This window comes from Kogia breviceps, chromosome 5 (assembly GCF_026419965.1).
Source record: "Kogia breviceps isolate mKogBre1 chromosome 5, mKogBre1 haplotype 1, whole genome shotgun sequence".
Taxonomy (NCBI): domain Eukaryota; kingdom Metazoa; phylum Chordata; class Mammalia; order Artiodactyla; family Physeteridae; genus Kogia; species Kogia breviceps.
In genome coordinates, this window is record NC_081314.1 from 15,817,119 (window position 1) to 16,091,994 (window position 274,876).

At 44.8% G+C, this 274,876-nt stretch overlaps 4 protein-coding genes, 2 non-coding genes and 2 pseudogenes across 26 annotated transcripts; 3 read left to right on the forward strand and 5 right to left on the reverse strand.

Moving 5' to 3' along the window:
* Nucleotides 1–610: 610 nt before the first annotated feature.
* Nucleotides 611–17,304, reverse strand: FAIM (Fas apoptotic inhibitory molecule). 8 transcript variants are annotated; one of them, XM_067033698.1, is made up of 7 exons: nt 16,839–17,285; nt 16,063–16,139; nt 12,316–12,374; nt 10,816–10,948; nt 10,298–10,526; nt 4,425–4,474; nt 611–1,045 (listed from the first exon to the last, which is right to left on the reverse strand). In XM_067033698.1, the coding sequence occupies exons 3-7, from the start codon at nt 12,357–12,359 to the stop codon at nt 896–898; spliced, it is 606 nt and encodes a 201-aa protein (XP_066889799.1). In that variant the 5' UTR covers nt 12,360–12,374; nt 16,063–16,139; nt 16,839–17,285; the 3' UTR covers nt 611–895. The 8 variants fall into 8 exon arrangements, with proteins under 8 accessions (XP_066889799.1, XP_066889797.1, XP_066889796.1 ...); XM_067033696.1 differs by lacking the exon at nt 16,063–16,139 and having other exon boundaries at nt 16,839–17,304; XM_067033695.1 differs by lacking the exons at nt 16,063–16,139; nt 16,839–17,285 and adding an exon at nt 16,488–16,688.
* A 2,447-nt stretch (nt 17,305–19,751) lies between these two features.
* LOC131757897 (U6 spliceosomal RNA) lies at nt 19,752–19,858 on the forward strand. Its single transcript, XR_009336045.1, has one exon. It is a non-coding gene; the product is annotated as a U6 spliceosomal RNA (small nuclear RNA).
* Nucleotides 19,859–27,373: 7,515 nt separating this feature from the next.
* Nucleotides 27,374–142,001, forward strand: CEP70 (centrosomal protein 70). 7 transcript variants are annotated; one of them, XM_067033704.1, is made up of 21 exons: nt 27,435–27,593; nt 29,499–29,607; nt 45,788–45,913; nt 48,932–49,022; nt 49,144–49,267; nt 49,559–49,739; nt 56,179–56,348; nt 61,651–61,707; nt 77,952–78,033; nt 78,138–78,226; nt 79,901–79,975; nt 88,244–88,349; nt 100,749–100,919; nt 102,504–102,650; nt 103,144–103,312; nt 103,477–103,591; nt 104,588–104,667; nt 107,060–107,091; nt 115,260–115,387; nt 124,952–125,028; nt 140,577–142,001. In XM_067033704.1, the coding sequence occupies exons 2-19, from the start codon at nt 29,599–29,601 to the stop codon at nt 115,263–115,265; spliced, it is 1,830 nt and encodes a 609-aa protein (XP_066889805.1). In that variant the 5' UTR covers nt 27,435–27,593; nt 29,499–29,598; the 3' UTR covers nt 115,266–115,387; nt 124,952–125,028; nt 140,577–142,001. The 7 variants fall into 7 exon arrangements, with proteins under 7 accessions (XP_058921167.2, XP_066889805.1, XP_066889806.1 ...); XM_059065184.2 differs by lacking the exons at nt 115,260–115,387; nt 124,952–125,028; nt 140,577–142,001 and having other exon boundaries at nt 27,374–27,593; nt 29,505–29,607; nt 107,060–107,128; XM_067033705.1 differs by lacking the exons at nt 107,060–107,091; nt 124,952–125,028; nt 140,577–142,001 and having other exon boundaries at nt 115,260–115,364.
* Nucleotides 83,305–83,846, forward strand: LOC131757560 (TM2 domain-containing protein 1 pseudogene; annotated as a pseudogene).
* LOC131757918 (U6 spliceosomal RNA) lies at nt 95,490–95,596 on the reverse strand. Its single transcript, XR_009336065.1, has one exon. It is a non-coding gene; the product is annotated as a U6 spliceosomal RNA (small nuclear RNA).
* Nucleotides 114,148–175,838, reverse strand: ESYT3 (extended synaptotagmin 3). Of its 4 annotated transcripts, XM_059065165.2 has the most exons (23): nt 175,136–175,838; nt 153,142–153,183; nt 151,177–151,311; nt 139,938–140,014; nt 138,278–138,344; nt 137,561–137,650; nt 137,011–137,066; nt 135,456–135,576; nt 133,377–133,547; nt 132,617–132,699; nt 130,751–130,799; nt 130,428–130,517; nt 129,929–129,991; nt 129,765–129,827; nt 129,254–129,322; nt 128,619–128,705; nt 127,761–127,910; nt 125,474–125,970; nt 124,692–124,790; nt 124,035–124,166; nt 117,623–117,728; nt 117,218–117,267; nt 114,148–116,877 (listed from the first exon to the last, which is right to left on the reverse strand). In XM_059065165.2, the coding sequence occupies exons 1-23, from the start codon at nt 175,460–175,462 to the stop codon at nt 116,841–116,843; spliced, it is 2,661 nt and encodes an 886-aa protein (XP_058921148.1). In that variant the 5' UTR covers nt 175,463–175,838; the 3' UTR covers nt 114,148–116,840. The 4 variants fall into 4 exon arrangements, with proteins under 4 accessions (XP_058921148.1, XP_066889801.1, XP_066889803.1 ...); XM_067033700.1 differs by lacking the exon at nt 128,619–128,705 and having other exon boundaries at nt 116,775–116,877; XM_067033702.1 differs by lacking the exons at nt 127,761–127,910; nt 128,619–128,705 and having other exon boundaries at nt 116,775–116,877.
* LOC131757550 (elongation factor 1-alpha 1-like) lies at nt 159,864–161,497 on the reverse strand (annotated as a pseudogene).
* Nucleotides 175,839–200,092: 24,254 nt separating the features above from the next.
* MRAS (muscle RAS oncogene homolog) lies at nt 200,093–264,980 on the reverse strand. 5 transcript variants are annotated; one of them, XM_059065204.2, is made up of 7 exons: nt 264,337–264,372; nt 263,641–263,731; nt 239,589–239,799; nt 211,255–211,408; nt 209,766–209,865; nt 205,073–205,152; nt 200,093–203,381 (listed from the first exon to the last, which is right to left on the reverse strand). In XM_059065204.2, the coding sequence occupies exons 3-7, from the start codon at nt 239,779–239,781 to the stop codon at nt 203,282–203,284; spliced, it is 627 nt and encodes a 208-aa protein (XP_058921187.1). In that variant the 5' UTR covers nt 239,782–239,799; nt 263,641–263,731; nt 264,337–264,372; the 3' UTR covers nt 200,093–203,281. The 5 variants fall into 5 exon arrangements, with proteins under 5 accessions (XP_058921187.1, XP_066889811.1, XP_058921186.1 ...); XM_067033710.1 differs by lacking the exon at nt 264,337–264,372 and adding an exon at nt 264,273–264,334; XM_059065203.2 differs by lacking the exon at nt 264,337–264,372 and adding an exon at nt 263,883–264,011.
* Between the last annotated feature and the right edge of the window lie 9,896 nt (nt 264,981–274,876).

Here is a 274,876-nt window from a genome sequence, read left to right on the forward strand (position 1 = left end):
CTACCGTAGTGGACAAAGCAAGTCTAGAAAATGGAGAATTCTCCCTCTTATGGAGGATCCCCATGTGATAATGGACATGAAATACCCTGATAAAAGGCTCTACTATTAAACCATGTCCTGCCCTGAAAGACCTTCAGAAACGAGTACTGACACAATCTGGACCACTTTCCGTACTGAGGCGGCATCTCTGTGAATCTGCCTGGGTGGGTCTGCTTCAGTCACAAAGCGCTAACACTGGTGCTAGCTACCTCCACACAGGTGTGCAACTCTGACTTTCTAAACACTGCCTGACGATGCAACTGATGCTGTCTGGCGTAAAGAAGTTTGCTTCTTCCTTTTTTTTTTTTGTCCTGATCATGCTGATTAAACAAATGGATTTTCAGAAAACTTTTTTTTTTTCAGAAACCTATTTTTAATTAAATTCTTACCTGACACTCTTTGACATCTCCTTAACATTGTTTCCAGATAGAAAATGTTTCTCATTTCAGTTAAACTAATAATATCATTGTATACCAACTGCTTTAAACTAGACAATCTATCTGCACAGGTTAAAAATATACAAAGACATCCATTTTAAGAAACATAAATCAAGCAGCACCGATTTTATTTTATAGCATTTATTATAGTAAAAGTTGCTCTTGTAAAACACTAGTGATTTTTGGTCCGTATCTTATTTCCCATTTGACGTTAAAATATTTTACATTATTACCAAATAAATTGCAATATTTATGATACATAATTTTTTTTCTGACCTTTGGAACATTACAGTTTCAAGTAACTAAAAAATAAAAACATGGCGACAAAATGTACTGAAAAGTACATACTGAACATATTTAATCACCACAGTAAGTTAAAAGTCCTGATCTTCTTAAGATTAAAATTCATTATCATGAAGTCATTCAGGAATCTCTGGGATTTCTCTATTATCCACAATGAGAGTATGAATAATCCCTTCTTTCCGCTTCCCACTACTGACAGCCTTTATGTAACAGTCATGGTTCCCAATACTGAAGTGAGTTTCAGTCCCGTCATCTACAAACTCACCCTGGGCAAACAAAAGAAGGAGGAATTAGTGTTCCAGAAACATTTATCTTTGTCTAGAGCATTAACATCACCTAAAAAGGGAGGTACAATGAAGTACATATTAGTTCAATGTTAAACTTTGCAAGATTAAAGTTAGAAGCTTGTATTTAGATGCTTTTACGTCTCTGTTATGAAGGTTTCTTATTTGTACCCCCTACAATCTTTAAGAATCTTAAGTTTCAGAGAAAAAAAAAAAAAGTACCTAATGGCTATGTGTCTATAACATATACTATGTAGACAATGTAGACTATTTTCAAAAGTAAAAATAATAAACCTGATAGCAAACATTTATTAGTGATTTATTCTATACAAAGAATGGTTTACATGCATTATTTTATTGCATCCTCACAATAACCTGATTGGAGTACGATTACTATCCACATTTGATATGTGAGGAAACTGAGGCACAGAGTGGTTAAACTACTTGCTGAAGGCCCCAGTCAGTAAAGGATGGAGTGTTCTTAACCATATTCTGAAAATGTGATTCCCCAGTGTATAAGGTGGCTTACAATAAATACATAACATAAAAAATAACATAAACCCAAACACTACTGAGTCTAGCCTTGCTCTGTCCAGTACAGTAGCCACAGGCCACATGTGGCAACTGAGCATGTAATGAGGTGGGTCTAAAATGAGATACTCTATTAAGGGTAAAATATACACTGGATTTGGAAGACTTAGTATGAAACAAAGAATGTAAGATAACTCAGTAGAAACTTTTTATATTTATTACATGTTAAATGATAATATTTTTGATATACTGATTTAAATCAAATTTTTATTAAGATGAACTTCACTGTAAAACTTTTGAAATCTGGCTACTAGAAAAGTTATATATGAAGCTCATATCTGTGGCTTATATTTCTATTGAACAGCACTGATCTAGAGTAAAAAGATAGGGGCCAAGTAGTACAGAGAAGGAAGAACAGGAAGCTTAGAGGATAAAAGTGAATTATGCAAGGAAGCACCATCAGACTCACAACTTGGCTATGAGCTTCCTGGCAGCCAAAGCAGACAGAGCAAGGCCCCGTAGCTAACATTACCTAACCAAAGAAAGCACAGGAGGCACCAGAGAGGGAAGCTTTTTCTTAGCTCTGGGAAGAGTCTGGCCAACACGGAGGTGTGCTGACCACAAAGACTGGGGGTGCTGGTCCTGGAGTCTAGTGTATTCTTTTTACCCCTTTTCACATTGAGCTTTGAAAAAATCCTTCAGGTCATACTTCTGTAAAAATCAATTTAGAGGGCAGAGGAAGGGCTGTATAATACAATCCTTGTAAGTAGCTTCTTGGTAATTTGACAGATACATAGTCTTGGTCACGATGCTTTGAGATGAAAAGGAAATGGAGAAAATAAGAGCAGGTGTGTATAGTGCTGGGGAAGACTGCCCGGATATGGAACTGCCAAAACTGCCCGGCAAACTAGGTTGTAGTCACAATGAGGAGGCAACTGGGTGAGACAGAGCTATTGTCCAAACACTTGTGGTTTCTTGTCAATTACTGAGGAACAAAGACATTGTGGATGGACATTATTTTCAAATTCCAACTTATTTACAATCACATTCTTAAATCTCTCTTTACATTTGCACTGGAGCATTCCTGGAGGGTGGAAGGAATGTGATCCCAAACTGCAGACTCTCCACCTAGAGAATTCCAGGGTAGGAAAGAGAGGAGAGAACAGGAAGGACTAGCAGATGTGGCATCCGGGCACACAGTAGGCATGGAAACTTAAGCTGGTCCAAAAGAAGACGTAAAATACTGAAGAGCTCTCTAAGCCTCTCTGCATGAAAGTCTCGATGGGTAGGTTTAACCCAGAGGGTGGATCAAACTCTGGAGGATCAATTTTGAGTGAGCCCTGGTTACATTTCCCTTCAAGAATTAAAACTAGGATTAATAAAGAGAAAAGCATTAATCTTTGTAACTTTTGATTTCTGGCTTGGGCACTTCCTTAGAAGCAGATTGGCTATGAGACCCAGCTAGTCTGCTGAATAAATTCATCCCAGACCTTCCCTCCAAGCACATCTCCTCACCTTCCCAGACCTACAATAGAGAAGGGAGATAACAGCAGCAACCACAACTTGCAACTTGCTAAACTGTGCCAGGGGAAAAGAGCTTCTCATGATCTCTAGCCCTGGTGTTCATGTCTGAAGCCATGAAAGGGGACACCAGGGCTGGTATACCACCTGCTTGCCAGCTGACCCCAGAACGCATGGGAATTTCCACCCAACGATTTCAGCTCCTGCTCCCACGCTCCCAGCTGTCCAGGACCGCCTCCCCTGCTTCACTTCCTCCCCTGCTGTACATACCACTATTATTTCCTTCCCATTTGCGATACACTCCTACATTCACCTCACCACAGCCCTAACAGTGCAGGCAGCAAAAGCCCAACACCCTGGGGTTTGGATGGGGATTTCATTGTGCTCGGCTTCAATGGGTGGGGTAGTAGCCTCTTAGCACTGCTACTCTACAAATTCCACTTGTCTTCTGGGGTTCGTGACAGTGCCCTTTCCTACCTGCCTTTGTGTCACCTGACACTGTGTGCATCATTTCTTTTTCACAACCTTTGCTTTTAGAAAAGTACTATCTGCTTTGAGTGTATGGTGTAAAGCCTTCCTATTCAGAGTGTGACCTGTGGACCAGCAGCTCTGGCAACACCTGAGGACACGTTAGAATATGCATTTTAACAAGATCCCAACTGATTCTATGCATGCAAGTTTGAGAAGCAGTGGTATAAAGCACCCCTTTAACCTGGATAAACACAGGAGGACTCAACCTTTGGGGAGGACTTTTTTTTTTTTTTTTTTTTTTTTAACAAACCCTTGTGCCGAGCACTAACTTTCAATAAGTTTGCAGCAAGGGAGCTGCTCTGCTAGGTACGAAACCCGGACCTAGAAGCAGATCGTCTAGGAATGGTTTAGCACCAGGGTCCCCACGAAACGGGCGTGACGGGCGAGGGGGCGGCCACCTTTCCAGCCGCGCCCATGTCCCAGGACGAAGGACTCCGCACCGGACCCCGGTGCCGACGGCGCGGCAGGTTGCGCCGCGCTGCACCGCTCCGGGGAGGATTTTGTAAATGTGGGAACTCTTTTCAGGGTAGAGGCTGGTCCAGGAGAGGAAAGGTAGAGTGTGAGCTTGGTGCCAGACATAAGTTGTTACCAAACTCTCACTGCCCCAGGCACTGGCCAGGAAAGGTCTTCAGATTTTGGAGTCAGGATTACTTCATCTCTTTTTTGTTTTTAACCAGGAGGACCTTCGTTACTTATAAAATCTCCATAGTTAGGAAACACAGCAACGTTTCAACGGTCACTCATGCACATGGTGAGAGTAATCAAAAGGTCAACTTACTGCTGTCTCCATTTTTTTACCATTGCACCATACATCCATAGTGTCTTTTTCTGTAAAAGTAACAGATGAAAAAAAAAATTATAATCTGTGATTTAAAGTTAACACTTTATTATTTTTATTTTTTATTTTTTTCCGGTACACGGGCCTCTCACTGTTGTGGCCTCTCCCGTTGCGGAGCACAGGCTCCGGACGCGCAGGCTCAGCGGCCACGGCTCACGGGCCCAGCCGCTCTGCGGCATGTGGGATCCTCCCGGAACGGGGCACGAACCCGTGTCCCCTGCATCGGCAGGCGGATCCTCAACCACTGCGCCACCAGGGAAGACCAACACTTTATTTTAAGAAGAGTTTGTTACACTGGAGTTTGAAAACTCCATTAATTCCATTCATGGCTTTGAAATTCTTCCAAATTTGAAGAAACTTTATCTTTTGTTCGCAGACGAAATAAAAATGAAAGCAATCTTTTAAGAGAAAATCATGATCCCAGTACAAATTAATGAAGACTTGTTAAAGAAACTCTTTAAAGGAGGATGCAGACAAATGAATGCGAAGAGGGACCTTTCCACACAGAATGTCTTTTTTCATATCATCTGAGATGTTTTAATAAAATTTTAAGGTCTGGTTGTGAATCAAAGAAGGGTTTATACACTCCCAGGATTACAATGTGTTTCCATGTAGGATACCAATATATTTCAGCAAATTAAAGAGTGCTTTTGGCTTTTTAAAAACCTACGTACTTCAAGTAATGTAATATTTGACCTTACCCCTTTATTTTTATTTTTTGGATTATAGCAAGTATTGCTTTTCTTTCTTTTTTTTTATTGGAGTATAGTTGATTTACAATGTTGTGTTAGTTTCAGGTGTACAGCAGTGATTCAGTTACACACACACACACACACACACACACATACTCTTTTTCAGATTCTTTTCCCTTATAGGTTATTACAGAATATCAAGTAGAGTTCCTTGTGCTATGAAGTAGGACCTCGTCATTTATCTATTTCATATATAGTAGTGTGTATTTGCTAATCCCAGACTCCTAATTTATCCCTCCCAGAACGTCCTTTAACATCAGTGACTAGATGATTCCTCCTGCCTCTCACTAACCCCACTGGATGATGGCACAAAGAGACCACCAAAAACGGCTACCTTGCTGTTCGTACAGGACAGATAGCAATTTAGCCTTAAAGTTCATACTGGATAGCACAATAATCTCTATTCATTTTGTTATGGTTTCACTTTTGGGAAAATTACTGGATCATAAGAAAAAATATATAGGTATAGTACTTGATGGACTGTTCAGAGTACAGTGCTGACACAATAGAGCAAAATGCTGCCACGATACACTTGGGTATTAGCTAAGTGGCCACAGCTCACTCCACGGAGGTGTGTACATGTGTGCGTGTGTCACAGACGCATGTGAATTTTGGGGGAGGATCCCTAGAGCCACTTGTGAATGTCAGTGTCCCAGGGAGTGGCAGGTGGGAGGACTGCACTCATTAAGCAGCCAGAAGACGAGCTTTGGGTGTTATAATGAAGACTAGAGAGAAGCAGGACCTGTGTGTGCACATGGAGCCCAGGGGTCAAAACCTGACTGGGCCCCAATGTTCACTGCAGCACTATTTACAATAGCCAGGTCATGGAAGCAACCTAAATGCCCATCAACAGATGAATGGATAAAGAAGATCTGGTACATATATACAATGGAATATTACTCAGCCATAAAAAGGAATGAAATTGGGTCATTGGTAGTGACGTGGATGAAATTAGAGACTGTCATACAGAGTGAAGTAAGTCAGAAAGAGAAAAACAAGTATCGTATATTAACGCATATATGTGGAATCTAGAAAAATGGTACAGGTGAACTGGTTTACAAGGCAGAAATAGAGACACAGATGTAGAGAACAAACGTATGGACACCAAGGGGAGAAAGGAGGGGTGGTGGCGGGATGAATTGGGAGATTGGGATTGATATATATACACTAATTTGTACAAAATAGACAATGAATAAGAACCTGATGTACAAAAAATAAATAAAATTAAATTTAAAAATTCAATTCAAGGGGCTTCCCTGGTGGCGCAGTGGTTGAGAGTCCGCCTGCCGATGCAGGGGCCGCGGGTTTGTGCCCCAGTCAGGGAAGATCCCACATGCCGCGGAGCGGCTGGGCCCGTGAGCCATGGCCGCTGAGCCTGTGCTCCGCAACGGGAGAGGCCACAACAGTGAGAGGCCCGCGTACCGCAAAAAAAAAAAAAAAAAAAAAAAAGAATGAGAAGATTTCGAAGCAATAGATAATACAAGTAAAAAATGCAAACAGACATTTGGAACATGGGCAAAGAAGATATACTTCCATTTTCAACAAGAAAAGAGAAGAGCCACCAGAAGAGCCCAAATGACTTAAAAAAAAAAATCAAGGTCCAATTGTGAAGAAAACAAAAAATGAGGTATAATTTTGAGAAACTGGTAGATTATAGAACAGAAAAACCACTTGACCTTGACACTAAAAACAACTTCCTTTGAGTGGCACAGTGGGTGTGACAATAATACAGAGAAAGAATGTAACCACGGCCCACTCCAAAGATATTTACAAAAATCACAATAATATAAATGTTATTTATTGGTTTTTAATTTTAGAATCAACCTATAGAAAAAACACAGGAGAACACAGTTATGGCTACAGAACAGAATACAAATATTAACTTCTCTGATGATGTCAAAGAAGAGGTAGAGAAGACAGAAGTTGAAGGTGGTAAAGGTGGGAGAGGAGCGGCGGGGGAACCATATAGTTCACAGCCCCATCTTACTCAACAGGGGATGAAGTAAATTTGAAAGCTGCTGATGAAGATGGTGGTAGCGGCAGGAGAGGCATGAGTTTTTTACTGTCTCCAAATTGCCCCTGCTAAAACAGACAGGGCAACAGAACGGAACCAAAGACCCCATGGACAGTATCTACACCACAAACTCTACAATACCAATAGGTGGGGGAACCACGGCAACTACAAGACCGTAGCTGTAGTATCGGCAACCATGCAGAAGGAAGCAGAGGGAAGCAGCAGAGCCCCTGGTGTAAGAATCCTCAGATGGCAGTCCCAGTTCTAACTGGAGCGTTCGGAGGGGGGATGTGTGAAGAGCAGCTGAACTAGAAGGGGTTTTACATCCTGACTGTGGCTGGGGTGTGGGAGCGGCGGGAGGGGTCTGAAAGGGCTACAGCAGTCTGGGCCCCAGGAACCCTCAAACCAACCCGCCGAAGCTCCCTTCCAGTACAAACCCCACACTGAGAAGAAACTTGTGGGAAGACGATCCAAACTGAGCACCCAGGGAAACGAGAGTAAAAGAAAGAGAAAACCTAGAAAGAACGGGGTAAGGAAACAGCAGCCATCTCAGAAAGTGTGCCCCAGTGATTTTTAACATCATCCAAAAACGACAGAAAAGGGAACTCAAGAACCTGAAGTTTAAAAAGCTACACAAACCCACACTCCCTTCTATAAATTCAGAAAAACTAAGATCATATAAGAATTATCAAAGAAAGGTATTGAGCTCTAGATCCATACAAAATTGTAAGAAAAAAAGAACAGACTACCATCATTATAGACAATAGAAGCATCAGAAAGACATGCTTACATGAAAGGTAAGGCTGTAAAATACTATTTCAAAATGAGCTGAAAGAAATTAAGAAAATCATACAAGACATGAAAGAATGACTAAACAATGGTTAGAAAAACTCTGAGAAATGAAGTATAGAACACAGTAAAAATTAGAAATAAAAATAATTCCAGAAATGAGGACTAAACTAAAAGGAACACAAAACAAACATAATAAATAATTCCTTAATAGAAACAGAAAATGAAGAGGGGGAAAATTTTTTAAGTCAAAGAGAAATAAAGATGACAGTACAAGTCACAGGCTGGAAGAAAATAACTGCAAAACGTATCTGATAAAGAACGTGTATCTAAATATCTTTGTTACATTTTTAGAATTATTGATTGACAGGAAGTATTTAAATGGCAACCTAGACATAGTCTTTTAAATATACCTGAAGCCGAAATGGTTGAAAAAATTAATCTGCTTTTTTCTCATGATACATAAAACAAATCTCATAATGCACTAAAGATTATGGTTCCAATTTTTTTTAACTTAGTATATTTTAAAAATATACTAAGAACTCTTAAAATTCAACAGTAAGAAAGAAAACAAACCACCCAATTGAAAAATGGGCAAAAGCTCTATAGAAACAGCTCACCAAAGAAGATACACAGATGGCAAATAAGCATATGAAAAGATGCTCAACACCACATATTATTAGGGACTTGCAAATTAACAGTGAGATATCATTACACACTTATTAGAATGACCAAAATCCAAAACACTGGCAACACTGCTGGCAAAGATGTGTTGTAACAGGAACTCTCACTCATTGCTGGGAGGAACACAAAATGGTACAGCCACTTGGGAAGACAATTTGGTGGTTTCCTATCCTCTTCAAGAAAAATTGACCCAATTTCTTTAATAAGTAAACCATACAGGAGTTTTTTGGTTTCCTTTTTTTCCAACTATGTGCATTTATTACCTGATAAACATTTTTCATTCTTAAAAAAATTTTTTAAGGTATTTTCTAGCATTCAGCTAGACTATATACTCTTTTTTTAAAAATAAATTTATTTTTGGCTGTGTTGGGTCTTCATTGCTGCATGTGGGCTCTCTCTAGCTGCAGCGAGCAGGGGCTACTCTTTGTTGCGGTGAGCAGGCTTCTCATTGCGGTGGCTTCTTTTGTTGAGGAGCATGGGCTCTAGGCGCAATGGCTTCAGTAGTTGTGGCACGTGGGCTCAGTAGTTGTGGCTCACGGGCTCTAGAGCACAGGCTCAGTAGTTGTGGCGCACGGGCTTAGTTGCTCTGTGGCATGTGGGATCTTCCCAGACCAGGGCTGGAACCCGTGTCCCCTGCCTTGGCAGGCGGATTCTTAACCACTGCGCCACCAGGGAAGCGCTAGACTATATACTCTTAAAAGACACAGACAAAGTCTCTTCATTTATGTATCCTCAAGGCCTGGTACACAAACTGCCATTTAAGAGGTTCTCAATATTACCTAAATAAATGAATCAAGGAATTAATGAGATGATCTACATAGTCTTAACTTAGTGATATGAGAAGCAGGAAATACTAAGAGTAACCAGAAGAGTGAAAAGGTAGTAAATATTTGTCTTGCAAGTTTTGTAGGCCCAATAGAAACTGAGAACACAGATGGCAATCTGTAATAGCACAACTTAGCTTAAAGAGCAATGGCTTACTTTTTATTTTTTTTAAATTTTTTTTTGTGGTATGCGGGCCTCTCACTGTTGTGGCCTCTCCCTTTGCAGAGCACAGGCTCCAGACGCACAGGCTCAGCCGGACCGGGGCACGAACCCGTGTCCCCTTCATCGGCAGGCAGACTCTCAACCACTGCGCCAACAGGGAAGCCCTCTTTTTATTTTTTAATCTACTTTATCTGGACTGATGATTTTGATCTGCTGCAGTCCTAAACCTATTGCTACCTAGAGAAAAATTCCCTTTTTTACTGATGAATCTTTAATTTCCAACTGCCTTTAGACATGCTTTTAAAGAGAAATATCAAATAATAACAAATGTCTACATCAATATTTCTCTTTTTAAACCCAAGTTTATAATCCTCGAATTCATCACTATAAAATCTGGCTCTCTTATTTTTCATATAAATCAGTCGATACAATGAACACTTCATTTCCACAGGACACATGAGAAATACAACTGCACTGAACATTCTCTCCTATTCAAAGCTCCCATAAACGGTCTGGACAATTAGAGGAACTAATTAAATGGCCACCATAAAAAGCCAATAAATTCTGCAGAAACGGCACTCACTTACCCAACACAACTCTAAAGTCCTCACCATCCAAATGTAATACCCAAGTATTGGTGGTTTTTGATCTGTTCTCCATATACTTCTTGAGACTTTTCCCATTAATTTCCAGAGTATATTCATAAGCAAAACCACTGACAGCATCTATATTTATGGTTGCTTTCATCTTTGCAGCTCCAACACAGAAGGTTTCTTTGCCCACTAATTTGAACATCCATTCTTTTCTTATCTCTTCCTAAGTAATAAAATATAAAAGTTGAAAACACATAAATGGAAGAAAATTTAATATTTTCATGATACAAAGGTTTTAGAAAATAAAGTCATTTTAAGTTTAAATATTAGATGTTATAGTCTATGAATTGCACAACTATTATTAGTTTGCTTTGTATGGCAAAATGATACAGGCCAATATATAAAGATAACCACTGTAAGAGAAAAGCCTTGCATTCACATATGAAGAATCTACATTAGCAAAATCAAGCTTCCCTGTACACCATATTTTATGAAGTAACATTTTTTCCTACCTTCCCATCTACATATACCACTCGTTTGCCTGATGTGGTCCCATGTTCGAATTCAATCTTATGGACTCCATCACTTAAAGCAACATCCCAAACAGCTACGAGATCTGTCATTTTTTCCAGGCTGTAAGGAGGGCTAAGGGAGTAAAATTAAGCAATTACAATAGGCCAAAACAGTAACAGAATAACCAATTAATCCTTCCAAGGTGAAAATATCAGATTTTAAAAAGCCCTGAAATTATAAAATATTAAAGTGATATTAACTAAGAAAGCCTACTTACAGTACATGTAACTATCTTCTCCCTCTTATGCATTCTTCTTTTAAGATGAAATTACTATATATGGGTATATGGTCAGATAATTCCAAAGTCACCTTAATATAATAGGATTAAGAATCAGTAGTTTATCCACGACAGTATTCTAAGCTAGGCCACAGAATAATGCTTGGAAAGGTCAGTAAAAAGTTTCTACTTCTCCCTCCCATCACTTAAAAAGCACAGTATTTAATTTTGGTTTTACTTTTTCAGATCCAATCACTCTAAAGCAAGAATTCTCAAAACATTTTATACTTAAACCAATAACTAGGGATTAATTTTTTTAAAAAGGTTCTAATTTATAATACTAAGACTGAGGAAAAAAGAAGTCAGGAAGAAATGTTCTATAATAGATATAAAAATGTTATGCAAGATAGTAATCTTGTCATTATTACAGGAAATCTTATTAAAAATATAAAGGATTCTGTTTTGTCAAGTTTCTGGCACAATTTAAACACACAGTTTATATTAATATTTTAATATAAAATATATATTATATGTGTGTTCTATGTGAATAACCTGTTATGTATAATGCATATGTAACATGTAAGTTCTATTTTGATACTGATATAGATCTTTAGCTTTGAGAGAAGTAACATTACAGCAATAATGATCATAGCTAACAGTTATTTAGTACTTACTGTGTGTCAATCACTGTGCTAAGAGCTTTATATATATTAACTCAAAGAATCCTCACCATGAGGTGGGTACTATCATTATCTCTATTTATAGATGAGGAAACTGAGGCTCAGAGAGGCTAAGGGCTTGTTTAAGGTCACAATGACAGTAAGTGGCATATGGGATGTAAGCTTAGGACTCTGGCTTCAGAGTCTGTTCTCTTAACTACATCCTACTCTTCATTCACTCTACTCTCCTTTGTAGGCTCTAAATCAGAGACGGTAAATGGATTTGATATCATTTTGAAGTGACTGCCAAGAATTTTGTGCTGAGACAGATTTGGAGACCTTACATCCAGGTCCTATGGGAAAGGATGCCAGATTAGTGCTGGCCACCTCCATGCCAGGTGTTTACCTTCCTTGCTCGAAATCACAGAAAAGCAAAACTATGTGTTCTGCCATATTACAAAGTGTGTCCTTTAACAAGTAGCCTGGATAAATAACTCTCCTGAATGATGAAAACCATCTTGAAAGTTTCATAAGCTAGTTTTGTTGCAATGCAAGACATTTACCTTTCGTCATCTTCAAAGATAGGACTGTCATCTCCAGATGCCATGGTTGGCAAAACAGTCTTTAATCCAATTAGCAGCCAGGAAAGAGAAAAGGAGAATTGCAGCAAAGAAAGACTGAGAGCAACAAAGATGACATCTGCAAAGCGTTTCTAACTCTGCAATCCATTTCTTAAATTGCATGCAGTTTCTGATGAAACAGCGTTTACATACAATAGAATTGCAATATCTAATTTTCAGGGAAAGAAGTTAAATCATGCAAATTAGCCAATCATATTTTTACCTGTTATGGATTTATAATTTCCTAAAACCAGAGAATAAACTCTAGTTTATGCCACTGAACTAGGGAAGCCAGGGAAGCCCCCTGAACTGTACATTTTAAAACGGCAAACTTTATGTCATATATATTTTATCACAACTTAAAAAATTAATACTGTAATATACAAGAAACCCATTGAATTATACCCTTTAAATGGGTGAAATGTTTGGTATATGTGTTAAGCTTGCAAGAAGCATCCAGGGATATGCCAGTTTGCTTTCTGAGAGCAAACTTAATTTGTTCACTTAACTCAAGCCCACTTAATTTACTAGTGCCAATAATGAATCCATAAAAGTTACGTAGTTTGCTCAGGTCACTACAAGAGCCCAAGCCAAAACTAAAGTCCAGAACTCCTGTGTAATTAACTAAACAGTATCTGGGCTGTAATGCTAAAATCAGAAGCACACATAATACTCACATGCATAGGAAACCCCCTACATTTGAAGATTTGGGATTAACAGTTGTACCCCTGCCAAACCTACTGAAAAATAATTTCAACTATTTTTTTGCTCCCAAGATCTACTCTAGTCTAGTCTTTTCTGTACAGATGTCCAAGGGTACTCACTCCTTGTAAAAAACGGGAGATTGACAATCTTTTTGGTCTGAAAACAGCCAGACGCCACAAATTGTTTTTAAAAAGATATTAAGGGGGCTTCCCTGGTGGCGCAGTGGTTGAGAATCCGCCTGCCGATGCAGGGGACATGGGTTCGTGCCCCGGTCCGGGAAGATCCCACATGCCGCGGAGCGGCTGGGCCCGTGAGCCATGGCTGCTGAGCCTGTGCGTCCGGAGCCTGTGCTCCGCAACGGGAGAGGCCACAACAGTGAGAGGCCCGTGTACCACCAAAAAAAAAAAAAAAAAAAATTAAGGGCTTCCCTGGTGGCGCAGTGGTTAAGAATCTGCCTGCCAACGCAGGGGACACGGGTTTCAGTCCTGGTCTGGGAAGATCCCACATGCCGCGGAGCAACTAAGCCCGTGCGCCACAACTACTGAGCCTGCGCTCTAGAGCCGGTGAGCCACAACTACTGAGCCCAAGGGCTGCAACTACTGAAGCCCGTGCGCCTAGAGCCCGTGCTCCGCAACAAGAGAAGCCACCGCAATGAGAAGCCTGCGCACCGTAACGAAGAGTAGCCCCCGCTCCCCGCAACTAGAGAAGGCCCGCGCGCAGCAACGAAGACCCAACACAGCCAAAAATAAATAAATAAATAAATAAATAAAAACATTTTAAAGATATTAAAGAAGATCTTAGCACCCATAAAAGCGATCCAACAGGCAAAGAAAAGCTAAGCATTTTGGAATGAAAGCTAAAGATTCAAAACACATTGTACCTAAAATAAATCCCTCTTTTTTTAAAAACACCTTATATATTTGTGGATTTTTCTAGTCTTAAAAATATTTCTTACGGGGACTTCCCTGGTGGTTCAGTGGTTAAGGCTTTGCCTTCCAATGCAGAGGGTGCGGGATCCATCCTCGGTCGGGGAGCTTAGATCCCGCATGCCTCATGGCCGAAAAAACAAAACATGAAACAGAAGCAATACTGTAACAAATTCAATAAAGACTTCAAAAATGGTCCACATCAAAAAAAATCTTTAAAAAAATTTCTTAGGATATCTCCTATGAAAGTGGAGGGTATCCTGCAACTATCAAAGCAAAGAGAATACATAGCAATAGAGCAAGCCAACAGCATAATATAAACTTAAATAAGCATCCTTTGAAAATCAGAGTAGACTTCGGGATCATTCAAAATTTGCTCTACAAATTTTAGAGACTCTAGAAAGTTCAGTAATTCAGCAAACTTGAAAGAACTGCGCAATTTTCCATTATAAGGAACTTCAAATATTATCACACTAAGATAAGGCATGGTACCATATTAATTATAATTATATTTCATATAAAGTATAAAAGACAACACAGCAAATCAGAAAGGTTAGAAATCAAGATCACAGAAAAAAAATTTTCCCTCAACTATCAATATTCATGTATACATTCAACATTTATTTACAGAAGTATCAGTTTAAGGTGTTGAAGAAGTTTTGGAAATAGTGGTGATGGTTGCTCAACATCACGAATGTACTTTATGCCACTGAACTGTACATTTTAAAACGGCAAATTTTATGTCATATATATTTTATCACAACTTAAAAAATTAATACTGTAATATACAAAAAAACCCGTTGAATTACACCCTTTAAATGGGTGAACTGTATGCTATATGAATTATATCTCAACAAAACGGTTTAAAAAAAAAAAACCCAGGTGCCCTGCCAGGAGTGTTTCTTGGAATATGATTATACCTATAACCAAGAGATGATCACAGCTGTCCATGTCCCCGATTTCTACCTTACTTATATGAATAATGAGAAATATCTGTCTCACACAGATCTCTAAGCTACAAATTGGACTTAATAAACACATGTCATATTCTAAATTCATCCACCATACATACATTTAATTATCACGACCATGTGACCAAACTGGAAAATGATCATTACAAAGAAAAATCCCCTGTATTTCAGCACAACGTTTTAAGAATGTAAATAAAAAGGATGGAAAAACAAATTCCATTTATTTTCACTGATAAGGACAATGTCACTCACTCACTTGAAACTTTACATGTCTTCAAAGGAAGCAGTTTCTGAGTATCTGGTGACATACCCATCAGCATAATCCTTTAAAATCCCTTCCCTAGCAACCCAGCATGACTTAAATATAAAACAGTTTCCACTGTTCATCTAACCCCTGGTGGAATTTTGCTTTAACTTAGGTTTAGTCGTATTGGAGACTGTAATGGTTTATCCAAGCTAAACCTAAGTCAGTTTTAAAAATTACTAAGGTACTCACAGTTCCTTTTCAGCAAAGCTCTAGGTAAGACCAGCTACAAGGCAGGTCAGACTTAAAGAGGTGCTGACACCACACCGTCCGCCCGATCCCTTGTGAAGCACTGGGATCTCCAACAAAGTCTGTCAGAAACCTCCCTAAGCCAGGTGTTCCCAAATGCGAGGCACAAAAACGGAAATAACTTTTCCGAGGTGCATTTTTGCAACGTATACCACAAGCCTTACGAGGGATTCTCTCTAAACAAATAATCGTGCTCAAAAAACCAGACGGAACAGTGCTCAACGAACTGCTTTTTGTAATAGCTAAGAACCGAAAACCACCTGTATGTTCACCATCAGAGAGATAATCCATTAAGTAAATCACAGTCCTGTCACTCAGCGAGCGTCAAGCCCCGGCCAGGCGCGGTCAACCTGGCCCCAACACAGCTTAGCGCGGCCAATGAAAAGGATGGTGAAAAACATAGAAAGCCGTGCGCAGACGCGTGGGATGTATTAGTAAGACAAAGAAGCCGAGCTGCGGCACTTTATGATCCAGGTTCTGCAAAAATACAGCCCGCTCATGCTTGCAGGGAAAAGGGGACTGGAAGGAAATACACCTTAATGTTAACCCGAGTGTCTCCCGGGAGCAGGGGCTTCGGCTCCTGCGCTTCCTTGCTTGTGTTTTTCTGCTCCACTTTTCCGACGGCGACAAGTATGAATTTATACTCGGGGAGAGGCCGGAGCCGCGGGTCGCTGGGCCTGGCCGGGTAGGGGAGCCCCGCCGCCCGCCCCGGTACCTGCCCCGCCCGCGGCCCGGCCACCGGGAGACACCAGGAGCCTCCTCCCCGCCCCCCCGTGCGGGCTGGTGCCTCACCGCAGGGTCGCCAGGCCGCGGAGACACCGCCCACCGCTCGGCGCGCCCGTCACCGTCTCCGCCGCCGCCCGGAGATGGCGGCCGCCAGCGCCGCGGCGGGGTCGCCTGGGGCTGCGGGCAGGGGCTTCCGGGGCGGCCGAGCCGCCCCACCTGGAGCGCGGGGCTCACCTGGGCGCTGTGGGCTGTGGCGGGGCTCTGGGCCCAGCGACCGGTAGGTTCCTCCGACTCGGCCACTTAGGCCGCGTGGTCTCGTCCCGTCGCCGAGAACAAGACGCAGCCTCCGCGGAAGCGAGAGCTCGGCAGGCGTGAGTCCCGAGCGCGCCGACTCTCTGTCGCGCTTCAGGTCCCCGGGGGTGCCCCGCGCAGGCCGCCGTCCGCCTCCCCGCGCGGCGACCCAACCCCGCCCGCTGCTCCCGCCGCCGGCTTTGCGTTCTCACCCCCTCCCTAGACGCCTCGGTAAGAACCAGCGGATAGCCGGCGCTGGTCGGACGCTGGGGAGAACCAGGTGGGCAACCCTACCTGCTCTGTAGCCGCGGGGCAGGTAAATCCAATCGTGGCATTCGCTCCTTGAAACCCTGTAAGGCTGCTGGCTATTTCTTTAAAGATCAAAACTCCTTAGGGTTGGCGCGAGGCCCTGTGTTTGATGTTGCGCCTGCCTCCTCTGACTTCATTTAGATCCTCAAATGTTGCAAGGTCCTTCTCACCCAGGGCCTCTGGAGGTGCTCTTCCCTCTGGACGCTCCTCCCTGCCTCTTCCCTTAGTTAACCTCCATTTTGCTGTTGAGATTGTTCTTCAAATATCATTTCTTAAGGAAAACTACGCTGGCCCCTAAGGCTTGCAACACCTGGAATTCTCCTTCTCAGCTCCATTCAGGGTGTGCAAGTATTCTTTGTAATCTTTGCTGAATGTGCAGTGTAATTGTACACCGAGGTCCGAGAAGGCGGGGACGGTGGCTGCTTGGTTCTCACTCTAGCATCTCCCACGTCTGCACAGCGCAGGCTTGTATTAGGCTCTGATAAATGTTTGTTAAATGAATGAATGAAGAGCAGGCCTGAGTAACGTTTTAGGTGGCCTCGATTTTTTTCACTTTAAGGAAGAGACAGTATCACTGCAGGGAGGGAGGACGGTGGGTGAGTGGACCATCTGAGAAGAGCAGTGAGTGGTCCCTGTGGAGAGTGGGCCCCAGCAACAAAATAGAGACATGTTGAAGGGATTCTTCGGGGATCCTGGGGCTCTGAAGATTTGGAGGTACAGGGACATCTAGGCCCCATTGTGTAATTTCTTCCTGCAGCTTGATATTAACGTTAAAAAGGATTGTTTCACCTCTGGGATTGGTAGTGAGGATGCTGAGCAAGTATGTGAGAGAAGGGGACTTGAGAAACAATCAAGAACAATCTATTGATTAGGTCAACCTGTCTGCAAAGTAGTAGACTGAATCCCAGAGAGCACTGATTTCTTGTTTGCCACCCTGTATTGAAAGCTCCCTGACGACAAAGACTTTTCATATTTGTATTTTTTTCTGCACTAGTGTCCTGAAAAGAGAGTTTTCAATAAATGATTGTTAAAAGAATGAATTAGGGGGCAAAGGTAAAAGGTCTCAGAGTGGTGATTTCCAGAGATGAGACAAGGCTAGCTGAAGATACCTCCCTAATTCCTTTCTCCCAATCCTTAGTTCTTCTGAGAAACAGCTGTGAGTTGTTGGGCTAGGACCAGGAAACCCTGGTTGGGCAGCAGCTCAAAAATATTGTTTAATGAAGAGTCATATTTTCTTGTAAAACTTTGGGAATCAGAATATCTTTTACAAGACCAATGATGTGTAATTTATCGAATGCTTGCTTTGTGCCTTGTATATCATTGCCTGTAGTTCTCACAACAGTCCAGTGATTATACTTACACCCGTTTTGCAGAGAGACCCAAAGCCCTTCAGAAGTTGTGGAGCCAGGCCTGTGGGATTTGAAAAGTTCATATTAACAAGGCCTGTTATTAGAAAAGTATTAATTGTGCATGAACAGAAATATAGGTCCTGTCTTAGAGGCCTGGGGAGCCCCTCTGCCCAGGGGCCCCAGAATGTAGTGGAGGTCAGCCCACTCGTGAAGTGTACCCAAGTCTGTCCCCAGAATAGGTGAGGCAGTCTGATTTCTCCGCTGGCTTCTCCTGTGCCACTGTTTACTCCTTGGGTATAGGTTCTGGGATACCTGGAATTAAGGAACATACCAGTTTGGGCTGTATTTCCTACCTACTCATTCTCTGGGTCCAGGACACTGGAGATAGGAATAGTCGCTTGTTATCAAACAGGATTGTCATGGAAAAAAATAAAGTCTGAACAAAATACTGTGAAAGATATTGAACTGAGTGTGAAACATGCTCATCTGGCTGATCCTGCTTTTGACTTTATTTCCACTCTCAGAGTGTCTTCTTGTTTCCCAAGAAGTACCTAAATGTTGCTCTAACCTCTTAAGCTGCCTCTCACCAACCTGCCCATGGACGTCAGTGATTTATCTTAAGAGAGCTGCTAAAACTGCTTTCATTCACAATAGTCCATGTTTTTGTCAGGCCTCCTTTGGAAAAGGAAATTGTTAATGGATTGACTGATTTTCTGAACTTACTACTTAAACAGCATGAATGGACATCAAAATAAAAGGGAAAAGTTGCATAATCTGATACCTACAGGTTTAAAACTTTCCATGTGCCCTCCAGTGTTGGTCCAGCGTGACTGTTGTCTGTGTGTTAAGGGAAGAGGCACAAGTGCTTTTCAAATGAACCCAGGGTCCAGGACTCTGGCCTCAGAGGATTGTATGTCAGCACCAGTGCCAGTAACCACAGCCTCCTGTTGCCAGCAAGGCTGCTGCTGCTGCTGCTTGGGTCTCTCTCCTTCAGCCCATGGAGGCTCTGGCTCTGTCTACACAAAACACAGAAAGTGGAGAAGCAGCGAACCACGGTGATTTTGTAGAACTTCAAACCAGAAAAGTTTGACAATTTCAGGAGAAAATAGGTTTTGGTCTGAGTCATCTGGAGAGTGGGGTTTGTAGATACACCCTTAATTAGAGCAAAGAGCCAAAGGAAGGCACTTTTTAAGTGCCTAAGGAGCATTCCAAGGCACATGTTCCAATTGGTTAAGACTAAAAATCTATATCTAGTTTATTCTGAGAAATTTTAAAAATATGGAAAAGTACAGAGAAAAATACCCATATTCCCACCACCCAGAAATGACCATCATTAAATATTGGCTCAATTAAAAAATCCCAGTAGAAGATAAAGCTGTATCTGACTTTCACCCACAGCACCATTACTTTCTTCTCCTCCCCAAAAGCCAACGTTCTCATGGATTTGGTGTGTTTGCTTCCAAGTCAACCTTCTATAGTTATATAGAAATTATATACATGAGTACATGTTTTAGGGCATGATATAGTTCTGCTTTAAAAAATTATTTACGTGCTCGCTTCGGCAGCACATATACTAAAATTGGAACGATACAGAGAAGATTAGCATGGCCCCTGCGCAAGGATGACACGCAAATTCGTGAAGCATTCCATATTTTTAGCTACCTGTAGAAGTATGAAATTAGAACACTCCCTAACACCATACACAAAAATAAACTCAAAATGGGTTAAAGACCTAAATGTAAGGCCAGACACTATCAAACTCTTAGAGGAAAACATAGGCAGAACACTCTATGACATAAATCACAGCAAGATCCTTTTTGACCCATCTCCTAGAGAAATGGAAATAAAAACAAACATAAACAAATGAGATCTAATGAAACTTAAAAGCTTTTGCACAGCAAAGGATACCATAAACAAGACCAAAAGACAACCCTCAGAATGGGAGAAAATATTTGCAAATGAAGCAACTGACAAAGGATTAATATCCAAAATTTATAATCAACTCAGGCAGCTCAATATCAAAAAAACAAACAACCCAATCCAAAAATGGGCAGAAGAACTAAATAGACATTTCTCCAAAGAAGATATACAGATTGCCAACAAACACATGAAAGAATGCTCAACATCATTACTCATTAGAGAAATGCAAATCAAAACTACAATGAGATATCTCACACCAGTCAGATTGGCCATCGTCCAAAACTCTAGAAACAATAAATGCTGGAGATGGTGTGGAGAAAAGGGAACACTCTTGCACTGTTGGTGGGAATGTAAAATGATACAGCCACTATGGAGAACAGTATGGAGGTTCCTTAAAAAACTAAAAATAGAACTACCATATGACCCAGCAATCCCACTACTGGGCATATACCCTGAGAAAACCATAATTCAAAAAGAGTCATGTACCAAAATGTTTATTGCAGCTCTATTTACAGTAGCCAGGACATGGAAGCAACCTAAGTGTCCATCAACAGATGAATGGATAAGGAAGATGTGGCACATATATACAATGGAATATTACTCAGCCATTAAAAGAAATGAAACTGAATTATTTGTAATGAGGTGGATAGACCTGGAGTCTGTCATACAGAGTGAAGTAAGTCAGAAGGATAAAAACAAATACCGTATGCTAACACAAATATATGGAATCTAAAAAAAAAAAAATGTCATGAAGAGATTAGTGGTAGGACGGGAATAAAACACAGACCTACTAGAGCATGGACTTGAGGATATGGGGAGGGGGAAGGGTAAGCTGTGACGATGTGAGAGAGTGGCAGGGACACATACACACTACCAAATGTAAATTAGATAGCTAGTGGGAAGCTGCAGCATAGCACAGGGAGTTCACCTCTGTGCTTTGTGACCACCTAGAGGGGTGGGATAGGGAGGGTGGGAGGGAGGGTGACACAAGAGGGAAGAGTTATGGGAACATATGTATATGTATAACTGATTCACTTTGTTGTAAAGGAGAAACTAACACATTATTGTAAAACAGTTATACTCCAATAAAGAGGTTAAAAATATATATATATTATTTACATGGTACCATGCATGGCAACTGGGAATTTGTGTGAGAGCAGGACGGGATTATAGGAAGCCACCCTTTGGAATTCCTGTTGTTGCCAGAGCTGATCCTGGTCTCTGCTCACAACCCTTCATCCCCCCACCTTTAGCATGAGTTCACCTAAATCTTTAAATTAAAGGGTGCAGAGATAAGAAAGGAATCTATAAACAAAAAAAAACAGATGGAACCAGCTGGGACCAAGATGGTGATGAATCTGACCTACAACCGACCCTGAGTCTCATTATACGTTGATTTAACTACCTTAGCATATTAAATGACACACCCTGCCAGCCACCCTGACTGGACATAATAGAACAAAAAGGATAAAATCGGGTGGCACGGGCTTCCCTGGTGGCGCAGTGGTTGAGAGTCTGCCTGCCGATGCAGGGGACATGGGTTCGTGCCCCGGTCCGGGAAGTATATCCCATATGCCGCGGAGCGGCTGGGCCCGTGAGCCATGGCCGCTGAGCCTGCGCGTCCGGAGCCTGTGCTCCGCAACGGGGGAGGCCGCAGCAGTGAGAGGCCCGCGTACCGCAAAAAACAAACAAAAAAACAACGGGTGGCAACGCAACTCCCTTGGAAAAAGCCCTACCCCTTCCCTGGATAGACTAATGCATATGCCTCCCTATCATTAGCCCACTCCTCCTCCCTTTGTCCTTACAGTACTCTTTAACATTAAATCCCTCTTGCCAGGTGGGTGAGAAGATCTGTGAACTTAGTTCCCCCGCTTCTCTGTTCTTTGGCCACTGGATAAAGCCTGTGCTGTGTTCATCTCAGCTTCAGTTTCATTATTCACTCGAACCCAAACGGAAAAAGAACCCTCCCCTGACAAGGCAGAGAGCCTTGGCCAGGCTATGGCCTGAGTAGGGTCCATACAACTTAATTCAGTAACAGTATCACCATCATCGTTACATTTATTCACTGACTGTTATATGGCAGGCAGCGTGTGAGGGGATATGACAACGAGAAGCACTGATGGCTTTTCTCCATTCATGAAGTTTACATTCTAGTGGAGAAGACAGTCACAAAAATTAGCATACGGAGGCAACGAGGTAGGTTGCCTCCACGATGGCTCCCAGAGCTCCCTACTTCCTAGTATTCACATCCTTGTATAGCCCTTGTCCAAGTGTTAGCAAGGTTGTTCTGTGCGATCAGTAGCATACAGCAGAAGTGATGCTATATCACACCCAAGATCAGGTTATAAAAAAGACTTCAGCTTCTGTCTTAGGTGCTCACACATTCTCTTCCTCACTTCCTCTGTGGGAAGCTGCTATGTATGTGGACATGCAGGCAGCCTGTGGAGAGGTCCACTTGACAAGGAATGAACTGAGGCCAGCCAGCAACCACATGAGTGAACTTGGAAATGGATCCTTCAGTACACTTGAACCTTGAGATGACTGTAGCCCTGGGCAACCCGTTGGGTGCACCATCACGAAAGAGTCTGTCCAGACCATGCGGTTCGCCTACTCCTGTATTCCTGACGCACAGAAACTTCCAGATAATACGTGTTTGGCTTAAGCTGCTATGAGTAGGGGTAATTTGTTATGCATCGATAGATAACTAATACAGAGACAGATGAAATAATTGCAAGTTGGAATAAGTGCCTACACCAATCCTACGGTAGAGCAGATGCCCATTGGGAGAAGTGGTTCATGGAGCCTGAATGCTGGTTTCAGATCCTGGATCCTGGCCCAGCCACATACTAGCAGTGTGACCTTAGCAAGTCATTTCTCTAAACTTCTATTTTCTAATTTGATCATTTGTAAAACAGAGATAATAACGGTACTTTCATTAAAGTTGTGAAGCATCAACACGTTAGAAAATGAAAGCGCTTAGCCCAGAGCCTGATACATTTTAAGGACTCAATTCATTTAACTATTGTTATGCTGTATGGATTCTTAAGCATTTGTTATTAATATATTTGCCTGAGCTGTTTGCTTATTGTCTTTCATACTGGAAAATGGCTAATGAAGGTGAATGGCGCTGTATAAATCTGACTCAGATTTAACAATATAATTCAACACTGTATTGAGCACCTCCTGTGTGCCAGGGACTAAGCTAGGTGCTGGAAAAAGATTAGTGAGGTATGATCCATGTCCCCATGGATCATACCTCCCCAGGGGAGGCAGAGCAAATGTATTATTGTAATAAAGGATTCTAAGTCTAAAAGACTTGAGTGGAAGAATCTGCAAGAATTCCTCACCAAATGCCATTCATATTTGGTATACTTCTTACTGTGGGGAGACACCTGATAGTTCTATACTCTGGAGAAAATTTGAGAATCCGTTTAGAAATTTAGAAAATAGATCTGTTTTAATTGCTAATGTAGGCTATAAATTACACTGCGGGGGACTTCCCTGATGGTCCAGTGGCTGAGACTCTGCGCTCCCAATCAGGGAGCCCGGGTTTGATGCCTGGTCAGGGAACTAGATCCCACATGCCGCAACTAAGAGTTCGCAAGCTGCAACTAAAATATCCCACATGCTGCAACAAAGATCATGCACACGGCAACAAAGATCCCACGTGTTGCAACTAAGACCCGATGCAGCCATATTAAATACATACATACATACATACATAAAACCTAAAAAATTTATACTGGGAAGTCAAAGCACAGAGGAAAGCAGTATGACGAAATGAAGACAGGCTTTGGATCTCAGCTTAAATGTCACTTCCTCAGGGAGGTCTCCTGTATGTAACCCTATTCTCTTCCTTCATAGCAATTATTATAATTATATGCTTATTTGTATTTGTTCCATATTTCTCTTCCCAACTATACTGTAAGCTCCATGAGGGCAGGAACCACATCTGGTTTACTCACCACCGTAGAAAGTATCTAGTTCAATCCGTGGTACATAACAGGTGCTTAATAAGTTTTTGTAAATGAACGAATGTTAAATGAATGTTAGAACCATTAGAATCCTGGTGGGTAGATGAGGTCCATAGAAAACTCTTGAGACCAATGCAGCAGGATGCTGACCTAAAGACTGAACTTGTGCGCAGGGCCCTTTCCTTTTCTGGCAGAGAGGTGCTAGAAAAGCCTTAGGGGTTCAGAAGAAGGAATTCCTTTGGAGGACAGTGCTCTAGAGCTTCCTCCCCTCCACTTGCTACATACAAAATCCAGGAGTGATGGGAGAGAGGTTCTATTGTTAGGAATTAGAGAATAAACAGCCTTTTTTGCTTTGAAGATTGTGAAGGATACTGGTGATCATCCATCTAGTGTCCATTTTCCTCTTGATCCTTACAGAACTCCAATTTTACCCAAGTAGCCATGCTTCCTTCTTGTAATCCATGTGACTCAAGGAGTACCCACCCCAGAGGGTAAAGTTTTCCTTGGTAACTTGATAAACTTGATATCCTGTACATTCCAATAACTTATCCTTGGTAACTTGTTGAACCACTGCATCAAACAAGTCCAAAGTCTATCTTGCCCCTGGACTTCCTGTTATGTGAGATAATCAATTTCCTTATTGCTTAAGAAGACAGTTTGAATCAGATTTTCTATTCTATTTGCAGGCCAAATAATCCTAATTGACCAATGATGTTTGGCCTCCTAGCTGTAATTAGGGCAGCTACACTCAGAAAAGTGGGTAAGTCACCCTATTACCCTGGAAAAGTCAAGCAGTGAGACTCTTTGTGTTCCAAGTGTTGAAACTGAAAATCTGCCAACCAGGCTAGTGTGAATAGCTAAGTATGGAAAGGGCAGGGGGTGGCGGTGGGGTGAGGACATGTTTGCATGGGGCAGACATACACAGTGATCAAACTCACAGTGGCTCCAGCTGCCTGGAAGAAGGCTGACTATGGGCCTGAAAGTTGAACCCTAAAAGCTGTGACCCTGAGACCTCCTTGTGAGACACATCATGCCCTCCGTGGGTGATCCCTGTTGGCCATTGTGGGACCTGCTGTGCTACAGACTTGCATCCTTTGACCAATTGGAAAGTACAGGTTGTCAACAGTGACATCGTGTGGCTATAAGATGCAATGACAAAGGCCACCAGGCCTTCCCTTCAGGTGTTTCACAGCTGGATTTTCCTTTGGGAATTTTTGGATCGCTTAACCTGCTATGAGTTTTTGAAAAAGGTGGGCAGGGGCCCTATTTGTAGATTCTGAATTTATTAAAGTGATACAGAGAGGATTGAGATGATTTCCTTTTGTGGAGAAAAAGAACACTGATCATATTTGTACACTGTGGAGCCCTCCCCCCCCTTTTTTTGTTTTTACAGTTTTTACTTATATATCAGGATGCAAAAAAGTTAGGCTAGAAAAGACCTAGACAAAAGCCTTTCCATTTTATACTCCTTTTGAAAACTCATCTATCGTTCCCCATCACCTCCAGGACAAAGTCCCAGCTCCTTAGCACACCAGCTAAAGGCCTTCCTCCTCTGATTCTCCAAAGATGCAACATACTTCTCAGCTTCCTCAGGAAGCCCATTATATTGGCCAATGCTTTGGGAGTTAGGTTTTTGGGGAGGGCAGATATGAGCTGTACCAAAGGAGTCCAGGTTTAATTACAGAAAATTAAAAAAGTAAGGTTTACTGAGCACTTGTGAACTAGGCATTATAATAGTGTGCTTTGGTGTTATTATCTTAATTTGCACATGAAGTTTTCTCTAAATACTGATAGGGACAGAGTAAACGGCCAAAGTAGGTGATTAAATAGTTAATTCCACTAGGGGATTGTAAGGAAAAAGTATGGGAGACCCCTGTAAGTTAACGATCACTCAAGAAAGCAGGCTTGCTTAGCAACAAAACCATGCAACAGAAGCATGACTTGCCCCCAGACAAAACAGTGGTGGCATGAGACACACATCCTGCCCAGTGAGGTCAGTAAATTAATGATTCCTAGGACATGCTTCTCTGTGCACACCAAAAACAAAAATATAAGGAAAAGTTGACATTATACTGAAAGCCGAGATGATTTATCATATTTTAGTATATGTTACTGCCTTTTTGCTCATTTACATTGCGCCATGACAGTCTCAGTTCGACCATGTGAGGACAAGAAAACTCCTCCGCCTGATGTGGAGGTGGAACTGATGATGGAAGCTTGATATCTACTCAAGAATGAGGAAGAAGGTGGTCTTCTTTTCCTTTGATTATAAAACTGTAGCCCACTAAGTTCTCGGAGCGGCATTCCCTTGCCCACCGGCTTGTAAGCTTCACAAGCGTCCTACTCTAATAAAACACTTCTGATCTATCACTTTGCCTCTCAATGAATTCTTTCTGTGCTGAGACATAAAGAACAGGAGGTCCTTGAACCCCCTCTCCTTCCACGCATTTCTGCGGTTTCAATACCTTTCCTATCTGTATTGCTGGGGAACTCTTCACCATTCATAATCATTCTTATGCATCTCCCTAGGTTTGTAGTTCTCTATTTTGACTGCACATTGGAATCACCTGGGGAGCTTTACAAACTACCAATGCCTGGGTCCTACCTAGCAGATTCTGATATACTTAACTTGGGGTCTGAACATTGTTTTCAAAGCTCCCCAGGTGATTCTAATGTGCAGCCAGGGTTGAGACCCACTGGTCGAGGAAGACTTCAGGGACCGAGGTAAATCCTCCTTTTCTTTACCTTCTGTGCCCTAGACATCTTTCTCTGATCATGCCTATCACACTGCACCTTAATTTCAGGGTGTATACCTATCTCCTTAACTAGATTTTGACCATCTCCAGCCAGACACTTTTGCATTTTTGGAGCTCGATGTATGGCCTGACACTTCGTGGAGATTTGGAAAATGTTTAATGGGAGGGTAAAACGTCATCAACAAACACTTATTTGCGTCCTCCAAATGCCAGACGCTGCACTGCTCAGCCAGGTCTGGAACATAGAGAACACGCTGACGTGACGACGACGTGTGTGTGTGTGTGTGTGTGTGTGTGTGTATGGAGGGCAGTCTGCAGCGGCCACGTGGCCCGCACCTCACTTTCACCGACAGCCTTAAACGTAAACTTCTTAAGTCTTCCTGGCAGATGAGGATCCAGGTAAGTGAGAGAGGCAACTTGAGCCAGAGCCTATTTTCAGCTGCAATGGAAGTGCGCAGGCGCAGAAGACAAAGCCAGCCCCGCACACACAGGTCTAAGTCAAAGGTAGGCCCCGCCCCCAGAAGCGGAGCCAACCAGAGGGCGCGGGGCAGGCCCAGCCTCCCCGGGCGGTCTGATAAAATCGCTCCGGCGTTTAAGCCAGAGTAGAGGTAGGCCCCTCGACGCGCTCGGGCTCGATTGGCCGGCCTCCCACGGCGTGGTAACGGTCGCAGAGGCGGGGCCGGAGGCCGCTGAGCCGGCGGGGCTGGACGCGCTGCTGGAGGGCGGCGGAGGCTGAGTAAGGTGAGCGGCTTTCGGGGTTCACAGAAGCGGCGGCTGGAGCCCCTACCTGAGGAACCCCGGGAACTGACTACACCTGCGCCCTGCGAGTGGTCAGACTGACCTTTGCTGGGGTTCCCAGAGAGGAGCAATGCAAATCCCAGTGTAAAGGCCGGGGGGAGCGGGGTGACCTGAGAAACCTGGTTCAAGTCTGGCTTCCCGCCCTTTGTGATCTTTGGCTTCCCATGTAATGTCTCAGCGCCTCAGTTTCTTCATTTGTAGGATACATCTGGTAACATCTTGCTTTACATGGTGGTTGAGAAGGTTAAATGAGGCAGTGAGCGTGAAGCGTGGAATGATTGCCGGCGCAGCCTGGATTCTGGGTAGGTTGTAGTTACTCCGTTTCCAAGCGTCCACTAGGGCCGACCCGCTCCACTTGGCAGTTGTCGAGGTGTCTGAGAAGGTCGGTTGGCTAGTGAAGGCTCGTAGCAAAAGGTGGCGGCCCCGCGAACGGGTAGAGTAGGTATCTCCTCCGGTTTATTAGGCCCATTTCAGAATCGGAGGGGCCTCTATGCGGTGCCTAATTTGATTTTATTAAGAAAATGAGGTGAAAATCTTGCAAGGCTAAGAGACCCGTAACACGCAGACCAAACAGGTTTTTGTACCACTTTATTTTCTAACCGTAATAATGTTAAACACTGGGCACGCATTACCTTTATTGGTTTCAATCTTCTGTATGAGGTTTTGTTTTATTGTGTTGTTTTACTTTTGGTATTGCCAAGTAGACCCGGGCCTTCCCCGCCCCATTTTGGGGAAGAGGTGGCTGACTAGGGTTTTGCCCGCAGCTTCTGCTTGGAGGCGTGTTCTGACCCTTTATGTAACCTCTCGCGGGGCAGAATGATTTGGTTGAGATGAGATCCAGTGCTAATTTCGTTTCCTTATTTGCGGTAGATTCAGTTCTTTTTGGGAACGTTAAACAGCATGTTGGCATATTTTTGGAATAGAGCTTTTGCATTTAATAGACAAGAGAGACTTTGAAAGCATTGGATGTTCCATTTATTGCAGTAAAGTGAAATACGTACTTTTGAGAAAGCTAATTGCACATTTTGATGTGACTCACTTGAGAAAGAACAGCTACTGGCCATGCTTTATTTCCAGTTTTTCCCCCCAAAAGTAGTGAAAAATAATTACATTTTAATTTATGGTGCATGTTACCGGGGCTTCAGACCTATAAAGGACAAATTACCAAAGGACTCTTGGGATACCTCAGTGCAAGGAGATAGAAATGTGTTTTGCTTCTCTGCACTTGGCTTTCTATGCCATGTACAAATGAACTCCAACCCTGCAACTCCTATTCTCACAGTCTTACTTTAGGTGTGTTCTGACACTGATTAAAGCAAGCTGCACCTTCTGCTTTGGGAAACATTGGGTCTCTTCTGACTCAGAGTTCCAGACCTATGTCCTGTTACAGCTTTTAGTGGGGTAAAGGCAGCTGCAAACTATTGGCACATTAATTTCACAGTATGGACTTCTGAAAAGGAGGGCTTGGTCACAGGTGAAATCGTGAAAGTTGTTCTCCCTGCCTTTGCTTTTTGTGTTCAGTGGTATTGTCTGTCTGAGAGTACCCCTGCCAATGAGAATTTTTCTACTTTTGAAGCCAGAATCAGAATTGATGCTAGATGATGATAGAATTGGACTCCCAGCTAAATGTTTTAACAGAATGGGGCGGGGACAGGAAAGATAAGGGGAAAGAAGACAAGGGTGAAGGCACGTGGTGGTGAGCGTCGGAGTCCATTAGCTGATTCAGTTGTTCCAGCTTCTGTTTAGTGGTTACCACCAATACGAGGGATGCCTGTTCTGGGAATAACACATGACCATTCTTACTAGGAGATGAACTTTTTAAGATTTGGGTCTCTTTATCTTTTTGAGACTTAGATGAAGATCCAGTTTCAGATGTGAGAGTCACTGAGTGATCATTTCATTGAGATCAACTTGAATGACCAGGTGAAAAGTGCAAGAGGAATGTGCTATGACTGAGGTATGTCTAATGTGACAGATAACTCTCTAGATGTTGAGAGACTGTGGAAGGGGTCTATTGATTATGGAATACTATATGTATATTTTCTTTTGACCTCCTCGTAATCCTGTCAGATACTTTAATTTTTTTTTTTTTGGCCACATCCCACCACAGCATGTGGGAATCTTAGTTCCCCAACCAGGGATCAAACCCATGCCCCTGCACTGGAAGTTCAGAGTCTTAACCACTGCACTGCCAGGGAAGTCCCTCCTATCAGATTTTTAAAACTCAATTAAGGAAACTGAAGCCCAGAATGGTTAAATAACTTTTTAAGATAACACAGATAGCTGGTCACGAACTCTGATCACCACTTCTGTCCTGTGTGCCAGGCACTGTTCTATTTGTCCTTTCTATATTAGCTTTCCTAATCTTCACAAGAACCTATGAGCTAAGTACTTTTATTATCTTCATTTTATGATAAAGAAATTGAGGCACAGATTAGTACTTTCTTGGTTGCGTGGCAGAATCCAGAATCCTAGGCATTCTGGCTATACCAGCCTTCTTTTAGTTAGTATTTCCTTTCCTTTTGCTTTTATTGTTATTTAACAAAATCTTTTTATTAAAAAATGAATTTTTATTATGAAGTCAAACAGAAAAGAACATACATAAAAATGTGTAGCTTAGGGCTTCCCTGGTGGCGCAGTGGTTGAGAATCCGCCTGCCGATGCAGGGGTCACGGGTTCGTGCCCCGGTCCGGGAAGATCCCACGTGCCGCGGAGCGGCTGGGCCCGTGAGCCATGGCCGCTGAGCCTGCATGTCCGGAGCCCTCCGCAACGGGAGAGGCCACAACAGTGAGAGGCCCGCGTACCACAGGAAAAAAAAAAAAAATGTGTAGCTTAATGAATTATTAAAAGATGATACCAGCTAGGTCAGGGTGAAGAGCCATGCTAGCTGTGTTAAGACTTTGCTCCATCCCAGTTACAACTACTTGCATACTCCCATTAGTAGCCATTCTTCTGATTTTTATAGTAATTGCTTCCTTGTGTTAAAAAAAAAAGTTTTTTCATAAATCTGTATTCTTCGGTGCTATAATGTAGTCTTGTCATTAAATTTTTTAAAAATCTCTTTTAATCTGTAGGTTTTCTCCCTATTCCTTTCTTTTCTTACAATTTATCTGATGAAGAACTTGGGTCATTTGACCTGTATATCCTACAGTCTGGATTTTGCAGATTGCACACTCATGTGCAGTTAATCATGTTCCTCTGCCCCGGGTAATTCCCGTATATTGGTAGCTGGATCCAAGACTGGATCAGACTCAGATTCAATCCCTTTGGTAATTCTCTAGGTGGTGTTTGCCAAGACCATAGGAGATGTGGAATGTCTCATTGTTTTTCTTTGTGTTTTCAGCACCTGTTGACACTTGATGCTTATATCTGTTCATTGAAGGTTGCAAAATAGTGGTATTCTAATTCTATGATGGTTTTTTACTTATTAGTTGGAATATTAGTCCTTTATCTATCATTTGAATATGCAGCAGTATAATTCCTTTAGGAAAGGCAGCATAAATGTTTGATTATTTCCATTTATTTACCAATTTTTGAGAAAGTGAATCGGTTTTTTATCTTCTGAAGACAATTCTTTTAAAAAATCTAATATCAGTATGAGGTCATGAATTTAAACATTTTATGTGTTTCAGTTCATTGCAATTATCATTATTATCAAAGCTCATGTGGTCTCATCTTTGGCTGGGGGGAGCCTATTCAAGCCTATCCTTTTGATACGACCCTACTAGTCTTTAATAGCTTCCTTGTTGTCTGATATCTTAAATCAATTCTGTCCCAAATCTGAAATCATCATTTCTTCAAGAAACTCTTTTTTTAAAGAAGGAAATGGCATTTCAAGATCATAATCTGTATTCTCGGGATACTGAGTCAGTCACTGTTTGAGGCCTTTCAGTAAACAGGTAGATATAAGTATCCTAGCTCTATCTATAGACGCGTACAGAACTCTTTTCATCTTGTAAAGCTGAAACGTTATACCCATTAAACAATAACTCACCATCCCCCCAAGACCCTGGCAACCACCATTCTACTTTCTGTATAAGTGGAATCATACAGCATTTGTTTTTTTGTGATTAGCTAATGTCCTTAAAGTTCATCCTTGTTGTAGTGTATGTAAACATTTCCTTCCTGTTTAAGGCTGAATAATATTCCATTGTATGGATATACCATATATTGCTTATCCATTCATCTCTTTTTTTTTGTTGTTGCAAATATCAGTATTTCCTGGTTCTGGCCAGATTCTTTTTTTTTTTTTTTTTTTTTAACGTCTTTATTTGAGTATAACTGTTTTACAATAGTGTGTTAGTTTCTCCTTTACAACAAAGTGAATCAGTTATACATATACATATGTTCCCATAACTCTTCCCTCTTGTGTCACCCTCCCTCCCACCCTCCCTATCCCACCCCTCTAGGTGGTCACACAGCACAGAGGTGAACTCCCTGTGCTATGCTGCAGCTTCCCACTAGCTATCTAATTTACATTTGGTAGTGTGTATATGTCCCTGCCACTCTCTCACATCGTCACAGCTTACCCTTCCCCCTCCCCATATCCTCAAGTCCATGCTCTAGTAGGTCTGTGTTTTATTCCCATCCTACCACTAATCTCTTGATGACATTTTTTTTTTTGATTCCATATATATGTGTTAGCATACGGTATTTGTTTTTATCCTTCTGACTTACTTCACTCTGTATGACAGACTCCAGGTCTATCCACCTCATTACAAATAACTCAGTTTCATATCTTTTTATGGCTGAGTAATATTCCATTGTATATATGTGCCACATCTTCCTTATCCATTCATCTGTTGATGGACACTTAGGTTGCTTCCATGTCCTGGCTATCGTAAATAGAGCTGCAATGAACATTTTGGTACATGACTCTTTTTGAATTATGGTTTTCTCAGGGTATATGCCCAGTAGTGGGATTGCTGGGTCATATGGTAGTTCTATTTGTAGTTTTTTAAGGAACCTCCATACTGTTCTCCATAGTGGCTGTATCATTTTACATTCCCACCAACAGTGCAAGAGTGTTCCCTTTTCTCCACACCCTCTCCAGCATTTATTGTTTCTAGAGTTTTTGATGATGGCCAATCTGATGGGTGTGAGATGATATCTCATTGTAGTTTTGATTTGCATTTCTCTAATGAGTAATGATGTTGAGCATTCTTTCATGTGTTTGTTGGCAATCTGTATATCTTCTTTGGAGAAATGTCTATTTAGTTCTTCTGCCCATTTTTGGATTGGGTTGTTTGTTTTTTTGATATTGAGCTGCCTGAGTTGCTTATAAATTTTGGATATTAATCCTTTGTCAGTTGCTTCATTTGCAAATATTTTCTCCCATTCTGAGGGTTGTCTTTTGGTCTTGTTTATGTTATTCTTTGCTGTGCAAAAGCTTTTAAGTTTCATTAGATCCCATTTGTTTATTTTTGTTTTTATTTCCATTTCTCTAGGAGATGGGTCAAAAAGGATCTTGCTGTGATTTATGTCATAGAGTGTTCTGCCTATGTTTTCCTCTAAGAGTTTGATAGTGTCTGGCCTTACATTTAGGTCTTTAACCCATTTTGAGTTTAATTTTGTGTATGGTGTTAGGGAGTGTTCTAATTTCATACTTCTACAGGTAGCTGTCCAGTTTTCCCAGCACCACTTATTGAAGAGGCTGTCTTTTCTCCACTGTGTTTCCTTCCCTCCTTTATCAAAGATAAGGTGACCATATGTTTGGGGGTTTATCTCTGGACTTTCTATCTTGTTCCATTGATCTATATTTCTGTTTTTGTGCCAGTACCATACTGTCTTGATTACTGTGGCCTTGTAGTAGAGTCTGAAGTCAGGGAGCCTGATTCCTCCAGCTCCATTTTTCGTTCTCAAGATTGCTTTGGCTATTCGAGGTCTTTTGTGTTTCCATACAAATTGTGAAAGTCTTTGTTCTAGTTCTGTAAAAACTGCCAGTGGTAATTTGATAGGGATTGCATTGAATCTGTAGATTGCTTTGGGTAATAGAGTCATTTTCACTATGTTGATTCTTCCAATCCAAGAACATGGTATATTTCTCCACCTATTTGTATCATCTTTAATTTCTTTCATCAGTGTCTTATAGTTTTCTGCATACAAGTCTTTTGTCTCCTTAGGTAGGTTTATTCCTAGATATTTTATTCTTTTTGTTGCAATGGCAAATGGGAGTGTTTTCTTAATTTCATTCTCAGATTTTTCATCATTAGTGTATAAGAATGCCAGAGATTTCTGTGCATTAATTTTGTATCTTGCTACTTTACCAAATTCATTGATTAGCTCTAGTAGTTTTCTGGTAGCATCCTTAGGATTCTCTATGTGTAGTATCATGTCATCTGCAAACAGTGACAGCTTTACTTCTTCTTTTCCTATTTGGATTCCTTTTATTTCTTTATTTTCTCTAATTGCTGTGGCTAGAACTTCCAAAACTAGGTTGAATAAGAGTGGTGAGAGTGGGCAACCTTGTCTTGTTCCTGATCTTCGTGGAAATGGTTTCAGTTTTTCACCATTGAGAATGATGCTGGCTGTGGGTTTGTCATATATTACCTTTATTATATTGAGGAATGTTCCCTCTATGCCTACTTTCTGCAGGGTTTTTATCATAAATGGGTGTTGAATTTTGTCAAAAGCTTTCTCTGCATCTATTGAGATGATCATATGGTTTTTCTCCTTCAGTTTGTTGATATGGTGTATCACGTTGATTGATTTGCGTATATTGAAGAATCCTTGCATTCCTGGAATAAACCCCACTTGATCATGATGTATGATCCTTTTAATGTGCTATTGGATTCTGTTTGCTAGTATTTTGTTGAGGATTTTTGCATCTATGTTCATCAGTGATATTGGCCTATAGTTTTCTTTGTTTGTGACATCTTTGTCTGGTTTTGGTATCAGGGTGATGGTGGCCTCATAGAATGAGTTTGGGAGTGTTCCTCCCTCTGCTTCTTTTGGAAGAGTTTGAGAAGGATAGGTGTTAGCTCTTCTCTAAATGTTTGATAGAATTTGCCTGTGAAGCCATCTGGTCCTGGGCTTTTTTTTGTTGGAAGATTTTAAATCACAGTTTCAATTTTAGTGCTTGTGATTGGTCTGTTCATATTTTCTATTTCTTCCTGGTTCAGTCTCGGCAGGTTGTGCATTTCTAAGAATTTGTCCATTTCTTCCAGGTTGTCCATTTTATTGGCATAGAGTTGCTTGTAGTAATCTCTAATAATCTTTTGTATTTCTGCAGAGTCAGTTGTTACATCTCCTTTTTCATTTCTAATTCTATTGATTTGAGTCTTCTCCCTTTTTTTCTTGATGAGTCTGGCTAATGGTTTATCAATTTTATTTATCTTCTCAAAGAACCAGCTTTTAGTTTTATTGATCTTTGCTATTGTTTCCTTCACTTCTTTTTCATTTATTTCTGATCTGATCTTTATGATTTCTTTCCTTCTGCTAGATTTGGGGTTTTTTTGTTCTTCCTTCTCTAATTGCTTTAGGTGCAAAGTTAAGTTGTTTATTCGAGATGTTTCCTGTTTCTTAAGGTATGATTGTATTGCTATAAACTTCCCTCTTAGAACTGCTTTTGCTGCATCCCATAGGTTTTGGGTCGTCGTGTCTCCATTGTCATTTGTTTCTAAGTACTTTTTGATTTCCTCTTTGATTTCTTCAGTGATCACTTCGTTATTAAGTAGTGTATTGTTTAGCCTCCATGTGTTTGTATTTTTTACAGATCTTTTCCTGTAATTGATATCTAGTCTCATAGTGTTGTGGTCAGAAAAGATACTTGATACGATTTCAATTTTCTTAAATTTACCAAGGCTAGATTTGTGACCCAAGATATGATCTATCCTGGAGAATGTTCCATGGGCACTTGAGAAAAATGTGTATTCTGTTGTTTTTGGATGGAATGTCCTATAAATATCAAGTAAATCCATCTTGTATAATGTATCATTTAAAGCTTGTGTTTCCTTATTTATTTTCATTTTGGATGATCTGTCCATTGGTGACAGTGGGGTGTTGAAGTCCCCTACTATGATTGTGTTACTGTCGATTTCCCCTTTTATGACTGTTAGTATTTGCCTTATGTATTGAGGTGCTCCTATGTTGGGTGCATAAATATTTACAATTGTTATATCTTCTTCATGGATCTATCCCTTGATCATTATGTAGTGTCCTTCTTTGTCTCTTGTAATAGTTTTTATTTTAAAGTCTATTTTGTCTGATATGAGAATTGCTACTCCAGCTTTCTTCTGATTTCCATTTGCATGGAATATCTTTTTCCATCCCCTCACTTTCAGCCTGTAAGTGTCCCTAGGTCTGAAGTGGGTCTCTTGTAGACAGCATATATATGGCTCCTGTTTTTGTATCCATTCAGCCAGTTTGTGTCTTTTGGTGGGAGCATTTAATCCATTTACATTTAAGGTAATTATTGATATGTGCGTTCCTATTACCATTTAATTAATTGTTTCGGGTTGTTCTTGTAGGTCTTTTCCTTCTCTTATGTTTCTTGCTTAGAGAAGTTCCTTTAGCATTTGCTGTAAAGCTGGTTTGGTGGTGCTGTACTCTCTCAGCTTTTGCTTGTCTGTAAAGGTTTTAATTTCTCCATCAAATCTGAATGAGATCCTTGCTGGGTAGAGTAATCTTGGTTGTAGGTTTTTTTCCTTCATCACTTTAAATATGTCCTGCCACTTCCTTCTGGCTTGTAGAGTTTCTGCTGAAAGATCAGATGTTAGCCTTATGGGGATTCCCTTGTGTGTTATTTGTCGTTTTTCCCTTGCTGCTTTTAATATGTTTTCTTTGTATTTAATTTTTGACAGTTTGATTATTATGTGTCTCGGCGTGTTTATCCTTGGGTTTATCCTGTATGGGACTCTCTGTGCTTCCTGGACTTGGTTGACTATTTCCTTTCCTATATTAGGGAAGTTTTCAACTATAATCCCTTCAAATATTTTCTCAGTCCCTTTCTTTTTCTCTTCTTCTTCTGGGACCCCTATGATTCGAATGTTGGTGCATTTAATGTTGTCCCAGAGATCTCTGAGACTGTCCTCAGTTCTTTTCATTCTTTTTTCTTTCTTCTGCTCTGCAGTAGTTATTTCCACTATTTTATCTTCCAGGTCACTTATCTGTCCTTCTGCCTCAGTTATTCTGCTACTGATCCCGTCTAGAGTATTTTTCATTTCATTTATTGTGTTGCTCATCGTTACTTGCTTCCTCTTTATTTCTTCTAGGTCCTTGTTAACTGATTCTTGCAATTTGTCTATTCAATTTCCAAGATTTTGCATCATCTTCACCATCATTATTCTAAATTCTCTTTCAGGTAGACTGGCTATTACCTCTTCATTTGTTAGGTCTGGTGTGTTTTTATCTTGTTCCTTCATCTGCTGTGTGTTTTTCTGTCTTCTCATTTTGCTTATCTTACTGTGTTTGGGGTCTCCCTTTTGCAGGCTGCAGGTTCGTATTTCTATCTATTTTTGGTGGCTGTCCCCAGTGGCTGAGGTTGGTTCAGTGGGTTGAGCAGGTTTCCTGGTTGGGGGGACCAGTTCCCCTGTTCTGGTGGATGAGGCTGGATCCCGTCTCCCTGGTGGGCAGGTCCACGTCTGGTGGCGTGTATGGGGATGTCGGTAGCCTGTGATTCTAGGCAGCCTCTCTGCTAATGGATGGGGCTGTAGACCTGTCTCGTTCTTTGTTGGGTATAGGGTGTCCAGCACTGTTCGTTGCTGGTCCTTGAGTGAAGCTGGATCTTGGTGTTGAGATGGAGATCTCTGGGAGATTTTCGCCGTTTGATATTACGTGGAGCTGAGAGATCTCTTGTGGACCAGTGTCCTGAGGTTAGTTCTCCCACCTCAGAGACACAGCCTTGACACCTGGCTGGAGTGCCAAGAGCCTTTAATCCACACGGCCCTTCAGGCTGTTTTCACTCTGCCAACTCCAGACCTTTCCCTGGGATCCGCCCGAGGCTCAGTTCCCAGCCCCGCCCGCCGCGGCGGGTGAGTGGACAAGCCTCTCGGGCTGGTGAGTGCTGATCGGTACCGATCCTCTGCGGAATCTCTCCGCTTTGCCCTCCGCACCCTGTTGCTGCGCTCTCCTCCGCGGCTCTGAAGCTTCCCCCTCCGCCTCCCGCAGTCTCCGCCTGCTAAGGGGCTTCTAGTGTGTGGGAACCTTTCCTCCTTCACAGCTCCCTCCCACTGGTGCAGGTCCCGTCCCTATTCTTTTGTCTCTGTTTATTCTTTTTTCTTTTGCCCTACCCAGGTACGTGGGGAGTTTCTTGCCTTTTGGAGGGTCTGAGGTCTTCTGCCAGCGTTCGGTGGGTGTTCTATAGGAGAAGTGCCACGTGTAGATGTATTTCTGATGTCTCTGTGAGGAGGAAGGTGATCCCCGCGTCTTACTCTTCCGCCATCTTCTCGCTCCCCCCTATCCATTCATCTCTTGATGGAACTTGGGTTGCTTCCACATTTTAGCTATTGTGAATAGTGCTGCTATGAACGTGGATGTACAAATATCTCTTCAAGACCCTGCTTTCAATTCTTTTGAATATACCCAGAAGTAGAATTGCTGGATCATAAGGGCAATTCTACATTTAGTTTTATGAAGAGCCACCATGCTATTTTTCACAGCAGCTGTACCATTTGACATTCCTACCAACAGTGCACAGGGTTTCAATTTCTCCACATACTCACCAACATCCTCACTATCTGTTTTTTTGATAGTAGCCATCCTAATGGGTATTAGGTAGTATCTCATTGTAGTTTTGATTTGCATTAACCTAATGGGTAGTGATATTGAAATCTTTTCATGTGTTTATGGGCATTTTTATATATTCTTTAGATAAGTGCAAGTTCCTTGCCCATTTTTTAATCAGAATTTTTGTTGTTGCGTTTCAAGAATTCTCTATATATTCTGAATATTAATTCCTTATCACAAATGATTTGCAAATATTTTCTCCCATTCCATGGATTGCCTGTTTACTCTGTTGACAATATGTTTTGATGCACAAAAGTTTTAAATTTTTGTGAAGTCTAATTTGTCTATTTTTACTTTTGTTGCCTGTGCCTTTGGTGTCATATCCACGAAATCATTGCCAACTCCAGGATTGTGAAGGTTTTACCCTATGTTTTCTTCTAAGAGCTTTATAGTTTTGGCTCTTACATTTAGATCTTTGATCCTTTTTTTTTTTGCGTTATGCGGGCCTCTCACTGCCACGGCCTCCCCCGTTGCGGAGCACAGGCTCCCGACGCGCAGGCTCAGCGGCCATGGTTCACGGGCCTAGCCTCTCTGCGGCACTTGAGATCATCCCGGACTGGGGCACGAACCCGCGTCCCCTTCATCGGCAGGCAGACTCCCAACCACTGCACCACCAGGGAAGCCTTGTTCACTTTTATTCAGTCTTTTTTTTTCTGTTCCTTAGACTTGATAATTTCTATTGTCTTATTGTCACATTTAGTGATTCTTTCTTTTGCCTGTTCAAATTGCCTTTGAATGCCTCTAGTGAATTTTTCATTTCAGTTATTGTACTTTTCAACTCCAGAATTTTTTTGATTTCTTTTTAGGTTTCCCATCTCTTTTTTGATATTTCTGTTTTGTTCATATATTTTCTCTTAATTTTTCTCATCTTCCTTTAGTTCTTTGAATATTTTTAAGATGGTTGTTTTAAAATCTTTGTGTAGTAGTTCTGCCATCAGGTCTTTTTTTTCAGGGACAGTTTCTGTAGATTTGTTTTTTTCCTTTGAATGGGCCATACTTTCCCAATTCTTTGTATCCCTTATTTTTTGTTGAAAACTGAACATTTCAATCTAATAATTTGGTATGTCTGGAAATAAGATTCTCTTCCTTTACCAAGGTTTTCTGGGTTTTGTTTTTGTTTGTTTGTTTTAAATTGTCATGGCTGTCTCTGTGCTGAGGATCAGCCTGACGTATAAACTTAAGGTCTTTTTTTTAGCCTACACCTTTCTTGGGCATGTGCAGTGACTTTCTAATTTCCCATATATGCATTTACTTTTATTTTTTTTAATTATTATTTTAAAAATTTTGTCTGCATTGGGTCTTCATTGCTACATGTGTGGTTTCTGTAGTTGCGGTGAGTGGGGCCTACTCTTCATTGTGGTGTGCGGGCTTCTCATTTATGGTGGCTTCTGTTGTGGAGCACAGGCTCTAGGCGCATAGGTTTCAGTATTTGTAGCATGTGGGCTTAGTAGTTGTGGCATGTGGGCTCTAGGGCATGCTGGCTTCAGTAGTTGTGGTGCGTGGGCTCAGTAGTTGTGGTGCATGGGCTTAGTTGCTCCACGGCATGTGGGATATCCCCAGGCCAGGGATCAAACCCATGTCCCCTGCATTGGCAGACGGATTCTCAACCACTGTGCCACAAGGGAAGCCAGCAGGCGGATTCTTAACCACTGTGCCACCAGGGAAGTCCCTGCATTTGCTTTTAAATGTCCTAGTTTTTAAATGTATGGTTTCCAAAAGGGGAAAAGAGAAGAAAAGGAAAATGGTCCTTTAAATCCCCTGTAAGTCACTTTAACCAGCATGAGAGGAGTTTATAACAATGGGAGGAAGTACAATAAGACCCCTGCCTCTTTTTCTGCTCCTCTGGGATCAGAAGCAGCAATCAGTCAGATCACAGAACCCCAGAATTTGGAGGACAAGGTCCTTTTTGCCCACCCTGACTCACACAAACTGAGTATAACCTGCTCCTGGTACATTGTACACAGCTGCCTGCCTTAAAGCTGAGGGTGGGGAATAGGTAAATTTTACTCTGCTGAGAGGTGAAATAGGCTGAAATTAACCACAAATCATCATTTAATCCTTCAGTGGAATTTGCAAGCCTCAGTAGACTCAGAGTTGCAAAATAGTTAACATGAGACAGATTCTGCCAGTGAAGTTTTTTTTCTAGTTGGGGAGACTCATTCCTGATGCTTCCTACTCTGCCATCTTCCCAGAATCATCTCTTCCTGATCTTGAAGAAATGAATGATTTCAGATTTGGAGCAGAACTGGTTCAAGATATCAGACAAGGAAGCTACTAGTGGAGTCATATCAAAAGGATAGGCTTGAATAGCCTTCCCGCAGCCAAAGATGATACCACATAGCTTCAATAATAGTAATATAATAATAATAGTGAACTGAAATCCATAAAATTAATTAAATTCATGACCTCATACTGATATTAGATTAAAAAATTTTTTTACAGTAGGTCCTTGTTGGTTATCTATTTTAAATATAGTCGTGTGTTTATGTCAGTCCCCAACTCTCAATCTATCCCTGCCCCCGCAACCATAAGTTCATTCTTTAAGTCCGTGAGTCTCTTTCTGTTTTTCAAGTAAGTTCATTTGTATCATTTTTTTTTTTAGATTCCACATATAAGTGGTATCATGATATTTGTCTTTCTCTGTTGGACTTAACTTCATTTAGTATGATAATCGCCAGGTACATCCATGTTGCTGCAAGTGGCATTATTTCATTCTTTTTAATGGCTGAGTAATATTCCATTTTATATATACCACATCATCTTTATCGATGGACATTTAGATTTTCTTCCATGCCTTGGCTATTGTAAACAGTGCTGCAATGAACATTGGGGTGTATGTATCTTTTCGAACTGTGTTTTTCTGCAGATATGTGCCCAGGAGTGGGAATGCTGGATCATATGATAGCTCTATATTTTATTTTTTTAAGAAACCTCCATACTGTTCTTCACAGTGGCTATATCAATTTACATTCCCACCAACAGTGTACGAGGGTTCCTTTTTCTCCACTCCCTCTCTAGCATTTATTGTTTGTAGATTTTTTGATGAGGCTATTCTGACTGGTGTGAGGTGATATCTAGTAGTTTTGATTTGCATTTCTCTAATAGTTAGCAATGGTGGACCTCTTTTCAGGTACCTCTTGCCCATCTGTATGCCTTCTTTTTGTAAAAAAAAAATTTTTTTTTAAATTTATTATCTATCTTTGGCTTCGTTGGGTCTTCGTTGCTGCTGGCTTTCTCTAGTTGCAGCAAGCTGAGGCTAGTCTTCGTTGCTGTGTGTGGACTTCTCGTTGCAGTGGCCTCTCTTGTTGCCGAGCACGGGCTCCAGGTACGCAGGCTTCTGTAGCTGTGGCACGTGGGCTCAGCAGTTGTGACACGCAGGCTCAGTAGTGGTGGCACATGGGCTTAGTTGCTCTGCGGCATGTGGGATCTTCCCAGACCGGGGCTTGAACCCGTGTCCCCTGCATTGGCAGGCGGACTCTCAACCACTACGTCACTAGGGAAGTCCCTGTATGTCTTCTTTGGAGAAATGTCTGTTTAGGTCTTCTGCCTATTTTTTGACTGGGTTGTTTGTTTTTTGGATGTTGAGAGGCATGAGCTGTTTGTAAATTTTTGAGACTAATTCCTTGTCAGTTGCATTGTATGTGAATATTTTCTCCCATTCTGTGGGTTGTCTTTTCATTTTGTTTGTGGCTTCCTTTGCTGTGCAAAAGGTTTTGAGTTTAATTAGGTCCCATTTGTTTATTTTTATTTCCATTACTCTAGGAGATGGATCGAAAAAGATATCGCTGTAATTTATGTCAGAATCTTATGCCTATGTTTTCCTCTAAGAGTTTTATGGTATCTGGTGTTACATTTAGGTCTATAGTCCATTTTAATATTATTAATAATAATTGCAGTGAACTGAAATGTATAAAATATATTTAAATTCACAACCTCATACTAACATTAGATTTTTAAAGCAGGATTATCTTCAGAAGATAAGGAACCAATTCATTTTCTTGAAAATTGGTAAATCAATGGGAGCACTATTAATGTGGGACCTTCTTGACATATAAGAATGACCCAGGGGCTTCCCTGGTGGTGCAGTGGTTGAGAGTCCGCCTGCCGATGCAGGGGACATGGGTTCGTGCCCCGGTCCGGGAAGATCCCACGTGCCACGGAGCGGCTAGGCCCGTGAGCTGTGGCCGCTGAGCCTGCGCGTCCAGAGCCTGTGCTCCGCAACGGGAGAGGCCACAGCAGTGAGAGGCCCTCGTACCGCAAAAAAAAAAAAAAATGACCCAGAGGAGAGGAAACTAGGTTTCAGAGGTGGTTTACATCTGGTTCACCCTTATTCTGAGAGTTATAGCCCATCTAGGTAACAATTTTAAATGGGGGAGTGACTTTGATTTTAGTGTTCATTTTCACAAATTTTTCTTTGGATTTGGCAAATGCCTTCAGGGAAAAAGTGAGTTTTCATCTTCTTGATTTTTTCCCCTTGACAATTCGGCATTATGTTACTAGTTCTTTAATGCTTTTAAGAAGAAGACATGTCTTTAACGTAGTTTACTCAGCTTTTTTCATTGTCTTTGGAGGCAGAGTTGCCCACTCTACTATTACCAAAAAGTAAGCTACTCACCTCATGGAATTTAGTCTTATCTAGACATATTCATATAAAACAAATTACACAGATAAGCTGTGTAATTTGTAGAAAAAGTCTAAGATAATATACAGTGGTATGATTAGGTAAGATCTATTTCATTCAGCATACTAATATATGGCAATGACACCAATTATCTATAAGTTTCTATGTTTCAGGTTCTACATACTTTTATATGTTGTCTGATTTAATTCAACCTATGAGATATAGGTATTACTATGTTTTCTCTTTTACAGATGAAGAAATCAAGGCTCAAAGATGTTGAGTTTGTCCATGTCACAGTTTAATAAATGGTTAAGCTGCTAGTCACTCAGGCCACCTGACTCTGAACTCTAAACCTTTATACTTTACTCTTTGTAGTGCTAGAAGAGCATATAAAAAGAGGACCTGATCTAGTCATGGGATCAGGGGAGATTTCCCTGAAGAAGGAAATATGAGTTGAGAGCTGAAGGTCAAGTATGAGTAACTAAGTGAAGAGGATAAGAGTGCCTAGGCCTAGAACCTGGAGGGAGATGACACTTTGAAGATTTGAAAGAAGTCTGGTGTGGCTTTTAGGGAGATTGTCAGAATATGTGGCTCCACACTCTTGGGGGATTCTCTTACCTTGATATTTACTCCCCTTATGTCTGCTACAGATGTATTCTTCCCACTTTAAAACTGGCTGACTCCTGATGGTGATGCAGTAGGAAGAACACAGCATCACCTCTGAAATATTCTTGCCAAAAAATACTGAACCTGAATTTAGTAAAGCCTTTAGATGTAACTAGTTTACAAGAAATATAGGGGATGAAGAAATATGTTAAATGATAAGAATACAATAAGCCAAATCCATAATGTGAGTAATTCTTTAAGACAAATGGCCTATTTCTTCAACAAATAAATGTCAGGTTAAAAAAAAAAGAGGGTGGGGGAGACGAGTGAGATTGTTACAGATTAAAAGAAATTTAGGAATGTTATGTGCATTCCTTGAATAAAAACCCCAAAAGACATTTTTTTTTTTTTTTTTTTTGCGGTACGCGGGCCTCTCACTGCTGTGCCCTCTCCGGTTGCGGAGCACAGGCTCCGGACGCGCAGGCTCAGCGGCCATGGCTCACGGGCCCAGCCGCTCCGCGGCACGTGGGATCTTCCCGGACAGGGGCATGAACCCGCGTCCCCTGCATTGGCAGGCGGACTCCCAACCACTGCGCCACCAGGGAAGCCCCCAAAAGACATTTTTAAGATATTTGGGGGAGAATTGAACATGGACTAGATATTAAGTGATAGTAAGGAATTATTACTATAATTGGGTGTGACAGTGGTATTGAAGTTATGTTTAAAAAGGGTCTGTATTTATTAGAGATGAATACTGAAATATATAAGTGGGTCAGGAAGAAATGAAACAAGTATGGAAGAACGTTGGTTATCATTGAACCTGGATTAATGAATACTTGGGTTCATTGTACTCTTTCTTTACTTTTTTTTTTCTTTCTCTACTTTTATGTATTTTTGAAAATTTCTCTAATGAAAAGTTTAAAAACAAGCTGAAAGGTGATAGCTATTGAAGTTGGCTGATATTTTTGAGAAGTATCTTTATTTAAAATAAAGGTGAGGGGGTGAACATAGTGGGTAACTTAGTTGTTGGAGACCAGAATTTAAAGCAGAGAGAGTACTCTGATGTCAAGCAGCAAAAATGGCAGAATTTGAGAATTTGTAACATGTTACTAGGTTTAGCTGAAAATGAATTTTTGGTGGCTAGTAAATTGTTTAGTTGGATTTCACTACCTGAAGCAGATATAGAAGGACAGAATGGTGCTTTGCAAGAAATACTGAACTAGCAGTGGGGAGAGCTACTTCTAAGGAATCCTGGGAAGATCATTTTACTTCTCTGGGTCTCAGATGGTTTTAGCATCTGATATATTGGTACGATTCTCCCAACACTCTCTCTTGCCAGCTCTGGGCAGCTATAGATTTTGGATTAAACAATTTCCGAGGTTCTCTCAAGCTATGAGATTCCATGATGCTAATGAATGTGTGTGTGTGATTGTGCCTCTGCAAAGGAGCAGTTAGATACCAAAAAATCCAAGGAGGTTTTCCCTGGTGGCGCAGTGGTTGAGAGTCCACCTGCCGATGCAGGGGACACAGGTTCGTGCCCTGGTCCGGGAATATCCCACATGCCGTGGAGCGGCTGGGCCCGTGAGCCATGGCCAGTGAGCCTGCGTGTCTGGGGCCTGTGCTCTGCAACTGGAGAGGCCACAGCAGTGACAGGCCCGCGTACCGCAAAAAAAAAAAAAAAAAATCCAAGGAAATATTTTCGTACAGAGTGGCACAGTCTTAGACAACAAGAGCAAGTGATGGAAGGGTAAACTTAATATAAACCTTTGTGTGTACCATACAGAATCCTTTGTTGCTAGCTTCTTAGCTACTTAATAAAGACCACCTAAGAATGTGGCACATCATTTACCCTTCGAATTAGTCCAGTGAATTGTTAGACTGGCCTGTAACTTTGGGTCAGACACAGTTCTTTTAGTTTTTTGGGGAAGCAGCTTCCAGAAAACATCAATTTATTTATTAGCATCACTTGCTTTTCATATTATCTAGTTAAAACAAATAGTTTTCTTTGTGTGTATGTATGTAAAACCCCATAATGCTTTATTTCTGGAGGAGAACATTATAAAATTCTTAAAATCAGTTTTCTTAGAAGTCATAAAAGTTTTGACACAGGAATACTTAAATTGAGTAGTAGGTTCTTTTAGATGTAATTTCCGTTAACACCTGTTGCACTTTTTTCTTAATTTAGGCAACTCACAATTTTTTATTGCCAACCTCTACTTCCTTTGACTCTACAAAGAAAATTGTATCTACAGCAGCCCCTAAAGCCCGGGAGTCCAGCAAATCATCAGACAGACTCATGACTGAAAAACAGGTAAACCTAAAATATTTGAAGCCAGTGTTTGTCAAAGTATATGTCAAAGAATACCACATCTACAAATGTGAAAAATCTTCCTTTCAAAGGCTGCTTTAGTAAAATCATTTTGGGAAATGATGGGTTAAAGACTATTAAGTGATACCATTATTCTAAGACTTCAGAATACAGTAAGTCCCCTACATATGAACCTTCAAGTTGCAAACTTTCAAAGATGCGAACGTGCATCTGGTGCCAGCAAGGAACCAGAACCTATGCCATCAACATTGGGTGTGAGTGAAATTGCAGCTTGCCCTCTGTCTCCTGCTGCTGACGATCGTTCAGCTCTACCATCTGCCACCTCCTCTCCCTCCTCCAGTCAGTAACTCTTCCTGCTCGTTCACTTGATAACAGCCCCTGTATGCCAGCTGTTGTACTACTGTACTTTTCAAGGTAGTGTACTGTAAGATTAAAAATGTTTATTTTTTGTGTTTTTTTTAATGTATTTGTGTGAAAAGTATTAGAAACTTATTACAGTACAGTGCTGTATAGCCGATTGTGTTAGTTGGGTACCTAGGCTAACTTTGTTGGACTTAAGAACAAATTGAACTTACGAACACGCTCTCAGAACAGAACTTGTTTGTATGTAGGGGACTTACTGTACTATCAGTCTCCAAAAAGAGGCTTTAGTGTACAGTATTTCCTACTTATTTAACACTAATCTGATGAATATTTCATTAGACTGGTGTTCTGCAGCACATACTTTAGAAAATACCATTCTCAACTATTTTCGGAATTTGCAAACAGTTATGTTTTTCTTTCTCTTAAAAGAGCTATCAAGGAACAATATATGTAATTGGGTCATTCAAAATGTGTGACATTGTTATTTATAGAGCATTTTGTTTTTATGAGTCATAGTAGGCATTCCACTTATATACCCACACAGAGCTTTTGGCTCCTAAAACAGATATCAGCAATACTTTTAGTTCTGTGTCATTCATCTTTGTGACCAGAAGACATAAATAAGGGAAAAGGTTGTGGGAGGGAGGAGAGTTATAGAAAGGATAAAGAAAGGGAAGAAAGTCAGCAGTTAAAAGGAAAGATTTGTTTGGCACTGTGAGCCATAGTGCTATCAGAGAGTCATCATCATAATTTGTTTTTTGTCTTGATAGATTTTTTAAAAATTGAAGTATAGTTGATTTACAGTACTATATTAGTGTCATGTGTATAACATAGTGAATCAGTATTTTTACAGATTTTACTCCATTAAAAAATATTATAAGATAATGGTTATAATTCTCTAGCTATATGGTATATCCTTGTTGCTTATTTGTCTTGGTAGATTTTTTAATGTCTGAGGGGCATTTGGATGTGGAGAATACTTTTAAAAATTGTCTAGGAGGGTGGGAGGGGAAAAGTTGTCTAAATTATTAATCTTAAAGTTATGATATTTACATACTCTACACTAATGAAAATGTATAAAATATATTTTTAAGCATTTAAATAGATTGAAAATTCACTCAAATTATATTTTCACAAATAAATAAGATACTTAAGATATTTTTAAAAAGAGCACAAAGTACCTCACACAGTGATTTCAAAATTGATCATTTTACTTAAATTAAGAGCCTGTTATAAAACTGTTAATATCATGGATTTAAATGTGTCATTTAAAAAAATCTCCGGGGCTTCCCTGGTGGCACAGTGGTTGAAAGTCCATCTGCTGATTCAGGGGACGCGTGTTCGTGCCCCGATCCGGGAGGATCCCACATGCCGCGGAGCGGCTGGGCCCGTGAGCCCTGGCCGCTGAGCCTGTGAATCCGGAGCCTGTGCTCCGCAACGGGAGAGGCCACAACAGTGAGAGGCCCGCGTACCACAAAAAAAAAAAAAAAAAAAAAAAATCTCCATTTCTGTTCTTATCTGTATTTTATGTTCTTATTTTTCTTCCCATTGTTAGGTTTTTATTTACTTTAGTTTTTATTCTTTCTTAATCTAGAGAGTGAGAGTTACCCTCTCAGGTTTATGGTGTAAATACATATTTAGAATCAGCAGTACAAAACTTGAGTGTCTTTCAGAATGATTCTACTAGAATCAGTTACCTGGATGGGCAGACTCCTTTTCATAGTTCCTTGTATATTGGACAAGTTCTATCTAAATTACTGGCTCTCTGGGGCTTCCCTGGTGGCGCAGTGGTTGAGAGTCCGCCTGCCGATGCAGGGGACACGGGTTCGTGCCGCGGTCCGGGAAGATCCCACATGCCGCGGAGCAGCTGGGCCCGTGAGCCATGCCGCTGAGCCTGCGCGTCCGGAGCCTGTGCTCCGCAACTGGAGAGGCCACAACAGTGAGAGGCCCGCGTACCACAAAAAAAAAAAAAAAAAAAAAATTACTGGCTCTGTCAAGTCAGATATGTTTTGATTTTGTTGTGACCCTAGTCAGTATTAAAGTGACACTTGTTTCTTAGTGACTCAACCTTTCTTTACTCTTCAATTAATATAACCTAATAATTTGCACCTTTTTATTTTGATTGGGGCCTGGTCTGGTTCAGTTAAATAAAAAACCTAAGGGCGGGACTTCCCTGGGGGTCCAGTGGTTAAGACTTGGCCTTCCAATGCAGGGGATGTGGGTTCGATCCCTGGTTGGGGAGCTAAGAACCCACATGCCTCGCGGCCAAAAGACCAAAACATAAAACAGAAACAATATTGTAACAAATTCAATAAAGACTTTAAAAAAACAAAAAACCTAAGTTCTGTTTGTTTCACTGAAATTACAAGGTTTTAAATTTTTATTTAATTTATCCATTAAGGCCTATATATGAGTATTCTGGGATTATGTAATTACTATGCTTATTTGCATCCTTTTTAGTCTCTTAATTTTGTTAGAAACAAATTTGTTTTAATTTTAATCATTATTGTGTATAAAAATCCCTATTAAAGCTTTTGGAGAAAATGTCTGTTATTCTGGAAACAAGGGAAATTATATACAAGGGTATTTCTTCACCTTATGTCTTAAAGTTGATCCTTTTCTCCCTCATAATTGTAGCGGGAAGAAGCAGAATGGGAAAGCGTAAACGTGCTGTTGCTGATGCATGGCTTAAAACCTTTATCTCTAGTCAGAAGAACAGATACGAAAGGTAATCAGGTCCTATTGTTCTTAAGATAAAAATGTTCTTTTTCTGTTAAAAAAATTTTTGATGTTAAATTTTTTTCCTTATCTTTATTTTTACTATGTGTATTATATTTCAAAAAATGTAGATCTCATCATTTTTGACAAACAGTCATCACAAAGGATGAGGGAGAATTTAAAAACTTTGATGGAAGAAACATCACGTCAACAGAACATGATCCGGGAGCTCATAGAAACTAATAAGCAGCTTAAGTAAGAAAATGAAAAAAAAAAAAAAAACTCCCTTGAAAAAACTCTTGAAATTTAATTTTCCACTTTGATTAAATATTAAATTAAAAATGTTTTTAGTAGGTAAATCTTTTGGTAATAGCTTAGCTTAGATATGTAAAGGTATCCTATATTTCTTCAGTTGGTTTTTGTTATAGGATAGAAATGTTAAGAATGCAAAGAAATTTTAGAAACTCATTGTGTTGTTAGATGGATATGTTTGTTGATATGTTTTATTTTTATTACTAAGGGAAGGAATTGTGTGTCTGTTATTAGAAATGAACTTCAGCTACAACACAGCCGAGCCGCAGATCAGGAACAACGAGCTAATGACTTGGAACAAATTATGGAGAGTGTGAAATCCAAAATTGGTGAAATGGAGGATGAATCCCTAAATAGGGTTTGCCAGCAACAGAATAAAATGAAAGAACTTCAAAAGGAGCATAAAGCTTTACAGGTACTGAGCTAAACATTTTCTTACATGATAGTATTAAGACAGCTTGTCAGGGTTGCAGGTGGCTTCCTTGTTGCTTAATTCAGTGGTCCTTAACTTACTTGACCTATCATTGTTGTTGCCTTGAAATACTTCATTTGCTTTGTTTCCAGAACATCCTCTCTTCTGGTTTTCCTCAACCCCACTGGTTATTTTTCAGCTCCTTTGCTGATTCTTCTCATCTTCCTAACCTCTTAGTGTTGGATTCCCCAAGACCTTTCTCTTTCCTGTAAATTCTAACTCCCTTGGTGATGCTCAGTCTAATTCACAGCACTTTAAAATCCATAGTGCACACCTCTTCCCTTAATTTCAGACTCACATCCTGCACCCTACTTGGTATCTCTACTGGATGTCTAATAGACATCTAGAACTTTTTTACATGTCTAAAACTGAGTTCCTGAATTTCCTCCCCAAACTTTCTTCTTTTAGTCTCCATTCTGGTCCAAGTCACCTTCATTTCTTTCCTGCTTCTCTCTTGGTTTCCCTACTCCCACCTTCGCCTTTTTCAATGTGCTCTCAACATGGTAGTTCAAAACACTTTAATGACTTTCCTTTTTTTTTTTTTAAGAGGAAAATCCAAAACTCTTACCATGGCCTTACATGATGTGGCCCCATGTTACCTTCTGACTTCATCTACTATACCTTTTGCATATTCTGCTCCAGCCACAATGATATTCTTGCTTTTCTTTGAAATTTTCCTTGACCATTTTCACCTCAGGGATTTTGTACATTTTGTTCTTCCTTTTCCCTCTGCCATGCATGCTTTTTTAAAGATAGCTGCATGGTTTGTTTTCTGTCTCCTTACTCAAGTGTCACATCACAATCTCTCAGGGATTCCTTTATTGACTACTTTGCTTACAGTTGGCAGTCCTGTCCCCCACATATCATATTGCCTTCCGTGCTTTGTTTTATCCATAGTTCTTAGCACCATCTAACATGCTAATATACTATATACACTTTGTTTTGTTTATATATCTCTCTGTGTTAGAATGTAGGCTCCATGAGGGCAAATATTTTTGTCTGTTTTGTTTAGGGCTAAGAAAGTGTCTGCTTTATTATTAGTTGTAGATGCTCAATAAATACTTGAATTATTGAGTTAAATTTACATAACATTTATATGGAATATACTTTGTGATTTTAAGTTGTTTTATTACTTTTAATTGAAATAACAATGTTATAACATTGAATACTTTATTTCTTAATTTAAAAAACCTCTTATTTCAAACCTCTGGTGTTTATTATGATTAAACGAAATAAATCTTTTGTAAGTGATAACCAGTATTTAGTTTTATGAGACATTACAGATACTTAGAAACATTATATCATTATAAATGTGTTTTGTTTTTGGTTTTTGTGGTACGCGGGCCTCTCACTGTTGTGGCCTCTCCCGTTGCGGAGCACAGGCTCCGGAAGTGCAGGCTCAGCAACCATGGCTCACGGGCCCAGCCGCTCCACGGCATGTGGGATATTCCCGGACCGGGGCATGAACCTGCATCCCCTGCATCTGCAGGCAGATTCTCAACCACTGCACCACCAGGGAAGCCCTATAAATGCTTTTTGCCAGCACAACACTATATGTACCTCTTGTACACAGGGAGTTCAGGCTGCTTAAAAGGGACCACTACTCCTCAGGCAGGAGGGTCTGGATGTCCCCTCAGTTTATACTGGCAGCATTGGAAGGATCTGATGAGTTAATATAAATTTCAGGAGCCAGAGAGAATCAGCCAGATATACTAAGAAGTTCTGGTATGAGGCCACAGGCAGTTGGTGTTCCGCCCTCATTTAGGCTGCCAGCTTGGGGTGGGCAGTGCTCTACCTGCTGGTGTTGATCATCGTTCTGGAGAAGACACTGTCATTCTTTGATGACCAAGTCTGTTTCTGTTAGTCATCAGTCAACAAAATCTTTTACTGTTAGAACTTTACATTTTTAAGTTTGCTTTGTTAGGTTGCTTTCCTCATCAACGGTACATTCTAAACTCTCTCTACAGGGAGGGGGATTTTGGAAATATTTCTGTATGCATTTGATTTTGACCTTGCTCTCAGATATAGGACATGAGGAAACCTGAAGCTCTTTAACTTATCAACTTACTGATGTGATAAAGCAGCCATCAGGTGGTGCTGACAGAGGGAGATGAGGGCAGGGGAGAGCGGTGTGGTTTATTTATTTATTTATTTAAGGACGATGCCTATTTTTTTTCAGAGAGGTTGATCTATAAAAAATCACAAAGTCAAATTATTAAAATATAAGACTTATGAGTGTACCAGGGTTTTAGGCAGTTGAAAGAATAGATGCTTGAGGATTCATTGGTAAGAAGTGACTTGGAGTGGCATGTATTTTCTGTCAAGTAGTTCATCTGTTTTAAATGAATTATGGGCCATTAACTTTTTGTTTCAGGTCCCAGAGATTTGTTATGTAGCTTATAAATTGGTACAGAGGAGGTCTCATGTTCCAGTCTGCTGTGGGGGACAGACAGAATTAGGATTGGGGTGTGAAAACCTGGTGTTGGGATAGGGTGTCTATGCTAATTTGATCAACTGAAATTAGTTGCTTGCTTGTTTGTTTTTTAAGTGCCTAAAGGGTACTTTTTATAGACTGTAACAGAAATTGGCAAACCCAAGGAACTGCTGCCCCTCAGTGTTGCCTGATTGTCCAATTCTATTACAGACTAGTCATATATTCTGTACTGTAATCTATGTACTGTAATCTGTTCATCTGTGCTTTCTTGGGGAAGATGGAAGTGCTCCTGGAGAACAATTATTTCACAGTTTGAGGCACATTTTTCTTTTTTTGGCATATGCTTGTTTCCAATTTTAGAATGGTTTAGTGCTGCATATTTTGCAGTTGAGAGAAAGGAAACATTGATTTTGTGTGTATGTGGCAAAGAGATCTAGGAAACATTAACAGATGTTTGACAATAATATTTTGAGAGATTGCTGTTGAGAAATTGCTGGGGAAATGTAGAAACTAAAAGACAACATGGTATTTGCAGTTTCTTTGTTCTTCAGTACAGTTTCCCTTTTTCTGTACTTAACTTCTGTGGATAAAGTTTGATAAACTTTTGGGTCCTCTAAAGATCTAAGCAGATAATTTCAGTTTTAAATTAACGTGAACAGTATCAGGTAGTTCTCCCTCTTCTTTCTTCATAGAGAGTATATGGATCAGGAAACTGATTTTTAGTATTTTAGTGGTTATCTCAAAGATGAAAAAATATGCACTCATGACTTCTCAAAATGTAATTTTACTTTGTATTTTTTACCTTATTCCATGACATTATAACAATCATAAAACAATTTTTAATATTCTTCAACTTATATTATTGTATATTTCTTTTTTTAAACATCTTTATTGGAGTATAATTGCTTTACAATGGTGTGTTAGTTTCTGCTTTACAACAAAGTGAATCAGTTATACATATACATATGTTCCCATATATCTTCCCTTATTGTTGTATGTTTCAATTCCATATTTATTTTTATTTTCTCTCCATACATTTATTTACTGCTGATAGTTGAAATAGCACAAAATACTTCCTTCCTGTTATTATTTAAACTTTTAAAAAGCAGGAAAAAAATTTAGCTCTATACTCTGTGCCCTAATTATTATGTATTATGCAAGCCATCTGGTGTAAAGCCACCAAGCTCTTTTTTATACTTCTGCACAAGTTCTTTAGCTTCCTTTTTTTTTTTTTTTTTTTAACTTTGTGTTGGATTCCTCTATTGACTTTAGCTTTCTAAAATACACAGGGAGGGCTTCCCTGGTGGCGCAGTGGTTGAGAATCCGCCTGCTGATGCAGGGGACACGGGTTTGTGCCCCGGTCTGGGAAGATCCCACATGCCGCGGAGCGGCTGGGCCCGTGAGCCATGGCCGCTGAGCCTGCGCGTCCGGAGCCTGTGCTCCGCAATGGGAGAGGCCACAACAGTGAGAGGCCCGCGTATCACAAAAAAAAATAAAATAAAAAAATAAATAAAAAAAATAAAATAAAATACACAGGGAGCCATGAAATTGAGTGTTTTTTAGGGGCAAATGAAAAAATAGATCTAATGTATATTAAAGTCAGCAAGATATTCCTAATAACATGACTGCCTTATAAGTAACTGATATCTAGGTAGGGAGGAAAAAGATATAGGAAGGATGGCCTGGGCTGTTAAAATTGTTACTGCAGCCTCTCCAGATTCTTGGACAGCAATACCGTAGAACTGAATATCGCTCCCTCAAGATTCTTAGGCAAGCAAAGCTTTTTATTGAAAGGATAGCTTGAGCACAAGGGAGAAGGTGGAAAAGAGTGCCAACTCCTTGAGGACTTTCAGGGAACGGGTTTTAAAGGCCGGGTGAGGGAGGGGGCCGCAGAGTGCCTGATCAGCTTGCGCTCATTTCTTGCACTGGTTGGCATCAAGGTGAAGTTTCAAGTATCATCAACCTTCTAGTTTCAACCAGTCTGGTGTCTACATGCTTGCAGTTGGCAGTTTTCCTCTGGCGGGGGTGTGCTTCCTGCAAAAATAACTTAGGAATGTGTGTCAGGCCAGTGACTCTGCTGTGTGGCAGATTTATAGTCCCATTTTTGTCTTTTGGAAACTATGTACATAACATCAGTGGAACAGAGATAATCTTTTATTCCTGTGGGTCTTTGGGTATTATCTCAGAGGCCCAAGCCTTTAGGCAATTTGGTTTTTTTGTTTTGCTTTGTGTTTTTGTCGTTTTGTTATTTATTTCTTTATTAGCTGCGTTGGGTCTTTGTGGCTGTGCCTGGGCTTTCTCTAGTTGTGGCGAGCGGGGGCTACTCTTCATTGTGGTGCACGACTTCTCATTGCGGTGGCTTCTCTTGTGGAGCACGGCCTCTAGGCACGCGGGCTTCAGTTTTTGCAGCACACAGGCTCAGTAGTTGCAGCACACAGACCCCATCAATTGAGATGATCATGTTTTTTTTTCCTTTTATTCTGTTAATGTAGTCTATTACATTGGTTCAATATATGAAGAACCCTTTCTTGCATTCCAGGAATAAATCCCATTTGGTCATGGTGTATCATCCTTTTAATATGCTGCTGAGTTTGGTTTGCTAGTATTTTGTTGAGTTTTTGCATCATTGTTTAAGGGATACTGGTTTGTGGTTCTCTTTTTTTTGTTGTTGTCTGGTTTTGGTATTAGGGTAACACTAACCTCATAGAATGTCTTAGGAGAGATATAGTTGATTCTTGTATCTTGCATTTACACCCTGCAACCTTGAAAAATTCAATCATTCTAGTTTCATGGCTAATTTATAGAGGTGGAATTGGGACCCAAGTCACTTGGCTGTAGAGCTCCTGCCTGGCTTGCAGAATGGGGCTGAGGCAGAGGATATGTTCTGGGTATAGCTGGCGGTTACTGATAGATGGTATGGTACCAGAAGCTGAGTCTCCATTTTCCCCTGAGGGTCTCTTAAGTCTGTGCAAACTTGACCCTATGGACAGGTGAACATGTGCTTAGATATGGCATTGTCTTCTGAAAGTGGTGTGTCTTAGTATTGTGCAGGCCAAATGGGGATAGGGCTTCTCACTGAGCTTTATAAAAAGTGTATTAATAATAACAGTGATGGTACTGTTGATTATGAGCTTTCTAAGGACACTGAGGGATGGAAACTATCGAATAAAGGAAAACCAGGCCGGTGATATTTCACTGAAGGCAAGAGAGTATTCAAGATGTACATATATCAAGATTGTATAAATCTTGGGGTACATATTATTTCTGAACAAATTCCTGGTTTCTCTGAGTTTGCAGTCTACCGCATTACATGAATGCCTAAGTTGATTAAACCATCTGAAATCCTGAATTATCGTTGATCACTTAAGAATATTAATTTTAATTCTTGGTTCTTTTTGACATCCTTAATATGGGTCTCTCTGATTATTATTTTCATCTAAACATATATATATAAAATTATATCAGTTTTATGGAGATTGAGTTCTTTTATTTATTATGAAACCTTGAATGCATGCAATTATAAGCTATATTTTCCCCATTTTACACTGATTTTACTTGTTATAGTTTTTCGTTCTTTTTTTTTTTTTTTTTTTTGCGGTACGCGGGCCTCTCACTACTGCGGCCTCTCCCGTTGTGGAGCACAGGCTCCGGACGCGCAGGCTCCGCGGCATGTGGCATCTTCCTGAACCGGGGCACAAACCCGTGTCCCCTGCATCGGCAGGCGGACTCTAAACCACTGCGCCACCAGCGAAGCCCTACTTGTTATAGTTTTTGCATTTCTGACATATCAGTGCTCCTGGAGCTTGCACCCATTTAAAAACAGGCTCAGTACTGAAGTTTTTGAATGAAGCAGCCTGATAGAAATTGTGAGTATAGCTTTGTGTAAAATATTGTTAGGACAGCATGTCCTAGATGTATATATCATATCTTTTGAAAAATTTCTTACAGGCAAAATGTGAGCATTATAAGAAAAAACGAATGGAGCAACAAGAGACTATTGCTTCTTTGCAGAAGGATATCTCTAGATTAACAAAGGAGGACGAAGAGCGCATCACCACTCAAAACAGAGTGTTCTCCTATCTCTGCAAGAGAGTTCCTCATACCATCTTGGATAGACAGTAATGTTTGCTACGTAAATTGATATGTAGCTAGAGTCATCATTTTTTTAAAAACAGATTTCACCTTGGGTGTGGTTATATCTCTTTTAAACTGGTGAAGTATTCTTCTCCCTCTTCTCTGCTGTTTGTTTTAAATGTCATTAACTTTTTGAAGAAAATGGTCAGTTGTCCTGGAGAAGTACATGCTAGATTTGTCTGTTTGCTTCCTTATTATGTCATTTAATTTATTCTTCTATCTCCTATATTCCCTCTAAACTGGAAGTTAGAGCTAAATTCAGATGCAAGTATTTTTGGCAAAATACTTCATAGGTGGTAATTTATGCTTCTAATTATAACATATCAGGAGGCACATAATGTCTAGTTGACTTACCCTCAGGGATGATAAGATTGTTTAGGGGTTTAAATAATAAAAATCTGATCCTTCCACTATAAAATTTCTCATCATCCTTTCATCTAATGGTTTCCCCCATTGATGATCTTATTTTCAATTCTGCTATCCCTTTTTTTTCTTTTTCTTTTTTTCCCGGAAGTCTTCCATTAAAAAAAAGAACCTTTCCTTTTGAATAGGCGCTATTTGGTTGCCCTATACGGTTTGTTACAGGGAAGCACAATGCTCAGTTCTTTCATTTTCATTCTAATTTTTTAGAGTAAGCAGTTGTTGCCCTAATGATCTCCAATGATAAGCAATAAGATTTTTTGTTTGTGCCTATCTCTCTTTTTTCAAAGGTTGTTATTAACTCGTGGGGTTTTTTTTTTTTTTTTTTTTTTTGCGGTATGCGGGCCTCTCACTGTTGTGGCCTCTCCCGTTGCGGAGCACAGGCTCCGGACGCACAGGCTCAGCGGCCATGGCTCACGGGCTTAGTTGCTCCGCGGCATGTGGGATCTTCCCGGACCAGGGCACGAACCCGTGTCTCCTGCATCGGCAGGCGGATTCTCAACCACTGCGCCACCAGGGAAGCCCAACTCGTGGGGTTTTAATGATCAAATTATCTTGTCTTTGGCTGGTGGGATCTTTTTCATATTGGTATTATATCCCTTAGACCCAACTCCGTTAATCTTTGTTAGATTTCTTACTTTTAGGCAGAAGATACATCCTGTACATGTTTTTGCCCTAGGAGCTCTTTTGAGGAATGGAGTTAGGTATTTGTTAAAACTAACACTAAACATTTAAAATTAACTCATTTAAAATGAATTAATTAGACATTTCTCAAAAGAACTCTGGTTCCTTTTAGTCAGGAATGGTTTTTTAGAGACCACAGTTTGAGTGTTTAGGTTGCTTATCTTATGTTGTCATTGATTTTAGGGCTTTTTAGTGGCAAGTACCAGGAACTGTATATATTTCTGAGAAAAATTTCTAACTGAAGTTAACACTACTGGGTTTTAATTTAAACTCTGACTTTACATTTGTAACGGTTTTCTTTTACACTGAAAATCCTTATTCCTAAGAATAATATCATAATTATTTATTTGCTTTGTCCTATAATATAGAAAAATAGTTTCAAAATAATAATACCAGTATTGCTACTAACAATAAGCCAACTGAATGAAATTTAAATTTCTTTGCAATTATCTTCGACATTCATAATATATTCCACTATGGGTACAGTCAAAATATAGTGTTCTAAAATATCTTGAAATATTTCTTTTCTTTGTGCTTGTGGTACCAGATTAATATACAGTTATGTTTACTTGTTTCAGTTTGTTTTCAGTTTTTAGGGCTGGCTTTTAAAATTTATTTACTTTTGAATATGTAAGACGTTTATACAATTATAAAGTCAAAACTGTAATTATTTATATTTGGATTGGTTTTGTTTTCATTCCCGTACCCTTACCCTATTCCTTACTTCACCCTGTAGATAATTTTTTTAGTGTTATTTTTAGCAAATACAAACAGTAGGGATATTATATTTCTTTGTATAAAAGACAGCACCTTGTTCTTTTCACTTAATAGTATAAACTAGTTACATTTTAACTAGTCTTATATGTTTACATAGTAGGATTGGAGATTTTTACTAATTAGGTATGTCTGTTCTATACTATAAAAATAAATGGAGTCACATATAAGTTAAAAACAAGTTGAAACTATAGATTGTTTCAATAATTATTTGAGAGATAATGCACACATATACATGTACACATATATATATATATATATATATATATACAATTTTTATCCTTTTGAAGGACGAACTGGGATAAAAATATAAATAATAAATAACTTAAATAACAAAATGTTGTTGGAGGTAGGTGTGAATAAATAGAAAAGCAAAGAAAGGAAAATAGGAGTAAGGAAGAACAAAAAGGAGAGAGATAATTACAGTGGGAGAATAAGGTAAGAAGAGAGATGGAGGAAGAGGAATGAAAACAGATACAAAATAACAGGCAATTTGAGTGAGTGAGAGGGCAAGAAAAAGGGAGAGAAGCATTGAGAAAACTTACCAAGTACCAGATGAAGTCAAGCTAATTCAGGTGTGAATTTGTCTGATGGCCTAGAGATTCTCCACTTTATTTGGTTTTTAATAAAACAAATTCTCAGTTTGAGCACAGAACTTAAAAATTGTGAATTAACCCTTATATTAAAAATGCATCAGTTGTAGCCACTACAGCTATTGTCAAAAGTTACAAAGGCATTGGACAAAACATAGGACATACACAGATGAGTAAAGCCATGTTTGCTGCATTTATGGACCTGATAGCTTGTTGGGTAGATAGACACATACTCAGGTAAGTAAAATAAAAGGCACATGGGTATGTGCTGTAATGGTAAGGCAAACAGGATGCTAACTGGGCGTGGCATAAGGAGAGCTTAATTTCCACTAAGAAATGTGGGGATGACCAGAAAGACTTCATGAAGGAGGTAACTTGTAAACTAGATTATTAAGAACTGTAGAATTTTTTTTAACACAATAAAAGAGTTTAATAAGGTGTCCAGTTTACAAAATAAATCTATAAAAATCAATAGCTTTTGTTTTACACCAGTAATAACCTGGCAGAAAAATGTAGTGGGAGGAAAATTCCATACACAGTCATAACAGTAAATATGAAATACCCAGGAACAATTCTTCTGAGGTGTGTTGAAGTCCTAGACGAACGCTTTAAAATTGTTTTGCAGACGGGAAGACATATCATGTTCCTTAAAGGGAGCAGTTGATGGTAGTTTGAATTTTGTGTGTTGTAATTCTCATTACACTTGTATTAATTTGTTCTGGCATCTGTATTCCCCATGATGCTGTAAACTCAATGATGCCAAAGACCCCGTGTCATTCCCTTCTGTGTTCTAGTGCATGTCCAAGAGGAATTGTAGAATTTTAATAGGCGTTAATGAGGAAAAGGGTATTCTAGTTAGAGAAATATGGTGGCTGGGAAACAAAATGTATCTGGGAGTGGCAAGTAGTCCAGGTAGTCCAAGAGGTATGGAGCGTAGGGTGCACAAGGTGATGGTATCTTAGGAGACAGTATGGAAGGAAAGGTGTGCTGAAACTTTGAGGGGCTTCAACTCCAGGCTGAAGAGTTTAGGTTCTACTTTCTGTGTAGCAGGATTAAAAAACCTCAGGATTTATGAGCAAAGAAATTAAACCCAGAGACAGACAAATTAATGATCAGTTTTAATAGTCTAGTTGGGAGATAACAGAGCTCTATAAAGAAAAAAGAAAGGAGAGAGGTACTGCAGAGATGGACTGGAATTTTCTAGACTGACTGACTGTAGATGTTGAAAGAAGGAGAGCAGTCAAAGATAGCCAGATTTCAAGCTAGGTTTGGGGAATGGGGAAGGAGGATAATGGGTTCATTTACGAACATTAGGCACTTTACATCAGCCACAGAGAGATATCAGGCCTACAGTTAGAAAGGCTGAACTCCAGAGAACTTTAAAATTTAGAGAGAGAAAGAAGAGAGAGAAGAGGAGTTACACTTGGGTGTCAGGCTAACCAAGGAACAAGAGTGTTTGAAGAAGGAGAGGGTGGTAAGAAGTGTTACGTGCCACCTCATTGGTTTGTGTTTGCCTTGCTCGGAATTACTGGTTTGACACATAATAAGTCCTCTTTCAAAGTTTATTGAAGGTAGAGGTAACAGTCATTCAGGATGAATGAAGTTTGCCGTGCAGGAAAAAGATAGAAATGGAATGGTAGCATGGGGGAAGGAAGAGGTGAGAGGGCTTGTGAAGTATATAAAGGAAATTAAAGCATATTTGCAGGATAATGTGAAAGCTGGTATGTGTTGGGATGGGGAAAGTTGAAGAGAAAGAATCTGGAAAGTTATGATATTAAAAGCACAGTTGGTTGAATTAGCTCTGAAAAAAAGGAGATGGGTAAGTTTCCCAAGATAGAAGTGAAATACTTTACATTCTTGCTTTAAAAAGAATAATATGTGAAAGTATAGTGTTATTTTATTTTTCTTTGAGGATTTTTTGAATTACAAAAGCAATATGTGCTTTTAGAGATTCAAACAATATAAAAATATGTAAAGTAAAATGTTATAGACCTGCTTACCCCTCCTAATTTCCACAGATATGTCTGGTATCCCAGAGATACCACTTTTTACAGTTTAGTTTTTGTCCTTCCTAGTGTTTCACAGCAATAGTGCTGTTGGCTTTTGGGTGGGACCATTCTTCATTGTGTAGGGCATGATGAGCATTCATCATGTTCATTGATGAACTTTTAAGCATCGTTGCCCCCTCCCCAACTATACAGTGTGACAACCAACACTGTCCCCTAGTTGTGGTATTATCCCTCCGTTAAGAACCCATAGAGTTCATTTTCAGTACATATACAGATTCATTTATTACTATCTTCTTAAAAAAATAGAGTAATGTTATACATTTGGCTATGCAACATTTTTTCCCTTATCCATTCTCATTAGGATGTACAAATTTGCATTGTCTCTTCTCATGCCTCATCATTTTCTATAATATGGATGTGCCATTTAACTTTTCCCTTGTTGATGAATATTTAGATGGTATCTGAGTTTTCACTCATAAATAATGGTGCATCGAGCAACTTTGTTCATCTTGAGTTACAGCCTTAGGCACATATTTCTGTGGGAGTGATTGCTAGAGGTAGAGCTTTTTGGACAATATGCATTTAATATGTTGAGATTTAATGTCTGTGGTTATTTAAAAATATATACATTAAAATTAAAATATATGGCATAGTGTGATACTTGCTTCTGGCAAAAATCACTTAAATTGTTTATAAATTTGCAGATAAACCTGTATGTTTATCACTGTAATTTGAAATTGTATAGAGAGAATAGTAAATGTTCCAATACCACATTTTGAAAGTAATTCAACTTATCTGTTTTCTAGGTTGCTTTGCCTGATTGATTACTATGAATCTAAAATTAGAAAATTTCGTAAACAAAGGTACGACTAGTCCTGTATTACAATTTTTAAAGTTATTATCTAGTCATGAATTACAACAAAAGTTTCTATGGGCTTTTGAAACAAATATGTTTTGGAAATCTACATGATATATGTATAATTTACCTAATATGTTTAACTACAAATTTCTTTTTTTTATAAAGATCTTCAAGACTGTACTTTACCACTTATGTTAAAATACATTGTTGCATTTATATTAAAATATGTATATTTAATAATCACCAAAGTATCGGTCACAGAATAGTATTCTTCTTTTGTTGAAGTATTATAATTCGTTCTACTGATGTCATCTAACTACTAGATAGTTACTGAGTATATCCACAAAGTGTGTAGGGTTGGATTAGATGCCTGCCAAAGTACAGCCTAATTCATATACAGATTTATATGAGATAAAGATAAAATGTCAGTGAAAAATCAAGTATATAGAGTAAAACGCAGTTGTCACCTCTGATTAAAGAAATAAGGGTACAGTTTAAAAATAATGGTCTTTGACTAACTAAAAATAGCTGAAAGACATCTAAGGCCAAATAATCTAAAGTGCTTTAATATAGTCATTAAAACAGTGGCTATTCTGTTTCATTGTTTATAAATGGAACAGTTCTTCTAACAAATATTTGAGCACCTACTTTCTGCCAGGTTCTGTTTTTGTTACTGAACAGATAAAATAGATAAACTAGAATAAAGCAGATAAGTTCTCTGCTTTCATTAAGCATACATTGTCTAGTATTCTTGCCCCAGGAGTACTGACTCCAGAAACTCAGTAGGACTGATGGCAGAGCTATGCTGGTTGCTGATTCCATCTAGCACCTTGGGACTCTTAAAAAATAGCGAGATGGAGGGAAGAAGGGAAGAAAGAAGTGAAAAAGGAAGGAAGGGAAGATGAGAAAAGAACAACTAATGATAGAGCAACTCCTTGCTTTGTTCTATTCAGAAAGTAGTATTATACCAATTAACTTCAGGGACCTTCTGATTTTCAAAACTGTGTCTTTTAGATGGTAGGCATGGTGTTAGATAGATTCTAGAGATAGGACAAAGTTTTGTTTGTTTGTTTATCTTGGCTGCATCAGCTCTTGCTTGCAGCATGCAGGATCTTTTTATTTTTTTTTGCAACACACAGGCTCTTCGTTGAGGCGCGTGGGCTTCTCTCTAGTTGTGGCGTGCTGGGTTTTTTTCCTCTCTTTAGTTGTATCGCGTGGGCTCCAGAGTATGGGGGCTCTCTAGTTGAGGCATGCAGACTTAGCTGCCCCACGGCATGTGGGATCTTAGTTCCCCCACCAGGGATCGAACCTGCGTCCCCTACATTGGAAGGCGGATTAGTTTCTTTACCACTGGACCACCAGGGAAGTCCCTAGGACAACGTTTTGAACACTGTTCTTACCTTCTAGGAGTTTGCAATCTAGTAAGGGAGATTAAATGTAAACACATTAATAGTTAAAAATAATATGAGACTTAAAAGACACTAAGGCATAATGTCACAATAGAGTAATTACTAAAAACTGTACAGACAGTAAGTAATACAGGAGTCGATAACAGGAACAAATTTGTTTTAGATGGAGTAACCAGGGAAGCCATTACAAAGCAGATGGGGGTTGTGCTTGAGGTTGAAGAATAAGTAAAATTTGGGAAAGCGGAAAGGCAAAAAACCACTGCTTGTATGCTTTGAGCAAAAGTTGATAGATGTAAGAGAGTAGACTTTTTTATGGTACTATAAGCCAGTTTGGCTGGACTTCATACAGGACCAAGAGTGAGCTATAAATGAACAAAAAGACATCATTTGCCTTGGAGAGAAGGAAGGTGCTTTTTGCTTTGATACAGAAAAGCTGGTGATGAGGTTGTAGGTATGTGTATTAGGTGGGGTTCTAGAGAGAAACAGAACCAATAGAATGTACATTTATATGCAGAGAGAGATTTATTTTAAAGGAGTTGGTTCATGAGATTGTGAAGCTTGCAAGTCTGAAATCTGTGAGGCCGGCATGCAGGCCGGAGACCCAGGGAAGAGTTGATGTTGCAGTGTTGAGGCTGAAGGCAACCTGAAGGCAGAATACCTCCCTTCTTGAAGATTTCAGTCTTTGCTCTTAAGATCTTTAACTAATTGCACAAGACCCACCCACGTTATGAAGGGTAATCTGCTTTATTCAAAGTCTATTGATTTAAATATCACATCTAAAGAATACCTTATGGCCATATCTAAACTGGTGTTTGACCAAGTAGCAGGGCACCGTAGCCTAGCCTAAAATGAACAATCATAGTATGAAGAGTAAAGAGAAGGCAAATGAATAATTTCATTTGAGAGGTTGTAAACTGTTAAGCTCACAGAATCAGGAAAATAATGAAAATGAATAAAGCAGGTTAGGTGGGAACTGTGGCACATTGGAGAGCGGTGTACCATCTGTCTTAAGGGGCAGTTAAACTGTACACTCTGCGAGGAATGTGAGCCCACTGTAGCTAAATCTGCTTTTTTGAGAAGTTACAATGTTAGGTTTATAAATGGAATCAGATTTTTTAATGTTTGCAACTAAAACTCAGTGTTCTACAGCATATTATACGGTCCAGACTGAATATTATTTGAAACCTGTGCTCTATATCTTAAATAAATTGTAATCTGGATTCAGGAGTTGGTTGACTTCTTTTCTGTAAAGGGCCAGATTGTACGTATTTAGGCATTTTAGTCTATATAGTCTCTCACAACTGGTCAGCTCTGCTGTTGTAGCATGAAATGAGCCATAGACAGTAAGTAAATGAATTGGCATGGCTGTGTTCCATAAAACATTAACTTAAGAAAGCCTGCTAGATGCAGCCCGCAGGCAACAGTTTGCTGACCACTGATCTAGATGATGAAGAGAGAACATTTGGGATTTGTAGTAAGAGTGGAGAAGATTTAGTATAGCCATCATTGAAATGTCTTGTGTAGAATGTGGTGTGAGAGGTTGCCTCTGAAGTTGTGCAAACTGGCATTCTCTGACTAAAAATAATAAAAGGATTGAGGCCATTGGGGGTGGTGGTGTTGAATCTGGTTTTCATGAACTTGTAGTGAAAATCTGGGATTGAGGAATGAGGACCTTGGAGGAAAGGAATTACTTTTTTGCTTAGCAATCCTATCATCACTGGTCTAGCTGAAGTGAAATATAATACTTTGGGCAGTGCAAACTACGCTCAGGTCAGATACTTGGATTGAATGTCTCATTAAGGGAGAAGGATACAGGAAGAAAATAGGGGCTGCATTATACATAATGTTCTCACAGATGGAAAATTAGAAGTCATTTATACTTTGCAGTGATGAAGAGTCTGCCCTGAGGAGAGTTTTTCATAGTTCATTGACTGAACAAAGTTTATCAGTCTCTTTTCTAAGAGTAAATACTAACTTGATAGATTGTAGCAACTTCAAGGTGGATTTTGAGATCTACAAATAGGATAATAGTATCACCTGAAGAAGCAGGAGTACTCTAAAAGGAGGGTGTAAGAATTAACTGACAAGTTTTATATTACTAAAAAAAAGAAGGTGAAAGAGAAGGGAAAATGAAGGAAGATGGGCTATGATTTGGAGGCCTAAGTGGGATAAACTGGAAGAACAGGAGGAGGACGTATGCACCTGTAGAGCTAGGGGAGCAAGACCAAAGGAAGAAGACAGATGGGACATGGGCCTCTTGCAGAGGTAGAAGCCCTCTGTTTAACACCCACTTTTTAAGGGTAGCGTTGTCCAAAATTTTTCTCCTCATGACACAGAAAGTGATGTTTGTGTACCACACTGGGGTCTGGCCACTTGTCCTGAGGACTGAGAGAGATGAATATCTTGGCACATTTGTAATCCCTTTGCACAGTGCACCTATGGCACACCATCTGGACCCTCATTTTAGGGCACAGGCTTGAGAAGGCCTCCAGAGAGCTCGTGAAAGACAGTTTCTGAATACTATGGACTGGTATTCCTTTCTGCCTCCATACATGAGAAAACTCAGGGAAAGCAAAGAAAGCTGCAATCAAGGCAGCAGATATTTGAATACAAGTGTTAAACAGTTGGAAATCTTAGAAAACTGCAAACATGGTATAACCTCTGAAACAGGAAAAGTAAATTTTAAAATGATAGGCTCTCAGCTATGAAACTTTACCTACTTTTAAAAAAAATTTTATTTATTTTTGGCTGCATTGGGTCTTCATTGCTGCGCGTGGTCTTTCTCTAGTTGTGGCGAGCAGGGGCTACTCTTCATTGTGGTGTGCGGACTTCTCATTGCGGTGGCTTCTCTTATTGTGGAGCACAGGCTCTAGGCGTGCGGGCTTCAGTAGTTGTGGCACGTGGGCTCAGTAGTTGTGGGTTGCGGACTCTAGAGCGCAGGCTCAATAGTTGAGGCTCACGGGCTTAGTTGCTCCGCAGCATGTGTGATCTTCCCGGACCAGGGCTCGAATCCGTGTCCCCTGCATTGGCAGGTGGATTCTTTTTTTTTTTTCTTTTTTTTTTTTAACATCTTTATTGGAGTATAATTGTTTTACAATAGTGTGTTAGTTTTTCCTTTACAACAAAGTGAATCAGTTATACATATACATATGTTCCCATATCTCTTCCCTCTTGCATCACCCTCTCTCCCACCCTCCCTATCCCACCCCTCTAGGTGGTCACAAAGCACAGAGGTGATCTCCCTGTGCTATGTAGCAGCTTCCCACTAGCTATCTAATTTACATTTGATAGTGTATATATGTCCCTGCCACTCTCTCACTTCGTCACAGCCCACCCTTCCCCCTCCCCATATCCTCAAGTCCATGCTCGAGTAAGTCTGTGTTTTATTCCCGTCCTACCACTAATCTCTTCATGACATTTTTTTCCCTTAGAGTCCATATATATGTGTTAGCATACGGTATTTGTTTTTCTCCTTCTGACTTACTTCACTCTGTATGACAGACTCCAGTCCATCCACCTCATTATAAATAACTCAGTTTCATTTCTTTTTATGGCTGAGTAATATTCCATTGTATATATGTGCCACATCTTCTTTATCCATTCATCTGTTGATGGACACTTAGGTTGCTTCCATCTCCTGGCTATTGTAAATAGAGCTGCTATGAACATTTTGGTACATGACTCTTTCTGAATTATGGTTTTCTCAGGGTATATGCCCAGTAGTGGGATTGCTGGGTCGTATGGTAGTTCTATTTGTAATTTTTTAAGGAACCTCCATACTGTTCTCCATAGCGGCTGTATCAATTTACATTCCCACCAGCAGTGCAAGAGGGTTCCCTTTTCTCCACACCCTCTCCAGCATTTATTGTTTCTAGAGTTTTTGATGATGGCCAATCTGACCGGTGTGAGATGATATCTCATTGTAGTTTTGATTTGCATTTCTCTAATGATTAATGAGGTTGAGCATTCTTTTATGTGTTTGTTAGCAATCTGTATATCTTCTTTGGAGAAATGTCTATTTAGTTCTTCTGCCCATTTTTGGATTGGGTTGTTTGTTTTTTTGTTATTGAGCTGCATGAGTTGCTTATAAATTTTGGAAATTAATCCTTTGTCAGTTGCTTCATTTGCAAATATTTTCTCCCATTCTGAGGGTTGTCTTTTGGTCTTGTTTATGGTATCCTTTGCTGTGCAAAAGCTTTTAAGTTTCATTAGGTCCCATTTGTTTATTTGTGTTTTTATTTCCATTTCTCTAGGAGATGGGTCAAAAAGGATCTTGCTGTGATTTATGTCGTAGAGTGTTCTGCCTATGTTTTCCTCTAAGAGTTTGATAGTGTCTGGCCTTACATTTAGGTCTTTAACCCATTTTGAGTTTATTTTTGTGTGTGGTGTTAGGGATTGTTCTAATTTCATACTTTTACATGTAGCTGTCCAGTTTTCCCAGCACCACTTATTGAAGAGGCTGTCTTTTCTCCACTGTATATCCTTCCCTCCTTTATCAAAGATAAGGTGACCATATGTGTGTGGGTTTATCTCTGGGCTCTCTATCCTGTTCCATTGATCTATATTTCTGTTTTTGTGCCAGTACCATATTGTCTTGATTACTGTAGCCTTGTAGTAGAGTCTGAAGTCAGGGAGCCTAATTCCTCCAGCTCCATTTCTCGTTCTCAAGGTTGCTTTGGCTATTCGGGGTCTTTTGTGTTTCCATACAAATTGTGAAATTTTTTGTTCTAGTTCTGTAAAAAATGCCAGTGGTAATTTGATAGGGATTGCATTGAATCTGTAGATTGCTTTGGGTAGTATAGTCATTTTCACAATGTTGATTCTTCCAATCCAAGAACATGGTATATTTCTCCACCTATTTGTATCATCTTTAATTTCTTTCATCAGTGTCTTATAGTTTTCTGCATACAAGTCTTTTGTCTCCTTAGGTAGGTTTATTCCTAGATATTTTATTCTTTTTGTTGCAATGGTAAATGGGAGTGTTTTCTTAATTTCACTCTCAGATTTTTCATCATTAGTGTATAAGAATGCCAGAGATTTCTGCGCATTAATTTTGTATCCTGCAACTTTACCAAATTCATTGATTAGCTCTAGTAGTTTTCTGGTAGCATCCTTAGGATTCTCTATGTATAGTATCATGTCATCTGCAAACAGTGACAGCTTTACTTCTTCTTTTCCTATTTGGATTCCCTTTATTTCTTTTTATTCTCTGATTGCTGTGGCTAGAACTTCGAAAACTATGTTGAATAAGAGTGGTGAGAGTGGGCAACCTTGTCTTGTTCCTGATCTTCGTGGAAATGGTTTCAGTTTTTCACCATTGAGAACGATGCTAGCTGTGGGTTTGTCATATATGGCCTTTATTATGTTGAGGAAAGTTCCCTGTATGCCTACTTTCTGCAAGGTTTTTATCATAAATGAGTGTTGAATTTTGTCAAAAGCTTTCTCTGCATCTATTGAGATGATCATATGGTTTTTCTCCTTCAGTTTGTTGATATGGTGTATCACGTTGATTGATTTGCGTATATTGAAAAATCCTTGCATTCCTGGGATAAACCCCACTTGATCATGGTGTATGATCCTTTTAATGTGCTGTTGGATTCTGTTTGCTAATATTTTGTTGAGGATTTTTGCATCTATGTTCATCAGTGATATTGGCCTGTAGTTTTCTTTCTTTGTGACGTCTTTGTCTGGTTTTGGTATCAGGGTGATGTTGGCCTCATAGAATGAGTTTGGGAGTGTTCCTCCCTCTGCTATCTGTTGGAAGAGTTTGAGAAGGATAGGTGTTAGCTCTTCTCTAAATGTTTGATAGAATTCGCCTGTGAAGCCATCTGGTCCTGGGCTTTTGTTTGCTGGAAGATTTTTAATCACAGTTTCAATTTCAGTGCTTGTGATTGGTCTGTTCAAATTTTCTATTTCTTCCTGGTTCAGTCTCGGCAGGTTGTGCATTTCTAAGAATTTGTCCATTTCTTCCAGGTTGTCCATTTTATTGGCATACAGTTGCTTGTAGTAATCTCTAATAATCTTTTGTATTTCGGCAGTGTCAGTTGTTACATCTCCTTTTTCATTTCTAATTCTATTGATTTGAGTCTTCTCCCTTTTTTTCTTGATGAGTCTGGCTAATGGTTTATCAATTTTATTTATCTTCTCAAAGAACCAGCTTTTAGTTTTATTGATCTTTGCTATTGTTTCCTTCACTTCTTTTTCATTTATTTCTGATCTGATCTTTATGATTTCTTTCCTTCTGCTAAATTTGGGGTTTTTTTGTTCTTCTTTCTCTAATTGCTTTAAGTGCAAAGTTAGGTTGTTTATTCAAGATGTTTCCTGTTTCTTAAGGTATGATTGTATTGCTATAAACTTGCCTCTTAGAACTGCTTTTGCTGTATCCCATAGGTTTTGGGTCGTTGTGTCTCCATTGTCATTTGTTTCTAAGTATTTTTTGATTTCCTCTTTGATTTCTTCAGTGATCACTTCGTTATTAAGTAGTGTATTGTTTAGCCTCCATGTGTTTGTATTTCTTACAGATCTTTTCCTGTAATTGATATCTAGTCTCATAGCGTTGTGGTCAGAAAAGATACTTGATACGATTTCAATTTTCTTAAATTTGCCAAGGCTAGATTTGTGACCCAATATATGATCAATCCTGGAGAATGTTCCATGAGCACTTGAGAAAAATGTGTATTCTGTTGTTTTTGGATGGAATGTCCTATAAATATCAATTAAGTCCATCTTGTGTAATGTATCATTTAAAGCTTGTGTTTCCTTATTTATTTTCATTTTGGATGATCTGTCCATTGGTGAAAGTGGGGTGTTAAAGTCCCCCATTATAATTGTGTTACTGTCGATTTCCCCTTTTAAGGCTGTTAGTATTTGCCTTATGTATTGAGGTGCTCCTATGTTGGGTGCATAAGTATTTACAATTGATATATCTTCTTCATGGATCGATCCCTTGATCATTATGTAGTGTCCTTCTTTGTCTCTTGTAATAGTCTTTATTTTAAAGTCTATTTTGTCTGATATGAGAATTGCTACTCCAGCTTTCTTCTGATTTCCATTTGCATGGAATATCTTTTTCCATCCCCTTACTTTCAGTCTGTATGTGTCCCTAGGTCTGAAGTGGGTCTCTTGTAGACAGCATATATATGGCTCCTGTTTTTGTATCCATTCAGCCAGTTTGTGTCTTTTGGTGGGAGCATTTAATCCATTTACATTTAAGGTAGTTATTGATATGTATGTTCCTATTACCATTTACTTAATTGTTTCGGGTTGTTCTTGTAGGTCTTTTCCTTCTCTTGTGTTTCTTGCCTAGAGAAGTTCCTTTAGGATTTGTTGTAGAGCTGGTTTGGTGGTGCTGAACTCTTTCAGCTTTTGCTTGTCTGTAAAGGTTTTAATTTCTCCATCAAATCTGAATGAGATCCTTGCTGGGTAGAGTAATCTTGGTTGTAGGTTTTTTTCCTTCATCACTTTAAATATGTCCTGCCACTCCCTTCTGGCTTGTAGAGTTTCTGCTGAAAGATCAGATGTTAATCTTATGGGGATTCCCTTGTGTGTTATTTGTTGTTTTTCCCTTGCTGCTTTTAATATGTTTTCTTTGTATTTAATTTTTGACAGTTTGATTATTATGTGTCTTGGCGTGTTTCTCTTTGGGTTTATCCTGTATGGAACTCTCTGTGCTTCCTGGACTTGATTGATTATTTCCTTTCCTATATTAGGGAAGTTTTCAACTATAATCTCTTCAAATATTTTCTCAGTCCCTTTCTTTTTCTCTTCTTCTGGGACCCCTATAATTCGAATGTTGGTGCGTTTAATGTTGTCCCAGAGGTCTCTGAGACTGTCCTCAGTTCTTTTCATTCTTTTTTCTTTCTTCTGCTCTGCAGTAGTTATTTCCACTATTTTATCTTCCAGGTCACTTATCCGTCCTTCTGCCTCAGTTATTCTGCTACTGATCCCGTCTAGAGTATTTTTCATTTCATTTATTGTGTTGCTCATCGTTTCTTGCTTCCTCTTTATTTCTTCTAGGTCCCTGTTAACTGTTTCTTGCAAATTGTCTATTCTATTTCCAAGATTTTGCATCATCTTCACCATCATTATTCTAAATTCTCTTTCAGGTAGATTGGCTATTACCTCTTCATCTGTTAGGTCTGGTGTGTTTTTATCTTGCTCCTTCATCTGTTGTGTGTTTTTCTGTCTTCTCATTTCGCTTATCTTACTGTGTTTGGGGTCTCCTTTTTGCACGCTGCAGGTTCGTAGTTCCTGTTGTTTTTGGTGGCTGTCTCCAGTGGCTAAGGTTGGTTCAGTGGGTTGAGTAGATTCCCTGGTTGGGGGGACTAGTGCCTCTGTTCTGGTGGATGAGGCTGGATCTTGTCTTTCTGGTGGGCAGGTCCTCGTCTGGTGGTGTGTTTGGGGATGTTGGTAACCTTATTATGACTTTAGGCAGCCTCTCTGCTAATGGATGGGGCTGTAGACCTGTCTTGCTCTCTGTTGGGGATAGGGTGTCCAGCACTGTTCTTTGCTGGTCCTTGATTGAAGCTGGGTCTTGGTGTTGAGATGGAGATCTCTGGGAGATTTTCGCCGTCTGATATTACGTGGAGCTGGGAGATCTCTTGTGGACTAGTGTCTTGAGGTTGGTTCTCCCACCTCAGGGACACTGCCCTGGTGCCTGGCTGGGGCACCAAGAACCTTTAATCCACACGGCTCAAAATAAAAGGTAGAATAAATAGAAAGGAAAGAAAAGGAAGGAAGGAGGGAGGGAGGGAGGGAAGGAGGGAAGAAAGGAAGGAAGGAATGAAGGAAGGAAGGAAGGAAGGAAGGTGCAGAGGAAGAAAGGGAGGAAGGAAGAGAGGAAGGGAGGAAAGAAGGGGGGAAGGAAGGAAGAAAGGAGGGAAGGAGGGAAGAAAGGAAGGAAGAAAGGAAGAAAGAAAGGGAGAAGACAGAGTAGTATAAAGTATAGTTATTACAATAAAAAATAATTATTAAGAAGAAAAATTTCCTTTAAAAAAAAGAAACAAAAAAAAAAAAAACAGAAAAATGGGTCGGTCTAACCCTAGGACAAATGGTGAAAGCAAAGCTATACAGACAAAATCTCACACAGCAGCACTCACATACACACTCACAAAAAGAAAAAAAAGGGGAAAATAATAGTATATCTTGCTCCCAAAGTCCACCTCCTCAACTTGGGATGATTCGTTGTCTATTCAGGTTTTCAACAGATGCAGGGCACTTCAAGTTGATTGTGGAGCTTTAATCCGCCGCTTCTGAGGCTGCTGGGAGAGACCTGCCCCTCTCCTCTCTGTTCGCACAGCTCCTGGGGTTCAGCTTTGGACTTGGTCCCGCCTCTGCGTGTAGGTTGTCCGAGGGCGACTGCCCTTCGCTCAGACAGAACGATGTTAAAGGAGCAGTTGATTCGGGGGCTCCAGCTCACTCAGGCTGGGGGGAGGGAGTGGCACGGGGGCGGGGTGAGTCCGCGGCGGCAGAGGCCGACGTGACGCTGCACAGGCCCAAGGCGCGCCGTGCGTTCTCCCGGGGAAGCTGTCCCTGGATCCCGGGACCCCGGCAGTGGCGGACTGAACGGACTCCCGGGAGGGCCGGTGTGGAGAGTGACCTGTGCTCACACACAGGCCTCTTGGTGGTGGCAGCAGCAACCTTAGCGTCCGACACCCGTCTCTACTGTCCGTGCCGACAGCCGCGGCTCACGCCCGTTTCTGGCAGGTGGATTCTTAACTACTGCGCCACCAGGGAAGCCCCTACCTACTTTTCTTTACCCAGAAATATATATCACTGTAGATTACTATATCACTATATGGTAATATAGATTAATCTATCACTATAGATTACATGGAATATATTGCTGGCTTTTTCTATTAGTATTTCCCTGGCTTGGTAGATAGATTAAAGAGCCAAGGAAAGTAACGTAGGAATAAAACCTACAGGCCTCAGATTGAATTTCTTCTGAGATGTCAGAGACATTTGGAAAGTTACCCCAAGGAAAATAGTTCTATAATGAATTAGTAAAGTGAAGTCCCCTTGTCTAATTCCATCCTTCTTTTTAGATAGAAAGTTTTTAAGTGGTCTTGGGAAATGGAGGCAGGTGGCTTTGAGGTTAACCTCTGACTGAACATGATTTGGATTAGGGAAGAAAATAAAACGCAGGATTTCTCTAGTTTTGCTCTTTCTCTCCACCCCTAAGGAGCATGGTCTTCAACACTGGGTCTCTCCTGAGGCTTCTGGAGGCCATTGGAGAAAGGGTGGGAGGAATTCGGCTGTGGGGATCCCATGTCCAAATGAGAGTTTGTGGATGCTTAGAATTATGTTTTTACTTCAAGAAAACCACAAAACCTGTCAATGCTAAATAAAGAACTACAGGAAAAGAAAGTGAGGATTCTTTACTGAAACTCATTTCCCTTTAGGTCTGCATACATTTAAAATTGGTCTCCTCTACTATATTCATATATTAGGTTTCTTTTGAGAACAAGTATAGCCATAGTAGCAGGTATTTTAGAGTATATATAGGGAATGAAGTGAGTGCATAGACATTGGAGCCAGAGAGATTTCAATTTGAATCTCACTACTACTACTAACTATTTGAGTGACTTTGAGCAAGTTAAATAACTACTCAAACTCCTCACCTGTTAAATGTGAAATAGTTTGTATAAAACATCTATCTTAGTACTTGTTATATAGAGGCTACTCAGTCATCCTTATTTTAGTCATCTTTCCTAAAATGGTCATTTGTTCAAGGCTAGCATGTCTTTTAGAAGAAGGTCTGAGGGGGGATATATTAGTACAGCTGTCTCGAATAGGAACGTAATGCAAGCCACATAAATAATTTCGCATTTTCATGTAACCAAGTTAAAAAGTAAAAAGAAACCAATGGAATACATTTTAATATATTTTATTTAATATCCAAAATATTATCATTTCAACATGTAATCAATAACATTATTAGGTATTTCACACTGTTTTTCATTGTAAGTCATTGAAATATGGTATATATTTAATTTACAGCACACCTCAATTCAGATACTAAATTTTCATCAGAAGTATTTGATCTGTATTTAGATTTCACGAAGCCTAGTTCAAAAATAGACTTATATACTCAAATTGTTCTATACATACCTAAAAGTTTTCTAGCACCTGAATCAAGTACAGAAAACTTCTTTCCTTTAATATTTACATCCACATTTACAAAACTGGCTCATCTTTTTTAGAATAATTGGTTTGACTGAAGTAAAGGTATATCTGCTTGAAAACTATACCCAACTTAAATTCACTAACTCTTCTATTTAATTCAGAAGGGTACTGCAAAACTGAAAAGCAGCTCTAAATCAGTCAGTAGCAACAAAAAGTTCCTCAAAGTTTTCTTGTAGTTTTTACAGCCAATTGATATGCACTGTGGATTAAAACTAAAATCTTCTACCATAATATTAGAAAATGTGTGTAAAGTCAATGTTGATTTGTGTTATGAAAAGTTTTTATTTCACTGTAAATTTTCATAACCTATTAGCTTGTCATAGATATGCTTTTCCTTTCTTTGGAGCTTCAAATGTATTTTAATTTAATTTAATTTTAAAATATTTATTTATTTATTTATTTTTGGCCGCATTGGGTCTTAGTTGCAGCACGTGGGGTCTTTCCTTGTGGTGCATGGGCTCCAGAGTGCTTGAGCCCTGTAGTTGTGGAGCTTCAAATTTAGCTTATTCATATGTAGAGTGATATTGGTGAGAAAACATAAACCACACTACCATTTTTGTGTTCGGTTATTGAGCATTTGGCAAACATTTTGTTTGTTTATTTCAAGAAAATATTGAATTCAGGTTAACAGTACAGTTAGTCTTTGTAACTCTTCCATGGCTCAACCAATAAGCATTGGCAAAAAACACAAGATTGTTAAAGTCATTTTGTTTCAGTGGTTCTGCAAACTGGTATAGCATTTACACAGGTGCTGTATGATTTTAGCAACTATGTTCATGACACTGTCATAGTCTGCTTCAGAAAACTGAGCACATTTCTAATATGTATTATACAGTATAACAAAGCAATGAGAAACATCAGTCTTTTGAACATTCCAGTGACTCTGGATTTTTGATGTTACAAAGCTAGAGCACCTTCCATTGTGGAAAAAAATGGTTTTTTCATATCTAGCTGAAATTCTTCTTTGATAGATATATAAAATTGAAAGACACACCATAAGTGTGATATTTTTATTTTAAGACCTCAAATTGTCAACATTTCTTGGTAAATCTGGAAGTCCTCTGAGACAGAACATTCCCAAAGTGTTAACTGAGATACGATTCATCTAAAGATAAAGAAATGTATTTGCAATTTTTAAAATTAAATCAATTCATCTTTGATGTTATAAGAAAGGTCTGGTATTCTCCAGGCAGTTGTTCGTGGGCTTAATTGAAGATCTTTCACTTTTTTATAAAAATAACTTTTGTTTTCTCATAATTTTCCAATAAAATTTCCACAACAAATAATTTATTTCATGTAAGGACAGTTTCTGTTTTAGTGCAACATTTCAAAATGTTTTATAGGTGGCCAAATTATAAGCTCAGATTTTGCTAAAAAACTATTTTAGAAGTTTTTGTTGTATGGTTAATTTTGATTTCGGTGACTTTCATTCTTTTTTGACTGTTGAGAGGAAACGTCTTAATATGTTCATTATGTATTTGCTGAAAATGCATCCTATCGTTATCTACTTTATTATCCTAAAAGATTTTTTATATAACAACTTTTTAAAATAACGGCTTTATTGAGATATAATTTACATGCCATAAAATTCACCATTTTAAAGCCTACAATTCAGTGATTTTAGGATATTCACAAAGTGTGTCATCATCTCCACAGTCAATTTTAGAACATGTTCATCACCCCATTGAGAAACCCTGTTGGCAATCACTCCCCGCCCTGAGCCCTTACTCTACTGCAGCACAACATCACAAAATATACAATTCCATTTACATGAAATGTCCAGAATATGCAAGTCCATAAAGACAGAAAGTAGATGAGTGGTTGCCTAGGAATTGGATTGTAGTGGAGTAGGGACTCAGGGCAGAGAGGAGATGGGGAGTGATTGATAATGGGTATGGTATTTCTCAGTGGGGTGATGAACATGTTCTAAAATTGATTGTGGAGATGGTGACACAACTTTGTGAATATCCTAAAGGGATATCTCATTGTGGTTTTGATTTGTGTTTCCCTAAGGACTAATGATGAGTGTCTTTTTATATGCTTATTGTCCATTTGCATATCTGCTTTGGAGAAATGCCTACTCACATCCTTTGCCCATTTTTAAATTGACTTTTTTGTCTTATTGTTGAATTGTAAGAGTTCTTTATTAATTCTGGATATAAGTTGCAAATATTTTATCCCATTCTGTGGGTTTTCTTTTTTCTCTTGATGGTGTCCTTTGACGCTCAAGAATGTTTTAATTTTAATGAAGTCCAGTTTATCTTTTCTTTTCTTTTCTTTTTTTTTTTTTTTTTTTTTTTTTTTTTTTTTTGCAGTATGCGGGCCTCTCACTGTTGTGGCCTCTCCCGTTGTGGAGCACAGCTCCGGACGTGCAGGCTCAGCGGCCATGGCTTATGGGCCCAGCCGCTCTGCGGCATGTGGGATCTTCCCAGACCGGGGCACGAACCCGTGTCCCCTGCATCGGCAGGTGGACTCTCAACCACTGTGCCACCAGGGAAGCCCTGCTTCAGTTTTTAAATTTTAATTAAAATGAAATAGAATTAAAAGTCTAGTTCTTCAGTTGCATTAGCTATATTTCAAGTGCTCGTTGCCCGTGTGTACCTAGTGTTTACCGTATCAGACAGCCCTGTGTTAGTGTATCAGGATTTTTAAAAACATTAATACTGATTTTCTAGTACTTTATAGCTCACAGAATGCTTTGATAACTTTTTTATTTTTAACACCAATTCTGTGAGGTGGATGTGACAGAAATTATCTGTTTTATAGATAAGAAAACAAATTTTGAGAGACTGACCTACCCCAATAACACAACTGGTTAATGGTGATGTTAAGACTTGAATCAGGGCCACTAAGTCTGTGGCCTTGTGCACTTATACTCTGCATTTAAAAAAAAATAAATTTATTTATTTATTTTTGGCTGCATTGAGTCTTCGTTGCTGGGTCTTAGTTGTTGCGCGCGGGCTTTCTCTAGTTGCGGCAAGCAGGGGCTACTCTTCATTGTGGTGTGTGGTTTTCTCATTGCAGTGGCTTCTCTTGTTGTAGAGCTTGGGCTCTAGGCACACAGGTTTCAGTAGTTGTGGCTCGCGGGCTCAGTAGTTGTGGCTTTCGGGCTGTAGAGCGCAGGCTCAATAGTTGTGGCACACAGGCTTAGTTGCTCTGCAGCATGTGGGATCTTCCCAGGCCAGAGCTCAAACCCATGTCCCCTGCATTGGCAGGCAGATTCTCAACCACTGCACCACCAGGGAAGTCCCTGCATTTTTTGATACAGATTTTTTGGTGACCTAAAAGTACTAGAAGGAAAAAAACAATATGCATTGTTTGTTTATTCATTCAAGAAGTGTTTTTTCACCACCTCTTATGCCCCATATTCTTCTGGGCAGTGAGATACAATGGTGAACAAGACAAAGTTCTGGTCTTCATGTATGTTACCTTCCAATTAAGGCATTAGTGAACAAATATATACTATAGTACTAGGTATTAAGTAGTATGTTCTAATACCATTTTCTGTGAGAATAAGTAGGAAATTTGGCTTAAATTTTAGTTCATGTTTAGGTTATCAAAGTCTTATTATATTGATTTAATTTTTGTTAGCTAGATTCTTTTTCTTTGAAGATAAATTTTTCATAAATACCCTGCATGTATCTTTTCATAGGCAATGTAAAGAAGATGAAAGTCAGTCAGAAGAAGACTACAGAAGTCTGAGTGCTTCACCCCCTTATAAAGGCCTTCTAATGGTATGGGGACTATATGACTGATAAATACTTTTTTAATAAAGCAAAATGATAATCTAAATAATCTCCCAGGAAAGTTAACTATATTTTTATGAAATGTATTGCAGTCATTACAGAATCAACTCAAGGAATCGACATCTAAGATAGATGCACTTTTAAGTGAAAAGCTGAATCTCCAAAAAGATTTGGAAACCAGGTGAGAGAAACTTGTCATTTTTATTTAACTTCCATTTAAGCATAAACTGGAATTTTGAATATTAAATAAATCATTCTGTCCCCTTTACTCTAAAACTAATGTTGGGGGGCTTCCCTGGAGGCGCAGGGGTTGAGAATCCGCCTGCCGATGCAGGAGACACGGGTTCGTGCCCTGGTCTGGGAAGATCCCACATGCCGCGGAGCGGCTGGGCCCGTGAGCCATGGCCGCTGAGCCTGCGCGTCCGGAGCCTGTGCTCCGCAACGGGAGAGGCCACAACAGTGAGAGTCCCGCATACCGCAAAAAAATAAAAATAAAAAAATAAATAAAACTAATGTTGGGGACCTCATACTCATACTTATTTTAGTCATTTGTCTCATATCATGGAAAGAGCAGAAATACATACATAGGCAAGGGAAGTAAGAAAATAGGAAGAAGATAAAACTGGGTAGGAACTCAGAATAGATTCAGTCTTATGTCAGCAGGTTTCCCTTTCCCAAATAACTTTATTTTTTATTTTAACGTTTTTTTTCAAATTACTTTAGAATGTCTTATTACTTCATCATATGCCTGTGTTGTGGGAAGGGGGGGAATTAAAAACTTTAAATGGCATACAACAGAAAGGTTTATTTAGGTACAGCATAATACCACAAAAGGATGGCACTCTACCTGTTAACAGAGAGTAATAAGGAATGCACACTGCTGAGACTTTTTTATTCAACAAATATTTGTTGAATACCTATTGTAAGTTAGACATGGTCTTAAGTTCTGGGACAGTATATGATAAGCAAAACAAATACCTTGTTCTTGTAAATCTTATACTTTAATGGAGAGGAGACTGATACCTACAGTAAAAACCATTTCTATAAAGTTTAAAAGCCTGCCACATAATAATGTGTAAATTAATGGTTATATAAATATGAGGTAAAAATTTATAAAACATTCATGGGAAGAAGAGTGAATTTCAGATAGTGGTTACCTGTGGTATGGGAAGGAGAGCAATGACAGTAATCAGGGTCACACATGAAGTTTTAAGTATATGTATAATGTTTTAGTTAAAATATTTGAAACAAATTACTATTCAACTTTGGTAAAGCTTGAGGGGTGGACACAGCACTATTTGTCTTACTATTCTCTATTCTTGTCTGTACATTTGAGATAATTCACTATAAAAACAAGTAATAGATTAATAACAATAAAAATGGGTAGAAAGTTTTGAACAAGGAATACACAGAAGAAGAAACCCAATAGCCAATAAATACCTCATTAGCAGTCATGAAATATTTTTTTAAATTAACTAATTAATTTATTTATTTTGGTTCTGTTGGGTCTTAGCTGCTGCATGTGGACTTAAGTAGTTGTGGCACATGAGCTCAGTAGTTGTGGCTTGCAGGCTCTAGAGCACAGACTCAGTAGTTGTGGCACACGGGCTTAGTTGCTCCACGGCATGTGGGATCTTCCCGGACCAGGACTGGAACCCGTGTCCCCTTCAGTGGCAGGCGAATTCTTAACCACTGTGCCACCAGGGAAGCCCAGCAATCATGAAATATTTTAAGAATTTTTAAGCATATTTGTGACAAGTAACAGGGTATACACTATTGTTTATTATTAAATATCTTTATGATATAGTTTTATTAAATAAAAATAAGTGCATTCAACATGATTTATCTTCTGCAGGCCCACACAGCATGAATTAAGACTTTATAAACAACAGGTGAAGAAGCTGGAGAAAGCCCTTAAGAAAAGCATCAAGTAATTATATTTTACCAAAGTTAAAAATTAAGATTTTGTATCTTATTATTTATTTTTATTACCTGTCAGCTTACCTCATAGTGACCGTGGCTCAAAATTACCAGGCTGATGGGGGGACATGACATTAAAAAGGGATATTTCTGGTTCCACAGTTTTAAAGGTTTCTACTGTATTGGATTTGGCTGTATATGCATCTTAAACAAGAACAAGGAAAAGGTAATTGTCTGATATAATAAAAGGCAAAGATTTTAATTAGAAAGTTGTCTTTGGAAGTCCTGGAGGAATTGCAAGAGAATCATTGAAATTAGAGGTAACAAGCCCCAAATTTTTGTTGGTGGTAGTTATGACATGAATAATATATAGCCTCATCGTATTTTAAAACTAAAGGTACCAGAATGAATGCAGTGTGCCATTCATATCCACTACCTCTCTTTTATGACTTTGAAAAGCATGTACTCAGAGGAGTTTCAAAAAGTTGGTAATAGTGTTAGTATTGTCTGAAGATTAGCTATGTGTACTCTTTGATTCAAGGGAATGGGACTTGAAGTAGTGCAGTGAGCATTGAGACGAAATATTTTTTAAATGACATGAGTTAAAATATGCATTCGATGTATTAAATCAGTTGTATTCGAGTATGTTGATTCAATTTTCAGTGACAGCTGTTTCCTCCTTATGGCAGCACATGCCACAGTGAAAGGGAAGTATTCTGGCCATCCAGGAATTACATATTGAGTTAAATTAAGGAAGGAAAACTAAAAAAGAAAAGAGAAGTGGAAGGTTTGGAAAGGTTGCATTCATTCATTCAATTAATATTTTTTCCCTTCCTACTATTGCTTGATATTTTAGGTACCTGTAGTACCTCTTCCTATCTGCTTGGCATTCTGCATACTGAAATTACAGTGGTAAATCAAATAGAAAAGGTTCTTGCTCTCATGAAGGTTATGTGAAGGGGGAAGGTCAATGAAAAAAATAAGACAATTTTGATATAGTATAAGTACTAAAGGTAAAATAGTTTGAGAGTTACTATTGTATGAGTTTGGACAAGAAGTGGTAGTGACATGGTCAAAGGTGGCAGTAGTGGAGATAGAACTGATAGGACTTGGTGATGGATTGGGGATATAGGCAGCTGAGGGGGGGAGAAAAATCAAGAGTCAACTTAAAAAATCAACTAATCAAGACTAAGTTTTAGTCCTGAATAACTAGGTAGTTGTTGGGGCATTAACTGAGATAGGAAAATTGGTCAAGGAGCAGCTGGGAAAAGGAGGATGTAAGGGACATAAAAAGTCAGAGAAGGTGTAGGGGAGGAAAACTCCACAGCCTTCTTAGGGTCTCTGGCTGGGCCTGAAAATTAAACTGACAAAGACAGATTAACATGAGAAAAGTATGTAAATTTATTTAATGTAACTTTTACTGACCTGAGAAGAAATGAAGACTTGAAGAAACTGTTAAGCCTGAGCATTTTACTACTAGGTTTGATGAAGAGTGGAAAGTTGTGGGAAAATGTGATAGTACAAAACGTTATGAGCTAAGGGTAATAAACTGGGGGAAATCCAGATTCCTCGTCTTCAGAGATAAAGATGCTCCTTTCCTCTGGGTACAGGGAGGGCACCTGTCACATGAGGGTCTTATGGTCTGCTTCAGGGGAGAAGGGGGAGGTCAGAGAGTCCTTCCTGCCATTTCTCAAATTCCTTCAGCTTAAAACATTTCTTATGTCAAAGTGGCATATTTTGGGTTTTTTGTTTGTTTTTGTTTTTGGCCACACCATGCGGATTGTGGAATTCAAAGGAATCTTAGGACTTCAGTGTAAATGTATCGGTGAAGATACACACACATATAAAGGCATGCACATATATTCATAGAGATATCTAGTCATTTCCTCATTATTCACAGATTGCATATTTATGAATTTGCCTATCTGCTGAAATTTGTTTTTAATCCCCAGATCAGTAGTGGTGGCACTTTCACAATCATTCATGGATGTGCCCACTATACACAATTTCAGCTGTTGAGGGTGATGCTCTGCCCTTTTGTTTTAGCTTTCATAATGTAAAGTCATTCTTTTTGCTGTCATATGCCACTTTTACTTTTTCATTTTTTGCTTTTTGTTGGTGATTTCTCCAAGATGGTCCCAAGCATGGTATTGAAGTGCTATATAGTGTTCTACACACAAGAAGTCTGTGATGTACCTTGCAGAGAATATACATGTGCTAGAGAAACTTCATTTAGGCATGAGTTATAGTGCTGTTAGCCATGAGTCCGATGTTAATGAAACAACAGTATTTAAAAAGATGTCTTTATAAACATTAACACACATAAAACAAGGTTATATATATTGATCAGTTGAAGAAAATGTGATCAGAGGCATGCAGGAACCTGATCCTGTATTTCCCCTAGCAGCAGTGGTTCAGTCTTCACTAATTCAGTGTACATGGTGACTTTATAGAGTATAACTACCATGAATAATGAGATTTGATTGTGTATATGTTTTTTGTTATTCATTTGGGAACTGGGTTTTAGAGTGACTTCACTATTAGACTTTAAAATTGTGATTCAGAACCAATCCCTGCTATATATTTCTGTTGAATTTTGAAGAAATGATTTGCATTTTGAATAAAGGATTTCTGTTTTTAGAAATTTACATTTGGAATTTTAAAAAAACTATCATTAATTTGTTTTTAAGTTTGGAACTTTTGTAGTATCTAGATGTGAAACAGAGAATTAGGAATGTTAGATAACTTGCCCATATAGCACAGGTGGTACGTGGAAGAACTTGGAAAGAAATCAGATCCAAACCCAAGTATTTGGACTCTTAAGCTTACACTCTTTTTTTTTTTTTTTTTCCTGGCTGCGTTGGGTCTTCCTTGCTGTACACAGGCTTTCTCTAGTTGCGGTGAGCGGGGGGCTACTCTTCATTGCGGTGCGCGGGCTTCTCATTGCGGTGGCTTCTCTTGTTGCGGAGCATGGGCTCTAGGCACATGGGCTTCAGTAATTGTGGCTCGCAGGCTCTAGAGCGCAGGCTCAGTAGTTGTGGCCCACGGGCTTAGTTGCTCCGCGGCATGTGGGATCTTCCCAGACCAGGGCTCGAACCTGTGTCCCCTGCATTGGCAGGCGGATTCTTAACCACTGCGCCACCAGGGAAGCCCTCAAGCTCACACTCTTAACCACCACACTGATAATTAAAACCAAACAGAACACCCAATGAAAACAACTTTTTCAACGTAAAAAATTTTCAAATTTTTATTTTCTGCCGGGGCAGAGGTAGAATATTTTTTTCAAAGAACTACTGTGATGTTAGGGAAATAATCAAAAGTAAAAATCTCCAGGGAGATGCACCGGTCCCCAGCATGGCGGCTGCTTGGCCCTCCGGGCCGGTTGCTTCCAAGACTGCCGCTGCTCGGCTCCTGGCTGTCCTGTGGGCTGTGTCAGTAACCACAGGACCTTGGGGAGCTGCCGCCGGCGGCAGTGAGGAGTCACTTAAGTGCGAGGACCTCAAAGTGGTACAATATATTTTGTAAAGATCCAAAAATAAATGATGCTACACAAGGACAAGTTAACTGTACAAACTACACAGCTCATGTTCCATGTTTTCCAGCACCTAACATACCTTGTAAGGATTTTGGTGGCAATGAAACACATTTTACTGGAAATGAAATTGGTTTTCTCAAGCCCATATCTTGCCAAAATGTGTTTGTTAAAGTTTTACACTGTAGGATTTTGTGGAATTAGGAGCCTAATCGATTTCATTCTTATTTCAATGCAGATTGTTGGACCTTCAAATGGAAGTAGTTACATTATAGATTATTATGTAACCAGCTTTACGAGACTGAGTATTACCAATGAGACATTTAGAAAAATGCAGTTATATCCATGAATATTGTTTAAAAGAAACAGATTTGGGCCTCGTTGATTTTAATAGAGAACTCTCAGTGTGTAGATTTCCAGATTTTCCTTTTTCCATCTTCACATACCACATTATGGATTCTGTTTAATTTTTTGTTGTTGCTGATGTTTTTCTTTTGTTGTGTCAGTTAAAAACATATTATTCTGAGATTTATTTAATAGAACTTTGAGATTTATATGATAATACAGTTTTTCTTAGGCTACTGACTCTATGAGATAGATAGCTTATTACTCTGATGTTAATATATTTTTCAAAGGCAAGTTGCCACTTGTCCTTTTCCCTTCTGAAAAATAAAAGTATGACTTATTCAAAAAATAATTTAAAAAAATCTGTCAACCCAGTGAATCCTCTCCACACATGTAGGAAAAAAAAAAAAAAAGAAACAGTTTTATATAACATTTTGGAATAAATATCCAGCCAGACTGCAGTGTGCATTAGAGGCAGTCTGCTAAAGAGATTTCAAAGACTGAAAGAAATCTTACCCTTTAATATATCCAGGCAGATATGCAGTCCGTTACATACGTGGAATTGTCTTTAGCCAAAGGAAAAATGAAACGTATTGTATCTTCATGACAAGGAGGAAGTTACAATTTAGAGCCAGGAGCATAGGCTAAGCTCCAACAGGGAAAAGGAGACAAGGCACCCTCTTCCCTGATGTCCACCTTCAAAGAGATGGTTCTAGGGTTCCCAAGAAAGACACTGCTAGGATATAAAATTGGCAGGAGGCTTATGTAAATTTTAACAAGATCTACATACTTCTTAGGATTTATAGCTACAGGTTTTCCAAAGGAAATGCTACAAGAAAAGGAGGGGAAAGTCTCCCCCCACCTTCTTTTTAGAAATTTATTTATTTATTTATGGCTGCATTGGGTCTTCGTTGCTCTGCACAGGCTTTTTCTAGTTGGGGTGAGCGGGGGCTGCTCTTCGTTGCGGTGCACGGGCTTCTCATTGCACTGGCTTCTCTTGTTGCGGAGCATAGGCTCTAGGCTAGGCGTGTGGGCTTCAGGAGTTGTGGCACGCGGGCTCTAGAGCACAGGCTCAGTAGTTGTTGCGTACAGGCTTAGTTGCTCTGTAGCATGTGGGATCTTTCTGGACCAGGGCTTGAATCTGTGTCCCCTGTATTGGCGGGCAGATTCTTAACCATGGCGCCACCAGGGAAGTCCTTCTTTCCCTTTTATAACTAGAGAAAATTAATTTTTTTTCTTTAGTCTGTAGTTACCTTTCAACTAACCAATCTTCAATATCAAATTAATTTAACATGGGAAAGCTTCTTGTTTGAGTTAATATTACAAACAAGTTGGTTATAAAATTCTGTTGCTGGGAAGTGATCACATAGGTCTGCCAGTGCAAGACAACCAAAGGTACTATACTAATTCCATTTAATTTTTCAGTGGTATTTATATTTTGCTAAAAGAAAATAAAATCAGAATTTCATCACCCTAGTGTTGAGCTGACAGGAGTTGAGGTGGTCAGTTAGGACAATGAGCCAAACTGAAATTAACAATCAAGGCTTTATTGACTTACTGCAGTAATATAAGAAAGAGGGCAAAAAAGGACTGGCTCCTCGGTGTTCCGTTTTTCCCCATAGAATGGCACCAGGTAAGGGTCAGTCAGTGACATGCTGCATAGATGACTCCTGTTGTTTCATGGGCCTAGGGGAAGGGCAGGAAGTGGAAAAATACTGAGTCAGAGTGGAAAAGGTGTTTTAGTTAAGGCTCCCCCATCCATCCCCCAAAGAGAACTCCAGAACAGGAGTCACTATGAGATTACGGAAAGGCTTCAACAGACACAGTTAAAAGCTATAAAGTGTCTGCACACAGAAACTTATCAACACAGTGTTTTAAGTTGGGAGTACAGTTTTCTGGATTTCCCAGACTCCACAAAGAAACAGCTGTTGCTGCTAGCTACGTGGAATGGGTGTCTGCTAAGTATGTAAAGAATTCCTTAACCATTTTAGGGGATTTTTATGGCCTTCAGGCTCTGCTCACTACTCTGGAGACTATAAAACGACCCTGGAATATTTCTGAGTACAGCATATTCTGTTCAAACACAGGTTTCTAAAACACCAATTAAGTCATATGCAATTGGAAAATAAGGGTATGATTAATAGTATAACATAGAAGTTGCATTGTTTACATGCACTTTTTTCCTAGGTACAAGGAGTTAGAATAGCAGTATAGTATAGACTTCAGGAAGGGGTAAGCTTTGCTAGTACATAGGCACCTGCCCTTTCAGATCTATCTTAAGAAAATTTAAAATGACAAACTGCACCCAGGGCTCCCTCCCTAACCCTCAGCATTAGATAGACTATAGGCTGGAGGCAGGTTGCACTTCTTTCCTCACCTGTTTTAACCTCGGCTTCTTTGGCCAGGAGCTCCACTTCCATCTTCATAGTTTTGGCATCCTCAAGCCAACATTTCTGCTCTGTTGGTTATGCATTTGTAATATCGCCTGAGGCAACCTCCAGACATACTTGAGCTGTCTAACTTATCTCCTGAGCCACCAATTATTGTTTTTGTTAGTTGTCTAGTTATAAAGCTGCAACAGTTTTAAATAGTCTGGTTGCTAACAATTTTCTCCTGAACCCTGTTATTTTCACATGTGTGGTTTTGCAAAATACAAAAGTTTTCAGGAGTATTATGCTGTGGCAGATATTTACTGTGAGACTATGTGAGCCAAAGGTCAATTCCCCATGAATCCCTAGCTTTTACTAATCCTTACCTTCTGTAAATTTAGAAAAACACTGGGATTAAATAAATTAATACATGTGAGTGCTTAGAAGAGTTCCTGCGTAGAGAAGTTTCTCAATAATGGATTCTCAAATACTAAATATCATCATCACCAGGCTCCCAATATGTTAAGTTATTATCGTTATTACATTGAGGGTATCTCTTTATTCACCTAATTAATTGAATCACATTTCATTTCTCAGAGTGACTGTAAGCTAGTACATGCAATTCAGGTTACTATACTGGCATTTAAAATACTGTATATCCATAGTATAATATTTATTAATCATACTTGCAAACAGTTCATTGATAAATTAAACTTTTCCACCCGAATGAAAGGTTAACTAACATTTAAAATCAGATATATCAGTTTACTCATAGTCCCACTATAGAGCTGTTGGCTTTTCTGTGTTACTTTTGTATTCTAGACAGTATGCTCCTGGCACTGCCTTTAGGCAAAACTGTTAAATATGTGAATATGGTAAATAGATGGGAAGTCAAGTGGAAAATAGATTGTGAGCTCTCTGTGTCTCTTAGAGGAAGGAGGTTGACTTTTTATCTAGAGCTAATTCTGTTTATTTTGTTTCTGGCATATGCTCATCAGAGAGCAGAGAAAAGCAATTGAGTAAAGATCAAGGGGAATACATGTGAGTGAAGGAGATAATTGTAAGGTGGTGATAAGAGATGAGGTAAGAAAGGAGTCCGGAGGAATATTGGGTTAGGACTACCGGCATGGAGAAGTTCAAAGCTAACCCAAGGAGACTGGATTTAGTTCTGAAAGTAGTGGGAAGCCACTGTTTTTTAGTAGGCAAATGACACGATAGAATGTCGCTATTCTATTTTACAAACAGCAAGTCAAGCTTATTAACGAGTCATGGAATCAGTTTAATGGGTCAGGGTTCCACAGGAAACTGATAGCCGTACTGGTTAATTTGAAGTGGGTTTAATAAGAGACTTTTTTTTTAAGGCATGGTGGATGGGGGAGAAATGTTTACTACAGCCTTGACTTCAGAGATATTTGGAGAAGGGCTACTAGGTGGATACACTCATGTTTTTAGGTTTCTGGACAAAGAGACTTTCCCCCAGAGTTCTGGTAGCCACCTGGGACAATGGTCTCTTGGGTTTTCATGCCCTCTTGACTGGCAGGTATCACTGTTGTCTTCTCTTTGGCACAAGAGGAGTATGAAGAAGGAAGGACCAAACTGCCTAGCTCTTGCTGCTTCAGTGCCCAAACTGTTTTCCCTACTCATTGTTAGTTGATTTCCTTACCTACGGCATCAAGCTTGGAGTACCTTGGAAGTTGCTTTCATCTTTTAATGTAGTTCTTTCGTATTCTATTTTTTTTTATAAGTGCTGGGGAATGGTTGGAACTTTCTTCATCAGTCTGATCCCTTTAGTTTTCAGGGATTCCTTCTATATTGTGTCTGTTAAGAGGGTCTTCTTGTTTGCCAGTGGCAACATGTCTTAAAATTTTAAAAAAAGTTTATGTATGCATGTATGTGCATGCACATAAACACGCATATATATGGAAAATGACAAAGCTTTTGGGAGGGTAGCTGGATCATTGGCTTATTTTGTCATCTTAATCCAGTGTCTAGTAAAGCATTTTGTATTATCTTGGGTTTTTTTCCCCTTTAGATTACAGGATCTTATCAGTCAAAAAAAGGCTGAAGACAAAGAGGGAAAAGATGAGCCCAGCAAAGATAACCAGCAGCAGACCCTAATTGACCAGAGATACTTTCAGGTATTGAGTTGACAGAAAGACTGGTGTTTACGGTGAACCTTGGTTACAATCACACTATAACAAATTATCAATTGGTAAGGAATACTTGTACCCTTTATTTGTGTTGCTTAGCCTGTCTTGTATTGCCATGACATGCTGTTTGGCTAAAAGTTGGTAACTGGATTGAGAATTTGTCTTACCCTTGAAAAGAGACTTTGGCCTAGTTCAAAGTAGGGTAGTAAAAAGCTGATAAGATTTTAACAGATTTTATAATCCTTTTCTCTACCTGCTTAAGCCAATTCCCTTTTTATTGTTTTTGTTTTTGCTGTTGATATTATATAAGTAAATCTATTTCTTAAGGTCCTTGTATACTTTTTAAAAATTTAGATATTTAGTCCATCTGAAATTTAATTTTCTATGTGGTGTGATGTAAAGATCTAACTTTACTTGATTTATAGACCATTTATTATTGAATAAATGAGCAATTAAGCCTGGTAGTTTACTGAGTGAACTGGGCCTGCACTCATATTTTATTGGGCCCATACAGGTTTTTTTTAAACTTTGAATTAATTACTAATTTTTTTTTAATTAAGGGATTTTTATTTAAGTCCTATTTCTAGTTTCTCTTAAAAAGCCAAAGAATCTGGCAGCAAATTCTTGCATAGTCGTTATCAGCACAGAATCAGGCCTTTCCCCTGTCACATATGGGCATGTGCTCTTCAGTTAGCCACAGTCCCACCCCATCCTTGCTTCACTCATTTATGCTCTTACCTGGGTTCTATAGGCATTTGAGTTTGCAGCTTCTAGTTGACCATTCTTTCTCTGCTTTATTGAATTGAAACGTATATCATATACCATATGCCCTTAGATGCATAGGTTGTTTCTAGACTCTCTAGTCTCTTCCATTTCTATACTAATTTCTGTAGCTTTATAGTAGGTTTTGATACCTTTTAAGGTAAGTGTCTTGTTCTTTAAAATTTTTTCCTTGGATATATTTTTAGCACATTTATTTTCCTGCATGAATAGTCAAATGCAAAAATAGATCCCATTGAGATGAGCTGAAATTGAGTTAATATTTTAGATTACTATTTGGAAATATAACACATGTACAGTTTTTAAAAAATTATTTATTTATTTGGCGGCACCAGGTCTTAGTTGCGGCATGTGGGATCTTAAGTTGCAGCATGTGGGATCTTTATTGTGGCATGAGAACTCTTAGTTGTGGCATGTGAGATCTAGTTCCCTGAACAGGGATCGAACCTGGGCCCCCTGCATTGGGAGCGTGGAGTCTTAGCCACTGGACCACCAGGGAAGTCACCACATTTACAGTTTTGAATCATCTCACTCAGAAATATGTCTCTAATTTTCTTTGGGTCTTCCTTTCTAGCTTTCAATAAAGTTTTATATATTTTTAAATTTAGCTTTTGCATATTTTTGTTCTGTTTATTTCTAGGTTATCTAGTTATAACTTTTATTGCTATTATGAATAGGATCCTTTTTCCATTACATTTTCTAATTGTTGCTGGTTCTTCGTACATCTCTGTGTTGACTTTATGTTCAGGCACCTTTGTGAAAACTGTTTTAGATAACTCTCTTGTATCCGCTATGTAACTAAATTTCATTTTGTTTCTTAGATTTACTTTTAGAGGCTTTGTTCTTTTAACAGGGGAATTAAACCATTCATGAACACTGAGACCAACTTACATATCTGCTTTTTTTCCTGATATCTTACTTTCTGTTTTCTATTTACATGGTTTCTTGTTCCATTCTTTTCTTTCCTGACATTTGCTAGGTGGAGATTCCTTTGCTCTTTTTTTCTCTTCAAGTAGTTAGGACAATCATCATCTTAATTCTTTTCTATTCTTTTAGTGATTACCCTTAAAAACATTTTTTTTAACCCGTACCAAGAGTTTGTCAGTACCTGCAAACTCTTTCTGAATAAAATGAGACCTGTATTGTGACTTTTCTTTCATAAATTCTAGTCTCTCTGGAAATTTATTTTGCCAATTTATTCACTGTTAATACATCTTTTGCTGCCAATCATCAGAGTGTGGCTAAATTATAAAGAAGAATATATACCTCTAGGAAATCTTGGGGCTTTGCTCTATCGAAAGTGCTCATCTGGGTGATTTTTGGGCACCACCATCCAGAAGTGCTGGCGTCCAGATGCATTTTCCTTTGCAATGAAGAGTCATGCACTTCAAAACCCTCTGAGGTGGATTATTAATCCTGCTTTGCAGGAAAGGAAGACCCTCCATTCTCGGCCACTGGCCACCCCTCTCTGGAGGCCCTGCTATCGACCAGGTGCTTCAAGCCGGAAGGGCACTTTTTGGGAATGACCATGCTCTGTGGAGGAACAGAGCCGGCCCCCAGCTTCTCTACACAGAGTCCCCTTCACTAAAGCTCCAGAAATCAAATACTGTAATTGCCAGAAGAATCATTAAAAAAAAAAGTCCAGCCACTAACCTCACATGCAAATGGAATAATCACTCTGGATTCCTCATTGTGAGCTGTTCTCCATACCCTGAATTACCTATGAATTCCATCTTTTTTTTCCTTTGAATTTGCATCTCTTCAAGACACAAGATTAAAACAAAATTCACACTAAATTGGATTTGAAATGATCTTCCTTTTATTTATCCTTTGTCTTTCTTATGTGGATATGCAAGTGAGAAGACTGAGACTGGATATTCCCAACATGCTCTCACCCTTAATCTGTCCGTCTAGAGGTTTGGCTTCTACAAACCAAGGCAAGACTCCAGCATCCATGACCTTCCCTGAATCCAAAGGGCAGATTGGAACAGTTGCTAATCAGGGGAGGAGTAACCAACAAACCGCCTGAGGCAGGATTGAAGGGGCCAGAGAAGATCATCAAGATTAGGAGACCTGAGATGAGATTAAAGGAGTGAAGGCCCGACTCACACCCTAATCTTGTCAGAGACCCCACCTTTGAACCACTGTTATAAAACCCCTGATCAAATCCTCCCAGATCAATTGCAGTGTGGAGCGTAGTGCTGCAGTAGGTGGCCTGCCAAGCTGAGGTGATGGGCGCAGCCATTTCACACTACGAACTCTCGTCTGAAGAGCAGGGTGCACTTCAAGTGAAACTAGACAAGCACAAAGGAAAAGAAAAAAAGATACACAGGTGTTCCACCAGATGTGGCTGTGCCCACCAGAAGGACAAGATCCAGCCCCACCCACCAGAGCACAGGCACCAGTCCCCTCCACCAGGAAGCCTACACAAGCGACTGAACCAACCTTACCTACTGGGGGCAGACACCAAAAATAATGGGAACTATGAACCTGCAGCCTGCGAAAAGGAGACCCCAAACACAAGTTAAAATGAGAAGACAGAGAAATACGCAGCAGATGAAGGAGCAAGGTAAAAACCCACCTGACCAAACAAATGAGGAGGAAACAGGCAGTCTACCTGAAAAAGAATTCAGAGTAATGATAGTAAAGATGGTCCAAAATCTCGGAAATAGAATGGAGAAAATACAAGAAACGTTTTACAAGGACCTAGAAGAACTAAAGAGCAAATGAACAATGATGAACAACACAATAAATGAAATTAAGAATTCTCTAGAAGGAATCAATAGCAGAATAACTGAGGCAGAAAAACGGATAAGTGACCTGGAAGATAAAATAGTGGAAATAACTGCTGCAGAGCAGGATAAAGAAAAAAGAATGAAAAGAATTGAAGACAGTCTCAGAGACCTCTGGGACAACATTAAACGCACCAACATTTGAATTATAGAGGCCCTAGAAGAAGAAGAGAAAAAGAAAGGGTCTGAGAAAATATTTGAAGAATGTAAAATAGATAGATAGTTGAAAGCAGCTGCATAGCATGGGGAGATCAGCTCAGTGCTTTGTGACCACCTAGATAGGGAGGATTCCAGGGAGATGCAAGATGGAGGGATATGGGGATATATGTATACATATAGCTGATTCACTTTGTTATACAGCAGAAACTAACACAACATTGTAAAGCAATTATACTCCAATAAAGATATTTTAAAAACAAAAAAGAAAAGAAAATATTTGAAGAGATTATAGTTGAAAACTTCCCTAACGTGGGAAAGGAAATAGTCAATCAAGTACAGGAAGGGCAGAGAGTTCCATACAGGATAAATCCAAGGAGCAACACACCAAGACACATATTAATCAAACTATCAAAAATTAAATACAAAGAAAAAATATTAAAAGCAGCAAGGGAAAAACAACAAATAACATACAAGGGAATCCCCATAAGGTTAACAGCTGACCTTTCAGCAGGAACTCTGCAAGCCAGAAGGGAGTGGCAGGACATATTTAAAGTGATGAAAGGGAAAAACCTACAACCAAGATTACTCTACCCAGCAAGGATCTCATTCAGATTCAGAGGAGAATACCAAATGTACAATATACAATACCAAATGTAAAATACATAGCTAGTGGGAAGCAGCTGCATAGCACAGGGAGATCAGCTTGGTGCTTTGTGACCACCTAGAGGGGTGGGATAGGGAGGGTGGGAGGGAGATGCAAGAGGGAGGAGATAATGGGGATATATTTATATGTACAGCTGATTCACTTTGTTATACAGCAGAAACTAACACAACATTGTAAAGCAATTATGTTAAAAAAAAAAAACGATTAAAAAAAAATCCTCCTGGATTAGGACACATAGGTTTTCGAGGCAGAATTCCAGTATGTCCCCCTTTGCCTGGCAAAGTAATAAAGCTATCCTTTAATACTTCACCCCCCCCTAAAAAAAAAAAAGAAGAAGAAGAATGTACTCTGTTGTCAATAATAATTCTTTGGAGGGGAATTAACAAATTTTTCCATTAAAGGGATGTGTTTAGGGTCTTTTTTTTGGCTGTGTTGGGTCTTTGTTGCTGTGCGCAGGCTTTCTCTAGTTGTGGCGAGCGGGGGCTACTCTTCATTGCAGTGCACGGGCCTCTCATTGTGGTGGCTTCTCTTGTTGCAGAGCATGAGCTCTAGGCACAACAGCTTCAGTAAATGTGGAGCGCAGGCTCAGTAGTTGTGACACACGGGCTTAGTTGCTCTGCGGCACGTGGAGCACGTGCTCTGCAGCACCAGGGCTTGAACCTGTGTCCCCTGCATTGGCAGGCGGCTTCTTAACCACTGTGCCACCAGGGAAGCCCTGGAATGTGTTGAAATAGAAGTGAAATGTTGAATACACTCTGTTGAACTAAAAAAAAATAAAAATAAAAAAAAAAAAGCAATAAAAAAGCTCCAAAATAAACATCCCAAGTCATATTACCAGGAGAGCTGTGAGTTGTAGCTTGAAGTATGAGTAGGGACAAAAATTCAGTATGAAAATGGTATGTTGTCTTTATACTTTATAATTCCCTGATATTAGGGAATTATTGGTTTTTTATTTATTTTTATTATTTTTATTTATCAAATAGCCTGGGCTTGATGGTGGAAACAAAGGAAATGACTTTACTCGTCTCTCTTTTTCTTTTTTAGAAGTTTTTTTAAAATTTATTAATTTATTTTTGGCTGTGTTGGGTCTTTGTTGTTACACGCGGGCTTTCTCTAGTTGTGGCAAGTGGGGGCTACTCTTCATTGTGGTGTGCAGGCTTCTCATTGTGGTGCCTTCTCTTTGTTGCAGAGCACAGGCTCTAGGCACGCGGGCTTCAGTAGTTGTGACATGCGGGCTCAGTAGTTGTGGGTCATGGGCTCTAGGGCGCTGGCTCAGTAGTTGTGGCGTATGGGCTTAGTTGCTCCGCGGCATGTGGGATCTTCCTGGACCAGGGATCGAACCCTGTGTCCCCTGCATCGGCAGGCAGATTCTCATCCACTGTGCCACCAGGTAAGCCCCAACTCTTCTGTCTTTAAAGTGGTTGTTTTGAGTCTCCCTTTCCCGTCCTTGAATAATATATAAAGTAGAACTCATGGCTTTTGGCATGGGGGTTATAGTCACATATTACACATATCAGTATATTTAAACTTCAGTCCAAGCATTGATGATGTTAGGGAATTATTGGTTTTTTATTTTATTTTTATTATTTATTTCTTGAAGTATAGTTGATTATAATGTGTTGTTTCTGGTGTACCACAGTTATTCGGTTATGTATATATCCACATATATTCTTTTTCATTATAGGTTATTACAAGATACTGAATATAGTACCGTACCCTGTACTATATGGTACAGCCTTGTTGTTTATCTATTTTATATGTAGTAGTTTGTATCTGCTAATCTGAAACTCTTTGTTTATCCCTCCCCCAACTTTCCCCTTTGATATCCATAACTTTGTTTTGTATGTTTGTGAGTTTGTTTCTGTTTTGTAAACACATTTATTTATATCATATTTTAGCTTCCACATATAAGTGATATCATGTGATATTTATCTTTTCTGTCTGACTTACTTCACTTAGTATGATAATCTCTAGGTTCATCCATGTTGCTGCAAATGGCAATATTTCATTCTTTTTTATGGCTGAGTAGTATTCCATTGTGTGTGTGTGTGTGTGTGTGTGTGTGTGTGTGTGTGTGTGTGTGTGTGTATACACACCATGTCTTCTTTATCCATTCACCTGTCGATGGACATTTAGGTTGTTTCCATGTCTTGGCTGTTGTAAATAGTGCTGCTGTGAACATTGGGGTGCATGTGTCTTTTTGAATTATAGTTTTCTCTGGATATATGCCCAAGAGTGGGATTGCTGGATCATATGGTAACTCTATTTTTAGTTTTCTGTGGAACCTCCATACTGTTTTCCACAGTGGCTGCACCACCTTACATTCCCACCAACAGTGTAGGAAGGTTCCCTTTCCAACATACCCTCTCCAACATTTATTTGTAGATTTTAATGATGGCCATTCTGACTGGCATGAGGTGGTACCTCGTTGTAGTTTTTTTTTTTTAACATCTTTATTGGAGTATAATTGCTTTACAGTGGTGAGTTAGTTTCTGCTTTTTTTTTTTTTTTTTTTTTTTTTTTCGGTACGCGGGCCTCTCACTGTTGTGGCCTCTCCCATTGCGGAGCACAGGCTCCGGACGCATAGGCTCAGCAGCCATGGCTCATGGGCCCAGCCGCTCCGCGACATGTGGGATCTTCCCGGACCGGGGCACGAACCCGTGTCCCCTGCATCAGCAAGCAGACTCTCAACCACTGCGCCACCAGGGAAGCCCAGTTTCTGCTTTATAACAAAAAAATATGGAACTCTTCACGAATTTGCTTGTCATCCTTGCACAGGGTCCATGCTAACCTTCTCTGTGCCGTTCCAGTTTTAGTATATGTGCTGCCGAAGCGAGCACTCATTGTAGTTTTGATTTGTATTTCTCTAACAATTAGCAGTATTGAGCATCTTTTCATGTGCCTATTGGCCATCTGTATGTCTTCTTTGGAGAAATGTCTATTTAGGTCTCTGCCCACTTTTTTGATTGGGTTGTTTTCTTCTTGTTATTCAGTTGTATGAGCTGTTTGTATATTTTGGAAATTAAGCCCTTGTCGGTCACATCATTTGCAAATATTTTCCCTCAGTACATAGGTTGTCTGTTCATTTTGTTTATGGTTTCTTTTGCTGTGCAGAATCTTATAAGTTGATTAGGTCCCATTTGTTTATTTTTGCTTTTATTTTTATTGCCTTGGGAGACTGACCTAAGAAAACATTGCTACAATTTATGTCAGAGAATGTTTTGCCTATGTTCCCTTCTAGGAGTCTTATGGTGTCCTGTCTTATATTTAAGTCTTTAAGCCACTTTGAGTTTATTTTTTGCTTCTGATGTGATGGAGTGTTCTAACTTCATTGATTTACATGCAGCTGTCCAGCTTTCCCAGCACCACTTGCTGAAGAGACTTCTTTTCCTCCATTGTATATTTTGCCTTCTTTGTCAAATACTGACTGTAGGTGTGTGTGTGTGTGAAATTATTGTTAATTTTCTTATTTATAATAATGGCATTATGACTTTGTAGAAGAATATGCCTACTTTTAAGAGATGCATACTTAAGTATGTATGAGAGTGAAGTGTTATCATGTCTGCAGTTTCTTCACATGGTTCAGCTCAAAATATAGACTGAGCAAATCTGGCAAAATGTTAACAATTATTGAATCTAGGTAGTGATTATATGGGTGTTTGTGATGGTTCATTTTATGTATCAACTTGACTGGGCCACAGGGTGCCCAGATATTTGGTCAAACATTATTCTGGGTTTTTCTGAAAATGTTTCTGAATGAGATGAGAAAATCTTTTTTCTCCATACCTGTCAATAAGGACCACCACTAGTGGTTTGCTTAAACTGGCAAAGCTAATAATATAACTTCACTGTCATGCTTTAGGGGTATATCAGCTCTCCAGCCCTATATCAAAATTTAGTTGACAAGGATCTTGATCACCTTTCCCTTCTATAAGATATCACACTGGCCAATTACGTTGATGACATTATGCTGATTGGACCTACTGAGCAAGAAGTAGCAACTTATTGGTAAGACATTTGCATGTTAAAGGATGGGAAATAAATCTAACAAAAATTCAGAGGCCTTCTACTTCAGTGAAACTTCTAGGGCTCAAGTGGTGTGGGCATGTCAAGATCTCCCTTTAAGGTAAAGGATAAGTTATTGCTCTGGCACCTCTTACAACCAAAAACCTGGCACAACACCTAGTAGGCCTCTTTGGATTTTGGAGGTAACATATTCCTCATGTGATGTGTTACTCCAGCCCATTTACTGAGTGTTCTGAAAAGGCACTAGTTTTGAGTGGGGCCCAGAGCAAGAGAAGGCTCTGCATCGGTCCAGGCTGCCGTGCAAGCTGCTCTGCCATTCGGGCCACAGGATCCAGCAGATCCGATGGGGCTTAGACTGTCATGGCAGGTAGGGATGCTGCTTGGAGCCTTTGGTGGCCCCTGTAGGTGAGTCATAAGTCAGGCCCTTAGGATTTTGGAGAAAAATCCTGTCATCCTCTGCAAATAACTACTTTGCTTTTAAGTAATAGCTCTTGGCCTGCTACGGGGCCTGAGTTAAAGGCTTAACAGTGGGCCCCAAAGTTACAATGAGACCTGAATTACCCGTCACGAGCTGGGTGTCATCTGACCCACCGAGCCATAAAATTGGGTGAGCACAGCAGCACTCTGTCATCAAATGAAGGTGGTACATATGAAATTGGGCCTGAGCAGGCCCTGAAGGCACAACAAATTACATGAAGCAGTGGCCAAATGCCTGTGGTTTCCCACTCTTGCTGCACTACCTTCTCTCCCCCAGCCTGCTCCTGTGGCCTCATGGGGAGTTCCCTGTGATCAATTGACACAAGAAGGGGAGACTTAGGCCTGATTTACAGGTGGCTCTGCATAATCTGTAGGGACCACATTAAAGTGGACAACTGCAGCACTACAGCTTCTGTCTGGGACATCCCTGAAGGAAAGAAGTGAAGGGAAATCCTCCCACTGGGCAGAACGTTGAGCAGTGTACGACCACTCCACAAGGAAGGAAAGGAAGAGAATGTCTTGAATACAGGCCATCCCTTAGGGCATCTCTCAGTATTGCCATGCCTTGTGATCAAGGTCAATGGAAAACTCCAACAACCTGGTCTAGGCAGAACTACTTCAGGAATGAAGATTAGGATTACCCCAGCAAGTAAGAACCAGGACCAGCTGAGGTGCTTGCTGAAGGCAAACATAATAATAAAAAAAAAAGGTAATGGAAGAAAGTAGTGATAAATACCAGCTGTGACCATATGATGACTTATAGAAATGATTATAATTGTCATGTGTATTTCCTCCTTATCTGGTTATGAATATGTTCACATGGTTGTATGTGTGTATGTATATATTTGTGAATACATACATATATATATATGGCAGATATCTTTGTTCTTTTCCTGCTCTTATTCTCTTATCATATAATGACTTTATGTCATCATATTTGAGTATTATTTTTATATCATAGTTTTTAAGTTACAGGGTATCAAGGAGAAGAGTAATCCTCACTAGGACTTTACCTCCTCTTCTGGCAAAGGGGTTAGTACATTTTTGGTTGTACACAGCACAGTTGTATCATGTTAGGTGATCCATGTTCTTGTTATTGTCTTTATTTGGAGATTAAGTATGGTTTAAGGCAAAGTGTATGGGTGCCAAGTTGACAAGGGGTGGACTTGTGATGGTTAATTTTATGTGTCAGCTTGACTAGGCCACAGGGTGCCCAGATAATTTGGTCAAGCCTTGTTCTGGGTGTGTCTGTTGAGGGTGTTTCTGGAGGAGAATAATATTTGAAATGGTAGACTGGGTAAAGCAGAGTGCCCTCCTCGTGGTGGCTGGGTCTCATCAAGTCACTTGAAGGCTTGAGTAGACCAAAAAGGCTGAGGAAGAAGGAACTTTCTGCCTGCCTGACTGCCTTTGAGCTGGGACATCATTTTTTTTCCTGCTTTCAAATGTCGAACTGAAACATTGGCTCTTCCTTGGTCTCAAGCTTGTGGGAATTCAGGCTAGAACTATGCCATTGGCTCTTCTGGGTGTCCAGCATTGCTGACTGCAGATCTCAGGACTTGTCAACCCCTATAATTGTGTGAGCCAATTCCTTATAATAAATAAATAGACATTTGCACACACACATACACATCCTGTTGGTTCTGTTTCTGGTGAACACCGACTATATAATATAGTATTTATTGTTTATATTTTTATTTTCTGTATGTTTCAAAATTTCCTTATTGTAAAATTGGGAGAAAAAGTCATTCAAATCTCAGTCAAAACTTCAATCTCTCATCCAGTTCAAGGCTTCTACCTTATGCTTACTTTATCTCATGTCTGACCTATACTTCTCCAAATAAGCAGTGTGGCAAGGGGGTGTGATCTGTTTCTCTATTCTCATTGCTCCCCTTCGCTCCTAGTCCTCTTCTGTATCTAGCTTCTTCCAGGTTGTCAGTGAGGGTGAATGTTGAGTGAGAACACAAAGCAAAAGGGTAGAATCTTTCTCTACTGGTGCTGGTATAATCTAGCACTGGTGCCCTTTGTGTGGCTAATGACCAAATACTGCCTGTTTTTCTCTATCACGGAATGTGTGTGTGTGTGTGTGTGTGTGTGTGTGAGTGTGTGTGTGTGTGTGTGTGTGTATGTGTATGTGTATGTGCAGTTATTTCCTCCCTACCAACTACGGACCTTGGCAATGTACCATTCATTCTGTGGGCAATGCATTTTCCAGCTGATCTCTTATGAATCCCTCTCCTCCTCTTGTTCAAGTGACACTCCCTTAGGGTCCTCCAACTATAGCTAGTTTTTTTTTTTTTTTTTTCCATGAAAGCAAAGCTTGACTGTCTTCCAAAGCGTCCACTTGGTCACAGGGTATATTCTTACCCTACCACCATGTAAAAGGGCAGGCTTCTCTTGTTGCTGCCTCCACTCCTTGCTCTATTCTATCTTTGTCTTTATATACGTATCAGTTTATTTTTGCTGTTTAAGAAACCTTTCTAAAACTTAGTGACTTAAAATAACACCCCTTTAATATTATGGTGCTTGGACAGCTGAGCAGTTCTGTTGATTGCAGCTGGGCTCCCTCGTGCATCTGCAATCTGGTACAAGTCAGCTAAGTGGCTCTGGAGTTGTATTAGTGATTGGGTTGACTGGGTTATGTGTCTTTCATCATTCACCATCTAGCCTGGACTGGTCCACGTGGCAGCAGAGCTCAACGGGAGAGAGCAGAAATAATCAAGGCCCCTTGAGTCTTGGGCTTCAAGCTGGCACACCATAACTTCCTTTTCTGTATGCCAAAGCAAGGCCCAAGATTACCCCAGATTCAAGGAGTAGAAAATACTCTACCTCTTGATGGGAGAACCTGCAGTGTCATACTGCCAAGGGGAGAGGATGTAAGGAAGAGTAATATTGCAGTAATTTTTGCTAACAATCTACTACAAGGTATGGATACATACTGCTAGACATGTATGTAATCCCCCTTGGTTCACTACCACCCTCATGGAAGGGAATTGTGCTATGACCTTCTGGCACTCAGCTAATATCAGCTCCCTGATTTCTTTTAGGAGTTCTGCTGCCCTCTTTAATCTTTGGTGTGACGCAGAGGGAGAAGAAAGACTATGTTCCTGTGCTCATTAATAATTTAATGAAGGGGAATTAATTATTTTTTTCCATTAAAATGGAATTCAAAGTAGAGTTTAAATATAATAGAAGCAAAACATTGAAATGCATGTTCTAAACCAAACAACAGCAGCAACAAAACTGCTTGTTAATAAGCATCAGAAATCAAATTCTCAGGAGCTTTCTATGGGAAGAAAAGAAAAATAACAGCATTTTTCACTCACTTGTTCTGTACAGTCCTTTGAAAGACACTTGTTTTGGTGAATCCTGTCCAATGAATCTCTAACTCAGTAATGATGTTACATTGATATGTAAAGCACTTCTTTAACATATATCACTTTGATAGGACTGTGATAAACATTTCAACTAAAAACACTGTCTTTTTTAAAGGTATTAAGGAGCATCAATTCAATTATTCACAATCCAAGAGCTCCAGTAATAATTTATAAACAGAGCAAAGGAGGAGCCCAACATTTTAATAAAGATCTTGTTCAAGATTGTGGATTTGAGCATCTTGTTCCTATAATAGAAATGTGGGCAGATCAACTGGCTTCCTTAAAGGTAAGGGGTTGAATATTCTTTACAGGCTTTGAAAATCTGTAGGAGTCCATGGGCTTTATATACTTTTATTCTCAAGCAGAGTTTTATATTTGGTGTGCTTTTACCATAGACTTTTTCTATATAATTGCACCTTACTGATGAAAAGTGTTGGTTAATGAAAGTATCGTTATGCTCTGACTTCCTGACTTTTTTTCAAATTCTGGTGGCACTTACTGTTTAATACATTTATTTGGCACTGAATGTGTTGCCTTGAATTGCTAAAATAGATAACGGCCTTCTTACCAAATGAAAGATTAAAGATATTAATATGTGAGGTCTGGGTATTAATTGGAGAGTGTTAAATAAGTAGAGGACTAAAATAAGTTGAGAAAAGTAAGAATTTCCTGTATTTCTTTCTGTATTCTAGAGTTTGACTGTCTAATACAATAACCACTAAGCCACATGTAGCTTTTGATCACTTGAAATGTGACTAGTCCCAACTGAGATGTGCTGCATGTATAAAAATACACACCAGATTTAGAAGACTTATTATGGAGAAAAATAATTAAAATAATTAAAATATTGATTATCTGTTAAATGATAATATTTTGGATGTATTGGGTTATATATTATTAAAATTGTCACCTATTTTTTACTTTTTAAAATGTGGATACTAGACAGTATTACTGTGACACACATTACATTCCTTCTGATGGCATTGTTCTAAAGGGCCAAGCACTGTGCCATGCACATAGTAGATGCTCAGTAAATATTTGTTTATTGACTGACCAGTCTTAGACTTCTAAACTTTCAGGAGCCTGGCCTCTTGCGCACAGTTTTAAATAGATTAGGACAACATATCTAGGTCAGGAAAACTAAGTAGGCTGTCATGAAAATCAAGTCGAATTACTTTAGGCTTCCTTTCGAATTAAAAACTTTCCTGGAGATACATACTATAACATGGATGAATCTTGAAAATATCCTAAGTGAAAGAAGCCTGTCACAAAAGGCCGCTTATTGTATGATTCCATTTTTTTTAATGAAATGCTCAGAATAGGCAAATCCATAGAAACAGAAAGTAGATTAGTAATTACCCAAGGGCTGGGAGCAGGAGAGAATGGGGAATGACTGTCAGTGGATACAGGGTTTCTTTTTGGAGTGCTGAAAATGTTCTAGAGTTGGATAACAGTGATGATTGCACATCTCTGTAAATAAGTCAAAACTACTGAATTGCATATTTAAAGAGGATGAATTTTATGGCATGTGAATTACATCTCAGTAAATCTGTTATTTAAAAAATCAAGGGCAAAATATTAAGGACAAGCTTATTTTTTATTCATCAATAATTCAAAATAATTACTTAAATAACATATGCTACTAATAAATAACATATAATTACTTTAAACATCCAGATTCCAGATAATAAATTATATATAGGTAAGACCTGGAGAAAACTAATTTAACAGACTTTTTCTAAACTGAAAATGGTATTAAAAAATGATGATGGTTAATATATATATTAAACCTGCTTGGATAATTATATTTTATTAGCATTATTATGAAAACTTTAAAAATCAGTAATAGCATATTGTTTCTTTCGTAAAGGATTTGTATAAGTCCTTGAAAATACTATCTGCAGAACTGGTGCCTTGGCATAATTTAAAGAAGCAGGATGAAAATGAAGGTGTCAAAGTTGAAGATTTGTTGTTTATAGTAGATACCATGTTAGAAGAAGTGGAAAATAAGGAAAAGGTAATACTACCTAATACTTACATAAATGTTCACATTTTAATGTACTCTTTATCTTAGAAACTAATAATGATATGGATATAGATACTCTACTAGAACTCTATTTCTCTTTTTTTTAAAAAAATAATTTATTTAATTAATTTATTTGGCTGCATTGGGTCTTCGTTTCTGCACGAGGGCTTTCTCTAGTTGCGGTGAGTGGGGGCCACTCTTCATCGCGGTGCGCGGGCCTCTCACTATCGCGGCCTCTCTCGTTGCGGAGCACAGGCTCCAGACGCGCAGGCTCAGCAGCTGTGGCTCACGGGCCCAGTTGCTCCGTGGCATGTGGGTTCTTCCCAGACCAGGACTCGAACCCGTGTCCCCTGCACTGGCAGGCAGATTCTCAACTACTGCGCCACCAGGGAAGCCCTCTATTTCTCTTTTTAAAGTTTTTATTAAAGATTTGGAATAATTTTAAGATGTTAAACTCTCTTTCTTTTTCTTCTCTTTTGGGCAGGACAGCAATATGCCAGACTTTCAAATGTTGCAAGCTATTGTTTCTCACTTCCAAAAATTATTTGATGTGCCTTCTTTAACTGGAGTCTATCCCCGAATGAATGAAGTTTATACTAGGCTTGGAGAAGTGAACAATGCTGTGAGAAACCTCCAGGAACTCTTAGAACTAGGTGATGACCCTTTGTGATTTTTGGCCCCCCATTTAAGAATTATTATTAATAAATCAACAAAAAGTAGTTAAAAAATCAGGGCTAACTGAAGCATAAAGTGTTTGATTTAATGATTTTGAAAATTCTCTTTTAAAATATCCTATCCTTTTATTTCTCTTTTGCAGATAGTTCATCCTCATTGTGTGTGCTGGTGAGCACAGTTGGAAAATTGTGTAGGCTGGTTAATGAACACGTGAATGAACAGGTTATGCAGGTATTGGGACCTGAAGACCTCCAAAGGTATTTATTTTGCAAAGGTTGCAAAGTACCATCCAGAATGTTTGGAGTGGTAAAATTAAAGACTTCCAAAACTTCATAAGTTATTTACCTTTCCTGTTTGGAATAGCATTTTTTAAAATAACTTGACAATCTAAAATAATCTCACACCTTAGGGATGGAGAGAATGTCAAGTGTTTTCAAGATAAAAGTAGACTCTAGGGCCTATAGGTTTACATAGGGTGGGTCAGGACTCCAGCATTGTTGCTATAAGCTTGTTCCCAAATTATTTATGGAGAAATTAAAACTTTATTAGCAACTTCATGTGAATTCAGAATATATAAGTAAGTCCAATTTTTAGTACATTACCATCAATCACTGATCACTAAATAATCACTAAGAGTATGTGTATTATTTGATAAGAAGATGTTAAGGATTTTTTTAAAAAGCTAGACATCTCTGACATAAAACCTAATTTTAAAAAAAATATCAGAATGTTATAGCTATACTCTTCCTCCTCCTTCCCCAGATTTTATACTGCAACATATGTTCTGCAAGTTTTCCAAGAAGAACCCTTACCAGACACTTGAGTTTTCTGATACTTGATGCTTTTAAAAAGAATGTATGTCTCACTATTGGTCTTTTTCTCCTTCCCACAGTTTTACTGATTACTGATACTTATTCTTAATGTTTAATAGAATACAGGATATAAAAGCCAATTCTTTTAAGAAAATGTTATAAAAGCATGGTCTCTTAAGAATCCTCAAGCTAAATTGAAAGTTCCTATATTAGGAATGTTATATAGATTTAACTTTAGAACAGATGATTACACTGATAATATATATATTTTTTAGAGAAGTGTTACTAGATGAACAAAGAGCTGAAAAAGGACGGAATGCAGTAAATGGTCATTAAACTTATATTTAAATTAGCAGGACAATTTCTTTCCATTTTGAAATGTTCTATGTCCAGTGAGATGCAAGTTGGAAATTCAGTGTAAACTGCATTTTTTTTTTAAAGCATTATCAACAAATTGGAAGAACATGAGGAATTTTTCCCAGCATTTCAGGCATTTACTAATGATCTACTTGAAATCTTAGGTAAGATCTTTGTTGTTGGTGGTTAAATTTTGAGTCTCAAGATGTCAGTGGGTTTGAGGAAACAGTGCTCTTTAGTCACTGTATTAGTGTTTTTACCCAGAGTAGTAGAAAGTGTCTGGAAACCACTAACAGTTCTGGAAACAAACTTCTAACTTGCAGTTAAAGTTGGTTGGGATTAGTCTGCAGATAGAAGCATATATCCTTTAAGGAGCTGGGGGCTGTCTTTGTTTTAGGACCTTAAAATGAGAAATGACATTACTCTGGCTAGGCCCAGTGTAACCTTGACTCTGTCATTGGCTAATGAGAAATGTCCTTAGAATTTATGATCTTGGAAGGTATCTTTTTTTTTCTTCTTCCTCCTTCTCCTTCTTTTTCTTCTCTTTTTTTTAAAAGATAGTTCCTACTTACTGTGTTTTTTAGATATACAACTTAAGTTTCCTTCTAAGATGATAAGAAGTAATATAAAGTAAACATCTGTAGAAAGGAGATAAATTTATAAATCTGTAGAAGGGAAGAGATACATTTTACACTCTTGGTCAGATTGAGGGCTTCGTCAGTAGTAATATCTCTTAAAGGGAAAAAAAATGTAATTAGCTTAGGAATCATAGGCAAAATAGAGATCCAATTCTCTTACTTTAAATGTGATTATATATGGCTATAAAAGAAATTTATCTTACTGTTAAGAACACTTTTTAGGGAATTCCCTGGCGGTCCAGTGGTCATTAGGACTCTGGGCTTTCACTGCCGAGGGCGCAGGTTCAGTCCCTGGCGGGGGAACTAAAATCCTGCAAGCTGCGCAGCGTGGCCAAAAAAACCCCCACTTTTTAAAAAGGTTAAAGTGATTTATTTATTAATGAATTCTTTTTTTTTTCCATATAGCTCATTTGAAATTGAAAGTGGTTTTTTGGTGGGTTTTTTTGTTATTGTTTGGGAAAATGTAACTTGAAAGTTTAACTTGAGATGTGGAATTGTATAAATGTGTTGCCTTGTATTTCAAAGAGCCTTGTTTCCTGCAATAATATGATTTTACTTGCTTTGGGGTAGCAATTAACTTAAACAATGAGTTTCTTGTCATTAATAAACATTTTAATAGGTGTGCTAGCAACACTTATTTCAGAATCCTTCTATAGAAACTTCCCCTCAGATATGATACTCAGCATGGTTCATGTGGGATCATTTGCTTCAATTCAACAGGTGTGATTTTAGAATGCAGGTCAGGGAATAACTTGATCTTTGTACCTTACCACAATGTAAGATGTGAACCAAATTCTCTGCTGTAGATTTGCTCATATTTTTTTCCTTTCCTATATTTTGATAAGTGGATTCAGATAAGAATTCTGACTGAAGTCAGGAGCTTAAACAGCATGGGTCATGTGTTTTGGCTAAAGGAAGAACAATCAAAATCCAGCTAAACATGGAAGGAGAGAGATGGAATCCAGGGAATCATGTTTTATGTAAAGGAAGTGAGTTTATGAACAGTGAACTAGCAGAATAATCTAGAAAAAAGTGGTGAGAATTTAGAGAACCTGCCACTGGGGCTTACCTTAAGTAGGGCTGGAGTCTACATAATCAGAGAAAGGACCTGCCTTAGTGGCTAGGAGCTTCCAGATGGTGAATTCTAACTTAGGCTGGTTGGAAGAAGATAGTCTTAGGAAGAGAAGTCAAATTCGGAAAGAACCTGGTAGAGAAGAACCTGAACTATCCTGTAGGCTACCAAGCTAAGCTCTATATAATATTAAAAAAAAAATGATGATGGTTAATATATATATTAAACCTGCTTGGATAATTATATTTTATTAGCATTATTATGAAAACTTTAAAAATCAGTAATAGCATATTGTTTCTTTCGTAAAGGATTTGCATCTGAGATTTTACTCTGAGATACCTCACACCTTTTATTAGGTAGATAGGCTTCATCCTGAAAGGTAGACCTAAGAGCCATCCTACTAATGAGAAATCTTTATCATAGAATTAGGACAGGACTGTGTTCCAAGAGAAAAAAATCCCTAAGTCCTTAGATGGGGGCCCATGAGAGAGAGTGCCTCTTCACCATGTAGGCTCACCCATGTAGTTAAAGAGGCAGTAACATAATATCATAAATGTTGCTAGTAGGATCTGTTGATAAGAACACACTGCTAATGAGATTAATATCAGAGTCAGAGGATGCTTTTGTAGGTATGTGGTAGCTTTTACCCTTTTTTTTGTCCTGTGAAGCATCTGTGTCTGAATCAGTGATACACTCATCACCACTATTGGAGAAAAGTTTCATGTGCATGAAAGCACTAGTGATGTTGCCTTTGTGTCTGAAGTTTGCCTTTGCATAGAGATTCTCATTTCACCTGAACCTAACAGTGGATAAAGCAATTCTTTTATTATTGTTTCTCTGTTACAGAAATTGATGACTTGGATGCCATTGTACCTGCAGTAAGGAAATTAAAAATACTTTCATGCTGAAAACAAATCATTTTTACTGTGTAAATTGCATTCTTAACATTCTAAATATTTTGTAGAATTGATCTTACTCTGAGACAGGGTTATAAAATGTGTATACTCTCAGAATTCACCCCCTTCTTTCTGTTGAGTCCTTCTCCATCCATATAATTTTTATTAACTTTGAGATTCTTTTATAGAAAACATTGCTAAGTTTAATTACTAAATTAACTTTAGATCCTTTAATCATTTCTTAAGCAATTCTTGAGTGCTTAAAATGTAAGATTGTTTTAAAGTACAGTGTGTAAGAGAGAAACTCAGGGAGAGATAATGCAAGTAATAGAAAGGTTGCATTTAAGTTCAGAGTTTTGGGCCTGGGAACAAGGAATGCCAGTGGCTCTCCTTAGTCCAGCCAGCAGGAAGCTGTTGCTTTCCTGGCAAGGAAATGGCACATTCTATTAAGATATCCCTCATGACACTTGCCCTTCAGAGCAGAAGGAACAAAAGGAAGAAGGAAAGAAGTTTTTATCGTGTTAGGGTAGGAAATGAATTAGGAGGTAAAATAGATGAGTGGCTGTGAGTCTCTCATAAAAAAGTGTCCTTTTTGCTATCTTGATGTGATGTACTTTTTATAAGGGCATGAAATCTTAAATAAAATTTTTGTTAAGAATTTCCAAACGTAAGTGTTCTCAGTGACTTATTTGTATTCCTCACCAGTAATGAGTTGTATTCTCTCACTAGGCTGAGCCTTCCTTGGGCACCCTTCCTGGTTCACCCTTGCTGCATTTTACATAAGAGTAGCTTTCTTGATGCTTTCTACTTATTCTCTGTTCTCCATATTCATTCTGATTTTCTTAAAGGACAGGTGTTTGGCTTCACATCCGTGAGTACGGGCCACTTTTGGTTACTGCCTCTCCCTCACCCCCTACCCCCACTTTTATAAGTAACGGGCCTAGGGAGACTTCTCAGTTATTCTTGTTCATTGCCATGTAGAATATTGTAAAGAATTTCCAGGAAGCAGCATAGTGGAATGCAGAGAGTAAATGTCAAGTTTAGTTAATAGAAGTATAGTTGATTTACAATGTTGTGTTAGTTTCTGGTGTAGAGCAAAATGATTCAGTTATAGATATATATATATATATGTGTGTGTGTGTATATATATATACACACACACACACACATATATATATATACATGCACATATTCTTTTTCATATTCTTTTCCATATTCTTTTCCATTATGGTTTATTATATTATATTGAAAATAGTTCCTTGTGCTATACAGTAAGACCTTGTTGTTTATCTATTTTATATATAATAGTTTGTATCTGCTAATCTCAAACTCTTAACTTATCCCTCCCCTACCCCCTTTTCCCTCTGGTAACCATAAGTTTGTTTTCTATGTCTATGAGTCTTAATTAATAAGTTCATTTGTGTCATATTTTAGATTCCACATATAAGTGATATCATATTTATCTTTGTCTGACTTACTTCATTTAATATGATAATCTCTAAGTCTATCCATGTTGCTGCAAATGGCATTATTTCATTCTTTTTATGGCTGAGTAGTATCCCATTGTGTGTGTGTGTGTGTGTGTGTGTGTGTGTGTGTGTGTGTGTGTGTAACATCTTTACCCATTCATCTGTCAGTGGATGTTTAGGTTGCTTCCATGTCTTGGCTATTGTAGATAGTGCCGCTATGAACATTGGGGTGCATGTATCTTTTCGAATTATCATTTTCTCTGTATATATGCCTAGGAGTGGGATTGCTGGATCGTATGGCAAAATTTTAGTTTTTTAAGGAATCTCCATACTGTTCTCCATAGTGGCTGCACCAATTTACATTCCCACCAACAGTGTAGGAAGGTTCCCTTTTCTCCACACCCTCTCCAGCATTTGTTATTTGTAGACTTTTTAATGATGGCCATTCTGACTGGTGTGAGGTGGTATATCATTATAGTTTTGATTTGCATGGAAGAAATATAATTTTAAAATTATGTTAATCTGAATTTTGTCAGCTAGTTTAAGAGCCTGTGGTTAACTCTTAGTTTAAAACAGAGGTTTTCAAACTCTTCCTCAGAGGCCTAAGAGGTTTTTTGGAGGGCCACTGAGAAGGGACAGTGCTGCTAGTAGGAAGAACATTAGGCCCTCTCTATCAGGTCTACTTTTATCCAGTTTTAATTATTTAAAATATAAGTACTACAACCATTGTTTAGCTCTTGATTTTTTACAGTTTTATTGATGTATAGTTGACATACATGTATAGTTGTTCCACGGCCTGTGGGATCCTCCCAGACCAGGGCTCAAACCCATGTCCCCTGCATTGGCAGGAGGATTCTTAACCACTGCACCACCAGGGAAGTCCTATTTCACTAATCTTTTTCGTGTGTTATAAATATAACACATATGCTAAATATGATAAAAACCATAAGTCTCAAGTATAATGAATGATTATAAAGTGAACACCCATGCAACAATCAAGAAACAGAACATTCACCAGCACTCCAAAAGGCCTCCCCCACATACCATATGTGCCTTCCCCCATTAGCCTGACTTATGTTAATCACTTACTTGTTTTTTTAAATAGTTTTGCCAGTTTTGTGTGTACGCCTAAACCAAGATAGTTTAGTTTTGCCTATTTTTGAACTTTATAAAAATGGAATCATATTGTATATATTCTTTTTAATTCTTCTTTTGTTCAACATTATGTTTGTACTATTCATCTATGTTGTTGTGTGTAGGTCCAGGTCATTTGTTTTCATTGGTGTCTAGTATTCCTCTATGAATGTTCCATAATCCATTTGTCTGTTCTACTAGGGATTGGCATTTGGGTTGTTTCTAGTTCTTGGCTGTTGTGAGCTACTGCTGTGAACATTCTCATATGTGCATCCTCGTTTGCTTGTGTGCAGGTTTTCTAGAAGCAATACCCAAGAAGTAAAATTGCTGGGTCCTAGAGTAAAACACATCTAACCATGTGAATGGAGCCTCTGGGGTTGTGTAGTGTGCAACTTTGATAGAGAATGTATATTTCAACTTTAGAAGAAAATGCCAAACTCTTTTCCAAAGTGGTTGTACCAATTTATACTTCCACCATTAATGTATGAGAGTTCCCACTTTTCCATATCTTGACCAATTTTTGGTAAGTTAGATTTTTTTATTTTTGCCAGTATAGCGTATAGAGCTCTTAGTCTGGTTTTAATGTTTATTTTCCTGATTACTAATGAAGTTAAACATCTTTTCCTTTGTTTATTGGCCATTTGTATTTATTTTTTGAAGTGCTTGTATGTATCTTTGGTTCACTTTTCTATTGGACAGTCTTTTTCCTATTGACTTGTAAGAGTTATTTATATATTCTGGACATGAGCCATTTGACAGTTATATGTGTTGCAAATGTCTTCTTCCATTCTATGTCCTCTTTCCATTTTCCTCTAGTTTCTTTTTATGAACTGACAAACTTAATTTCAATATAGAGAGTATAGTTAAAGATGTAGAGATTTATAGTTAGTGCTCTAAGTGTCTTATGAAATCTTTCTCTAGTCACAAGTTGTAAAGTCATTCTCTTATTTTATAGCTATACAGTTTTGCCTTTCACACTTAGTCTAATATACCTGCAGTTGTTCGATTTTTTAAATGTGGTATAAGTAAAGGACCATTTTTACATTTTCTGTCATAGATACCCAGTTAGCACCATTTATTGAAAAATCTATTTCCCCTCTGCTTGTAGTGCTACCTCTGTCATGAATTGAATATCTGTGTGTGAATGGGTCTATTACTGGACTCTCTTTTCTATTCTTTTGGTCCAGATGTCTCTCCCTGCAGTAGTACCCCACTGTTTTCATTATTTTAACTTTAAAATAAACTTTGGTATCCAGTTGAAGGCTTCCCACCCTTTGTGTTTCTATGTGTATTGAATCTGATTATCAAGTTACACACACACACACACACACACACACACACACACACACACACTACCTATTGAAATTTTTTTTTTTAAAAACATAGGATCAGTGAGGAAAAACAGCATCTGTAATGTTGGGTCTTCAAACTCCAAATACAGCATAGCTCTCCATCTGGTTAGATTCACTTTAACATTTCTAATAAAGTTTCATAATTTTCCTGTAGGGATTATTGTTGGATGTATTCATAGTATTTGATCTTTTATACATTTATAAATTATCTTTTTAAAATTTCATTTTCTAACTACTTCAGGAGCAGAGAACTACAATTGATTTTTAAATATTAACTTTGTAGTTAGCAACCTTGCTAAGAAACTCTGATTAACTCTAGCAGTATATCTTTAGATTATTTTGGATTTTTATGCTCATGATCATATCATCCATATATAACAACAGTTTTGGTCAGATATACCTGTTTTTTTCTTGCCCAACTACATATGCCACAATACAGGGCTGAGTAGAAGTGGTGATAGGAAGCAGCCCTTTCTTATTCCAGATTTCAAAAGGAAAGCATTTAATGTTTCACCATTAAATATGATATTTGCTACCATTACTATAAACAAATCTAAACTACCCTTGAGTATATCTTTTTCATCCTTTTATTTTCAACACTTCTGTGTGTTTGAAGTTAACCTCTTGTAAATAGCATATACCTGTACCTTTTATTTTCATGGAATTTGACCCCTTTGCAGGTTTTAATAGTGGGTTTATTGTGATTACAAATATATTTAGAAGTCTTTTGCCTATCTTCTTTCGTATTTTCTATTTATCATATTTTTCTATGCTACTTTTTTCTTTCCTATTTTTTGGGGGAGGTATTGAATTTCTCTATTTTTTTTCTTCTTCACTACTGATTTGGAAGTTTTATATTTCAGCTCTATTGAGTTTTCTATTGTTACTCTATTTCATTGGTTATCTTAAAATTTTTAATATACACTTAGTCAGGGTCGGGAGATAGAAACTACATTGCACAGGTAGCCTAACAGGAAAAATTTAGAACAAGAATGGCTAACTAGTAATGGTAGTTACCTACTAAAAGGGGAGAAAAGAAGACTCTAAGGGGTATGCAGTAGCGACTTCAGAAAGCAGATACTACCCCCAGGGATAAAGGAGAGTGAACAAGGAAGGAACTTAGAAACTTAAAAATTGCCTTCCCACTAGGCTGAGATTTAAACCTTTGAGTAGAGGTCTGGCTGCTATAGGAACAGGCAACCAACTTGTGGCAAAGAAACTTGCCAGAGGGTGCTGGATGTTGCTGAGCCAGGAAGGCTGTATTTACGTTTGCAAAGCCCAAGGGCGTGAGCCAAGAGTAAACTGTGGCGGTGCTTAGGTAACCGGTGCTTAGGTAACTGAGGATGAGGACGGCCCTCACACAGCCAGGATGGACCTGGAGTCTGTCATACAGAGTGAAGTAAGTCAAAAGGAGAAAAACAAATACCGTATGCTAACACATATATATGGAATCTAAGAAAAAAAAAATGTCATGAAGAGCCTAGGGTTAGGACGGGAATAAAACACAGACCTACTAGAGCATGGACTTGAGGATGTGGGGAGGGGGAAGGGTAAGCTGGGACGAAGTGAGAGAGTGGCATGGACATATATATATATATATATATATATACACTACCAAACATAGGGTGGATAGCTAATGGGAAGCGGCCGCATAGCACAGGGAGATCAGCTCGGTGCTTTGTGACCACATAGGGGGTGGGATAGGGAGAGTGGGAGGGAGGGAGAGAGACACAAGAGGGAAGAGATATGGGAACATATGTATATGTATAACTGATTCACTTTGTTGTAAAGCAGAAACTAACACACCATTGTAAAGCAATTATACTCCAATAAAGATGTTAAAAAAAAAAAAAAGAAAGGCCCTTTCTTCCCACTCTGCCCTTGCAGTGTCTCTCCAGTGCCCTCAATTGGCAAGCCGAACCTCAAGCCCCCTGGCAAAGGAGAGGAGGCTGTGGTGTCTCTAGTATCAAAGCAGGGCAAAGATGGGTTGATTTGGAGCTGAAATGTAATAAACTAGTAATTGCCACATACTTATAATTAATTTTTAAAACAGAAAACTATCTTTAATTTCTTAAATAAGGACTTTAACATTCCTCTGAACCAGCTTCATGGTCCTTCTTAGATGTCAGTACTAGCATTTCAGTGCCACTGGCTTTTTGAACCCAGTTTTTGCATACATTTTTGGTTGCCTGCTTACTTGTTTATATTTCTTAAACAATCAAGACTGACTTAGGTTTACCAACATATTTTACAGATTTCTTTGCTCTCCGTTGTTTCCCGCATGCCACTTCTGCCTTAATGTTACATTTTCCTTCTTGCTGAAATACATTTAGTGGCCATTTTTCAGTTGGTATTCCCATGTGCTTCATATTCTTAAAATTGTTTTTGTTTTTACAGTTTTTGCCTGTGAGCTTCCCTTTAGTGGGAATTATCTGCTGCAGTGGTCCAACATGTGCCCTAGGTGGGCATGAGAACCCTAAGGGCTAGTTTTGTGGTTGCCTCTGTCAGGGCTTCACATGGTTCCAGGTTCTAAACCAATTTTCCCATTAGTTTCCAGGTGTGGAGGTTTCCACACCAAGTCAACTGTGTGTAACTTCGGACCCCGTGGTCGTGTAGGAGAGAGTAGGTGAGTGTTTCCACCCACTGCTGACAACCTACTCCTTGTCCTCATTGGCAGCAAAGGCATTTTCTGATGACAAAACTTTTCAGGCTCCTGTGCCTTACACAGTAGCTTTGCCTTCTCTCTGGTGTGTGCTAAAATTCTGGTTCTCTTCAAAACACCCCCTTCAACTCTTATACCCTGCTGTAGATTTTCTCTTTGGATCATCACCAGAACTTTACCTGTGTTACTTTTTAATCAACCATGTTCAAAATAAATGTTGTTCATGGTTTAACTAGGTTTTCTATGTGTTTGGAAGAGGAAAGATAGGTTTGCACTTGTCTGCTTTGTCTGCCATCTTGCTCAGTAGTTGTTTTAGGGTTGCTGATATTCAGGACGTGATATATGATACATTCCCTTCTACTCCTCTGGCACTTTATCATTTTCAAGCAACTTGTCTGTGTAGTGAACAGTACAATGCCACTGTGAGGTAGATAGGACAGGCATCAATTGTCCCATTTTATTATGAGAATTTGTCACTCAAAACAGCAGAAACAAATTTTATTACACGTCGGCCACGTACTTAGCATAGCCTTGGATGATGGGGGCGCAAATCAATTCAAGTAGCTTCTAGGTCAATTGGAGAGTAAACAGAAACATTGAATACCAATCACAGTACAGGTAGTTGCTTAGCATATGACCTTAGTAGATATTTAATAAACATTTTTAAAAAATTAAATGTTACATGGCAGGGATTTGCTAAAATGAAAAATGTACAGTGTTGATAGTAGATGCCCTAGGTCAGAGGTCCCCAACCCCCGGGCCACGGACCGATACAGGTCCACGGCATGTGAGGAACCCGGCTGCACAGCAAGAAGTAAGCAGCAGGTGAGCGAGCGAAGCTTCATCTATATTTACAGCTGCTCCCCATCACTTGCATTACCGCCTGAGCTCCACCTCCTGTCAGATCAGCTGCGGCGTTAGATTCTTACAGGAGCGCGAACCCTACTGCGAACTGCGCATGCTAGGGATGTGGGTTGTGTGCTCCTTATGAGAATCTAATGCCGGATGGTCTGAGGTGGTGCTGCTGAGGCAGTGATGCTAGTGCTGGGGAGCGGCTGCAAATACAGGTCATCATTAGCAGAGAGGTCTGACTGCCCAGACACCATAATAAACCAACTGCTTGCAGACTCATATCAAAACCCTGTCAGTTGGGTATAAAATGGTAATTCACTATTGTTTAGATGTACATTTCTCTGATTACTTAGTGCCGTCAAGGCATCTTTTCACATGTAGCCCGCATTCAGATTTCTCTTCTATGAACTGCCTGTTGTGAAAAATATCTTCAAAGTGACCCTTAGCTGCTTCTGCAACGTGAGGAAATTATAATGAGGAGGTTATAAAAATGTTAAGGACTGCTGCTAAGCAATGACTGAGTTTCTACATACTGGGCCCAGGATAAGAGTAGTCTCTCCTATTTTTGTAAAGCTATGATTCATTCTCCACCCCACTGCAATCTGATTTGTGCTTCTGCTAACTATTTTTTTTTTAAAGTGGAGCATTAAATGTAAACCAACCCTTTCTATTTTTGTCAAGGTCTAAAAACATCCATTTAGAAATATGAATACAATAAACCTGACATTTGCAACGACAACAACAACAAAAACCCTGTCAGTGAGCGGCAAGTGAAAACAAGCTCAGGGCCCCACTGATTCTGCATTACGGTGAGTTGTGTAATTATTTCATTATATATTACAATGTAATAATAATAGAAATAAAGTGCACAATAAATGTAATGTGCTTGAATCATCCCCAAACCATTCCCTTCCCCTCCCCAGTCTGTGGAAAAATTATCTTCCACGAAACCGGTCCCTGGTGCCAAAAAGGTTAGGGACTGCTGCCCTAGGTGGGGGGAGAGGCCCTGTCAGTGTGGGGTGGCTTAACAGAGGGGATGGGTTTGCCATAGGCCTCTAAGAGGTAAGTAGGATTAGTAGGCAGGATATATTTGGACTATTCTGGAACAGAGCATCTGCACATGAATAAGGTAGCAGAAAACTGGAGACCTGATTATGTTAGGTCTGAAACACAAGGAGTGGGCTTGGATTTTGTAGAAAGCAGGAAATAATAATTCATAAGTGAGAGTAACATGACAAAAACTTTGTTTTAAGATGATACCATTCTTCAGAAAAGTGGCAGTGAAGGCAGTGGTAGGGTGAGGAAACTGATGGCAGGGGGTACTGCCTGAGTAGATAAGTGAAAAGAGGATGTGACTCGACAGCAGCTGTAGAAGCATGAGAAAGGACAAGAATATGTGGTTTTATAAAGTCTGAAATGCAGAAGAGGCACTTGTTTAAATATACAATTTACATATTTTGCTTTTAACATGTTGTTTAGGTGAACCAGCCCTCTCTTAGAAGAGTGGAGCAGAATTCCCAAGCCTATCTCAGAGAGATACAGAAAGCCCCTTGTTCTCTGGCACTGACACCCGGCAGCAGCCCCCAGTGCTCTATGGGAGTGCAGACGTAGACCTGGGTTTGAAACTCTCCTTGCATTTTCCTATGGAAATAATGCCAAATGCTAGAGTTTGGTCCCAGGCCATCCCACACTGGAGTACTATCACTAACATCGTTGCCATCAGGAAAGTACATTTTAGTTCCAAATCAGATACATGAACGAACCTCCAGGCAGAGAAGTACCAGAGGTGGCAGCCAGCAGGGCTTAGGCAGAGTTAGCTCTTGGCACTTTTTGGTGGATCACTTTTTAGTCCCATAAAAGAAGCCTCCTCCCTTGGTCAGTCACTGCCCAGGAATACTGATAGCTGCTCCACAAACAGACCTCCCTCACCCTCTGTGTCTGAGACAGGACCCTTTTGGTGCATACATTCACGTGAGTCCTATGTCTGTGAAAATTCACCACTGAGGTTCTGATAATTTGTTAGGCACAAATACACCGTTTGTTTATGGATTTAAACAAATCCAATCAAGAAAGAGTAGTTCTTGCTTTTACATGTGTTTACCTCTTCCTAATACTATCCAGTCATGCCATTATACTGCACACAAGAATGTGTGTGTGTGTATGTACATATATGTATGTATTTTTTTCAAATGGCTGTTCTGATTTAAGGTACAAAATATACACATGTACACATTTAAAAAATAAAGATGTTGTTGTTCATCATCAACTTCTGGGCTGGCCATCTGGAGTCAGCTCATACCTGTAAGATAGTTGGGTTTGGACTTGTGTTAGTATTGAGGGTGTGCTGTGGCAACATCAGGACAGGTGGCCTAACCTACCCTACCTGGGCCTCTGTGGGACCAGCAGAACTCATCTCCGTTAAGTTGGCTGGCCAGGGTTAAGACTAGAGCTTACAGAGGTCCTTTAGGTAAGTGAAATCTGTAGGTAGTAAAGCCTTAAGGTGATAATGTCTCCTTGATAAACAAAGGAGCTGATATGTACTGAAAAGGGAAGAACTTCGGAGAGAGAATATGGGGAACTGTCTGAGACAGTGTCTTGAGTAGCAGATTTAATGTGATAAAATGAAAGGTCTCACTTACCACTGTGAGAAGCCCTTATTCAGATCTTCTTTTGATAAGTCAATCAGTACCTAAACAAACACAAATAATCAGTTCCCTTCCCCAAAACTGCATTAAATGGAAACATATTGGGGTAAATGAAATTGATCATAAAAAGGGCCTCCTTGAGTTTTGAGCAGGAGCTCTTTCTCCTTTGGCTTTCAATATGGAACCTCTCCAGAAGGACAGTACTGACACTGACCTCAGTGTCCTGGGAAAAGGGGACACAAAACAAAAAGCCTCCCAATGAGGCTATACCTTCCTTGAAGTCAGTTCTGATAATAGCCAGATGATCCCATCAGAATTTCTGCAAGGGTGTGTTCCACCAGTGAACTCCAGTTAGCCACCAGGAGGGGAAAGAATGACTAAAGTCTCTTTTGTACTTACTTTTCCTAGCTCCTTCCTTCTGTGTGAGCCAAGTGGCCTACTGTTTTTCACTGCAATGTCTAGTGACCTCTTCTTTACTTCATCCAAGGGAACAAAAAATTCAAATCTTTAAGGAGCAAAATGTCAGGAAGTGAGATTTATATATTTTAATCATTTTCACTGAAAATCTCAAGTGTTTCATCCATTTTCCTACCTTTAAAACAGAAGATGTAGACTATTGAGAAGAGCATCTAGAACAGTACTGGCTTACAGCAGATACTCAGTGCATCATTATTATAGACAATCACTGTCCTGTGTTATATTCACAAACTCTGGAAGTGTCAAGAGGCTGTTTGCTTCTCTGAGAAGTTCCTTGAACTATTGTGCTTTGGGGTTTGCTTCTTTCCTTCTCTGACTCTACTCTGTCACTCTTTCGGCTGCCCCTCTCTCTCTTAACAGTGCCAGCTAAGGGCTAGGATGCTGAATAATTAGGTTTGCTGGAATTGCATGGAAAACAGTGGCCTTTTCCCACTTACGCCTGTGGAGTAAGGCAGAGGAATCTTAGTATACAAGCTTTGTCATGTACTCATAAGACGCCTCTGGAATCCTTACTTTTCTGGTTTAAAAAAAAAAAATCTTCAAATTTTTTTTAATTGAGTGAAAGATTTTTAAAATTCTATAGTGCTTCACACTTTTGAAAAGTTTGACACGCATGATTCAATATAATCCCATAATATCTTTTAATATTTTAAATTGAGATATAAGTGACATAGCATTATTAGTTTCATGTTTACTATAATGATGTGATTTGGATATGTTGTGAAATGATCAGTCTAATTAACATCTATCACCATACATAGTTACAAAAAATTGTTTTCTTGTGATGAGAACTTTCAAGATCCACTCTCCTAGCTACTTTCAAGTATGTAATACAGTATTATTAACTCTAGTCACCATGCTGTACATTATAACTCCATGAATATTCATTTTATAACTGGAAATTTGTACCTTTGACCCATCATCTATTTTACACACACCCCAACCGCCACCGCTGGCAACCACCAGTATGTTCTCTCTATATCCATAAGCTTGGGTTTTTTTGTTTGGTTGGTTTTTGGCATTTTTAGATTCCACATATAAGTGAGATCATAAGTAATTATCTTTTTCTGCCTTATTTAACTTAGTATAATGCCCTCAAGATCTATCCATATTGTTTCAAATGGCAAGATTTCATTCTTTTTCATGACTAATATTCTACAGTGTGTGTGTGTGTGTGTGTGTATACATATATATATGTGTGTGTATATATACATATATATATATATATATATATGTATATATACACACACACACACACCACATTTTTAAAAATCCGTTTATCCATCAGTGGACATTTAGGTTGTTTCCATGTCTTGGCTCTTGTAAATAATGCCACAGTGAACATGGGGGTACATATATAATTTTTAATTAGTGTTGCTTTATTTTGATAAATACCCAGAAATGGAATTGCTGCATTGTATGGTAGTTCTATTTTTGATTTTTTGAGGAACCTCCATGCTGTTTTCCATAGCAGCTGCCCCAATTTACATTCCCACCAGCCGTGCCCAAGAGTTCCCTTTTCTCTACATCCTCACCAACACTTATTTCTTTTTGGTAATAGCCATTCTGACAGGTGTGAGGTGATATTTCATTGTGGTTTTGATTTGCATTTCCCTGATGATTAATGATGTTGAGCATCTTTTCATGTACCTACTGACCATCTGTATGTCTTCTTTGGAAAAATGTCTATTCAGAGCCTCTGCCCATTTTTTAATCAGATTGTTTGATTTTTTTGCTATTGAGTTCTATGACTTCTTTATAGATTTTGGATATTAACCACTTCTCCAGTATATTATCTGAAAGTATGTTCTCCCATTCGGTAGGTTGTCTTCATTTTGTTGATGGTTTCCTTTGCTGTGCAGAAGCCTGTTAGTTTAATGTAGTCCCATGTAATCTCACTTGTTTATTTTTGCTTTAGTCGCCTTTGGTTTTGGTGTCAAATCCAAAACACCATTGCCAAGACTGATGTCAATGAGCTTAACCCACCTATGTTCACTTCTAAGAGTTTCAGAGTTTCAGCTCTTACTTTCAAGTCTTTAGTCCATTTTGAGTTAATTTTTGTGTCTAGTGTAAGATAGTGGTTGAATTTTATTCTGTTGCATGTGGCTGTCCAATTTTCCTAACACCGCTTATTGAAGAGACTGTGCTTTCTCCCATTATACATTCTTGGTTCCTTTGCCATAAGTTAATCAGCTATACATGTGTGGACAAAAGCAATCTACAGATTCAATGCAATCAAAATTCCAATGGCATTTGTCACAGAAATAGAACAAACAATCCTAAAATTTGCATGGCACCACAAAAGAGCGAAAGTAATCTTGAGAAAGATGAACAAAGCTGGAGGCATCATGCTCCCTGATGCCTCCAGGCATCAAACTATATTACAAAGTTATAATAATCAAAACAGTATGGGGCATCCCCGGTGGTGCAGTGGTTGAGTCCTTCTGCCGAAGCAGGGGACACGGGTTCGTGCCCAGGTCTGGGAAGATCCCACATGCCATGGAGCAGCTAGGCCCGTGAGCCATGGCCACTGAGCCTGCATGTCCAGAGCCTGTGCTCTGCAACGGGAGAGGCCACAACAGTGAGAGGCCCGCGTACCGCAAAAAAACAACAAAACAAAACAGTATGGTTCTGGCATAAAAAGAGACAGATCAATGGGACCGAATAGACAGCTCAGAAATAATAATGTTTAACATTATTAATTCTTCCAGTTCGTGAGCATGATATATCTTTCTATCTGTTTGTGTTGTCTTCGATTTCTTTAATCAGTGTCTTATAGTTTTCAGGGTACAGGTCTCTTACCTCCTTAGTTAGATTTACTGCTAGATATTTTATTCTTTTTGATGCAATTGTAAATGGATTTTCTTAATTTCTCTGATAGTTTGTTGTTAGTGTATAGAAATGCAACAGATTTCTGTATATTAATTTTGTATCCTGCAATGTTACTGAATTCATTTATTAGTTCTAATAGGTTTTGGGTGACATCTTTAGCATTTTCTTTATAAAGCATCATGTCATCTTTAAACAGTGACAGTTTTACTTCTCTCTTTGGATTCCTTTTTTTTTTCCTTGTCTGATTGCTGTGGCTAGGACTTACAACACTATGTTTAAACCTGGTAAGAGTGGGCATCCTTGTCTGAGGGTAGTGCTTGTCTTGTAAAATGTGTTTTGCAGGTGTTCCCTTTTCTATATTTTGGAAGAGTTTGGGGATGGCTGGTGTTAATTCTTCTTTGAATATTTGGTAGAATTCACTAGTAAAGCTGTGTGGTCCTGGACCTGTTTGTTGGGAGATTTTTGATTACTGATTCAAACTTCTTTGCATTTGGTAGGTTGTATCTTTCTAGGAATTTATCCTTTTCTTCTAGGTTATCTAATTTGTTGGCATATAACTATTCATAGTAGTCTCTTATCCTTTGTATTTCTGTGGTATCGATTTTACAGTTCCTCTTTCCTCTTTTATGTCTTTTTTTTCTTGGTGAGTCTAGCTAAAGGTTTATCAATTTTGTTTATCTTTTCAAAGAACCAGCTCTAAGTTTCATTGATTTTTTTTTCTATTGTCTTTTTAGTCTTTATTTCCACTCTGAACTTTATTTCCTTCCTTCTGCTGACTTTGGACTTTATTCTTCTTTTTCTTATTCCTTGAGGCGTAAAGGTAGGTTGTGTATTTGAGATTTTTCTTATTTCTTACTAATTTTTCTTGTTTATGATGTATGCATTTATTGCTATGAAATTCCTTCTTAGAACTGCTCTTGCTGCATCCCATAAATTTTGTTATGTTACATTTCCATTTTCTTTGTCTGAAGGTGTTTTTTGATTTCTTTTGATTTCTTGATATGATTTCAATCTTCTTAAATTTATTAAGACTCGTTTGTGGCAGCCTAGTATATGATCTATCCTGGAGAATGTTCTGTGTGCACTTGAGAAGAATGTGTATTCTGCTGCTTTTGGATGGACTGTTCTTTGTATATCTGTTAAGTTCATCTGGTCTAACATGTCATATACAGCTAATGTTTCCTTACTGAATTTGGATGATCTATCCTTTGATGAAAGGAGGGTATTAAAGTACCCTACTATTATTATTTTATTGCTGTCTATGTCTCCCTTGAGGTCTGTGAATATTTGCTTTATGTATTTAGGTGCTCTTATGTTGGGTACATAAATATTTACAAATACTATATCCTCTTGTTGGATTGACCTCTTTATCATTATGTAATGCCCTTGTCTTTTATTACAGTCTTTGTTTTAAAGTCTGTTTTATCTAATGTAAGTATAACAACACCCTGGCTTTCTTTCAGTTTTTATTTGCGTGGAATATCTTTTTCCATCCTTCACTTTTTTTTTAATCCACTTAGCCACTCTCTTTTGATTGGAAAATTTAGTCCATTTACATTTAAAGTAATTATTGATATGGCCGCTGAGCCTGTGCGTCCGGAGCCTGTGCTCCGCAACGGGAGAGGCCACAGCAGTGAGAGGCCCGCATACAGCAAAAAAAAAAAAAAAAAAAAAAAAAAAAAAAAAAAAAAAAGTAATTATTGATAGGTATGTACTTATTGCTATTTTATTAATTTTTTACTGGCTGTTTTGTAGATCCTCTCTGTTCTTTTTTTCTTCTCTTGCTCGCTCCCTTTGTGGTTTGATGACTTTAATGGTATGCTTAGATTCCTTTTTCTTTATCATTTGTGTACCTACGATAGGTTTTTGTTTTGTGCTTACCATTAGGCTTACATATGACAACTTACAACAGTCTATTTTAAGTTGGTAACTTAAGTGTGAATGCATTTTAGGGGCTTCCCTGGTGGCGCAGTGGTTAAGAATCCACCTGCCAATGCAGGGGACATAGGTTCGAGCCCTGGTCCGGGAAGATTCCACATGCCTCGGAGCAACTAAAAGCCCATGCGCCACAACTACTAAGCCCGCGCATCTAGAGCCTGTGCTCCACAACAGGAGAAGCTTAAAGAAATATCTTGTACGCTGGTTTAGTGATGGTGAACTCCTTTAGCTTTTGCTTGTCTGGAAAACTCTCCTTCAATTCTGAATGATAACTTTCCCTGGTAGAGTATTTTTGGTTGGAAGTATTTTCCTTTCAGCACTTTGACTATTGTGCCATTCCATTCTGGCCTGCAAAGCTTCTGCTGATAGTCTTATAGGGGGGCTCCCTGTAATGTAACTACTTGTTTTTCTCTTGCCGTTTTTAAGATTCTCTCCTTGTCGTTAACTTTAGAGATTTTAATTATAATGTATATGGTATGAATCATGTACTCAACAAGAGACCTCTGAACTCCTTACTTCTAGGTTTACATTTAAGATGGAGGTTGCCAAGTCGGCCTCGTAGATAATCCAGGCATATCTTGCTATTACAATTTTGAGAGAGAATTACTAACAGATTAGGTTTGTCACTAAAGTCAATCTCCTGTGTTCCCACATAGCAATTTTGACATCCTTTTATAATTGTGTCAGAGCTCTCTGAAGGCAACATCTTTCACCTGTGTGGCTGTAGAATACAGGATGGTGCCTGGTATGTAGAGTGTTCAATAAATACTGAATGAATATATTCTCTCTCCCCCACACTCTTTCATGATATTGATGGACTCAAAAGGTAGCTTTTGAAGGAATATATTAGTCGTTAGACATGGCCCAAAAAGGACTCAGTACAACTCTTTTTAAAATGAGTAGTTATTGACCAAGATAAGAGGAAACCAATATTATTAGATGTATCTTCCTAGGCTGGCTAGCAATGTCTTCTCTTAGGATCCCACAGCAAAAAGAAGCAGTGATGAGATTCTGACTTCCATACCTTGTGATCAACTTGAAATCAAGAATTAGAATATTAAGGTTAAGACTTGACACCACAGACCCATCAAAAGCAAGAAATGTGATTAGACTCTGTCTACTGGTTTGTCCCCAAGGACATGGGTGGACACACAACGGGAGGGTATCTGTTCTACCTGCCACCTGTGCTTTGTTGTGGGTGGGAAGACAGGCCAAAGAGCCTGGAGCTTTGGAGGAAATTTTAGGTCCTTGGGTTCAAGGTATGTTTATTTTTGATTGAAAGAAAACGTATTTGACCAGATTCAAATCCTTTTACTGCCAAAGAGGCTTCATTTAAAGAGAAAGAGTATGGAACATTTCATAATCAGGAGCACTTTAGTCCCTATGGACAAGAAAAGTGGGTAGCTGTTTTGCTAAACTTCCCTGGCAGTCCTTTTCTCTAAAGTATAGAAGCTTTATGGAAGCATAGACTGTGTAGTCCTGTTCAACCCCAGCCCTTCCCAGAATCTGGCAGCAAATACTCGAGTGGCTGAGGCACTCTAGGCAGGCCACCTGGGCCACTTACGTCTCATCAAACAGGGGATCCAGGGTATTCCGCTTCACTGAGGTCTTCTTACGACTTGCCCACCTCCTTTCTGGCAACAAGTAGACACGGACGTAGGGATCAGCTCCACTGCTGGTACAGGGCATCAGGTTTCTGATTTGGTTTCAAAGACATTAAAGAAAAAAGGCCCCTGGTTTTGAAATACTGAAAATACTCATTTAGAGAAAGCTGTACTATCCATACAGCTTTAGATGGCCTTGAGGATAAAAATGCCCTGCAGTCTAAACCAAAAAAAGCAAAAGTCTGCAGAATTCGGAGGACATCAGATGCATGGTATTGTAAACATGCATTTTGTAAAGTTGGGTGTAGAGCCAAGTACCATTCCATCTAAAGAAAGTTGAAGATTCTCACTTGAGAAAATGTCCTGGCTCCGAACCACCCCAGGCAATTTTGCAGTGGTTGTGTCTGAGCAAAGCCCTTGGCTCTGGAGCCCATCAGCACCATTGAGGGTCTGTTACAGCATGCACAGCATGCAGGCCTTCAGACCTCATTCCTTCCAAACGTCTACCTTGTCTACCTTGGGGCTGCCTGCCCCTGCCACTGCTCCAAGTGCCCCCACTCTGATTTTGGTCACCTGATGCTCTCAGAGAACCTTTCCTGGCCCTAACATCCCTTTACCTGCAGCCGTTGATTAGCACGCTGAGACAGTGCTGCAGACACACATAGCGCACCGTGAGCTGAATCTCACCCAGCCCCTGATGGCTGAGATTCCCGTCTCTGTAAAGAAAGGCCTTGTCATTTCTCTTGCCGTTACGAGTGCTGGCCTCTCCCCGCACCCCCAAGAACCATGTAAGTTAATAAAATAATTCTCAGTAAGGTTCCTTTTAGTTGGAAGTCAGTTCTATCCAGCATTCATGTAAAATTATCCTCTTTCACAGTAGGAAGAGCATGGCACAGTAAGAAGAACCCTGGAGCAGCATCTGCCTTTATACTATGATTTCTTGTGGAACCTTGGGTGAGTTATTCGACCTTTATGATTGTAAGTTCTATCTTGTAGGGTTATTGTGAAGATCAAATTAAATAACATGCTAAGCCCAGAGTGAACATTTAATAAACGGCAGACACTGATTATATAATTCCACATTCTAAGCTTTCCATATCATCCCAGTCTTTAGAATTCAGGGTATGTTTCTGCTGTAAGGAACCTTAACAACTGAAGTCCAACATCTATTTTATAGTTGGTGTGTAGCTAGAGCCACATGAGACTTTTTGGCACGTGCACACGAGCTTTCTCTCCCCTCAGCCTGTGTTCTTTCTATCTCACCATGCTGCCTCTTATGAAGCCATTTTGTGAAAGACCAGAACTTGCACAGAAAAGTAAGTTCATATCTACTTTTCCATCCAGGGAGGTATTTTTCATGCAGGTCATTTTAGAAAAGATTAAGCAGAGAGGTGCGTACTCAGTGTTGAGGCTGATATCTGTCAGGTCAAAGCAGGAAGAGGCCAGGGAGCTGAGTGAGGACATGCTGGGAGCCGGCCTCTTGGGCAGCCATGTGAATAGGGAGGCAGGGCGTTTCATGGGTCCGGGTGACTTGATGTGCCCCAGACAGTGGGGGCCTGGAACAGCCAGGAAGATGGTGGACACACTCTTCTTCTCCCCCATGGGTGCACAGAACCCTCGGGCTCTGTCCTTGCCTTTGGGCTCTGGGCCCATCTCTTGAAGTGAGGGCTTGGTGGCAGCAGTGGTGGCACTGGTGGTGGCTGTGGTGCTTTTGGAGGCTTGCTTGATATCAGAAGCAGGGTCTGGTGGGCATGGCAAATCTGCAGGGCCCTCTCCCTGCGGTGGGACTCTGGGGCCCTGGTTGGTGGCAACCTTCTTAATGAGCAGAGGGCCTTTCTTTAGGGCTTCAGGTCCTGTGCATGGGCTTCCCAGCTCTCGTTCTTCCAAGTGCAGGAACTGTAAGCAGATGACAGGGTGGTTTATGGGCTGGGCACACCTTACCACTCTCCCCCCCTCTGCTCTCACCTTAACCTCTGGGAAATGGTTCCTTCTCTTTTCTGGAAGGAACAGTTTTCTCAAAGCTAGTTCCTTCCTGACTCCCCAGTCCAATGGATTTTTACCCCCAGACCATATCTTTTTACCCCTAGACCATATCTTCCTTAACCTCGCTGCCTCTGACTCACTCTGACCAGACCTTCTGTCTTTTCCCTTCCTCTTGCCTCACCAGTCTTCATGAAGACTCGGTTCTGATCCCCTTTTCTGTATCCACTGGTACTGGATGCTGGAGACCTGGCCAATTCTCAACAGCATGCACTTCCCCTCGGTGCAGAGGACTGCCAGATCTATACCTCCAGTCTTGCCCTCACCTTAACCTTTATATAGATCACCAGCTGCCTTCTGGATATGGTCATTTCTAGCTGTCACCTCATTTACCATTGCTTTCCCTAAAATGTGTTTCCTATCCAGACCCACCCCTGTGCTCATAGTACCAATGTTTGAAACCTCAGCCATTGTGTCTCTCCTTTCCCTTTTCCCATCAGTCATTAAGACCCTTCCTAGGAACTTCCATTTCCAGCAATAAGGTGATCAAAATATTCTGAAAAACCTCCTGTTAGTTAGGAATGCTCAATAAAAATGAAACAAACATACTTTTAAATGCATAGCCAAATTCATAAGAAAGTAAGGAAAATCCCTCGGTTAAAAAAAAAAAAGAGAGAAAACTGAACAATAAAGGTTAACTTTCCCGGGGTCATTTATCAACCATGGAATCCAAGGGGTTTGGAGAAGAGACCTAGGGTCAGAGTAGGACCCATGAAGGTGGGATATCTTTAGTGAAAAAGTAGTCTAGGATAAATAAACATTTCACCCACCAGCAAAGATTGACAACAAGAAATATATCTATCTCAGCCTGTACTCTGGTTGGGGGAAAATAAAGTCTTTCATGAGAATATGGCATCTTATAGCCTGTCTCCTATAAATTTGGGGTTCATATTTATACTACCCGTGGGGTTTTGAAACCCAAAGTTTGAAAATTAACATAAAAGTGGACTTAGGTGTGTAATGTTCCTGAGGTGCTTGGTTGCAGCCAAAGCAGAACTTCCTTGGAAGTGAACAGCCTCAATCCAGGTCACAAAGGCAACACTGAACATATGTCTGTGACCCAAGTTACCAAACGTAGAAATGAGTCACCATGAAAAAGCATCAGCAGACACAACAGACATCAAAATTTAACTACCAAGATCTTCAGGTAATAGAATTAACATACATTTTAAGTATTTTCAAATGATTAAAGATAGGATAGAATCATGAGAAGATAATAAAACACAACAAAGAAAAGACATTTTAGATTTATGGAAAAGATAAAGATGAAGAATAGCCTTTGAAACAAAAACTGTGAACAGGTTAAACAGCAGATTAGGCATAGCCAAAGAAAGAATAGTGGTCTGCAAGACAGGTCTGAGGAGATTAGAATGTAGCACCAAGAGATAAAGAGATGGAAAATATGAAGGTGAGATCAGGTTTGGCCATGGAGATGATGATAAGGTCCAACATAATAGAAGGAATTGTAGAAGGAGGGATTAAAAGATTAGGAGAGGCAATATTTGAAGAGAAAATGGCTGACAATATTCTGAAATTGATAAAAAAATATGAATCCATCTCCTAGCTTCTTCCCAACACAGTGCAGATACTTAGTGCTGGGGCAGACCACCCCCTTCCTACCCTGGGGGAAAAGGGGAGAGGTTTACCCGAAGCACCAGCCTCATGGAGATAAGGCTGTCCAGGCCTGAGTGGTCCAGCTGGAAGCGCTGCTCGAGGGTAAGGTCTGCATAGGGGAGAATCTGGCACAGGGGGAACTCCAGCACTCCTAGAGCACATTCTTGGTCATCATCAAGCACCTGGGCAGTGGGCCAGTCACAAAACAAGAGGATAACCAAGTCCCACCCTCACCAGACTACCCTCTGGGCTCCAGCCAAGACTGAGTTCACTTCAGTAAGTATGTTCTGCGTTTCTTTTGGCCTCTGGTCCTATTCTGAAAACTGGAAATGGGACCAGGCCTGGTCCCTGCCTTCAGTCAGGGCAAGAGAGTGACTCAGGGTAGAGGCAACTATGATGTTTGAGGCAAGTCTGTCAAAATGCCTGGGACCATCAGGGCTTTAGGGACTGGTGAGCTGTGCTGCTCTATGATGGGACTTCCAGACAGGGCTGAGGGTCCCCAAAGACACCAGTTCTACTACTTGTTGGTCATGAGATCTTGGACAAGTCATCATTTGAGCCTGTATTTGCTCAGGTGTAAAGAAGATCTCTCTCTTCCACAGATCTTTTTTTAAAGAAGTACATCATCATTAATGTCCTGAGTAGATTCCAACCCAGGCCACGCTGGGTGCTAGGTAATAACTGGAGAGACTGGCAGGGAACACCAAGGGACTTGAGGGTTTGTCCTTCCACAACCTCCTACCCAATGACCTTGGTCACCAGGCTCACAGAGGCGTGGGCGCTTAGTATCCTCTCCTGACTTCACTGCCGGGGGAGCCTGCTCAAGCTCCCTACCCCTCCTAGCTTAGACGCCTCTTCGCTGTGTTCCAAGAGCCCAACTTCAAGCAAACCTTCAGATGCAGCTGTTCAGCGGCCACGTTGTGCACAAAGAAGGAGAACACCTGGCTCCACACAGGGTCCTTGCTGTGGGGACAGGTCTGGGGACAGGAGAGGGAGAGGTCACTGAAGGGTCAAGTTGGGCAGAGCAGGATACCAACACCCTCTGCTCTCATTCTGGCCCCCTGGTGCCACTGGGAGCCTTCTCTGTGTCCGCCAGGGATAGACCCAAGCATGCTACGGCTCGTGGGAGGCAGTACGGCAGGGCAGTCAGACTCAAAGGCAAGGAGAGTTTGCCAGGAAATCTCACAGGGGCTGAAATCCTACCAGCATTAGAGCTCACTTCCAGGGGGACTTTTGCTGTTGGGGGTGGGGGAAAGGACATAGGTGTAGAGCCATGCCTAAGCTTGAACCCTAGTTCTTCTGCTTGCTAGCCCTTAGGTGAGTCACTGGTCTCTGGCCTCCAGATTCTTGAACTGTGAAACTATCTTGTGAGGTTATTTTGAAGACAGAGTAATATAAAGTGCCTATCGTGGGCCAGCACCTACTAGGCATTCAGTGTAAGCGAATTACCTTTTGCTTCTCTCCCTGAAGTGTTGGGGCACCCGCCCATTTCCTTAGTCCTTGGCTACCCGCCAAGCTGTCTTACCTTGCTCAGGTGTGTCTTCTTGCCTACAGATAGCTTGACGTAGGAAGAAGGGTCTCTGCTGACTTTATTCTGTGAGGGGACAAATCCACAAAATGGAGGTGGCACCACCAGTGCCAACTTGAGACCCTGCCTCTCAACCGTCAGGAGCATCGGTGGGACCTGAGGCCACCCAACCACTTCCCTTTGAGAGAAGGCTCCCCTGGTCTCCCCGGAGCCCCAGGCTGCCATCACCGTGCCAGCACTTAGAGCTTCCGAGTTAAAGATGGGAGGCCTGGCTGGGCACAGGCCCTTGTTCCCTAGAGCTGTGGAGACACAGGGTGCAGTTGAGTTCCGGCTCCCCCTTAGCTGTGTGGCACAAGCATTTAGCTTTCCGGGTCCTGTTTTTAAAATGGCAATAAAATGGACACACGGCCACCATGGGACTGAGGCATAGCAGATGGGGGGCTGAGCCACCGAGCTTGGTGCCTGGCTCGCTGCAGCCTCAGTGACTTGCTTTCACACCCACACTTACCCTGGCACATCTGTAGAGCTTTTTGGCTTGATATTCACCATTCAGGTAGTCAAAAGGGTTTCTCTGCAGCATGAGAAGACAGGGTGAATGAGCAACCGCGGACATTTGAAAGTGACGGGCACAAGGCGGGGTGTGTGTGACACTCTGGCTGTGTCCCCACTCACCGGCAGGTTGCAGGCACTCTCCAAGAAGACCACGAGAATGGCAGTGGAAAAACTACCATGGTCCTGTAAGCAGACACAGACCCTCACTAGGTGCCCCCAGCAGCAGGAGACACAGACTGGTTTAGGAGAAGCCTCTTCGTGCCTGAAGAGCCAGCCCTTGCCCTCCAGACTGGCCATACCTTCCCTCACAACCTTTGCTGAGGCTGAAAATACAACTGCAGCATGACAGACTCGAGTCAGAACCGGTAGACTTCCCCGTGAACTGGGCTGACGGGTACTGACAGAGCTTTTAAGGATCCCGTCTGCCCTGTGTGGAGATGAGGGCTGAGGGACATGCTCCCCAGAAGGTGGGGCTGGCTGGAGGACTCTGTGGGCAAGATCTGTGGCTTCAGCTCGCTAGCTCCCTCCCTGCCTCCCCACACAGCTCTCACATGGACCAGACCCGCCACAAGTTCCCCCCTCCACCCTTCTGCCAGGGAGCACGACAGCCCGCACTCACCTCCATCACAGCTTCCGGGTCCGTGATCAGTGAGAGCCACTCCAGCCTCAGGTGCAGCTGCCCGCTCTTTGTGTCTTTCAGGGCAAACCACTGCAGGGGGAGGGGGAGGAGAGCTTGGGGAAAGGGCCAGTGGCATGCTACTGACTCTCTTCAGGCAGCTCAGTTCTGGGACCCAGTAAGGGCCCTATTCAGGGAAGAGGTGAACCAGCCCAGACAGGGTAGGCTCTGGACTAGGAGAGGTGGTTATGGAAGGACAGAAGTACTACACTTTGGGATGGAAATGATGCTGTCCACAAGGAGGGGTTTGCAGGCACCAACTCTACCTCATCCACCACTCTGTTGGTCATGACGTCCCCGAGGCAGATCTGCAGGCTGGAATACACAGGGAGCGGAAAGTCAGCTCAGCCCAGAGGCGGCAACAAGCCGCGGGCATGGAGGCGCACCCTGCAATCTATTTTGAAATATCTGAGTGGGACCCTCAAGACAGAGGACCTTATTCATCCCAAGAATGAAGGGGAGACCACTCTGAGCTCAAGCAAAGGAAGGACTGTCTAACCATCGGGGCTGCTCCCACTGGGCATGCTGCCCGAGCAGGCAGGTGGCTCTGATCCCAGAGGCGAGTAAGCAGACACTGCTGGACACACTGGCTCTGGATTGCCCAGTGAGGGTGCTATTGGTATTGGGGCTGGGATGAGTCTTCACTGTGCAGAACTGCCTATGCATTGCAGGAACTTAGCTTCCCTGTTGTGTGTCCTCTAAATGCCACTGGCACCACCTCCCGCAGTCATTGTAATAACCAGAAATGCCCCCCTCCCTTTCCAAAACTGGCCCTGATGCCCTCCAGGGGCTACGTATAGTTGGCGTGTGTGTGAGAGGCGGTAACACATTAACGGCGTGCCTTCCGCCTTGCCTGACCCAAGCCCAACTGGAGGGTCCTGAGAGCCAGAGGGGAAATTAATTCCACGTAACTGTTAGAAATGTGCTTGAGCTCAAAACACACTTGAAATCAGTTACCTAAAATACGAACCACAAGACACACTTCTAATCTGCAACATTACAAAAATCACAACTCCTTTCTCACAACTCCTTTCATTAAGATGAAAAATTAAAAATGATAAGTAACGTGGTGGTGAGCTATTTCTCGGGTGGTCAGATTGTTCCCCTCCCATTTTGTTTTGTTTCTGTAAAAACCAGAATCACCTGTTCACGGAAACAAGCTAAAAAATTTAGGACTAAGAAGATTTGGGTAAAACTCTCTTTTCTGCTGCCTCCTAACCCCGGCCTCTGAGATGAGCAGCGGTGTAGCATCCACACGAGCACATGCGAACACACGTGCATGTCCATCCTCCCTGGAAAGACGTATCAACTGCTCAGGTCACTCCCAACTTCTTCCCCTACTTCCCTAGATAGAAATGAATATCCTCGAGGTCAACATACATAGATCCTACTCATCATTTTTAAAAGCTGAGGGATATTCTGTAGTTAGGCAGTGACAAATTTGTTGAAACATTCAGGCAATGTCCTCTGACTCTTGGACATTCACGTTTCCAGCTTTTTTGGTTTGTCACTACAGATAGGTCTTCAATAAACATTTCAGGTATAATGCTTTTATAGGAGATTCCTGGAATTGGGATGGCTGGACCAAAACACATGTAAATTTAGAGTTTTGATAGCCAGCCCCACGCCGGTCATTTCAATCCTCTCACAGCCCTGAGGCTCTGTGTTCCTATGAACTGGAAGGAGAGAGAGGTGACTTGACCTGCAGGCCACAACGGCTGATGAAGCAGACCTCAAGCATGACCCCAGGGGAGCCAAGTGCCAGCTCGGAGTGAGCAGACGGTCCCTGGGTACCGGGGGCCTGGCCATCTGTGCCAGCCTTGGCCCTGCCCACTGCTCCAAACGGGGACTCTGGGTGCATTATGAGGAGCACAGAAAGCAGAGTCCACGGTACACAAACGTTGGGGCCCTCCCTGTACCCCCAGAGGGCTGGCGCTCAGGGCTGGGCACTCAGGAGGCATCCGGGGGGAGGTTTGTGGCAGCGGTGCGGAACGATGGGACGGGTTGCCTGGTACAGTCACCACGTCAGAGTGCAGCGAGGGTTGCAGGGCCCTGGGCGGTGGAAGCAGGGGTACCTGTGCCTCAAGGCCTAGAGCCCTGCGCCCCAGGCCCAGCTTGGCCCTCCTCCTCACCTGCCCAAGAAGTCATCCCTGTCAGGATCCTCATCGTACAGGTCCACCACCAGGTCCTGCCCAGGGACTTCATACACTATGAACTGGAAGGAAAGCGAGGTGACTTGACCTGCAGGCCACAACGGCTGATGAAGCAGACCTCAAGCATGACCCCAGGGGAGCCAAGTGCCAGCTCGGAGCCCTGCGCAGGTTCCTGCCCTTCTCAGTGCCTGGAGAACCCCACCTGTAAGAAGGGAGTGATGCCCTCTCCTGCGGGGTGCGGAGGATTAGAGGCAGCTTGTGCAAGCCTGTGGGAGGGTGGGTGCTCGGGATGCTGGCTGCTGTGTTTTCTGCCCGGGGCTTGCCGCTTCCAAACTGCAACACTCAAACAGGCTGTGGGCCTGCCCTTCACACGATAAGGGTTGTGGCTGAACTTCAGGCAGAACTTCAGGCTCCTGGTGTCTGGCTCTGGGAGGGGAGGCTGAGAGGACTGGGGCAGAACTGCCCCTGAGGTTCTTTGATTTGATTTGAAAACTTACAACAAAGCCGGCTCTGCTTGGGAAGGGACGTAGGAATCTGTCTATAGGCTGGCCCTCCATCAGGGGCCAGAGCGGCCCACCTCTGGGAGCCTGTCCCCAAGGGCCACGCCTGTGGCCCAGTGTTGCCTGTGGGTGTGTGAGGACCATGAAGGCAGGGCCCTCCCTTGTTTGGGACAGAACCACCCAGACTGGAGCCCTGGAGGGCATGGAGAGCAGCTGGGAGACGCTAAGGAGAACCTCACCTCAAACACCTCGTTCCAGGTGGGGTTCAGGTTGTTATAGATCGTCCTGCTCCGGAAATGCTGCAGGCCGATGCTCACCTTGGCGTAGGGGTCTGACTTGCCTTGGAGTCCTAGGAAGTTGTCCTTCTGGGCCAGCTTTTCTGCCTCCAGCAAGTGGGCTCTGATCACTCCCTGGAAAACGCCCCAGCCCGGGCCTCACAGCTGTTTCTAGGGCCCTCAAAGCCCCTGACATCAGAGCCCAAGCCATCAGCTATCACCCCAGCCCCACCTTTCCCTCCCCATGTCTGGACAGGGAGACAGAAGCAGAGACGACAGCCTCTTGGCCAGGGCCACGCAGCAAGGGACGGCGGGGCCCAGGGCTCTGTCCACTGCACCACGATGCCCGGCCACATTCCCGGCCCTCCCACCCCTCCGTGCCTCCAGCCAGCCCCGTGTAGGGCCCGTTCCACCGCAGCCACTTCCTCATCCTGTGCCAACTGTCATGCCAGCCGAGCAGCTTTCCTCCTGCGTTCCAGCCCCTCTCTAGCTTACACGTAGACTGAGGCCCAGTGTCATTTCTTCCCACTACCCAGGTGTACACACCCCTGTGGCCGCTGCCTGCTGCTGGCAGTGGGTCCCTGGGTTCGTAAAGGCCCTAGCACTGCGTCACCCCACTCCCAGCACCCTAGGCTATGTCACAAGTCAGAACAGAGCACAAGAACCAGGAAAAACACAGCTCAGGGGGCCAGTAGGCCTCCAGCCTAGAACTATTTCTTTTAAATACCAGTAAATACATACGCATTTGCCCTTTGACCCAGCAATCCCACGTCTAGAAATCTATCCTAAAGACATACTGGCAAACATATGAAAAGGTATGGACAAGGCTCTTCATGACAGCACTATTGGAAATAACAGAAGACCAGACACAGCTCAGCCGTCCGTCAGTAGAGAACTGGTTGAGTAGACGCGGTACATTCACGTGGTGGAGTACCACGTACCACACTGTCATGGGGTGACCCTCGTGACACATGCATGATAACAGCAAGGTGAGGCGAGCTGTGGCCTGCTGCCCTCCATCCAAGAGAGGGGGACTGTGCGTGTCATCAGATGCGTATCCACAGCCGTCACGCGTGTATGTGCTCATGTTAGAAAACAAATAGTGAAAAATACTGGAGGAGGAGGGACTAGGTGGTAGAAGCTAGACTCCTTAAAGGACAGTTTGTTTTTCACACTGGCCTTTAGAAGTGTGCGGATATTTTACATGATTGTAAAAGGAAGTTAAGGTAAAAATTAAACTCTAGAAATAAAAAATGGAAGGAAACAAATCAATGTAAATATTCACGGCCAGTTGTCACAGACACACAGAGAGGAACTATTCCAAGTGAGTTTAAATTGTAGCCACTTGACAGTACATCTCTAGTGGGATATGCCTAAGGACAGAATGTCTGCAGTAGCTATGATGTAGGTGACGGTGCTGTACCGAGACTGCTAAACACACAGTGTGGGGTACGGGCCATGCGTCACCCCTGCGTGGTCTGATGCCTCACGCCCGGCTCCGATGGTAAAAATAGGCACTTTCCCCTCTCCTGAGGCCCGGACTCCCAGCCCCACGGCCAGGACACCTTCTGCAGGGAGGCCATGCGGCTGTCCCCCTCCTCAGGGGCCTCCTGAGCTCCCAGGACGGGCGGGGGCAGTGGGGCTGAGCACCCAAGGAAGCCCCACGTCCTGGCTCCTTCCCAGAAGACGTAAGCGTTCCTCCTGCCACCAAAGAGGATGGAACGGGAGCCTCCTGTCCCCAGAGGGAGAATGGGAGGCTCCTGGAGTTTCCCGGGAGCGAGGGTGACTGCCCACAGTCCCCAACACAGGTCGCATGGGGGGACCAGGATCCAGGAAGGAACGTTCCCTGGGCTCTTTCCCTCCCAAGACGGCTGACTTTGGGCAAGTCATTCAACCTTCCTGAGACTCGGTCTTCGCGCCATAAAACAGGATGCCAGGCCCTCACAGGGCGGAAGTGAGCATCGCCGTCTGAGGGTGCATCTCCCTGGCCCGTCTGTCCCTCAGCTCTGGGCCCAGTGCTCTGCGGCCCGTGCGGGTACTCACGCGGGGCAGAGGAAAGCGCAGGTTGGTCAGGTCCAGCCCCTTCTTCACGGGCACAGTCACACGGTTGGGCAGCACCAGCTGGGCAGCGATGAGGTCCTCCAGCAGGCTGTCTGACACCTCACTGGGGACAGTGGGCACGCACAGCTGTGGAGGGTGGCACCACCTCCCCGAGGCCGCCTGCCCGTCCGCCCATCCCTGGAGCTGGAACCAGGAGCAGAGCTTGGGGGCAGGTGGGCCCATCTCGGGACAGGGCAGCCCTGACCCCAGCCTGCCTGGATGGGGGGTCAGGAGGAGGATGTAGGTTGTACATTTTGACCGCCCCCGAGCCCCCCCACCCCAATCCTGCTTTGTTCTCTGAGGCATCACAGCATGGTAGCCAAGAGCGAGGACATGGATCCTGCGTTAGAATCTTGGCTCCTTCAACCACAAGCTGCGTGACCTTGGAAAGTTGCTGATCTCTCCAGACCTTAGTTTCCTCATCTCTAAAATGGGGATAATTATGCCTACTTCCTGGGGTTGTTATGAGGATGAGTTAATACGTGTGAAGTACTGAGAGCCGTGTTTAGTGCCCAGTAAATGCCAGGTACGTGTTCACTGTTGTAGCCCTTCTACTCTCTGACATCACCTTGAACTCCTCCTTCTTTATTGCCTGACTATCTCGCCAGTAGAGGGAGACAGGGGCAGTGCCCAGAACGGGGCCGGCACCCAGTAGGTGCTCAGGAAATATCTTCTAAGTGAAAGAATGCATGACTGGATTCTCTGTGCCCAGGGGGCGAAGATCAGTGCGAATGTCCCCAGTGAGGGAGTGAGTGGTCCTTCCTGCAGATGGGGACAGCTGCTGGGCCTGGCGAGCCAGCCAGGGGCTACCCTGGATGGTCCACTGTCCCTCCCTCCTGGGAGGTGTGTCCATACGGGGCTGGAGCCCTTCTCTGCTCCTCTCAGGGGCCTGAGGCTGTGAGCGCAGCACCACACCAGCCCCAGGAAGGTGGGTTGCCCAGAACAGCTCCTCCTCACTGGCCTCTGCTGTGACAGCTGCCCCCTCCCATGCCAGCGTCTGTGTCTGGGCGGGAGCCACTTGGGCTTCTCACACACACTTGGGTCAGGGAGGGAGTGGATGTGGACAAGGAGGACACTCATGTGTATCCACACCCACTGTGCCAGCACCGCACATACCTGACTGTTCTCCCAGGGGCCTCAAGACAGAGGAACCAGGCTCCCCATTTACTGACGAAGAGCCCAGAGAGGTGAAGTAACTTGTCCAAAGGCACACAGTGGCTGGGGGGCGGGGGGGGCGGGCAGGAGCCTGGTCTGGCTGGCCTGGTTCCAGAGCCTGCGCTCGCCCCTCATTAGCCCACGCGGCCTCCTCTAGGACATCTCACCTGACGGCGCCACTCCAAACACACCAACGCTGTCCCTCTGGAGGGGGCAGCTGCCCACCCCTCTCCTCATGCAGAGAGGGAGAGGGAGGGCACAGCCAAGGTGTGGCTCCCGTCACTGGCTGCATGGCCCGGAGGCCCCACCTCGGGCCTGCCTGGCAGTTCGTACAGGCACTTACTTGATTCCTGGCACATCCAGCAGGTTGGTCAGGCCTGTCCAGTTGATCTGCAGGTGCTGCAGGGGCAGAGGGAGGCCGTTAGGCTGGAAGGAACCAGAAGCCCAGGCTGAGAACCCTCTGCCAAGGACCCCGCCCCCGCCCCCACCCCCACGGAGAAATCAGCCGACTGGCGGGGGCGGTGGTGCCCTCTGCGGGGGGGCAAGGCGGGTGAGGGCGCCTCCCAGTCCTGCTCAGGACCAGGGCTGTCAGGCAGGCTGCTTCTGCCAGGACCACAGGAGCGGCCCGAGGGCATGGCCACAGGCCAGCCTGGCATCCGAGGGCTCTGAGTTACAGCCTCCTCTCTGTGACCTCAGCCACTTCTCCAGGCTGTTTCCTGGGCTCGGGGAGAGCAGAGTCGAGCACCTCAGGCCGCCTTAGGGAGCACGTGAGATGGGGAGGTCCAGGTGGGCTTCGGCAGCGTCTGTTCTTGGGCTCAAACCCAGTACCTGGGCCCAGTGGGCGAGTGCCGGCCCACAGGGAGCGGCAAGCCCGCCTCGTCCTGGGGACCCACCGGCTTTTGAAGGAAGAACATGGTCACAGCTCCCACGAAGGGCTTGTCCACCAGGAGGGGCTCCAGGATGACCCGCAGCGTGCCCTGCAGCTGGACGGCACAGAGGGCCGGGAGGGACCTCAGCCACCCTTCTTCCCGCACCTGCTCTGCACATTCATGCCCAAGCCATCCCCAGATGTCAGGGCCACCTGCCATCACAGCAGGGACCACACTCGGGGAAGAGAAGCCAGCGTGCAGCTGCCACCCCTTTCCCTTCGCCGGTTCCCAAGGGCCACAAGCTGGCCCCCACTGCCCCCCACTGCCTTGCTGCCAGGCAGCTGCAGCCTTGACCATGGCCAGGACCCGGGAGTGCTTTCCAGCTCCAGCTCAGCTCCTCTACTCCTACCATAAAATAGCTCTATCTCCTCCATCTGCCTCAGTTTCTCAGCACCGGCTCTGCATCGCTTCATAAAGAGAGCCTCTCACTTCCCTGGGCAGTCGAAGCCCCTCTGGCAGGGGGATTTGATGAACAGAGGCAGGCGTGGGGCTGTCCTGAGCAGCGGGGTGGTGAAGCCCAACCACCACTTCCTGTCCCTGTGATCTCAGGCCTGGAGTCCCTTGATTGGTACCAGCCTCTGTGCTTGGTGTCAGCACCCCTGCTGCAGCCTCCTCCAGCATAAGCCCGCTTCCCCTGCCCTGACCCCCAACCTGGAGGCAGTCACGCCGGGCTCCACCCACCTGGATCCCGTTCACACCAGCCTGTATCTTCTGCAGCTCCACGCTGATCTCACAGTCCCCGATGTAGCTGAAGGTGGGGAGGGAGGAGGAAGGTGGAGAGGAGGGGCAGGTCCACGACTCAGGAGAGGTTGGGAGACTTGCCCAGTGTAGCTCAGCCCAAGCCCAGATGGCCAAGCCCAAGCCCTGCATCACCTGGATGTGGACTCCCTGACAGCCTTGGCTTTTCTCAGCTCTGCGCAGACACTGCCCAGACCCCCCAAGGCAACCCCCGGGGTCCCCGCACCCAGGGGTCCCACGTGCATCCCCACCTCTGCCCACGAGGGCAGAGACCTCTGGGCACCACTTCGCCCCACGACACCCCGCAGATGCGAAGGAGGGGTTCTGGGTGCACACACTGCTATGCCTCTGCCCCATCTCTGCCCAGGCCTCTTCCCCAGGGACACAGAGCAGCCTCGCAACCAACATCCGCCATTCATGCAGGCTGTTGCTGGGGGTGGTGAGGTGGGCACAGTAACAAGTTCTCAGAAGCCTGAGTTCAGCTGGCAGTTCCTGCCACGCGATGGGCACAGGAAGCCCAGAATGGGTGCCCTTGAAAGTAGAGAGCAGAGACTCCAACAAAAGACTGAAGGAGATGCGGAGGGAGAGGGTGGCCATCAAATATCTGCAGGGCACAGGCAGAGGAGCCAGACGCTACAGAAATGCTGAGTGGCCCCTGGAAGGGCAGGGGAACTCAGGGACCCCAGGGACTCCTTGAGATGACTGGAAAGCTGGGTGCGTGGGCTAGATGACCTTGACGTGCCCCAACTATTCACACAAGGATCTTGTGGCAGAGCCTTGGGGCTGGGAGGGCCCAATTGCCATTAGCATCTCAACACACTTGAGACCAGCCCCCATACAGTGATGGGTGTTCTGGAGTTGCCTCCTGTCTTCCCAAACGTGTTCTCAGCGCCAGCCTCTGGGCTAAGGACAGGAAATACAGAGGCACTGGAAATGAATGGCAACCTTCTGGAACCTCAGGAGTTGATCCTTGGTCCTTTAAGCACAGTTCAAATCCCACCACCTCCAGGAAGACTTCCTGGATTGAATCTCCATTCTCTCTGACTCAAGCCTATTACAAGCCTTATTCAAAAGGGGTGCCCCTGCCCGACCCACTGAACAAGTCACTTGTGTGTCTTTGCATCCTTTAGTTTTTCTGAGGTACCACAGAGCCCAGTTCTCCTGCTGGCCTTTCACAGCCTGTGCTCGGAGCTCCCTGGGTTGCACCACAAGTCCCCACATTTTCTTGTCACACTTGCTTTCTCTTGCTACATCCTCTCTGAGACAGCTGGTCTGACCCTCCAGGTGACCTGGCCTCCAAGAAAGCTCTGTTGCCCAGGCCTTGGTACCCAAAACACGCCTGGTGCCTGGTCTATGGGAGAAGCCAGGCCTGGGCTGAGGGCTCAGACAGTAGTGGCTCCCCTGGGACCGTCTGTTCTCTTACCACTCCTCCCCATCCCAGCAAGGACCTTGTGCTCCAGCCCAGGGGGATGAAGGGGCATATGTGCTGTGAGGGGCTTTCACACCCCAAATGAGTGTTTCCCTGCGACTCCATCTTCAACCTGGCTGTTCCCACAGTGTTCCCCTGCCCTCCACACCTGGCCCCAGGGGCACGAGGGCTCACCAGATCTGCAGGTCCAGGACCACCTGTCTCCTGTTGCACTGGTTAGTGTGCACCTTGATGCCGTTGATCCTGGGGCACTGGAAGAGATGCCAGAGGACTGGGTCAGCAGGGGTCTTGCAGGCAGGGGGGTGGGGGGCGGGGTGCTGCTGGCTCCCTGCCCAGTGCTGGGCTTCATCCGCAACAACAAACGTGACCACGGCACTCCTGAGATGAGGCACGAAAGCAGAAATCCACCCTGCAGTCCCTGCCCATCCTTGGCACCCCGATACCTCCCTCTCCAAACAAACAAAAATTTTTCATGATAAAACGTTGGAGAAAAAAATTCAATCGACCATACTAGAGGAAAGATTCTATTATCCTTCTGTTCTCTCCATGGAAAGTGATGCTTACAAATGCATGGTCACATGCAAAGGTTATCAAAGAGTATGGAGCCCAAAATGCAGGAACAAAAGTATTACAGGGATATCTTGAACTGTTCATTTCAATGACTATGTAACTTTTTCCAGAGTTTATGTGATATGTCAGCTTTTTTAAAAGTACAACTTGTTGTGATTTATTTTCTCATATGTTCTCATATTTATTCAACATTCATTTTTGTCCTGGTTTTACACTTTCAGTTTAAAATTCTTTTTCTTTAAGAGGGCCCCCAGAATTGTAGAAGCTTCATGCCACACAGCACCTGGCTTGATGTAGAAGACACAGAAAAACCAGCAGAAGCCTCGGGAGGAGGAAGGCGCCCGTCACCGACCTGCCCCAGCCTGAAGTCTGCTCCTGGGCTGGGGGCTGGTTTGCAGGCACCTGTGGAAGCTCAGCCAGCCCCAAGACCCCCATCTGCAGAGACCAGCTCTGGAGAAGGCTGCCTACCTGGAGGCCCCGCCACAGAGAGGAGGGATAAGCACAGTGAGCATCTTCTCTGTGCCAGGCAGGGCGGCCCTGGCTCAGGGCTCACAGTGAGTGTGGGGCACCAGGCTGGTCAGGTGCCCCACCTGAGGCGCTGCTCACCCACCCACGCAGAGTGGCCCCGACGCCAGGCCTGTTAGTCACGCTTCACAACCACCCTTAGAAGTGAGTCCTTTCCTTTTACAGATGAGGAAACTGGAGCTCAGAGAGGTTAAGTCACCAGCCTAAGGTCATCACAGCAGTGAGCAGAGTTGGGCATCGACGTGGGAATCAGAGGAAGCAGGAAACACTCATGGGCGTGAAGGGAGTGGGTGTAGTGAGCGCACTGAGCCTGGCCAAGACCAGGAAGGTCACGTGAGGAAGTCTTCTGTGATGCTCCCCGCCCCCCCCGCCCCCCGCCCCGCAGTGGAGAGGAAAGGGGTGGGAGGAGCCAGGACGCGAAGGGCTTTGAATGCCAGGACCAGGAGCCAGCTATTTCTCCCGCAGGGCTGGGACATCTGGTCAATTTGCAGATCCCCCCTCACCCCCTGCCACCCGGCCCCCACCAGGTTTTCGTGACCGGGTGAAAATCATCTCTCAGGATCAGCCACTCCTAGTGAGATGGGAGATGGATGGGCCCCTCGCTGGACAGCTGGTGTTTGTCAAGAGGAGTAAATTTGAAGCTCTGTTTTTCCCCAGACACTCCAAGGACAAAGTTGGTGGCAAGAGCTGAGCTCTGCTGAAGTAAAGAGATAAGATGACCAGTCCTGAGGTCAAGGGGAAAACTTCTCTGTCTGTACATGCGCAGGAAGGCTCCTTGGGGGTCAAAGAGGGAGGGGGCGCCACCCTATAATAAGCATGGACATGTATCCACAGTCCTCTGTGGTGGGATCCATCTTAGCAAAAAGTTGCGCACGCATCTTGGGGAGGGTCCTAGGACCAGTCAGATGTGGGAAAAGAAATGAGACCATTGGCCAAGTGTAAACAAAGACCTGGAAGAACTGTCCTACATAAGACTATTTAACCACCTCTTTACGGCACTCCTCCTCATTAGGGAGGATGCCCACCCCCTTTCTCTCTGGGTGTGTATTTCTGCCTTGATTCTGCCTTAAACAGACAATTTCTCCGTGTGTTCTCTCACATGTTATGCTGTGTCTCTGATAATAAACTTTGTACCTGTTTTTTTACAGTTTTTGCCTCCTTGAAACATTCTTGTGTAGGGCCTCAACTATACTTACACCCCTACTTCCCTATCAATACTTTTGAGCTTTAAGCTTTTTCGCTGGCAATAAGATAATGGAATGTCCCCGCCCTGGGCAGAAACCACTCCGAGCAAACAAGTATGGCGGGGGATGAAACCTCAGCAAACCAGTATGGCGGGTGATAAGAATGATTAAGCCAGAGTTTAAAGGTCGCCCTAGCCAACCATAACTCATGTGACTCAACCCCCACTCCGGTAAATGTAAAGTAGGCATCCAACAGCTAACCAATCAAGGAACTAGAGCCAAGACCCCCACTCCGGTAAATGTAAAGCAGGCATCCAACAGCTAACCAATCAAGGAACTAGAGCCAAGTCCCCACTCCGGTCCAGGAACAAACAAACCAATGAGGAAAAAACCCTTGATATATCCACACTTTGCATAATGAAAACTATAAAATGTATGTAATTCCGCTTGGGGGGGTTCCTCTTCGGCCTCCTGCGTGAGGACCAAGGAACCCCGGTGCACCGGCTCCTAATAAACCTCTTGCGTGTTGCAGCGACTCTCGACTCTTGGCGGTTCTTGGGCGAGCTGGGACCCCTCAGAGACCGTTCAGGTCTAACAGATTGGGGGCTCGTCCGGGATCCCCACTCGCCCCGGGTCGCCGGAACCTCGGGAGTTGGAGGTATCAGGTAGGCCTAATTGTCTGTCTGTTCGTCTTCTGTCCTCTGTAAGCCGCCATCAGAAAGAAGCCGCGCGAACCGGTTCTCTGTGAAATCTGTATTGGACTCCTGGCTAGGCAGACGTGCCAATAGCTGGTGTCCACGGACCCTGGGGGACGCCCTGGTGGTCCATCTGGAAGGAGAGACAAATTTTGTCTCCCCTTCATCGGTCCTGGCAGGATATACAAACTGCCATCTGAATCTGAGTTGGTTGCGGTTTTAAAACGAGCTCGCGGCGGCAATGTTAATGTGTGTCTTCTGAAATTTTATTGTTCTCCTGTGCTCTATCTTTCTCCTGACGGACGATAATGGGACAAACTATGACGACGCCTCTCTCTCTCACTCTAAGTCACTGGACCGAAGTTAAGTCTAGGGCCCAGCCCGTGGACGGTATGAGGCCGGTAGCGGCCCCCGGCGCGCCGGGCCCGGGTCTTCCCGGAGTCGGGTTGCTTGGGAATGCAGCCCAAAGCGGGTGGTAAACTCCATCTAAGGCTAAATACCGGCACGAGACCGATAGTCAACAAGTACCGTAAGGGAAAGTTGAAAAGAACTTTGAAGAAAGAGTTCAAGAGGTAAACGGGTGGGGTCCGCGCAGTCCGCCCGGAGGATTCAACCCGGCGGCGGGTCCGGCCGTGCCGGCGGCCCGGCGGATCTTTCCCGCTCCCCGTTCCTCCCAACCCCTCCCCCCTCGCCTCTCCCCCCGCGTCTCCGCGGGCGGATGGGGACGGGGGGGTCGCGGGGGTAGGCGGGCGGGGCCGGGGGTGGGGCCGGGGGTAGGGCCGGGGGTGGGGCCGGCGGGGGACCGCCCCCCGGCCGGCGACCGGCAGCCGCCGGGCGCATTTCCACCGCGGCGGTGCGCCGCGACCGGCTCCGGGACGGCTGGGAAGGCCGGTGGGGAAGGTGGCTCGGGGGGGCGTCGTCGCGGTCGTCGCGGTCGTCATCGTCTCGGCGGCTGGCCAGCGGCAGCGGCGCCGGCGTCGGCGGCGGCGGGCCCACCCCTCCCCGAGTGTTACAGCCCCCCCGGCAGCAGGGCTCGCCGAATCCCGGGGCCGAGGGAACCAGACCCGTCGCCGCTCTCTAACACGTGCGCTCATGCTCCACCTCCCCCGGCGCCGCTCGTGGGGGGGCCCAAGTCCTTCTGATCGAGGCCCCTCCAATACTGGCCCTTTTCCTCTGCAGATCTTTATAACTGGGAGATGCATAACCCTACTTTCTCTGAAAATCCACAGGCTCTCACTGCTTTAATAGAGTCTCTTGTTTTCTCCCATCAGCCTACCTGGGATGATTGCCAGCAGCTTCTGCAGACTCTCCTCACCACTGAGGAAAGACAAAGAGTCCTCTTAGAAGCTAGGAAAAATGTTTTAGGCACAAACGGGCAGCCCACCCAGCTGCCTAATGAGATTGACGCTGGCTTCCCTCTTGTCAGACCGAACTGGGATTTTAACACTCCTAAAGGTAAGGAGCACCTGAAAATGTATCGCCAGGCTCTAGTGGCGGGTCTCCATGGAGCGGCCAGACGGCCCACGAATTTGGCAAAGGTAAGAGAGGTAACTCAGGGGCCCCAGGAATTACCAACTGTGTTCCTAGAGCGGCTAATGGAAGCCTTCCGGCGGTTTACTCCCTATGACCCCACTTCTGAGGAACACAAGGCCACCATAGCTATGGCTTTTATTGACCAGGCGGCCCCTGATATCAGAAAGAAGTTACAGAGACTAGATGGTCTCCAGGGTTTCTCTCTCCAGGATCTAGTTAAGGAGACAGAAGGAACAGGACGAGAGAGAGGAAAGGAGACAAAAAGAACAGGAAGCCCATGAATTAAGGCGGGACAAGCGGCAAGAGAGGAATTTGAGTAAGATACTGGCCACTGTAGTCAGAGGAGGAAATATTAGAGACAGGAATAGACAGGAAGGGCGGACAGGAAGGCGACCATTAGACAAGGATCAATGTGCTTACTGTAAAGAAAAAGGTCACTGGGTAAGAGAATGCCCTAAAAAGAAGAATGGGGGAAAACCAACCAGAGACAAAATTTTACCCCTGGAAGAGGAAAATTAGGGAAGTCAGGGCTCGGACCCTCTCCCCGAGCCCAGGGTAACCCTGAAAGTTGAGGGGGAACCAGTTCAGTTTTTGGTGGATACTGGAGCTCAACACTCAGTCCTCCTGCAACCAAGAGGGCCTCTCTCAGACAAGCGGTCATGGGTCCAAGGGGCTACAGGAAATAAACAATATTCTTGGACCACCCGCCGGACTGTAGATCTTGGAATGGGGCAAGTGACCCACTCATTTCTGGTCATTCCAGAATGCCCCTATCCGCTGTTGGGGAGAGACCTACTCTCCAAAGTCGGGGCACAGATTCACTTCCAGCCCGAGGGACCCACCATAACGGATAGCCAGGGAAGGCTCCTCCAGATTTTAACTATGAAATTAAAAGATGAACACAGGATCTATGAGAAACCCTCACCTCCTCAAACTGATATGCAGGACTGGATAACCAGGTTCCCTCAGGCCTGGGCTGAGACTGCTGGGATGGGGATGGCAAAATACCGCCCCCCGGTGGTAATGGAACTTAAGGCTACCGCCACACCAGTAACAATCCGCCAATACCCTATGAACAAAGAGGCTCGGGACGGCATCCGTCCGCATATACAGAGACTGCTGGAATTAAGAATCCTGGTGAGATGCCAATCAGCATGGAACACACCTCTCCTGCCTGTTAAGAAGCCAGGGACTAATGATTACAGGCCAGTACAGAATCTACGAGAGGTAAACAAGCAGGTAACAGACTTACACCCCACTGTGCCAAATCCTTATAACCTCTTGAGTACTCTCCCACCTCAACATACTTGGTACACTGTCTTGGATCTTAAGGATGCTTTCTTTTGTTTGAGACTTTCCTCCCTCAGCCAGCCCTACTTTGCTTTCGAGTGGAAGGACCCTGCCTCAGGAATAACAGGCCAGCTGACTTGGACACGCCTGCCTCAAGGATTTAAAAATTCTCCTACCATCTTCGATGAAGCGCTGCATCAGGACCTGGCATCGTACAGAGAATCTAACCCCCAGGTAACTCTGCTTCAATATGTTGATGATATTCTTTTAGCTGCGGAAACCCGAGAGGACTGCATCAAGGGGACTGAAAGACTGCTGACGGAACTTGAAACATTGGGATACCGGGCATCAGCGAAAAAAGCCCAAATCTGTCAGCGACAGGTCAGTTACCTGGGGTATTTACTAAAAGAAGGACAGAAATGGCTCTCAGAAAGCAGAAAAGACACTGTGGCCCGAATACCTGCCCCTAAGAGTCCCAAACAGGTCAGAGAATTCTTGGGGACGGCTGGATTCTGCAGGCTATGGATTCCGGGGTTTGCTGAACTGGCAGCCCCTCTGTACCCCCTAACCAAGAGCGGCACCCCATTCACATGGGGTGACAAGGAACAACGGGCTTTTGACCAAATTAAGAGAGCCTTGCTATCAGCCCCGGCCCTAGGGCTACCCGATGTAACTAAACCTTTTCATCTATATGTGGCAGAAAACAAAGGTATTGCAAAGGGAGTACTGACCCAAAGGCTGGGCCCTTGGAATCGCCCTGTTGCATACCTATCAAAGAAATTAGACCCTGTGGCAGCTGGCTGGCCTGCCTGTCTAAAAATAATTGCTGCCGTGGCCACACTGGTAAAAGATGCAGATAAACTGACTTTAGGACAAAATCTGACAATAACTGCACCTCATGCACTAGAAAGTGTAATTCGCCAACCGCCTGATAGATGGCTCACCAACGCCAGAATAACACATTATCAGACTCTACTCCTGAATTCGGACCACATTAAATTTACTTCAGCCACCGGGCTGAACCCTGCTACACTGTTACCGGACCCTGACATAGAAGGCACCACCATCATTCATGACTGTCAAGAGGTGCTAGCGGCAGCGCACGGAACCAGACCAGACCTGACAGACCAGCCCCTCCCGGACGCTACCCTTACCTGGTTTACGGATGGGAGCAGCTTCCTAGAAGAAGGTAAGCGACGGGCGGGGGCTGCAGTGGTAGACGGGAAAAAAATTATATGGGCTGCCGCGCTGCCGCAGGGAACCTCCGCTCAGCGGGCTGAACTAATAGCCATGACTAAAGCTTTGGAGTTGGCTGAAAATAAAAAGGTTAACATCTATACGGACAGTAGGTATGCCTTCGCTACCGCTCATGTCCATGGGGCCATCTATCAACAGAGAGGGCTACTAACTTCGGCGAAAAAAAAAATTAAGAATAAAGAAGAAATAGTAGCCCTGCTGACAGCCCTGATGCTCCCAACCAAAGTTAGCATTATTCACTGCCCTGGACATCAAAAAGGAAATTCGCCACTAATAAAAGGAAATAATATGGCCGATCGAGTGGCCCGAGAAGTGGCATTAGGAGAAATTATCCTGGAACTGACTAACACAGACCCTGAGACACCAGTGCCCACCCCAACCAAGGGGTCCTTGTCCCCCCAGCAAACAAAGTCTATGTTACAGCAAATCCATAGATGGACACATCTGGGCACTAAGAAAATGGTGTCTCTGTTACAAAAGGCGGGCTATGATACCCCTGGATTAACCAAATTGGCCGAGCAAATTGCTCGGGAATGTATTCCATGCCAGCAGGTGAACACAAACAAAAGAAATGTGGCCAGCGGTAAGAGGCTCCGAGGAGACCGACCTGGAGCTTACTGGGAAGTCGACTTCACTGAAATCCGTCCAGGAAGATACGGTAACAGATATCTCTTAGTTTTCATAGACACTTTTTCAGGATGGATAGAAACTTTCCCAACGAAAAAGGAGACAGCTACTATGGTGACCAAGAAGATCTTAGAAGAAATTTTCCCGCGGTTCGGGGCACCAAAGGTAATAGGATCCGATAATGGTCCCGCCTTCGTTGCCCAGGTAAGTCAGGGTGTGGCCAAATACCTGGGGACTGATTAAAAATTACATTGTGCCTATAGACCCCAGAGTTCAGGACAGGTAAAAAGAATAAATAAAACTCTAAAAGAGACCCTAACTAAATTGTCCATAGAGACTGGCGGTACTGATTGGACGGTGCTCCTTCCCCTGGCCCTGTTTCGGGCCAGAAACACTCCTTCTCGCTATCACCTCACTCCTTTCAAAATTCTGTACGGGGCACCTCCCCCTCTGCTCACACTGGGGAAAGGTATCAACCCCGACTGTCAAAATAACACTGATCTATATGCCAGGCTGTTGGGGCTCCAGCTGGTTCAGAAGGAAGTGTGGTCTCAGTTGACAGAGACATACCGGCCGGGGACCCCTACAAAAGCCCATCCCTTCCAAGTCGGAGACTCTGTGTACGTCCGCCGGCATCGGACCCAGACGCTGGAACCCCGCTGGAAAGGCCCCTACATCGTACTGCTCACCACTCCAACTGCAGTCAAGGTAAACGGCATAGCTGCCTGGATCCACGCCTCGCACGTTAAGGCGGCCCCAACATCCACCGGAGGCTTGACCCCATTCCCAACTTCAGCAACACCAGAATAGAAAGTCCAGAAAACCAGCAACCCGCTCAAGCTCAAGCTCCTGCGATCATCCGGCTCATAATCCTGACTCTACTGCCTCAGCTAATCGTGAGTGACTTTAGCCCTCACATGCCCCAGCGGCTGACCTGGCAAGTCATCTCCCAGACTGGAGATGTGATCTGGTCGGTTAGTCACACCACACCCCCTTGGACTTGGTGGCCTGATCTGTTTCCTGATGTATGTAAGTTGGCAATTGGGATGTCAACATGGGGCATGTCTGATCATTATAACCTAGCTAACACCCCACATGATAACTCGGATAAAATTTTCCTCAAATTTGGGCCGGAACCTGTGACTCTTACCCTGGCTGTGCTTTTAGGGTTGGGAATGGCGGCTGGAATAGGGACAGGCGCAACAGCCCTTATCCAGCAACCTCACTATTATGATAGCCTGAGACAGGCTGTGGATGTTAAACTCCGGGCATTAAAAAGCTCTATAACTCAGTTAAAAGAGTCACTTACTTCACTCTCTGAGGTAGTGATACAAAACCGGAGGGGATTAGATCTACTATTTCTTAAAGAAGGAGGACTCTGTGCCACATTAAAAGAAAAATGTTGTTTTTATATTGATCATTCTGGGGCTATCACCGAAACTATGGACAGGCTTAGGGAGCGCCTGGACAAAAGGCAACAAGAAAGAAAAAATCAAAAAGGATGGTTCCAATCATGGTTTGACAAATCACCCTGGCTTACTACTTTAATTTCCACCTTGTTAGAACCCCTCATTATTTTGTTGCTGCTCTTAACTTTTAGACCATACATTTTAAATCGCTTGATAGCCTTTATCAGACAACGTGTCAGTACAATACAAGTGTTAATGCTAAGACAACAATATCAAAGCTTGCAGAGAGAGACTGAAATTTCATGATTAAAATTAGTTACAAAAAGAAAAGGGGGGAATGTAGGGCCTCAACTATACTTACACCCCTACTTCCCTATCAATACTTTTGAGCTTTAAGCTTTTTCGCTGGCAATAAGATAATGGAATGTCCCCGCCCTGGGCAGAAACCACTCCGAGCAAACAAGTATGGCGGGGGATGAAACCTCAGCAAACCCGTATGGCGGGTGATAAGAATGATTAAGCCAGAGTTTAAAGGTCGCCCTAGCCAACCATAACTCATGTGACTCAACCCCCACTCCGGTAAATGTAAAGTAGGCATCCAACAGCTAACCAATCAAGGAACTAGAGCCAAGACCCCCACTCCGGTAAATGTAAAGCAGGCATCCAACAGCTAACCAATCAAGGAACTAGAGCCAAGTCCCCACTCCGGTCCAGGAACAAACAAACCAATGAGGAAAAAACCCTTGATATATCCACACTTTACATAATAAAAACTATAAAATGTATATAATTCCACTTGGGGGGGTTCCTCTTCGGCCTCCTGCGTGAGGACCAAAAAACCCCGGTGCACCGGCTCCTAATAAACCTCTTGCGTGTTGCAGCGACTCTCGACTCTTGGCGGTTCTTGGGCGAGCTGGGACCCCTCAGAGACCGTTCAGGTCTAACACTTGCTTTCAAACGGGGGCAAGAGTCAGGGCCACTTTGCTTCTAGCCTCCAGCCCCTGATGGTCTAGTGCTTAAGATTCCTGGTTTTCATCCAGGCTCCCCAGGTCCAGTTCCTGGGCGGGGAACTAAGATCTCGCTTCAGGACCGCTCACTGCGGCCCGCCCGCTTCTGCCACCAGCAAGGGCCTGCTGTCCCACAGGCCTCACCACCCAACAAGCAGCCTGGCCGGGCAGGCTCTGCTATGAACACAGCGGTCCGCAAGCTTCCTGACTCTTTGCCTGCTGAGTTCTTCAAACGCCAACTCAGACATCACCCCTCCCGGAAGTCCTCCCTGACTACCACACTCGCACGCCCCTCCACTGCCGAAGCCACGCGTTCCTCCACGTCGTGCACGCACTGCCATGTCCGTGTCCGTCACCCACCAGTTTATACGTCTGTCTCCACGACAGGACAGGGACCTTTCCTGAAGGCAGGGGCACAGCCACACCATCTCTGTCTACAGTGCCTCGCACACGGCCGTGCTCAGGAAGTCATACGTGAGTGAAACAGGGAAAGAACACATGAGCCAACAGATGCTGGGACAAGCGAGTCCTGGCAGAGTCTGAGTGGCTTCAGCCAGAACCTCCAGGGCTCAGGTAAGCCTGATCCGCCCCCACTCGGGAGGCTAGCGGGGCACACGCCCTGGGGCTGAGAGCCGACAGCTCTCATCAGGCCGGCCTGCCCCCTATATCTGCTTCTTCTGGAGCTGACCAAGATGCCAGTGCCTCTGATTTATGGGGTGATGGAGCTCACAGCGGCTCTGCCTGGGGTTTGCATTTTCTGACGATCAAAATAAGACTTTTACGCCAGAGGGACAAGAGGCTAGAATAGGAAATGCAGCCTAGAATAGGGACATGACATTAGTGTGTTCAACCCACACACTCTTATCCTGGGTCACCAAGTATCTTCACAGAGCTAGCCTGGGCTTGTAACACGGATGGCCAGCATCAACCAACCGGTAGAGAATTAGTCGCCGCTTTGAGGCACTGAGTACCCCACTCCACGATGGTGAGTTCTCCCCAGCTGATGCTGAGGTTAGGAAGCGTGACTCGTATGTCTTTGTGTCAGGCTGGCTTCCACCACCACGTGGCATGTTCCCCAAATTTTGCTTAAGAAGGGTGGAATTATTTCCCACCTCTCCTTTTCCTTTTCTCTGAGCCAGGCTTCCCCAGAACCTGCAGAGCTGGTGGTGATAGGACTAGGGGCTGAGGGGTTTATCCTGAGGCTGAGAGGCTGGGAAGTGCTGGTGGGGAATGGGCCCCTTGTGAGTGACCCCTGACAGGGGCTGGGGAAGAGCCTGCACCGTAGGCCCGGCTGCCCTGCCCGAGACAGCACTGACCTTCTGTCCGAAGTAGAGCTTGGTGAAGGTGAAGGTCCTCAGGTGCACGTTCTTCTCCTGGATCTTGGGCTCGAGTTTCTCCCGGAACTTGTTTTCCATGATCATGCTTAGGTAGGGCCAGATCTGGGAGATGATCTGGGAGGACAGGAAGGGGCCTGTGGTGATCAGGGCTATGCCCCCTGCCCCAGACCCGTGGCTGCCCAGGGGTGGCCCTTATGCTGCAGCACCCTCCTGCCTGCCTGACCCCCTATCCCACCTACCCACCTGTCCGTGAATCTGTCCATCAGACATCGGATAACTACAGCCGTCGTTTCCACTCTTACAGTTACGTCTCAAGACTTGCTGCCATTTTGCAGGCCACCATGAAATAGTCACTCACTGAACTTAATATGATGAGGCCCTTTAGTTCTGTGCTAAAACATAAGCTACCCGAACAGCACTGTGGTGTAAACAAGAAGTAGCAGGTGCCGGAGGTTTAAGAAGAAAAGAAAAGAAAAAAAACAAAAAAAGCCACAGAAGAGAAATTTAAATTGTTTCCTGTGGATTTAGTTTTTTTTCTAGCAATCGGCAAAGGCTGCCTGTAGATGATTTCAGCAGCAGGATGATTCACGGTGCTGGGAACCAAGTGTAGGACCTGGGCAGAGGGAAAGTGGTGGAGAGATGGAACCTGGTGGCAGAAGAAGGTGAGCAGAGAGGGGTAAGCAGCGGGGAGGGGGAGGGGAGGGAGGAGAGCAGCCTGTATGTTCTGTTTGGGGCAAAGGCCTCTTCCATCTCTGGGACTTAGGCCTTAGTTTAAAGATGCAGCTCCCGGGCTTCCCTGGTGGCGCAGTGGTTGAGAATCCACCTGCCAATGCAGGAGACACGGGTTCGTGCCCCGGTCCGGGAAGATCCCACATGCCGCGGAGCGGCTGGGCCCGTGAGCCATGGCCGCTGAGCCTGCGCGTCCGGAGCCTGTGCTCCGCAACGGGAGAGGCCACAACAGTGAGAGGCCTGCGTACCACAAAAAAACCCCGAAAAACAAAAAACAAAAAAAAGATGCAGCTCCCTGTTTAAAAACCCTAATCAGGGCTTCCCTGGTGGCGCAGTGGTTGGGAGTCCGCCTGCCGATGCAGGAGACGCGGGTTCGTGCCCTGGTCCGGGAAGATCCCACATGCCGCGGAGCAACTGAGCCCGTGAGCCATGGCCGCTAGGCCTGCGCGTCCCGAGCCTGTGCTCCGCAACGGGAGAGGCCGCAACAGTGAGAGGCCCGCGTACCGCAAAAAAAAATAAAAAATAAAAACCCTAATCAGAGGAGCCTAAAGGAAGTGCAGTTTCAGGGTTTAACGCCCCTATCCCTCTCAGGCCTCGATGAGCCAGGCATTGTGGTGTTTTGATTACCTCATTAATACTCACAACAACCCCATGAGGCAGGGACCATCATTATTCCCATTGCACAAAGGAGGGGACCAGCTCTGAGACATCAGGCAACTGCTTCAGGTTGCACAGCCAGTGCTGCCAGATCCGGGCTGGGAACCAGGCGAAACCCTGGTTCCCTAATCACCAGGGTGCTTCGGTAATTAGGAGCTGCTGTCAAATCCCGAATCACTGCCTTCCTCTCCCCAGGATGCGCTGATCTCGGCCTGGTGGGCCACTGGAGGCCTGCATTTTGCTCTGTGCTTCTCTGTACTTTTAAGTTTTCTGCTGCGGCCATGCATGAATTTCGCAATAAAAAATATTTTCTTTTCAGAAAAGAAAGTCATTGGTGATGAGAAGAACCCGGAGGCTGGGAACAGCAAGCGACAGACAGAAGGCCCCCACCCCAGCGACTAAGGGCCCTCTGTGCCCCTCCCTGGGCAGGGCTCCCACAAGGACCGCCTTGTCCACGCGCGGCCCGCCCCGTCCAGGCTTCGGGTGACTCAGCCAGGGCTGCAGGGGAGGACGAAGCCTGGAGTGAGGCCGGTGCCCCCGGGCCCGCCCTGGCCTTACCTTGTTGGCCCACTCGACCCGCTCCACGTCCGGGAAGTGGATCTAGGGAACAGAAGCCCGGAGGGGAAGTTAGACTTGAGACCTGCCCGCCCTGCGGAACCAGGTGGGTTCCCACTCCCAAGCACAGAGCTGCACTGACCTGGCCTGGAAACTGGAAGCCGCCCCACCCTCAAGGACTGCAGCAGGTGGCCAGGCGGCGGTGGGACCAGCCCGAAGGCGCCCACGTGCGGCCTGACACTGACCTGACCTTGGCCGCCAGCTCCTGGCTCAGGAGGCACAGAGTGGCAGTTCCGCAGCGACCCTCTGCCCTCCCCTCGCCCACCTTCCCAGTGGAAGTACAGGACCCCAACCCGGGCCTTCCCCAGGGTGACACCCGAGTTTGCTTCTTGCAGATTCTGTCCCTCTTATTCCCTTTAATGACACAAGTAACCATAGCCCCTGTAGAAAAAAATTACCAAATACAGCTAAACGAAAGGGAAAATATTTTATGAGAGAATGCCACCCGGTGATAACTGTCATTACCAGGTTGATGCATTTCCTTCCAGTCTTTTCCAGAAACAAGTATGTGTAGTTTTCACAGAAATTGAGGTCACAGTGCTTTTTTGCAGGCTGCTTTTTTTCACTTAATATATTGTGCTGACTCCAGAGGTAACTGGTGCCAATATAAAAGGCCAAAAAGGGCCCCATGTTGTTTCCAGGGGCAACTGGGGAGTGGACGTGCCCCTCGTCGGCTTTCGGGGCCCCCCTCAAGCCCCCCCCGTCCCCTGCAGGGAGACCCCTGGGCCAGATCCTATGGTCACAGCACAGCTCCCTCTAGGGCCTGCTGGGTGAGTCCTGCCACATCCCTTGGGTGGGTGGGTGGGGGGAGGTCCCTGAGGGGAATTGACAATCCTGTTGCCTAACCTGATTCTGAGGGTGCTGAACCCCCTCCCCACAAGTCTCAGTCTCGGAATACGTCTACTGAGTGCACTACCCACCCCCCGTGAGGGCCACCCCTGCACCACCACCAGGGCTTTCTAGGATGGACAGAGTACGAGCGTCTGGGTGCCTGGCACAGAACACGGATCAGTAAAACGGAAGGGAGGGCCATCACTGTCACCCTGCCGCGAGTCCCCGGAGGACGCGGCCGACTCCGGATCAGATTCACGGTGGGCCTGGCACCTCCGAAGGTGGAGAAAGGGCCTGCCCTTCCCACCTGGGGGCTCGGAAGACGCACCGTCCAGGGACTGAATAAACGCGTCCATGCAGCTCACGCACCTGGTGCAGCGCTGCCAAGGGGATGCCCCGAGGGCCCAAACGCAGACCTAGGCCTAGGCCACTCGCCCAGAGGAGACGGAGAGAGATTTCATTCTCTCAGGAGTAGTTTTCAACAGCCTTGACAGTTCAGAGGAGCTCAGTGTTTCTGAGACTCCGGGGACGTCACGCCATTCTCCCAGCCTCCGTTTCCCCACCTCTGGGCAGTGGCCCACACCAACTTGGAGAAGCGTCTAATATTCCCAGGTGCTGCCAGAAAAATACTGCCTGGTTCCCAGAAGGGGGGCCAGCCCAGCCCAGGAACAGAAGGGAATCGTCGGGGGAGGAGGGTGCCAGGAGCCAGGGTCAGCCCGGCCAGTTCACCACCACACATGCCCTGCAGCTGCCCTGGCTCAGGTCCCAAGCTGGGTACCAGCCAAGTGTAGGGTGAGCCCCTTCCAATGCCCTCTATTTCACTCGCTGCCCAGCACTAAAGTAAAAACTCCTGCACGTGGGCCCGAAACACACCTCTTTCTTCCCCTTTGATTGCTCCATTCACCACCCTCTTAGACGTCCCTTCTTCCAGGCAGCCTTTCCAGATCGCTCAAGCTGGGGCTAGGTGTCCCCAGTATGTGTTGCTGCTTCTCCATCACAGCTTCCAACACACCTTATGAGAGCTACTTGGTCTTCCACCTGCCTCCTTACCAGACCGCAAGCTCTGGTGGGCTGACTCAGCCGCGCTTCCTGTTAGCGGCTGTCCCTGGTGTATGAATGTCTTCATAACTATTTGTGGAATGAATGAATGTATGAATGAATGAATGCAAGGTTCTTGTCCTCAGGAGCTCTCAGGCTGGTGAAGGAAACATGCAATTAACAGGCTATTCCAGTACAGGATCAGCAACAAGGCAGGGGGAGGGGGACCGCCACAAAGGGGAGAGTTTGGTTAGGGTGGGGCTGTCACTGGCGCCTCCGCTCCTCTTGGGCCCAAGCCTACTGGCTGGACCCCTCACACCCTTCCTGCCATCCTAACACTGCGCTTCCCATCCCGACCCCGCATACCCTACGTGCATACGCCTTCCGATGTCCTGCACCCCCGTCCAGGTGATTCTCACCCCTGGAAGCTGAGAAGCTCTGACCTGCTGAACCCTGGAAAGGTGATCCAGCGTGGTGGGTCCAACCTTTGCCCACACTTGGGATCTAGTCAGACGGAGATTCCTGCACTGCTGCACGCCAACTGAATCAGGGCGTACCTAGGCGGGGCCTTCCAATTTATTTTTAACAAGTTCCTGGCGTGATCCTGAAGTTCAGTCAGGGTTGATGTGAGGTACCAGTCACCTGCCCAACCCTGCATTAGAGTGACCCACACTCACCCTGACATTGAGGACAGCAACGGAATGCCCGGGGCCCACTCTGCAGACGTGGTCATGGTCTCTCCTGGCCACCCATGCCTGTATTTGAGGCTCCTGTCTAAGGGATTCCCCCAGAGAGTGAGTCTGAACCCCTGACCAGAGCAGCGATTCAGACAAAGAAAATAAGAGACCATCAAGACAGCTTATTCTGCCTTAGGCACCTGTAGGGCCTCCCTGGGTCCGAATCTCAGTCATGTCATCCCTCCCCAGGGAACCAACACAAGAACCGGGCCACCTTCTGTGTGACTGCCCCCGAGTCCGTTCTGGACCAGGGGAGGAAATGAGACAGGCTGACATTCATGGAGCAACTGCTCACACCCAGTGCTTCCTCCATTCCATGAAGACAAATGAGTCTGTTCTCCCATTATAATCTGGACCTTTCCCTACTCCAAATTCTCACAGTTATTCTGTTTTTACCTACTGGTTTTGTGCTTTCGTTTTCGCATTTAAAATCTGTCTGGAATTTTTTTTATAGCAGGTGAGACAGGCGTATAATTTCTTGATTTTCCATGTTCAAAGAGGGATATATGAAAAATTTCAAGCCAAACTGCTGATTTATCTACTTCTCTATGCAGTTCTGTTAGCTGTTGGTTTATATTTCAGGTTTATATTATGCAGTACATATATGGCCATGATGATTATGGCTCCTTTTATGATCATATAACATCTTTCTTTGTCTTAAAGATATATCCGAGTTACAGTCTATCTTGTCTAAGATGAAAGTTGCTACTACAGCTTTCTTTTGCTTCCAAGTTACCCAGTTGAATTTTTTTCATCTTATTTTCAGCCTTTTTGAGTTCATGTTTTCTCATGTTGTTTAATACTCATCTTAATCCCTTATTAGACCCATGTTCCAGATAAGGAAACTAAGGCTGAGAGGTTACTTGGAATCACCAGCTGTGGAGTGCTACGGCTGTGACCCAGATCTAGGTCTGTCTGTGCGTTTCCACTCCACCACTAACTCCTCCTAAGAAAACATTACATACCATTGTTTTCCTCTCTTACAGAAAGTCTAATTGGACAGAGGATTGCCCTCATGGGACCTGAGCCTTCACCGGTAGGCCATGCTTTCTAGCTAAGGGTTCCACAGACACTTTCATTTGATCCTCCTCATGCTGTATAAAGTGAACAGCAAAGATGCAATTATCCCCGTTTTACATATGAGGAGAGGCTCAGAGACTAGCACTTGCCAAGATCAATCAGGAGACCAGAACTCAGATTTTCTCACCTGAGCCCAGCCTTCAAATCTTTTTCTCATGTTTCCCCTCCCCTTAAGCCATCAGAAATGTCAACATTTGAAGTCCATTTCTCAGTGTTTTTCTAACCTATCCCTTTTGCATTTACAATTCCATCGCTTTAAACCTCAGTTTTCTCAACCACAAGACGGGTACAATACTACCAACTTCACAAAGTTCCTGAGAAAACTAAATAAAACAATGCTTGTAAGGTGTTCAGTACCCTTCCTGACTTAGAGTAAATGCTCCAGAGATGGTGATTCTTGATGGAAGTTGTACAGACGTCAGAGGTACGAACACTGACACTTCTGACCTCGGGTACATGCCAAGAACAAGATCACGTGGGCTGTGTGTCCAGTTCTGTCTGACCCAAAGCCCGGCAAATTCCGTGGGTCTCCTACTGCTTGCTGCTGTGTACTTTGGGAGACCACTGAGAAGGCGGAACAGAAGATGGGAAGAGGATAACACGGCGAAAGTGGTGGAGGAGGAGGGGGAGGGACCACGTAGATTCTTGTTTCTCTGGCCTCCGCTGATCGGCTGAGAGATCTGTGCCCCCAGATAATGAGCTACAGATAGGCTGGGCCGAATGCCTGCGACGCTCCATGGGAAACTGCCCAACGCAGGAGCTCCACAGTGAGGTGGGGCAAAGCGGCCCAGTCAGAGCCTCTGTGACTTTCCCTTGCCAGGTAAACAAAGGGAAGGCAGAAAAAGAATCCACACGGCTCACTCTCAGACAGAGTCCTAAAGTCACTTTTGTACCAATTCCCATGAGGCTGGGGGTAGCCAGGAGTCTTTGGGACCAGCTAGGAAGAGAGACACTCACACCACCAGACAACGCAAAGGGCTAGACTCTTGAGTTTGAGCGATTCTCAAACTTTTCCGTATAAAAACACCACCTGGAGAGCTGGTGATAATGTGGATTCTTGGTTGGGGCCTGGAAACTTGCATCTTTAACAAGCTCGCCAGCTTGTCCTGATCCTGGTGGCGGAGGATGAGCACACAGGGCCCCCCCAGGCTAGAGGACCTGTTCCAGCCCTGGAACTAGGTGGCTTTTCTGCTCCCTGGGGTTCCTGACCAGGGCTAGAGAGTCACAGCCTGTGTTTCCAGCTGTCACTCCTAGGAGAAGATCAAATTCCTACCAGCAGCCTATGGCCCTCAATTCTTTTACAAATCTTTTGGACCACAAAGAGCAAGGGAGGCAAAAGCTAACAGGTGAAAAACACAGTATCACAATTCTGCCTCGCTTGAGGCACTGCCCTTGCCCCTAGAAGGTGTCCTCCCTCCCTTGCTGCAGCCTCAGGTTTCTCCTGGCTGAGAGGAGTGAAGCTCCTCATTACTGTGCTGCCCATAGGATCTACAGCCAAGGAGATAATGGACAAAAATCTACTTCTAAATGGAGACAGAGCTCTTGAAGGTTCGCCTCCATAGAAACATGAACACTCCTCTGACGGACGTAGTACAGGTATGAGCATTTCCCCAAAGCAGGCCTGGAAAATTTGAAAGTTGTCAGGCCGTGGTCAAGTCACCAGGATCTCAGATGCTTGCTATTCCGCCTGCAGGAGCCCTCGGGGAAGTTTCCGCAAGAAGGGGCCTCAGCCCGCATGGAAGGCTAAACTAACACAGTCATGCTGCATTTCGCGCACTTGGGCCAAAGCCTTCCAGGCAGAGTGGGCTAATAATTTAATGACGGCGTTTTTAGACATTGTCAAGAGAGTGGTGGTAACGACAGCTTAGAGAGGAGGGAAAGACTGGAAATCGAACCGAGTCTAAGAATTCCAGACTAGCAGAGGCCACCAAAATGGCCCACATCGGTGCTTCCCTTTAGGTGGTCACGTGCTTTATTTCTTAAACTCTTTAGGAAAAATTATTCCGCAGCAGTCGAGGAAATGGAGCCAGAGTGATGGCTGCATCCCATTGGGGGGGTGGGGTCCACAGATGGGCTGGGGTTTGAGAGGCCTGGACAGGAGCTTCTGGCCACCAGACGCTCTCAGGAGGCAGGGGGTTGGAGAGCTTCACTTACAGAGCTTGCCTGTTACTAGGTGACTCCTGCTGGCTCCCTCGCACAGGGACGGGGGCTCCTCCCGTGGAAGCAGGTGTGTACGGACACAGAGAGACACACAGACATACAGAGGTGGCTGGACACACACATGCAGACATACACACCAAGATATACACAGACACACAAAGACACATGTACACACATAGACGCACACACACGCAGAACTACAGACCCATCCACAGAATCACATGTACACAGACCCAGGTACACACCCTCTTTGCTAGGAAAAAAAAAAAAAAAAAAGAAAGCCTAACGCCTCTGCTCCAAAGGGCTTTTTTTTTTTTTAAGATTTTTTTTTGATGTGGACCATTTTTGAAGTCTTTATTGAATTTGTTACAATATTGCTTCTGTTTTATGTGTTGGATTTTTAACAATGAGGCATGTGGGATCCTAGCTCCCAGACCTGGGATCGAACCAGCACCTCCTGCACTGGAAGCGCAGAGTCTTAACCACTGGACCACCACGAAGTCCCCCAAAGGGCATTCTTTTTTTTTTTTTTTTTTTCTCATTAAACTTTTTTAATGGGTCTCAAATTCTGTGACAGATTTTTGGTCAAGTTGTTTCCACTAAAAAGTACTGAGTTTTAAAACTAATAACTTAAAACTGCCACACACAAAACAAACGGTCCACAAAACATTCTCCTTTCCTTGGGAAGGTTTTACGGTGCACTGTTATCATTAACCGGTCTTTTGCTATTAAACTTAAATGGCCAATTGAGACAAACAGTTCTGGGGCCGTTCTTCCACCACCGATAAAGACTGGGCTGGCAGGTATTGGGGATGACATTCACTTAGCCTTCTGAGATTTCTGGGCAGACTTGGTGACCTGCCTTCTTGTCCACTGCTTTGATGACACCCGCGGCAGCCGTCCGTCTCATGCCACCAACAGCAGAAAGGCCCAGAGCAGGACAGTCAGAGAAGCTCTCAACACACATGGGTTTGCCAGGAACCATATCAACGATGGCAGCATCACCAGATTTCAAGAATTTGGGGCCATCTTCCAGCTTTTTCCCAGAACGACAATCAATCTTCTCCTTCAGCTCAGCAAACTTGCAAGCAGCGTGAGCTGTGTGACAATCCAGCACAGGTGCACAGCCGGCACCGCTTTGGCCTGGATGGTTCAAGATAATCATCTGAGCTGTGAAGCCAGCTGCTTCCGTCGGTGGGTCAGTTTGGCTCTCACCGGCCACATTGCCACGATGAACATCTCTGACGGACACTTTCTTGACACTGAAGCCCACACTGTCCCCAGGAAGGGCTTCATTGAAAGCTTCATGGTGCGTTTCGACAGACTTCACTTCAGTCGTCACGTTGACTGGAGCAAAGGTGACCACCAGGCCAGGTTTGAGAACACCCGTCTCCACTCGACCCACAGGGACAGTGCCAATACCACCAATTTTGTAGACGTCCCGGAGGGGCAAACGCAAGGGCTTGTCCGTTGGGCGAGTTGGCGGCAGGATGCGATCCAGAGCTTCAAGCAGTGTGGCTGGTTCCACTGGCGTTGCCGTCGTTACGGGTGACTCTCCATCCCCTGAACCGCGGCATGTTAGCCCCCGGCTCCAGCACGTTGTCACCATTCCAGCCAGAAACTGGCACACGTGCTACTGTGTCGGGGTTGTGGCCAATTTTCTTAATGCAGGTGCTGACTTCCTTCACAATTTCCTCGTCTCTCTCTGGCTGTAGGGTGGCCCGGTGGAATCCATTTTGTTCACTCCAGCAAATGCGTTGTTTCACACCCAGAGTGTAGGCCAGAAGGGCACGCTCTCGGGTCTGCCCATTCTTGGAAATACCTGCTTCAAATCCACCAACGCCAGCAGCGACAATCAGGACAGCACAATCAGCCTGGGATGTGCCTATAATCATGTTTTTGTTTTGTTTTGTTCTGCGGTACGCGGGCCTCTCACTGCTGCGGCCTCTCCCGTTGCGGGGCACAGGCTCCGGACGCGCAGGCTCAGCGGCCATGGCTCACGGGCCCAGCCGCTCCGCGGCACGTGGGATCTTCCCGGACCGGGGCACGAACCCGCGTCCCCTGCATCGGCAGGCGGACTCTCAACCTGTTTTTGATGAAGTCTCTGTGTCCTGGGGCATCAGTGATGGTCACATGGTACCTGCTGGTCTCGAATTTCCATAGGGAGATATCAGTGGTGATAACCACGCCCGCGTTCAGCTTTCAGTTTGTCCAAGACCCAGGCATACTTGAAGGAGCCCTTGCCCATCTCGGCAGCCTCTTTCTCGAACTTTTCAACGGTTCTCTCGTCGAGGCCACCGCATGTGTAGATCAGATGGCCAGGAGTGGTGGACTTCTCCGAATCTACGCGTCCGATGACACCGATGTCGATGAGGGCCTTCTCCTTTCCCATTTTTGCTGAGGTTTAGCGGCGGTTTTCACGACACCTGTGTCCTGGCGGCAAACCCGTCGCAAAAAAAGCCCAAAGGGCATTCTTATACACGCACTCCTGCTGACTCAGCTGATGTTGCCGACGCCCTCCCCACCCGCAAAGAAGAGAGAAGACCCTTTTCTGAGTGTCCCGCAGCGATGGGGGTGGGATACGAGGAGGCCGCGCTGGGCTGTCGTCCTCCTGAGACAGGCCCGGCTCGCTGTGGGTGCCTCTGCAGTGGTTTCTCCTCTACCAGAAAACGGCCCCTCATTTCATTCACTTCTCTCCTGATGAAGCACTGACTTTCATCCCTTTTCTTCTCTGTTCTTGGGAGGTAGACATTTAACCATGAAAACTGCTTCTAAATCTGCCCTACTCTGCTTAACATCACCCTGCTAAAAGTGCCTTGAGGGAAACAATTGGAATTGTTTCCAATTGTTGGAATTGGAATTCTGTCTAGCACTGTTCTAGAATCCATAGATTCCTTAACAGCACACCCAGCCTGAGAACTGGCCTAAGTCGGCTGGACCCAGCGGATGACAGAGCAGATAAAACTCCGAAGAGAGTCATCGCTGAGGAGAATGCGGGTGCCAGGAGCCCGTCACCCTTGCTGAGGAATAAGGGCTCGGAGCAGAGACAGACTGCCCTGAGCTACCTGCAGACTCGTTTCGAGGAGACCTGAGTGTAATCCTAAATCGCCCGAGAGTTCAGTGATCCAGTTAGGTCTGGTACAGCCTGAAGGGTAAAAAATGTATCCTCTTACTTATAAAACTGGTAAAAGGCCAAACATCATCATCTTCTTCCGCCTCCTCCTCCATGCTGATAAGCCAAGGTGAGGTAGGAATGAGGACCTTTAAAGTCCTTAAGTTTTGACAGGTCGGTTTAATGTGTAATCTGTGTAAAGAACTGGAGAAACAGGGACTGAGATTTACATTGCAGATGTTCACTGCGGCATTCATGCCACAGATTTTTTTTTAAATAAATTTGTTTTATATTTATTTATTTATTATTTTTGGCTGTGTTAGGTCTTCGTTGCTGCGCACAGGCTTCCTCTAGTTGCGGCGAGTGGGGGCTACTCTACGTTGCGGTTCGCGGGCTTCTCATTGCAATGGCTTCCCTTGTTGCGGAGCACGGGCTCTAGGCACACGGGCTTCAGTAGATGTGGCGCGTGGGCTCAGTAGTTGTGGCTCGTGGGCTCTAGAGCGCAGGTTCAGTAGTTGTGGCGCACGTGCTTAGTGGCTCCACGGCATGTGGGATCTTCCCGGACCAGGGCTCGAACCCGTGTCCCCCGTATTGGCAGGCGGATTCTTAACTACTGCGCCACCAGGGAAGCCCTACAAATTTGTATTGAATGCCTATATGAACTGGGCAAAGAGCGAGGACCTGAGTGTACAGACAGGAACAAGAAACACACCTGAAAAGAACATTCGATCTGGAGGAAAAGTTGGACATAAAAATAGGTAAGTGCAAATCAACACGGGAAGTGGAGTTGGTGTGAGAGAAGGGTCCCAGTGCGGGTGCCTGAGCTTGGACTTGAAGGAGGAGTCAAGGGAGTCAGACTGACAGATCAAGGGAGAAAGTCCAGACAGATAGAGGAAACACCACCCACCTCGGCCTGCCACAGAAACAGGGCAAACTGGGACATAACCAAAACAGTGATGTTAGAGAAATGGTCAGGCAACTTCTGGTCTGTTCGTATTAAAGATGTCATAATCCTTAAGAATGTTTTTGAAGAAAGTTTGTAAGACAATGTTAAGGACATAAAAACAAAAACTTTTTCAAAGGTACAAGTTTTCAAAAAACTTCTCATAGACCTTTTATACAAAGGAAGTGCACCCAAACATAAGGTGTATCTCTGGGTGGCGGGAATGTAAATGCTTACTCTAATATTTACTTGTAGACAATTTCCACATTTTCTAATATGGGAATATTTGCACTTTTATAACCGGAAAAATGAGATTTTTAACCAGTTACTTTAAAAAGTAAACACAGAAACGGGCACGAGCCACGGCTGTCGGCACGGACACCAGAGACGGGCGTGGGACGCTAGGGCTGTTGCTGCCACCTCCTAGAAGCCTGTGTGCGAGCACAGGTCACTGTCCACACCTCCCCTCCCAGGAGCCTGTGCAGCCCGCCACTGCCGGGGTCCCGTGATCCAGGGACAGCTTCCCCGGGAGAACGCGCGGCGCGCCTCGGGCCGGTGCAGCATCGCGGCGGCAGAAGGTCGCCCCGCATCCGTGCCCCTCCCACCCCCCGGGCTGAGTGAGCCGGAGCCCCCGAATCAGCTGCTCCTTTAACCCCGTCCTGTCTGAGCGAAGGGCAGACGCCCTCGGACGACCTACACACAGAGGGGGTGCCAAGTCCAAAGCTGAACCCCGGGAGCTGTGCGAACAAAGAGGAGAGGGGGAGGTCTCTCCCAGCAGCCTCAGAAACAGCGGATTAAAGCTCCACAGTCAGCTTGAAGTGCCCTGCATCTGTGGAAAACCTGAATAGACAGCGAATCATCCCAAGTTGAGGAGGTGGACTTTGGGAGCAAGATATAGTATTTTCCCCTTTTTCTCTTTTTGTGAGTGTGTATGTGTGTGCTGCTGTGTGAGATTTTGTCTATATAGCTTGGCTTTCACCATTTGTCCTAGGGTTCTGACGGTCCCATTAAAAAAAATTTTTTTTTCTTAATTATTTTTTATTTTAATAACTTTATTTTATCCTACTTTATTTTATCTCCTTTCTTTCTTCTTTCTTCCCTCCTTTCTTCCTTCCATTCTTCCTGCCTTCCTTCCTTCCTTCTGTTCTTCCTTCCTTCCATTTTTGCTTTGTTCCTTCCTTCCTTCATTTCTTCCTTCCTTTCTTCATCTCTTCCTTCCTTCCTTTCTTGCTTCCTTTCTTCCTTCTCTCCTTCCTTCCTTTCTTTCTTTCCTTTCTATTTTTTCTCCCTTTTATTCTGAGCCGTGTGGATTAAAGGCTCTTGGTGCTCCAGCCAGGGGTCAGGGCTGTGTCTCTGAGGTGGGAGAACCAACTTCAGGACACTGGTCCCCAAGAGACCTCCCAGCTCCACATAATATCAAACAGCAAAAATCTCCCAGAGATCTCCATCTCAACACCAAGACCCAGCTTCACTCAACGACCAGCAACCTACAGTGCTGGACACCCTATGGCCAACAAATAGCAAGACAGGACTACAGCCCCAATCATTAGCAGAAAGACTGCCTAAAATCATAATAAGGCTACCGCCATCCCAAAACACACCACCAGATGTGGACCTGCCCACCAAAAAGACAAGATCCAGCCTCATCCACCAGAACATAGGCACTAGTCCTCCCAACCAGGAAACCTACTCAACCCACTGAACCAACCTTAGCCACTGGGGACAGACACCGAAAAACAACAGGAACTACGAACCTGCAGCCTGCAAAAAGGAGACCCCAAACACAGTAAGCAAAATGAAAAGACAGAAAAACACACAGCAGATGAAGGAACAAGGTAAAAACCCACCAGACCTAACAAATGAAGAGGAAATAGGCAGTCTACCTAAAAAAGAATTCAGAATAATGACAGTAAAGATGATCCTAAATCTTGGAAATAGAATAGACAAAATGCAAGAAACATTTAACAAGGACCTAGAAGAAATAAAGAGGAAGCAAGCAACGATGAGCAACACAAGAAATGAAATGAAAAATACTCTAGATGGGATCAATAGCAGAATAACTGAGGCAGAAGAACGGATAAGTGACCTGGAAGATAAAATAGTGGAAATAACTACAGCAGAGCAGAAGAAAGAAAAAAGAATGAAAAGAACTGAGGACAGTCTCAGAGACCTCTGGGACAACATTAAAAGCACCAACATTCAAGTTATACGGGTCCCAGAAGAAGAAGAGAAAAAAAAAGGGACTGAGAAAATATTTGAAGAGATTATAGTTGAAAACTTCCCTAATATGGGAAAGGAAATAGTCAAACAAGTCCAGGAAGTGCAGAGAGTCCCATACAGGATAAACCCAAGGAGAAACACGCCAAGACACATATTAATCAAACTATCAAAAATTAAATACAAAGAAAACATATTAAAAGAAGCAAGGGAAAAACAACAAATAACACACAAGGGAATCCCCATAAGGTTAACAGCTGATCTTTCAGCAGAAACTCTGCAAGCCAGAAGGCAGTGGTAGGACATATTTAAAGTGATGAAGGAGAAAAACCTACAACCAAGATTACTCTACTGAACAAGGATCTCATTCAGATTTGATGGAGAAATTAAAACCTTTACAGACAAGCAAAAGCTGAGAGAGTTCAGCACCACCAAACCAGCTTTACAACAAATGCTAAAGGAACTTTTCTAGGCAAGAAACATAAGAGAAGGAAAAGACCTACAAGAATAAACCCAAAACAATTAAGTAAATGGTAATAGGAACATACATATTGATAATTACCTTAAATGTAAATGGATTAAATGCTCTCACCAAAAGACACAGACTGGCTGAATGGATACAAAAACAAGACCCATATATATGCTGTCTACAAGAGACCCACTTCAGACCTAGGGACACACACAGACTGAAAGTGAGGGGATGGAAAAAGATATTCCATGCAAATGGAAATCAGAAGAAAGCTGGAGTAGCAATTCTCATATCAGACAAAATAGACTTTAAAATAAAAACTATTACAAGAGACAAAGAAGGACACTACATAATGATCAAGGGATCAATCCATGAAGAAGATATAACAATTGTAAATATTTGTGCACCCAACATAGGCGCACCTCAATACATAAGGCAAATACTAACAGCCATAAAAGGGGAAATTGACAGTAACACAATCATAGTAGGGGACTTTAACACCCCACTTTCACTAATGGACAGATCATCCAAAATGAAAATAAATAAGGAAACACAAGCTTTAAATGATACATTACACAAGATGGACTTAATTGATATTTACAGGACATTCCATCCAAACACAACAGAATACACATTTTTCTCAAGTGCTCATGGAACATTCTCCAGGATTGCTCATACCTTGGGTCACAAATCTAGCCTTGGTAAATTTAAGAAAATTGAAATCGTATCAAGTATCTTTTCCGACCACAATGCTATGAGACTAGATATCAATTACAGGAAAAGATCTGTAAAAAATACAAACACATGGAGGCTAAACAATACACTACTTAATAACGAAGTGATCACTGAAGAAATCAAAGAGGAAATAAAAAAATACTTAGAAACAAATGACCATGGAGACATGACGACCCAAAACCTATGGGATGCAGCAAAAGCAGTTCTAAGAGGGAAGTTTATAACAATACAATCCTACCTTAAGAAACAGGAAACATCTCGAATAAACAACTTAACTTTGCACCTAAAGCAATTAGAGAAAGAAGAACAAAAAAACCCCCAAATTTAGCACAAGGAAAGAAATCATAAAGATCAGATCAGAAATAAATGAAAAAGAAATGAAGGAAACAATAGCAAAGATCAATAAAACTAAAAGCTGGTTCTTTGAGAAGATAAATAAAATTGATAAACCATTAGCCAGACTCATCAAGAAAAAAAGGGAGAAGACTCAAATCAATAGAATTAGAGATGAAAAAGGAGACATAACAACGGACACTGCAGAAATAGAAAAGATTATTAGAGATTACTACAAGCAACTGTATGCCAATAAAATGGACAACCTGGAAGAAATGGACAAATTCATAGAAATGCACACCCTGCCGAGACTGAACCAGGAAGAAATAGAAAATATGAACAGACTAATCACAAGCACTGAAATTGAAACTGTGATTAAAAATCTTCCAACAAACAAAAGCCCAGGACCAGATGGCTTCACAGGCGAATTCTATCAAACATTTAGAGAATAGCTAACACCTATCCTCCTCAAACTCTTCCAAAAGATGGCAAAGGGAGGAACACTCCCAAACTCATTCTATGAGGCCACCATAACCCTGATACCAAAACCAGACAAAGACGTCACAAAGAGAGAAAACTACAGGCCAATATCACTGATGAACATATATGCAAAAATCCTCAACAAAATACTAGCAAACAGAATCCAACAGCACATTAAAAAGATCATGCATCATGATCAAGTGGGGTTTATCCCAAGAATGCAAGGATTCTTCAATATATGCAAATCAATCAATGTGATACACCATATCAACAAACTGAAGGAGAAAAACCATATGATCATCTCAATAGATGCAGAAAAAGCTTTTGACAAAATTCAACACCCATTTATGATAAAAAAAAAAAAACACTGCAGAAAGTAGGCATAGAGGGAACTTTGCTCAACATAATAAAGGCCATATATGACAAACCCACAGCCAAGATCATCCTCAATGGTGAAAAACTGAAACCATTTCCACTAAGATCAGGAAAAAGACAAGGTTGCCCACTCTCACCACTTTTATTCAAACTAGTTTTGGAAGTTCTAGCCACAGCAATCAGAGAAAATAAAGAAATAAAAGGAATCCAAATAGGAAAAGAAGAAGTAAAGCTGTCACTGTTTGCAGATGACATGATACTATACATAGAGAATACTAAGGATGCTACCAGAAAACTACTAGAGCTAATCAATGAATTTGGTAAAGTTGCAGGATACAAAATTAATGCACAGAAATCTCTGGCATTCTTATACACTAATGATGAAAAATCTGAGAGTGAAATTAAGAAAACACTCCCATTTACCATTGCAACAAAAAGAATAAAACATCTAGGAATAAAACTACCTAAGGAGACGAAAGACCTGTATGCAGAAAATTATAAGACACTGATGAAAGAAATTAAAGATGATACAAATAGATGGAGAGATATACCATGTTCTTGGATTGGAAGGATCAACATTGTGAAAATGACTCTACTGCCTAAAGCAATCTACAGATTCAATGCAATCCCTATCAAACTGCCACTGCCATTTTTCACAGAACTAGAACAAAAAATTTCACAATTTGTATGGAAACACAAAAGACCCCGAATAGCCAAAGCAATCTTGAGAACGAAAAATGGAGCTGGAGGAATCAGGCTCCCTGACTTCAGACTATACTACAAAGCTACAGTAATCAAGACAGTATGGTACTGGCACAAAAACAGAAATATAGATCAATGGAACAGGATAGAAAGCCCAGAGATAAACCCACACACATATGGTCACCTTATCTTTGATAAAGGAGGCAAGAATATACAGTGGAGAAAAGACAGCCTCTTCAATAAGTGGTGCTGGGAAAACTGGACAGGTACATGTAAAAATATGAAATTAGAACACTCCCTAACACCATACACAAAAATAAACTCAAAATGAGTTAAAGACCTACATATAAGGCCCGACGCTATCAAACTCTTACAGGAAAACATAGGCAGAACACTCTATGACATAAATCACAGCAAGATCCTTTTTGACCCACCTCCTAGAGAAATGGAAATAAAAACACAAATAAACAAATGGGACCTAACGAAACTTAAAAGCTTTTGCACAGCAAAGGATACCATAAACAAGACCAAAAAACAACCCTCAGAATGGGAGAAAATAGTTGCAAATGAAGCAACTGACAAAGGATTAATCTCTAAAATTTATAAGCAACTCATGCAGCTCAATAACAAAAAAACAAACAACCCAATCCAAAAATGGGCAGAAGACCTAAATAGACATTGCTCCAAAGAAGATATACAGATTGCCAACAAACACATGAAAGAATGCTCAACATCATTAATCATTAGAGAAACACAAATCAAAACTACAATGAGATATCATCTCACACTGGTCAGAATGGCCATCATCAAAAAATCTAGAAACAATACATGCTGGAGAGGGTGTGGAGAAAAGGGAACCCTCTTGCACTGCTGGTGGGAATGTAAATTGATACAGCCACTATGGAGAACAGTATGGAGGTTCCTTAAAAAACTACACATAGAACTACCATATGACCCCACAATCCCACTACTGGGCATATACCCTGAGAAAACCATAATTCAAAAAGAGTCATGTACCAAAATGTTCATTGCAGCTCTATTTACAATAGCCAGGACATGGAAGCAACCTAAGTGTCCATGAACAGATGAATGGATAAAGAAGATGTGGCACATATATACAATGGAATATTACTCAGCCATAAAAAGAAATGAAACTGAGTTATTTGTAGTGAGGTGGATGGACGTGGAGTCTGTCATACAGAGTGAAGTAAGTTAGAAGGAGAAAAACAAATACCATATGCTAACACATATATATGGAATCTAAGAAAAAAATGTCATGAAGAGACTAGGGGTATGATGGGAATAAAACACAGACCTACTAGAGCATGGACTTGAGGATATGGGGAGGGGGAAGGGTAAGCTGTGACGAAGTGAGAGAGTGGCAGGGACATATATACACTACCAAATGTAAAATAGATAGCTAGTGGGAAGCAGCCGCATAGCACAGGGAGATCAGCTCTGTGCTTTGTGACCACCTAGAGGGGTGGGATAGGGAGGGTTGGAGGGGGGGAGACGCAAGAGGGAAGAGATATGGGAACATATGTATATGTATAACTGATTCATTTTGTTGTAAAGCAGAAACTAACATACCACTGTAAAGCAGTTGTACTCCAATAAAGATGTTAAAAAAAAAAAAGTAAACACAGTATGGGCAAAAGAATGGAGTGGGTGAATGTGGGTTCTTGAAACACCCCATGTCCTGGAGGAGTTCCTTGGCTTTTCACTGTGAGCATTTCAAGGACTAGTGACCCAGGGCACACTGGGATGGGACTTCTCAGTCCCACCTGGCATCCTACAGAAAGAGGGTACACCGGAGCTGAGCCCTGACTCCCACTGTAGCCCGAGGGACTCAAGTGTCATCCCCTGGACTTGAAGTGACAGGGTGTATAAAGAGAACGAGGCTTTGTCCCTTTAACAGTTCCCACTGGGGCAGAAAACACCTTAACTGTCTCTTCACTCCTTGCCATAGAGGAGGGGGAGTGGGGAAGCACTTTCCTCCAGCACATGGGGACACTTCTGGGCTATAAGCTCTAGGTTTCCTGAGATTTAAAAATCCTTGGGACTCCGCCAGGAGAAGTAACTCTGAATGGCGGGGTGTGGGGAGCAGGCGGAAGGGAAGGCAAGGCCCCAGTCCCCTGCTCCTCTGTGTAGCTGGGTGGTGGCCTTCACAGGTCATCGGGGCACAGCTCACACCTCCCAGTGGCTCCCCCAAAGTCACTGGGGACATTCCCGCAGAGGGGCCAGCTCTGCCTGCTGTCTCAGGCTCGATGAGGAACCCATAACCATGGCGCAGAGAAGGGCAGATCGCGCACAGATCCAGGAGGCAGCCTTCGGAGCTCCAGCCAGGGCCCAGGCCTCGGGGGCGGGGAGGCATCAAGCAGCAGAAGTTACCCCAGGAAGGGTCTTGAAGAGCCCAGAGCACGAAGGACTGACTCTGAAGACCAGACGGGAAGCTTCTGGAGCGCTAGAGCTGGAATTCCATGAATGGAACCCCAGGAAGGGCTGAGGGCCAGGCGGGAGGGAGTCTCCGACGGGCGCTGCCCCCGGCAGCCATCCATCCCTGGAGCCACGTTTGCTGCTGGGCCACTTGGTAATGAGTTTCATATTAGAAAAAGGGAGAGTTAGGAGGCCTGGGAAATGGAGGAGGATACAGTGACAGCCCCCCTGAGCACGCACTCGTGCCAGGCTTCCAAGAAGCAACTTTTCAGACTCAACTCATCGCAAACGCGTGTAGAAACTGAGCCTTGAGGCTGACAGCTAGATGAGTGGTGGAGCTGGGGTGTCACCAGCTCTGTGGGATCAAGGGCTCCAGTTTTGTCACTGTGCTGTCCACGGCCCCCAGCCCTGGCAAGGTGGGCTGATCGAAGAGGCTCCTTATTTCTTGAAAAATATATCTAAAAACTGAGTGGAAGGAACATTCACATGTAAACAGCAGGCAGCAGCCGCTCCCCTGTTCAGAAGACAGAACTGCCTTCTCTGCATGTGGCCGGGCCACGTCCACAAGCCAAGGGGCTCTCCAGCATCTACACTCGTGACCCCTTCTAAAGCAGAACAACCCTTTCCTTGAGCTGTATGTTCCATGGACGGGAACCAGAGGAGGAGCAGGTCTCTCTGAAGTTGGACCAGAAACAACCTCCTTTAACAGGTTTTTTCAGGGGGGGACAATGAGACCCAGGGAGGGAAAGCAACTTCTCTGATCACCCGGAGGCAGCAGCTTGGAGCAAAGTGTTGAGAGAGTCTAATGGCGCTGGAAAGAACAGCTCCATTGAGAACGGACCACCGTGGCCTGGCAGGGGAGAGCAATGGCCTCTGGGCTCTGGCTCAGCCTGGCCTTGGCCTCCGTCCCCTCACAGGAACTTGGTGCAAATTAGAGCAAGGTGCACACACAGCCGGGCAAGCAGCAGGGGGGCTGGGATCCACCCTCACTCACTGGGTGCTGGGTGATGACTTGCATGGCTGCGCATCCCTCAAGACCTTTTCTTCAACCCCCTGACTACTGGTTTGCCATCTGTTAATTAGTAAAAATCCTTCTCAAAGGAGGTCAGAAGCCATCAATCCCCATTCATGCAAGAACACCAGTTCTCAAAACAGGAAGAAGGTGTGCTGAAAGGTCCACGTGTAAGATAGAGACACCGTGCTCTGACACTGTGGACAAGGGTCACTCTGTCCCTACCACACGGAAGCCATGTCTCTCTGTCTTCATAAACAGTGTGTGTCCTCAGGAGGCAGGGAGGGGCCAGAAGGATATTCAGCCAAGTAGGTTCCAGATTTTCCATATCATCCTTGGGCTTGGAAACCTTCACGAGGCGGCTCCAAAAGCCCACATTTACATCTATGTGCGTGCTCTTCACAGGTGTTCACACAAACAACCAACTTCCCCAGACCTGCTCCACATCCTGGATTCCCAGTCCCAGTAATGGGCACCCAGGTCCCCAAATCAGAAAGCACAAGACCCCGATCCCTCCCTCACTGCACTCTAGAGGCCGCCAAGCACCCGGAGTCCCACTCCGCACAGCTCTCACCCTCAGCTCTTAGTCTCCACGATGACCATCTTGGCTCAAATCACTTTCTCAACTGGTCTCTTTCCTCCAGCTTCACTTCTCCCTGCATGCTGCTTGTTCCAGGGCCTTTCCAAAACCTTGCCCAGACTCCTCTCAGCCTTCAGAATCAGCCCCAACCTCCATCAGACCTGCCTCAATTTGGGCCCTGTCCCTTCAGCCTACACCGCGCACGCCAGCCAGGCCAAACCACACAGTAGCCCTCAGATACCAGCCACCACACTGCCTCCATGCTGTGCTCGCAAGCCCCCTTCTGCTTGGATTGCCCTTTGCGGTACCACTGCCTCAATCCGAAAGGGTATCCAGGCCCTGGCCCTGCAAACTGGCCAGCCAAGCCTGCCAGAAGGGTCTGGAGAACATAGGCGGAGGCCAGGCCCTTCCCAGGACCCTGCCAAGAGGCAGGAGGCTGTGGTCTGGGGACCATCTGATGTGGAAACCAGGTAGGGTGCCCTTCCCTCCAGGCCTTTGACCCTGGACTGGACCCTGTTCAGACTCCTGTTTCCAGCTTCCCTGAGACCTCTATGGCAACCACCTGTTACGCATCTGCCTCCCGCCCCAGACTGCCCTCTTGGGAGGTGAGACACCATCGCCTTCCTCTGTTGTGTCCCTGCACCCAGCTGGGTCAGACCTGGGGTGTGGTTTATGGGGTGAGAACCAGGAGATACTGTCTTGTGTTCTGTCTCATCCAACAGGCTGAGCTCCCTGTTGGCTATGTCCACGTAGTTCCGGGGACCCCTCCCCAAGGAGAAGCCAGAACGGTTTCTGTGGCATTTGTGGGTGGGGGATGTTGGGGGATTGGGGGTGTCAAGGCCCCTGCGGGATCTGATTCTTACCCCAATTTCAGAAACGTTGCCTTTGCATACAGCTAAGTGTCTGGAGGCCTCCCTAACACTGGGAGGGGCAGAGAGAAAGGGCTGTCACTTGGTGAGGTATCACGGGCCCATCCTCGTGGGCTGAGGCTGCCATGGGGGTCACGACAGAGGTCTGACAGGCAGCCTGGGCTCCCTCAACAGTGAACAAGGAGTGTGAATAGGTCCAAGCCTGCTCTCTGGGTCCACATTGTCCACCATCACAAGCCATCAATCCCCTTTCATGCAAGAAAACCAAGGTCTGGGCGAGACAGGCCCCAAACACTGTCTCCATGGCTGCTACCCAATATATATGTAAACCTATTTACAAAGCTTTACTGTCAATCCATATATTAGTATTATGGGCTAAATTGTGTTTCCCCAAAATTTATATGTTGAAGTCCTAACCCCTAGTCCCTTAGAATGTGACTGTATTTAGAAATAGGGTCTTTATAGAGGTGATTAAGTTAAAATGAGGCCATTAGGGTGGGCCCTAATCTAACCTGACTGATGACCTTATAAGAAGAGGAAATTTAGACCCAGGTAAGTACAGAGGGAAGACCATGTGAAGACACAGGGGAAGATAGCCAACTACAAGCCAAGGAGAGGCCTCAGAAGAAACCAACCCAGCTGACACCTTGATCTTGATAAATTTCTGTTGTTTAAGCCACCCACCCCGTAGTACTTTATGGCAACCCTGGAAAACTAATGCAATAAGGCTCAATTTCTCTTTTAACATAAAATAAATATACATAGGCCTTTCTAATATCTTCTCAACCCACTTCAGATGCTACTGTCATGGGCGAGTGTGAGGAACCTATAGCCTGGCTGCATTTTAGAGTACAGGCCTCAAGCCAGAGGAAATGAGGGTCTGGTGGCCTCTGGACACCTCTCCCTGTGTGCCTGAATGTTTCTGGAAGAAATCAGAGACAACCAACACCAGCTCATCACCTAGAGAAGGGGGTTTGCTGCAGACCAAGTCTTAGACTGAATGCTCCTCTTGCAGTTGTTTCCCAAAGTCACCTGATCATAAGACTCACTGAGGTTCCTTAGTCCCACTTGGGGGTTGTGAGGTGAGGCCTAAAACTTGTTTTTATTAAGTGGGGCCTCATGATTCTCAGGACCCAGAAGCCTTTGAGAAGCCATAGTCCAGGCCATTCCACACCAGGAGATGGTTTTGTAGATATAGAGTGTGAGTGCGAGTGTGGGTGTGTCTGGGTACGTCTGAGCATCCTACCAGGCGAGGGAGCGAGAGAAGCCCGTGAGCCAGCGCGGCGGCCGCCGGCCTCTCCCCTCCCCGCACCCCGGCAGCCCCATCCCGCACTCCCATCTCTAGCTCCTCCCTCTGACCGGGCCTCTGCCAAAGGTAACCAGTCCGCAGTTTCTGTCACAGCTGTATTTGTCAGTGCTGTGCCCTGCGTTTCTTCTTTCACTCAACAGGTGGGTGGAAGAAGTGTCTTCTGCTTCCCTCACGAGTTAACTTTGCAGAGTCCCAGACGCCCTTGTTTTTCTCCTGGGTGTGGCCCGCCCGTGATTTTTTTCCCAGGTTCTGGGCCCTCAGGTGAAACCCAGGTTCCCGCTGCCAGCACAGCCGGACCAGAAGTGGCAATGAGGCCGAGGGGCGCCGCGGCGAGGGACACGGCCACCGCCCCCAGGGTCTGTGCGCCGCGATCCGCGGGGGACCAGGTGTGCGGGTCTCCGGGCTCCCTCCCTCCCTCGGGTCTGCGCGCCCCAGCTCCCCGGAAGACCGCAGGTTCCTTCCGAACCTTCAAGGGCATCCGTCCCACCTCCGACCCCCTCCCGGCTCGGCCCGGCTCACCCAGGCAGGCAGGTGTTGGTCCCGCAGCTCGCGGCTGATGAACTGGCGTTCGTTGTTTAGGAATTCGAAGGCGGCCGCCAGGCGCCCGAGCTTCCCGCGGCGGTTCCTGCGCCACCACATCCACCCCAGGACGCCGAGCAGCAGCCAGGTGAAGCTGATCCCGAGGTAGCCGGCGAGATAGACGGGCGCCAGGTAGAACAGTACATGCGCCGCGAAGGTGTAGAGCTCGGGCAGCAACTGGCTGGACAGGCGCGGCTTGGGGCCCGGCGCGCTCTCGGTCCCCCGGGCACTAGGGGCGTCGGGGGCGCAGGGCTCCTCCGCTGGCATCTCTTCGTCTCCGTCTGCCCTTTCCGAGAGCTTCACCCGAGGTCAGGTCTGCGAGCCGCGACGCCCGTGCACATCTGTCCTCCAAGGGGGAGGCTGGCTGACTCGCCCGCGCAGTTTCCACGCCCCGAACTCGGAGTTCTAAACTGGGAATGCGCTGAGCCGCCGCCGCGCTCCCTGCCTCGCCTAGCCAGCAGCTCCGGATGTCTCCGCCCCTGGGGGCGGGCCCAGGAGGAAGGGGGCGGGGTCAGGCTGCTCAGCGGGCGCCGCGGAGGTGTAAAAAGAAACCTTGTGTTGAGGCAGCCTTCAGACCCAATGTCCTAAGCAGGCATCCGAAGAGGGTGCAGTTGCCACACCCAGGTCCTACCCCAAGCAGTTGATGACTCACCGAGGCATGTGGAAAAATGGCTTGTCATGGATAAACATCACCTAAAACCTGTTTCCTACACCCAGTCTGCAATATGCAGGCGAGTGTAGTAGGCTTACCAGGGCATTCGAGGGCCTCCCAGCCTCAGGGTGGGCCCGGCCCTGTGCCTGAGCTCCCTAGGTGGACCTTAGAGCGCATTGCTGCCCCCTCCTCTTGCACCTATAAAGCTTAGACCTAGCACCCCGCCCCACCTGGTCGAGCTCAGGGTCCTTCCTCTGCCCCACTGCACTCTCTACCCTGCACTCGCACCCTCTGTGCTGGGTGTCAGTTTGGAACATCATTCTCTGCATCAGTCAGATCGGGAGTTTCCCGGGCCGGGCCAGTCCTCCTCATTTGGGGGCTCCCAGTACTGCAAGCCATGGTGACTAACAAGAGAAATAATGAGCAAGACCTGGGCTCCTTAGCAGCCAGTTGTGAAGCCCAAGGTTTCTACCTAATCCTTTCAGAATGATCAGAGCAGGTGAAAGTCTTGTGGATGACATACATTTTAGGCGGCTCACCTGAGTGGGCACGTTGATTACTGGAAAGTGATTTTGGAGTTGACAAATGATTTGGAATTATTCTACACTCTTTCAGTAGTTTTACTGAAGGACCAGACCCAAGGGACAGCAACCACAATGTAACTGAATTCTCTTTTCCTCTGTCCTTCAGGTATCTGTCTGTCTGTCTTTCTGGCTTTTTCCTTCCTCTTTCCTGGATAAAATTACTGGCTGTGATGAGTTTTTTCAGCAACATGTGTGTTCCTAGTGGTCAGAATAGCTGGACCCTCCTCTGTTGTTCTTGGTCTTCCAGGACTGGCCAAAACAGAAGCTGAAACCTCCCAGCTTAACATCCTGTTACACTACCTTTCCCAGCATAACCTAGGAAGTCAATGTAGGAAATGCATCTCACTAGAGTTCCTTTTTGGAGAGTTCCTTTTTGAATGTACCTAATCCTATTAAAGGCTCTGAGAAGTCCTGCAGATAAAAAGCTATTATATTTGATTTAACCATTGCCCAAATTATTTGACCACAGAACTCCGTTCTCAAAACACTCCTCTAGTGGTTGACCCAGGTCAGCTTGAGCTAAAGGAATGTGAAAGTATGATAGGGATTCTAGGGAAGGCCCCTGGAACCTGAGGCAGGAATGCAGCTGACTCCCATGATGGATGGACCCGGAAGTTAACTGGCTGGACTCGGCTCAGCAGCAACCCTGCTGCTCTCCTCGCTGACCTGCCTCCTTTGCCTTTAGCTGAAGTGGAGAACACAGCACCTTCCTCACAGCTTCCAGGGTCACAGAGCTTCACAGAGAGACTGCTTGACCCTTATCCTTCCCAATTCCAAATGCCTTGGAGAGAGGACCCAACTGTATCTATTATCCCCTTCCCTCTTAACACACACCAGGTCTACACCACAGCCCCCTCCTGGGTTAGTGTGTTTGGGGAGGATTACCAGAGAAGGAAGGTTGTTGATTTGGGAGCTGATTTCCAGAATGAGATCTGGAACACCTGGTGGGACGTGGCTACCCCAGCTGCACTGCCTTCTCTGCTCCTTGAACACACCAAGCTCATTTATGCCTCAAGGCTTGGGTACTTGCTGTTCCCTCTAAACGGAATGATCCCCACATAAATTTCCTCTAAGGTACATTAGGGAAGTAGGATTATGGTTGATTTTCTTTTCTCTCTTTTCTAAATTTATTTATAATATCATTACGTTACTCTCGTAAATTAAATATATAAGAACATTGAGAATATGGCATCCAAAACTCGATATCCCACCTGAGGTCAAATCTGTGCCTAGAACATTGGAGCCATTATTTTCCTTGACCTGGACATGCTACTTTGGTTACTACAGCCAGCAAAAGGCATTTTATGTTCTGTTTGATCATAGCAAAACCTGGGGGAAATGATGCCTTCCAGAGCCTTTGCCTGAACCCATTTGAGAATTCATCATATTATACCACTTTTCCAGAGAACGCTAGCTCATTTGTTCAGTATATTTACTGGCTGCTATTGTGGGTTGAATTGTGTCTCCCCCACCCCCACAAAAAAAAATATGTTGAAGTCCTAACCCCTGGTACCTGTGAGTGTGATCTTATTTGGAAATAATATCTTATTTGGAAATAAGATCTGTACTTCCCCTGCAGTGGAGGCACAGAGTCTTAACCACGGGACCACAAGGGAAGTCCCTGTATAATTAAGAAAAATTTTATTGTGATAAAATACACATGGTATTTAATGTCAGCCATTTTGAGTGCACGGTTCAGTGGTATTAAGTACATTCACATCATTATGCAACTATCACACCATCCATTTCCATAACTTTTTCATCATCCCAAACTGAAACTCTGTACCCATTAAACAATGACTCCCTGTTCTCCCCTACCTCCGGCCTCTGGCACCCACCATTTTATTTTTTGTCTCTATGAACTTGACTGCTCTTCATACCTCATGTAAGTGGAATATTTATATTTTTATGACTGACTTATTTCCCTTAACACAATGTCTTCAAGGTTCATGTTGTATCATGTGTCAGAATTTCCTTCCTTTTTAAGGCTGAATAACATTCCACTGTATGTATATACCACATTTTTTTTTTTAATCCTCTCCTCCATTGATAGACACTTGGGTTGTTTCCACCTTTTGCTTTCTATGAATAATGCTGCTATGAACTTTGGTGTACAAATATCTGTTTGAGGCCCTGATTTCAATTCTTTGGGGTACATACCCAAAAGTAGAGTTGCTGAATCATGTGGTAATTCCATGTTTAATTTTTTTTAGGAAACACCATAATGTTTCTCATTTGCTTGTCAAATATAGTTTATTCATGTTCAGGAAATTACAAAAGTAATTCATGCTTGATTTAACAAATAATACAAAGGCATATAAAGAAGTTTAAAATCATGCACTCCATGTGTGATCAATGCTTCTGTTTGGTTTATATCTTTCCTCACTTCTCTTTCTCTATTTGTACAAAGACATATAAGCAGAGCTAGTTTTGATTGTGGTTCTTTTTTTTCTTTCTTTCCTCCAAAATGGGGATAATACAAACTCAAACGCTCTCCATATCACTCCCACAAAATCTCTATGAGGTCTGTATTAAATATGGAAATTATTTTATACTTGGTTATAAAACAAAGAGATCAAAATAACATCCATATGCTCATTAAAGTGGTAGAAGTAGGTGGGGGAGGAAACAACCACTAGAATTGTTGGAGCCAGAAAGGCCTCCCCCCGGCAAAAAAAAAATCAGAGAAAAATCGGAAAAAAAGGTCATAACCCAAAATAGTTTTCCAGGTAGCTCATCATTCATAGTATGTTACTCTGCAGGTGGTAAATGCCTTTTAAATGAGGCCAGCAGAAAACAAAGTTCTCAGGGTTTTTTTCTGCAAAAGTAAAAGTAGACATGAGATCTGCCACTCAAATTATGAAACGAAAAATGCCAGGAAATGTGAGAATACGACTTACTTTTAGCAAAAGAAGTATGGTACAGTGACCACTGCAGTGAGGCTTTTTTGATCTCTTGCTCGAATTCACCAGCATCCAGCCTATTGTGTGGATGGCCTCTTCCCATCTCCAGGAAGAGTGTGCAAGACCCCCAGCCCCTTATTCTATCCACACTTGTCTCCCACGTCTACTTCCCACTAACAGCACCTGGCTGAAACAAATCCACGGATGTTGTCATTTGCAGAATAAGTAAGTCTTTTTGATTACAAAAAAGTTTTATCTTTCCAGAAGCATATATACATATTTTAGAATTATTAGATCTGCCTTAAGTGTGTTGGTAATGTTTCTTTAGGCCCTACTATTATGAAGGAAACCTGAAACTATCATTCCTCAATTGAAAAGAGTAGGCTGCTGGGTTATATTAGATGTTTATACGTGTTGTGGTAGATAATCATTTAATATCTGTCAATAATTCAAATTCTGGGGCTTCCCTGGTGGTGCAGTGGTTGAGAGTCCGCCTTCCGATGCAGGGGACACAGGTTCGTGTCCCGGTCTGGGAAGATCCCACGTGCCGCAGAGCGGCTGGGCCCGTGAGCCATGGCCGCTGAGCCTGCGCGTCCGGAGCCTGTGCTCCGCAACTGGAGAGGCCACAACAGTGAGAGAGGCCCGCGTACCGCAAAACAAAAAGAAATTTAAAAAAATTTTAAAAAAATTTAAAAAAATTTAAAAAAATTCAAATTCTGACTGTACTTATAATCCATTAGTGGATTTTTTTAGTGTGGAAACATGATCTGAAAGTTTTGATATTAGTATTTTTTATTTGATTTTTGCCCAATATTCTTTCCTTTATCTTGTAACCTGTGAAAAATCGATTTCCTCCCATTTTACAAAAAGAGGCCTAGATCCTCCAATCTGGTGTTTAATTCCACCTTCACCTTTGGCTCTTTCATTCACTCATTCAGTAAGTATTTACTGAGGGTCTTCTATGTGCCAGACATTGTACAGAACACAGGAGATAAAGCAATGAATAAAACAGACAAAACTCTTGCCTTGGGAAGCTTATGTTCTAATTGTATTCTTCTGGCTTGATTGGCTAGCTACTATATATTTTTTACTAACGTACTCCACTCTACTCTTTAGGGACCTGATATAATTTTGAGCTTCTTCTTCCTGTGACTACAAGCAGGCAAAACACTCCCCTGACCTCAGACAGCAGTCCTAGTTTTCAGCAGAGAATCTCTATCTAGCATCTTCTCTCACACAGTGTTGTCAGAAACTAATTATTCTGTTTCACACATGGTTTGTGTTTCTTTGATCTGGGATCTGTTGTCAGTTACAGTCCTGTTACTCACCCAGCGATTGCTCCTCATGTTCCTGCCTGGGTGACACCTATGACAGAGGGTCGTGTCCCTCAGATCCTCCCAGGACTGGCAGATAAAGGAGTGGTGGAAGTGCAGGAAAGGCAGGAGTGCCCGCTGTGGGAGGTCACTGGTCTCTCAGGTAATCCACACTGACACTGCAGCTCACCCCCACTTGGAGGTCTGTCCTGGCTGCTGCAATCACTCCTATGTAATGCATGCCAGTGCCGGCCAAGGTGCAAACCTGGCTCTGCAGGAACAGGGACCAAGGGAGAGATGGGCAGTCCCCTCTGTCCTCACTGCCCTTCTTGAAAACTAGCGGGCTGTCCAATTGCACAAATCCACACTGGCAGCGGTTCTATCTCCAGCCCCTCAGCTTCAACCCAGTGATTCTATATTTCGTGTTAAGTTGCCTTAATAATTATAGGACCTTAAATTTTTCTTTCTTTTCTTAATCAGTTGTGTTTTCAAAACTAATTGTGAGGTAGTTTCAAGGAATTTTTCAATCTAACCTAAATTTTAAAATGTACTGGCCTAGAAGTGTCTATAATATTATTTTTTTTAATGTCTGCAGGATCTGTAGTAATGTTCCTTTCAAATTCTTGTTATAGGTAACTTTGTGTTTTCTCTTTTTGTCCCCTTAATCAGTCTTGTTAGGGGTTTATTGATTTTATTAATCTTTTCTAATAACCAACTTTTGGCTTCAATTAATTTCTTTATTTTATGTCTGCTTCTTATTTCAATGATTCTGCTTCTTAATTATTTCTGTTCTACTTTCTCTGCATTAGTTTGCTTGTTTTTTTTCTTTTAGCTAGCTTCTTGAGATATAAATTAAGATAATAATTTCAACCTGTTTTCTCTTATAGTATGTGCATTTAGAGCTATAGATTTCCCTCTAAGCACCGCTACAACTGCCTCCTACAAGTTTCCCGTTGCAGAGCACAGGCTCCGGATGCACAGGCTCAGTGGCCATGGCTCACGGGCCCAGCCGCTCCACGACATGTGGGATCTTCCCGGACCGGGGCACGAACCCGTGTCCCCTGCACCGGCAGGCGGATTCTCAACCGCTGCGCCACCAGGGAAGCCCCCCTACAAGCTTTTAAAATAACAAATTGTAACATTTATTCAGGTCATACTGTGTGCAAAGCACTGTATTGAAACCTTTACAAGCATTCTCTTTAAATTTTATATATTTTTATTGAACATAATTTACATATAGTAAAATTCACAGATCTTAAAGGTATAGTTTAACAAATCTTTACCAATTATACATCAGTATTATCACCAGATCCAGATATGGATCATCTTTATCACTTCAGAAATTTTCCTCTTGCTTCTTCCCAGTTACTACCCATGTCCAAAGGTAAACACTCTTCTGATTTCTGTTACCATTGATTAGATGTGCCTGTTCTTGACCTTCATATAAATCAAATCCAACAGTAGCCCGATAGTATGTACACCTTTGTGTCTGGCTTTTTTGCTCATCTCAGTGCTTTAGACATTAATCTGTGTTGTTGCATGTATGATTTTTTCTGAAAATGCCGTGTCATATTCCATTGTATGGATATACTACAATTTATTGATTCATTTTCCTGAAGACAGAAATTTAGTGGGTTTTTAAAAAGTTATTGGCTATAATAAATAACACTGCTATGAAAATTCTTGCACATATTTTTAGGTGGACATATACTCTCTTGGGCTTGTGTGCAATTGCTTGGTAATAGGATATGTGAATTTTTAGTCTTAATAGTTACTGCCAATGTTTCCAATATTTTAAATTACAGTGTACTAAATAAATATTAGTTTTACTATTTTTCTCATTTCCTGAAATATTTATAATTAACAGTATGGGAGATTTTAATGTTTTGTCAAGCATTTTTAAAGGGCAGGAACTAATCAGAATTTTTCCCATTAAGTTTTCTCTTAAACTAATCAGATTAAGATTATTAAGCTCACGGGCTTCCCTGGTGGTGCAGTGGTTGAGAGTCCGCCTGCCGATGCAGCAGACACTGGTTCGTGCCCCGGTCCAGGAAGATCCCACATGCCACGGAGTGGCTGGGCCCGTGAGCCATGGCTGCTGAGCCTGCCCGTCCAGAGCCTGTGCTCCGCAACGGGAGAGGCCACAACAGTGAGAGGCCCACGTACCGCAAAAAAAAAAAGATTATTAAGCTCACTTTGAACGGTTTCAGCTTGTCCCACAATACTGTGCAAAGTGGAGACTGCCTGTATCTATCATAACATAATCAGAAGAGTGATAGCCTGTTACCTTTGCCATGTTCTGTTGGCTAGAAGCAAGCCACTGCTCTCACTCAAGAGGGACAGATCAGATTATACAAGACTTAATACCAGAGGACAGCGATCGTGGTCCCATTTTAGAATCTTGCCTATAACATCTTAACAATGAGTTTTTCAGCCATGAACATATGAACATGTTATATCCATTCATTTGGTAAGGACTTCTGTAGTTTGAGGCTTGGTTTTATTTGTTCATTCCTTTAGGACAATGTTTGTAGCTTTCAGAATAGAAGACTTGCACAATTTCTGTAAGAGTTACTCCTAGGTTTTAAACATTTTTGATGTGTTCACTAACTTAACCTATTAGTTTTCTTGTAGATTCTTTTAGATATTCTAAAAATACAATCATGTTATCTGCCAATTAGCACATTTTTACTTCTTCTTTTTCAATCTTTATATCTTTAGTTTCTTTTCATTGCCTTTTTGGAACAGCTAGGACCTCCAGTACAATGCTGAATAGAATGAGAGAAAAATCTTTGTTTTGTTCCTGTTGTTAGAGGGAAAGCACTCAATATTTTATCATTATGCGTGATTTAACTGTAATTCTTTAAGGATGTCCTTCATCAGATTAAGAAACTTCCCCTTTTATATTAGTTTGCTGAATTTGATGTTGAATTTGATTAAGTGTTTCTTCTGAATCGTGGAGATGATCATACAGTTTTCCCCCCTTATTCTGTTAACACAGCAAATTATGGTGATTGATTTATGGGTATTAAATGGATGTATACATTTGACCCCGCATGCCTAGAATAAAACCCATAAAAGGTATTATCCTTTTAATTTATTAGTGTGTTTGCTTTGCAAATATTTTGCTATTAGAATGTTGGCATCTGTATTCATGAAGGATATAGGTCTGAAATGTTCCGTTCTTGTAATTTTCTTTCCTTGTCAGTTTTTGATATCAGGATTATGCTGGCCTCTTCAATGAGGTGAGAAGTTTCCTTTTTCCTTTATTTTTGAAAGAGTTTGTATGTGGTTTATATTATATCTTCCTTTGATGTTTGGTAGAATTTACCAATGAAATCATCTGGGCCTAGAATTTTCTTTGTGGGAAGGTTCTTAATTATTAATTTAATTTCACTAACACCTGTGACTATTCAGGTATTTTTATTTACTCTTATGTCAGGTTTAGGTTCAATATGATATAATATTTTATTTGTTCAGTTAAAAACTATTCTATTTTCCACTGTAATTTCCTCTTTGATCCATTGATTATTTAGAAGTTCCTATTTAATTTTTAAATAGTTGGAAATTTTTACTTTTTTTGTTATTGATTTTTAAATTCAATTCCATTGTGGTTACAGAACATCATTTGTATGATTTCAATCCACAAAAATATGCTGTTTTGTTTTATGGTCCAGCATATGCTCTATCTTAGTTCCATGTGTGCTTGCAAGAAAGTTGTATTCTGCAGTTGTTAAGTATCATATTCTGTATACGTCATTTAGATCAAAAGGATTAATAGTATAGTTCAGAACTTCTGTATCCTTACTAATTTTTTGTCTCTCTATTCTTAAGTTATTGAGAGGAGTGTTAAAATCTCCAACTGTGATTGTTGGTTTGTCTCTTCCTTCTTTTAGTCCTGTCAAATATTGTTTCATGGATTTTAAAGCTCTGATATTAGGTACATACACATTTATAATTGTCTCTTAATGAATTCACCATTATAATAAAATGTCACTGTTTATCTCTGATAGTTCTCCTTGTCTTGAATATGAATATAACCAGTCCAGCTTTCTGTCCTTACTGTTTCTTATTGTTTGTGTGAAAATATCTCTTTTCATCCTTTTACTTTCAACTTATCTGTGCTCTTATATTTAAAGTGTGTCTCTTGGGCTTCCCTGGTGTCGCAGTGTTTAAGAATCTGCCTGCCAATGCAGGGGACACGGGTTCGAGTCCTGGTCCGGGAAGATCCCACATGCCACGGAGCAACTAAGCCCGTGCGCCACAACTACTGAGCCTGTGCTCTAGAGCCCGCAAACCACAACTACTGAGCCCACGTGCCACAACTACTGAAGGCCACACGCCTAGAGCCTGTGCTCCGCAACAAGAGAAGCCACCGCAATGAGAAGCCCGGGCACCGCAGTGGAGTAGCCCCCGATCGCCGCAACTAGAGAAAGCCTGCACGCAGCAACGAAGACCCAACCCAATCAATCAATCAATCAATAAATAAATAAAGTGCGTCTCTTATACACGTAAAGTTGGGTCATTTAAACAAACTAATCAGAAATCTCTGTTTTTACAGTCCTTTTGTATTTAGGTGATAACTGACAAGTTTGGGTTTAAGTCTGTTGAATTGCCTTTTGCTTTCAATTTGTTCCATCTGGTGTTTATTTCCTTTTCCTCCTTTTCCACCATTAAAAAAATTAAGCAAAGGAAGAATTGACAATGCTTCAATCATAATTGGAGGTTTTAACATTCCTCCCTCACCAATTGATAGAACTAGACATAAAATCAACAAAGATATAGAAGATCTGAACAACACTATTACACTTTCACTTAACTGATATTTGCAAGACACTGCCCCACAAAATAGCTGACTACTTTCAAGTGTATGTGGTACACCAGATGCTAAGCAATAAAATTAAAAGGATTGAAATTATACAGAGTATATTCTCTGGTCACAGTAGAATTAAATCAGAGCTAAATAACAATAACTAGAAAAACCTGTAATATTTGGAAATTAAAAAACACTTCTATATAATCCATGAGTCAAAGAAAAAAAATCACAAAGGAAATTGGAAAATATTTTAATCTAAAGATAAAGAAAATAAAAGACATAAAATTTTGTGAGATGCAGCTAAATAAGACAAAAATTCATAGCTTTAAATGCTTTTATTAGAAAGAAGAAAAATCTAAAGCCAATGATCTGTGTCCCTACCTCAAGAAATTGTATAACGAAGTACAAAGTGGAACATAAAGTAAGTAGAAAGAAGGAAATCATAAAGACAAGTGTAGTAATTAATGAAATAGACCATAGACTAACAATAGAGAAAAATCAGTGAAACCAGAAACTGGTTCTTTTAAAATGTCAGTAAAATTGATAAGTTTTTAGCTAAACTGACAAAGGAAAAAAAGAGAAAGAAGACATAAAATATTAATATTAGGAATGAAAAAGGGGACATCACAATAGTCTGTACAGATATTAAAAGAATAGTAAGGGAATAAAATATTATGAACAACCTTATGCCAAAAAATTGGACAATCTAGATGAAATGGACCAGTTCTCTCAAAGACAAAAACTACCTAAACTGGTACAAAAAGAAACAGGAAGTTTGGATAGCCCTATATTAATTTCAAAAATTAAATTTGTAATTTAAAATTTGCCACAAAGGAAACTCCAGCCCTAGAAGCCTTCACTTATGGATTCTATGAAACATTTTACAAATAAAAACCAATCCTATACAAACTCCTTTAAAAAATAGGGAAGTATGGAATACTTCCCAATTCATTTTACAAAGCCAGTATTACCTTAATTCCAAAACCAGATGAAGATATTATTTTAAAAGGCCAATATTCCTCATGAATATAGATGCAAATTTAAGTGAAATTAAATTTAATACTCATGTATGTATGTATGTATCTCTAACCTTCTAACTGTAAATATGTATTGAAAGATACTTGGGATTATGTTTACCTAATATTAACGATGATTGTTTCTGGTTGGTGGTTATAGAAAAATTGTGTGGTTTTGCTTTTCTGCATTGTTTGAATTTGTTTTAACAAACATGATTATGCAGTGAAATAATTATTCTTTTTAAGAAGCAGTAAGTAAGGGCTTCCCTGGTGGCGCAGTGGTTGAGAATCTGCCTGCTAATGCAGGGGACACGGGTTCGAGCCCTGGTCTGGGAGGATCCCACATGCCGCGGAGCAACTGGGCCTGTGAGCCACAACTGCTGAGCCTGCACATCTGGAGCCTGTGCTCTGCAACAAAAGAGGCCGCGACAGTGAGAGGCCCGTGCACTGCGATGAAAAGTGGCCCCCACTTGCCGCAACTAGAGAAAGCCCTCGCACAGAAATGAAGACCCAACACAGCCAAAAATAAATAAATAAATAAATAAAATTTTAAAACCACAAAAAACAGTAAGCAAATATGTTCTATTACTAGTTCAGGTTATGGGAATATGAATGATTTGTGGTTTTCTTTGTACTTTTATGAATTTTAAAAATAAAAATAGATACTAGTTTTTGGTTTTCAGTACACAGTTTTTAAAAATTTAGGTGGTTTCTCTCTATTCCTAATTTATCCAGTGTTTTCTGTTGGGAAAGTGCACTGAATTTTATCTAATGTCTTCCTGGCATCTACAGATATGACCACATGATTTTTAAATTATCCTCTTACTGAGCCACATTTGCACTGTGGAACCAGTTTATTGTATAAATGTCTACTTAATAAGGTACAAGCAGAAAGCAAACTTTTTCTATCATCCTTCAAGCCTACTCGCTGGGTGTGCTCCTCCTTGCTCTGGATGAAATCTTGGACAGCTTTCAGCTTTACTAATTATTTTTAGTCTAAGAACAGTTTCATGTTAGTAATAAAAAAGCCCTATTCAATCCAATATTTTAAACTCCAACCTTTTATCTAATTAAAATTTCTCCTCTCCTTTAGCTCTGCCTCTGACTGGGAAATCTGAGATGGGGACAGGGGTTTCACCTCTTTCCTAAGTGCTGTTTTGGGAGCTGTATTACTCCGGGTTCTTCAGAGAAACAGAACCAACAGGATATCTACATCTATATCGAAATAAATTTTTACGAGGAATTGACTCACATGATTCTGGAAGCTGAGAAGTTCCCGCATCTGCGTCTGTAAGCTGGAAACCCAGGAGAGCTGGTGGCATAACCCAGTCTGGGTCCAAAGGCCTGAGAAGCAGGGGAACCAATGGTGTAATTCCTAATCTGAGGGCAGGAGAAGACATTATCTCAGCTCAGCAATCAGGCAGAGAGAGTGAATTCTCCCTTCCTCTATCTTTTTCTATTCAGGTCCTCAGCGGACTGGCCGATACCCAGCCACACTGGGGAGGGCCATCCTCTTTACTCAGTGCACCCACCCAAGTGCTGATCTCCTCCACCAACATGCTCACATACACACCCAGAATGACGTTGAACCAAATATCTGGGTACCCCATGGTCCAGTCGAGTTGACATGTAGAGTTAACCATCACAGGGGCCCTCTGGGAGAGAGCAGAGTTGAGGAGTGAGAAGGTCCTACTAGTTTGGTACTCTGTCACCTGGTGTTGGTGCCCTTGGGGTGTGTTGCTCTTGCAGTTACTGAGGAGGCCTTTGCTTCCCCAGCACTGAGCCTCTCTCCTGCGGAGACTTTGATCAGGCAATGCCTCTTCGAGTTGGCGGCGTCCAACTCTTCCCTCAGTCCCCTGGCTGTCCTTTTGCCCAGTGTGGGGAATCTCTACTAAGTACCACTCTTTCCCTAGGGTCCGCCTCTGGCCCACAGGAAATATGCACATGCCACCACTGCTGAAGGCCTGAAGGTCTGAAGTGTAGGCCTTTTTTTTTTTTTTTTTTTGCGTTTCTTTTTTGTTTTTTTTTGAATTTTTGAATTTTTTTTTTTTTTTAATACAAAAGGCTCTTATTTGTTATCCATTTTATACATATGGGTGTATATATGCCAATCCCAATCTCCCAGTTCATCACACCACCTCCACCCCGGCTCCACTTTGCCCCCTTGGTGTCCATACGTTTGTTCTCTACATCTGTGTCTCTATTTCTGCCCTGCAAACCGGTTCATCTGTACCATTTTTCTAGGTTCCACATACATGCGTTAATATACGATATTTGTTTTTCTCTTTCTGACTTACTTCACTCTGTATGACAGTCTCTAGACCCACCCATGTCTCTACAAATGACCCAATTTCGTTCCTGTTTATGGCTGAGTGATATTCTATTGTATCTATGTACCACATCTTCTTTATCCATTCGTCTTTCTTAAGACAGTCCTCACCCATAATCTGCTATCAGACAAGGGCAGCTCCAGCCAGTCTCTGACCTTGAGTCTTTATTGGGTCCTGCGTCCCTCAGGTTTCAGGAGCCACTCCTTCGACTTGAGGTGCAAGACCAGGGTGGGGGAGGGTACGCTCATTGGCACCACTCGCTTTCCGAATACTTGCTCACTCCTCCTCCTCCTCCTCAGCCCCTCAAGGAACCTCATGGAGGTGCTCATGGGCTGGCAGAGGTCAGGCGACTCCCTCAAGAAAGGGAGGTGCTTGCCAGCTCTGTTCTTGCTCTTGGCCTGCCGGGTTCTGCCAAACTCAGACATCAGGAAGCGCTGCCTTTACAGCCCCGCACACTGGACTAAAGCCTCCTGATCACGGCACAGTGCGCTTTTCATACCTGGCCTGATTTATTAGTATACTTTAACGTCTGCCCTTATTTCATACACGAAATTTCTCATTTATTGTTTTCTACGTGCTTTACCAGACTTTGACACGAAGGTATTTCTAGCTTTACGAAATTACTCAGGGGCTTTTCCATATAGTTTTGCATAGTTTGAGTAACAAGGAAATTGTTTCTTTTGGATAAGTAAACTTAGCTGTAAAACAGTCTTGGCATGGTGCCATTTGTTTTGTTTTGTTTTAAATTAATTAATTTATTTATATTTGGCTGCATTGGGTCTTCGTTGCTGTGCGCGGGCGTTCTTTAGTTGAGGTGAGCGGGGGGCGGGGTACTCTGTTGCGGTGCGCGGGCTTCTCATTGCGGTGGCTTCTCTTGTTGCGGAGCACAGGCTCTAGGCATGCAGGCTCAGTAGTTGTGGCGCACGGGCTTTGTTGCTCCGTGGCATGTGGGATCTTCCCGGACCAGGGCTCGAACCCATGTCCCCTGCATTAGCAGGCGGATTCTTAACCACTGCGCCACCAGGGAAGTCCCAGGTGCCGGTTTTCTTTGTTTTTTTTTTTTTTGGCCGTGCCAGGCGGCATGCGTGATCTTAGTTCCCCGACCAGGGATCGAACCCACGCCCCGTGCAATGGAAGTGTGGCGTGTTATCCACTGGACCACCAGGGAAGTCCCACGGTGCCTTTTAAAAAGTGATAAATCTTTAACAATGTTTCCAAGTTTTTCTATTGTTACTATCTTCTTCACATTTTCTACCTCTCTCTGGGTCATATTTGGCAATATACTCTGTGTTAGAAAATCATTCCTTTTCTTTGTAGGCTTTCACACTTATTGCCATAAAGTAGCACATAATGTTCTTGTGTTAGTTTCCTAGGGCTGCGCTAACAAATTACCACAAACTGGTGGCTTAAAACAACAGAAATTCATTCTCTCCTAGTTCTGGAGGCCAGAAGTCGGAAATCAAGGTGTTGACGGGATTGGTTCCTCTGGAGGCTCTGAGGGAGAGTCTGTTCCATGCCTTCTCCTAGCTTCTGGAGGCTCTCAGCAATCCATGGCATTCCTAGGCTTGTAGCTGCATCCCTCCAATGTCTGCCTTCGTCTTAACATGGCCTCCCCTGTGCGTCTCTGATCTTGTCTCCTTTTCCTTATGAGGACACCAGATATTGAATTTAGGGGTCACCCTAAACCCAGGATAATCTCATCACTATAGCTTTCACTTAATTACATCTGCAAAGACCCTAATTTCAAATAAAGTCACATTCACGGGTACTGGGGTTTAAGACTTGGGCATATCTTTTTTGGGCCACTATTAACCCACTACTCTTCTATTTATAGAATCATGAGAACTGGGTTGAGGGTTTCTGAAGAACAAACACATTTATTTGTAATTAAGATTTAAAAATCTTTATTTTCCGTTGCCTTCCAGCATCAGTAAGAGAGCCTTGTTTACATGATGCCACCAGGTCCATTTTCACAGGAAATAAGTCTCTCTCTTCGCTCACCACACACGTGGTGGATTTGGATGGCAACGCTGAGTTCTGTGAAATGCCTCTCTTAGAGGTGAACAAGAGGGAAAGGAATGAACCGTTCACAGTTTCTGGGAAAAGTTTGTCTATTTGAGTTTCTTTAGCTTCCTAAAGAATGGGGGAATGAGAGGTACAGACCCATTCCTCCGGGTACCACGCCGTTCCGTTCTCAGGCCTGGCACTTCCCGAGGGTCGGGGTTCTCATAAGATGATGGGGTGAGGGGATGGGTAAGAGCAGGGCCAGCATCTCTTCCCCCTTCACTCTGTCAATGTCTCAGTGCAACCTCCCGTTGCCTCAGAGCAGAAAAGTAGTGCAGTTGCTAGGAACAAGAGAGATCATGAACTCTGATAATCTGTGAAGTCGGCTGTCACAAGTCAGGGTTCTGTATGCTAAGCAACTGTCATGAAAACATTACACATTTTCATCAACATTAAAAAAGAAAGCCACGATAGCTCTGAGCGCCACCATACGGGAAAGTACCTATCACAACCCCGTCAGGTGGTACACCGCACAAACCACGAACCACACCACTGACAAAACACTTCCGTCCCTTGGCAATCATAACGTAGACCTACCGGAGCTCTGGAGAGGGATTCCTGCTGCGGTAGAAGAGGGGAGAATGCCGGCCAGCGTGTCTCAAATTTCCCAGCGCAGCAGAATCACCTGGAGGGCTTGATAATCACGAGGTGCTGACCCCACCCCAGAGTCTCTGATTCAGTGGGTCTGGAGCGGGGAGAATTTGCATATCTTACAAGTTCCCAGGTGATGTGTATTTGTTGAGAGCCACTGGCCCAAGTGGGGCTTTGGAATCTGACCTGTTAATAAGCTCCAGCTGTGACTGAGGCAGAGACCCTCACAGAACGTTTTGATAAGTGCTGGTTACACAGTGGACAGGCCAGAGGCCAGGGACTTGGGGTCTCCCAAGGTGGGTGTTTAGACCCAGAGGGGTTCATCGAACAGTTCCTGAGAGGGTTCTCCAGCCTGGACCTGTGTGAACCATTTGCCAAATGTACGGTGAACTTGCTACACTCCAGACCCGGGGTCCCCGGGGTTTACGTTAAGCAGCATACAAGCAGGCCTTCTAGAGGGCAGGAAGTCCCAGAGGGCAGGGTGAGAGCTGGGGCAGGCGGTAGAGGGGTCTGACTTTTGATATCCTAGGACTCCTACGGGGAGCTGAGCCGGAGGCCTTCGGGTACAAACCCCGTGAGGCTGGAAGGAGACCCATCCGCTCTGCGATGGTGCCACCTGGTGGACAAGAGGGGCAGCGGCCCAGCTTCCCTGGCGTTCTCGGAGCAGGCCAGGGGAACCTGCAATGGGGATAACACATACCCACTTAGTAGCAGTGCTGCTACTACTACGAAAATAATGCTGGTAGTGCCAAGAACAGCAGCTATGAAGTATCGAGAACATTCTCTGTATATGCCAGACACAGCATTCTAAGCTCTTTGAATGCATTGACTCGTTTAATCCCCACGACAATAGAGGTAAATACTCACATGAGCCCGTTTTTCAGATGATGGAACCCAATCCCAGAGAGCTGGAATAACTTGCCGAGGCCACGTCGTTAGTGAGGCTGTGACCCCTCTGACCCCAGTGTGGAGCTCGCATGGAGGACACGCTTGAGGACCTGGCTTTGCCACTCAGGCCTGTGAGAACTGGAGAGTGTTTTTACCATCGCTGAAGCTCAGGTTCCTCTCCTGAGAGGAGCTGTGTGTCCTCCCGGGGACGCAGTGAGGGGTGGTGTGGTGAAAGCGCTCAGCTCTGTGCAGCCCGGGGGCACCATTCACACAGGTGCCATGGCAGTGGTTCCTCACACTGGGTAGCCCCGGCCCTGCCCGGCACAGAGAGAGCCTTCATCAAGTGGCCTTTCAGCTCTTTGCCTGACAGAAAGTGGCATCTCTGTCAATAAATCCCATCTCCTTCCCCAAACTTTGATGCTATTTACACCTACCCCACCACCTCTCCCCTGAGCCCCAGTGAAGATGTGTGTCACTTCTGAAGAACTTCCTTGCAGAGGTGAATGACAAGGGAGAGGGATTAGCCCTGTTTCAGCTTCAGACAGAGGAAATCTGGCCCTTATTGGACCCAGGAACCAGCAGTGGCTGGCCGGGTGACACCTCCTCCCTCGCCCAGGGGTAGAGCATCTCTCACACCCTCACTACCCCCCAGTGCAGGACAAAGGGCCTGTCCTTCCCCTGGCTCCTGCCTGGACTTGCTGTCTAGGTTGGGGGCCGCTGGTGACCTTGGCGGAGCCGACTGAATGGGCTGTAGGAGGGGTGTGGTCAGAGAAAACACGGATCTCATTGGCCTAGGAGGCCCGAGTGAAGGGAGGGTTTGTGGAACGACTGAAGCTAGGAGGCCCTGAAGCTGGGCTGGGAAAGGAGACGGCAGTCAGGCTGAGTGTGTCTTGGCTCTGTCCCCTTTCCTTAGGAAACCTGTTGTGGCAGAGGCCTTGAACTTAGCACGGGGGAAAGTCGTGAGTGAGAGGGTGCACAGGGAGCTTTGGAGCAGCCTCACCCCCTCCCAGCTCACTGCTCAGTAAAGGAAATTCCCTCCGGAACTCTGGGGTCAACAAAAAGATTACCTTTCAGACACAGGCTTTTTGTTGGGACAACTGGCTTAACACAAAGCTAAACCTATTTTACATGTAACCCCAGAATACATTTCCAATGAAGTAAAGTTTAAGTTAATAATAGCTAACTATGACAGAGCACCTACTATGTGCCAGTTATCGATTCTAGAGCTTTGCATGAATTAGGTCATTTGATCTTCACTACAATGGTATGAGGTATGGGTGATTCCATTTTATTATTTAATGGATAGGAAGTCATCTGGAAGAAAGGTGTAAATATAAAGGTATTAGAAGAAAATAATATTTGGATGAGAAAGGACCCTGTTAGTCTTACACCAAAGGCAAAAAACCATAAAAGAGAAAATGATAGTTTTAAACATTTAAAATTAAAAATATCTATAGTGTAAAAACAAATCATAAAAAAGATTAAAAGATTAATTAGATGCTAGGAAAATTTCTGCAATAAATATGACATAGAAGTGGTCAATAATACATAAAAACTAATAAATAAGAAAAATGAAATTTCCAATAGAAAATCGAAGAGATGGCATAAATAGGCAATTTATAAGGAATAAAACTTGACAAGCTTTTAAATGTCCAGTCTTACTGGTGGTCAAAGAAACGAAAATAAAATAGAGATCGGATGCCATTTTCTTCACGTCTGCATTAAGCAAAGCTTTCAAAAAAGATGATAACATCCAGGGATGGTGAAAGTAAAGGAAATGTACATTTCTTATGCTGGTTCACACATATTCTCTTTAATAGCTGGGTGATACTCTCCATCATGTGGGTATAGCATTATTTATTTAATCATTCCCAATTATTGTTCACTTAGATCATTCCCAATTTTTTTGTCCTATGAATGCAAAGATCATCTTTGTTCATCTTTCATTGCAACTTTGATGATTGCTTTGGGAAAGGATTCCAGGAGTGGAATTTTTAGGGTAGGTGGTTTTAAACCTCTTGATGCTGGATGCCAGATTGCTTCCCATGAAGGCAGCCTATGTTCTGCCTGACAAGCGGAGCTGGGTAAGAGCAGAGCTCAGAGTAGCCCTGGAACAGGAGAGGAGAGGAGAACAGGCAGAGTGATTGGAGTCTGGAAGCTGCCCTTCAGGTGAAGAGCTTCGGGGCGGGGGAGGGAGGCAGACCGGGGAGAGGTGGGAGGGCAGGAGCTGAGGCCAGAGGATGGGGGTGTAGGACAGAGCCTTCTAGGCTGGCCCTCCAAGGGAGGATGGCTGATTCCCAGCCATGGACCTGCCCCACGAGTGAGGCAGTGGGGCCCCACGGGACAGGTTGGCGTGGATTCTAGCACTTCACTTACTGGGGCTGTCACGCAGCCCCTCTGAGTCTTAAGTGAGGTGACCCAGGCAAAGCACAGTGGCTGCTAGGTGGTCAATAAATGGTGGCTGTAGTTACGGGTAGGCACTCCAAAGGCATTTACTGATTTGATTCTGGGATCTGGGCTAACATTTAAGTAAGAGATTCTATGTTCCAGCCATTATTCTGAAGAGTGTATACATCTAATTCAAACCTAAAAATTTGACAAATGAGGAAATCGAGGCATAGAGCGGTCAGACACCTCGTCTAAGTCATCGGCCTGTGGCACAGCCGGGCTAGACCCTGGCAGCCGTGCTCTGGGCACCACCTCACGCAGCTCTGCGCACCAACAACGCCAGCCGCAGAGCAGGAACAAAAGTCTGGACTCTTGGGGGGCTGGTGGGGGCAGGGGAGGAGTTGTTCTGGTGCCCTGCATCAAGGGCTCCTCCAGGCTGCCTTCAAGTAGGGCTGAGGACGGGTGCCAGGGGGCCCCTAGCTGCAGGCTGCTCCCCTGGGCTGGAGGCCAGAGGTCCCAGACTACACTTGAGGCCCCTGGGGCTTCACCCACTCTGCTAAGTGCTGGCTGGCCTTGCTCAGAAAAACTACGCTGGAAAAAGGCAGCAGATGGGCTAGGCGGTGCCCCTGGGAGGAGGCCCACTGCAGAAGCTCTGGAAAATGACATGCTCTAGGTTCAAAATGCCTCTGCTGAGTCACTCGGGGGAAGCTGATCTGCATTCAGCTCACTTGGAAGAAGGCGGGGATGTGGGAGATGCGGTGAAACATTTGCCTCAAACAGGTTAAAATTAAAAAAGGGTGGGGTGGCTGGTGGGACCCGCTCAGTCTCAGTGAGGCAGGGGTGGTGGTAGATGGAGCACAGTCTTGGGAGCCAGACAGATCTGCGTGCAAGGCCAGGCCCTGTCAGCCCTGGCCGTCCCTGGACCTCGGTTTCCCTTTCTGTGAACAAGTGTCCTACCACCTACATCACAGGGGGAGATAATACGCACAAGTAACTGAGCGCCTGGCTTACCGTAAGCCCCACGAAACGTTCGCTGGTAACTAGCGTGGCGGTCCAAGTACCCTGGGCGGACCAAGTAACGTGGATTAGCTAATTCAGCGTTCTCAGCATCACTTCCCAGGGACTTGGGAGAAGCTCAAATGCTCGGGCCCCGTCCCAGACCTGCTGAATCAGAAAATCCTGTGTCTTACCCAGCCTCCCAGGTGACTCTGATGGTTGCTAATGTTTGAGAACGGCCACCTAATTGATAAGTATTAGTACTGTTGTTATAGAACAAGGTGAAGTTTTTCATTCTTACTAATAGGGGGAACCAGCTGTCCCGGTTTGCCTGGGTCTGTCCTGGGTTTAGCACTGCAAGTCTCACATCCCAGGAGACTCCTCTGTCACAGGCAAACGGAAACCTTGGTCCCCCAGTTGGAACCACATTGTACCCTAGGAAGGGGTTATGGGATCGTGGCGAAAGAAACCGAACCAGGCGAGGGGGGAGATAACCTGAGGGGCGGGTGTTCAGCTGACTGGGGAGGCCTCTGCTGGGGCAAGCGTGGGTGGGAGGGGGTCTGGCAAGGTATGGGTTGAAGGCCAGCTGAGAGGCCCTGACAGCAGGGGGGCCATCCCTGGCACCCCAAGTCCTCTGCGAAGCTCGGGGATGGCTACTGAGAGTGGGCTTCCTTTGTGGAAACTGAGGCCGAGGCTGAACTTCAGAGTGGGGAGTCTGTGGGACGGAGTCAGAGGTAGAAGCCTCTGCGGGACCCTTAGGAACTATCTCAGCCTGCAGCTGCCCTGGGGCTGCCATAGCCCGGGGACTGGGGGCGAAAGAGGGAAGTAGGAACCTAGCCGACTTAGGTTTGAAGGCATGGATATCTGCTGATATCTGAAATAACTATTAATCCATTTAATAAACATTCAGCATTAACATTGTAGCGCCAGGCCCTCCCCTGGGCCTGGGGTCATACACATCATTGTAGATTGGACCAGACCAGTCAACAAGTTAAGCCAGGCTCCCAGAGGCTCGTGGTCAAGTGTTCATTGACAAAGGGCTGGGCTCCTCCACGCCGTTGTTTCTTTTATTAACCAGTTTTCACTGAGAAACCATAGGATTCAAGGGACCATCATACAACGTAACCCAGCTGGTTGTCTCTGCCCTGGCCATACAGCCGAATCCCCTGGCGAGCTCTGACCCAAGCCAACTGCATCAGATCCTCTGCGGGTGTGGTCTGGGCAGCGAGATTCCTTCCAAAACTCCCGAAGTGATGCTAACACTAACACACAGCCCTTTGCAAACCACTGGTTACAAATTTGAGATGATGGCATCGGACACCAAGTGCCTTTGCTACACGCCTCGCATCCCTCCTCTGCACCTGGCGCCCAGCACCCACTCCCGCCCGGGTGGTTGGCTAAGCGCTCCCAGGCCATCACTGCATCCTGAATTTCCTCTCCCCTTTGCCAACTCTGGCTCAGGGTGCTGGGGCCTGAGCGGCAGGGGGTGGTAACCCCGGTGGGAGGAGGTGGGAGAATCGTGTGTGGGTCACACACTTAGTCATGTGGGGGACGGGGAGAAGGGCTGAGGCCGCCCCCTCCCTCAGGATGTTGTGGGAGCAATGCAGGGACGTGTGAAGGATGCTGTCAGAGCTGCTTAGAAGATAGACCTTTGCTCATTTCATTTCCTCTCCCCACTCTCAGTGGCCTTGAAACTACCAGAAGGGCCCACAGACAGAAGACGAGGTTCAAGGGGCCGGTTCATTTTCTCACTGGGTAACATGGTGGTACGGTGGGAGTCTGATAAAAACGATCGCCTCCCCAGAAGAATGCACGCGTACATACAATTTTGCATACGATTTTGAGGAGGGGTCGAGAGGGGGTCAGCTACCCCACCTGTCACCTCACGGAGCCAAGGTTAATAACCTCTGTACTAGTGTCCCGGGGCTCCGGATCTTAAGGGACCCTTGTTAATCAGACAACACAGGAAGGAGAGGGGAAGGATCTGGGCAACTTCGCCCAGAGAGCCGGCTGCTGTCTTGCAGATGAGAACAAAACAAGCTGCCATTTACCTCCACGTGGTAGGAATTTTCATTTTTATCTACAGGTATTAATTCAGTGGTTCTCAAGCTTTAGGGAGTTTAGGGAGTACCAGAATCACTGGTGAGCTTGTTAAACCACACAGGGCTGGGCCTCACTTCAGAATTTCTGACTCAGTAGGTCAGAGATGGGCCCGGATCATTTGCATTTCTGACAATTTCCCAGGTGATGCTGAAGCTGCCAGTCTGGGGACCCAACTTTGTGAACCACCTGCCCGATTATTTTATCACCCCAGGTGCGGGTCCCATGAATGAGTAGGAAGCTGGTTTGAGTCAGAGTTTGTGGATTCCCACATCAACGCCAGGAGGTACGTTCTACGGAAAGCATCCGTCAGTTCTTGGCTGGTAGGAACTCAGTTTTCTTTTCTTATGTTTAAAATTTCACATTAGCATGATAATGCGCTATTTGGCACCGTGGTGGAGCTCTGCAAAGTGAAAGCCTTGGGGGATGAGAGTATCTCTAGCTGGCATAGAACATCCACCTTTAGAGAGAGCTCCGAGAACACAGAGCCTTTATGTGTTCTCAGCTCGGATTCGGAGCTCTGTGCGTTGAATGTGGTTGCCCACATTTTCAGAAAAATGCTAGAGTTTGAGAAGCAAACTGGGATCCAATTTGCCTTTGTGTAAACACTTCCCTTAATTAAGGAAACCACTTGCTGGCTGGGGGATACTTCTGAGTTCGCTGCCTGGCCAGGCAGAATCTTGCGGCTGTTCCAGGCAGAGGAGCAAACTCTAATTGCTGAGTTGAAAGCAGATGAGGCTGCCCCTGGGTGAACGTGGTTGAACTGGGTCTTGAGGCACAGTGAGTCTGATCTTGGGCGGCCTCGGCTTGAAGCGGGATTTCAGTTCCCCGGCCAGAGATTGAAGTCAGGCAGCAGCGGTGAGAGCGCTGAATCCTAGCCACTAGACCACCAGAGACAGAAATGAATTTCCACAAAGAGGTGGAAAGTAGTGTGGAAACAAAGTGTTTATTAGGAGTAAAAAGAGTACGTAGTGTGAATAGACTCACACGGGCGGGCTCAGAGGGAGAGTCGTGCCCTCGTGGAAGTTTGAGTCACTTGTTTGGGGCATTTCTCCCGGGTTCCCTCTGGCCGATCATCTTGCTTTGCCTGGTTCTGAGTCCGTATTTGGTTTAATCCCAGGGTCCCGGGGTGGCGCCCCATCCCTTCTTGGTCCCCGAGGAGCCTTTCCGCACACATGTAGTCGGGAGGTCTCCTTGACCTCAGAATGAGGGGTACGTGGTCTCTTTTTCTCTTCTCCGGGCAGGGCTCAGCTCCTCCTTGCTCCCGCCGTTATCTTTATCTTGGACTGTCTGTCCACAGGGGACAGACTTCAGCTGCTCAGCCTGGGGCCCATCTATCTCCTGCCTCAGGTCCAGGCTAGATTTCATTCCAATGCTGGGATGATGTGGTAGGGCAGTGATACTCAGATTTTACTGCACATCTGAGTCACCTGGGCATCTTGTTAAAACGCAGGTTTTGATTGAGTAGGTCAGGACGGGACTAAAGGACACAGGACTAAAGGAGATCTATCAGAAGACCCTCTGCCCTGCTCACCACCACCCAGCACCCAGCCCAACGCCTGGCACGTGGTGGTGCCCAGGAACTCTGCATGGGAGGGATGAATGAGCAGGCAGCCACACCACCCCTCCCTTCTCGAGTCTGCAGTCCGGCCTCCTCTGCCCCCAGCGCAGAGGGTGTGAGAAGCACCCCTCGCCTCCAAGTTTACATGCTTCAGCTGTCATCACCCAAAGAAGTACCAAGAGAGGGCTTTGGTCCTCTATTCCCTGGGAAAAAGACCCAAAGAGGCTCAGCTTGGCCAACTACCCACCCGTTTCAATCAAAAAAGAGAAATGTAATCACATTATATGAAAGACTGTGATCTTGCAGATGGGGGCAGGGGGCGGTTTTCATGAAAAGCAACATCAGGCAATGCAATCGGTGCCCTTTACGAAGAGCATCATTTCTGGGATCTGTACCACGAACGCCCACACTTAGCTTTAGCCCTCGTCCGCTTAGGAAGCGCAGCACCCATTGTCCCATTCACGGGCGGGGCGGCTGAAGATTAAAGCAGGTAACTTGCTCAAAGGCACATAAAAGAGGCAGAGCCCACATCCAGGGCTGCTGGACATCAGGAGATTGGCAGGACGGGGACAACCTTCCTAGTCACCAGCCGTCCTCACCAGAGGGCAGTGTTCTGGGCCAGACAGTGACAACGTTTAAGGTTCTCAGTGAAACGTCAGGAATATTTGAGTACGAGGAAATCAGACAGACAAGTGTTCCTCTTCTTTTCTTTATTAATGAGTTGGGATACACAAAGACTTAATAAAAGTTACATAAAAGGCTCAAGCATCATTGAGATCTTCAGGCATCACTCTCATTTCACGACAATGGCCACCTGTGTAGACAACGGCTAACACTGTGTAACAGAAGCTGGGCGCTCACAGGCGCTCAGTAATTCAAGTATCTTTCATTCTAAGTAAACCCGACATGGACTTTCTAATCCAATGGGCTGTGAATGGGGGGAGACTGTCTCTGGCTCTGGATTTTCCGTAACACGTCCGGGGGGGGCCTTTGGGTTAGAGCTGCCACGTGTTAGTGGGTCACTCTTCCTAGGAACTTGAGGCAGGCCACACCAGGCTGACAGGCATTCCCCACAAGAAGATGGGGGGCAAAGTCCTAACAGAAGCCATCCAAGTGTCCCCTGTGAGGGAAAGTCAGTGGCCATTGCCCCCGCCTGGGGGTGGAGAGGATGGCTAGCATTACTTGCTGCGGAGAGAAGAGCCCTCTAAGTGGGGGAGGGGCGGGAGAATGTTAGAAGGAAATCTGAGAGCACACAGTGGCAAAGGCATGGGGTGAGAGGATTTCAGGAAGGGTGTGCTCCAGCGGGCAGGAAGGGAGCACTATTCAGATGGAAAACCAGTGGGGACACCAGAATGCCGGCAAAGACACAAGTCTCATTGGGCTCCACAGTCAGGAAGTAGCATGGCCGACTGGTTTTCCAGACCGACCCCGCCAGGTGACCAGGTCCCGGGGATGCCCTTGGGTATGCTCCACTCAGGCCTATCCAGAAGCAGCCACAAGCAGCCACAGTTCTCTAAAACGCAAAGAACCGCCTTTTAAAAGTGTTATTTACCCATCTCACCTATGGGGAAAATGAGGTCACGGGAGATGAAGGCTGACCATTAGCTCAACAGGGAGGCTGCAGAAGGCCATCCCTTATGCAGTTTCTCCCTCCGGAATCGTGGGCTGAGGGCAGGATGGATGTCCTGGAAGATGGGGCCGGGGGGGGTGGCAGATGTGCCGCCCTGTTGGGTGGAGGGCCTAGAAGCAGCTGGAATCCCTTTGTCTGGTTACGTTCACAGCTAAGGGCTTCGTTCTCAGTCAACGGATCTGTTTCCAACGAGACTCCCCGTCCAGCGCCGTCAGGGAGCTGCAGGCTCCACAGTGGGCAGGGGTGCCGGTGGTGGTCCGTGCCCGGGACCTTCCGGAAGCGGACGCCACCCCGTGTGCGGGGCTTCCTGTCCTGCTCCCTGCATCACTGCATCTCCATCCTTCTTTCTTCCCACTCTCTTGCCTCTTCCTAATCTCCAGTTTGCAGCTGCCACCCGACTGCACCCGGGCTGCTAGGGTGTGGCTCACAGGAGCGTATTGGTTGGAAAGAGCCTTGTCCTGTTAGCGTTTAGAAGGCCCATTAACATTACAGGATCTTGGGAAGCTCTGAAGTGCCTGATCTGGAATATTCTTGGTTATCCTTCCTTTTAGGTTCAGACAAAAAGGGTCATTTAGACAAAGAAGTTTGATTTTCCAACAAACAGAAGTCCTAACTTTTTTTTTCCGGCAGCAGAATCACTCTTTGGCTGCGCTCCCCTTCCACCACGTTGCTGGTGATCTTGCTGAGTTAGGAGCTCAGCACATTTTCAGAACTAGGGAAGAATCCAGGTGTCTCGATGTCCAGCGAAATGCTCACTTCCCCAGGGTTTCTTTCTCCAAATGGTGGCCAGGCCACTCCCTAGGGATATTCTAGTTTGCTTGGTGGCCTGATTTGTAACAGATGGAAACTAAGGTCACTAGCCAGCCGCCTCATCTTCTGACTCTCTCTCGAGGGTGCGCTGTCCGTCCATCCCGCCCCAGTCTGGCTCACACCAGCAGCACCCGAGAGGCAGGTGGGCGTGGTCAGGAAGCCAGGGGCCGGCCCCTTGTAGAAACAGGTGTATGGGAGCCCTGTCGTCACCCCAACCCCACTTTCTCCTCCAATTATATAGTGTAGTTAAGATCCAAGAGGTTAATAAAAGTGCCTGCCAGAAAGGCAACCTGTAATACTAAGTTTGCAAATGCTTCAAGGGGTTTTGCTCATTTATTGGGCTTAAGAAGTGAGTCAGTTGACTCAAAGGGAAAATGGCTTCAGGTCTTGGTGCTGTTTTAGTAAGAACAGTACTGGATCATTTTTTGGTTAAGATTTAGCACGAACTAGAGTTTTCCAGATGGTGTCCATGTTAGCTGACTCGGACACAGAGACCGTACATGCCTGTTCAGCGTGTTTGTATCAGAGGCACCAGACAGCACAGGTGATGGGAGAAAGCCCTTTCCCGTGGCTGCGAAGAACACAGAACTTAACCCACAGCACCTGAAAAATACATGAACACTTTTGCGACTCCAATAAACTTACTTAAAATTTATATATTTCCAAGGTAATGAGAAGCCCTTTTAAAACTGACGTGCCCGCCTCTCCCCTCAGGAAAACAAAATTTTGTTTCCTAATATCTGCATCCTCAACCACAGTAAAACCTTCTGGGTACACACATCTATCTCTCTTCTCTCCAGTTTATAGTAGGCCATGAGTAGGGTCTGTTTCTCCCAAGGCCTCCAGCCACGGTCCCCGTGAACTTCTGGTCTCTCGGTCACGCTGCTTTCATGTTGAGTTGAGTTTTGGCACGGCTGGGAAAATTCAGTTAAAAAAACAACCATATTCCAGACATGTTATAGAAGAGGTCTGCTGAAGAGTTGAAACTTCACCAGGCAGTGGGCACAGACCCCTTTAATAAAATAATAATCCCTACAATAATTTAAAAATCTACAAAAGACACCCAAGCTCAGACACTGTGGACCGGGGTTGGGGTGGGGGAAGCGTGATCACGGCTTGTTTTTGTACGTGGAGAGACACTTCCACATCAAACCCATACTATGTAGTTCAAAGAAACAACGCAGCCACCAAAAGCGGAGAGGGACCAGGTTGCATCAACACAGGGACTTGGATGCTGCTTTGTTTACTGTTGCCTCTTCGTTGCTGCTGAGACACAGGGCAGCCCATGCCCTTCCAGCAAAGCCAGACTCTATCTCCTCCCTGCCCACCCTCCCTCTCTCCCTTCCTGTGTCAAGTCCTCGGGCCAAGGGTCATGGTTAGAATGGTCTTCAGTGCGGTTAGGCAGTGGAGGGGTCCCAAGGGCTGTGCCCGGGGCCTCGGGCCATCACAGTATCACGCACTGCAGTTTGTGGGTGCCAGTGGCCCGGTCTCCCCGCCATTTGGTTTTCTTCTTCTTCTTCTGGCTTTTTTCCGGAATCTGTTGCCTTTTGAGACAAGCAAGGGCAGAAAAACAACATTAGAAAGGGCTTTGCTTCTCCCTGCCTTCTCCTCCCTTGCCCCTGGGTCTGCGGCTGGGAGGCCAGTTCTGGCTCGGGAGGGGGAGGGGGAGGGGGAGGGGAGGAGGGGCCGCTGTCCTGGACGCTGGAGGAAGAGAGCCTGGCCTGGACGACGTGTCTCTAAGGAGAGGAAGGGGGAAGGGAGAGAGGGCAGAGCAAAACCTGTCATGCTACTGGTGAGATTTCCTGGTGCCACGCCGTGGCTACGTTTTTTCAATCACAAGCTGTGTTATATGTTATACAGGGTTGGCTTCTATGTCTGTGTTTCATATTTTAAATAAAATGACAGGCCAGTTGAGCACAAAAGCTTTTTACGTGTTTCCTGTTCATTTTTCCTACATCTAAAACCTGCCCTTAGAACTCGAAGTCCACAACCAAGACATCACCCCCTCCTGGTGTGGTAGCGTCTCCTAACTCCAGGCGAAGGCCCATGAGAAAATCGCTTCCCGAGTGCAGGACTGCCAGCTAAAGCATGAGGTGAAGGCTGCAAACCACAGTCCACGCTGGGGAACGATGAGAAAAGGAGGTTGCTGGGTGTGTGTGTATGGGTGTGAGCGTGTGCACGCACTGGGGGCGCTGAGAGGTGGCAGGTCGGGAAGTGCACGGCGATTCCGTGACTAAGCGACAGCCCTACAGGCCGCCATAAGACAACATACCAAATGCATGCTGTCTGGGAACCACTGGTCAGGCCGCTCTGTACGTTGAAGATTTTGGCAACACGAAAGGTGGGGGGACAGTGAGACCAGCCAGGACACTGTCTCGGTCATCTAAGCATGAGATGATTAAGGTCTGGACCTGACTATGCAAAGGAATCCACAAGAGGCTACAGTCTGGAATTTCTGGCACTCCCTGGAGACCGACAGTGGGTAGGGGCTGGAAAGGAGACACAGGTACAAAGCCTCTGTGATTGGAGCCCGGGGATCAGAATGCTGGTTGTTCAGGTGAAACGTCAAGGGGTGCTCTGACATCAGGGAGGAGGAGAATGGCCTACTTTTTACTGTGTTGGCAGCTTTGGTGTTGGGAGAACAGCAGGGGCAGGATAGAGGTGCTGCCCTCAAGGAGCCTGAGCTGCGGGACAGAGAGGAGGCCAGAGAGGCACCTCGCGCAGGAAAGCACTTTGTTTAGCTTGTGGCTTCACCCATAGGGGGTCGGGGAGAGCAAAGGTAGGTGGGAAGGACAGAGATGGACAGAAGTGTAAGAAATCCAAAACTAGGGGCTTCCCTGGCAGTCCAGTGGTTAAGAATCCGCCTTCCAATGCAGGGGACGCGGGTTCGACCCCTGGTCGGGGAACTAAGATCCCACATGCCGCGGGGCAACTAGGCCCACGTTCTGCAACTGCTGAGCCCATGGGCTCTGGAGCCTGGGTGCCACAACTAAAGAGGAGCCCACGCGCTGCAACGAAGAGCCCGCATGCTGCAACAAAGATCCTGCGTGCTGCAACTAAGACCCAATGTAGCCAAAAAATTAATAAAGAAAATCAATTAAATGAAAAAAAAAATCCAGAACCAGGCCCAGAACCGCCCAGCTTGGGCCTCAGACACGGCGCCGTGCTCCTCCAGCCTTCCTGGTGTCCGTCCGGCCACAGAGGCCCTGCTTCCAGGCAGGCGAGCCTCACTCACCTAATTACTCTAACCAGGTCATGGAAGGCTCTGTCGACGTTGAGAGGTGGGTCCTTGGCACTGGTTTCTATGTACGGGATCTGGAAGGCAAAGCAGTGTTACGGAGTTCCTGTAACAGCATTACAAAGTCCTGTTCCCTAAAAAGTCAAATTCTCAGAGGTCCCGAAGAACCCTGCGAAGCCCCCATGGAACCCCAGCTGCTACAACCTCAAGCCCTCAGTGGTTTCTCACTCTATAAAGTTGGAAAGTTTTACTGACAGCTTTTCTGATTCTCTCTTGTTCTCTGGTCCCAGAGATATTTAAAAGCCCCCTAAAAATAGAATAAAAATGATCTTTTTAGATGCTTGAAGACTAAAGACTGTTTCATTTATCAAACTGATGTATGTTCTGATTCTATTCAGTTTTCTGAGGTCTATTTCTCTACCTTAAGAGGATTCTGCCCCTCTTCTCAGGTCCTCCAGAGGGGACGCCGGTGGGAAAGCCTGAGGCAAGGCTGGCCCTGGGCAGGACTCTGCACCCTGGCGACCCTGGTGGTGTATGCACCCCACCCCGACCTCAACCTTCTGCCTGGCCCAGCTCTTGCTTGGTCTGCCTCTATGAGCCCGGAGCTTGGTCTGCCTCTATGAGCCCGGAGCTTGGTCTGCCTCTATGAGCCCGGAGCTTGGTCTGCATCTATGAGCCCAGCCATGTTTGCAGAAGGCTTGTGTCAGCGTGTTTAAGGCTGAGGATCATTACCCGGCTGGAAGGCAGCAGTAACTGCGAGATGTGGCTGAGGGGACCCTATAGGGCCATGTCTACCCCAAGCCTCGGACTGGCACAGGCAGGAAAACAAAGGCTTCATAAGGTCAGGACACGGTCTTCTCCTTTAATAGGGACCCCACAAGGTCAGGAGGCTCATCCCCACCCCCCCAACAAGTGGCGAGAGTGTGGGCTCCGGACAACACGCACAGGCCCCCTAGATGAGATGCAGGTAAGCCAATCACGATTAGACTGAAGAACTTCGGTATTTTTCGCAACCTTCTCCTGATTACAAAATTAAGGCACTTCCTTATAACACACTTGAAAAGGAAACGCACAGCGAAGAAAATAAAAACGATCAACACTTTAAATGCATGGGGGTCCGGGGTAACAGGGTAAGTCGTTATCTTAGAGGAGCGTGTCGTAAATGATTGCCCAGGACACATCGTAAAGTATCTTCCTGTCAACGATCGTCGCGGGAGATCAGATGTTCACACACTGCTGTGGCTTCAAGCAGGGGCTTGCTCTAGCTGACCCAGACACAAAGGGCAGAGCACAAAGGACATGGCTCCGACCTTCGAAATTTTCATTTGACAAATATTTGAGGGTCTCATAACCCCGAGAGGAAACTGCCTTCCACTGTAGGCTGCTGGAATGTAGGCTGCTCACTGAGGTGACTGTGGGCTGTTTGGCCTCCCAGGTCTCAAGGTCCCTGACCCCACTAAGCCTCACGTTAACCCTCTGAGGGAAGCAGTTATCTCCATCTCACAGCTGGGGAGACTGAGCTCAGAGTGGTGACGTACTTGCCCAAGGCCACACGGTGGCCAGCAGAGAATCAAGATCTGGACCAAATGCACGTTCTACTTCCCACGTGGCCTGGCACGGACAGGTAGAGGTGCTGAGGTCCGCTGCGGAGCCTCTTCTAGGCGTGGCAGGCGCCCCAGTAGCTCCTGGGAGCCAGAGTCCTGTGCAACCTTGGGAGGGCAGGACAGCGTTCTTCCCTGCGCACGCTCACTCGGCGGGGAAGCGGGAGGGCAGCTGGGGCTGGGACCCCCCCGGAGGCTCTTCACACCCTATAATCCTGCCAGCTCGAAAGTCCCAGGCTCCTGGGGCCTCAGACCTCCGCTGTACACGCACCCACTGTAGTACGCCCAGGTTCCCAGGTGCCTCCACTTTCTTTCTGGGGATCCTGCTTCTGAAGAAACACTGATGTGCATTATCTGGGTTCTTAGAATTCTAGGGTGTCGTAGTAACAAGACTTAAACTAAGGGAAAGCCTGCAATAAGTGGTAGTACTACTTGACTCCACCGAAGGGCCAGGAAATGCCACCTTCCTGCATTGGATGGAGGTGACCTGCCTTGGCCAGCTAAAGAAGAACTTGACTTATGAGCTCTAAAATTAGGACAGTAGCTCACAGGGTCATTTGGTCGAATGATAAATGAGGCAGCAGCGTTCACTGTAGGAGCAACGTCAGCTGAGAGACTGGAGACCTGGGTTCTAGTGGGGATGGGTGGGTACTCCTCGCCAGCCGTGACCTCAGCCCCCTGAGTCTCATTCCTTTACCTGCAGAATTGGGCTGCTGCTACCCCCCTGCAGCACCCTTCCCCCGTGCCCAGCCAGCCAGCCACCCACCCAGGGGTCTGTGAAGGCTCCTGGCATCAGCTCACTGTGTGGAGCCCGAGGCTGTGGGATGGAATGGCTCCTGGCCTCTCTCTGTGCAGGATGTTGGCCGGTGGAGGGCACGGGCACGCTACTGTCTGAGGCCTGCGTCTAATGCTAAACCCAGAGGTTAGTTCCAAGTGCTCACCTGGAGACTTCTGAGCACACCAGTCTTGGTTGATCACTTCCTCCTCCTTGAGGCATTTTCGAGCCCCACTCTGGTCCTCACACATCACTGACTGCTCTGTCCCTTTTGCTGCTTCCTCTCATTTCCCTATACCCACAGCACTGAAGTGTCCCCAGCCTCAAGCCTGGGAGCCCTGCCCTATCTACCCTCATTCCCCTGGGCTTCATGGCTTTTTTGGTGTGTGTGTATATATCTCTATCTCTTTCTCTATGTGTGTGTATACATAAATACGTAATTATATATACACACAAAATTGAGGTATAACTGACATACACTAGTTTCAGGCATACAACTTAATGATTCGATATTTGTATATACTGCAAAGTGATCACCACGATAAGTCTAGTTACATCCATCATATATAGTTACAGAACCGGTTTTTCTCGTGATGAGAACTTTTAAGATTTACTCTGGTCTCATGGCTTTAGATTCTACCCATATGCTGCTGATTTCCAATATTTACCTCCAGATGATGTATCTGACAGCTGTGTGGACACCTCCACTTGATTATCCCCTCAGCTCCTCAAACTAAGCATCTAAAACAAAGCTCCTGGTCTTCTCCACGTCCTCGGTGCTCTAGTCCCCGTGTCTGGCTAGTGGAACTCCAGTCTTCTGAAAGTTCCTCATGCCCCGAACCTTGGCATCCTCCTCAAATCCTTTCTCTCTCACCCCACACCCGGTCTGTGGACAAATCCTGTTGACTTTCAGAAAGACACCAGAATCCACCCGCTCCTTGCCACCTCCACGACCACCACGCAGGTCCACGTCAGCCGGCACCCGGCTTACGGTGCAGCCCCCACGGGTGCCAGAGGGAAGCTGTTCAGCCATGAGTCGGGCCATGTCACTCCTCACTCAAAACCCTCCAGTGATTTCCCCTCCACTCTGAGCAAAAAGCCCATAAGGCCTTAACCCACCCCACCCCCCCGGCTCTGACCTCATTTCCTGCTACTCAGCCCTCCTACTCCTGCTATGGCCACTCCAGCCTCCTTTCACCTCCTTGCTGTTCCTCAAACTCCCACCTCAGGGCCTTTGCACTGATTATTCCTCTGCTGGAACATTCTTTCCCCAGATATCCAGAGGATTCACTCCCTCACCTCCTATCAGCCCTCACTGATATGCACCTTTCCAGTAAGGCTTTTCCTGACCACCTGTTTGTAAAGGCAGCCCCCCACTCCACGTTCCCTACCCCCTTCCCTGATTTACTTTCCCCCAGAGCACATGTCACCTTCTGACATGCTCTAATTTGCTGCCATCTCCTGAAGCAAGCACCCTGAGGCAAGGAGTTTTGTTTGCCAGGGCCTAGGACTGTTGAATGAACACGTGAATAAACATAGAAGGCAGAGACAAGCAAAACGAACTCGCAGTGAGCCCCTCCCTCTACTTACGGAGCTGGGCCCACCTGACAGAGGGAAGGGGCAACCCTGCGGACTTCCCAGGAGGCTGGGTGAACTTCTACATAACCTACCATTGAGGCTGGGGCATGGCTGTGCTAATGTGGGGGGAAGGGGTGGGAAGAAGCCCAGTGACCCCACCATCCAGTGGGCAAAGGGGCATCACAGTGAACTGAAAAAAAAAAAAAAAAAGCAACGCAAAGATGTCTGCTGACATGCACTGTGTGGCCTGGGCAAACCTCGGTTTGATCACTTGATGAAGACAGTGGCGCCTACCTCGGTGTGTGGTAGATGCTCCCCCAGCACAATGCCTGGCACAGAGCAGGGCTCAGTGAAGGTGGCTGATCTGACGATTCTGAACATAGTCAGGCACCGGCTCAGAGACGGGGACAGAAGCCAAGCCTCTGCGCCGCCCAGCAAGGAACCTGCCGTGTCGGGGCCAGGAGGTGAAGGTACCCGCTCCCGACAGCAGGGCCTCTAATGACTGCCAAGAAGGTGCTTTCTCTCTGGCCTCACAAAATATCCCACGTCACATGTGCCTCTATGTGGATCTAGCCCACTACCTAGGAGGCCTGTGTTTCATTCCAATAGACTAGGACTGCAGGAGTGAGGGGGCACGGACATCCCCTGAGCCCTCAGCCCGACACACACACGCGCGCGCACACACACGCACACACGCACATGCACACACACGCACGCGCACACACGCGCCACCTACGTTGTGTTTGGTGGCCATTTCTTTTCCTTGCTCCCTGGTGATTTTCCTCAAATGCATCAGATCGACCTTGTTGGCCACGAGGATCATCGGGAATGACTCCCTGGGAAAAAAAAAAGGAACAGCAGCTCGTGAGCTTCCCTTGGTGAAGGCGGGGCACCCACGCCTCAGGCCTGACACAGCACATAGCACCTCCCTATGGGCCTGGGTTAACTTCAGAGTCTTTCCCTCCACATCTCCTGGAATGGAAGAGGCACCCGGGGGCCGCTGGCTGCCTTGGTTTGAAGCCTCAGGCCTGTTGCAAGGTGAGTGGAGGCCCTCCTGGGAATGCCCTGGCTCTGCACTGACTGGGCCAGCGGCCAGGTTCCCAGACCTGCTTCCTCTCATCTCCCAGTCACCCTGACACACCACCCACGCAGGCCATCATGCTGTGGCCATCAGCAGTGACTTGTGAAGAGCACCAGGGCCAGGGGCTGGCACACAGTTGCCACTCAGTAAATGGCAGCTGCAAAATCAGGATGGCTTCCAAGAGTGGAAGAGAGGGGCGAACAGGCATGTCTGCCTTAAAGATTCCCGGGGACACATGGGGCCAAACTGCTGTCCCAAAGTGAACGAAATGCCGGTCTTTGTCAGCATTGAGTATTTTCAAAGAAATTATAATTTGATGGGTGAAAAATGGTACTGGATTCTTCTTCCTTGCACTTCTTTGATTAGCAAGAAGGTTGGATATTTTCCCGTATCTGTGTCATGTATGTTTTCTCTTTAGACATTCCTTCCTATAGTCAGGGGTTTAACCCGCATTTGTCTCTTGGAGCTCTATGTGTATATGTGTGTATGTGTGCGTGAGTGCGTATCCCTTTACCTTGAAAAGTTATTAACACTTTGCCTTTGAGATAAGTGTGAACTGGATTTTTCGAATTTTGAAATTTTCAAAAATTTTGAATTTTGGGGATTTGTTCAAAGCTTGCTGTTTTCCTATTAGTTTGTCCTTTTACTTTTACATTGCCTCTTTAAGAGCCAAGTAACTGAAAAGACCAGTTGGGCTTAAAACAGACTCCAAATTATTTAACTACGCCATATTATGCTAAGGAAAACATGAGCCTTTAGTAGGGGCTTAGAAATCTCACAGTCAAATGTGATGTAACCAATTACAATGTACGCTGGAGAGAAAATCCACTTTTTCTTTGACTGTAATAATATCTGGTTACATTGGAGCTGAAAAACAGATGTTATTTATGATTCCTTGACTCATAGGTGGGGACAGTTTAGGAGAGATGGGAGGGGGCCGCTGCCTCGAGGCCTTGGCTGCATGTAGACTCCTCTGGCCGTGTGGAAAGAACTAGGGTAGGAGCTGGGAGGAGTCGGAGGGACCAAGGTCTGAATTCAGATCTGCCCCTCGAACCTCAGCTTTCACCTGAAGATCTGAGAAAGACAGACAGACACAGCCCACCCTGAGCCAGGCACGGGGAGGTCCCGGCCTGGCCGCCCTCACCTGTCCTTGACGCGCAGGATGAGCTGGTGGAAGCGGTCCACGTGCTCGAAGCTGGCCTTGTCCGTGACCGAGAAGACAATGAGGAAGCCGTCCCCCGTGCGCATGTACTGCTCCCGCATGGCGCTGAACTCCTCCTGTCCGGCTGTGTCCAGAACTGGGGTGGGATGAGGCCGCTCAGGGGCTGTCACCACCCACCCTGGAGCCCCTGGGGCCTGTGGACTCCCAGGCTGCTGCTGCGGCCCCTGGGGTGGCTCCATCGAGCTCCCCGCGAGAGGTTCCAGGCTGTGCTTGGTAAGGGTCCAGCGGGGCCTCAGACACCTCAGTGTGTGGCTCTAACTGACTCACTTGTGGACCCACTGACTCCAGCCCACGGCGCTCCCTGGGCCTTAATTCTCTGCCTACAGAAAAGCCTCATAAAGCCAGTGATCAACTCTGCTGCAAAATCCCTCTGGAGTCCCCAGACCTAGGCTTGGAGCCCTGCTGCAGCCCTTACAAGCTGGTTCTTGGGAAAGTCACCTGACTCTCTGAGCCTCCATTTTTCCCTTTGTAAAATGGACACAGTGGGGCTTCCCTGGTGGCGCAGTGGTTAAGAATACTCCTGCCAGTGCAGGGGACACGGGTTCGAGCCCTGGTCCGGGAAGATCCCACATGCCGCGGAGCAACTCAGCCCGCGTGCCACAACTACTGAAGCCCGCGCGCCTAGAGCCCATGCTCCGCAACAAGAGAAGCCACCGCAATGAGGGCCCCGCGCACCGCAACCAAGAGTAGCCGCCGCTCGCCGCAACTAGAGAAAGCCCGCACGCAGCAACAAAGACCAACGCAGCCAAACATAAAAATAAATACATTTAAAAAAGAAATGGACACAATGCCTCTACCTTGCAGCTCCTTTGGAGGAGAGCCCTGGGACAAGCCTGAGGGAAGCCCCAAGAGGCCATCCCCGGGTCAGGAAGGGTCCTCGGTCCCTGTGAGGACAGACACCAGGCAGGGCGAGGAGAAGGAGCCAGCCCCCTGAGAGCCGGGGCCCTCGCCACCTAGGATGGGGCTGCTACAGAGTGGTGGGATGTGGGAGCCGAGGCAGCTGGGGAGATGGAGGCTGCGGGGGGGCCTCTCCGCAAAGGCTCTTCCCCCAACCCATCCATCTCCTCTCACTACCCACACCGCTATTCTCCAGAGATAAAACGCTCTCCCCGACTGTTTCAGAGAGAGGTCACAGCCTCAGCGGCGGAGGGGGCGGGGGTGTCTCCCTTTAGACCTGCAAGCCTGGCCGGCTCCAGCCCTGTGGGCATTGTGAAGTCTGAACCCCTCAGCAGCCTGCCAGCCCCTGCCCCAGACCCACTTCCCCTCCCCTGCACGCAGCCGAGCGGGCTGGTTACAGATTTCGAAGCCGGGTTCGGGGCTGAGTCTGGCTCCTCATCCCTAGAGTGTGACCCTGGGCAAGCTCACTTCTCTGCCTCCTCTTCCTAAAATGGGGCTCGCCGGGGCTGTTTTGAGTTAATGTACTCAGGCCCTCGGAGCAGTGCTGGCACAAAGAAGCCCTATAGGAGCGTCTGCTGTGAGCCTGTGTCCTCACCCGGGGCGCCTCTCCCACCTCCGGGCCTGGGACTCCTTCCCGCAGCCACCCCTCCTCTCTGCTCCCCTAGCTTGGTGAGCAGGCCGTGGCTCACAGAATTCTGCTCCTGAGCCCCCATGACTCTCACCACCCCCATACGGACCCTTCAGGACGCTGTTGTCACTGCTCATTGAAAAGGCCCCCAGCTGGACCGTCAGTTCCCAGAGCCAGGGACCTGGTTTGTGTGTCACTCATCTACTCAGAGCCTGGCACAAACAGTACTCAAATCGTAGTTGAATGAATAAATGAATGTGAAGTCTATTCGGTTTCATGCATCCATTCATTCATTCAGGAAATATCTGAGAGCCTACTGTGTGTCAGGCAGTGTTCTAGGCACTGTGGATACAGGGGGAATGGGGCAAAATCCTTGCTCCCATAGGACTTAACATATACTCTAATAGGAAGGCAGATAAATGAATGGATAATATTATGTCTAGTAAAGATGAGTACATACTATGAAGAACAATGGCACCGGTTGAAGGAAACTGGAAGAAGTCGGTGTCGTTTTGGATAGGGAAGGATGGCGTCTCTAGGAGAAGCTTTTGAACCGTGACTGAATGATGGGGGAGGGGGAGCCACGTGGCCGAGGGCAAGAGCACCGCCGGCGGAGGGAACAGGGTGCGCGGAGGTGTGCAAGGGCAGGCCCGCTGGCCTGGGGAAGCGGAGGGACTGGTGAGTGGAGGATAGGGAGGAGGTGGGGGCAGATGTTGGGGGGGGTGGGCTGCTGCAGCGGGGTAAGGCTGACTTCATTTGAAGCAAGAAACGGGCCACCGCAGAGACTGGGCCAAAGAGCGAAATGATCGATAGGACATTTGAAAAGTTTATCCTGGCTGTTGGGAAAACCCAGACCAAGGGTAGGAGCAGCGGCACTAGGTAGGAGGTTATGCCGTAACCAGCAAGACAGGATGGAGGGCTGGACCAACGGTGGGATGGGGTGGACGCTGTGAGAAGTGACCAGGTTTAGGCCACTTTCTAAGACAGAGCCAACAGGAGTGGGGCGTTCTGGGTGGAAATGCGCAGACGTGGTAGCGGGAGAGAAGAGTGTTGAGGACGCTGGCTGTCTGGGGCCTGAGCCAAATGAATGGTGGTGTCATATCCCGAGGTGGGGAAGACGGTGAAAAAGAGGGTTGGGAGGGCTGAGTTTCTGACACACACTTCAGAACCTCTCAGACACCTATGTGGGTTTCCGATAGGCATTTGCAGACTTCAGTCAGAAACTTAGAAGAGGGGCAAGAGATACAGATGTAGGATATATCCAGCTACGTGTGTGGAGGGCAAGGAAAGCCACAGGACCGGCTATCCAGGACCCCCGGGAAGCCACGTCTCCTCAGGAGACACCTTGAGCTCGTGCCTGAGAAAGTGACCTCGTCCCCACAGCCTGTTGCCCCTGCACATCCTCCTGAGTCACTCAGCATGGCAGAGGGGCAAGGCTCGGCGGACACAAGGACCCAGGCTGTGCCCCACGCACAAGAGCCTTGGTCTCCTCATGGACGGAAGGTGGGGCAGGGCTCCTGGGTCTTCAGGATTGAGTTCTGATATCCTAGAATTCTTTGGTCTGGATATCAAATGAAGGGGCTAAGAAAATAAGATCTACAGCTGAGGACCAGTGGGGTGACTGAGGCAGTTTCCCCAATTTCCTAGGGAGGGGGTGGGGAACAAAGACTGCACCTTCACCCAGAGGGAGTGGAGCCTTTGGTCCTAAGTAAATCCCAGTCAGAAATGCTATCAACAAAACAGATGAAAATGGCATGGATTTGGCTGAAGTGGGGATGGGGAGGCCTGAACTGAATAGCAAAAGACATTCAGGTAATATTGTAATTAATATGCTCATAGATTTTGAGGGTGCATATTATCTAAAACAAAAACGAGAGGTCTAAGATATTTAAAAATCTGATCATTCAGAACTTAAAAGAAAACGATTCAACAGGGAGTTGAAAATCAAAATGGACCCTCCAGAATGGAGAAGAAGTCACTTCAGGCATTGATGGCCTTAGAAATTACATTACCCACAGTTTCTAAGAGAATTCTTGGAGGATATACACCAGCAAAGTGAAAAATAGATCCACAAAAGAGAAAGACGAGTGGTATTATAAACAATGGTACCAATGGTATGCAAAGGAAACAGCAAAACCTAAGAGTTACGTTTAAATAAATATTATAACACAACTTGAAGAAAATGAACGGCAATTTAGAACTAAAATCTATGATGATCCCACATGTGAGGGTATGGGCTGGGAAAAAATAAGTCATTACTAAAGTGCTTGCCTTATCTGGGAAGAGTTTAAAGATATTGATTACATCCAGATGTTGACAGAAAAACATAAGTATACACACACACATATGTATATAGAATAACCACCTGAAATAAAACTCGAACCTTCCTAATCATTAGAGGAAAGAAAAACAGGACTAAGTAAATGGGACCAATCCAATGAAACTATGCAAAAATAAAGTTTAAAAAGTAGACATGAGGGGAGCGAGAAGATGGCGGAAGAGTAAGACGCAGGGATCACTCTTCCTCCTCACAGATACATCAGAAATACATCTACACGTGGAACTTCTCCTATAGAACACCCACCGAACGCTGGCAGAAGACCTCAGACCTCAGACCTCAGCCGTGTGGATTAAAGGCTCTTGGCACTCCAGCCAGGTGTCAAGGCTGTGTCTCTGAGGTGGGAGAACTAACCTCAGGACACTGGTCCACAAGAGACCTCTCAGCTCCACGTAATATCAAACGGCGAAAATCTCCCAGAGATCTCCATCTCAACACCAAGACCCAGATTCACTCAAGGACCAGCAACGAACAGTGCTGGACACCCTATACCCAACAAAGAGCGAGACAGGTCTACATCCCAATCCATTAGCAGAGAGGCTGCCTAGAATCACAGTAAGGCTACCGACATCCCCATACACGCCCCCAGACGTGGACCTACCCACCAGGGAGACGGGATCCAGCCTCATCCACCAGAACAGGGGAACTGGTCCCCCCAACCAGGAAACCTGCTCAACCCACTGAACCAACCTCAGCCACTGGGGACAGCCACCAAAAATAGATAGAAATACGAACCTGCAGCCTGCAAAAGGGAGACCCCAAACACAGTAAGATAAGCAAAATGAGAAGACAGAAAAACACACAGCAGATGAAGGAACAAGATAAAAATACACCAGACCTAACAGATGAAGAGGTAATAGCCAATCTACCTGAAAGAGAATTTAGAATAATGATGGTGAAGATGATGCAAAATCTTGGAAATAGAATAGACAAATTGCAAGAAACAGTTAACAAGGACCTAGAAGAAATAAAGAGGAAGCAAGTAACGATGAGCAACACAATAAATGAAATGAAAAATACTCTAGACGGGATCAGTAGCAGAATAACTGAGGCAGAAGGACGGATAAGTGACCTGGAAGATAAAATAGTGGAAATAACTACTGCAGAGCAGAAGAAAGAAAAAAGAATGAAAAGAACTGAGGACAGTCTCAGAGATCTCTGGGACAACATTAAACGCACCAACATTCGAATCATAGGGGTCCCAGAAGAAGAAGAGAAAAAGAAAGGGACTGAGAAAATATTTGAAGAGATTATAGTTGAAAACTTCCCTAATACAGGAAAGGAAATAGTCAACCAAGTCCAGGAAGCACAGAGAGTCCCATACAGGATAAACCCAAGGAAAAACACGCCAAGACACATAATAATCAAACTGTCAAAAATTAAATACAAAGAAAACATATTAAAAGCAGCAAGGGAAAAACAACAAATAACACACAAGGGAATCCCCATAAGGCTAACATCTGATCTTTCAGCAGAAACTCTACAAGCCAGAAGGGAGTGTCAGGACATATTTAAAGTGATGAAGGAAAAAAACCTACAACCAAGATTACTCTACCCAGCAAGGATCTCATTCAGATTTGATGGAGAAATTAAAACCTTTACAGACAAGCAAAAGCTGAGAGAGTACAGCACCACTAAACCAGCTTTACAGCAAATGCTAAAGGAACTTCTCTAAGCAAGAAACATAAGAGAAGGAAAAGACCTACAAGAACAACCTGAAACAATTAAGTAAATGGTAATAGGAACGCACATATCAATAATTACCTTAAATGTAAATGGATTAAATGCTCCCACCAAAAGACACAGACTGGCTGAATGGATACAAAAACAGGACCCATATATATGCTGTCTACAAGAGACCCACTTCAGACCTAGGGACACTTACAGGCTGAAAGTGAGGGGATGGAAAAAGATATTCCATGCAAATGGAAATCAGAAGAAAGCTGGAGTAGCAATTCTCATATCAGACAAAATAGACTTTAAAAGAAAAACTATTACAAGAGACAAAGAAGGACACTATATAATGATCAAGGGATCGATCCATGAAGAAGATATAACAATTGTAAATATTTATGCACCCAACATAGGCGCACCTCAATACATAAGGCAAATACTAACAGCCATAAAAGGGGAAATCGACAGTAACACAATCATAGTAGGGGACTTTAACACCCCCCTGTCACCAATGGACAGATCATCCAAAATGAAAATAAATAAGGAAACACAAGCTTTAAATGAAACATTATACAAGATGGATTTACTTGATATTTATAGGACATTCCATCCAAAAACAACAGAATACACATTTTTCTCAAGTGCCCATGGAACATTCTCCAGGATAGATCATATCTTGGGTCACAAATCTAGCCTTGGTAAATTTAAGAAAATTGAAATCGTATCAAGTATCTTTTCTGACCACAACGCTATGAGACTAGATATCAATTACAGGAAAAGACCTGTAAAAAATACAAACACATGGAGGCTAAACAATACACTACTTAATAACGAAGTGATCACTGGAGAAATCAAAGAGGAAATCAAAAAGTACTTAGAAACAAATGACAATGGAGACACAACGACCCCAAACCTATGGGATACAGCAAAAGCAGTTCTAAGAGGGAAGTTTATAGCAATACAATCATACCTTAAGAAACAGGAAGCATCTCGAATAAACAACTTAACTTTGCACCTAAAGCAATTAGAGAAGGAAGAACAAAAAAACCCCAAATTTAGCAGAAGGAAAGAAATCATAAAGATCAGATCAGAAATTAATGAAAAAGAAATGAAGGAAACAATAGCAAAGATCAATAAAAGTAAAAGCTGGTTCTTTGAGAAGATAAATAAAATTGATAAACCATTAGCCAGACTCATCAAGAAAAAAAGGGAGAAGACTCAAATCAATAGAATTAGAAATGAAAAAGGAGATGTAACAACTGACTCTGCAGAAATACAAAAGATTATTAGAGATTACTACAAGCAACTCTATGGCAATAAAATGGACAACCTGGAAGAAATGGACAAATTCTTAGAAATGCACAACCTGCCAAGACTGAACCAGGAAGAAATAGAAAACATGAACAGACCAATCACAAGCACTGAAATTGAAACTGTGATTAAAAATCTTCCAACAAACAAAAGCCCAGGACCAGATGGCTTCACAGGTGAATTCTATCAAACATTTAGAGAAGAGCTAACTCCTATCCTTCTCAAACTCTTCCAACAGATAGCAGAGGAAGGAACGCTCCCAAACTCATTCTATGAGGCCACCATCACCCTGATACCAAAACCAGACAAAGACGTCACAAAGAAAGAAAACTATAGGCCAATATCACTGATGAACATAGATGCAAAAATCCTCAACAAAATACTAGCAAACAGAATCCAACAGCACATTAAAAGGATCATACACCATGATCAAGTGGGGTTTATTCCAGGAATGCAAGGATTCTTCAATATACGCAAATCAATCAACGTGATACACCATATCAACAAACTGAAGGAGAAAAACCATATGATCATCTCAATAGATGCAGAGAAAGCTTTTGACAAAATTCAACACCCATTTATGATAAAAACCCTGCAGAAAGTAGGCATAGAGGGAACTTTCCTCAATATAATAAAGGCAATATATGACAAACCCACAGCCAGCATTGTTCTCAATGGTGAAAAACTGAAACCATTTCCACTAAGATCAGGAACAAGACAAGGTTGCCCACTCTCACCACTCTTATTCAACCTAGTTTTGGAAGTTCTAGCCACAGCAATTAGAGAAAATAAAGAAATAAAAGGAATCCAAATAGGAAAAGAAGAAGTAAAGCTGTCACTGTTTGCAGATGACATGATACTATACATAGAGAATCCTAAGGATGCTACCAGAAAACTACTAGAACTAATCAATGAATTTGGTAAAGTTGCAGGATACAAAGTTAATGCACAGAAATCTCTGGCATTCTTATACACTAATGATGAAAAATCTGAGAATGAAATTAAGAAAACACTCCCATTTACCATTGCAACAAAAAGAATAAAATATCTAGGAATAAACCTACCTAAGGAGACAAAAGACTTGTATGCAGAAAACTATAAGACACTGATGAAAGAAATTAAAGATGATACAAATAGGTGGAGAAATATACCATGTTCTTGGATTGGAAGAATCAACATAGTGAAAATGACTGTATTACCCAAAGCAATCTACAGATTCAATGCAATCCCTATCAAATTACCACTGGCATTTTTTACAGAACTAGAAAAAAGAATTTCACAATTTGTATGGAAACACAAAAGACCCCGAATAGCCAAAGCAATCTTGAGAACAAAAAATGGAGCTGGAGGAATCAGGCTCCCTGACTTCAGACTATACTACAAGGCCACAGTAATCAAGACAGTATGGTACTGGCACAAAAACAGAAATATAGATCAATGGAACAGGATAGAAAGCCCAGAGATAAACCCACACACATATGGTCATCTTATCTTTGATAAAGGAGGCAAGAATATACATTGGAGAAAAGACAGCCTCTTCAATAAGTGGTGCTGGGAAAACTGGACAGCTACCTGTAGAAGTATGAAATTAGAACACTCCCTAACACCATACACAAAAATAAACTCAAAATGGGTTAAAGACCTAAATGTAAGGCCAGACACTATCAAACTCTTAGAGGAAAACATAGGCAGAACACTCTATGACATCAATTACAGCAAGATCCTTTTTGACCCATCTCCTAGAGAAATGGAAATAAAAACAAAAATAAACAAATGGGATCTAATGAAACTTAAAGGCTTTTGCACAGCAAAGGATACCATAAACAAGACCAAAAGACAACCCTCAGAATGGGAGAAAATATTTGCAAATGAAGCAACTGACAAAGGATTAATATCCAAAATTTATAAGCAACTCATGCAGCTCAATAACAAAAAAACAAACAGCCCAATCCAAAAATGGGCAGAAGAACTAAATAGACATTTCTCCAAAGAAGATATACAGATAGCCAACAAACACATGAAAGAATGCTCAACATCATTAATCATTAGAGAAATGCAAATCAAAACTACAATGAGATATCATCTCACACCGGCCAGATTGGCCATCATCAAAAACTCTAGAAACAATAAATGCTGGAGAGGGTGTGGAGAAAAGGGAACCCTCTTGCACTGCTGGTGGGAATGTAAAATGATACAGCCACTATGGAGAACAGTATGGAGGTTCCTTAAAAAACTACAAATAGAACTACCATATGACCCAGCAATCCCACTACTGGGCATATACCCTGAGAAAACCATAATTCAAAAAGAGTCATGTACCAAAATGTTTATTGCAGCTCTATTTACGATAGCCAGGACATGGAAGCAACCTAAGTGTCCATCAACAGATGAATGGATAAGGAAGATGTGGCACATATATACAATGGAATATTACTCAGCCATAAAAAGAAATGAAACTGAGTTATTTGTAATGAGGTGGATAGACCTGGAATCTGTCATAAAGAGTGAAGTAAGTCAGAAGGATAAAAACAAATACCGTATGCTAACACATATATATGGAATCTAAAAAAAAAAAAAAAAAGTCATGAAGAGATTAGTGGTAGGATGGGAATAAAACACAGACATACTAGAGCATGGACTTGAGGATATGGGGAGGGGGCAGGGTAAGCTGTGACGATGTGAGAGAGTGGCAGGGACATATACATACTACCAAATGTAAATTAGATAGCTAGTGGGAAGCTACAGCATAGCACAGGGAGTGCACCTCTGTACTTAGTGACCACCTAGAGGGGTGGGATAGGGAGGGTGGGAGGGAGGGTGACAAAAGAGGGAAGAGTTATGGGAACATATGTATATGTATAACTGATTTACTTTGTTGTAAAAGAGAAACTAACACACTATTGTAAAACAGTTATACTCAAATAAAGATGTTAAAAAAAAAAAAAGTAGACATGAAATAAGATGGCAGAAATAAATCTATGATGAATGACAGTAAATGCAAATGGGTTAAATTCACCCATTAAAAGCAGATACTCAGTACAAAATCCACTTGTCTGCTACGATAAAAGACACATATAAAACAAAATGACACAGAAAGGATGAAAAATGAAAAGATAAAAAAGGATATGCCAGCCACATGCATCCACAAAAGAGAATTCAAGGCTAAGGAATTAAACAGAACAAACCAGTGTATTTATAATAGGAAAAAGTACAGCATCAAGAAATGTCAAAGTCATGAGTCATAAGCATATAAGAATGTTGCCTAAAAAATATATATATATGTATAAAAAACTAATTTTTTAAAACAGTAGGTCTATTCCTACTGTTTTAAATCCCACAATCATTGTGGGAGAATTAAACAGTCCTCCCTTAGAGATAGAACAAGTGGCTTCCAAAATAATGATTTATCATTAAATAATACAATTCACAAATGTAATCTGAGAGACTGAAAGAATGAACTTTACAGTCAAAACCATAAATAAGTATTTTCAAACGCGTGAAATCGTTATAAAAATTGGCCATATATTAGGCCATAAATAAAAAATTCAACAAATTCCAGAAAGCGTTAAGTCATATGGGTCATCAGAAATGAACAGAAACATGAGTATAAAAGAAACTATCCACTTGAAAATCTAAAAAGGTATAGTGCTCTACAACTCTCCAGTAAAAGAGCAAAGCAGAGATAACAAACAATTTAGAACTGTACAACAATAGACAATAATAAACCCCCCTGTTTTGAGGTCAAAGTGGTACTTAGAGGAAAATTACAGCTTTAAATGCACTTCAGAAAACAAGAAAGACTAAAAAGTAACTAAGCATTTTAAACCAAGAGGTTAGAAAAGAAAAAATAAAATAAAACCAAAGAAAGAAGAAATCATCAACAAAAGTAGAAATTAAGAAAATGGGAAGAAGGGAAAAGCAGCTGATATCCAAAATCAAAAGCTGATTCTCTGAAAAGACCACTTAAGAAAAAAACCTTTAGAAATTCCTATCAGAAGAAAAAAAGAAAAGCTATCTGGAATGAGAAAAGGCCTATGACTATGGATATAGATAAATATTTAATTCGACAAAATCATCTACAGTTTTATAGCAACATATTTTCAACTCGATGAAATGGGTGTTTTAAGAAAATATAAATGAACAAAATTGGCTGAAGAAACTATATAAAACCTGAATAGGCCAATAATTATCAATGAAACTGAAGAGACAAAAACTACCCCACGAGGAGCCCAAAGCTAGTCTTGTGATCTACAAATTGTTGCAGAGCAAGGAAAATGTAGGAACTTTCTAGCTCACTGTAAGAGCCTAGCATAATCCTAATAACAACCTGGACAGAAATAGCACATGGGTGTGTGGTGACCGCCAGGCCCGCCCCACCTTTGGGGGACAGAAGCAGCCTGCGTGTGTGACCCTAAGAGGTAGAGCCCATCCATTTGCCATTTATTTTCTGAGCACTTACTCGGTACCAACCCCTCTGCTGCTTGGTACTTTGGGTGGTTAAAGAATAAGATGCATCTCCCTCTCAAGGTACTTAGAGGCTAGTTGGGCTGATACTTAAAGAAAAATAACAACACAGGACAGAAAGTGATACATATTACTGGAGATCCAGAGAAGGGGTGGGTCCCTTCGGCCTGGAGGGATGATGGAAGGTTTTAGCGAAGAGAGGACATTTATCAGAAGAATAGAATTTGACATAAAAAGACGGGGCCCCGGGGGCTGGAAAGGAGAGAGCAGTGAGGAGGCTGGTGTGCTGGGGGGAAAGGTTTGCGTTGGGAAGAGGAGGGAGAAAGGGGAGACTGGGAGATCAGAGGCTGGGACCTTGGATCCTCAAGTAAAATGTTAGAACTTGGTGGGCACTGGGGGAGCTATTGAAGGTCCAGGAAGGAAAGAGATGTAGTCAGAGGAGAGAGAGCTTGGCATCCAAAGAGGGAGGGGGCTGAAGGAGGGTGCTTGTGAAGAGGTGGAGGCTACCAGGGTGTAAGCAAAGGCAGCGTGCTTCAGAGGGAGGGGAAAGAAAGAACAGGGGCACCCCGAGGACATGGAACACAGGGAATGGGGGCCAAGGGGAGCGAGCAGAGTTGAGGGCGCCTTGGAAATTCCAAACCTCGGGCCCCAGGAAGGCAGGTTCAACCAGGGAGGAGTGGGGGCCGAGCTGGGCCTTGTCTGGTTTGGGGTCCACCCCTTGCCCACCCCTCCCCTCCACATATCCTGCAAAAGCCTGGTCACAGGCCCCTGGTCAGCAGCTCTGCCTCCAAGACTTCTGGGGAGGCTGCAAAAAATGGGCAGCTATGCTTTAAAAAAAAAAAAATCATGATTCTGCCTGCATCCCCCATGCCTGATGTCATGAAGGTAGGAGGACTCCTGAGACAGAAAGTATTAGTCACTGTGAGAGGTGTTCTGCCAATGTGTGCATGTGTGAGTGAGACAGACGGGCAGTCAGACAGAGACAGGGACAGACAGAGGCAGCCAGACTGGAGAAGGAGGGAGGAGCGAGACAGAGGGGGCCAGTGCTGTGCATCTCCATCTGCCCTGCCCCCGTCTTCCCACCTCGGGGTGGACGGGCCCTGCAGTGCCGCTGAGGAGGATTTAAGTGGAAACCCTGGAGCCGTTCTTGGATCTGGTGGCTTCAGGAGCCAAGCCCACATGCTGGCGGGGATGGGGCCCCAGGCAGGAGGGCAGCCAGCATGGAGGCAGCACCTACTTGGGTCCCTGCTGAACCCTCCCCCCATCCCCTTCCCTAGGTCTCTCCCTCTCCTTCCTCCTCCTCCTCCAGGACTCCCAGAGAGAGGCAAACCCTGGCAAGAGGTCTGCTGGCTCTGACATTGGCCCACAGCTCAGGGTACGGTCCAAGCTCTTTGGCTAAGCGGAGTCCCACTCACTGTTCCGACTGGCAGCAAGTGCCGTGCTCGGGCGTTATACACACGCGTCCTTGCAGTCCTTTTCATGGCCCTGGAAAGAAGGCAGTACTGTCCCCCTTGCACAGATGAGAAAACTGAGGCCCAGGGAGAGTTAAAGGGATCTGCTCAAGGCCACACGCTGGGGAGGAGGGCGCTCCAGCTCCCCAAGGCCCAGCTGCCTCAGCTCATCCAGGCTGTTTGCTTCAACCAGAGGCTGTGGATCTGGCTGGGCTGTGTCTCGGCTCCAGCCCTTTGCCCAGCCACGACTCCAACCAGAATGCCCTCTCGGGGGTCCCCCAGCTGCCCTCCAGAAGGGCTACAGCCCTCCTCCTCTCCTGAGGGCCCCGCCGGCCTCCGACCTCCGACCTCCATCTTTGAACCCTTACTGGTGTGTGTGGTTCTGGTTCCTCCCAGACTGTGCCTCTAGGCCGGGCTCAGCTCCCCACCAGGTGGTGGGGCCCCAGAGCGCGGGAGTCTGGCTTTCATTTCCCTGGGTCCCCCAAAAGCTTCAGCACCCAATGAAGGGCTCAAAAAAATATCTACAGAATGACTGGACAAATCGCACGCACGCTACAGGAAATGCAGTTATTGTGTTCAAACAGCCCACGTCAGCTGTAAGGGAAACCACTAAAAACAGACTTTTGAAGTCCTATAACTCACCCTTCAGGGTGAAGTAAGGGTTCTGGAATATGAAGCAACACAGACGACAATTTCTGGAGATAATATGCCTCCAAGGACCACGCGTGGCGTTTTCTATACCCCTCTCACGCACGGGCCCACTGTGCAAGGCAGGAGGGTGGTGCCCACTTTACAGGGCAGTCAGGCAGCGGAGCCTGTGCTCTTCCTAAGAAAAGCGAAGCCTGTGCTCTTCCATTAGGAAATGCCACCTAGTTGAGGACCAATAGTGATGAAGCCTCCCCTTTCTGGGAGAGGGTGTGTATGGGGTAGGCTGGGTGCCGGGCAGAGGACAGGATGCATTGACCAGGCACTGTTCCCAGAAAAAGGGCCGCTTTCTCCTTCTCCAAAGTGCTGGCCCAGTGTGGGAGCCAGGCTGCTCTAAAGGGAGGGAGCTAAAATCCCGTGGCAGGAGCCAGCTGGCTGCCTGGTGATGGGGGAAGATTCCCTCTGGCAGTGGCCCCAACCTTGACTGGCTGACCCCAGGGGAAACGTGCTGGCCACCGGCCCCAGGGGACACTTGTTCTCATGACGATACCGCTGCAGCTGCGGGAGTGGGCTAAAGTGGGGGAAGTCTTGGGAGACGTTGCCATGAGGCCCACAGATTCACGGAGTTGGTGGGCACGTTGCATGTGTGGGTGCACACCCTTTCAGGGAGGGGATCCATGGCTCTGTGGGATTCTTAGGGGAGCCTGGACCTCCCCGCACACCGCCTCCATGTTGCTCTCAGGGAGGGAAGAGAAGAAAGAGGGGAAAGAACAGCAGCGGGGCTCACCTGTGTAACCAGGGACCCAGGAGCATCCCAGAGACGGATGGGGGCCTAGGCGGGGCCTGGCCATGGAGAGGAGCAGGGAGGCGAAGCACTGGCCTGAGACCCCATTTCCACCTCACAACCCCTGTGGGGAGGGGGTTGTTTTACAACGGAAGAAACTGAGGCAGGGCAGGGTTGGGACCTGCTCAGGTTCCTACTGCGGATGAGCAGCACAGGCATGATCTGAAACCAACCGTGTCTGGGTCCTGGCCCGGCTCTGCCAGTCCCTGAGTGAGGAGCTGGCAGCAGTGTCCCCAAGGCCTGTCAAGAGGGCCAGGCCTAAAAGGAGGGGCGAGGACGGAACACCTGAGGTTTGTGGGGATGGAAGACAAAGGCCTGGAGGCTATGCCTCCTCCCCCCACCCCCACCTGGTCACCCCAAACCGTTCACCTACTCCACACCTGCCCCCGGGCAGCCACGTGGAGCCAGGAGGAGAGAGCTCGGCTGAGCTGGCCTGGCTCCCTTAGAGCAGCTCGCAGGGCACCCTTAGAACACCCAGTAAATCTAAACCCATCCCCATCCAGTCCATCCATTCCCAGGCCACCATTTCCTACCGCTTCCTCTCTCCTCAAGCCTCCACCCCCAGCTGGGGATCAGAAACAGATCATCGGGAGCTAAACTCCACAAGCTTCCAAACCAACCCGCCTTGGAGACAGCAGAAGCCTCCTACACTGCAGGTGAGGAAAATACAATGATACAGCCACTTTAGAAAACAGTTTGGCAGTTCCTCAAAATGTTAAACAGAGTTAGCACACAACCCAGCAATTCCGCTCCCAGGGGTGTACCCAAGAGAACTGAAAACACATGTCCGCACAAAAACTTGCACACCAATGCCCACAGCAGCATTATTCATCATAGCCCCAAAGTGAAAACAACCCAAGTGTCCCTCAACTGATGAATGGATAAACAAAATGTCATCCCTCCATATACAGCTGACCCCTGAACAGCACGGGTTTGAACTGAGCAGGTCTATTTATACCATTTATACGGGGATTCTTTTCAATAAATATACAAAAACATATGTGTAGAACATCGTGTGTAAGACTTGTATTGAAGTGGATGGCCTATCCTTACATTAGGCATAAGGTGAGTGATATTTAAAATTACTAATATGTTAGTTTTCTTATTGTTTTATAACTTTGCTTTCAAAGAATTACATAACTGCACAGTATGTCTCTTCCCCTCTTCAGCTTGTAATTAGAGAAACTGCATATCAGTCTATCATCACAAGTAAGTGGTTTCTAAAAAAATGTAACAGTGTTTCCAGTACTGTATGATGAATAGGACTGTAATACTGTATGCTGTAAAAACTTTATAACGATTCATTCATTAGTGTAAAAGCTAGGCTACAGGGAAACAACTGTATCGGTTACACTAGGCTACCATAAAGTGCTCATGTCACTGCTTCTTTGTTATCAATGCATGAATCATTACACCTGTGTATAAATGTGAACTTCTTTTTCATATTATCCTTTCATTTTTGATGTTTAGTGTTAGTAACACATATAATATCTACAGTGCTTTGTATCCTATAAGACAAAAGTGATGTAGGTACCGACAGACAGATATAAACAGATGACATAAACTTATGGTATCAATAAATACAGTGCAGTACTGTAAATGTATTTTCTCTTCCTTATGATTTGGTTAATAACATTTTCTTTAGCTTACTCTATTGTAAAAATACAGTATATAATATATATAACATATAAAATACACGCTAATCGACAGTTTATGTTATTGGTAAAGGCTTTGATCAGTAACAGGCTATTAGTAGTTAAGTTTCAGGGGAGTCAAAAGTTATACGCAGATTTTCAACAGCGGGGGAGGTCGGTACCCCTAACCGCGACGTTGTTCGAGGATCAACTGTACTAGAATACTATTCACACGTAACAAGGAATGAAATCCTGAGACACGCTACGACATGGATGAACCTTGGAAGCACTGTGCTAGGGGACAGAAACCAGACACAAAGGTCACATGTTATATGATTCCACATATGTGAAATGTCCAGAATAGGCAAATCCATAAAGACAGAAAGGAGGTGAGTGGCTCGGGGACTGGGGGGAAGGGAGGATGGGAGGAATGACAGATGACGGGTGTGAGCTTTCTGGAGGGTGACGAAGATGTTGAGGATGAGGCAGTGGTGATTCCAGCGCTTGCTGGTCTGTGAAATCTATCAGCAGTTTGTGTTTGCACATCTTCGCGTAATATACTATCAGCCACTGAACTGCACACTTTAAAAGGGGGGGGGATTTTACATGTGAATTATATCTAAATTTTGAGGTAAGAAACCCACCTCCCTTCTCTGAAATGCGTGCTCTGCCTTCCCCTCTCTGCGGTGGGTGCCCCGGCCTACTCCTGCCCAAGACCACCCCTCCAGCTGCCCACTGGATCCTGTCCCCTGTCACCCATGGAAGGACATTGTTACTATTTTGTCCCCTCCCCCTCCTGCATCATCCATTTCCCTACTGGTTCATTTCCATCAGTATGTAAACAGGGTATAATTGCTTTCACCTTAAAAAAATGGAACAAAGATAAAGCCGAAAAATTTAAGCATAAAAAACCCCTTCCCTTGACCTCACACCTTCCAGCTACTGTCTATTTCTCTAGTCCTCTTTACAGCCACACTCCCTGACTGACCTGTTTTTACTGCCTGCCCTTCCTCTCTTCCACTCTCTCTTGAACCCACCCAAATCAGGCCACTCTCTCAAAGCTGAGCTTGTCAAGTCACCATGACCTCCGTGTCACTAAATCCAGCGGCCGCTTCCCGGTCCTCATCCCCCTGGGTCACTCTCCAGCAGCTGATGCACTTGATGGTCCCCTCCTTTTTGAAGAGCCTTCTGCACTTGGCCTTGGTTTGTCACTCTATCTTGCTTCCTCTCTGACCCTAATCTCTCTCTGAGCATCAGTGGGTCCCTGCGCTCAGTCCCGGGACCCCGTCTCTAAACACATCCAGTTTCTCACTTTCCTGTCTCATGGCTTTATGTGGCAACTCCCAAGTTTCCATCTCCAGCCCGCACACCTCCCCTTACTCCAGACTCAGACCGCAGGTGCTGGTTTGACTTTTATTTGTACGTGTGTGAAAGGCATCTCAGATTTAACACATCCAGAACTAGACTCTTAATTTTTCCCTCAAACTTGCTTTTACCAGTCTTTCTAACCTTTTAAAAAAATTTATTTTGTTCAAGTATAGTTGATTTATCAGTCTTCCTAATCTTGATAAACGTAACTCTATTCTACCAGTTGCCCAGGTCAAAGGCGCTTCCCTCCGTACTCCTACCCCATCCCACATACTCCATTAACAAATTCTGTTATTTCCTCCTTAAAATACATCCAGGATCTAACTCTTTCTCACCCCCTCCTTTATCGATGCCCTAGTCTACCATCAGGAGCCTCTTAACTGGTCTCCCTAGTTCTACCCTTGTTCCTCTCTGGTCTATTGTCCACACCACGGCCAGAGTGAGCCTTTAAAACATCAGTCAGACCATGCCCGTCCTCTGCTCAAAACCCTCCAGTGGCTTATTTCCTTACAAGGCCCTAGAAGATCACTGCCCCCTAGCTATCTCCCTGATGTCTCCTATTAGCTTCTCTCTCACTTCCTCTGCACTCTAGCCTCCTAGCTATTCCCCAAACACATCCCTGCCTCAGGGCCTTTGCACCTGATCCTCTGTCCAAGATTCTCTCCCCCCAGGTACGGGCACAGCTTTTCCCTTCAAGTCTCTGTTCCAACACCACCTCATCAGGAAGGCCTTCCCTAAAGGGAAGATAAGATAGCAACCCCTTCCTCACTGTCTATTCCCTTCTACCTTGCCTCATTCTCCTTCACAGCATTCATCACCACCTGACACAGTACATATTTGTTTATGCCCTGTCTCCCCCATTCTACCAGAAGCTTCATGAGAGCAGGGCCCTGGCTTTGCCAACTGCTGCACGCAAAGCGGCCCAAAGAGAGCAACAGGCACCCAGAAGTATTTCTAGAATGAACTAGTGAACAGTCCCACATACATAAGTCTCGGGGACCGATCCACACAACACTGGACGGGAGAGGTGGAAGCTCCAAGTCAGGGGCTTAAGCCTCACTCTGGACCTCCCCAGGTGCAGGCAGATGGGTCAGTGACCCCTCATCTGCACATGTGACAGGACCTATCCTTGAAAGCACCAAGCCACTCTCTGAATATAAATCATATTACAACAGCCCTAGCAACAAAAGCATTACCGAGGCTTTCTATGTGCTGAGCTTCACAAGGTGCTGCATTCCTTCCCTCAGTCAACAAACAATAACTAAGCACCTAATAGGCGCTGCTGGCACCAGAGATACAATGGTGGGCAAAGTCTCTCTCCTGAAGGAGCTTACAATCTATGATGTTTCTTTTTTTTTTTTTTTTAACTTTTTATTTTATACTGGAGTCTAGTTGATTAACACTGTTGTGTTAGTTTCAGGTGTCCAGCAAAGTGATTCAGTTATACATATACATGTATCTGTTCTTTTTCAAATTCTTTTCCCCTTTGGGTTGTTACATGACATTGAGCAGAGTTCCCTGTGCTAGTCTAGGACCTGATTGTCAGCAAGGTGAGTCAGAGGAAAACCTGGGGTTTGGGGACCTGACAAGCTTGGAATGACCCCCAGGCTGTGCCGTGACTTTGAAGGGGGAGGGGTGCACGCTGCACTCAGACCTTCATCACTCAGCCCTGCCGAACTGACTCTAGGTCACTGGCTGATGGCGGTCCTTCAGCTCCCAGGCTGGCTAGTGGGGCTAAGATGAGCACAGAGCAAGATATCCTTGGCTTCAGGGTCAGAGGGAATGGGGTGCTAATTAGCTGTGTGACCTCGGACTTGTTATTTCACCTCTCTGAGTCTTAGTTCCTTCCCCTGCAGGGCCCTGACCTACGAATCAGGGCTGCCGGACAGGTGCGGGAGCAGGAGGTCTGGGTTCCCAGGGGAAGGGCTCTCGGGGACACAGGGTGGCAGCGCTGGCAGCACTTTTCCGCTGGCACCGAAGTATTTCACCATTTTACCCACTGGTACCGTAGTACTGCTGCGTACTGGCCAGATCCTGTGCTGAGTGCTTCACGGAGGTTGCTTTATTTCATCCTTGTAGCAATCCTGCCAAATTGAGATTAGTGTCTTCACTTTACAGGTGAGCACAGCTGCTCTTCGGCCAGTACACACCAGTGCTACTGCCCCAGTGGGTAAAATGGTAAAATACCTCGGTACCATCGGAAAGGTGCTGCCAGCGCTGCCACCCTGTGTCCCCGAGAGCCCTCCCCTGGGAACCCAGACCTCCTGCTCCTGCACCTGTCCGGCAGTAGCTGCTAACACTGCTGAGGGCACAGGAGCAACAGTGACCAGGCTTCAGGGTCAGGAAGGGCCATCTACCAGCAAGGCCTGCCCCAGGCACCTTGGAGATCGGTGAGCTCTGCGTCACTGCAAGCATTCAAGCAGTGATGGCTGATGGAGGTGAGATAAAGGGTCAGGCAGAGAGGCCTGCGGGGCTGAGTTGCATAATCTCAGGCCAGTGGCCATGCTCCCTCAGAAAGGAAAAGAAAGAGGGAAATCCCTCCCACATCACTGTGGGCAGGGAAAGGGAGGACGGGTGGAAGGACGGCCAGCTCTGCCCGTACCCCCCTCCTAGTGGGGGCCACAAGGAGGGGTGTACTCTGAAGTTGGCCTAAGGGCTGCTGAGCATAGAGCCCACCATGCAAAGCCCCCAGCTCAGAAAACACTCTCAGTAAGTGTTCCTGTCCTCTTGCTGCCCTGCCCACGTCCTCCTCCCCCTACCTCCCCAGAAAGAATGTGGATTCAAGTGTTCGGGGAAAAGCCAGGTCCAGGCCCCTCCGTGAAGACAACAGCACTTGTGTCTGCGGTTTGGGCAGAAGCCAGGGTGGAAACGTCCCAGCTTCTGAGGGTGCAGGAGGCGAGCCAGGGTTTTCGCTCTTTGCAGAGCCCTTGCCGGGGACAGAGTGGCTGCAGAGCGGGGCCCAAGAGCCCCTAGGTGGGAAGGGGTGTCCGGAGGCCACTGTCCTCTGTCGACGGAAGAAAGGTGCCAGCTTCCAAAGGCTGGCTGGGCAGAGGGCGGGGCTGGCAGCCATGTGGGTGGTAAGGCCCAGATTGTTAAGTGGGCAGAAGATTTGGTCAACCTCCTACCCTGCAGGCCTGAGGCTTGGGCCAGAGCAGGAGGCAGGCTGACAGGATGGGACGTACTTGGCAGAGTGAGGAGGCCCTAGGCCCGTCTCTGCCTCTAGAGAGGTCTGAGCCCGGCAGTCACTTCTCCATCTGCACTGCAGTTTCCTCAGGTCTAAAGTAAAGGGGGGCTGATACCACAGCGCTCAGGAGCCTTCCAGCTCCAGACAGACAGGAAGAACAGGCAGGCAAGCACTCCAAGACAAAAGAAGTGAGAGCAGGGACTGGAGCAGATATTTGTACGCCCACGTGCACAGCGGCGTTGTTCAGAATGGCCAAGACGCAAACGTCCATTGCCGGATGAAAGGCGCAACAAAATGTGGTAGATGCGTGAAATGGAATATTATTCAGTCTTTAAAAGGAAGGGAATTCTGGCACATGTTATGACATGGGTGAACCATGTGGTAAGTGAAATAAGCCAGTCACAGGCGGATATTGTATGATTCCACTCATACAAGGTCCCTAGAGTCGTCAAAACCATAGAGACAGAAAGTAGGATGGGGGTTGCCGGGGGCTAGGGATGATGGAGGATAGGAGCTATTGTTTGGCAGGTACAGGGTTTCAGCTGGAGGAAATGCAAATGTTCTGAAGACGGATGGGGGCGATGGTTGCGGAACAATATGAATGTACTGAATGCCACAGAACTGTCCGCTGAAACGTGCTTAAGAAGGTCAGTTTTACATTACGTATATTTTTACCACAATAAAAACAGAAACAAAAACGAACACAAAACTCCGGGACTTTGACTAAGGCTCGGGTCTTCCTGATTCATGAAGCCGGAGAACTGGCGTACGGGGAGTCATACAGCTGACAGACAGGGTGACGGGGGTCCAAAGTCACAGACCCCCCGAAGAGGGAGATGGGGAGCCGCTGCAGCCCCACAGCCCAGAGGTGGGACCCAGATGATGCGGAGGCGATGCTCCCAGAGCTGGGCCCTTAACACTGGAAGGTGAGACAAAGGTCCCGAACCCTCGTGGGAAAGAACACAGAGCAGGTTTGCTCCAAAGTTGGTGGGGCCCAGAGACACTGGGGCGCCTGGCTGCTGGCCCCTGAGGTCGGACATCTCCTGTCTTTTAGATTCCGTGAGCACCAGGGCAACGAGACCCCCTGAAAGACAACAAGAAATAGGTTTGCAAGTGGGAAGACTGTGAGACTCTTCAGTGTGGAAACCACAGAGAAGGCCCCTGAGCAAGCTTGAGCATCTCTGCTCTGAGACTCAGGTCAGAACTGGAGCCCCTGGTCCTCTGAAGACCTTGGGCAAAGAGCTGGAAGGGCAGGTGCGTGTGTCTGCTGACCCTGATCATCCAGGCCACGCCCCCTTCCCCCTGGGATTTCAACTCCATTCCCAGAGGCACAGGGACCAAGTGTGTGAGCTGGGAGGTTTTCCCACCCAGCCACGCTGATGGAGAGCATAGGAGACAAAGGGAAGTTGACACCGTTGCTGGCTGTGTGACTCCCTCCGTGCTTTATCTTTATAGTGATAACAAAAGCAGCTACCACAATAGTGTCTGTAAGGATGGAAAGTACATAGCATGGGCCTTCCACACAGTAACTGCCCAACAGATGTCATTATTGTCTCCTCCTGTTCATCCTCGTTATCAAGCTGCCGTGTTTTGCTCTTTCTGAATTTGGAAGAAGAGAAACCCCAGAGTTCAGAGTGCTTGGCAGGCATCCCAGGCTTAGCACCTCCCCCAGGATGCTGTGGGCTCCAGGGAAGCAGGATGTCGATAGTCCCGTCCATCCCAGGGCGGCCAACAACCCCAGAAGAATTCAGCCCCAGTAGGGGTCAGAGTTACACCCAAGCCTAAATACAACCAGCCTTTGATTAAAGTTCCCCAAATATGGGACATCCTTTTAAATGCCAGACTAATTAGTATTTAGCTGTAATGCTTTAAGCCTTTCTTTTCTTAAAACAAGACCTAATTGAGTAGAGAAGTGTGCTAATCTGGGAATCCAGTATCTACTCCTGAGGCAGGCCTGGGTGGGCAATGTCCTAAATCAGGCCTGATTCTGGGGGCAGGATCAGAGGTGTAGCACCTAAGGGGAGCCCAGGAGCTTCAGAACACAAGCTCTGAAAATTCACGCTTATAAAGTAATGCTGTGGCCATGCTTCCTCCACTGCTATAAATGTTAGCCCCAAATCTTCCTAAAACCACCCTTGAGGAAAAAAAAATTTTTTTCTAGAAACAATTTGGGTAATCTAATATCCAAAGTTACTTTTAAAAAATGTTAGAGGGACTTGCCTGGTGGCACAGTGGTTAAGACTCCGTGCTCCCAGTGCAGGGGGTCCGGGTTCAATCCCTGGTTAGGCAACTAGATCCCACATGCATGCCACAACTAAGGAGCCTGCATGCCACAACTAAGACGCCCGTGAGCCGCAACTAAGGAGCCCACCTGCAGCAACGCAGGAGCCATGTGCTAAAGAGCCGGTGCAGCCAAATAAATAAATAAATAAACATTTAAAAAATATCTCCATCATTAAAAAAAAAAGTTAGAGAAGTTAATATGGCAGTAGATAGAAATAATATTTATTGAACCAGGCATGACGTTACTCTCTTACATGCATTATGCAATGCTTTTCAGAATGTCTTCTGTGGAACTAGCCCAGAATGATGTGCAAAAAAACGGTCCTTTGGGAAACCCTAAGGACGATATATTCTTCCAATATACTTATAACGTATGTTTGTATATTGAAGGTTCTTTCAAGCCCTGCAGTAAAGAAACTGTTTACATTTCTTTAACTCAGTATATCCCAAAGAGTGGTATATATTCAAATGGGTGATGCATGAGATGATTTTAGAAAGTGCATAAATGTTTTTAATTTTAATGGTTATATATATTTATTTTGATGTCAGTTGGCAAATAATATAGCTGGCACATCAAACCTATCATTGCACATATATTGCTCAGGACTCATTCGTTCACTCATTCCACAGACATTTACTGAGGACCTACTATGAGCCAAGCAGTATTCTAGATGTTGAGAATGTAGCAGTAAATAAAATAAAGTCCCTGCTCTCATAAATTTACTTTTTAGTGGGGAGTGACAAAAACTCAAACAAACAAATATATATATTGAACACATATAAATATATGTTCAATAGTAAAAGGTAGAATAAAGAAAAACAGTTGGGCCAGGGGACAGAAGTGACAGGGGTGGAGTGGGTACTAGTGTAGGGAAGCCTCTCAGACAAAGGGACACTTGAACGCAGAGCTAAGTGAAGGAGACTGTCTTTCTGCAGGAAGAATGTTCTGGGCAGAGAGAACACCAGACACAAATCCCCGAGGTGAGAATGTCCTTGGCACGTGGTGGAACGGTTCCAAGTTCCAGGGCGGCAGACAAACCCTAAGGGATGCTTTTTAAAATTAATTAAATCAAATTCAAATACCATAATATTTGCCCTTCTAAAGTGTACAAGTCAGTGTTTTTTTTTTTTAGTATATACACAAGTTGTTCTATTTCTTTTAGAGTGATGATTTGGTTCTGGTTCTGGCCAAGATGGGGTACTGGGGACCAGATTTACCTTCTCAACTAAACAACCAAAAAACAGACAAAATATACGAAACTGGATTTCAAGACACTTGACATCAGGCAACAAAGGATGGTGACCCCTGAGAGATGGGATACAAAGGAGGGGAAGGCATGGGAGTTCCCTGGTGGCCTAGTGGTTAGGATTCTGGGCTTTCACTGCTGTGGCCTGGGTTCAATCCCTGGTTGGGGAACTGAGATCCTGCAAGCCGAGGCCAGAACAAACAAACAAACAAAAAAAAACAGGGAAAGGCACCTATGATCATTGAGCTTCCCAGCTTACTGCCCTGAGAGAGCTTCTAGGCCACGGTGTTGAAACCCTGGGATAAAGAATGTCACTTTAAAATAATAAAAAGGTCAATTCATCAAGAGGATGATCCATCCTAAACATTTATGCACTTAACAACAGAGTGTCAAAATACATGCAGCAAAAACTGATTGGACTAAAAGGAAAAAAATAGGCAAGTCCACAATTAAACTGTGAAATTCAACATCCCTCTCTCAATAATTGATAGAACAAGTAGACAGAAGATCAGTAAGGATACAGAAGACTTAGAGAACACTACTGGCTTGATCTGGTTGACATTCATAGAACGCCCCACCTAACACAGTGGAATACACATTCTTTTCATGTGCACATGGAATATTTACCAAGATAGACCATATCCTGAGTCATAAAACAAGCCTCAAAAAGTTTTGGTTTTTTTTTTTTTGGTGGTACGCGGGCCTCTCACTGCTGTGGCCTCTCCCGTTGCGGAGCACAGGCTCCGGACGCACAGGCCCAGAGGCCATGGCTCACGGGCCCAGCCGCTCCGCGGCATGTGGGATCTTCCCGGACCGGGGCACGAACCCGTGTCCCCTGCATCCGCAGGCGGATTCTCAACCACTGCGCTACCAGGGAAGCCCCTCAATAAGTTTTAAAGAATTCAAATAATATACCGTATGTTTTCTGAAACAATGAAATTAAAATAGCAATCAATGACAGAAAGATCTCTGGAAAATTCCTAAATAGTTGCAACTAAATAATACACTTCTAAATAACCTAAGGGTCAAAGAAGGTATCAAAAGGGAACTTAGAAAGTATTTTTAACCTAATGAAAATGAAAACACAACATATTAAAATCTGTGGGATACAGCTAAATGAGTAGTTAGGGGGAATTTATAGCAACAAAATGAATATCTTATTAAAGAAGAAATGTTCAAATCATGACATCAGCATCCACTTTAAGATGTTAGAAAAATTAGAGCAACTTAAATCCAAAGTAGGAAGGCAAAAGGAAACAATAAACATGAGAATGGAAACCAACAGAATTAAATGGGAAAAATCAATGGACTGGTTCTTTGTGAAAATCAATGACATTGATAAATCTCTAGCCAGCCTGATTAGGAAAAAAGAGAAGACACAAATTACCAATAACAAAAATGAGACAGGTAACATCACTACAAATCCTACGGAATATAAAAGGATAATAAGAGAATATTATGAACTTGATGCCAATAAATTTGATAACTCTGATGAACCGATCAAGTTTCTGAAAGGCACAAACTACAAAAGCTCACCGGAGAAGAAACAGATAACCTGAATAGCCCTATATCTATTAAAGAAATTGAATTTGCAGTTAAAAACCTTCCCACTAAGAAAACTCCAAGCCCAGATGTCTTCATAGGTGAATTCTACTAAACATTTAAGGAAGAAGTAATACCAATGTCATTCAAATTCTTCCTGAAAATTGAAAAAGAGAGAATACTTCCTAAGTCATTCGATAAAGCCAGAATTACTCAGACATTACAAGAAAACTACAGACCAACATCTCTCAAGAACACAGATGGGGCTTCACTGGCGGTACAGTGGTTGGGAGTGGGCCTGCCAATGCAGGGGACACGGGTTTGAGCCCTGGTCCAGGAGGATCCCACATGCCACGGAGCAACTAAGCCCGTGCGCCACAACTGCTGAGCCTGCGCTCTAGAGCCCGCGAGCTGCAGCTACTGAGCCCACATGCCACAACTGCTGAGGCCTGCAAGCCTGGAGCCTGTGCTCCGAGACAAAGAGAGGCCACCGCAGTGAGAGGCCTGTGCACCGCAGCGAAGAGTAGCCCCTGCTCGCCACAACTAGGGAAAGCCTGTGCACAGCAACGAGGACCCAACGCAGCCAAAAATAAAATAAATTTATTTTTTAAAAAAGAACATAGATGCAACAATTCTAAAAAACTTTTAACAAATCAAAGCCAACAATATATAAAAAGATAATATATCATGACCAAGTGGGGTTTATCCCAGGAATACAATCTCGGTTTAACATTAGAAAAATTAATCAATGTAATTGACCATATTAAAGACTAAAAAAGAAAAACCCATATGATTATCTCAATAGACACAGAAAAAGCATTTGACAATATCCAACATTCATTCCTGATAAAAACTCTCAGCAAGCTAGGAATAGAAAGCAACTTTCTTGACGTGATAAAGGGCATCTATAAAAACCCTACAGCTAACATTATACTTAATGTTGAAAGACTGAAAGCTTTCTCCTGAAGATCAAGAACAAGACAAGTATGTCTTTAAGTCAATGAAATAAGGCAATAAAAAGAAATAGAAGTCATCCAGATTGGAAAGGAAGAAGTAAAACTATCTTTACTCACAGACATGATCATCTCTGCAGAAAACCCAATAGAATCTACAAAAAAGCCACTAGCACTAATAAGTAATTAGCAAGGCTGCAAATTACAATATATAAAATTCTATTGTATTTCTATATACTAGCAATAAACAATTGAAAACTGAAATTTAAAAAACAGTATCATTTATAATACAGAGGTAGGTATAAATCTGACAAAATATGTAAAAGGCCTATGCACTCAAAACTACAAAACAATTGATAAGCAAATTAAAGAAGACTTAAATAAATGGAGAGAGGTACTGTGTTCATGGGTTGGAAGGCTCAACACTGTTAGGATGTCAATTCTCCTCATATTCATCCATACGAATATGAATCAACACAATCTCAATCAAAATCTAGTATCTTAGAATTTAACTGATTCTACAATTCATACGGAAATGCAAAGGACCTAGGCTAACCAAAACAACTTTGATAAAGAATGAAGTTGGAGATTTAACAGTTACCTGATTTCAAGACTTATTATAAAGCTTCAGGTACCAAGACAGTGTGCTATTGGTGTTAAGACAGACAATAAATAGATCAAACAGAATATATGGACAATCAATTTTTCATCAAAGGTACAAAACAGGCAATTCAGTGGGGAAAGGACAATCTTTTCAACAAATAGTGCTGGGACAACTGCATATCCATATACCAAAAAGATGAACTTTGTCCCATACCTCATACCATATACAAAAATTAATTCAGGGTAGATCATAAACCTAAATGTAAAACCTAAAACCATTAAACTTCTAAAAGAAAACATAGGAGAAAACCTTTGTGACCTTGGGTCAGACAAAGATTTCTCAGACACAACACCAGAAGTGGGGTGGAGAGTCACCTAAAAGAACAAACAGATAAACTGAACTTCATCAACATTAAAAACTCTCGTCTTTGAAAGACACCGTTAAGAGAATAAAAAACAAGCCAAAGACTAGGAAAAAACATTTGCAAATCACATGTCTGATAGAGGACTTGTATCCCAGTGGTTTTCAAAGCTCCCCTCCTAGAATGACATTCTATGATTAATGGCTCTTTGTTTCCAGACTCAGACGGTATAAAATAAGAATCAGTAAGAATCTAGAACAGTGGTTCTCTAACTTCATCACCTGAAGGGCTTGTGAAAACACAGGTTGCTGGGCCCCACCCTCAGAATTTCTGAACTGGTAGGGCTTGAGGGTTTTCATTTCTGATTAAGTTTCCTGCTGGTGTCCCTGCAGCTGGCCTTGTGCTACCACACTTTGAGAACTGCTACTCCAGACCAACTTAGACTAAACTAGAAAAACAATGTCAGATGCAAGATTCCCCACCCCGCCCCAGGGACAATTATCAAATAAACTATGTTTATTAAGAGAAAAAATTGATTTTCCCCTTTTTAATTAGCTCGAGACATCTATAAATATTAATCAGAGCTTCTGATGAGAGAGAAATAACAAACATGACATCACTGAGTTGGCTTGATTCTAGCTTTGCCTCTTTGTTGAATACACATTTTGGTTTCCACAGAATTCACCCTGGAAAACATACACAGCCTTAGACCAACCATCCCGTAATGGCAACACAGAAGAAACTGGCATGCCCTGCTGAAGCCTATCGACTTTCCCTGACCCCCGCGTTAACGCCCCACCCGCAGGCAGGGCTGTCATCAAGTCTCACCGTCCAAGATGGCCCACTGGTTGTCAATCTCTGTATGCTTCAGGTAGGAGTCTTCGATGGTGGGGTCATAGTCAGGCACAAAGATCTTCTGGAAAAACTGGATGGTGAGAGCGCTCTTGCCCACACCCCCGTCTCCCACCACCACCAGCTTGTACGTGGGGAGGTTGTCGCTGGGGACGGCACTGGTCGCCATGTTGCTGGTAGGTCAGACCTGGGGAGGCAAGATATGTGGAATGAGACAGGGGGCTTCTTCTTCTCTGACTCAGGGGAAAATATTCACGGGGTTTCCTCCTTTCTTACAGAGTAACAAATACTCCCAGTTGTAGAAAGTTTTGAAAATGAAGACATGCAAGAGACAAGTGCTATCCCAGGTCCCTCACCCAGACACAATAACTGTTAAAATGATTTATTCAACCATTTACTGAATGTCAACTATGTGTCAGGCCCGGTCTTGGGGATATAATGCCACACAGCCTTTAACCAGCCAAAGGCCATGTCAACAAAGTTTTTCCACCATCAAATTCCGCCCTAGTCCTGTACAGTTAAACACGTGGGCGTTAGTCTGAGCAGGGAGGGCAAGGAGGTTCGCCTTTCACATCAACTCTGATCATTGGACTGTGGTGCTGAGAAGAATGGGAGGCTGTCTGAGCTTAGAGGAAAAGAGGGTCACAACAGCTTAGCACAGCTGAGCTCAGCGTCTCTGAGCCCCTTCCAACTCTCAGAATTCTGTGATCCTGGCTCTGTTCTCTGATCTCCTTGCCCTCTATCATGCAGAAAGTCGTGTTAGACTCTCGTGACATCTGGTCAACCCCTCTTTTAGTTGGGGAGGAAGAAGAGGAGGATCAGGGATAAGTTTTATTTTGATGACGCTGGGTCCAGTTAAGGCAGTGGTTCTCAACCTGGGGCAATTTTGTCCCCCAGGGACATCTGCAATGTCTGGAAATATTTTTGGTTGCCAGAACCAAGTGGGTGCTACCAGCATCTAGTCAGCAGAGGCCAGGGATGCTGCTAAAGATCCTATAATGCCCAGGAAAACACCCCCAGAACACATCATTAACCATCCTAAAATGTCCACAGTGCCAAGGTTGAGAAACATTGAGCTAAGCTGACTAGGCAGGGGCTGGAAATATGGGACCAGGATCCTAAAGAGCAATTGAGCCTGAGCAGATAAGGACTGACTGTGTAGAGGTGATGGCAGAGAAGTGAAGAGTGACCTTTGGAAACTGCATCACAAAGTACCAAGGAGGAGAGGCGGGCAGGGAGCATGGAAGGAGCTCTCAGAAAAATCGGAGGGAAACCAGGATCTGTCACAGTGATGGAAGCCCAGAGTTTTCAGAAGGAGGAGGTTGACGGCACCGAAGGCTAAACATTGATGGGGGATGAGGGAGGAGAATCACCTAAAGAACAATTTGAGGGTGTGGCCAGGGACCTAAGCTGCTGACTAGTGAAAACCACAAACCACCTCTGGTAGGGCCACTCCTGGGTAGCTTCAGGGCTCATAGAAGGGTAGGGGGGCGGGCAGCATGCCGGGGGACAACGAACTGTGTGTCCTGTGTGCAGTCACTGCTGCTCGGGAAGGCCACTGACTGAGCCATACTTTCCTTACCTAATAGATTAAAGGGCTGGGTTTTCACAGTTGTTCTTAGCTCTAAAAGAGTCCTCCATTCTAGATTTCAACAGAAAGGACGTTAGACACAAATGTAGGTTATGTGGCCATGCTGATTTGCATGGGGCTATAGGCGAGAGTCACTGCATAATCTTTTGCAGTTACGGAAGCTTGATGTTGACATTTAGGGTTTCCCTGCAGTGGCGGGGAAGTAGGCGCTTTCATACATTGTGGGTGAGAATGTAAATCTGTCCAAACTGGACTGAGAATACACTTGCATAAATACATGAAAATTTAAAACGGACATATCCTCTCTCAAAGCTATACCACACGTGGAATGTAGTCTAAGGAGGTAATCAGACAAGTGTACAAAGATGTTAAGAACAGGGGTAAAAATGGAAATAACTTAAATACTGGGGGGGCGAGTTAAAGAGAAGTTTATCCATACAATGCAATACTATACGGCCATTCAGAAGGACGAAATTCCCTAGTCTAGAAAAGGTTTATAACGTACATGAAGAAAAAAAAAAAAAAAAAAGCCAGGCTGCAAAACAGCAAGTACATATGCTTACACTTCCATGAAGCTACCATCTATGAATCTATATGTCTAGGGTGCTTCCAGGCATAGAGAGGATTGGCACGTAGCTGTCTCTCTACAGGAGACTTAGGGACACTTTCTCAGATTTTCAACTTTCTACAACAAGCATGTGTTCTATTTGTGTATCAGGGAAGCTGAACAGTATTAAAATATTTCCACCAAATAAAATGTTCGGGCCACCTGAAAATGTGCGATTCCCTCTCCTTCGAGTGGGGATTTAAAACTCCTTTGGTGCGGGATAGAAGGACCAGGTGCCAGCTGAGCCCCAGCATCTGGTTCCCCACCCCCCCTAGGAGGGGGTGACAGGGGGGTTAAGCTGAGCCTTCAACACACTAAGCTCTCCCACGTGACAGAGCTGGTGGTCCAAAGGAGCCAGAGGGGAGGGGAGGGGAGGGAGACAAAAATGAGGGGAGGAGGATAGTGTCACCATCCTCCCCAGGCCCTCTCTTTGTCTCTTGGGTCAGGGGAGCTTGATGTCACCTCCTTAACCGCTGTCCTAGCCTGGGGAGCATGGTGACACTAAGCCAGTGTGAACGCGTCTCCCTATGAAACAGGCTGTTTTTAAAGCTCCCTTCCAAGAAGATATAAGCTACTATGTATAAAATAAATAAGCTCCAAGGATATGATGTATACAACACAGGGAATATAGCCAATATTTTATAATAATTTTAAATGGAGTATAATCGCTAAAAAATCTGAATCACTATGTTGTACACGTGAAGCTAATACAATATTGTAAATCAACTATACCTCAATTTTAAACATTAAATAAAAATGAAAGCTCCCTTCCCTTCTCGCTGGCAGCAACGTGAATTAAAAAAAAGTTACTAAGTAGGTGGGAAGGTATCGGGAAGGAAAACCGTTTCCCTTGATTTTTCTTCTCAAAATAAAACAAGATGAGAAACACACTAGTAAATGTGATAGAGGACCAGCCTTTGAGGCCGTGCTCAGACCACCCACAGCAGAATCACCTGGGGACTTGAAAAAAATCGCCCTCTGCTTGCCAAGCAAGGCAGCTGGCAGGAAATGGTCAGATGAGGGCCGATTTCCTTTCACAGTGCCCTGCACTCAGGAGTTGGGCCCTGAGAGACCACGGGGGGGCAATTTGGGGTTCTCTTCCACCTCAGACTCAGTGGAACAGGGTTAGAACGCACGGTTAACACAAACCTTGGACTGGGTTCCTCGTGGGGAGAAACCCTTTAGTGCTTCCCATGGCTGATGGGTCAAGTCCTCGCCCCTTCACTGGACATTCAAGGCAGTCACTGGCTGCCATCGCTGACCTCTCCAGTGGGACCCATGCTGCAGCCTCTCACACTACTCTCTCCCAAGCAACTCTGTGTTCCCCACTGTGCCCTGTGGTCCCACGGAGCCCTATGCCCACGCGACCTCCTGCTGGGGCCCTGGGGAGAGCGCACACCTCTTCACAGGTCAGGCCCAGGCCCAGGAATCGCCTCCCGGGAGGCACCCCCTTCGAGCCCGTGCCCCGCAGTTCCTGGTGCAGAGGCCACCACCACACTTGAAGTCTTCTATACTTACTGTGCACAACAGGGCAGGGATGCATCTCGTCCCTCCCTGGATCACCAAGGCCCGGCACTGCATCAGCAAGGACAGACGTCAGCTAGAGGAACTGGGGGCCCAACAGTGGCCTTTCTGAACAACCATCAGACAACCCGCCAGCCAGAGCACTGGCCTCCCCACGCAGAGGGCTCGGGGGCAGCTCTCCCAGCCAGGCTTTGGGACTGACTCCCTCCTTCTCCCAAGTCAGACGGATCACACAGATGAGACCGTTCCTGGAAGCAAGTGTGAGCCCAGGTTTACAAAGGCGGGACCATGAGTCCAGAAAACCCCTCAATCTATAAGGGCTCTCGGGCAGATCTTCTCTTGAGGCACATGTTTTTCCAGTCTTCAACCTCCCCCGAAATAATCCCTGACTAAAATGATGTCTTTGTAAACAAGGAGGGCAGTCAAAATGCCAAGGGGCGTGCACCACACTCCTACAAAATCGGCTGATCTCACGTGGTGTGCAGCAAGAATTTTTAAAGTCACCAGAGGCTATGACGAACGTCACCACAGGACAAAAAGTTGGTCGGTGCTTAAGGAGCAAACTGTTTCCATTTACGACATCCCTCTCCTCTCCAGTCTATTCAACTAGACAGCACCTTGGAGATCATTCTGTAACGCTGGTTCCTCACCATTTGGGGGTCATGGATGGCCCCTTCGAGGTGGGAGGGTGGAATAAGGTGGGCCCGGGGCTCCCTTTAAAGTCTCGCCACCAATTTTCCGTGCCTGATACTCTCCCACCCACCAGCTGAGCGACCTTGGGCGAGTTAATCTTTCACAGCCTCAGTTTTTTTTACTTGAAAGATGGAGTTGGTTAGAGAATCATCCTTTGCAGGATTGCTCTAAGCGGGAAATTAAAATGTATGAGACGAGCCCAGCTTAAAGAAGGTGCTCAAATGTTTGTTCTCTCGCCTTGTTTACTTTGTTCCCAGAAGAGGCGGACCCACAATCTCCCTCCCTCCCTCCACTCTGAGGCTCCGCGGTTCCCAGCCTCCTCCCCCGCCCCCATCTTGAAGCCCCGCTGCCACCTCAGCTCCCTTGCAGTCGGATTAAATAGGCTCGGGTGGCAACGTCACCCATCATTTAGAACATTGTTTCCATGGGAAATGGCTCTGAGGTTCCAGACAGCCCGCTCCACTCAGAAACCAACTTTTGGAACCGCAGCCCCTGGGCGGAGGAGGCGGCTGAGCGCTGGTTCCCATGGCAACCACCGCTCCCAGAGCCCTTCCCAGTGCACGAGCAACCCAAACCCAGGCTCATACTGGAAACTTCTTTCTAAAAGGTAGTATCACTGCCTCGACGATTTTAATGACGTGCATACGAAAACTTCAGGCATCTTTCAGCTGAGAAATAAGCTTTTTGCTCCTTTTCTCTCCCCACGATTAGCACCGGCCTGCTTGGTTTGAAGTTGTTTCCTGAATGGCAGATTTCATCTTCCCAGCAACTGGGGAGCTCCAAGAGGACAACAGCCACCACTCATTCTCTTGACCTCTCACAGGGCCAGGCAGGGCCCAACACGTGGGAACCTCAGGGTGCATTCGCTGACTGACTACTCCATACTGGTCCAGTAGGCAGGGCGTGACACCCTCCCTTCGCACAGGGGTAGGCTCGCGTCCCTAGGAAGTGGGGAAGCGGGGGCTGGGTGGACCCATGACCCCAGAATAACCTTTTCACCCAGCAATTTTCAAAGTGTGCTTGGAGGGGGTTCCTGAGACCTCCCGGGAAGCCTGTGCAAAGCCCCCTCTGTTCTCAGGGGGGCAGCTTGGGGTGCAGCGTCAGTCATAGCCTTGGACGCTTCAGCCAGGCAGCTTGAGTTCCGCTTGTGTCTCTGATACGGACTCCCTGTGTGACGTGGAGCGAGTTTCTTAACTTCAGGGAGCCTCAGTTTCCCCCATCTATAAAACACAACAGGACCCTCAAGAATGTGTAATTACAGCCCCAGTGGGGGGGAAAAAACCTGGAGGGCCCCCCAGTGAGGGCATATTTGCACTGATGTGCAAAGCAGCTGGGCCCCTGGGCTCCCTCCAATGTGGTAGAGCCTAGCGTTCTGGACCCCTGCTTGCCCCACCCATAGCCCCGAGAGCACCGGAACGCATAGGGCTGCTGGAGGACCCAACACAGTGGGCCCCAGCAGCCCCCCAAAACAGCGGTGCCCAGGGCTTATTATCTCTCACCAAATCTGCCACCTTCTCTCCAAGTTCCCAGTTTCTAGGGCTTCTACAGAGCTTGTTTCCCAAAAGAGCAGCCCAGAACACTGCCCGTTTTTCTAAGTGGGCACACGGTAAAAGAAATGGCTTTGGCTGCAGACACTGTCAAGGGGCTCACGGGCTTCCTGGCCTCTCCATGCTCCCCATCCCCCCAGCACCACCTCCAAAGCGGTGTCATAGTCCTAGCCAGAAGAAAAGGTGCCCAGGAGAGGCTACATAGCAGTAACAACCCCCGCTATTTAGTGGGCGTCAGCAGTGGATAGATCAGACACCAAAGGTCAGGCTTGGAACCGTCGTGTGGCACTGCCTAGAATTCTGTCGGCCATTAGTTTTGCAGCATCACAGGACTTTTCTCTGACTGTCTTTGTGACTCGTCACCCATAGGGCGCTCTTCGTCTTCTCTGACTATAGGAGCTGTGGCAGTGGTCATCCCAGAGCCCCTCCCAAAGATGCTAGCAACTTAATTGAAGGTTTAGTTTTCACTGCTTCTTGCTTCTCTATTTCCATACTAATTATTTTAAAGACCTCCCCTAACCCCATCTGTCAAACTACAAGTTGCCTGGTAAATAAAGCTGGAAGAGGGGGGCACATTCATTATTAATGCAGCTCTTGGGAGAGTGAATGGACTTTCACTCACATTGAGCTGAATCAGCCCTGGGAAGCCAATCTCATCTCTGTGATGTCTGGGTGTGCCCAGTACAGGGGGATGAGGATACATTGGGGGGTGACCCAACCCATGTGGAGGAAATGGCTCTGCATACCAGGAGCTGCCCTTCCCTTCTGCACAATTCCCAGAAATGGGCAGCTTCCCCACGGCTCCTGATTTGCAGGCTGTGCAAAAATGGCGTGCAGCCCCGCCAGGGGTCTAGGCCACTTGGCATTCCTAAGGCTCCACTCTCCCCTCCCTAGGACTTTGCTCTGCCCTTTGTCTCCCACCTTTGCTAATCCCAGCCCAGCACTGTCACTGCACCACTCAACCCCTCCAGGAAGCCAGTGCATTCAGCTCACTTGATTATTAAGATTTAACCACCAATCCAACCGTGTGTTATTTTATGCTGTACAGGACCTTACACATCATCAGGTCTGGACGGTATGTGGCATGGGTGCCTCCCCTCCTTTCCCAGAGCCATGGCAGATACCACAGTCCATCGTGGTCCTCTTTCCTGCTCAGTCTTACAACCCTTTTCAACGCAGCACCCTTGGCAGCCAGAACCAGGTGACTGGTCTGGAGAGGAAACTCGTTTGCCGTCCCAGATCGAGCCCACTACTCTTTAGGTTCCCTCCAAAACATCCCACCTACTGGCCATCCTGTTCCACGGGAGGGGCTCAGGACCTCTGGGGGGAGCCTGCCTGGCTATGTCTGGAGAACTCTGTTACCCGAGTCTTCTGGGTAATACATCAGCCCCTGCTTTTCGACCCCATCAAATCCATGCTCCTCTGCCAGGATCACACCTGGACTGCTGACAGCAGGGCAGAAATATCAGACAGGAGTTCTGAGATCCAGACAAAGGCCAATGCTTGAAGTAAGCCAGGCCCTTGACCTTACTCATGAACCCCAAGTACCACGTGCTTCCTTATATCACAACTGTTGACACTAGGGTCTTACTTGCTAGTGTGTGAGTACCTCCTGACAGAGCCTGGAGCTTAGCCATCTACAACCCAGCACTGTGAGTCCCAGAAACGACCTGCTATAATAATTACAAGGATGATCATGTTAAAAATAACAGGAGCACTTAATTAACGTAGGCGATGTGTCTGATGCTGTTGGAAGATTTTACCAAATTAACTCATTTAATTGTCGTAACAACCCTATGAGGTATAACTTTGTCCCCATTTTACAGCTGAAGAAACGGAGACACAAAGAAGTAAAATAACTTGTCTAAGGTCAGTCAGCTAGAAAGCAGCAGTACCAGAATCTAAAGCCACAACAGTGTGGCTCCAGAGCCCGTGGCCAGTGCGTCATGCTAGGTAACCTCTCACGGCGGGCAGATCGGCGGGTGGGTGCAGAGTCGGGCCAGGCCAGAGGCAGCAGATCCAGAAGTGCTGGGAAAAGGTCAGCAGTGAGCCAGGGAGGTGGTGTCAGAGTCAGGGAGGCCTCCAAGGCCTGACTGCTGCCCCTGTGGGAGAAGCAGCTGAGCAGGTCAGGGCCCAAGGGGCACCCAGGGTAAATACTAGTCACTGGGAACAGACACGCCCCCCCCCCATCCCAACTGGGACGAAGTCTGCCAAATAGGGCACAGGTCTGGTACTGCCAGGTGCTCCTGCCCTGAGGACCAGGGAGAAAGCTGAGGGATCAGGCAGCTGTCCAGCATCGTGGGAACACCAGGGGGTTCTGAGACCTCCTATTTCAGCACCCCTGTCTGGGCCCCTCTCCACTGTGCTGGTCCCTGACCCAGCCTGTCTCCTTGTGGTCCTACACACCGGCTGCTCCCCGCCCAGCTTGGGGCTGGCGCCTCACCTGGAACCCCTCACCAAGGAGCCTGAGCTAGGAACTCGCACAGCTGCAACCTTAGGCAAGTTACTTACAGTCTGTCCCTAGGTTTTCTCTTCTGTAAAAGTGGGGACAGTGGCAGCATTTGACTTGTGGTGGTCATGATAGGCTACATTTATTTGCTTGGCCCAGTGTCTGGCCCATAGAGAGCGTTCAATAAACATCAGGGAGTTACCATCACCAGCATCCTTCGAAGTCCATCCCACGTCCCTCCTCCTGCAGGAAGCCCTCCTGCCTCTCCAGAGTCCTTCCTGAGCTCATGCCCTGCAAACTGGCTGGTTCCACAGATGACAGCTCATCAGAACTCAGCCCCTCGCCACTCCGTCCTCGGGGCGATCTCACGCCCATCTGCCAGCTGGTCTCAGCTCCCCCATTCCGCCTTGGGGGGCAGCCTCCTGCAGCCATGCTGTAGGACAACAAGCCCCTGCATGCTACTGACCCGATGATGAAGGAGATTTAAGCTCCTCAAAGACATTTCCCCAAATATGCAAGAGATGCTTGTTCCCTGAATAGACTGCGTAGCAGATACCAAATTGCTGGGAACTCAGCATGAAACGGTTTCTCCCTCTGGTCTTTAAACCCAGAAGTGCTCTCCATCCTAAAACCTAGCCCCTCTCTGGGTTCCTCCTGTTTTGGTGGATTTGTCCTTGGAAAGAAAAACCTGTTAAGGACACATGACATGAGAAAGGGCCCATTCTTCCTGAGCCCAGAGGAGAATGATCCAGGACGAGTAAAGTGGACAGGCGGCGGGTGCTGGCCACCCTTCCCCCAGTGCACACAGAGGGTCAGATCCGGGAGACTTGCACATCCAGTCAGTACTCCCAGAGCACCTCCAATGTGCCTGGTCCTTGGAGCTGGGGAGACAGAGATGAATGAGCCCCAGCGCCTGGCTTTGGGGCTCATGGGGTGTGTGGGGGGGAGGGGCAGACAGACAGAGGACTACAGTATACAAGGCTAAACGGGAGCACAGGGGCAGCGGGGGGCATCTCACCCAGCCTGGGGGCATTGCAGAAAGCTTCCCAGTTGAGGCAATGCCAAAATGGGGTCTTAAAGGCCAAGTAGGTATCAGCTAAGGTAAGTGATAGGGACAAGCATATCCTAGGTGAGGACAAGAAGTTGCAAAGCTGTAAAGCACAGAGGTGTGAAAAACCAAGAAGGTGCCAAGTTCTGCAAGCACCACCTGTGACTGGAGTGCAGAATGTGCGACGTGTGCGGTGCGGTGGGAAGGGGAGTGGGGAGGAGCTCCTGTTGGCTGCCTGACAACGGGGGGTATTTGTCTTTGTATCCAGAGCACTAAGCACAGTGCCTGGCACGCAGTGGCTGCTCATCAGCACAGAATGATGAAGGAACAAGTGCAGGGGCTGCAGGGCGAGGCAGTGGGGAGCACAGGGGCCCCGCATGACCCCGAGGCCCCCGGACCCTCCCCTCCCCACAGGCGTGCCACGCAGGCTCGCTGGAAGGCCGCACGGTCCAGCAGGCCCACAGCTCTTTCTGATGACCGCAGTGAAGTTCACCAGCCAGAAAAGCCCAGCAGACACTGCATAACTTGCACAGGACAAGCTGAGGGCTCCAGAAGCTCAGAGGAGAGGAGAGGAGAGGCGAAGCGGACGGGAAGGGCTGCAGGGCCGGGTGGGAGCAGGAAGGTCACGCAGGCGGAGCTGGCGTGGCCACAGAGGCCCAAAGGCAGAGCTGTGTGGGGTGGCACTCGGCCTCCCCATTTACCAGTGGGGAGCAGAGTCAGAGGCGTTAAGGCATGTGCCCGAGGAGGGCACAGCTTGGAAGAGGGTGAAGCTGGGATTTGGCATCCAGACTGACAACTAAAAACTAGAATTCTGCCCCACTCCCCACCCAGCTAGTCCAGGCGGCTGGGTGGGTCTGTGGGGGTCTCCGGGCTGAGGGGTTAACGAGGGCTTCGGTGTCTCAGGGTCCGCACGACCCTTCAGAACAACGTGCTCCACTGGCATCCCCGGGCCACGGGGGTGCTGCCACCTGGCCGCTTGGCCCTCACAGGCCCACGTCCCCACAGGCTGAGGTCGCACCCCAATGCCCAGCCCCCTGTGTCCCCATGTCCCACCACCACAGGGAGGCTGGGGCTGCACTCAGTGCAGGGGTGAGGGGCAGGGCTGCCCCCGAGCCCGCAGCTTCCTCGAGGGGCAGAGAGGAGGAAGTGGCTTTATGTTTGGATTCTTATTCTCAGTCCTGGGGGCCATTCCGATTTCCCTAGGGCTGGGCAGTCTCACCCGCAGCTGAGCAGGAGCTTCCCAGCCTCAGGCCGGCATCTGCACGCCCATTGGGAAAATCACCCTGGCCATCACCCCCGCTGCGGAGGGTCGGCTTCTGGACACTCTGGGGCTCCCCAAAGTGAGGCTCTTAGACTCCCCAAGGCCTGGCAGGCTGCTCTGCATTCTGATTCAGCTGCTCCCTCGGCCCATGCCTGGAGGAGGGGCTCCTGCGAGCCCCCCACCCCACCCGGCTGCTCAGGACTCAACCCAGCACACGGGACCCCCATCAGCCCCCGTGTCCCGCCCTCCCGCCCCACCCCTCTCTCCTGGGCCTCCCCCGCCAGCTCCAACATCCCTTTACCTCAAATCCCAGGCCAAGGCCTCATGGCACATCTCCCTCCGTGGCTGGCTCTGCCCGGGCCCCCCTCACTGGCGCCGCCCTCCCCCCACTCCAGCGCTGCCACCCCTCAACCAAGCCCGGGCGCAGTGCTCCCCCTGGAGACCGCCCCGGGAGCCTGAAGCTCTCCCCACGGGCACTCCCTGAGCTGCCCGGCATCCCCGTCGCCGTCGCAGGCGCTCAGAGCCTCTTTCCCACTGATTCCTAGTACAGCGTCCTTGGGGACAGGGGCGGTGCCCAATTCGTAGGGCCTCGGGGAGTCTGCCAGGGAACGCTGTCTGTCCGCACTGCCTCTTCACTCTCCCCGGCCTGTGAAAACATTCCCTCTAGGAGGCACGGCCGCTCTGCGCCCCAGGCTCCCGAAGCCACCCCTTCGTTCCTGGCCTGCTCCTCCTGTTCCTCTCCTGCTCCTCAGGCCTCCTTCCGCTGAGCGGCCTTGCCTGCGTCTACGAAGTGCCGCCAGGTGGCAGGTGGCAGCCAGAGTGCTTTGCAGCCACTATTCCGCTGATTCATCATAGCCACCTCACGGAGAAGGCTCTGTTTAGCCCCTGAGGTCCCCGAGGTTCCATGGCTGTCCAAGCCACGCATCGCCACCTGCAAGTGACCACGAGCTCCCAGCTCAGCCACACGGCCACGCTGCCTCTTCTCCCTTCAAATCTAGGAGCTGGGAGTTGTTTTCCTGTCACATTTCCCCTGCGGGGGTAGGGCTGGGGGCTACAGGCTGGGCTTCATTTTCCTTATCTCGGGGTCACCCTGGAGCCCTGGCACAGCTTTCCGCACAGAAATGCTTCCGGTGTCTGCTGTCTGCATTCCCCAAATGCAGGGGTGACCCTGGGAGTGGGCTGGGATCCTGCTTGGGTGGCGGGCAGGCTGAGGTGCTGGGGGCCACACAGAGAAGCGGGGTGGTGGCCCTCACAAGGGAGATGTCATGTGAGCAGTCCCACTGGACACACAAGGGCACCAGCCCAGAGGATGAGTGAGTGACCTTAAGGGGGTCCTTCCCTGTCACCCACACTCCCAAACACTGAGCCCCCTGTAGCTCCCAGGGCCCAGCTACCTGACCATCCCAGCCTTCGGGCTGGGGATGCCACACCCCGCCCCCAGAACCCCCTGATGGCATCAAGGCAGAGGTTCTCATACTGTCCTTCTCCCAAGTGGAGGCAACCGGAGCATAGCTTCACAGGCTGTCCCTCAGCGCTGTCCCAGCCCAGAGCTGCTGCCTCATGGAACCTATGGCTTCACACCAGCCCAGCAGGTAAGTGGCCCAGGAGAAGGGTGGGGTGGTGACAGACAGCAAAGGGAAGGCCTGGATGCCGGGTGCAGGTCTCTCTTTGTGTCAGCAACCCCCTGCCTATGAGATGGATGCTTCTTTCCAGGGCTGAATGGTTAAACTCTAGCCCTCCGCATCCTAGCTGACCCACTATCTCAACTGCTTTACCCTGCAATAGCAGAAAGAGGGACTCAGGAGACAAATGGACACCCCAAACTCATGTGTAGGCAGAGGCCAGGTCGATAAATGAGAGAAGGGGACAGGGACAGGCAATAGGGAGCAGTGGGGCCTGTGGTAAACAGGAGGCCACTGGTACCTTCCACCACCTGACCGCCATGACAGAAGCATATCTGCAGCGGGGCTTCCAGACAGTCAAAATTTTTAAAGAGTAGACAGAAATCTGAATTTTTATGTGAAACTGATTTTTTTACATGTTGGCCACCAATTAAAAAGTTTTACACATTATATAAGCCAAATAAATCACCTCCCTGGGGTGGGGTGGGGGCAGCCCATAAGGGCACCTGCTGCTACCCTGCCACCTCGAGCATGCCAGCACCAAGTGGTGTGGCCACTCCAAGGCAGACGACCCTTGGCACTGCCTTGGCCTGGCCTGGCTTCGGCCGCAAAGAGGTGTGAGGTTAAAGGAAGTGGCAGTGACACTGAGGAACAGCTGCAGGGGTTACTCAGCCTGGAAACTCTCCGGTGTAGCCATCTTTAGCTGGGGGAGAGCACACAGCCACGCCAGGAGCACAGCAGAGCACGGGGAGGAAGTGGGCAGAAAGGCACATTCAAAAATGACCGCTGCTTTGATTTGTTTCCATCGTTTGTATTCAAAATGTTAAACATCATAAATGGAAAATGTGAAAAATTTTATGTTCGACCCCAAATGAGAAAGAAACAGGATCTAGGCCCTTCCCTGAGGTGAGGAGAGGCGATACAATCCCCATTCTAGGATTCAATTTTTTTTTTTTTGCGGTACGCGGGCCTCTCACTGTTGTGGCCTCTCCCGCTGCGGAGCACAGGCTCTGGACGCGCAGGCTCAGCAGCCATGGCTCACGGGCCCAGCCGCTCCGCGGCATGTGGGATCCTCCCGGACCGAGGTACGAACCCGTGTCCCCTGCATCGGCAGGCGGACTCTCAACCACTGCGCCACCAGGGAAGCCCCAATCCCCATTCTAAACGAGTAAGCAGACTGCAGAGAGAAGAGCTGGAGCAAAACAAAAGGGAAACTTCCTGAACACGAGGCGGGCCAGGCAATGAGCGGCCGGGAGATGTGGGGTTTTCCTCAGCAAAGGGAAAGTCCAGGGAAGCAAGACCAGGGCGGGAGGGTCCAGCCGCCTGGCTGTGGAGGCTTGAACCAGGCTGGAGGTGGGGAGGGATGTCTTCTCAGGGACCCTGCCAAACTCCGGAAGGGCAGGAGGCCACTATTCACATCTCTCTCCCCAAACCCTAAAGAGTGGCTGCATCTTTCCTGCCCTCCTACCCAGCCTGGCCAGGCCCGACAGCGAGCCCTGGATGCAGAGGGGGGAGAGGGCAGAGTGGGCAGACCTACTCCGTTCCCAAGGGGCAGGAGCCATCTAGAAGCCGCCATTGGCCAGGGGACCGGCCGCCCACCTCTCTTTTTTCTACATACAGCACTTTTATAAGAAGTCATGAATCAAAGCATTTGCCCCTCTGCTGGGAATGTGACATCAGGCAAATCACTCAACCCGGGTGTGCGCCTCCGTTTCCTCATCTGTTATCCACGTCCTCACCTCACAGCGTTTTTCTGCGGACAGAATGAGCCAATACACCCAAGTGCTTAGAACAGTGCCGGGCCCAGAAAGTGTTATTATAACTGTCATCATCATCATCCTCATCATCCTCATAAGTATGTTGTGGGAACTCTCTCCAACGTCCCCTCCACTAAATTGCACAGACGGGTTCCTGGGGCCACACGAGGCTGTTTTCCAGGCTGCCCCAGAGCACCCAGGACGGGGGCAGGAGGGGAAGGAAGCGGCTGCTTTTGAATCACCACCTTCAGCCCGCGAGGCGCACAGCGCAGCCTCCTCTACAGGGAGACCTCGGCCACCCAGCGGGATGAAGGATCACCGCTCCTGCTGCTGGGCCATCCCAGGGTTCAGCAAGGACGCACATTCTATTCCTGATGCTCTGAGGAATGATCACCACCCCCAGTCCGCGGTGGCTTGTTTCGGGGGTGCAGAGAAAGGAGAAACTGTGGAGCTACATCCCATCGGAGGGGGACGAGCCCAAGTAGGGTAAAGCTGGAGGCAGAGCAGATGTCAGGAGCGTGGAAATGAATCCAACGGACCCAGTTTTGAATCCTGGTCGTGCCACTTACTAGCTGTGTGACCTCGGACAAATTACATCTAAGCCTCTCCGTGCAAAACTATCCTTGGTGAATGGGTAGCAGCAACCAGCTGGAGGTGGAATCAGGCCGAGGGCTGTGGCCAGGGCCGATCATTAGAATGCCTGTTTATCATTATCACATGCTACCCTTCCCTGACCAGCACCTCAGACTAGGTGAGGTCACTGCTCTAGCTCCCAAGACACCCAGCTGTCTGTCTTGACAGCACTTTGTGTGCTGCTGACTCAGTTGCCTAATTGTTTATGATGTAATGTGTCTTCCCCACCAGACCGTCTGCTCCAGGAGGGTAGGGCCCATCCTCCGTTTTATTCTCCACTGTATCTCTGGAGCCCAGCACATGCCTGTCACCAAGAAGATGCTCAATAAATATCCTGATCTACATCAGCTCTAATCCTCACAGCTACTCTGAACACTGTCCTAACACAAAGGAAAAAAGATTAACACTTGAGTCTGCTCTGGTCACTGGGGAAAAAGGCCTGACTTCAGACTCTGACCTGGCTTGGAACGGTGACAGTAACAACCGCACAGCCTCTGCTGTGGTTCCTGCAGAAGGTCACGGTGTAGGTCTGGGGTGCAGGCCTCTTGCTCAGACAAGCTCTTTATTGGCTCTTTTCAGGAGTAAAAGGGTAGGCTCCCCAGCCTTGTCTCCATGTCTTTACTCCTCTACAGTCAAAAGTAATGGAAACCGGGAGTTTTCAGAAGTTCTGGGGGAAACTGTCCAAGAAACTTTGTCCCTGGAATATGGCAGTCAACTAGGCTTGAGGAGACAGAGAGCCGGGGAGAAAGTCTCCAAGGGCGTGAGCAGGCAAGGGGAGGGTGTCTGACGCTCAGTTTTAACTTCTGCCCTGTTCTAAGCTACGGGCAGCCCCCTTTCTCAGAGGCCCTTGGGGACAGCCTGTTACGTACAACAGCCGTGGCTCAGCGGGGTTGAGGGAATGAGGAAGCCACGCCTATGGTACCCACGCAAAGTGTGGCAGCTGACCCCGGAGCTCAGATGGCCTGCTGGCATGGTCCCCACCCTGCAATCCTCAGAAATACTGCAGATGGGGACGGTTTCCATCAACGACTACGTAATCTTCAAAGAAAAATAAACGATACACTCAGAAAACTTGCACAGGGAGAAGATCTTTGCGGAAGAATGAAGATCTATTGGGGCGAGCACCTCTCCATTTCCACATATGCGGGATGAGGGCCTGGCCCCGCATGACCGGACTAGAGGAGAAAGGGGGGTGGGGATGCCTGAGACATGGGTCACAGCAGCACTGTCCCTATTACAGACACCGCTGAGGAGGCCCACGGCAGATGGGGACTTGCCCAAGGTCACACAGAGGACAGGTAGGGGGCAGAGAAGCAGCAGGGGGGCCCTCTGGCCTGCAGCCCCGGCCCCTTCCCACTCTCCCGTGGGTCTTCTGAGGAAGGGAGGGAGGACTGAGGTTCCCTGAGGCCCCTCTGGCTGCCAGTTCCTGATGGTGCCAGACCCTGCCTGGGGCCCTCTCCTTCCTCCTTCCACACACAGAGGCTCTCCCAGCCTCTACCCAGCTTTCTTATCCACGCACACCAGCCCTAAGGAGAAAAAAAGCCCCTGCTGAGTGCTTTATTAGAATGGTTATTTGGTGGAAGTGCTAAGTGACCTGCTCCCCTTTTCCATCTCTCCAGCCATCCCCAGTTTGAGCCCAGAAGTAAAACAAAGGCTTGGTTTCTTTATTTTGATTTCCTGCTTAAAATCTCAAACATGCAGGAAACACCCACCCAGCCCCAGATAAGTGGGCTGGGGCCACTGCGGGCAGGCAGGGCCAGCGGTCACTGAGTGGGGTGGCCCGGAAGGCTCTGATGCCAGCTGACCTTAGCTCCTGGGAGTGCCAGCAGGGCACCGGGGCCTGACTTCCTTTGCGGGAAGACAAAGGGTGTGAGGAACGTATGGGGAGTGCTAGGCCTTCTTGACTCTGTCGCCCGGGGAATCTCAACCTGAGGAATGTGGGTGTGGAGGGACCCCTGAGAAGACATATCTCCTACAAGTTATTATTTAATATATGCCCGCAAGGCTTTGGGACCGTGGCTCCACCCTTTTCCATCATCTCCAGTTACAATAAAGCAGGCATTGAAAGAAGAACATGATGGATGCTATTTTGGGGCTGCTGAGCCTCCTTGTGAGAGAATGGTACTCGCCAAGAAAGATGCATTTGCCTCCGCCTCTTCCTTGGGACCTCCGTTCCCAGTGGAATTAAAATATAAAGGGGTGAATTTGGCGGTCATCTAAAAGGGGGAATTTTCAACAAGGTGTGTTAGAGTTCTAAAGGCTAAGAAGAAGAAGAAGAAGAAAAAAACCTGGAACTGAGTTAAAATGAATTTTGCTCTTGAAGTGAATATATAATGCTTTGGAGAGGCAAGAACCTGTCCCCAGGCCCCTCCAAAAATGGTCAGTCCTAAGGGGAGAGTGGGCCTCCCCAACTCCAGCACATCTTCAGCAATCTCCACACGGCACCACATGCCTACAAATATTTTTACTTTTAATCTGGGTAGTTAGGATACTAGGGACAGCCTAACACATATTATGTATAGCAGATTCTTCTTAAACCAAAACTTTTCTTTAAAAAGTAGGCCGTCAACATAACATGTATGTGTAGTTTTGCATAAACAAATAGGAATTGGCTTTAGAATATGTTTAGTTGCTTTCATTGGTACAGTCTCTGACCGTTTCTACTGCAAGACAAACCCCAACAAAGCAGGTCCTTCTGAGTCTTTGTGGTCCCAGCCTTTGCTGGCTTTTGCAGCATCTCCATGGGGTCAGGGGAAAGGACGCAGGCAGTGTCATCCCTTGTTGGCAACTCAGGATCGGAAAACATTTCAACTCATTCTCACCACTTAGTAAAGAAAACTCGGGGACCACCTCAGGTCTCCGTGTTCTATTACAAAACTCGTTCAAATCTCTGTCCCCAGTTTGAACTCCTTGACTCCTTGAAAATGGAACCTGCCTGGGTATGGCAAGGCTTTTCCAGAAGGTTTTTCATCTTTTCTGCGCAGCTTTAAAAGTGGTGCTTTGCTAATTGTCCTAAGTCAAGCCCAAGCTAACTGCAAATGGGCCACGTCAGGCTCCAGCTCGGGAGTGGAGTCAGGCGGGGGCGGGGCGGGAAGCAGGAGGCTGCAAACAGTTAGGGGAGAAGCCTTCTCTTGTCTCCTGTCGTCAAGGAGAGCTTCCCCCTCTGCAGCTGGAGAGCTTGGCAGAGGGGAGGACCTGGGACCTCACACCTGGGACACCATCTTTCTCTGAGAGCCGAGGAAAGGGAGAGCTGGCAAGGCCACGTTAGGGGTTACAAAGGTACTACATTGCCCTCTGGTCTTCCTTCCTGCAAAGCAGTCCTGCACTTTAGACCAGAAATGTATTTTTGCTCAAGATTGTTGACGATGAGAGGCTTAACAAATCGGTGTCATCTAATGATGAAAAGAAAATCATGGGTTTTTTTTTTTTTCTCTCTCTTTTCCAAATATATACATTTACCATTTAAATTACAGTTCACTTCGGGCAGCTGTGACTAAATGATGTTCCACAGCCTGGCCTGAAGCCACAGTGGTCAAGGCAAGTATGTATTCGGATAGAGGAACTTTTTGAAAAAGGTTAAATCCCAAGATGCACACTCATTCCTCCCTGGGGTGAGTTCAGGCAGCAAAAGGATCTATCGACAACCTTGATGGAGACCCAGGTGGCATTTTCAGTGAACTCGCTGGGGACGTGGAGGTAAAAGAGCCAAGACATGGAAACTCGCGAGCGAGGCTCCAAAAGCCGGCCGGAGGCTGAGGGCAGGCCCAGCCAGCCAGGCCTCCTGACCAGGGATGCGCTGAAGCCCCGCCAAAGGGATCAGGTGCAGACAAAACGGTCGCATCTGCTCATTTGGGGTAACGGGTACATGGTGCTTGTTATATATTATCCTTCATCTTTTTATATTTTTGAAAATTAAAAAATATACCAAGTGCACAAATGATGGAGGGGTTCCTGGCTGACAGTGAGATTAATGAGAGTCGGGGAAAACCACTTCCATCTAGGCTCCCTCACGCCTGCACCTCCGTGGCTTCTGCTGCTTCACAGCGTCGCTGTGCGTGAACTGCTCTGTCCCCTCTCCTCACGAGGCCTTCGCGCCACTGCGGCACTGATTATGTATGGCCAGAACCCTGTGGGCCATGTCCCATGAGCACCAGGGGAGAAGGGGCGTGCCATCAAATGACCAAAGTCATCAGTCCTGGGAGCAGCACCGAGTAACAGACAGAGCATGTGCTCCAGGACCAGACAGACCTTGATGAGACTCCTTCCAGGCTCTGCTCTTCTCAGGCCATGGCCGTGCGGATGCCTACTTAATCACCCTGAGCCCCCATTTCCACATCTGTAAAAGGCTAACAGCAAAACTGTTGGGAGGCTTAGAGATGGCCAATGCGGAGCATCTACCCCAGCCCAGCCCACAAGTCTTCACTGAAGGAAGGGAGGGAAGAGACGGGAAGGAGGGAGGGGAGAGAGTGTAGATCTCCAGAGAGGCCGTCTTTAAGCCATGCCATCTAAGGAGCAGTTGGAGAAAGCAGGCTGCTTGTGCTGGAGAAAAGCACGATTGTCAAGGTTCACGTGGCACAGATCCAGCGGGACAGGTTAAAGGGAGAAAGAAGAGAACTTTGCCAGGATAAGTGAATCCCCAAATGGGGTACACTGATTGAAGGGGCGTCAAGCTCCCTGCCTCTGAAAGCGTCCAGCTAAGACCCGCCCCTCACAGGCTGCACCGGAGGGACCCCCCTGTTGAAAGTTTCCCAGCCTCTACTCAACGGGTCACTTTCCCATTTGGGCTGTATTTGTCTACTCCTGAACTATTACTGGTTTAATCTTTACCTTAAAATAACCATACTTTTTAACTTAAAATTCTTACTTAGACTTAATCTGAGTAAAATAGCCAGTAAAAAAAAAAATGGGTTTGATGTCATACCTGTATTTTTACAGTACACGTAAATAAGTGTGTATATATATATACATATATATATATAACTATTAAAATGTGTCCCACCTAAAACCATCTACCTCATTACTATGAGAAATGTGCTCTCATGGGTCTGAATTGAGACTAAATATGCTCCAGGGGCCCCTTCTGGGTCTATGATTCTGTTATCTGAAGGCTGCTTGAATACTGATAATGCTCTTAATTCTTACGGCCCTTTCTGGTCTCCCAAGCATGTTCTCATCTGTGTGTTTCATCTAATCCCCATGACAACCCTGAGGGCGGGGCAGAGAAGTCACAGAGGGAGCCTGGGCCCCTGCAGCACAGGACGCTCCCAAGGCCCTATCAACTGTCACAGAGGACCTGAATCAGAGCGGAGAACTCTCCATACCCCCTCCCTCCTTCTACCGCCACACACTGCACAGCCAAATCCCTTCCTGGTACTGTCCAAAATCTCATTAGCAACACAACCCAGATCCAAATCTCGATGTTTTATCCATCTAGGTGGCCAGATGCCAGGCTCTGTAGATGAAAATATGCCTCTCTGAGACCCAGAATGTCATTTCACAACCAATGATGACCCACACTGCCATTTGGCCATCTGGCCATCAACAGGTTCCACCAAGTAAAGATATCAGGAATACTAAAGGAGGGCTTCCCTGGTGGTGCAGTGGTTAAGAATCCACCTGCCAATGCAGGGGACACGGGTTCGAGCCCTGGTCCGGGAAGATCCCACATGCCACGGAGCAACTAAGCCCATGTGCCACAACTACTGAGCCTGCGCTCTAGAGCCCATGAGCCACAAGTACTGAAACCCACACGCCTAGAGCCCATGCTCCGCAACCAGAGAAGCCACCAAAATGAGAAGCCCGTGCACTGCAATGAAGAGTAGCCCCCGCTCACCACAACTAGAGAAAGCCCGTGCGCAGCAACAAAGACCCAACGCAGCCAAAAATAAATAAATAAAATTAATTAATTAATTAATTAAAAAAATACTGGGCTTCCCTAGTGGCGCAGTGGTTGGGAGTCCGCCTGCCGATGCAGGGGACACGGGTTCGTGCCCCGGTCCGGGAAGATCCCACGTGCCGCGGAGCGGCTGGGCCCGTGAGCCACGGCCGCTGAGCCTGCACGTCCGGAGCCTGCGCTCCGCAACGGGAGAGGCCACAGCAGTGAGAGGCCCGCATACCGCAAAGAAACAAAAACAAAAACTAAAGGACAATGATAGGGACATTAAAAAGGTAAATACACACTGCTACTTGACCCCTACAAGGGGGATGGCTGCAGAAAGCGCCATGGATCATGCCAATGGGCTACAGGCCGTTGGCTCAGTGGTGGGGCGCAGTGGAAGGCCGGGGGAGTCTCAGAACACACGGGACCAGCCTCATTATGTGCAGCAGGAACGCTACCTAGAAGACTGGAGATGGGCACCAAGGGATGCATGGCAGACACCAAGGAGTGCAGTATGGCTGTCACCTCGGCCTCAACAACGTCCTCTGCTGTCTGAAGCAGGAGGTGGCAGCACTGCTCTCTCAGTCAGAGTTCCACAAGACAGACCCACTAGCTGATTGCATGGATTTGCACCCACAAGCTGAGAACTGACACCCGTCCCGCTCTACTTCCACTCATGACACCGGCTCTACCCCGACAGCCTGCTGGTCTGGCTGGGAGGGCAGAGCCCCAGGGTAGGTCCTCGGTGAAGAGTAGGGAAGCAGGGGATCTACCCTGGGATCCAGGGCTCATTTTCAGAGATCCACAAATCTCCCAAACTGAATGCCCAACTTCATACATCCAAGGAACTTTTCTTTGGGCTTCTCACTGGCATGTTAAAGAGGCAGTGGCTCAAGAAGGTAAAAATTATTGCTCTGAACACTCAGCCCTCTTAGCTGCCTGTTCCATGCAAGAACTTGCTGGAAGTGGCACTAATATCCCATCCCTGTGTCCAGAGACTTCACAAAAGCTGAGAACATCTTTGGGAGATCTAAGCTCTCCTTAATCCACTATTACTTGGGTTACATTATTTGCAGCCAAAAGCACCCGCACTGATCCAGTACCACAGGGCCCAGTGGCATCACCCAAGACTGTGAGGGATGGCAAGGCCTCAGAGTCCACCAACAAAATCCCTCTCAAAGCTCGACCTCTCTGCTCAGCCGCTAGACCATGCATGGCGGCCAGATGCCCAGGGCACAGGGAGCTCACCCGTTTCTTCCTTTCTCCCATCCCCAGACAAAGGTAACTTTACCTTCTAGCCAGCCAGATACCTGCCCTGGGCCAGGCAAGTACAGAGCCTCTGGAACTCAATGCACACTCTTTGGACACTTGAGAACATCCCAGCTTTGCACAAGAACGTGTTCCCAGTTAGTTCACATGTGTATGGTTTGTGCAAACTACATGATGCTCATGAGCAGGTATGTTTTCAATCGCTTGCAGGGAGGCACACTCCATATGGGGGCACTTCATTGGTAGACAATGATGACACCAGATGTGAAATATAAAATGGAGGTCACATTTCCCCAAGAAGTCACTTGATGCAGCAGGCTGGTAAACATGTGAATCAGGCTGATGTTAGGACCAGGCACCCCAGGAGCTAGTTCAATCCATCACAGCCCAGAAGTCCTCCCTGGTTCCAGGTGATCACTCAAGCTCAGGAACCAACCCCAGGGATAATGGACTTGCTTCTCTATAAGCAGCTCAGATCAAATGAAAGTGCGAAATACCTGTGGTTAGAGCTAATAAAAGTTATACCTGTCACAAAGATGTCTTAGGTAGGTGAAAACATAAGTAGTGGCAAATACAAACAGAGCTGGCAGCCCTGGAAGACTATCACTGCCCCACCAGGGTTCAGCAGAGGGCCACACTACCCCCCCCATAAGGAAATGTTGAGGCGGGGGGCAGTTTCTATTAGAGCACCCGGCTTACGCAACCTCCACCTGCACCCCCAAAGAGGCTGGCAGGCTCTGTGCCTCGAAAACCCCAGAGCATTAAAGCTCCAACCTTCCTGACCTAGCAGAGAAAGGACAAACTACACCTTAAACCACAGACAGAAAAACTAATTGGCTGCTGGGAGTGAGAACAGACTGGGGGTCAAAACCATGAATGTTTTCATGGAACATTTTCAGCCCCAGTCAGCAGGGACATGTGATTTACAGGAAATTAGGAGACTTACAAAAATGTTAGCCAGCTCAAGTTTATTTCCTGAGAAGAAAAGTAAGAGAAACTCTAAGAACTGTCTTGGTGAAAGTGCTTTGTTCACTGCAAAGCCCCTGACATGTGTCAGTGATTAATACCAGCAGCTCACCACCCCACACTTCACCCAACCACTGAAAAGCAATAGAGCCAAAGCCTAACACAAGCTGCACCTGGAATCTTCAGGCCAGGTCAGCCAGACCCTCACAAGAGGGGCTTGAGGAGCTGCAGGGTCTACATCAGGGACTCTAGATATGATCTTGCACAAGTTACTCTTTCTAGCCCCTGTTCCCCATCTGCATATGGGGGTAATAATAAAACCCTTCTGGAGGAGTCTTGTCAAATGATGAGCAAGCATATCCACGTCAAGTGCCTGGTCCGTGTCAGCCCTGCTGGCAGCTATTATTACAGTGGAGCTTCAGGGCTTTTAAGTCAGATTTCCTTATCATTCCTGCTGCCGGGGAGGTCACTCTTTTGAGGCCACAATTTTGAGCCTTGTCAGTCACCCTCTCTGGTCAGGTCCAGGATAGAGTGTGAGTCCTGGAGGGGCAAGAACCATTCACGCCCAAGGAGGTTTGCTCGGAGTAGGCGCTGGTGGGAGGAGGAGGGGCAATTCCAGAGCTCGGGGATCAAGGACAGGATGAAGTGGCCCTTCTCCACCCCTCCAGCCTCGGCTCTGGCCCTGGCCAGCACAGACCTCAGTTCCAGCCACAAAGTCTAATTGGTGTCCAGGGCCCACGCTCCTGCCAGGCATCACGTCCCCTAGGAGGCCTTCCCTGCCCTGCCACGCTGTCTGCTCCCACAGCCCCCGTGCTTCCCTGATCCCAGTACAGACCACTCTGGGCTGTCGCTCAGTTTGCACCCCTACCTTCCTCGCAGCGCGGTAACTGGCACTGTGCCCCGCACTCGGTGGGCGTCCCTGCAGGTCTCGTCAATGAATGAGCCGGGCCCTGGTTGTGACCAGAGCCCCAAGCCCCCGGCGCTGCAAAGGTTTATGAAGCAGCCTGCTTTTTATCTTTCAGATGAATCTGACAACTCCGTCGGCCGATCCCTGCCCTCGTTAACGCCATTTTAAAAGGGGAAAGATCCCCAACCCCCACTCTGCCTCCATCCACCCGACTCCCGCCCGCCCACCTCCCCGCGCGTTCTCGCCAGGGCAGACAAGGAACCCAAGGGCGGTTACCATGAAAGGGGCTTTCTGCGCGGTGGGCAGGCCTTCTCACTGGGGTCTCGATCGTCTCCGACTTCTCAATCGCACACCGTCACGCTGGAGCCTGCCGTGGGGGCAAAAGGCCACTCTCCGCCAACCCCTGAGCGCAGTCCGCCTGTGGCGAGCGCGGCCGGGCCCGGGGCGGCCACACCTCCCGCCCGGAACAAAGCGCCCGGCCGGGTGCCCTCCCTTCCCAGCCTGCCCCGACCGCTCACCGCGCGCTCCAGCCCGGCTCGGCTCCGGCCTCAGGCCGCCTCCTCCATGCCCGCGCCGGCGAGAAGGCAGCGCCGCGCCCGCCGGGCCCCGCGGCAGCCGGACTGACGGCTCCGGGCCCGCGGCCTGACGGCCGCTCTGGCCTGTCCCCGCCCCGGCGCCTCCTTAAAGCGACCGCGCAGCCCGCGCGCGCCCTGGTCTCCCGGCGCGCCACACATTCCTTATAATGCAACAGCGGCTGCTAAAAATAGAGCGCCGCCGCCGTGGGCGCACGGGGTACCGGGCCCGGCGCCGCGACCCTGACATCCCTCGGGCCCCAGATTCCCAGGACGCGCGGCCCGATGCTCAGGCCACCCGCGCCGACCGCCCCGGACCCGGCAGGGCGAGCATACCCGGCCACGGAACCCCGCCGCCGCCGCCGCCGCCGCCGCCTCCCCTGTGGCCCAGCGCACTTACCCAGGTCCGACCCTCGGCGCGGCGGAGCTGGCTTTAAAGTGGACGCCGAATGGGAATTCGCCCGGGCCTCTTTAAGAGCCTCTGCGCTCCAGCCTTTAAATCTCCGCTCCCGCCGGGCCAGCTTTTGAGCTTGCAGACGCCTCCCCCGTCCTAGGCGATCCCAGCCCGCCACCTTAACCGCGTTCCCTTCAAATCCCGGGCCGTGTTTCTTCCTAGATCCAGTCCCCAGCGTTGCTTCCCCCAGGCCCTCTCGGTGCCCGGTTCCTGGGCCTAAAGTTCGTTCAGATGGAGGCGACGGACGGGGACGGGCGACACTCGCGATCCATTTCATTGTTTCAGTTCCTCTAACTCCTCTCCATCGGCGTCATTTTTTCCTTATTTTAAAAATTCACATACCATAAAATTCCAGCTTTTAAAGTGGACAATTCAGTGGATTTTAGTATAGTCACAAAGTGGCAGCCACCACTATTACCTAATTCCAGATCATTTTCATAACACCCCCCCCCCCTCTCTTAAAACAAACAACAAAAACCGCTGAACCCATTTGCAGTCACTCCCCATTCCCGGCTCCTCCCAGCCCCTGGAAACCACTAATCCACCTTCTGTCTCTATGGATTTGCCTACTCGGGACATTTCATGAAAGTGGAATCATACATGTGGTCTTTTGTGACCCAGCTTCCTTCACTTCTCAGGATGTTTTCGAGGTTCATCCACGTTGCAGCATGTAGAAATACATCACTTCTTGTCGTGACTGAATAGCATTCCATTGTGTGGCTACACCACATTTTGTTTTTCTTTCATCAGCTGATGGACGGATTGTACTTTTGGACTGTTATGAATAAAGCTGCTATGAACATTAGTGTACAAGTCTTTATATGAGCATTTCATTTCTTTGGGTATATATCAATACCTAGGAGTAGACTTGTGGGTCATATGCTAGCTATGCTTAACATTTTGAGGAACCCACGAACTGTTTTCCAAAGCAGCTGTGCTATTTTATATTCCAACCAACAATGTATGAGAATTCCATGTCTCCACATCCTCAGCAACACTTGTTGTCTTCTCTTTTTGATTACAGCCATCCTGGGGGGGTGGGTATCTCACTGTAGTTTAGATGATCAGGGTCATTTCTGAGGATGTTCTTTTTGTAGACGGACCTTGATGATAACTTGGAACCAGCTTTACACATCTGGGGAACTCATTCCCTTATCATTTTGAGAGCTTCGCCCACCACCCCAGGTCTCAGGAAACTTTGCTACCCTGAGTCATTCATGCCATGGTGGTTTCAATTGGCAGCCCAGGCATCGAAGCAGCCATTGGGTGAGAGCTATTGTGCCCCCTGCATCCACTCCCACCTGCTGTTCTGAAGGCCCCGTGGACCCCTCAAGTCCCCATGGCTCGGTGGAAGGTTTGGGTGCCATCAGGAGTATCTCATCTCGGTAGGGAGTAAAAGAACTGGGTGAGGAGGGGCCTTGAGGGACAGATGTTCATCTTGCCTGGCTTGGTCTTGGCCTGGGACCTGCATATTCCTCCCCCTTCCATTTACCACAGGCCTTGGGGGAGGCAGGCAGGGGTCTGTGTGTCCTGGTTGTCTCTACACACGAGTCAAAGGTTCCTCTTTATACCCCTTTCATACACAGATCTTTAAGAACCTGTTTCCTTTAGAAATGGAACTTAACCAGCTAGTAATCACTCACAAGTACCTGGGATTCTCTAACGGTGAGATTAGACCCTGCAGGTTATGGCTGGGGTCTTACAAAAGGGTGTTCATCCCATTTGGGCTGCCTCTTCTGCTCTTTGAGCCCTGAAATAAAGCAGGGCTCAGCTGCTGGCAAATAGGAGCTTTAGAGAACAGGCTCACTGAGCAGAAAAGTGAAGCCTGGGATTGATGGTTCATTCACTCAGTAAATACTGCCAGAGCACCTACTATGTGCCAGTGCTGTGCAGAGTCCTACCTCCAAGCAAACTCAGAGCACCAGCAGAGGGGTAAGTGGTGTGGAATCAAGAAGCACGGGGGAGTCGGGGGGACAGAGGGAGCCCAGAGGAGGGGTATGCAACCCAGTGTGGGGAGGGGCAAGTACCCAGGGCAGGTTTTCTGTGAGAGGTGATGGTGGAGCCAGGGTTTGATGGACAAAGACCAATCAGCTAGGCTCTGAAGGGAGGGAGAAAACCTTATAGGCTGAGCTATGACTGAGCTGAAGTCTTTCCCCAAACTCCAGCAGATCCCCACGGCTGACCAGGTGTGCATGGGGCGTGACAGAAGCCCAAGAACCCAGGCAGGGCTCAGGCCAAATTTCAGGCCCTGAGGTCCAAGGCCAGACCCGAGGCCAGGAGACAGTTCCTGGAAGAGGACAAAGATCGGAGCTGTGACCCAAAGTAGAACTTCCCCACTCGGCGACAAGAGCAAACATGCCTGATGCACTGCAGGGCGTCCCGTGCCAGCCTCTCTGCCTAAACCTTGCTGAGTGCCATGCCTCACAGAAGGCCCACACCGGTGTCTTGGGGTTCAGCAGGCAAACCTGGGGGGCCTGTGGACTTCAGGGCCAGGAGCCAGCCAGGTCACGGTGGCACAACCTTCCTCCAGAGCTCTCTGCCCCAGTGTGGCCCCTGAGGGTTCAAGCAGCTCTGGGCTCTGGAGCACTCGCAGCGTGCCAGACACGGCCACAGTGATGGGTCTGCACGTCTCCCAAGGACCCAGGCAGAAGGTCTCACTGGCCCTGCTTTAGACATAGGAGACCACAAGCCCAATCCAACCCAGCCAGTGGACTGAGAGCCAGGGCCTTCCGAACACAGAGCCTCCACTCTCTCCCCTATGTCTGGTGGCCTCGGAGGGCAGGTCAGTTGTGTGTGTGTGTGTGTGTGTGTGTGTGTGTGTGTGTGTGTGTGTGTGTGGTGTTGGGAAAGCAGGGAGGAGGTGAAGAAAACACTAGAAAACACTAGCACTCGTTCCAGTCCCAGTCTCCTCGGGCCTGTGGCTGGAATTTATCTTTTGCTGACCCTGGAGCACAATGACGGGTTAGCCGAAGAGCCTCACCCCCCCCCACAGGCCTGTCCTTTCCCTCAGCTGACCTTCCTTCTGTGCCGACTACAAGACCTTTTGCCAGTGATCTGGCACCAAGAACTCCACGGTCTTCTCTCAAGGCTGTCATGGTCTTTACCAACGCAGGTTCAGCCGTTTCTCAGCTTCAGCTCTCCCTGTTACCCCTCTGCACCTGCCACAGCTGCCCCAGACCCACTAGGAGCTAGGCCTCACAAGATTTTCTTCTCTGATGCTTAAGGTTACTGATGCTTGTGGTCCATCCTTTGCATGGGCTCCCTCTTGCTTTCTGGAGCCAGAAGAGCAGGGGTTTTTTTGGGTTTTGTTTGTTTGTTTGTTTTGGTGTTTTTTTTTTTGCGGTACGCGGGCCTCTCACTGTCATGGCCTCTCCCGTTGCAGAGCACAGGCTCCGGACGCGCAGGCTCAGTGGCCATGGCTCACGGGCCCAGCCGCTCCGCGGCATGTGGGATCCTCCCGGACCGGGACACGAACCCGTGTCCCCTGAATCGGCAGGAGGACTCTCAACCACTGCGCCACCAGGGAAGCCCCAGAAGAGCAGGTTTTAATCAATCGACTTCCCACTCATGGCCAAACTTCCCCCCAGAGTTTTCCATACTCAACTAACATTTGTTTCTGATCATTTATTTTTCTCCACTTCGTCCTTCCTCTGTTTAAACTAAAATCCAGCGGTTTTTAAACATCTGGGGGGACTTCCCTGGTGGCACAGAGGATAGGACTGCATGCTCCCAATGCAGGGGCCTGGGTTCGATCCGTGGTCAGAGAACTAGATGCCACAGGCATGCCGCAACTAAGGAAGCCACCTGCCTCAACTAAGACCTGACACAACCAAATAAATAAATAAATAAATATTTTAAAAAATAAATAAATGAACATTTTGGCCTGCAACGCATAGCAATAAAGAGGTTTGACATTGCAAACCAGAACACAGACATACACACACAAGTGCAACAAAAATTTCATGAAACAATACTTATTGTTACTATGTGCCAGGCACTCTGATCTGTTTCTGTTTCATTAGATCTGTTTCTGTTTCATTAGAAAGTGCTAGCAAGACCTACTAAATTGAACTCACGGCCCACTAATGGGTTGTGACCTACAGTTTGAAAAACACTAAACTGCCTTTGGACACCTATAGCCTCGGGTAGTGACATGATAGAAATTTGTCAAGAAAGAAAAGTCTACTCTAAGATTTTGAAACACATGCTAGGGACAATAGTTTGAAGAGAGTTCTGAGTTTCATAAGCCCAGGGGATTTCCTCTTCTAAGTAGGATGTGGTAGGTTGCAGGCTGGTCAATTCTCCTATTGCAACAAAATGAGATGAGGCTCTCCAGCTGTTCCCTCTCCTCTCCCCAAGGACATTTGCTAATTCGGGGCACTGGCTGATGATCAATCTTTGTCCAGAAAGAAGACTTCTAATGGAATAAAGAGAAACCAGCAAAGCTTTTACTGGTCACATGGTATTGGAACGAATCTAAATGCATCTAAAAAGCAGAGTGAAATCTTCCAAAGTCCCACAGTGCTTAGAAAATAAAGCCTTCCCAAGAAGAAAGAGCCTGCTTCAAAAACAAGGCCAGCTCCTGCCTCTTCCTGAGATTTGCCAGATTTTGAAGCTCAATGGGGACAGTGTCCAGAGAGCTGGACTGGGAACTTATGAAGGGCAGAGCTGACTCTCCATAACCTTCCATGGCTTAGGAGATAGGGATCTGTAAGGCTCTCAATCAAAATCCACATGTGAGGAATAGGGGTAAACCGGAGATACGTTGAGTCCTGTAAAAACTGAAACCCAGCCCCAATCCAGCTCAGTCCTTCAATGGATTGAGATGATCACTCCTCAACCCACCTGCTTGTCAGAGGAAAGAGGGAACAGTGTGGGTCAAATGACATCATCTGGAGTCTCTCTACTTCTTACTTACAATGTGTGTGTATAGTAAAACATAACTAGTCCTGTGAAGAGGCATGAACATATAATTGATAAGGAAGAGAAAAAATTGTAGACACCCAGATCATTCAGATATTGGAGTCAGTAGACAGAACTTTGACTGTGGAGGAACTGGAACTCATACACTGATGGTGGAGGTGTAAAATGGTATATCCATGCATCAGCCAGGGTGCATGCAGGATACAGAAACTATACAGTACTTTGGACAGGAAATTTTAATATAAAGAATTATTAAGTATTAGAGGTGACTACTTACTAAGGAGAAAAGAGAACTCTAAAGACTATAGCTATAGCAGGTGTCGGGAGCAGCCTCTCGGGCTGAGACAGAGCACCCAAATAAGGAACAAGTCTGTATGAGTCCCAACCTTCACCTTCTACCAGGGGGCTGAGAACCATACCTTGTTGGAGATTATGTAGCCATGACCCACTGGATGATGAAGAGGTTTGCTGAAGGTCTTATGCAGATGGGATCCATTGGAAAGCATTCCTCTTGGTGCTGAGGGAAGCCATCCATGGAAGGGTGCCACACCGTGGAAACTGCTGGGAAACTTCCCACAGTAGTGATGCATTGGAAGGTCAACCTCTGGGGTTTTGGAGGAAGCTGCCCATGCAGATGTGATTTGTATTTCTGGTTGCCACATGCTGCAGGAATCTACCAAGTGAGCACAGCAGAACCAGGAAGAGAATCCTCTTTCTCCTGCAGTGACTGCCAGTGCTCCCTACTGACAAACCTTAACACTGTGCCAGATGGCAAAGGAGAAATGTTTGCAGGGCCCAGCTCCATTAGCACAGGGCAGGTAATTAAGTATGGATTTGGATCTGAGAGGTAATAAATTGATAATTGGCACAACTGGCTTTGAGAGACTGTTTAGCAGAATCTACTAAAACTAAACATACAGCTACCTTTAGACTCAACGTTTCTACTCCGAGGTATATACCTAAGAGAAATTAGCCCCTAAACGGGAGACAACCCAAATGTTTTTTAACTGGAGGATGAATAAATAAATTGTAGTATATTCATACAATGGAATACTCTACTGCAATAACTAAGAATGATACAAAAAGAACAGGAATGAATCTCACAGATACTATATTAAGTGAAAGAAGCCAGAAGCAAAAGACATTTATGAAGTCCAATAAAAGGTAAAACTAATTGATGGTGATTGAAGTCAGAATAGTGGTTTTCTCTTGGCAGAGAGGAAGATGACTGCTTGGGTGGGAAAGAAGTGCCAGAAGTATTATGTATCTTGATGTGGGTGTTGGTTTTATGAACATATACCAACGTGAAAGTTCAATAAGCTGTGCATTAATGATTAGCACACTTTACACACTTCACTGTATGTGTATTACACAGTCATCCCTCAAGAGCCACAGGGAATTGGTTCCAGGACCCGATGCAGACACCAAAATCCACAGATGCTCAAGCCCCATCATTGGCCTTCCAGTATCTGCTGGTTCTGCATCCACAGATTCAACCAACCTCAGAGCATGTGTTCAGTTTGCGATTTGCAGTTGCTTGAATTGGTTGGATCTGTGGATGTGGAATTCGTGGATACTGAGGGCCACCTGCCTGTATATTTATTGAAATAAATACATGTAAAAGTGGACCAGTGCAATTCAAACCCATGCATTTCCAGGATAAACTGTACTGTAAAAATTCATAATACCTCCACTTAGATTAATATGTTGAATAAAGTGGAGGAAAATGTAGACAGAGTAGGTGGAGAAAAATGTAGACAGAATAGATGGAGAAAAATGGCACTAGATAAGTGGAATCTACCAAAAACCCCAAACTATAAAAACAAAGTGAACATTCTAGAACTTAAAAAGTATAACTGAAATCAAGAACTCATTGGATAAGTTTAATAGCAGATTGAACACTGTTGAGCACAAAATTAATGAACTTGAAGACGAGTCAAAAGAACATGTTGAAACTAAAGCACAGAGGAAGAAAAAAGATGGAGAGAAAAAGAGATAATAGCATCAAAAAGATATGTGGGGCATATTCAAATGTCTAACACTCATATCACCCGAGTCACAGAAGGAGAGGAGAGAGAGAAAATAGAGCAGAAGCAATACAGGTTTTCCCCACTATCTGAAAGTAGAACGTTCCTATGAAACCTTTCATAGGCTGAAATAGTATAAAATGAAATAGCAATTACCTTTGTGCTAATAGATGCACAAAATAAATTGAGATAAGGCACACATGCTCACAGACACCATTCAAAGCCATGGTGCCTTGATGCTGAGACACTGAATGTAGTTCCTGGGTAGGAGCTTGGCAATGCTATTTTGCTGCCTCTGTAACAGCTCCCTGCAAAACAAATGCTGAACGTTGTTTTTGACTTTTGCTTTTTTCCTTAAAAGTGAAAATCCTCTATGGATTTCTTTCTATTAGTGAAAACATGTACTAACGTAGGTCTTTTATAAAAGCAAGGTGACATAAAGTGAACTTTCAAAAAGTGGGAAATGACTGTATTCAGAGAGACAATGGCAGAGAATTTTCCAAAATTGGTGAAAGACATAAATCCATAGATTCAAGGAGTTTGATGAATTCCAAAAAGGATAAACACAAAGAAAACTACACGCAGGCTCATCATAGTTATATTGCTGACAGCAGGGTAAAAAATAAAATGTTAAGTGTCAGAAATCTTTCTTCATTGAGAAAAACCCTTTGATGAAAAAACCCATTTCCTGGAAGCTGATCTTGAGTGAGAGCCATTCCCTGCCACATGAACAATGTGGCCAGCCCCCAACATCATTCTGCAGCTCAGAGCCTGGGACCAGCATCCTCAGCACCACTTTTTGTGTGTGTGTGTGTGGTACGCGGGCCTCTCACTGCTGTGGCCTTGTCCTTTGTGGAGCACAGGCTCCAGATGCGCAGGCCCAGCAGCCATGGCTCACGGGCCCAGCTGCTCCGTGGCATGTGGGATCCTCCCAGACCGGGGCACAAACCCCTGTCTCCGGCATTGGCAGGCAGACTCTCAACCACTGCACCACCAGGGACGCCCCTCAGCACCACTTCTGAATAATGCCCAGCCCCAGCTTGCAAAATGATCATCATTTGTAGCCATGTGTTTTCATGTCTTAGTATTTGAAATATTATAATACCAAGTCAGAAAAAGGGAAATTGCCTGGATTTTGAAACTGAAAATGCAAGGTTGGCTCATTTCAATTTAGCCCAATTTTCAGAAATCCAATAGCATCACCCCATCAACAAACAAGACAGAAGAATTTTAGATCTCTGATGGTTAGGATTTTAAAACATTATTTTTACATTAAAACAAATATGGATATGGTAGGATTCCAAGACACACACAAATCTTTGAGATAAATATTAGGGAAGTTTAGAGAACTCAGAGGCCATTTAGAATTAAGACCTTAGATGTCCACACAAATTTTAGGATGGCACATGGCAGAAAAAGAGTTAGCTAACTCTTTGGCCTCTTCTTATAAGGGCGCTAATCCTATTCATGAGGGCATCACCCTCATAACCTAATTACCTCCTAAAAGCCTCACCTTCAAATACCATCCCATTAGGATTTGGGTTTCAACATATGAATTCCCAGGGGACACAAACATTCAACCCATAACACTAGGCAACTATAATAATCAAGTCAGAGGAGTCCTGATATAGGGATAGACAAATAGATCAGTGGAATAGACTAGAGAGTCCTGAAAGAAACTCACACTTAACAACCAATTGATATTTGACAAAGGTGCCAAAGCAGTCCAATCGAGTAAAGGAAACTTTTTCAACAAATGGCGCTTGCATAGTCAGAAATCCATATGGAATAAAAAAAGAACCTTGACCTCTATCTCATATCCTCCACAAAAATTAATTTGAAACAGTGGTACAACCATACTGTGGGATATGCAGCAATTAAAAAGGGACAAAATATTGATACATGCAACAACTGTAAGGAATTATGCTGAGTGACAAAAAGCTAATCCCCAAAGGCTACATACTGTATGATATGATTTAGATATCATTTAAAAAAATTTTTATCATATATTAGGGTATAGTTGATTAACAATGTTGTGTTAGTTTCAGGTGTACAGCAAAGTGATTCAGGTATACATATACATGTATCCATTGTTTTAAAAATTATTTTCCTATTTACGTTATTACAGAATATTGAGCAGAATTCCCTGTGCTATACTAGATATTTTTTAAATGACAAAATTTTAGAAATGGAGGGCATAATACTGGTTGCCAGAAGTTAGGGACTGGTGGGGAGAGATATGTAGAAGGGAGGTGGCTGTGGCTACAAAGGGCAACACAGAGGATTCTTGTGTTCAGGATCTTGACTATGGTGGTGAATACATGAACCTAAATATGACACCATTTTATAGAAACTAACACACACACACACACACACACACAAACATGTGCACAAATGAGTACAATTAAAACTAGGGAAATCTGAGTAAGATGGGTGGATTGTATTGATGTCAATATCCTGGTTGCAACATTATACTATAGTCTTACAAAATGTTACCATTGGTGGAAACTCGGCAGTGTACAAAGATTTTCTCAAGGTTATTTTTACAACTGTGTGAGTCTATAATGATCTCAATAAAAATTTCAATGAAAAAGTGAATTTGAGATGGATCATAAGTCTAAATGTGAATTTTAAATAACTTCTTTTATTATAATTAAAAAAATAATTTCTAGTTTTATAACTTTAAGATAAAGGGTATGTCTTCATGGGAGTTGGCAAAGATTCCTTAGGAAAAGATCTCTTCAGACAAAGAAAACAATAAACAGAATAAAAAATTGGTAATCTAAATCTCATCAAAAATGTAAAATTTCTGGTCATTAAAGCCATCCTGGTAACATCAAGCTAGCAGCTGGGGGCAGAGTGTGGAAGATTCTACATCTGATAGGCCCCCGAGTAACACTAACCACATCCACCCTGACTGAGGAAAACTAATCCAATGGCTCCATCTGTAGGCAAGGCAGGGAGCCGTCATCCTGATCCTTGACTGGGAAGCTACCTCTCAGCAATGATCCTCCACTCCAAACACGATACTTTAACAACAATACCAATAACGGCTTTACTGTCCAGAAACTTTAAAAGGCATTATCTCTCTCCACAACATCCCTGAATGGTAGGTATTATATACTCCTCCTTTTAAAGACAAGGAAACCAGGGCTGAGGAAGTTGAAGTAACTTGCCCAAGCTCACACGGGCAGTAGGTGGTAGGTCCAGGACCCACCCAAGCCTATTAGACTCGAAAGTTCCAGAGTGCCTATTGCTCTGTATCTCCACCAGCATTTAACATAGGTCTTTTTTAAACTTTTAGACATTCTAATAGGTATGTAGAAGTCTCTCATTATTGTTTTAATTTGTAATTCCCTAATGACAAAAGAGGTTGAGCATATTTTTCATTTGTTTACTTTTCATCTGTATATCTTCTTTGGTGAGGTATCTGTTCAGATCTTTTGCCCATTTAAAAAATTGGGTTGTTTTCTTTTTCTTTTTTTTTTTCTTTTGTGGTACGCGGGCCTCTCACTGTGGGGCCTCTCCCGTTGCGG

Bases quoted from the DNA above. Each gene is read 5' to 3' on its own strand.
- CEP70 (XM_059065184.2), top strand. The intron at 49,023-49,143 runs GTAATCAGGTCC...CAAAAAATGTAG, and splicing joins CAGAAGAACAGATACGAAAG to ATCTCATCATTTTTGACAAA. The intron at 78,034-78,137 runs GTATGGGGACTA...AATGTATTGCAG, and splicing joins CTTATAAAGGCCTTCTAATG to TCATTACAGAATCAACTCAA.
- ESYT3 (XM_059065165.2), bottom strand. From the start codon at position 175,462: ATGCCAGCGGAGGAGCCCTGCGCCCCCGACGCCCCTAGTGCCCGGGGG. The intron at 140,015-151,176 runs GTCAGTGCTGTC...CATCTCTTCCAG, and splicing joins AGCTCTACTTCGGACAGAAG to TGCCCCAGGATCAACGGCAT. The intron at 129,323-129,764 runs GTAAGTGTGGGT...GTCCCCTCACAG, and splicing joins AGCTCTACAGATGTGCCAGG to AATAAAGTCAGCAGAGACCC.
- MRAS (XM_059065207.2), bottom strand. From the start codon at position 239,781: ATGGCGACCAGTGCCGTCCCCAGCGACAACCTCCCCACGTACAAGCTG. The intron at 211,409-239,588 runs GTGAGACTTGAT...ATCCCACCCCAG, and splicing joins CCAGTGGGCCATCTTGGACG to TTCTGGACACAGCCGGACAG. The intron at 203,382-205,072 runs GTGAGTGAGGCT...TTGTCTCAAAAG, and splicing joins GACCTGGTTAGAGTAATTAG to GCAACAGATTCCGGAAAAAA.
- FAIM (XM_067033696.1), bottom strand. From the start codon at position 12,359: ATGGCATCTGGAGATGACAGTCCTATCTTTGAAGATGACGAAAG. The intron at 10,527-10,815 runs GTAGGAAAAAAT...TTTATTACTTAG, and splicing joins TGGTATATGTAGATGGGAAG to GAAGAGATAAGAAAAGAATG. The intron at 4,475-10,297 runs GTAAGTGAGTGC...TTACTTTTACAG, and splicing joins GGACTTTAGAGTTGTGTTGG to AAAAAGACACTATGGATGTA.